General features: G+C 36.3%; 5 long non-coding RNA genes, 1 other non-coding gene and 1 pseudogene across 8 annotated transcripts, besides 3 other annotated features; 3 read left to right on the forward strand and 4 right to left on the reverse strand.

Moving 5' to 3' along the window:
* Window positions 27,801-28,095: a silencer, noted in NCBI's record as "tiled region #3903; K562 Repressive non-DNase unmatched - State 23:Low". NCBI's record gives its function as "represses a minimal TATA promoter and a strong SV40 promoter by Sharpr-MPRA in K562 cells {active_cell/tissue: K562}" and the evidence as "EXISTENCE:reporter gene assay evidence [ECO:0000049][PMID:27701403]".
* On the forward strand, window positions 48,368-165,770 carry LINC02941 (long intergenic non-protein coding RNA 2941). 2 transcript variants are annotated; one of them, NR_121622.1, is made up of 4 exons: window positions 48,368-48,481; window positions 139,486-139,929; window positions 158,731-158,805; window positions 165,040-165,770. It is a non-coding gene; the product is annotated as a long intergenic non-protein coding RNA 2941 (long non-coding RNA). The 2 variants fall into 2 exon arrangements; NR_121623.1 differs by lacking the exons at window positions 139,486-139,929; window positions 158,731-158,805.
* LOC103352541 (uncharacterized) lies at window positions 50,399-63,310 on the reverse strand. Its single transcript, NR_121624.1, has 3 exons — window positions 63,042-63,310; window positions 50,671-50,922; window positions 50,399-50,453 (listed from the first exon to the last, which is right to left on the reverse strand). It is a non-coding gene; the product is annotated as an uncharacterized LOC103352541 (long non-coding RNA).
* Window positions 54,761-55,055: a silencer, noted in NCBI's record as "tiled region #1100; HepG2 Repressive non-DNase unmatched - State 24:Quies, and K562 Repressive non-DNase unmatched - State 23:Low". NCBI's record gives its function as "represses a minimal TATA promoter and a strong SV40 promoter by Sharpr-MPRA in HepG2 and K562 cells {active_cell/tissue: HepG2 | K562}" and the evidence as "EXISTENCE:reporter gene assay evidence [ECO:0000049][PMID:27701403]".
* LOC107986652 (uncharacterized) lies at window positions 108,318-165,044 on the reverse strand. Of its 2 annotated transcripts, XR_001744383.2 has the most exons (4): window positions 164,802-165,044; window positions 163,086-163,210; window positions 160,472-160,591; window positions 108,318-108,673 (listed from the first exon to the last, which is right to left on the reverse strand). It is a non-coding gene; the product is annotated as an uncharacterized LOC107986652 (long non-coding RNA). The 2 variants fall into 2 exon arrangements; XR_001744384.2 differs by lacking the exon at window positions 160,472-160,591.
* A 32,421-nt stretch (window positions 165,771-198,191) lies between the features above and the next one.
* On the forward strand, window positions 198,192-210,055 carry LOC124901412 (uncharacterized). Its single transcript, XR_007059790.1, has 2 exons — window positions 198,192-198,271; window positions 209,903-210,055. It is a non-coding gene; the product is annotated as an uncharacterized LOC124901412 (long non-coding RNA).
* Window positions 208,806-220,483, reverse strand: LOC105378025 (uncharacterized). The gene is made up of 3 exons (XR_943069.2): window positions 220,144-220,483; window positions 215,944-216,019; window positions 208,806-212,698 (listed from the first exon to the last, which is right to left on the reverse strand). It is a non-coding gene; the product is annotated as an uncharacterized LOC105378025 (long non-coding RNA).
* Window positions 220,445-220,945: an enhancer, noted in NCBI's record as "H3K27ac hESC enhancer chr6:140469533-140470033 (GRCh37/hg19 assembly coordinates)". NCBI's record gives its function as "activates a minimal SCP1, AML or CMV promoter by ChIP-STARR-seq in primed H9 embryonic stem cells {active_cell/tissue: H9 hESC(primed)}" and the evidence as "EXISTENCE:reporter gene assay evidence [ECO:0000049][PMID:30033119]".
* RNA5SP220 (RNA, 5S ribosomal pseudogene 220) lies at window positions 230,640-230,743 on the reverse strand (annotated as a pseudogene).
* On the forward strand, window positions 277,301-277,375 carry MIR3668 (microRNA 3668). The gene has a single exon (NR_037441.1). It is a non-coding gene; the product is annotated as a microRNA 3668 (primary transcript).
* The last annotated feature ends 10,983 nt before the right edge of the window (window positions 277,376-288,358 follow it).

Here is a 288,358-nt window from a genome sequence, read left to right on the forward strand (position 1 = left end):
GCCTTTCTCTGGGACATACTGGACCACAGCACACACATTTTGCCTGGCAGCCTGTTCATGTCCCTCTGAGGATCCCTGATAGTTCTGTTTTTCTTCTGGCTTGCTAGAAGGGAAAAGGGTTTCTAAGGGTAAGTGGCTGTCAAGATAACACCCCAGTCCTCCTTTGCCATTGGTGTGTCTCATGCCTGAAGTGGTAGAGATGTACACCCCTTAACATCCCTGGCTAACTGAAATTCTTTCCCTTTCCTTATCTCCTCAGTGTTGGAGGAAAAAGTTGCCATTGAAACTCACTTGAGCTTTCATTCATACTCTGGTCAGTTCCTGTATAATGGTACTTTCGTGTACAGGGGAAGAAAAAGTTCTTTTACTTCCACTAAGAAAGAAAAATTGACTTTAAAGTAGGAGATAGTTGTTATCAACCCTATTTACATATGAAGAAACCAAGGTTTGAAGATGTTTCTATGTGTGCATGTGTGTCTCAAGATTCTCAACTAATTGATAGGAGAAAACAGAGTTAAAATACAAGTTGGTCTAATTCAGAAACCCAAATTATTTCTGTGACACCAACCTTTACATGAGAGAAGATAAACAGATATGAGAGTCAATACAGTCCCATTCTTGCAGATAATATACAAAATAAAAGAAAATCAATAGTTGATTTGCAGAATTATAGCTCTTCCCACTCATACAATTACCAGAGAGAAAGAGAGAGAGAAATGCAGTTTTTATCCATATTAAAACACACACATACACACACTCAAAACCGGCAAAATTTCATGATCAGTTCATTGCAAAGTGTGATTCTCCTAGGATGCCGTCAGCTTTCTTTGATTTTCTTTACATTTTGAGGCTCTACCACTGGTAAAAAGTGAGCTAATTGTGTCAAATGGTGGTTTATTAAAAGAAGTTATTGTTAATTCAGTGCCATAGAGAAATCAATGGATTTCACACATTGCCAAAGCTCCTGTATCAGTTGATGTGCCACCTTTTCATTTATGTAAAAATTTAACTTCACAAAAATTATCATGGAAATATTAAGTTTTCTTTCATAAATTGCTGTAGATAGTTTTCATGAAATCTCTTCATCTAAACTTACTAAAAAAAAATATTTTGGTCCTCTACAGGTATGGACAGAATAAAACCCACGATTTATATGGTTCACATATTAGCCAAAGCAAGAGGTATGTTTGCAACCTAAGCTACTTATAAAAACAAACAAAGCTGCTTAGTTTTTCCTCTTATTTGCATATGCATTTATTTTTATATAGTTTTTGGTATTAAGAGGCCACAAACCCTTTAGCAAACAGTTTGTGGAATGAACTGGAGTCTCTGCTTCCTTGTAAAGAAAGGAGGACCCGGCCGGGCGCGGTGGCTCACGCTGTATTCCCAGCACTTTGGGAGGCCGAGGCGGGTGGATCGCGAGGTCAGGAGATCAAGACTCATTCTGGCTAACACGGTGAAACCCCCGTCTCTACTAAAAATACAAAAAATTAGCCGGGTGCGGTGGCAGGCGCCCGTAGTCCCAGCTACTCGGGAGGCTGAGGCAGGAGAATGGCGTGAACCCGGGAGGCGGAGCTTGGAGTGAGCCAAGATCGCGCCACTGCACTCCAGCCTGGGCAAAACAGCAAGACTCCGTCTCAAAAAAAATAAATAAATAAAAGAAAGGAGGACCTAGTTCTGAAGATTGGATTATAATATTCGAAATGCTTAATAGCTATGGCTTATTGATTGATTGATTGACTATTTTGCACACAAGGTTTCAGGCACAGTACATTCACCATATGACCTCCCAACCTCCAGACAGCCTCCAGGGGAAATATTATTATCACTATTTTACAGATGAGGAAACTGAAGCTAACAAAGTTTGAAGCACTTGTCTAAGCTCCTTCTTTAATATTTGTCAGAGCTGAGATTCAAACCCAACAATAACCACAAAGCTCTTGCAATGTCCAGCTTCATTTAATATTGTAAAGGATAGTTTCAAATTTCAAGCTAATAGTTTGATAAGTGATAGGTAACCAACTCGCCTTTACAGGTTGCACAGCTAACTCTTGTCTTTCTTCTTGGCAAGTTATAGAGCTTTGGAATACAATTTTAATGCTTTAAAGATCTCCGTGAAGCCGGTTAAACACATCAGTCAAGGAAGTGTTTAAGTTACACACATATCAGCGTACACCGCTATATGGGGCGGAATTTGACACTTTGGCCTTGCTCTTATTCAAAATACAAAGCTATTTTTCTCAAGAAACGCAAAACGAAATAAAACAGACCACTTTTTTCTCATGTCTACAGACCACTTCATGTGTATATGATTTGACTGTTCAATATGGCAAACATATGATAATTTATTCAATTATAATAATATACCAACTTTGTTATCTATGTGTCTGGTGGCATGATTAACGACCTAGTGTATCTGAATTATCTACCAATTAACTTTCATTAGAAGCTCAGAGGAGACGCTGATATTCCCACAATATATTCTGAAAGTATTATTTATTCAGTTTAGATATTGTTTAAGCATAAGCTTGTATTAGGCCATGTTGCAGAAACATGCAGATCTGTGTCTTCTCTTTCTTCCAACCTCTCCTTTCTCTCTTCATTTTCCAACTTTACTTCCCACGTTGCCTTTATAGAACTACAATTTTTAATGTGCTTGGCTTCAGTGTCAGAGCAATATGAGGAATAGCCATGTGGAACGTATCTATATTGCTTGTAAAATTGCTATGGGGGACATTATGGAGCTCCCTGTCCCTTACATAAAGATCATTTTGACAAATTCTTCTTCGAACTCAGGGATAGGAAAGTTTATCTTTGTTGATGAACTGGTGTGCTTTCTGTTCATAGAAAATGATGGCTCTGTAATCCATCATGTTGTCTCTGCTTCGGCTGTTAGGAAATGATGAACTAGAACTTGGCCCAATCACAGCAATGTTCCTCAGGTAGGATTTCCTGTGTATGTTCATTCACTGGTTTTTCCTTTTAGAATTTATTTTTATTCATTATTTTGTTGTAACAGTTGCTATATTTATGCATTTTACAAATATGTCACTGCTTATCCTTTTTGGGATTAGGTTAGGGTACAAATGACTTAACAGAAGTATATGTGTTCGTAGTTGTGTTTGTACACGAGGCAGGGGAAAGAGAGAGACGTACATTTTTCTAAGATTCACGAAGTCTATTTTATTGCTTTTCACCATATCATCTTCATCAAATTATTCAGACTCCATGGTGAGCATAACATTGTGCTAGATATATGCAGAAGAAAATAGAACAAAAACTGAGTTTGTGAGGTGAAAGGCCATGAGAACACATTTCCTCTCAAAACTGCACAAATTCTGCTTAAAAATTCAAGGCTTTTTACTAGCTATATGAGAAAGTGACTGAAAGGGTCTACCAGCCTGTTACTCTGTATTAGATCTCATTTTTCTAAGTGTACCTTCAGTTAAAGCAAGATTTATTTATTTTCATTTCTCTTTCTTTCAAAAAGGATTTGGGACAGTTATCATAATATGAACTAAATAGGAACTAAATATATGTAATTAAATTACAATAAAGTTCATGTTAACATGGATAGGGCTAAAAGTTTAATGGATCTTTAACTTATCAGTGTTACTACTTTTAATGCTGTGTGCTTTTACTTACAAAAGGAAACCACCTCCACTAATTTAATGCAAACATTTGCTTATAGATGTTTGTTACTGTTTTAGTTGAAAATATTTTTTCTTTTTGTAAATGTGGCATATAATTTTTGCTTAGTGGCTTCACAATACAATCTCTTAAAGTGTTGCCTAAGAATCTGAAATAGTTTCTAAAAGGGGGCGACTCCAAAGAGCCAACAGGGGCGGGCAGGGTAATGCTCAAATTAACAGACATGATTGGGAGATTCAGGCTCCTTATTTATACCATTTTATGATTAACTGAGGGTCAACTCTGCTGTGAAATGAGGTCCTACAAGGGAGGAGGGGCTGGCTTTTGAGGAATGCACTTTCACTTGTGTGCAGTGTCATTAAACACAGTGAAGTTTCAACAGTGAAGTCTGCCTCTCTCCCATTTCTCTTCACAGCACACCTCTCTTCCTACCTTTTGTTTAATCTAGCCAATATCCTCTCTCACTACCTTGAACTTTACAGCTAATGATGAGTAAGTGGTATGAACAATAGCAGCTGATATAGATTTAAAGGACTACTTTTAGGAGAAGGTTGCATTTGAATAGGAAAACACATCTACGTAGATGTAGGTGAACACCTTGCAAGACTCAATGGAATAATCTCTCATGGTTGATATTTGGTCTTCATGGTAGGCTGAAGGCTGATGCTGGAATGGGAGAGATGTCTATGATGGACTCATCAAAATTACGCTACAGAAATATCCAGACCTACTGTCAGTCTGTCATTCTTGAAATATAAATTTTTACGAACATTTAATCTATTAGTAGGAAATAATTAACATTAGAGACAATATATTTTGGAAAAAAAGTGATAAAATACATAACATCAGTTTTGATAATTAGTGTACTCCCACAAAACACTGAGTATTTTTCTTTAAAAAATATTTCATAACCAGGGTCACCAATTAAAATTTTCCAAAATCGCATGTTTCCTCTCTCCTTATATTTGTAAGTTCTATACCACCTTCCTCATTTTTTTTTAACAAGTTGGCAAGCATATTGTTTCCTCCTGGTGTTGGAATAAATAACTAAAAGCATTTTAAAAACTCATCCATCAATTATCGCTTTTTTTCTTTAGAAAACTATTAACCTTTTTTTTCATTGATTTTACTGCCTCACAGTCAAATCAACTTACCTATACTTGTTTTTCACGGTTCAGTGTGCAGGAATGAGCAATGATTTCCTTCATCAACCATCCACCTAAAAATTGTTTTGCTTATTAGTCAGTATAAATTGTTTTCCTACCAAAACATAACATATCAGCATGGAAAGATTTATTGCCCAATTTCACTCTACTAGTTTTTCCCTTGTCCAATACAGAAGCCTAAAAATACTGGTGTCTGATGTGCTGTAGAAGGAGAATAGACTCTGTTACCACAGAGGTCTAGGTTCTCTTCTATTTGGCAGCGTCCTTCCTCTGTGGCCTTATCTCCTGTTTGTCCCCCTGACATGAATTCTATCTAGCTCATCTGGATCCCTTCCTCAGTATGCTCTTTAAGTTTGGACTACCTTTCATAAACATACTTCTTCAATTACCGTCTCCTAAATCCTATCCTCAATCTATTTCGCGGAAGTGAACTTTTTCTGATTGCTCTTCTATAAGTGGTTGAGACTAAAGGTCTCAACTACTTATATAACTTCTACCACTCAAGGCGTGTTGGTAGAGTTTTGCATATGTTGGGGCTCAGAAAACAATACCTCAGAATATGACATGTTGGCATGTTGAGTGCTTTGAACAAAGGAGATTGAAAGGCCTCAGTAATAAGCCTTAGCACCAATGTCTCTCTCTGACTTCCCTTCCCTAGTGCAGGGAGGTGTTCTTTCTGAAGTTCCTTTATCTGACTGAGGGAAGTTCTTTCAAAAGGAATGCAGTCGTCTTAAACTCCCTACCTAGGAATATCATCAAATAACCAGGGAAGATTAATTACTGGAGAGATTAAAAAGTTATCACCATATCCAGACAGGCTATGGCCTATTCTTCTGGAGGCTGCTCTGAAAAAAATTTTTTTTAACCTTAGAGACTTTATCTGCATCCTAAGACAACCTTTGTTTGCAGTGCAGCTCTGCTCCTCATCTTCCCATAACTTGTCACCACCTCCCCCAAGCCCTGAGGAACTTTGTCCCAGGATACTACTCTGTGTTGCTCAGACCCATTCACTTTTCTCTAAAAATTATTTATTCTTTCTTTAAAATTGCCTACATTCTCCACTTTTTGCTCCCCTATGAAGAAGGTATTCAAACTTCAACCATTAGGCTCTTTCTTGAGCTTCATATTTTGTGTGGCTGCCATGTACATGTGCACATTAATAAACTTGTTTGCCTTTTCTCCTGTTAATCTGTTTATTGTCTGTTTATTTCAGCGACTCAATTACCTAACCTCCAGCGGGAAAGTTTAAACCTTCCTACACATACTTGTATAAGTATACAAGTTAATTTTCTATTCTACCACTACTGTTGAGTAGCTACCATACAGCAGATACTATATGATAAACAGGGGATATTAAGAAGAGTAAGATACAATTCCTGACCTTAAAAGCTTACAGTTAAGAGGTAATGACACACATTTTAACAAATAATTAGCATACACTGTTATCAAAACAAAATAAGAGAGAGATCCCCAAAGTATTAATGAGATACAGAAGAGTATCATGGTTATCATAGGTTATCTTTATCAAGATGACGATGTCTAAGTGGGCCTTGAGGAATAAATTGTGAGGGGAAGGGGCATTAGTAACAAAGGAAATAGGTTTTACAGAAGAAGAAAGAGCATGGAATATTCTTTGACAGAGATCAACAATCTCTTATTCACACTCTCAACTCTAAAAAGTTTCAAAAACTAAAAATTTTTTTCTTAACTCATTTGGTGTTAATATTGATCTCATCTTATCTCAGAAAACCTCAACTGAACTGACATGAAATTAGTAATTTTAGGTTTTACTTTAGCCATATTGATGTATTCGATATGGTGCTGCCCCAGATTTCTGATAAATTATCTAAGTTGTACACCAAGTTACTGTCTAAAATCTGAAAAATTCTGAATTCTGTAACACGTCTGTCTCTAGCACCATTGGATTCGGGATTGTGGGAAAGGTGGTGGGTGCCTGTAATCTCAGCTACTCGGGAGGCTGAGGCAGGAGAATCTCTTGAACTCAGGAGGCAGTTTGCAGTGAGCCGAGATCGTGCCATTGCATCCAGCCTGGGAGACAAGAGTGAAACTGTCTCACAAAACAATCAACAAACAACAACAACAACAACAACAAAAATTCTAAAGGCTGTTAAGATGGAATAAAACAGATAAAACTGGAAAAATAATTTTGGGCCAGACTGTATAGAATATTTTATTCCAAGGCTAGTCAGTTTGGACTTGAACCTACAAACATGAGCAAAAGTGTGCATAAGAGACCTAGCTGAACATGATTTTCAAGGCCTGTGTCTTATACTCTTATTTTAGACTTCAGCAAGAGTGTCATATCCTTTCTAGCACTTTCTCTACCTTCATAGATAGAATAGGTCACTTGCCTCTATTTCTTCATGGCTTTATTCAGAGAATCATTGTAATGCAACATGTTGTGTTATTCAGCATATGTAGTTTGTTTCTGTATTTAATTAGGACATAAACTATATCAAGAGACCATTTATTACAATTCATTCAGCAGCTCTGGTTTATTTATTTATTTTTTTTTATATTATTTTATTTGTTGATTGGCTTGCTTCTATCTCTCCTTGTTCCAAAATGATTTAAGACAGCTGGAACCATCTCTCAATCACTTCATATTGAATTCACTAATTAAAATAAAATACTATATTTAGAGTGCTCTAAGTGCCAGGATCTGTTCTAAGTGCTTTACAAAAATGACAAAAGAATACCTCGTAATCCTCAAAACAATTCTATAAGATAGACACTGTTATCATAACCATTTGTCATTTGAGGAAACGGATGCTCAGAGAGGTCAATTAATTTACTTCAGGCTGTAGAGCTAGTAACTCTCATAGCCATAGCATTTCATCTTACCCTGTAAGCCACACTGCCTCCTGATGAACGAACTCTGCATCCCATGCATTGCCCAGCAAAGTGTCTTGCATAAAATACATTATCAAAGAATATTTGTTAATACGCGAGATAAATTTGATGTTTTAAGATGATAATTTGCCTGAATTTGTGAAAGTTACCTCCTTCCTTCAGTGCCTTCAGTGACTCAATTCTTTTTTTTTTGCTTTTGTTTTTGTTTTGAGATGGAGTCTCACTCTGTGGCCCAGGCTGGAGTGCAGTGGTGCCATCTAGGCTCACTACAAGCTCCGCTTCCCAGGTTCACGCCATTCTCCTGCCTCAGCCTCCTGAGCAGCTGGGACTACAGGCACCTGCCGCCATGTCCGGCTAATTTTTTCTATTTTTTAGTAGAGACGGGGTTTCACCATGTTAGCCAGGATGGTCTTGATCTCCTGACCTTGTGATCCGCCCGCCTCAGCCTCCCATTCAGTGACTCAATTCTAAGAGCCACATTTGGCGGACGTTCATTGACATGGTGGGAGCATAGCATGCAGGTGAATTCTGTGTTATCTATAAATGAACTTGAATTTTTTAAAATACACAAGTAAGGCATGTTTATTGTAAAAATGGAAACAAAAACACAGAAAAAAAAAAAAGAAAGTCCTTTTTAATTTCTTTCCTTGATTTTATTCCCCAGAGTCATTTGGCCACCGAGGAAATCTGCACTGACATTTGGCATTGAAATACACCTGGATTCACATATACATATATAACATAATTTTACACATATGTATAGAAAACTGTTGATTTAGTTGTCTATAGTCATTTGTCCAGTGGATTCAATAAAACTTATTTATATATCAAAATTATGACACCGTTACTGTTACAAATTTTAGTGATCCCCTAGCAAGAAACACTTGGGGTTTTTTTTCCATTGACAAAAATGGAATGTCTACATAATTCCTGCATTTTTTTAAACATCATTCATGATTTTGGTGTTTTGTGAGGTAAAATGCTTTGCATGACAAGACAGTGTAGGGTCAGAGGAGATTGTCACTTTTTTTTTTTTTTGAGACAGAGTCTTGCTCTGTCACCAGGCTGGAGTGCAGTGGCGTGATCTCGGCTCACTGCAACCTCTGCCTCCCCAGTTCAAGTGATTATCCTGCCTCAGCCTCCCCAGTAGCTGGAACTACAGGCACGTGCCACCATGTCCAGCTAATTTTTGTATTTTTAGTAGAGATGGGGTTTCACCATGTTGGGCAGGTTGGTCTTGATCTCTTGACCTCATGATCCGCCTGCCTTGGCCTCCCAAAAGTGCTGGGATTATAGGTGTGAGCCACTATGCCTGGCCCATACTTTTTAATTATCTACAAGAAAAGGTGAAGAAAGTACTTAATTAAATTTACAGGTGATGCTAAATTGAGAGACGTTGAGAACATCCGTGAGGGCTGATATTCAAAGAAGTTAGAAATATGTAAAAGAAACAGCAAAACAATATTTAGATTGCCAAAAATTTAATTGAATGTGTTAAAGGCTTATTAATCAGCCCACCAATTACTTATAAGAAGTAGAAGAAATAGTGACTTGTGCTTTTATAGTGAGATATGACTGCAAAACTAAGATCACACCCAAACTAAACAATCTTTACTCCTATATATGCCAGTATGCCTTGTGACTCTCTTAGAATAATTAATTTTATAAGTTAAATACTGTTCTTTTAAGGTCATTCTAAGTTCTTTCATTCTGGAGAAAAACCTAGAAGGAAATGAATACTTACTGTAAACCTACCATCAATAGGCATTTCATTTACATAGATTATCTCATATAATTTTCAATATAACTGTGTGAAAAAGGTACAGTGTTCATATCTTTGTCTGTTGTTCTTTTTTTTTTTTGAAACGGAGTCTCACTCTGTTTCCCAGGCTGGAGTGCAGTGGCGCTATCTTGGCTCACGGCAAGCTCCGCCTCCTGGGTTCACGCCATTCTCCTGCCTCAGCCTCCGGAGTAGCTGGGACTACAGGAGCCCGCCACCACGCCCTGCTAATTTTTTATATTTTTAGTAGAGACGGGGTTTCATCGTGTTAGCCAGGATGGTCTTGATCTCCTGACTTCGTGATCCGCCCACCTAGGCCTTCCAAAGTGCTGGGATTACAGGCGTGAGCCACCGTGCCCGGCCGTCTGTTGTTCTTTTTTGTTTCAGCTTATATCTGAATTTGACAATTTATTTTCTGATATTTGATATGAAATTTTCTCCTAAAATCAAACTTTCATGTAAATTCATATTAAAATATCTATATAAATTTAAGTAGGCAAAAAACTGGACACAATTTTATTTTAATTAAACTTTTAAAATTAAAATGCAATGCTACACTAGCTACCACTCATAAGCTAATGAGTGATTTTTAAATTAGTCTAATTATTCAGAGACAGCCATGGAGTGTTGTGCTGCTGAACTACAGTAATAATGACATGTGTCCATAGTTTGTTGTTGTGTCCATGGCAGGCATTTGTGAAATATCTATTCATCAGGCAATACTTAGTGAGAATGTGTTTAGCCATTATAAAAAGGTATATGCAAATGAGCGTCCCATGAGACTTTGCAACAAACATTTAATTAGCTATACAAAGAAACAGTTAAATATACAAACACATTACAGAAAATTGGCTAGCGTGTATTGTTAATTTGTGCACATAATTCCTAAATAGCACTGTTTAATAACATTTGTCTTTATCATATGCCTATTAATAGACATGTGTAATTTTACTTGAAAATTAATTTTGTTGTGTTTCTTCTATCTTCTCTTAATAAAAAATCATAAATATATTGAGTAACATAATTTGGATATTTTTAGCATTGCATTTTTAATTAAGGACAGTAAAATGTCAAAACTGAAGTATGGATTTATTAAGTTGATACAAAAAAGAGAAATTCATAGAGTAGTGTACATTACAGAGGTAGGTGTCAAACATTATTTACCATTGTATACAACACATAATACTAATCTATAGTTTTAAAATTGGTATATTTATTCTAAAATACTTGTGTTAAAGTTTGTAGTTTCTTCATTTGTCCCTAAACTAGACACACAATTCTTTATTTTAAATAAAAACTCATTAATGACATTTGTAGTTTGAGCTCCCGAATGTCAAGAAAATTCTTCTTTGTGAATCTAGATCTTTAATAAATACTTGCTTTATATTTTCTTGCTTTAAATCATAAAGATATTCTATAGGAATATATTCAGATTAACATTTAAATTTTTCTTTTGTGTCATCCTCACACATTTTTTATATGCTTTTTAAAAATCTACTTAAACTTTCATCATGACATTCTGTTTCTTATTCACATAATGAATGACATGAAGAGTTAACAAGGCATTACTGTGTATCTCATAACGTGATAATAGGATGCTTAAAAACACATTCAGAATAATCTTTTTTAAAGAATTTAAAGAGTAATCACAAGTTATAACAAGGACAGTAGTTCACAATTTCAAGCAAGTCTTCTCAATTTGAGTATTAACTCCCAGCTCAGTGGGAATCAGAAATACCTAGTTTTTAAAAAAATTAAACAAGAGTCATTTTATTTTTAGATAATCAAGAGGAGTTACTAGGTGTAGCAGCTGACCAGCCAGCTTTTCCAACACTATTTGCATCTCTGAAGCCCCCAAGGACAGAAAAGAGTCTTTTAATTGGTGAATCAACTTTAGTAGAAACATGCATCTAGGAAATGAGGCCTACACTGTTGTCTTCACACCAGGCAAACCAGCTCCTGTTGTCATGGTGATCTTCTATAGCATGCTAGAGCCAGTGATGTGGAAAACAAGATGGCTTCCCCATTTATTTAGCCTTAAAGAAAGTTGCAGATATTAGCACATGATTATTGAATTTAAAGTATTTTTAATACATCTATTAAGATATTAAAAAATTTACTTGGGATAAAATTTAGCTGTCTCCCAAACTTCTAAAATTATCTGTGAGCTTCAAGGTAAAGGAATTATTTTCTTTCTTTTAAATGTAAATGTCTTAAAACCCAGCTTTCCCATTGAGCTATGCTTCAAGGAGCAGGTCAGATTTCAGTTCATGTATGATTTCTATTTATTTTGGATTAGCATGAGGGTTATAGAATGACACATGTTATATGTAGGCTTTATTGTGTAAGAATAAGCTGCTTCAGCAATTTCATCGCTTGTAAAGGAGCTCTACATCTGAAAGAGACCCTGAGTTTTCAGATTGGAAGCCAATAAAGTAGGAAAAATGCAGAAAGGAAAGATCCTAGCGATCTAAAATTGGAAAGAAGCTTCTTGTCACTCATAGATGATTTTTCCATCTCCAGTTTAAAAATGGTATAGGCAATTTTTATTGAGTGACCTTTTAATAAACATTTGGACACAAAACAATCTTTCCATTTTGGGCTTCTCTACTCATTCATTCATCTTTTAACAAAACGGAACTGAGACAAATCTCTAAAATATTTTGTAAGTATTACAAGAGAGAGATGGAAGGATTAAGATGCGAATGCTTTACAATTAGTTAATTAATTATTTATATGAGATTTCTTCTATGAAAACAAGCACATGGAAAGCGATGAAGACAAAATTTTCTCCTAAATTACAATATATGTTTCTAAAGTTGATAGGAACTTTGAGTGATGCTCATATTATTTTGCAGAGTGCAGGTGCACAATAGTACATTTGTTGTTTGCTTTTCGATTACACTTTTAGGAAAGTGACAGCTAAATTTGATTTTATATATGTAGCTACCCTTCTATTAATTCATCATTTTGATGAATAGCTATAGCATTCAATAAAGCCATTAATATCAATGACTACTAAACTTCAGATGTAGCATTTTCCAAACTGTCTTTTGAGACACTTGTGTTTTGGACAATGTTAATATGTTTTCTGTCATCAAAGAGTTTTATAACCCAATTAGTTTGGAAAAAATTGCATTTTATCACCCTTTTGGTGATTCAAAATGAGTTTATGTATTAATGACACACAAAAGTTCTATAGTAAAGAGATCTGTTTAACCCACTGTTTCCAAAGGCTTTTGACCATGAATCCTCACCATCCCCCAACCCCACCACCCAGAAAACATTTAATTACATCTTGTGGCACGCTAGTGATTTTGGAAACATAACTGGGAACCGTGGTTTTAATAGAAGGGATTATTCTGATATTGTCAAGACTCTGATTTTGATTTTCTCAGATTCTGGTAATCTTTGTTTACATTTAGTTCCCACCCTGAACATGCATAAGCCTGATCACGAGGCTGATCACCAGGCTACTAGAGAATGTTTACGCTGCAAGTGTGAATGAAAGTTGTCTACCCTGAGGCTGTGCCCTGGTCTGAAGCACTGAATGCTCACTTTCCACCCCGTTTCATCATTTTTTCTTAACAAATTCCCTGGCAGAAGTGGTGACAATGTTTTGTTAAGAAAAAATAAAAAAGAGGCTTGGTGATATTTTGGCCAACATATTTTTCTTTCAGCATCTCGAGCTATAATTACTGTGTTGTTCCTGGGCAGAGTAAACTATATAGAGATAGAAGGTTCTATTAGGGGTACAAGGCTGTGGAAATTCCTCTTAAAGAGGAAGTGAGCAATAATTTACATACATTTATAGAGTAGTGCCCTCTTATCTGCAGTTTTGCTTTCCATGGTTTCAGTTACTCACGGTCAACTGCAGTCTGAAAATATTACATGGAAAGTTACAAAAATATTGCCTAAGTCTTAAATTGCGTGTCATTCTGAGACACGGGATGAAATCTCTTGCTGTTTTCCTTGGTTCCTCTTGGGAATTATATCTTCCCTTTGTCTAAACCAGTAATCAACAACAACAACAACAACAACAACACACACACACACACACACAACCAGCAGAGTCTTCATAGGACAGGATAAACCTAGGAAGCTATAGACACCATCACTTAGTAGTCATTTGGGTTATCAGACTGTTGCAACATCCCAGTGCTGTGTTTGTCACCTTTATTTTACTTAATAATGGCCCCAAAGTGAAAGAGTAATGATACTGGCCATTGAGACATGCCAAAGAGAAGCCAAAGAGAAGTGCTTCTTTTAAGTGAAAAGACAAAAGTTTTTTGACTTAGTTACAAAAAAAAATTGGCATGCCAAGGTTGCTAAGATCTATAGTGAGAACAAATCTTCTATCTGTGAAATTATGAAGAAGAATAAAAGAAAAATATTTGTACTAGTTTTGCTGTCCCACCTCAAACTGGAAGGGTCCGGAAAAGGAGTGTGCTAAATGCTTAGTTAAGGATTAAAAGAATTAAAATTAAATTTGTGCTTGGAAGACATGCATGGAAGACATGTCAATTAGAACAGAAAACATGTTCTAATTGACAGCCTATTCTCTGTAGTCTCCAGCATCCACTGGAGCTCTGGGAACATATTCTCCCAAGATAAGGGAGGACTACTTCGTGTGTGTTGTAACAATGTTACAATAAGCTAATACAATGACACAGTATTAAAGTTGAAATATTTTGTAGGAAGTTTATGGGCATGTAACAAGATGTGAACACTTGGAATTGCAAAGAATTATAATGTATTGAGAACAAATATAGCTTTGCTTCCACGACATAGGATTTTACCATCCTACAAAGATTCTGCTTCTTGTGTATGTTTATGTGCTGTTATTGTTGTTAATTACTAGGTTCAGATGAGGAATAGTTGTACCCTTAGACGAAATGACCTTGGATGTATATCTTTTTTGCTGCTTTAAAAAAGTAGAAGATGAAACAACAGTTAATTTTCTCTTGGTCTTTTTTGACGTACATTTAAAACAAAATCCCTTTCAGCCTTTATTTTTTCAGAATTCTTGCATAAGTGGAATCCTCAGACACAGCTGTTTGGGCTCACCCTTGCTGATTTGGGAGGCAAGTTAATTCTTTGAAGACATTCTGCTGATGTTAGGGGAACAGAGCTCAAGTCATTTGGGCAGAGGAGATGAGAGATACCGAATTAGATTACTTGATAGGTCCGAGGACTCTCCTTTTCCTCATATGACTTGTAAGCATTGAAACATTTATAGAGCACAAAGGACAGAGGGACGATGAAAAGCCTAAGATGATGAGATACATAAAACGGTGAGAAGAAATTCACTCAGGGAAGTAGAGAGAAAGGCCAAAGTAAAATTAGCAAGCATGTGAAGGGGACAAAGTGTGAGGAAAGATAGACAGAGAGGGATAATGGTTCACAGACAGGAAGATGAGTGTTTGCCGAGACAAATATGGGCTTCAATGGGTAAAGGAGTTTTCTGAGTTTTTGTAGTGATTTTTCCCCCCGCGAGATCAGCAGAGGCCTGGCACAAAGGTTTCAATTTACTGTGCAAAGGCCACTGTCACTTCCTAGCTTTTGCCCTGGCATTTGCCACCTTCCCTGTGGGAGTTGTCAGCTCAGGTAATGCCTACTGAATATCCTAATTACTGTCATTTTATCCGTGGCTCACTTTAGGGTCCAGGAGAAACAATATGGAAACCAGTAAAGCTTTTTTTCAACATGTAGGCAGAACCTGCCTGCCCTTATGTAAAAGTCACTCAAGCAGTACTTCATGCATTGTTACATGTTCTCACCAAATTACTGTTTCTTTGATTTTGGCTTTAAGTTCTCTACTTTCAGTAGCATCACTGCCTTTATCATATTCTGAATCTTTATAGCTTCTCCATCATTTATTTCTCCTAAATTTCCGTATAGATAAAGCAGTCTTCTAAAGCGATGTTTACTATGGCTATAGATGAATAGCCCCCTTTTCTGTTAAATGAGCTGAAGTAAAGGAGAAAAAAAATGAAAATTTCCCTTCTATTTCCATTAACAAATGAACTTGCAGCAAGTCTGAGTGTTGAGTTTAAAAAAAAAAAAAAAAAAAAACATTTCCCCCTTTCCCCAAGTAACTCAATGTTTTTCCAGCAGTGAGGAAAATGAGTTATGCACACAACTGTTCAAAGTTACCTCATCACATCAGAATCAGAAGGGGGTGGGGAAAGGAATTATTTTGCTGTGAATAACCAGGAAGTGCATTTTTGCAGGCAACAGTTCAGGATGAAAACTATAACTGCAAATTAGTTGGTTTTAGAAAAAATGTAAAAAAGAAAATGTTGAGTTACTTGTAGAGATAAGGTTGTAACTGTGTTAGGTCTATTTAAAACAAGTTGAAAATATTGCTTTTTTTATAAATTTGTTTTTCTCCAGATTATATCCATAAATTATTTCTTGAATCCAGTACATAGAAAATAACTGACTACTGATTTTTATGAAATCTACCAATTACATTCTTTAATTACTTTGTTTTACTCCTCCCCCTGATTTCTGAACACAAAGAATATTTATTTTGCCTTTTAGATTCACTTCTAGTTTAACTGCTTGCTTCATGATGCCCTAACAGACTTAAAGTGTGACTGTTGACTCAGCTTCACCTGAACCGAACATCCAACTATAGGTGTAATTAAAAATGTTGAATGGCATCAAGTCAAATTGGGAAAAATTATTCAGTTTATGGCAGAGGGAAGTAAAAACCCTCTTAGGAAAATAGGTAAACTTCAAAACCAGTCCCTTAGACTTCAATTCAGAGAAGGGTGTTTTTCAAACCTTTTAATTTCACTCGAATGCCTTGTATGTCAATGAAACGTGATATTCTTTTTAAGAGCATTAGGTTGAATATAAAGAAACTTTTAAACTCTCCAGGGAGTCCTTTCATTAGGGGTTCTTTTTACAACATCTGGCTAGTGATTTCTAACAGGCTGAAATTAGTGTCTTTTTCTTTTCAATTTTCTATGCTAAAACTATTAGGAAGATTGCCTGTGGTCTAGAAAACTAAACAAAACCCATACTACACGTCCTTCTTAATATGTCCTTTGTCATACATGTGGAATATAAGGGCAATTTTTATGCCCTGAAAAAATTTGAATGTCAAACTGCAAGCAGCCCTCTCCAGGCTGGCCAGGATACGGGGCTATGAACTAATCCCAGAGCTCTGCCCAGTAGGGGCATTTTTTTTTTTTTTTTTAAATAGATGCGGTCTCTCTCTGTTGCCCAGGCTGGAGTGCAGTGGTGCAATCTTGGCTCACTGCAGCCTCCACCTTCTGGGTTCAAGTGATCCTCCTGCCTCAGCCTCCCGAGTAGCTGGGACTACTGACATGCACCACCACACCTGGCTAATTATTGTATTTTTAGTAGAGATGGGATTTCACCTGTTGGCCAGGCTGGTCTTGAACTCCTGACCTCCAGTCATCCACCTGCCTTGGCCTCCCAAAGTGCTGGGATTACAGGTGTGAGCCACTGTGCCCGGCCAATTATGTAACGGTATTAAAGTCTACTTTCTTAGAGGATTTCTATCTAAGGTCTACAAAGATGTAGGTAGAAAGGTTGACAGAGAGCTACAGAAAGAGTAGGCAGCAGAGGGCACGGGGCAAAAGACAACAGAAGTATTCAGTAGTCAGAATAGTCTCTTTTACCAGAGAGAGGTTAGGAAGCTGTGGCAGAAAGAGGAAAAACAGAAGTAGGAGGAAAAGAATAGATAAGTCCGTATAATAATGAATCATTGGAATACAGAACAATGGGAAGTATTATAAGATACATGCTTGCTACATCTCCCAAGCTCCTTTGCAGTGAGGTATGGGTCAGATGAATACATTTTAGCCAGTTGAATCTAAACAGAAATGTCACAAGGCAACCTCTGGGGAGCTTCCTTGTAAGACAGCATGTTTAGAGTGTTAGCCTCTTCTTTCTTATGTCTTTCCCTAGCCCAGCTACCTAGATTGTAGATACTGTCATTTGGACCATGCTTGATTTGGATGGTAAGAAATAAGGAGTGTGAGTTCCTTACACTGAGGAATATTACACCAGCTTTGGATCACCTGTCAAGATATTTATTTGAGAGAGTCCTAAAATTCTATTTTGTTTACATCACTGCTCCTATCCCCCACCTCTACTCTGATTCTTTCATGTGCCCACTCCTAATTGTAAGTAATATATGTGGTTGAAGAACTGTCTAGGAAACACTACGTTTGAATAAGAGAGGACACATACAGATTTTGAGTTATTTAATGAAGATATTCCTAAACAAAAAAGATTGAAAAATAAAATAAAATGCATCTTCTTATCCCTGGAAGTACTCAAATAAAGACTTCATGTCAACTGATGAGTCGTGTTAGAGAAGAAATGCTAGTATTTTTTTTTTTTTTTTTTTTTTTTGAGATGGAGTCTCACTCTGTCACCCAGGCTGGAGTGCAGTGGCGCTGTCTCGGCTCACTGCAAGCTCCACCTCCAGGGTTAACTCCATTCTCCTGCCTCAGCCTCACAAGTAGCTGGGACTACAGGTGCCCGCCACCACGCCCGGCTATTTTTTTTAATTTTTAGTAGAGATGGGGTTTCACCGTGTTAGCCAGGATGGTCTCGATCTCCTGACCTCATGATCCACCTGCCTCGGCCTCCCAAAGTGCTGGGATTACAGGCGTGAGCCACCAAGCCTGGCCAAGAAATGCTAGCATTTTATGAGGATATTGGACTAGACAATTACTCTGTGAATTTTCTATTGTAATACAAATGATTGTAGTTGATGGATAAATTGAGGTGTCTGCATTACTTGCTGTCTATTATAAGAATATTATAACAGAACTTTTTTAATGATGAAGGATGTCTATGGTCACTTCTTATAAATAGTTGACCATGTCTTTACCACATGACTAACTCTCTTTGATTATGCAGTTTAGATGGGTGGGCTCCCAGTCCAATTTTTCCCCAAGAAATTAGAAACCAGACAAAGATGTCAACTATTTCCATGTTATCCAACATCCTAACGAGATCCTATGCAGTGTAATAAGGCAAGAAAAAATATAAATAAGGACTGTAAAGGGAGACATAAAATGTAATTTTTACATGATTGTGCACATAGGAAGTCCAGAATAATGCACAGCATAATAATCAACGTGATAACAACAAAAGAAATAGTGATAAAGAGAAGATCTTGAAAACAGTAAGAGAAGGGGACATACTACCTTTAGGGGGAATAAAGATAAGAATAGCCAACCATTCTTATCAGAAACAATGTAAGCAAGAGACAATAGAAGGACAGTTAAAACTCTACAAATCTATATGCAGAATTTTGAAAATATTTTTCAAAATTTAAGGATACTTAAAGATTGTTATAGAACACAAGAACTGAGAGAATTCATTTCCCATAAACCTGTGCTACAAAAAAATGTTAATATTAGCTTTTCAGGAAGAATAAAAATAATGCCAGGTGGAAACTTGGGGCCAGAAAATTTAATTTTAAAATGTCATAAATGGAAAATATGAAAGACAGTTCCCCCCTCATGTTAAAAATGTTAAGGGATAATCAATTATTTAAAGTAAGAAATAAAAGCAAGGTATTTTGGGATTTGTAAAATATGTACAAGTGAATGGTATTAAAAATAGTACAAAGAATGGGAGGAAAGAAATAAAGAGGATACTTATATTGTAAGTGAAGTGATACATATTATTTGAAGGTAAATGATGAGAAGTAAAAGATGCATACTTTAAATCTTAGAAGAATCATGAGAACAATAACAACAACAAACCCAAAGAAATAAACTCACAATCCAATAGTGGAGATGAACTGGAATATTAAAAAGTATACAATCCAAACGGCCGGGAACAAGAAAAGAAGGAAGAAAAATAGAATATATAGATAAAACCTTACAAAATAGTCACCATACTGTGACTTACATAAAATGCAAAAGATGGCCGGGCGCGGTGGCTCATGCCTGTAATCCCAGCACTTTGGGAGGCCGAGGTAGGCAGATCACAAGGTGAGGAGATCGAGACCGTCCTGGCTAACAGGGTGAAACCCCTTCTCTACTAAAAATATAAAAAAATTAGCCGGGTGTGGTAGCGGGCACCTGCAGTCCCAGCTACTCGGGAGGCTGAGGCAGGAGAATGGCGTGAACCCAGGAGGCGGAGCTTGAGGTGAGCCGAGATAGCGCCACTGCACTCCAGCCTGGGTGACAGAGGGAGACTCTGTCTCAAAAAAAAAAAAAAAAGAAAAAGAAAAAAAGAAAAAAAAAAAGCAAAGGATAAACACAAAAGATAAAGGCAGAGATATAAAAAGCAAGACTCAACTATATGCTGCCTATAGAAACAACTCTTTAAATATAAAGATTCAGATAGATTAAAATTTGGTAAAAAATATATGATTTTTGCATTAATGATAAGAAAAGTAGAATGACTATAGTAATATAAGAGAATATGGACTTTGGACAAGAAAATTACCAGAGATGAAGCGGACTATTTTATTATAAAATACGTCAATCCCATATGTGTATGCACCTCAAAAGAGCTTCAAAGCATATGAAATTTAGAAAGATATATCTTAACTGATAAAATTGAAGAAAAATAGACAAATTAATTATCACAGTAGGAGATTCTACTTTCATCTTTCAGTATAGATAGAACAAATAAACTGAAAATCAGTAAGGATAGAAATCACATGAGCAACACTATGAACCAACTTGACCTTTTTGACATTTGTGGGAACCACTACCAACAGAATATACATCCTTTTCAATTGCGTAGTGAACATTCACCAAAATAGCAGACTATAGAACAAGTCTTCCAAAACTTAGAAGAATTGAAATAATATAAAATATTTTTTGAAAGTGACAAAATATTTTCAAAAATCAACAACAAAACATTTAGAAAACTCTAAATATTTGGAATTAAATGACACACTTCTAAATAACTGACAGAACAAAGAAAAGGATCACAATAAAAGTTAGAAGATATTTTTGATCAATAGTGATAATCAAAATATAATATATAAAATTTTGTGAGCTATCGATAAAGTAAGGTTTAGAGGAAAATTTATGCTTTAAATCCTTATATTAGAAAGGAAAAAAGGATTTTAAAATTTTAAAAACTAAGGTTCCACTTGAAATAAATTAGAAAATGAACAAAGGAAATTCAAACTAAGTAGCAAGAAAGAATTAACAAAGATAAGAGCAGAGATGAATGAAATAGAATGCAAACAAACAATAGAGAAAATTAACAAAATAAAGTTGTAGTTCTCTGATAAACTCAATGATATTGATTAATCTCAATCTTAGTAAATATAGGAAGAAAAATTTCAGGGGGAGACAGATGTTACCAGTGAGAGGAATAAAACAGCAGAACCTCACTATAAATCCTGCTGTGAGGATTTATAAAAACAGCCTATGTACATGAATAGGCTAATGCTATCAACAAATTTATCTCCATACATTTGACAACTGAGAAATAAGAGTAAGAAGCAAAATGAAAAAATTATTTGAAGAATACAAATTATCCAAGATAATCCAAAACAAAAAGAGAAAATCCAATAAACTTAGCCCTATAAAGAAATTTTTTGCAACTAAAAAGTATTCAGTAACGAAATCTCTAGGTCCAAAGATCATCAGCAGTGAATTCTATCAATTATTTCACAGAACATTTTATACTAATCATACACTAACTTTTTCAGAAAATCAAAGAGGAGGCAACATGTCCCATATGATTTTATGAGATCAGCATTGCTCTGTTACTAAAACCAGGAATACATATTAAAAGAAAGGAAAAATAGAGATCAATGTCTCTCATGAATATAGATGCAAATATACTTAACAAAATTTTAGCAAGTTAAATCAGCAATATATAAGAAGGATAAAACTTTATTACCAGGGTGGAGTTTATTATGGAAACTCAATTTAATTCAAAGTTAAATTAGATTATATTAAAAGAATAAAGGAGATACTTCTAGATCATCTGCTAGATATAACAAAGTATTTGATGAAATCCAAAACCCACTTGTTTAAAACAAACAAAACAAAATCTCTCAGCAATCAGCAAACTAGGACTAGAAAGTAATTTGTTGAATATAACAAATTAGAATTATAAAAATCGTACAGCTAAAATCATACCTCATGCTAATAAAGTGAATTTTTTTTTCTAATAAGAGAAAGATGAACATTGACACTGCTTTTGCTCAGCCATGTGCTAGAAGTCTTAGCCAGTGCAACGGGGCAAGAAAAAAAAAAGTACAGACATGGATGCCCTTGCTCCACTCCTGTTCAGCATAGTGCTGGATGTCCTAGCTGGAGCAATCATTCTAAAAAAAGAAAGAAAAGGCATAGGAAGAGAGGAACTCAAGCTAATCCTTTTTGCACACTGTATGATTCTATACCTAGAAATCCCCCTTGTCTCTGCCCTCCTAGATTCATAAGCACCTTCAGCAATCTTTCAAGACACAAAATCAATGTACAAAAATCAAGAATGCATTCCTAAGCATCAAGAATGTCCAAGCTGAGAGCCAAATCAAGAATGCAATCCCATTCACAATAGCCACAAAAATAATAAAATACCTAGGAATACAGGTAACCAGGAAAGTGAAAGATCGCTGCAAGAATTACAAAAATCTGCTCGAAGAAATCAGAGACGACACAAACAAATGGAAAAACATTCCATGCTCATGGATAGGAAGAATCAATATCATTAAAATGGCCATACTGCCAAAGCAGTATGTATAGATTCACAGATTTATAGATTCAATGCTATTCCTATCAAACTACCAATGATATTCCCCATAGAATTAGAAAAAAAAAACCTACTTTATAATCATATGGGACCAAAAAAGAGCCCAAACCAAGGCAATCTTAAGGGAAAAGAACAAAGCTGGAGGCATCACGTAACCTGACTTCAAACTATATTACAAGACTACAGTAACGAAAAGAGCATGATATTGGTACCAAAACAGACACAAACTAATGGGACAGAATAGAGAACCCTGAAATAAAGTAGGCCTACATACCTACAACCATCTGATCTTTGACAAAGTTGACAAAAACAAGCAATGGGGAAAGGACTCTCTATTCAATAAATGCTGCTGGGATAACTGGCTAGCCATATGCAGAAAATTGAAAAGTTACGCCTTCCATACACCATATGCAAAAATCAACTCAAGATGGCTTAAAGACTTAAATGTAAAATCGATAACTACAAAAATCCTGGAAGATAACATAGGAAATACCACTTTGAACATAGGACCTGGCAGAGATTTTGTGATGAAGACAACAAAAGCAATCTTAACACGAGCAAAAATTGACAAATGGGACCTAATTAAACTAAAGAGCTTCTGAACAGCAAAAGAAACTATCAAGAGTAAACAGACAACTTATAGAATGGGAGGAAATATTTGCAAAATATACATCTGACAAAGGTCTAATATCCACAGTCTATAAGGAATTTAAACAAATTTACAAGCAAAAACAAATAACTCATTAAAAAGTGGGCAAAGGACATGAATGTACACTTTTCAAAAGAAAATATATGTGGCCAAGAAGCATATGAAAAAATTCTTAACACCACTAATCATTAGAAAAATGGAAATCAAAACCACAATGAGATACCATCCTATACCAGTCAAAATGGCTATTATTAAAAAGTCAAAAAATAACAGATACTGGTGAGGTTGCAGAGAAAAGGAACACTTATACAGTTCACTTCTGGTCGGAAAGTAAATTAGTTCAACCATTGTGAAAAGCAGTTTGTCAATTTCTCAAAGAACTTAAAAACAGAATTACCATTCAACCCAATGATCCCATTACTGGGTATATAGTCAAAGGAATATAAATCATTCTACCATGAAGACAAATGAGTGGATATGTTCATTGCAGCAATATTGACAATAGAAAGACCTAGAATCAATCTAAATGTCCATCACCGGTGGACTGGACAAAGAAAATGTGGTACATATACACCATGGAATACTACTGAGCCATAAAAAGGAATGAGATCATGTCCTTTGCAGCAACACAGGTGGAGCTGAAGGCCGTTCTCCTAAGTAAACTAACACAGGAACGGAAAACCAACTGCCATATGTTCTCACCTATTAGTGGGAGCTAAACATTGAGTACATATGGATACAAAGAAAGGACCAATAGATAGTAGATACTAGGGCCTACTTGTTAGTGGAGAGTGGGAGGAGGGTGAGGATCAAAAAACCACCTATTGGGTGTTGCTGATGAAATAATCTGTACACCAAACTGTCACAACATACAATTTACCTATATGACACCTGCATGGGTACCACTAAATGTAAAATAAAAGTGAAAAAAAAACCAGATTAAAAAAATGTAAGAGCAAATAGGACACTATTTAAAATAGTACCAAGGGCTATATAAAATATTTAGAGCTAAGCTATGTAAAGTAACATATAACTAACTGAGTGTGACAAATTAAATTCTGTCCAACCCAAGGTAAAAAAAAACAAAAAACAACAATGAGCAAGACTTAGACACTTTCTAACAGAAGATATAAAAATGATTGATACACACATGATGAGATACTTAATATCTATATTAATCTGGGAAATTTAAATGAAAATCAAACTAATACCATTATTTACTCACTATAACGACTAAAATTTAAAAGACTAACAATACCAAGTGCTGACAAAGACTAAAACTGTCTTTTGTTTCAGAGAGTGTAAAGTGATACAAACACTTTGGAAAACTTTTGGCAGTTTCTTATAAGTTAAACATAACAATTAGTAAAATCCAGCAGTTCTAGTCAAAGCTATATACACAAGAGAAATGAAAATACATGTCTTTATAAAAACTTGTACAAAAATGTTTATAGTAGATTTATTCATTTTAGACATTGGTAACTTGTGTGTTCTCTATTTTTTTCTTGGTTAGCCCAAGTAAAGTGTTATTAATTTTATTAATGTTTTTGAGGAAGCAGCTTTTGGTTGTGTTGATTTATTCTATTATTTTCCTGATTACAATTTCATTGATTTCTCCTCTAATTATCATTATATATTTTTTCATGCTTACTTTAGTGACTAACAAATTATCCTTTTTCTAGTTTCCCAAGGTGGAAGCTTAGGTTATTGATCTTAGAGCTTTCTTCCTTTCTAAGTTGTTTTCCACAAATTTGTGTAAGTTTTCATTAATTTAAAAATATTTTTAATGCCTCTTGAGACTTCTGGTTTGACCCCTGGTTTATTTGAAAGTGTATTGTTTAATGTCCAATATTTGGGAATTTTCCTGCTATCTTTCTGTTATTGATTTCTACTTTAATTCCACGGTTGTCTGATAATGTATACTTTGTATTATTTCTATCCTTTTAAATGTGTTTATATGTGTTTTCTGGACTAAATGTGGTTTATCTTTGTGAATATTCCATGTGAGCTTGAGAATAATGTGTATTCTTCTGCTGTTGGAAGGAATATTCAAATTGATTGATGGTGTGTTCAGGTCAACTACATTCTTACTGATTTTCTGCCTGCTTGATCTATCAATTACTGACAGAAGGTTGTTGAAGTCTCCAAATATGATAGTGGCCTTGTCTATTTTTCCTTTCAGTCCCATCAGTTTTTTCCTCACATACTTTGATGCTTTACTTTTAGCTGCATAGACATTTAGTATTCCTGTGTTTTCTTGGGGGAATTGACCCCTTTATCATTATGTAATGTCCCTCTTTATCCCTGATTATTTTTCTTGTTTTGAAATACGCTTTGTCTAAAAGGTTACTTTCAATTAGTGTTAGGATGGTATGCCTTCTATCTCTTTACCTTTAACCTATCTGACTATATTTCAAATGGGTTTCTTGTAGACAATATATAACTGGGTTGTATTAGTCTGTTCTTGTGTCACTATAAACACCTGAGGCTGAGTAATTTTTAAAGGGAAGGGGTTTAATTGGCTCCTAGTTCTGCAGGCTGTACAGGAAGAATGTAGCACTGGCATCTACTCCTCGTAAGGGCCTCAGGTGCATCACAAGGTGAGAACGGGAGTAGGAGAGAGGGGAGGAGGTGCCAAAGACATTTAAATAACCAGATCTCATGTGGACTCAGAGCCAGAACTCACTCATCACCAAAACGATGGCATTAAGCCATTCACGAGGGATCTGCCTCCATGATCCTGTCACTTCCCACTGGGCCCCACCTCTAACATCGTGAAGCACATTTCAACATGAGATTTGGAGGGTACAAACATTCAAGCTATATCATAGGTCTTGATTTTTTCAATGTCTCTGACAATCTCTTTGTTTTAACTGGCATATTTAGAATATTCACATTTAATGTGATTATATATATATATATATATATATTTATTTATTGAGACGATGTCTCACTCTGTTGCCCAAGCTGGGGTGCAGTGGTGCTATCTGGGCTCACTGCAACCTCCACCTCCCGGGTTCAAGCGATTCTCCTGCCTCTGCCTTCCGAGTAGCTGGGACTACAGGCATGCACCACCATGTCTGGCTAATTTTTGTATTTTTAGTAGAGATGGTGTTTCACTATCTTGGCCAGGCTGGTCTTGAACTCCTGCCCTCGTGATCCATCCGCCTCGGCCTCCCGAAGTGCTGGGATTACAGGTGTGAGCCACCGCGCCCGGCCGATATATTTTTATTATATAAGTGATGTTTGTAACTATTCTCTATCTGTGGCCAGAAGGTTTTTTTTTTTTTTAATCTTCTCTGATTTTAACTGACATATAGAATGATTCCATTATGTCTCCTCTTTCAGTGGAACAATTATAATTTTTTCCAAAAAACATTAGTGGTTCCTCTGGAGTTTACAATATACATCTTTAACTAATGTAAATTTATTTTCAAGTAACACTATACCTTTTCATCTGTGGAACAAGTACCTTATAAAAGAGTATTTCCAATTATTGCCTTCTGTCCCTTGCAGCATTGTCGTCTTTTGTTTTACTTATTCACATTATATAATCACTAATGCAGTGGTACCATTATTGATTTAAACAGTTATCTTTCAGATTAATTAAAATAAGAAAAGTAAATAATATATTTTAGTCTACTTTTATTTATTCCTTTTCCAGTGTTTTTTCTTTCTTTATGTACATCCAAATTTCTAACTACATAATTTCCTTTTGTTTCAAGAATTTCCTTTTAAGTTTCTTTCAGGGCAGGTCTGCTGGTAACAAATTCCCTCAGATTTTTGTTTATCTGAGAGTATTTTTATTTTTCCTTTACATATGAAGGATAATTTTGCTGAATATAGAATTCTAGGTTGGTGTTTTTTTCTTTCAACATTTACAATGTTTTACTTTACCCTCCTCTTGCTTTGATGGTTTTTGTAAAGAAGTTCACTATAATTCTTGTATCCATGTAGGTGAGGTTCCTCACTCACCATCTGGGTTCTTCATGATTTTTTTTTTTGGCTTTAAATATGATGTCTCTAGGTGTGAGGTTTTATTGTTGTTGTTATTGTTACTTATCCTGCTTGTTGTTCTCTCAGCTTCCTTAATTTGTGGTTTTATGTCTGTCATTAGTTTTGGAAAATTCTTGGCCAACATTACTTCAAATACTTATTCTGCTTTTTTCTTTTTTAAATATATTCCAGTTAAAAATGTTTCACTTTTTCATATATTCTCATAGTTCTTGCATTTTTTTCTGATTGTTTTCCTTCATTCTTTTTCTCTTTGCGTTACAATTTGGGAAGGTTATTTTGACCTATCATCAAGCTCATTGATTCTTTCTTAAACCATGTCAAATCAACTGATGAGCTTATCAGACATATTCTTTATTTTTATTACAGTGTTTTCATTCTTACATTTCTTTTTGAATTTTCATTACTCATCTAGTCTTGCAAGATCTTCTGGAGCCCTTAACATATTAATTCTAGTTATTTTAAATTCCCTGTCTAATAATTTCAACATCTGTGTGTCACATTTGAGTCTAGTTCTGATGCTTGTTTTGTCTCTTCAGAATTTTTTTTCTTGTCTTCTGGGGCACCTTGCAATTTATTTTGAAAACCAGACATTTTATATTGGGTAATAATAAAAGAAATGTATGGATTTATGTTATGTATGAGAAATTGGGCTGTGCTTAATGTTTGCTATAGCTGTTGTTGCCAGAGTTTCAAATTATCGTAGTATGCTTGTTTTAGTCTCCTGTTGACTTTGGACTGTCCTAAGTACTCCCCATCAGAGAAAGTTTGTGTCTTACAACTCTTCCAGCCTTAATCTGCTGTTATCATACTGAGGCCTTGTTAGTGTGATGGTAAGGTGGAACATTTGATTACCTTAAGGTTAAGTCTCAGTCTTTTAGAATGCTTGTGTCTTGGTGCTGTGATATTCACAAATGTTTCCCCAGTGGTATATCTGCCCTCTCCCCCTGACATCACCTGCTTACTTTTCTGGCTATAGCATTCCCAGTCTATTTGTTTGAAGCCCTCACCCCTGTTAACTATGTTTTTTACCCCCTTAGGTGAGCCAGAAAGACTGACGAGAACTGGAGTGGGAGGAATTCCCTTCCCTAAGCAAACATAAAGCTCTGGGCTCTGGAAATGTTCCAGGTAAACAGATCTCAGCTGTGCTTTTCTGTATGTACCTATTGCCCCAGATTTTGAGGTGATCCCTGTTTGCCCTGCAATCTCAGTTCTCCAATGATCAAAGGTCATTTATTTTCAGTATTTTCAGCTTATTTTTTGTAATAATGTAAGTGACAACATCCAGTCTGTTTGTGTGTCAGAGCTGGGGCTGGAAGTCCACAGATTCAGAGTAGCCTTATTCATAATTTTCAAACATGGAAACAGCCAAAATATCCCTTCACATTTGAGCAGATAAACAAGTCTTGGTAATTCCATTGAATGGAATATTACCCAGCAATAAAACATCCAACAACATTTTTATAAGTGAAAGGAATCAGACACAAAAAAGTATACTGTGTATGATTTTATTTGCATACAATTCAAGAACAGACAAAAATAATTTATTGTGATAGAAAGCAGATCAGTGGATATCTGGGGCAAAGAATAGCAGAACTGATTGCAAAGGTGCAGTAGGGAACTTCTTGAAGCAATGAAAAATCTTGATTGTGGTCACGTTTATATGTATATAGATATTTGTTAACATTTTCAAACTGTACACATATAGTTGATACACTTTATGTTATATAAATAATACCTTAATAAAGTTGATTTTAATTTTTGAAAATGTAACTAAAAATGGTGCTTTTGACCGGGCGTGGTAATCCTAGCCATTTGGGAGGCCGAGGCGGGAGGATTGCCTGAACTCAGGAGTTCGAAACCAGCCTGGGCAACACCGTGAAACTCCATCTCTACTAAAAATATTTAAAAAACAATTAGTTGGGCATGGCAGCATGTGCCTGTAGTCACAGCTACTCAGGAGGCTGAGGCAGGAGAATCGCTTGAACCCAGGAGGCAGAGGTTGCAGTGAGCCTAGATCGTGCCACCGCACTCCAGCCTAGGCAACAGAGTGAGACTCCGTCTCCAAAGGAAAAAAAAAAAAAAAGGTGCTTTTATACGGTAACAGTAAACAATTTGAAAATAATATTTTAAAATTTATTGCTCACAGTATCTTCTAAAACACACCAAATATCTAGGAATAAATTTTACTGAAGGAGTGAAATAGTTCTACATTAAAATCTATAAAACTAAAGTGCCTTAATAAATGGAGGGGTATTCTATATTCAGAAATTGGATGGCTTCCTATTGTAAAGATAACAATTCTCTCCAAATGCATCTATAGACTCACTACAGCTCCAATAAAAATCTTAGCAGGTAATTTTGGAGGAGTTGAGAAATGTATTATAAAATTCACAATAAAATGCAAAGAGGAAAAGAAGAGTAGCTTAGTCTTGAGGAAGAGTAAGATGAAAGTTAGAGAGCTTACATGACTTGATATCAAGCTTTATAGAGTTAAAATACTCAGTACAGTGTGGTGTGGAATTGATCAAAGAAAAAGACTTCCACATAGTTACCTAATGTATAACAAACTTTCCATGGCAATACAATGCAAAAAAGGATGTTCTTTTAAATAAGAGGTGTAGTTATCAACTAGATATCTACATAGGGAAATATTTCATACCCTAAAATTACTTCCATACCAGTTGTAGATCTATTTGTTTACATAAATCAATAGAACTCCTAGAAGAAAAATTTTTTTAAAAACCCTCTTAATTTAGGATGAGGCAATGAGTTTCAATTGAGGACAAAAAGGACCCCCCTGAAACATTATGAAGGAAATATTGAGCAGTAGAAGTGTATCCAAACAAATCATTAGGAATATGAAAAGGTAAACCACAAAGAATCTATTTGCAATAGATATTTCCAATAAAGCACTTGCATACAGAACATATTAAGAAATTTAAAATAACAAAGATTAAAAAATCAGACAACTTAATTAAGAATCACCAAAAAATTCAAGAAGTGTTTTACATAAAAGGACAACCTGTTGACCAAGAAGCATATAAATAGCTCTTCAACATCATCAGTCATCAGAGAAATGCAAATAATAACCATTCTGAGAATCCAATACCTACTCTTTGGAACAACTAAAATTTAACAAAGAAACAAAAGCCCTGGCAATACCAAATATAAGCAAACACATAGAGAAATTGAAACTCTAATACATGATTGGAGTTTAAATTGGTACAACTACTTTGGATAACTCCTTGAAATTATTTACTAAGGTAAATTATAATTATATCCTACAACTTAGCATTTTCACTTCTCAATATATTTCTAACATAAATGTGTCCATATGTACAGAAAAATATATGTACAATGATGTTGATGGCTATTTTATTGCTAATAGCTGAAAACTGGGCTTAGCAAAAATATCCACTTAGCAGTTGAGTGAGTGAAAATTTTTGGTATAGTCACACAATGGGAATATGCTACATGGATTTATCTCAATGGATAATATGGTACAAATGAAGTCAGTCACACAAAAATGCATATTGTGTGATTTCATTCACATAAAGATTAAAAGCAGACCTAAATCTTTGTGATAAACATCAGAATAGTGGTTACTTCTTAGGAAGGCAGAATGAGGGAGATTTCTTTGATTCTGGTAATATTCTATTGCTTCATTTAGGTGTTGGTTACAGTGAGATATTCACTTAATAAAAATTTCTCAGGTTGTGCATTTAAGATTTATATACTTATATTTCAATTAAAAAGTTTACAAAAATATAATTTCCAAGATAGATATATGCACAAAATGTTAAGGGGGATAAAGAATCTAAGAGTCGGGTAGGAGAAGAGAGAGGGGCTTGAGAATGAGATTATTGATGTGGGCAGAAATCCAAAGAAATCATCCTAAAGACTTCTACTAACATTGATTTCCTGTGTAGAAGAGTCATTTAAAAATCCTTACACAGAACAGGATGAATAAAATTGGAAATTATTATTTTGTTATCATAGAAAGTTGATATTTTCAGAGAGCTGCCAGCAATGATTTTTTTCTGCATGATCTTGGGCATCCATAGTAGTCCAGAACTTGTGAATAATATTTTTGAGAAATGCCTTTATGGGTCTACCAAAAGCTGTACATTTAACTCCCATCCATTGACTTAATCTAACCAAACTTCTTTATTGCTACATCCTTGCCTTTTTCCAACATGAAAAGATTCAGTGTAGTTCCCAGCTTTGAGATTTGAGTACGTGCCTTTCAAATTAAAGGCATAATATTTCGTCTAAGTCTTCTTTCCTTTCTAAGGAAAACAGTATAATTAGATCAATACCAATGTTACCACTTATTTACAACATGTTTACCTCCAAAGTCCAGCTTGATTTCTTTCTCTTCCATATGTTTTCCTCTTGACTACTGCAACTCATTTAAAAACAGAGTGTGAGAAACTAAGTCTCTATGGAGTATTCGAGTTCATAATGTTGAGATGTTAACAGATCTCCATCTTCTTTAAACTTCTACGGCACTTAAGATTTTTACTTTATGAATTAGCATTTACTTCTTATATATTTCAGGGTACTTAATTTTGATTGTGTTAAAAAATAACCAGAATATCTCAGTGCCTTCACACAAAATTGTCTTTCTCACTCATGTCACAGTTTAATGCAAATCTAGGACTTTCCTTCAAAGAACTCCTAACCACACCGGGCGCGGTGGCTCACGCCTGTAATCCCAGCACTTTGGGAGGCCGAGGCGGACAGATCACCTGAGGTCAGGAGTTCCAGACCAGCCTGGCCAACATGGTGAAACCCCGTCTCCACTTAAAATACAAAAATTAGCCGGGCGTGATGGCTGGCACCTGTAATCCCAGCTGCTTGGGAGGCTGAGGCAGGAGAATCACTTGGACCTGGGAGGCGGAGGTTGCAGTGAGCCGAGATAGCGCCATTGCACTCCAGCCTGGGCAACAAGAGTGAAACTCCATCTCAAAAAAAAAAAAACCAAAAAACAAACAAAAACACTTTGGGAGGCCCAGGCGGGCAGATCACGAGGTCAGGAGATCAAGACCATCCTGGCTAACACGGTGAAATCGCGTCTCTACTAAAAATACAAAAAATTAGCCGGGCGTGGTGGCGGGCACCTGTACTCCCAGCTACTCGGGAGGCTGAGGCAGGAGAACGGCATGAACCCGGGAGGCGAAGCTTGCAGTGAGCCGAGATCAAGCCACTGCACTCCAGCCTGGGCGACAGAGAGAGACTCCATCTCAAAAAAAAAAAAACCTCCTAACAGTCACAACTTATAACAAAAGAGTATGTTTTATTTTCCCATGTGAGCCTATTTTCATTTCACCTTTTACAAAATGGCTGCACATATGATATGAATAATATATGAATGTATCTTTATCTGTTCCTTTCCTCTCCTCCTGCGTCTTTTCTCTCACAGTCCTTTAAGCTACCATCCTTCCTTTAAATTATACTTACTTTCTACAAGTTTTTTTTTTCAAATTCAAGTTTTTCGTGATCAATTATTTTTAAAGACCTCTTAGTGGTACAGATGAATGTAAACAAAATACATTTATTTAAACAACAGACAGGAGATAATTAGCTACTGTGTACAGGTGGTAATGACAGACTTTTGGAAGAATATAGCAAATAGCAGTTTGTGGAAATTAGTTTTCTTTCAGCTAGAATGATTTGACAATCTTTGCCAGAACATGCAAAAATTTTATGAGAGCTAAGTGAAATACTAGCCAATTCTTGCATATTTGCATATCTGACAGCTCCTATTTTCAGATTTTATTGATGAAATTAAGTACACTAAACAATAAAGTACTTTGGATTTTTTTTCTTTCTAATTTTCACTTGACTTTTTTTTTCTCTCAAAGCTCCAGCAACGAGTAAGGAAAGCATTTGTTATAATTCTGAGAAAGTATGAAAGTAGGGCTCAACCAGGCTGGTGCTCTATTACCATATGTCTTGGAGGTCCACCTGTCTCTAGAATACTCATGGACAAGGAAGATTCTGAACAATGGAATAAAATGGGTAATGTGGAACATTTGTTTTTCCTTAGTCAGACTGCCTCAGGGTGCTTGCATTATTCAGGGTGTGAATTTCTGTTACTTCTCACAGTATTTATGTATCAGTGTTTAGGTATAGTTACCCAAAACATTTCAAAGGCAAATGAGAATTACTTCGAAGGAATTGTGCATTAGCCCCACCAATCTATGCTCCATTAATTCAATTGCTTTGTATGAGGGTCTGTGTATTGTAAACCAAACTCCAGTTTCAGATTTTCCTGAAGGAATGCAATCTGTCAAAAATCCTGTTTGTGTTTTACCCAAGGTCAAGAACATGATCTCAAGAGAAGGTATTACAAACAACTGGGGCAGTAATAATGACCTCATGTTATTTTTTTAAACCTAATAAAATCTTATAGATTAATAAAGATTCACAGCTTTCGTGGCATTTCCACGTCCATTTTTTAAAAAATTATATAGAAAAGGAAACAGATTTGTAAACACTAAGTGCATTGCCCAAGGTCACTCAACTATTAAACTGTAGAACACAAGTCTTTTGGCTCCTAGTCCTGTGTTTATTCTAGTACATTAAACAGTAGCTTGAAGAAATAGAGAGACAGAGGGAGAGTGAGAGGAAGGGAGAAGGCAATAAAAGGAAGAGATAAAAGGAAGAAGGAAATATACAAAAATTTCCATTTGCAGTATTAGATCTATTTGGAACAGACTATGCTTTCTTACTCATCAAATCATTTTAGCATCAAAACAATTCTAGAAGTTAAATCACTTACATAAGAAGAACTGGAGGCTTAGAGAGGTAAAATAACTAAGCCAGATTATATGGCGAGTAATTGACAGAGCTGAATTAACACTCAGGTCTTTTGATTAAGTCTAATGCTATTAAATGCTGTCTTGTTAGCATAGCCTAGCATAATATGTATGTGTGGGTATAGGCATATAAGCCCTCCTAGATATCTATAGGCAGGAGAATGATGACAATGAATGTTTATTTGAAGAATTTATAAATGTCTGTGCAAATATTAGAAATAATATCCTAAAAATGTATACATTCTTTTTTAGTACATTACCTAATATTTAGCCTTACAGGTGATTAGAATGTCATTTATTCATCTTTTCAGCCCTCATTTAACTCATGTTAGGCTACAATGCATAAGCCCATTAAAAATGATTCATTACAGATTCTTCCCACAAACTTATAGTCTAATAGAGGAGCTGAAATGTCCACAGAAATTAATATAAATACAAAGTGCTAATGGTCCTAAAAAAGATATGCCTTAGATAATCAAAGATAATAATGCTTGAGTGTTTGTTAAGTTTGGGGATGATTAGTAAATAACTGACTTTAAAGCCACTCCTGATGTCATGTTCTGTAAACTGAACAATAAGAATGGAGAAAAGAGGACAAACATGAGACATTTTTGAAGTGGAATCAAGGAGTTCAGATACTGAATATGAGTGACATGGAAGAGGAACTGGTCTAGGATGATGGTAAAGTCCTGAATCTGAGTGCCCAAGAGAATGCAGAGAAACACAAAGGAAACATACATTTAGATGGAAGAGTAAGAGATTTGTTTTGAGACAGATTGTATTGTATACTAATCAGAAAACCAGATGACATTGAATCAATAACACTTATATTTAATATTACATGTTTTAAAAACAATTTTCCCAATCTTCCATCAGAGACTCTGACTCAAGACGTCGCTGTAATCTTGGAGTTCTTATCACCGTTCTTCTATTGCTTTTTGAGTTTTTTTCAATTCTATCACTGCAATGTCTCATATCGGTTCCTTTCTCTTTTTTCCAAATACTCCCAGAGTATATTCTAGGTTGCGGGTACAACGAGGTATAGATATGCATACCTGGCTTTTACTATCTGGCTATTTCTCAACCATCAGTTTGCAAGGACTCTAGCTCCACCCATCACAATTTCCTCCTTTCTCTGATATCTTGCAGTCTAGTCTGCTTTGTAAGCAGCTCCCAGTGGTATTGCTGTCACTTTGTCACTGTTTTAGGCTGATGCTGTACTATTCCCCAGGGCCACTGTGATCACTTGGCAAGTTATTCAAGGACACATTCTAGTTACTTTTGCTTTGGCCACTACTTGAAGCAGTGCTGTTACACTCTAAATAGGATTGCTTCTGTAAACGGATCACAACAATCTGGTTCAACTTTTATGTAACAAAGTTGTGACTTGTTTTTCAGTTGTCATGGACCCCGCAGGTTGAAGGTCACATAACCTGAGCATGCCCAGATGAACCAAGTGTGCAACCACAGGGGCAACATAAGTGCTCAGACCAAGGAGGGGAGACTGAATTAAGAAGCCCCATTCTGCCACCCCATGGCAAGATACAGCATCCAATCAGACTGAGCTGTGAAATGACTCCATGGCAGGATCCAGTCAGATCATGCCTCCCAGCATCACCTCATTGTAAGATCCAATCAGATCGCACTTCATTACCTTATGCTTATAAAAGTCGATTCAAACCCCAGCTCAGGGAGACACATTTGAGCATTTTCTCCTGTCTCCTTGCCAGTTGACTCATAGTAAAGCTTTTCTTTTCTCGAAAGCTGGTGCCATGGCATTGGTCTCTATGCACATTGGGCAACAACCCATTGATTGCTTGGTAACACTTTACTGTCCCTCCGTAAACAGGTGGGGGCATTGGCTCTGTCTCTGCTATGGTAGACTCTTTCAAAAGGGTCTCCACTGCAATGTAGCTTGGGCCTCAAAGTGTTATTACTTTTGTTAAACTTCACTCATACTCAGTTTTACACCCCACAGGGCCTTATATAATTCAGGGTGGGCAGCTATTTGTACTCTCTGCCTTGCCATCTTCAAACCCCATTCCAGAATCTGACTCAATGTGCTAGACCTCTTTATTTTTCATGAGCTTGCTCCCTGGAGCCTCATAGAAACTCCCTTCCCTTTTTCCTCATCTTCCACATTAGGCATTTGGCTTCTGTTAGATTCCTTGTAGTCAAATAAACAAAACAAGGCTGAACCCCAATTGTTGATACAGTTGAAATTCTTTTCTAAGGATGGTGCTTAACCTTCACAAGAAGAAGTAAGATTGGATTGGAATTAAGTCATGTCTGCTCATCAATGTCCCATATTCAATCTTCTTAGGGTTAATGGGGATAACTTTTTATAACTTACTAACTAAATCTAGAAGAAAAATATCACTTAAAATGCTGCCACCCTGAATTGATTTTTAGCACTTGTTCTCTGTTATATCTTGTTTCATGTTTAGAAAAATTGAATTAATTTGTCTGTTTTAAAAATATATTTCTCTCTCTCTGTGTATATGTGTATATATATATATGTATTTGAAATAAATTGAGACATGACTGTTTTTCAGTTATCTTTGTTGAAAGTCAAAAGGCTATAACTAGTCTTCCCTAATGAAGTCCCATTAAAAAGCCAGTAACAGCTATGAGAGTGAAGTCTAAGTACCAGGGAAGAATTAAGAAGCCCTTCTTGAACTTGCTCTAAACCTCATTCCCTTTTCAGTGGCTGAAATAATTACACTTCTCTTCTATTCAAAGTGTCTCTAACTGGAGGGGTAGAAAATAGACTGGGGCAAAAGCAGAAAGTGAACCTGAGCTAGTCTAAAATTTATTTTAGTTTAAAAACATCTTGTAAGCTTACTCTCTGCCATATAAGTATTTTTAAAAATAAAATAAACAATTTAAATAATATTAAAATACTTCACTTTTATCTCCCAGCAAAGTCTGTGATCCAGGCAATTTGACCTATATTGATGCCAAAGCTTCAGACATCTTCTGAGGTCCAGGAACTTTAGTTTGAAAGTAATTTTAGATAACCCATAGGAAAAGGTCTGCCAATGAAGGAGGACTCAGCAATATTTCCACATTTACCTATTTTGATACTTTTCCTCCGGGATATTCTTCCTTTTTTTCTTCTTGTACTTGGCCTTTTTACTCGATTTTCTCTTGCCTTTAACCCTTTAGAAATGTATTTTTATCTCTTATTGTATAGCCGCTATTTCTATCCTCAACTTTTGCTACTCCTTAGTCAAAGCTTTTCTTTTCTAATAATTTGAGTTTCCCTTTGCTCCAGCCATTAACTTTTGCTGACTCCTTAGTTTTCAGATTAGACTCCTCTCCGCCACTCATGAAACCTATTGTGAGTTAAGTTTGCTTTAATGAAACTCCTGTGGCTTTTGTGTCCCGGGATAAATCTAAGGAAATAATGGAAAGCCTAAGAATTCCTTCACTATGACTACTTTAATGATAGTGAAAGCAATTTCTACCTGAGCATCAGGGTCGAGGGAAAATATTTTTAAACTGAGTGCTTTCCTACAAGTCACATTTGACATCAAATCATTTGTTACCTTTCCTGAAGTTGAAGGCCTTGGCTTTATAGACATTTTTTTTTTCTAACAAATATTTGGACATTCCAGCATTCACACTGATGAATTGTCTAGTGGCTGTACTAGTTAAAGAGAGACACCAAATTCAACATTTTAACCCATAAGGGGACTTTGATGTAAGTTCTCTAGTACATTTCAGCAGAAATAACCATATTGAACAGAATCTGTCAATTGACAAGACCTAGCAGAAAGACTGGCTGTAGAAGAGCAGCAAATTGGTATCTAAAGAACATTGCTCTTGTTCAGTGTGCAGTGTTTATAAAAATATTATCAGCAGAGCACATTTTTAATCTAGTGAAAATTTGGCAGCACCACTGAAATCCTTTCTAGCAGAGCATTCAGAATGACTTTAAATAAACAGAGCCAGCAGCCAGGAAATGCAAACTTCAGCAGATTTACTGCAGTAAGTGATAGCTACCAAAAGGCTCTTATCCCTGGTTGGAGTTAAATAATTTACTCTTCACTACCATTAAATGTTTTAAAATTATCTCTGTGCATTTATGTGTGTGTGTTTATTTCAGTATAATTATTGCTTCTTGCCACTCTTGATGTTAAATCCTGAAAATGGATCATGGTTCTCCCTAGGTTATTAGTATACAATTTACCCTGCAGTGAACTGCCCACTTCCAGAGTGTCTTTAACTAATTAGCAACCAGACATCACTAAATACAAATGTTAGAATGGAACCCTTAACTCGAAGGCTTCTGTAAGCATATATGTAAAGCTTTGTTTTATTACTTTAGGTCAAGTTTAATAGCAAATTCTAACAGCTGGACTGTTCCACATATTTCTGAGTAGCCCATTTTTGTATTTTCTTGTTCATATATTTTTGCTCTTAATTTATTTTTTAATGAAAATTAGAAACATAAAATATCCTTTCACATTTTTTCCACCTATACAGAAATTTAACTCTTTTTCTACCTTTCCTTATAAAGACACTTAGGTATTTATCTTACACAGAAATAATGCCAAAATCTTGTATTTCAAATCATATTTCAGTTTTATTTATCCAACTTTTGTTCAACAGACTGAAATCTACTAGGCAATGAAGTATAGCTTTCACATGCATGTTGGGTATTTGATGGGTTAATATATTTGAAGCACATGCAACACTCCCTGGCATGTAGTTCATGCTATACACATGTGTGATGCTATTACTACTGTTCTTGTTATTTCATAAGCAAGGCCCAATGAGATGAAATCATTTACCCAATGTGATATGTCCATTAGGAGCATCTAGTTAGTATTTGATTCAAAGTTTTTACTTGTGATACCTGCTATTGTATTCTGCTTCTCCTATCTTGTTGTGAGGTTATGGCAAGTAAGTACAATTATATCTATTTTACAGATGAAGGAATCAGCTCTGAGGAGTTAAATGACTAGTTAGAATTCTTGAGCTTCTAAATCAACAGGTTTGGACAATAGCTTTGCATTTGAATGTCCAGCCCCGTGCTCTCACTATGATACCAGAAATAGGCATATAAAAGGATAAATTTCAGCCTGTATAATTGCTGAAATAGAACTGAGTTTTAGGCTTGACATGTGTACATTGGTTATGTTTATTATTTTAAAATTCACTGCTTAAAAATGCAAAGCTCAAAGTATAATTAAGTATGGTGGGTATTGTTACCTCTTAGCAATATTGCCCACATTAACAGTGAAGGTTTATTTCCCATATTCTCAGATCCCAGAAATGCTTGTGTGTGAATCAGAGCATACTGGTTAATCTCTTTTATATTGATGGAATGCAATGATACTTGTACTTAAAGTATAGTAATAGATTTATACCGAATGATAGTTTTAGTTTCAAGAAAGGAGACCAGTTGTTTGTTTAATAATTGAACTCTATAACTGCAAAATTCACCATCTACACATATTGTGTGAAGTACTTAGCATACTGGATTTACTTAGTCTGACTGCATAAGAGATGTACCTGTACACATTAGAAAATGTATACTTCTAGGCCTTAGAATCTGTAATGGTGGAAAATTTAAGATATGGTTTTAATTTTTATGGCTTAAACAATCAATTTCCCTCTTCTGAGAACTGAAACTCAGGCTTTTTTATCTTCTAGTCAAATTTATTTTCAGGTTTCACATGCTGGCAGAATGTTGTAAAAATTTATTATGCCCTATCAATATGATAAACATCCTGATTTTTATTATTTGTTATACCCTCCCTAAAATTCCCATACTATTCCATTAAAATAAAACTCCATATTTTGGCATTAAATTAAGTTGTCATAATTCTTCTTTCAAGTGTGAAATCACACTGGGTTGCTTTATCTTTTTAATTAAGTGTTAATCAATAGACTTGTATTCTATTTGAACTGTTATAGAAGTTTCTCTGAAGATACTAACATAACTGCTTATTTGCATTCCCCAGAAACACTGTTTTTTAATGGTCAACAGTGGCCATGTTTGACTGAGCAATGGATTCATATTGATGTGAGCAACCAAATATGTTTTATTAGGTCATTTCTAAAGGAAGTGGTGATTCAATCTCTTGAAAAAGTAAGAAAAAAAGTTCTCTTCATAATGCCAAGCAATTGGTAAATGATGCTTTTTCCTCTGATGGCATATTTCTTTCACTGAGTGTGTTCAATTAATGTTTACCTGCTATCATTTAGACATAACCATGTGCTTTTTGAAAAACTGGATTGCTAATGCAAGAATATGCTTTTGCATTATAATTTAGCAACCATAATGCCAAAAAGTAAGACAAAACATGATGTCTGAGTTTTCAGCACTGATTATTACTTCCCTCAATGTTTTCTTCTAGGAACAACTGTCTGACGGTACCAATAAAAATTGCTAAAAAGCTCACAATTCCATACCTTACATAAAGTCATACTGTCTTTACCATATCCTCCTTCTCCTCTACATTGCTTTGTCACCTTTTTCTGGGGCAATTTAAAAAAACTTCTAAGATCCTTGACTCTCTTACACGCCCACATGAATCATACCGAGCATGTTAAATGTTCTTTTCCCCCACGTAATATAAAACTGATACATAACTGCCGTATACTTATAAAATACAGTTGACTAGAGGACATAATTTGTAAACCCTATGTATCTTAAAATTTGGTTTTCCAGTTTTCTTTTCATGTTTGTGTTCAATGCATTTTATGTGCGAACTTCAGATATTCCTAATGACCCTTAAAAAGTTTTAGGGCCCTTGCCCATGGGTCAGTGATGCTAATAATCATCTTTTTTCTTTGCTCTTCTGCCTCTGCTTTACATTTTAGACTCATTTTGCTATCATTTCCATAGGTCTTTTCTTCATTGTCATTTTCATGATCTCCTGCTCCTTCCCACTCCTCCAAAAATAATCTATTTTTTGACACCTGTATCTTCCCAAATCTCCACTGCTTGTCACTTCTTTGGGGACATACTTCTTTTATCTCTCTTTCCAGTTGTATTTTCTCATTTATCAGTATGTGTAAATTATGTACTCTCAGGTATCAGTGTACATGAAGTGCAATCTATATACTTCCTTGGAGAACCATTGTCCTAATGATAGGGGTTTCTTCTCAGGCAAATATATCACCAGTAAATATCTTCTAAACACTTTGTCTATTTCACGTTGTGGTTAATATTTGCTGATATCTATTCTAAATTTAACTATTTTTTCCATTCTCATTCAATAAATCAGCAAATAGGCCTTTCGGGCATTATGCATTTTACTAAGTTTGTAAGTATAAATTAAAACTGTTTAAAATAGAGTGTGTATTAGTTTGCTATGGTTGCCAAAACAAAATACCATAGACTGAGTGACTTAAACAGCAGAATTTTTTTTCTTATGGTTTTGGAGCCTGGAATTCTGAGATCAAGGTGTCGGCATGATTGATTTCTTCTGAGGTCTCTCTTTTTGGCTTGCAAATGGCCGTCTTCTTTGTGTATGTTCACATGGTCTTTCCTCTGTGTGTGTTTGTGTCCTAATCTCCTCTTCCTATGAAACCAGTCAAACTGGACTGGGGCCCTCTCCAGTAATTTCATTTAACCTTTATGTCCCTAAATAGGTCATTCTAAATACAGTAATATTCTGAGGTATTGGGAGTTAGGACTTCAACATATGAATTTTGGGGGAACACAGCAAGGTCCATTATGGAGGGCAATGAGAAATAAAATAAACATCACAATGCACACAACGTTCATAAGATCCTGGCAATTGTCATGAAGAGGTGAGATTATAACTCTTACAATGAACTCACTTTGGTGAGTGGAGTATCTCTGCATTTACCACCTATGTGGGACCAGGCAATGTTCTTTTTCCATTATCACCTGTATCTTGCGAGGGCTCTTGGCCTAGAGTTATATTTATATTAATTTAACAGAAAAATATATATTAGCATTAAATTATTAGCTTATGCTTGAAAAAGCCTTTTTTTTTTTGCCTTGTCCATTCATGCCATTCAGTGTCTAAAATCTTGAGATGTCATCTGCTTTGGTAACAGTGGCTAAAGACAACACATCCTCAAGTTTGTACACAACAGCACCTCCCTTTTCTTCTCCCTGCTGCTCCACTTCTTGTTACTCCAAGTCTGAACCACATAAAATAGACAGTATCCTTATCTTGTGGCTACTACAATCAGTTTGGTAAATTCTGGTGCACCTCAGTCCCGTGACGGTCTCCTTCAGTTACTCTAACACAGGAGAGGTAGAAATTTCCTTTTTCACTCCTTCAAACACAGTACAATGCTGGAAATACAGTAGTAAATGAAGGAGTCAGTATTTATTCTCATAGAAGTTTATTCTGTTGGGGAGAAAACAAATAGTAAATGGGAATATGTAAGAACTTATGAGAAAGAAAAGTGGCTTTTTGTATTAAAATAACAGGATGCCCATCAATGACAGACTGGCTAAAGAAAATGTGGTACATATACACCATGGAATACTATGTAGCCATAAAAACGAATGAGATCATGTCCTTTGCAGTGACATGGATGGAGCTGAAAGCTGTTTTCTCAGCAAACTAACACAGGAACAGAAAACCAAGTCCCACATGTTCTCACTTATAAGAGGGAGCTGAAAAATGAGAACTCATGGACACAGGGAGGGGAACAACACACACTGGGACCTGTTGGGAGAGGGTGGGTTGGGGAGAGCATCAGGAAAAGTAGCTAATGCATACTGAGCTTAATACCTAGGTGATGGGTTGATAGATGCAGCAAACCACCATGGCACATGTTTACCTATGTAACAAACTTGCACATCCTGCGCATGCACCCCAGAACTTAAAATTAAAAAAAAACCAGGATGAAAGACCTCTATTGATAATTTGACAAATGTTGCTGATGGCACTGTGGGAACAAGATATGGATTTCAAGAGAGGAATATTCTAGACAGAGAAAACAATAGTAAAAGAGACCTTAAAAGTCAGGAATGGGAGGTTGCTTTACTTGTTCAAGGATGTGAATAGTCATTTATTCATTCAACAAGTATTTAAAGAATTTGTAAGCAGCTGCCATGTGTTAGACAGTACCTTAGGTTCTGATTCAAAAAAGAAAAAAATAGATGTAGAAAGGGGAAGTAAGTGAACTTTAATCACATAAATATATGTAAAGTTATAATTGTGGTCAGTTTTGTGAAGAGGGATCCAAAAGCAATAAGAACCTCTCACAGGAAAATTTGAATAGTCCAAGCAAATTAGAATGAGCTTCATGGAGGAAATGACGCTTAAATTTCTTTCTGAAGAATGAGAAGTTGTCTAGGTGAAGAGAACAAATACTGGCTGATATGGGAGTGTGATCAGACATTAGCGGTGGAGAGCTTTTTTTTCCCTAAGAGTGGAAAATACCCTGCTGCAAGTATCCCATTGAACATTCTAGAGACCTTTTTTTTTTTTTTTTTTCTGTATCATTCTGCATTACTACCTACCCTTTGGGGCAAGCTGAGTTGATTTATCTCACTATGTCATTCATAAATCTGGATCGGGCTATTAAAATTGCACTGGGTCTCCTGTAATTATCGTAAGAGTTTGAATAAGACACCAGGTGAAGAATTGTGTAGTCAGCATGGGGAAGGGGTTTGTCAGGGAAAGTATGTCCTGAGCTGAGCCTAAAGAGGAAGAGATTTGATGTTAGGACAAATGATTGCTTTGCTCACTGTGGAAAGAGGCACAGGCTTAGAGGAGAGAAACTAATGATTTAACATAATTAGCACAAAGCAAACGTGTCAGTTAGTTAGTCCTGGTCCTCATCTTTAAAAAAGGTTGTGGTTATGCCTTTTTCTTGAGTTTCTAATACTCAGAATCATCCTGTTCTCTCCTTCCATTTCTTACGTCTACTCCCCAAATCTAAATTGTCGCTGTTTCTCAATCTTTTATACATCATGTGGTCCTTCTTCACTTCCAGAGAGATCCTTTTCAATGACGCCTCAGTTATCTGTCACTGTCATTACTATAACTTTAAATTGTCAATTATCTACTCTTTCCAAAAGTTTCACCTTCCTTGGGCTTTTTCTGGATTGATTGTTTCAGTATAATGACTCCGTACCTCGCTCCCTGTAATATGCAATTTAATTAAAGATCATTTTAGTACTATTTTTGTAGGCTCTCATCTTGAATGTTATCATAAGTTTTTTCAACAAAAAAGCTTATATTCTAAGAAGCAGAATACTTGGCTTTATTTTAACTAGCCATGTGTATTTAAAAAAAAAACTTGACAAATGAAAGAACTAATAGTCTAGTTTTCTTTTCTGTTATAAGTTTTTGTTTTCTTTTCCCTTCAAGGTAGAACAAAACCATATATAAATTGCTAATATTTTGAGGGCAAGTGATCTGTTTTATTCAGTGTCCATACTCAGCTTCCAGCCCTTATCGAGGTATATAAAAAATGTTTAATAAATGAATGCATACATAATAAATAGGGAAAGGACAAATGGAGAAAGGTCTATATTAAATCTCTCAGTAAAGGCTTGTTGTACCATCATGTCACAGATACCATAATATTTTCTGTGGGTTCTATTCAGATTCTTTCTTGAAAAAGTTCTTTTAAATCAAGCTTTTGTGTGCATCAATATCACATAGAAAACTTGTGAAAGCATAGCTTCTGGGCCCCATTGTTGATTCAGTAGGTCTGGGATGATTTTTGTCGAACAAGTTCCCATGTGATGCTGTTGGTCTGGGGACCCCTCTTTGAGAATCTCTGCTTTTAATGAAATGTAACGAAAGAACAGGAAGCAAAAAAAGAAGAATGGAAACCCTATTGGTCCTTTAAATGAGAGTACATTTTTCTCTTGCAATTTGGTTCCTCACCCTAGTGTGGTTGCTGCATAAACCCTTTTGATATGATTTACTGATTTCTACACTCTTCTTATTCATGGATTAAGATTTTTGAGGGAAGATTAATATTTAAAGTTTTTTTTTAATAATTGAGAATACATAGACATAGATGATGAAAAGCTGATCAATTTTAACTGCTTCCTGCACAGGTAAAATAATTGCGACTCCTGGGTTCTTTAGAGACACATGAAAGAAGTGGTTATAATAATTTTACAGATTCAACTAAATAAAGAATAGTGTGCATATAATAATTTCATGAGGTAGCACATCAAATCGGTGCTATAAAATCAAATCAGCAAATCAAGATGGCTTATTTAACAAATGTATTGAGAAAGTTCGGTAACAACTTATTTTGTTTTATACTATTTATCAACATAAATTATAAATAAATAACGATGCAAATATTATATATTTTAAAAAGATGTATAAAGCCACTTGAAGAAAATAAATGTTCATCTTTTAATTTTTTTGATTTATATAGCTTATTTATATATTACTTATTTAATCTTAGATAGTGACAATTTTCTTAATGTTAACTTATGAAGGCAACCATAAAAGAAGATTGATAGGTTCAAGTAAACAAAAACAAATACACAAAAGGTACTCTGTCAAAACCACAATAAACATTGTTGTGGGCAGAGAGGAAAATTATTACAAACATTATAAAGGGCATTTTCACTCTGTTACAAAGTCTTGGAGTTTTGTTCATTTTATGACACACTTCAAGTAAGTTATTCTAAGGAAATATTTATGGTCACATATAAAAGTACAATGTAAGAGTACATATCACAGAACTATTAATAATAGCAAAGGTTTGGTAACAACACTATGGGGCTGGAAAAATAAATAGAGGGCCTTGATGTAACAGAGTATCAAATAGCAATTTAAACGGTGTTATAGAAAAATATTGTTATGAAAAATGTGCAGAATATGATATGTATTGAAAAATATTACTACACAAAATTATACAAAATATTCTATTTTGTTTTTAAAATACCTGTTTCAGGACATATCAGATTGGGAAAATATAAACCAAAATTTTAATAGCACTTATCTCTGCATTATTGGATTATATGTGGTTTATTTTCTCCTTTTGACTTACCCGTATTTTCTCAACATTTTATAACAAATTTGTCTCATTCCTGAAATTAAATCATGTTAAACATTTTGAATAATTGCATTATTTTTCTCACAAGTATTTAAATAAAATCCCTCTCAGTCCCATCCTGATCCTCAGCTTTGAACTGTTTCACTCTGCACAGGGGAAAAGTTGAGAATTTATCTCTGGAGTCCTTAGGAATTTTCTCTATGCAATTCACAACAGATTTGATTAGGTGTCCAGTGTAAACTTGACTCCACGGCCCTCCTTCTTCTCTGTCCTAGTTCTCATGTGAATACATAAAAATGTGACCCTCCAGAATTATTTTACATTTTAGCAGAAAGAAATGGTTTCAGTGGAGCTATCCTAACAGTGCTTTTGTATGTCTTGCTTAATAACTCCCTTTCCCTTAATTGAAAAAGGAAAGAAAAAAAATAAAGAATGATGCTGGTTTGGAAATACTTTTAGAGATTGCTGTCTCCAACTGTGCTTGTTCTCGCTGTCTGTTATGGTCCATTAGATAAACATGGTGTTCAACAGTCAGGCTGTTGTTGATATATTTGGCAACACTGATAATGTGATCTATGTTTAGGAGGAAGTGGATGCATCATTCCATGCGGGCATAGGTTTTCTGAAAGTGATTGTTCTTTTTACAAGAAAAAGTTAGATAAGTCATTGAACCTTAAATTCTCACTAAGAGTCTGAACATTTTTAATTTTTGTCATCTGAGGTTTTTTTTTTTTGGTGCTTTTATTGGAATTTCAGATTAATAGTTGGGCTTATTCTCAGAAGCAACCAGTACTAACTGAAAATAAATGCAAACCTGGTTGCTTCTGACTCTTGAGGGTGAAATTAGTATAACAAGAAAAAGGGAGGTGCTTGTTATCTGAGTATATTTCTTTATTGTTCATCAATCACAGTTTTTAGTGTTTTCATTTGTAACCTGCAAGTTTAAAAACAAACAGAAAAGAACCTTGAATCTTAAGATTCTTTTTCTGTTTCTCTCCCTTATATCTATTTATCTATTTATCAATTAATCTACCTACCTGCCTATCTACCTATCTCTCTCTACATACACATATACACATATGTACTATATTTAGACTACATATGTATAGTACATATGTATATGTATATTTAGTACGTATGTATATGTATATGTGTATTTATGTGTATATTTGGACTGTACATATACAGTCTAAATATAGTACATATATGTATGTATTTATACTATATATGCATATTTATACACATATACAGTCTCTTTATATATGTAGTCCTGAAGAAAGGATTGGAATATATTTCATCAAATAAAATACTAACATATTTTGGACATAAAAGGGCATAAAGTCTGAGACATGGAATGTCTTGTAATGTCCAGCTGAATCCTAAATATCCTCAGTGATAGGATTTCAGGCATTTCTCTTGGAAAGTGATTCCATTATCTAATAGTTTTCATTGGGAGGAAATTTTTCCCAACAGGCTTAATGTTCCTCTTCTCAACTGGTTCCATTAAACCTAATTACCCCTTCCTAAAGCTGAGCAATTCCTCTCCTATTGGTATTTACCAAGTTTTAATAGTGGAAAGCAACAATTAGCTCTTCAGCTGTCATAAAATCAGTGTATTTTAAACTTTTTTGGTGTTTCTTTTTAAATGGTATACATACATGCATATGTATATGTGTATCACACATACAACTAGTCACCAAATTTGCTTTAGTGTTTACTTAATGCTGAAATCATATCAGTATTTCAGATGTGCTTACATGGTAAGACATTATTGACTTTTCTCTTATAAATTCTTTATGTCCACAGGTGGCCACTAACAATATAGTAGCCTTCATTCACATTTTATAAAAATGGGTTATAGGTGACAAGCCACAGCTTAACAATCTCTAGCCTCTGTGAAAGTTGGCTTATGTCTATAGTTTGGGCTGGTGAAGATTCCAAGAAAAAAATGCCACTGACCCCATTCAGTTCCATCAAGAAAGGGAATTTTGTTCTATGGGGGAGATGGATGTTATTACTTATTCTCTAGAGAGGGACGTTTAAAATCACTTCAGATTGTTGGAATCTATAGCCTGCGCTATCATGGCAGGAAGCTCAGTGATTTTTAAATTATTTACAGGTAAAATCCCCACCTCCTGTAGTTTTTATTTTTAGAGTGTCCATTTCAGGATTTTAATGCTGAGAAAGTGAAACTATGCTCGCTCTTGTCATCTTCTTCCCTCTCTCTTCCTTTGACCTTCCCCCTTCGCCTCCCCTTCCCTCCTAGTGCTCTGCTCCTTCCCATTTCCTTTCCTACCTCAAATCCCATTACCCACCGCCATACCTTTTTTCCTTCTTTCTCTGACTCTGATTTTTCCCAGTTCTCTCTTAATGAGGTTTATTTGTGAGCCTCAAGCCTCATATTATTGTTCAGTCTTTGGGTATCCTCCATGCTGGGGGCTCCTTCCTGGGCCCATGAAAGATGAGTTTAGGGTCTGAAAGAAGGATCTTTCTTCTTGCCCTCAAGTCACTTCTGTAGCCTGTTGTGGTTTGCATGCTAGATGCATCTGGACTACATGGAAAAGATTTCCTAGAAGTGTCTATGGACTGACTGTGTTACTCCCAAATTCATATGTTGAAGTCCTAATCCCCATCTTGATGGTATTTGGAGGTGGGGCCTTTGGGAGGTAGTTAGGCTTAGATGAGATCATGAGGTTGGGGACTACGTGATGGGATTAATGTCTTTCAAAGGAAATGAAGAAACACAGGAGCTTTCTCTCTCTCCATGCTCAGGTACTGAGGAAAGATCATATGAGCACACAGCAAAAAGGTAACTATCTATCAGGTAGGAAGAATGCCCTCACCAAGAACCATATCGGCCAGTACCTTGATCTTAGACTTCCCAGCCTCCAGAACTGTGAGAAAATAAATGTCTGTTGTTGAAGCCACCACATCCATGGTATTTTGTTGTAGCAGCCCAAACTGACTAAGACAAAGTATCTTCTTTTCAAAGATTGGACTTTATATTTTTTACTTGTGTTAGTATTTCATAATCCCAAAGTTCTACAACTTCCATATAACAAAAATTTTGAATTCAGTACAATGACCTTGTAAGTATTTCATTTATAACAAGCCTCTTTAAAATATATTTAGTAACATTGCTTTAATTAGAAAGAATTTAAAATATACGATGATGTCTTAGGTATGTTTATTTTTAGTGAGAATTGATTTGGTTGCTTTGTTTTGTTTTGAGATAGGGTCTCGCTCTGTCACCCAGGCTGCTGGAGTGCAGCGACGGAATGCAGTGGCACGATTTCAGCTCACTGCAACCTCAACCTCCTGGGCTCAGGTGATTCTCCCATCTCAGCCTCCAAAGTAGCTGGGACTACAAGCAGACACCACCACACCAACTAATTTTTGTATCTTTTATAGAGACAAGGTCTCAGTTTACTGCCAGGCTGGTCTCGAACTCCAGGCTTAAGCCAGCCACCCAAAGTGCTATGATTATAGGTGTGAACCACTGTGCCTGGCTGTTGTTGTTTTTAGTCATGAAATATTCAACTTTGTCCAGCCATCCTGGGCTACTCTAACAACTGTAATTGCTTTATAACTACTTAGCTATGGATTTCTGGAATCTGAAATTGAGGCCATAAGCAGAAATGACTAAAATATAGAATTCTTTCTCCTATCTTTATTTGTTCATCTAGATATTGGAACTGTATCATTAAATTTAAAGGGGGGAACTAGTATTGACAACAAATTAAATTATTTCAACCAAAACCACTTAATAGGTATGTTGACTGTTAGTCATTACCAAATCAGCTAAGAAAAAATAGTTTTATTTCCACTTTGTTGATTCAACAAATAATTTTCATATTTGTAATTCATATTGACAGTCACAGATTCCTAGGATCTCTATTAACAGATACCTCGTTTGTGCCTGTGATTATTTCTTCATCTGTGCCTGTCTTTGCCCTTTCCTAGCTGAATGTCCTTGAAAAAATCATTTGGCCTTTTTGTGTCTGTTTCCTCATCATGAGGTGGAAAAATACATAGAGTCAAATGTGTGAGGTTGTTTCCAGAAATTAATTTAAGTAAGCACTTTGAATACTACCAGACCATAGTAAGTTCTATGATGATGACGACAGATCCAGTTGAGAGCTCATTTGCTGGCAGCATCCTAAATAACTCTGCTTCATGGAAGAAAGGCTCTGTAAATACCAAAGATTAAGATCCTTGGTTTAAGACTCAAGGAATCTGTTTACAAGGTAAGTAAGCAAGAGAACAAAAACAAAACATAGTTTATACAAGGCCCATTCAATCACAATCTTATCTTTTCAATTTCAAGTCTATCCCCTTTAAGTTTCCATGACATAAATATCAGCTGACATACACACAAGGTGACTCACCTTCTTCCCATTAAACTAGGTTGAGATTAAAAACAAACAAGCAAACAGCTGGAATGTGGCACGTGGGTCAGACCCTTCTGAGTCCAGTTGGGTAACTCAGCAGAGATCAGAATGATCTTCAAAAACCAACAAGCCATTGGCACGTATCTTCAGGCATGCTTGAAGTCTATGGGGCCAAATGGTAGAGTATCCTGGCAGAGCCAAAAAGTCTTCTTTTATGACACAGAAAAGAAAACTTCTTTCAAAGTAGTTATGCAACCCAGGAGAACACAATGCATCCACTGTGTGTGTCCTGGGGCTGTCTATGAACACATGATTTCATATTTTTGTCCTCTGTAAACTTCAGCATTGATGATGAACATTATTTCAAGGAAATATCCCACTACTTTATCTCTGTAAAGACATCCATAGAGAATGTAAGTTATAATTTCCTTATTCATTTTTCTGGTTAGAGAAGGCATTTCTATTTTAATGGTCAATTATTATATTCTGAATTTGCCACAAGTCTCCTTTTCATATTTAAACACTAGGGTTTTTTTTTGTTTGTTTTTTAAATTCTTAAGATAAATAGAAAAGTTAAGGTTAGAAAATGTTCAAAACAATTGCTCACCTTATAAAATCTTGTTAGGGAAGTAATTTTGCTCATTTCATACTGTTGACATTTCTGAATTTCAGTAATCATTAATTTTTTTAAAGCTGCCAGCAGATATGTACAATACTCCTTTTAGATATTATTCCCATCAAAGACAGATTTCACCTCTTTCACTCTTTGTGTCATTTCTCTATTATTTTGAAAATATTACTAATGCCTTCAAGTTCATTTGTATTCTGTAAGATTCTCCTTGTATCCAAGCAACTCCATCTGAAAAAATAATTTGTTTTTTTTAATGAGAGATATATTCAAAACAAAACCCTGCATATATTTATGATTTTTTGGTAATAATTTTCATGATACTAATTTCCTGGAAAGGGATTTGCACTTCACGAACAAACAGTGATTTCCTTTGAAACCTTCTCTGGTCTATGTCACCACAGTTATCTAAACAATTTAGATGTCCCTTTCTTGACTAAACTTTTAAAAAATGTTGATTCTGTTCTGTTTTTAGAAATGATACACATCATCAGATAATTTGTAAAACAGAAAATATATTAAAAAATAAAAACTTCCTTAAATAACCATGGGATAATCAAGGTTGTAGTAGACTGCCAAGTGAGTTATAAAAACTCCAGAATTATGTCAGAATTAGACAGATAACCAAAGAATCTGTGGGGCACTTTGATGAACTCAAGTGAATCCTTATATTCATCTTTACTGAGAAAACTGTTGGGAATGATTTCACTTCCATTTTTTTAAAAATATAAAGCATATCCTTCAGAGTGGCACATGCAGAAATATTTTTTATGCGTGTATATTTACTGTTAAGTACACAATACGCCTATGAGAACAACCATAGCTAATAGCTTTAAGAACTGTGCTTGGGGCGAAGGGAAGGAATGTGTGGCTGGAGACTTAGTTTGGCATGACTGAGAAGCACCCAAGCGGAGTAAGGACGGGTGTGTCGGCTGCAGCCAGGCGGCAGTTCTGGTACTTCTCAGTCATGACATTTGGGGTCAGGTAACTGAATCCTCATCAGCAAAAAGGGGATAATAGTAGTAATATAGCTCTCATAATATTGTTACAAGAATTGCATATACTTATATTCACAAAATAAGTAAAATGTTTTGAACAGTGTCGTGAAGTTATGTCCTATGCAGGTATTTTACTGTAATTGACTTTATTTTTGTTTTAGAGCAGTTTTGGGTCCACAGGAAAGTTGAGTGGAAAGTAGAGAGTTTCCATATCTCCCCTGCTCTCACACATGCTCAGCCTCCCCCGTGATCAACATTCCCCTCAGACTGGTACATTTGTTTACAATGGGTGAACCTACGTTGACACATCATTGTCACCCAGAGTCGAAGTTTACGTTAGGCCTCTCTCTTAGGTTGTACATAATGAGTTTTGACAAATGTATGATGACATTCATTTTAATAATGAAAATGGTTTGGTTGTTAGGGACTAGATTGTGACACTTTTGTTACAAACCTGAAGAAAGTCGGGAGATTGTTAGTGAAATCCCTTTCTAGAAGAAAATTATAGAAAATGTGCCGGGTCTGCAGGCTGGTAGGTCCCCCTCCAGTCCCTGAACTGCCCACTGGAAGTTATGATGAAGACAGTCACTTGTTGGTTAAACTTGCATAACTTAATGAAGGAAAGAAAATATGGTTTCTGTAAGAGGACATCCTGTAACTGGACCATGATGGTTCTTTGTAAGGTCACGATAAAGGGAGAAAGAAGTGGAAAAAATTTAAACTTTAGAAAAAGTAAAAAATCCTCATGTAGTAAAGATAAAATTTTGCTGTCATGGTATCTTGTAGGAGGCGCCAGTGACATTTTGCTGAATTGCTTGTGGTGAATTCTAAGAAAAAATAAAAGATATTACTTTGAAGAAAAGGGGAATGCTAGCATGGAGCTCATTGCCTGGAAGGAGAAGAGGCTGAAAACATAAGTAGAGAAAAATCAATTTGGGTAAATTCATAAATCATTGATTTAGAATTAATGTATAGAAGACAGAGTGGGTAGGCTGGGAGCAGTAGCTCATGCCTATTATCCCAGCACTTTGGGAGGATGGGGTGGGTGGATCACTTGTGGTCAGGAATTTGAGACCAGCCTGGCCAACATGGTGAAAACCTGTCTCTACTAAAAATACAAAAGTTAGCCAGGCATGGTGGTGCGTGCCTGTAGTCCCAGCTACTCAGGGAGCTGAGGCACGAGGAGAATCTCATGAACCCAGGAGGCATAGGTTGCAGCTGAGATTGCATCACTGCATTCCAGCCTGGTTGACAGAAGTGAGACTCTGTCTCAAGAAAAACAAAAGACAGAGTGGGTTATTTGCAGCACAGTGTAATATCTGTACAAATATAACCAATGTCTTTATCTTTCATGTAGATACCTCTCCACAGGCTACCACGTGAATCTCCAGTCAGCTGGAGCAAAGCCATATAAGATAGGCCTAGTTCAGACAGTGTTCTAAAAAGAAAACTACCAACAAAAGGGGCTTGGAAAGGTTCCTCGGGATATCAAAAATCAAATTAGCTTATTCTACTGTAATTGCTTATTTAAAATGGCAGAATCCCCCCTAGAATTGGAAATGTTCATTAATTTATTCAGCAAATATTTACTGAGCACCTACTACATGCCAGGTGGTCACAAATTTAAAAGTAAGCAATATAGACAAAGCCTATGCCCTCTTCTAGCTAACAGAAAATAAATACTGGGTGAAAGAATAAAAGAGAATTATGTGCATGTTACACACTTGACAAGCATAAATGTATGTAACAGCTTTGGAATGTTCTCTGATGAAGTTCTGATATACCTTACCCATTTTTCTCCATTAAGCATGTGGTGAAGACACAGCCTGACTAGTAAGACTGTCTGTGTTCTGATATAATCTAGGTTTCTTTTCTTGTATTGACCAGAAGGTGTGAACATGTGTTGCATGAGTTGTGTATATTTGTGTGTGTGTGCATGTGTGTGTGTGAGAGAGCATGCACACTTTTGTGTCATGCTTCTCAAAATGTAGCACATGAACTGGAATTGAAGAAGAATTAGAGCTTTTGATTACTATTTGGATTATTTTCTTGGTCTTTACATATGCAACTGTTCAAGGCTTAATATAAGTTTGGTCTTTTTAGTATAATGTTGTGTAGGAGGCTTTGCTTCCTTATAATATGCTATGTGACATGAGGCTCATTTGCTTTCCCTATTATCCCAGGAAATGCTAGCATCTTTCTTGTGAGTATTCTGTGTCCTGGGTTTCCTACTGTGCTGCAGTGTAAAGAGAGTAGGGCAATGTAAACTTCTTTGAGAATCACTTCCTGACTGATTGGCGTCTAAGAAGAAACACGATCTGGAGCTTTGCACAGCACCAGGACTCTGCCTGTGAAACACTATTAAATCTGCTATTACCCTCCCTTCCGCCCTTCCCCCAGGACTCTAAGGTGACGTTCCCACTTAACTCTTTCATGCCCAATAGCACGTAGGGCACACTACCAATGTCTGCAATGAATCATATGTTTTCAGAATAATTATTTTGATCACTTATATCCTTTCTTATTAAAAATGTCTGTGCAGTTCTTAAAGAGGAAAGGGGTGAGGGAGGAAAGCTGCAATTTAGAGGAACTGTGTAGTTGTTTTTCTTTCTTTTATTTAATCGTCACATTTAATATTTCCTTATAAGTCACATTTTAAAGAAAACAAACCCAAGGCTCAGAGAGGTCAACTAATTTACACACATGGCATGGCTAAGAAGTGGCAGGGGCTGGATTAGAATCAAGGCATTTCTGACTCAGAGCCAGTGATTTTTCTACTACATACAGTAAGTTCCACCAAGTGGAAAATTAAGGTCTTAATAATACCAGCCAAGAAACACTGCATTAATTATAATGAATGTTTTATGCAGGGTAGTTTTTGGGTCTGAATCATGGCATTGTTGCCATACATTTTTTATTTTATTTATTTTTTTACTTTGTGTGGAGACATCAGGGTTTATTAACCACTGCATCCAAGACTGAAGATCAGATAGTTAAAAAAAAAAAGATGATATTTGAATGTGTAAATATTTGTTTTAGAATACACGGAGATAGTCTTTTTTTTTCTGTCTTTCACCTAACCTTTCTTCCACATTTTTTTTTTTATTGAGGCAACAAATTCCTTCCTCCTTAGATCCCTGCCCCACAACAACCCAGAGCCCAGAACATAAACAAAGACACATTTGGAAGCTCCTGCAGAGAGACCTATATCCAAGATCAGCAGATCCTGCAATTTGCTATTTCCTCCTCCCCCCTCTCCCCAGATGCAGGCTTATGTAAGTCTCCCTGAGGCATGTATGGTTTTAGGGAAAGGATTGAAAACTGTGCCTGGTGCTGTTAGTATTAGATGGCTGTAAATGAATAAATGGATAATAACAGTTAGGCAGCTCACTGACGGTATTCCAAGTATTAATAAATGAGTGCAATTGACACAGTTTGACACCAACACTTTGGAATTTATGACATGTAAAAAGGGAGAATATGAATCTGCCGCTTTCAACTTTTTAATATAATTGGGATGCCTGAAGCCATTTTACCATCTGTAAGCTTCCCGTATTAGCCCTGATTTACTCCTGAATGTCCACAAAGCCTGGGACTTCATATAAAAGTTTTGAAAAGAGTTTAGCATTGTAGCTTTTCTTTTAATATCTGAAACTTGTTATAGCATGTGCTGCTATTTCCAGGCAGTTTAGTGTCATTAAAGCAAACACCATATAAACCTGACTTCCTATTTTTAACATTGTAGAATTCTATATTAAGTGCCATGAACAAAGAAGCACATCAGATGAATACTTTTTCCTTTAAAATGAAAAACTCCCTTAACCAGGATGTTCAGAACCTTCCCAAAATGGACTTGTTTTCAGCTTGTTCATCTTTTCCACCTCCCTACTGCTTTTTAAAAGTTTCATGTCCATTTTTGGTGACAATTTATTATTTGAAGTCATCTTCCAAGGGCAGGAAATATCTTTGTAGAAAAGAGTCCGAAATTAACTTCATGTGCAAAACAAACGTATCACAGAACAGTAGAGACAGTTCCTAAGCAGATTGTGTTCTAAAAGTTTGCCTAAAAGAATGCTGTTTGGAGCCTGGAACATATTTTTCATGGAAACACTATAGATGGCTGTTAAGTTCTAAGGTCAGTGATTGAGGCCATGTGACCTGTGAAGTAATTGGATCGCAAAACTGCATTTTTAAAATACCACTTTGTGATAATTTAGGATATTATTTTGGTAACGTCACACATTATAACATGGAATCTAGAGCTACTGCATAGCATCATGAGCATGATAGTTTAACTAGGTTCCAGTCACACTGATCTCCTTGTTATTGCTCAACAAGGAGTGAGGACTGTGGTATGGGCATACAAATTGGGAGAGCATGTGTGTTTAATGATGACTGTAGTCTGTGCAAGGATCAAGTCAATATCAAGTCATGCAGCTTGGAGTACCTCCCCCTCCCACTTTTTTGATGTACATGTTTAAGTAAGAGTCTCAAAGTGTCAACATTTTTTGTTGGGTCTTTGTTGTGATTCATCACCATGTGATCCTGAGGCAGCGGATGTCTTGATAGGAAAATATTGATAGTGCACAGCTGGTACATTCCTTCCCCACTTTTACTTGAATTGCCCTGTGCTTCTCTAGGGTTCCCTGCACCCTCTTTTTCTCTCCCTCTCTTCCCACTTAGTGGTAGGGTCTAGGGCTGTAGAACACACCAGACAACTCATCTTGATTTAAGCAGACTACTTAGGGGGTTCTGATGGATACTGAAAGGCGACTCACTGGACTGGAACGTGTGCCTATAAAAGGTATCCTGGCCCCTATTGCTTCACCAACAATCAGCTAATTTGTTGTTGGCCTATTCCACCTTCTTCATTTTCCACTGTCATAAATTCTTTGGCTGCTGCGACTGAACATGCTGGAGAGCGACCTTTCTTCTCTTAGACATTCTTGTAAAGATGTAAGCCCGGTTCAGAGACTGCTTTGGTCCCACTTCATTACTTGTAGGTTCCTACAGTAAAAGACCATTCTTTCCTATATTTGCCATCTTCACCGTTTATACTCAAGATGGTGGTTAGAAGCCAGACAATAGATAATGAAAAGAATGATAAATCATTGAGTGGTTGAAAACTAACGCAAATATTTGATTACATTTCTAGCTGTAGCAAATCAGCAAATCTCAATTCCTGAGTAGGTGAAGTTTGAATTGCCCAGGTGAGGAAAAGCAGGCTACTGAGCACTGCTCTGGGAGTCGGATCAGTAGGAGCCTGATCATATCTCAGAACAGGGCAGTGTGAGCATCAGAGTTTGTGGAGAAAAGGGCAAAGTGGAAAGATATCTTACTAGGTTTTCAGCCCCTTTTGACTTTTAGAGGCAATTCAGGTGAGGGCTCAGAAAGAAAAGAGGAAAGCTGGGGAGAAAGCTCCATAGTTTTACAGAGCACATAAATAATCATGTAAAGGATGTTAGTAGAAATACGGATGTTCAGGATGATTTTGATGAAACTTCAGACAGAAATGAGTTTTCCCAGAGGTCTCTTTGAAAGACTCAAGGCTTCTCCCTTTTGGTCATGTCTCAGGTAGTCTTAAAGCACTCAGAATCCAGCATGTCAGCAAAGAAAATTTATGGCTATTTTACCAATCATAGAGACAATTTAAGTAAAGAGGAGTCAATTAAGCATTTGTAATATTTGCTTTTTAAACTGTGGCAGCAAAATCATTTTAGTGGATAACAATTCACATTAAAAATAGAATGAAAAAATAGAACATAATAAAATATATAAAAGTTTTGCAACTTAGATTTATTTTATGGGTCTTTTATTTCCCTCCTTTCCTCCCTCCCTCCCTCCCTCTCTCCCTTCCTTCCTTCCTTCATTCCTTTCTTCCTTCCTCTCTGTCTTGTCTTTTTCTTTCTTTCTTTCTTTCTTTCTCTTTCTTTCTTCCTTTCCTCTCTCTTTCTTCCTTTCCTCTCTTTCTTTCTTCTTCTTTATTTCTGTTTGTCTCTCTCTCTCTCTCTCTCCTTCCTTCCTTCCTCCCTTCCTACCTTCCCTCCCTCCCTCCTTCCTCTCTCACTCCTCTTTCCTTCCTTCCCTCCTTCCTTTTCTCTCTTTCTGATATAAATTTGTATTCTGGGTCATGATGTGTGATGGTAAATTTTATGTGTCAACTTGACTGGAACACAAGATGTCCAGATATCTGACTAAACATTATGTCTGCATGTGTCTGTGAGAGTGTTTCTGGAAGAGACGGCATTTGTATTGGTAGAATGAGTAGAGCATATGGCCCTCCCCAAGGTATGTGGGCATCATGTAATTTGTTGAGGGCCTGAATAAAACAAAAAGATGAAGAAGGTTTGAGTTAACTCTGTCGGACTGCTTGAGCAGGATATCTGTTTTCTCCTGGTTCTGGTGCTGCTGGTTCCCAGACCTTCAGAATCTATAGCATTGGCTATCTGACTTCCAGGCCTTCAAACTACGCCACTGCTTTTCCTGGGTATCCAGCTTGCAGATAGCAAATCATGGACTTCTCAGTCTCCGTAATCATGTGACCCAATGCCTTATGGTAATTATAATACAGTAGCCCCCCCTTATCCACAGGGAAATATGTTCCAAGACCCTTGGTGAATGCCTGAAATTGTGAATAGTACTGAACCCCACTTACACTATGTTTTTCCTGTACTTACATACCTATGCTAAGGTTTAATTTATAAATCAAGAACAGTAAGAAAGTAACAATAACTAATAATAAAATAGGCAAAGGATAACAATATGCTATAATAAAAGTTATGGTAATATGGTCTCTATGTCTCTCAAAATCTCTTATTGTACTTTATTCACTCTTCTTTTTGTGATGATGTGGGATGACAAGATGCCTGTTTCTGAGATGAAGTGAGATGAACGACATTGGTGTTGTGATGCAGCGTTTGGCTACTATTGAAAACTAATTAATAACTTAGGAATGGTTTATTTCTAGAATATTCTATTTAATATTTTTGAATTGCAGTAGGCTGCAGGTAATGAAAATCAAGGAAAGCAAAACCACAGAGGAGAGGGGACTACTGTAATAATATAATAATGATAATAATAATAATAGATTCTGGAAGAGTTTTGAGGTGCATGCTAGCAAAAGCCAATGTTTTTGTGAAGAGAGTTTTAAAGGCAACTCTAGGAAGACCTCAGAAACAGAAGAAGAAAGCTGAAGAGAGAGGTTCATCTTCTCATAGAACACTTAAATAATAGTGCAAAGAATGTTGGTGGAAATATGGTATTCATCTGCAAACCAGGAGGTTGGCCTCCACCAGAAGTTGACTTGGCTGGCACTCTTGAACTTTCCAGCTCCCTGAACTGTGAGAAGTGAATTTCTGTTGTTAAAGCCATCCTGTCTATGGTATTTTTGTTATAGCAGCCCAAACTGACTACGACACAATGTAAAATGCATCTCTTACTAAGGGTCTTGGTCAAAAAGTTAGAAAGCTATTGGTCTGCACTTATGGTTTATTTCAGATATATAAAGTTGGTCATATTTTAGACATGGGTTAGAGAAATAGGGTGTACAGATACAGATTATATTCTCTCAGGTTGTATTTCTGCAATAAGGGCTAGCCTCTTTATGGGGACAGTGGCTGATAGATTTAGGTCATGTAATTAAATGTCTAAACTACCCACAGGCATCCAGAAGATAGAACATTTATCCTGTTATGTCATGCTCTCTCTGTAAAAACAAAACTCTTTGTTAAATCAACAAGCAGCACTATTAAGTAATTAAATCATTATAAAAATAATACCCAATTAGAAAATACTTAAATAAATATACCAGTATAATTAGATACCTTCTCATTAAACTTCAATTATCTTTAGCCTAATCCCAATTTTTTTTTTTCCACAAATCAGAAGCTTTCAATCTGAATCATTTCATTTCCCCTTTGGGCTTGTCTACCATTTTTGTATTTAGCTTTCTTCTTTTATGCCTTTTTTTTTTCTCAGAAATCTTTATGGTTTTCTCTTCTGCATGACCTTTTGCTATAATCAGAACAAGAGAAATTTGAATCCCTTGTGATGGCCTTTTTCTAATAATGAGTAATTTTCTTCCATATAACTACTTTTTTTCTCTCAGTCCCCTTTGAAGCCTGAAGCAAGTATAAAAGCTAATTTGAAATTAGCATACAATTGGGTTTCTTATTAGTCTCTATAGTCATTTTTGCAGATGTATAGTTTGGCCTGGGTCGTGGACCCCCTGACAGAAAATTGCCCTTCTTTTTTCTTTTAAAGGCCCAAGCCTATATTTCTTTAGAACACATTAGAACATTGCTCAAAGCATAACATGCTGTTTAAGCAGAGATATGAATTGATATCTTCATAGTTAATGCACTTAACACTCTTCCTTTTTATTCTACTTGACTTTCAAGGAAATATTAAATTACTCTAAACACATGCCTTTCAAAATTAATGGTAAAATACTTCACGGTAAATATGTCTTGATCAAGTACAGCATTCTATGGGGAAGGCATTTCGAAATAGCATTGGTATATAGAAAATGTCAGTGAATTACACCAAGCTTTTTCTCTAGAAGATTCTTCTTGAATTATCTATATACATATTTTAACGGTGACATTTTTAGCCAACTCAATCACAAGTTCCTATATCAGGAAATTTTACCCTGGGGTCAATTTACCATCTAAAATTTTACGTGCAATGCATGAGTATTTATCTGGGGAAAGTCACTACCGTTTTTTATGACTTCTTTTTTTAATGAGGTATAATATATAACAAAATGCATAGACCTTTAAAGGTGATTTCTAAGAGTTGTGTCAATTGTATACATTTGTGTAGCTACAACTTAAAACAATACATAAAAGATCTCCATCACCCAAAGTTCTCTTCGGGCCTTTTCTAATCAATTTCCCATCCACCACCCAGTGCAACTGCTTACTGATACTTATCACTATAAATTATTTTTGTCTATTTTTGAACCTCATCTTAATGGAATCCTATAGTATATAATACTCATTAGTGTCTAGTTTCTGATTTTTTGAAATTCATCATATTATTGCTTCAATCAATAACTTCTCTTCAATGTTGAGCAGTATTCTCCCATATGACTATCACACAATTTGACTATCCTTTTATCTATTCATGGACCTTTGGCTTGCTTTTGCATATTGTAAATAAAGTTGCTATGAACACTCTTGTCCATGTCTTTTTGTGGACATTATCTTTTCATTTTGGGGGAGTAAGTAACTAGGAGTAGAATTGCTGGGTCATCAGATAGGTATTTTAACTTTATTAGAAACAGATCTGCAGCTTTTAATAAACTCTTAAAGGGACCTTGTATCCCAAAACTTAAAGTAGCCCTGCTTTTAGGGCATCTATACAAATGTTTTTGTTTGTTTAGAAATATGTTCTCAATTCTCTTTAAGCCTCAGTTACAGACTCAATAAGATGAGTGCTAGACTCTGCCTTATGCCTATAATGCGTTAGGCTATCAGTACAAGTTGAAATTATTTAAAATAGTTTTTGTAGATACTTGGATAGTAGATTAATCACAATAGCTAAATTCCACTAGAATGTAAATTTTATGAGGGTAGAGACATTTCTCTGTTCACTGCTGTAACCCAAGCATCTAAGATGCTATCTGCATGGATCAGTTCAATAAATATGTGCTAAATGGCGGAATGAAGTATCAGCCATATGTTGGGAAACATTCTAATAACTTTATATATAGTGTTTCACTTAATCCTTACAGCCAATCTTTGAGGTAATTCCTTTTATTACTCCCTTTTAAGTGGAGAAATTAGGCACAGAGAAGTTAGGCAATATGCCCCTTGTCACATAGCAAATAAGCCAGGATTTGAATACAAGTAGTTGTCCTTCCAAAGTCATAACTCTTAGCCAGGGAATGCAGAAAAACTGCATCGCTTGTGTGTCTCTTGTTTTGTTTCAAGAAGCCAAATAGCCTTTTTCTATTTGTTAATTGTATCACTTTTGAAGGAAAAGTCCTCAGGAGGAAATTCCGTGGATTGGTTTAGGATGGTGACACTCATTATCTTTCTCACAATTAACTGGACTTTTCTTCACATTCTGATTTGTTCCCATAATGAGAGTTAGGGCCCCACTTCACCTGTATTATAAATAAAAGCCATGGAGGTCCATACATACAATCCCTGGATGCTTTTGCTTTACTTTGTTTTGTTTCATTTTCACTCACATCAGGTTAAGCTGAAAGTTTTGATGTTTTTTAGAAGTAACTTTGAATCCAAATACATGATTACTGTTATAAAGCCTGCCTTGTATCGCCCTTCATGGTGTCATACAGCTTAGGACCTGGTGATGGGATGGCATTGTTTTGACAACTGTTACCTGTTCCTTATTTGTAAGTTTTTAGTAATGTGAGCTTCTGTCTTAGTCTTGTCATGACCATTGAGGTCCCTTCTAGCTAGCAGAGAGGTTGAGGACAGGCTAGTGTGTTCTAACGAACTGGCTTTGTCAACAGAGCTGGCGTTTGCTTACACTCTAAAACAAATCACCTCTCACTATCTCTGCAACACTTCCTCAGAGCTGAATTTATGCCTCTTTTTATCTTGATAGGAAAATATGAACAAAAGATTCTGATTAATATTTATCTCAATGTAGCCAAACTAGAGCCAAATACATCTCAAAATGGCACTTGTTGATGAAATCACTCCTCCCAGTTATATTTGAAGGAGATTCCCCTTCTAAGACACATGACTTCAAATCTCTCCACTGCATCATGCAATGCTCAGCAGCCTTCTGTGAGTACATTGGTGGCAGTTCTCTTTTTCTAGAATGAGCCAGAGGCAAACAAGCTTTTGAGGTTGGAAAACAGTGACGAGAAATTGGTTCATAAACCTACACTTGATAATCATCCATGCTTTTGCCACCAGTATTGCAAATTCTACGTTACAATTTTATGTTGTCTTACATCCTTTTGGCAGCATGTCTTAACCACATATAAAATAATCTGTAGCAGGAAAAAAGTTATCAGTCCTTATCTTTTTAGCTTTGCTAATAAAGATAGTAGAACTGAGATTCTGTGAAATTATGTCCAATTTTTTCCCCAAGGGTAGAAAAGCCAAACAGCCTGGAGATAATGAATATGACCCCAAATGGCAATTGTAGCAGGTCTTTCTAAGCAGCAGTCCCAAGTAAAAGATCTATGAATCAAACAAACAATTTGTATTTTAAAAGAAATTTGCTACTCCCTCTTTCCTATAGAAGAGTCCTGAAAATAAAATCAGGGCTGTTCATTTTACTTAATACTCTCAAGCACCAAGCAAGATTACAATTCCTTGCCTGCCTATGATCCCCTGTAATTCCAACTAGCTCTGTGAAAGCACAGACCTGTTTTGGCATTTCACGTTCTGCTGCTTCATCAAGGCCAGCTCCTTCACTGCAGGCTCTTACGACAGCACATACTTCTCTTAACAGCCATGTTTTCAGTCCTCGTTTCAACAGAAGACTCTAATCTTGTGATTTTTCCGATGCCATACCAAATATAGATTTTGCTGACACTTCCCTGATTTTCTAGGATTTAAAACATTTCAAACAAACTTTTGAAGCAAACGATGACAATGTGTTTTTATGCTTACATAACCCATCTCAGTTATTTCAGACTCAAGATGGAATCCTAGCCCTGTATCAAGTAGAAAACAAAACAAAACAAAAGCCAGTGAGTTGTTTTAGTCATCAGAGTAGTGCTGTTTTCAAGTATTCCGCCTCGTTCTCCTACCACATAGGTAATCAGACTAGCAAAAGTTAATATGGCTGTTTTAAATTAAAGGCATTCAGATGCTGTTTTTTTCTCGAATTTTTGAATGTGTTGTTTAACACACCGAATTTCTGTGCAGTGAAATGGAGAGACTTGATGAGAGGCTATTGTCAGCTTTAGCCTGGAGATAGAGATGTGACCAAGTATATTTTTCTCAGGTGACTCTCCCTTTATGGGGAGGACTGTGTTTAAGAACTGCTGAGAGCCAGAGGCAGAGATCTGAGCTGGGAGATTTAAGACTATGGTTGACTATACATGTAACACAAAAACAATAATTCACCAGGCATTTCTTCCTAACAACACAAACTTTAAAAGACTTAACAACAACAAAAATCAACATTTACTTACTGGATAATTTAACTTTTGATGCGTATATATAGGTTTTATGTCTAGAATTATTTAAATTTGTGGGATAAAAGGTGATACTTTTAGTAGAGTTGTCTTAAGTGCAAATAAAATTGAGCTAAAGTTCAATAAAAGTATTTATACAGCAATTTAAGGTAGTAAGTATTTTTATGTAATTGCCTTTTCTGTTCTTCCCATAAGACATTGAAGTACATCTAAATTATTATCCCCAATTTATACCTGAGACTCCTGAGATTCACTTGCCCAGAATACAGCCAATAGAGGTGTTGTCAATTTCTCTAGTTAAACCCATGATTCTCTTGGGGAGGTCATATACTAAACATCTCTGTTATATCTTCCATTTTCTTTTTTCTTGCTTACTATGTTTCTTTCAGTTCAGAAATATTTTCTTCCAACTCTCCTAAAATTAAAAATTTTAGATCTAGTTCCTAAGAAATTTATGTTATGTACAGGTGTATATGCTGGTGGTGGTTGCCAGTATGAGAAAAAAGTCTTTGTTTTCTGTTTGTAACATGGACATTTTGAAGAATGGATGCAGTATAAGATGCTACTTTAGCTTTCTATGTAGATATAATGAATTGGAGCATACATGGCTATCATGGCTATTTATAATCACTCCTTTATACCCTTGAAAAACAATTGCAAAACAATAACATACCACATATTCAGTGTTTCCTGATGTACAGAGTCAATGTAAGTTTCCTGAAGTGAACTAGTGTGCAATCTAATTAGAGTGCTACCCTATATCTCTAACAGTTAATACAGAAACACAGAGGATACGATCATACAGCATATACAGAATGTATGATTCCGTACGATATAGGGTGGCACTACAATTAGATTGCACACTAGTTGATTTCAGGAAATTTACATTCAAATTAAGGCCCTGTCTCTTTATGGCCTGAGCCAGAAGGGAGCCAGGCTCTGCCACCTGCCCAACTGGGCTTGCCAGGCACAGGGGACTAACACCATAGTAGGGCAACTTGAGTGGTAGAGCTTGTGGATGAGGTTCAAATTTGGCACCAGGGACTTCCAGTTGGGCTAAATGAAGCACAGAGGGGTAAGCTAGACTTTAATCATGTCTTGAATCTGTCAGGTTGGTCACATTTCAGGGATTCTTTTGATGGGTATGAAGTGACACACATTTCAATTGTGGAGTAGTACCTAGAGGGCAGGTTTTAGAGACAGTTTGACTTGCTTTGCATTGTATCCTGGATCATTCATTTACTAGTGATATGAGCTGGGAAAAGTTAGTTACCTTTGGAGCTTCAGTTTCCATTTTAGTAAGTGTCATAGGATTGCTATGAAGATTAAAGCATGTGGATAAGCCATGTAAAGTGCTTGAAACAGTGCCTACAAAAGGGTGAGCACTCAGCAGAGCCTATTTATAATGATGATTATTGTTGTTATATTTAATTTGGAGAGGCATAAATAACTGGCAAAAATTAGCAAAGTAATCAAGAAGGAGTATATGCTTGAGGCAAATTGGTTCTCACCAGGTTTTGAATGCTGAGATTATCTGAAGGACAAGACAGACATCCAGTTTACTTCACTGAGCCAACATTAAGGAACAAAGGGAACAGAAAAATTGGAAATATTAATACATTGACACTGTGGGTGAACCTTAGGGATGCCATTGAACAGACTCAGAGAGCAGTGTAGAAACTAGGAGGTTGTCTGGGTCTGGGGGCTTTGGTCTGATGGGGACTTATGCTGGGTCAAGTGGCCTGAGGAATACCACGGTTTCAGCCTGTGTGAGACGTGACAACCTCTGGACCTCAATTCTAGATTGGTCTGAAAATTGGGATAGAATAAACTTGTGAGGCCTAAGTGTGTGGGTCTGGGAGAAATAAGGCAGGGTTAGGGGAGAGGGGTTGAAAATGAAGTGCTCAATTCTTTTCTACAAACACTAATCACTGTAAGCCCTCACAGAAGGAAGAATAAATAAAGGCTTGGGTAGTTAACTGTAACTATGGAGGGATCAGAGCTGAATTCTTAAATGATGCATGAGATTTGTGGGATAACTAAGCCCAGGAAAAAGGGAAGGAAAAAGTGGTCAAAACCTCTGAGACTGGGATGAGAATGATATGTATTTATGAGTTAGTGAAACTCTGGTCTGATGAATACAGAATTGAGATGGCATGATCCATGGGTAAGAAAGACTAGATTATGAGCGTATTTTACCAACCAGGCATTGGAAAGTGGATATGAAGGGGAAGGCAGAGGGAGTCATTAATTATTCTAAACAGAAGAATGACACTGTATTAGTTTGTTTGTACTGCTATAACAGAATACCATAGACTGGATAATTTATAAAGAACAGAAATTTATTTCTTACAGCTCTGGAGGCTGGGAAGTCCAAGATCAAGACACTAGTAAGATTGGTGTCTGGTGAGGGCCCAGTCCCCAATCCTGACTTGGTGCTTTGAATACTGCATCATATAAAGTAGAGGAAGGCTGTTTCTCACTTGGCTGAACAAAAGACAGAGGGAACCCACTTCTTCAGGTCCTTTTTATAGTGGCATTAGTGAGGGTGGAGCCCTCATGACCTAAAGACCCTCCCATTAGGCCCCATCTTCCAACACTGTTGTAGTGGGGATTAAGTTTCAACATGAGTTTCAGAGGGAACAAAAACATTCAAATCACAGCAGACATATGACACAAAAAAACAGGAATAACACATACATAAAATAGTGTTCAACAAAAAATTACTTTGAGAGGCAGAAAGAGAATGGAAAAATCATTTTCAGAACACCTGCTATGGGTCGACATGACATGTTTGATGTAATTTCATTTATAATTACAATCTCATGTTTAGGTGTTAATGGGACTTTTTTTGCTGAAAAGGAAACTGAAGCTAAGAAAAGGTAAAGTAATTTGTCCAACTCTTACTAGTTACCACTGGTAAGAGGATGAGATTGGTTTCAGATCCAGGTGTGCCCGATTCCAAAACATGTCTTTTCTTGTGCCATGCAGTTGCCTACAGTAGTGTAGAGGAGGTTGGGAGAAGCTAGAATAATCCAGGCAATTAGGAACGCAAGTCCAAATAAAAAATAGCTTACCCCCGCCCCCCGCCACACTTTCTAGCATAGTTTATACCTCTGTTGTTGCTAATCCCATTCATCTTGTACTTTGGAGGTTCTTACACTTGTCTTATTCTTACTCTCCTTACTTCTGCTGTGTTTCTCATAGTTGTATTCCTGGTGCTCTTTGCACAAAGTGACTTAAGACAAATCATCAAAGGGTACTTTTTAAGTGGGATGAATGCACCATCTGTGGAAAGCAAGCAAGGAAAACTCTGGAAGCAGATCAATCTGGTTTTATGCTATAGATTCCTCACTTACCAACTTTGTGATTTTGGCCAAGACACACATTTTTTTGTTTTTGGAGTCTCAGTTCCCTTGTCAATAAAATGTATGAGAGTAAGACATCACACACTGAATTGTGGTGAGGAATGATGTCACATATGTCAATCAAAGTGCTTGACTCATATAGTGGAATCATACATTTAGTTTTCTTCTCCCTTCCTTTGCACTATTCCTTTGAATTGAACTATTAAACATTTCAGAGAGTATCTCATAGAAGAATATAAGCACATAAAGAAAAATAATAAAAAGTTAACTGCATTAAAAAATTCAAATAAATAAGGAGAATAGTTTGATTGATGATCATTCTACAAATCATGGTTAATGATGCTTTGTCCCAAAAGCTATGTTATTAGCTTTTAGGAGAAGCTTCAGTTCATAACCTGTACATTCATTAAACCCCAAAAAGGCAAATGGATTGCACTCAAAAGACAATAGACTGAATAAAATCACTTACTAAGGAACATTTTCTATTTGTGATTGGTCCATTTGGACCTCAAAGATAAAGGATACTAGTTATATACTCATTTATACAATGATGAGAATGATAGGTAATATAATGGATGAGAGAATCAAGATGAAAAATTATTTCAATTGGTTTAAATAATGGACCAAAACTAACAAGATAAAATTTAGCAGGAATCAAAGTTGAGTCCTACATTGAGGTTTATGCTATCAAATTCATATTACAGGAGAAAAGCGATATATGTAGAAAATAATTCATATGAAATCTATAAATCACATCTTAGTATTTTAGTTGACCAACACTAAATGAGCTTACCCTATGAAGTGATTGTGAAAAATAAATAGAGCATGAGATGGAGAGACTAAAAATGAAACTGAGTCTGGTGGAAGATATAAAAAGGGTTTAGACTATTTTTTCTAGTAGGAGTTGTCTTATTAATATCATCCAGTTGAGTACTTACTTATACCAATCCAGTATTTTAATTTTAATGTTTATCAATGTTCCTGAAGCTTTTGAGCTGATGAATGTGCTTCTCTCCATCCCTGGGCCCAGATCTACTCTCTGTCCACTTGCTGGATTTTAGTTGAATGCTCTGCTTCAGCTGCCCAGTGATGGCACAGTAGTTTGGGTTGTGAGATGCAAAGATAGTTTTTTGCGTGTGTGGGTATCTAGGGGTGTGAGATATGCCGTCCAGGTTGCAAGCATGGCAAAAAATTTCCTATATGAGATTGTCCAAATGTTCCAGTCATCTCTTGACTCAGACATCTCCCTCCCACTCAAGTCCCTGAAATTCTGTGGCTCTCTTTGGTGACTCTTGCCTACTCAGCACTCTGGGCCTGGAGAGTGCAGCTGTGAATGTTTGCTGCTTCCACAGTCACTGGCTCTCCCCCTGGTTAGATAAGCATTATGAAGCTCTACGTATACCCTTGTGATGGTGACAGCCATCACTACCTGTTTTGGTGCTTAACGTGAGGCACCCTTAATAACTAACTCTGGACCCTACGCCAGTAACATGCTGCCATCTAGAGTTTTGTGGTTTACCATGGAATGTCTACTGGTTGGCTGTAGCCACCTCTCCCCATTGCCCCACCTCATGACCTGTGGCTTTCAAAGTCAAACACACACAGAAATACATACACAAACAAAACCATTCAACATGACTTCTGACGTTTTTCAGCCTTCAGAAGAGAAATATTAGAATTTGATGAAACTCATTGATTCTCTCCTGTTTTTGGCTATCTTGTAGGGTGCCACATCTTGTGATCAGGGAGAGAAAGTCTTAGTATTATAGTTTTTTTCTCCTACTCTGGTAAAACAATATTAATATTTTTAGAATGCTGGTTGGGAAAAGATAATATTGATATAGAAGTAATTTACAATGAAGTTTTTCTGTTGGATTTGGTGTGATTATGTTCGTTGGGAGGGAGTGGGAGTACAGAGTAGTACCAAACTCCATGTACAGCACCAGAGTAATCCAATTCTGTAGATCTTCTTCCAAAATGAAAGTATCTGCCATATTCTTAAAGTCATGCACTTTCCTGGTGAAATGGGTAGTGGTGGTGGAGGTGGTGGTGTGTGTAATCTCTGTTCTTGGACAAGTCTCCTACTAAATTCCTTTGAGAACACTTGGTCAGGATCACTCTTTTCTGCTTTCTCAGCCAGTGGATTTCTGTTGTTCATTAGCAATCCTAAAATCAGGTTAAAGAAGCATAGATTACATCGGTGGACTTTTTTGAATTAATTTTTTATTGAACTCACTCATGATAATGCACAGGAGTATTTTCTTCCAGGGATTAAGGACAGATGAGCTGCCATCAAGATTATGGGATGGGGCGAAGGCCAAGCTCCCTGACAAATATTTGGATGAACTGAGGAGATTTCCCTGGTAGAAGTGAAGAAATGAAGACAAAGTAGACATAATGGCCTACTTTGTCCCCTTTTATCTGTAGTTTTGCTTTCCAAGTTTTTAGTTACCCATAGTCAACTACTGTCTGAAAATAGGTCAGTACAGTACAATAAGATAATTTCAGGACAGAAACAAAGACCACATTTACATAACTTTTATTACAGTATATTGTTATATTGTCCTATAGTATTACTAATTATTGTTGTTAATCTTTTACTTTGCCTAATTTATGAATTTAACTTTACTGTAGGTAGATATGCATAGGAAAAAAAAAGTGTATATAGGGTTGGGTACCATGCATGGTTTCAGGCATCCACTAAACGTCTTAAACATATATTAGGGGGGATTACTGTACATGAAGAGATGATGTGTGGAGTGGATTTCTGTTTAACTTTACAAGGCCCAACTCAAACCCGTAAGTAGAATTTTTAGTGAGGCAGCAAAGCAAGATTGTTATGGCTAAAGCTCTTAAAAATAAATTCAGTTGCTCTTGTGAAATGGTGGATTCCCAAACTCTGAAATGGCAGAAACAGAATTTTATGGCTACCTAACAGAAATTTGATAATAGCAAAGCTACCAGACATGCAATGGAAATTTCTTTCAACTTAAAGACTCTCTGATACCCTGTGGAACATTTGATCTAGACCCAGGGATGTTCTTTACAATATCTCTATTTTTCATTCGTTTTTAGAAGATTTGCTCTTCTTTCAACAATTCCTAGCCTTTCTTTCCAACTCTTAGTAGTCCACCTTTAGTGACATGAATAATTTAAATGACAAAGCTGATGATCTAATATTATACCCCAGCGATACATTTCTCAACTAGGCCTGTTTCTTTATTTTTGAAAAATGCAACATTACTGTCGGTAATTACTTTATGACTTGACCTTCTTCCTGGGTAGGAGGATGCTGAATAGGGAAAAGAAGGCATGAAAAATTTGTAAATAACACTAAAACTGTTTTTATGTGTTGATTCATGTATGTAGGGATATGTAAGTTTGCTATTACAACTTGTTAATTAGAAACACTTATCATTTGTTAACGTTTTATTATTTCAGTCACCTCGATTCACAGTTACATGGTAGATAAAGATTGCCAGGGTGATAAAACACAGGAGTTATTCCTAACATTAAGCACTTGTTAATGGAATAAGACATTCTGATGATGCAATTCTTTTTCGGAATTTGAGTGACATTGTGTCCGGAATTGGTGGGTTCTTGGTCTCACTGACTTAAAGAATGAAGCCGCAGACCCTCGCGGTGAGTGTTACAGCTCTTAAGGTGGTGCGTCTGGAGTTTGTTCCTTCTGATGTTCGGATGTGTTCGGAGTTTCTTCCTTCTGGTGGGTTCGTGGTCTCGCTGGCTCAGGAGTGAAGCTGCTGACCTTTGCGGTGAGTGTTACAGCTCTTAAGGCCGGCACACGTCTGGAGTTGTTCGTTCCTCCCGGTGGGTTCGTGGTCTCCCTGGCTTCAGGAGTGAAGCTGCAGACCTTTGCGGTGTGTGTTACAGCTCATAAAAGCAGTGTGGACCCAAAGAGTGAGCAGCAGCAAGATTTATTGCAAAGAGTGAAAGAACAAAGCTTCCACAGCGTGGAAGGGGACCAGAGCGGGTTGCCACTGCTGGCTCTGGCAGCCTGCTTTTATTCTCTTATCTGGCCCCACCCACATCCTGCTGATTGGTAGAGCCTAGTGGCCTCTTTTGACAGGGCGCTGATTGGTGCCTTTACAATCCCTGAGCTAGATACAAAGGTTCTCCACGTCCCCATCAGATTAGTTAGATACAGAGTATGGACACAAAGGTTCTCCAAGGCCCCACCAGAGCAGCTAGATACAGTGTCAATTGGTGCACTCACAAACCCTGAGCTAAACACAGGGTGCTGATCGGTGTGTTTATAAACCTTGAGCTAGATACAGAGTGCCGATTGGTGTATTTACAATCCCTGAGCTAGACATAAAGACTCTCCACGTCCCCACCAGACCCAGGGGCCCAGCTGGCTTCACCCAGTGGATCCCGCACTGGAGCTGCAGGTGGAGCTGCCTGCCAGTCCCGCGCCGTGCGCTCGCACTCCTCAGCCCTTGGGTGGTCGATGGGACTGGGCGCCCTGGAGCAGGGGGTGGCACTCGTCCGGGAGGCTCGGGCCACACAGGAGCCCATGGAGGGGGTGGGAGGCTCAGGCATGGCGGGCTGCAGGTCCCGAGCCCTGCCCCGTGGGAAGGCAGCTAAGGCCCGGTGAGAAATTGAGCACAGCGCCGGTGGGCTGGCACTGCTGGGGGACCCAGTATGCCCTCTGCAGCCGCTGGCCTGGGTGCTAAGTCCCTCATTGCCTGGGGCCGGCAGGGCCCGCCGGCTGCTCCGAGTGCGGGGCCCACCAAGCCCACGCCCACCCAGAACTCCAGCTGGCCCACAAGCGCCACACACAGCCCCTGTTCCCGCTGGCGCCTCTCCCTCCACACCTCCCTGCAAGCTGAGGGAGTGGGCTCCGGCATTGGCCAGCCCAGAAAGGGGCTCCCACAGTGCAGCGGTGGGCTGAAGGGCTCCTCAAGTGCCGCCAAATGGGGAGCCCACGCAGAGGAGGCGCCTAGAGCGAGCGAGGGCTGTGAGGAGTCCCACCGCTGCCACCTCTCAACATTTTACTCTTAACCAAGAATTGATCAATAGGAATCAAGCCTCCTAAATCCATTTCAGCCTTAAACATGCACTCAGAACTCAGCAAGTGACTGTAACAGAGGACTGTTTAGTTGTCTTCCTTTTTACTAAAACAAAATTTTACTTAGAAGGATGAAAAGAAAGGCAATCTTCCCTATAATATTATATTAAAGATAAATAAGAAAATCTAGAGAAGACAGAGTGGAAAATTGAGTCACTAACTTTTGGTAACATGAAAGAGAATATCATAGCCATTATGGCATATGGTGTTTTCCTATCCTGATATAGCATAAATTTTATGCAGCCATTGAAAACCCCCAGAAGTAGGAGGATATCTGACACTTTGTAGACACTCAATACATTTTGTTGAATGTTGAATAAATAAACCCAACTTTTATCACAGTTAAATTTTAAATTCTTTAGGAAATTTTCACCATTCTTGAAAATTTTAGGGTGACATTCTTTTACATGGGATGCAGAAAACAGACACAGTCGATTTTAAGACAAAAACATAGTATTCAAGTCATAATAGTAATTGGATTTATTAATTGTCATTAGAGAGTTGGGAGACAATCTTCATAGATTAATCTACCATAGTCCATGTAATTGTGGCTATGTCTTCAGAGTTAAGTTTTATATAGATAAATATTATATAATGTTGTAGCATTTGTACTATTGCATAAAATATGAGAATTTTAGGATTCTTAGTTTTTGCTATGTATAAATAACCTAGATGGATATTATACACCGTGGTATTTAATATTCCATATACTATGCTTGTATATTTATATATATTATTTAAAGAAAAATCTGAATTAAATAGGTGGCATGCCATATCTATACAAGGTAAGCATTATTTAGAACAAATGGAATGTTTATTTATATCCTTAAATCAGAAATCCATTAGGTAATAATTTCTGATTGATAGTCCAAACCTAGCTCGGACCTCAGCAGTGTTTGACCTGAATAGATAAGATATTACAACTCTCCAAATGTGCAGTTGGCAAAGTGCCCTGACCAAATTCAGAAAACATGCACAACTCAGGGCTATAAACATGCAGAATTCTAGAAAACGGAACAGAATTGCAATCAGGCAGCATGGATATATAATCTTGTTTTCATAGATAATTCATGCAGATAATTCAGTGACCTTAGATATAGGATTGACTACAGCATAAAATCATTTTTTTTCTATGTCAAAGTCTAATTCAAGGTGCTTGATGACAGAAAACATTCCAAATAAAGGTTTATAAATACAGAAAATAGTATTTTACACACAAACACATCCTCATACACACCTCAATATATTGAGATTGAAGACATTACAATATTCTTATTTTCTTGTAGTTTTATTTACCACTCGAGTACTCAGAGGTCATTCTGAGAAAATATCTTGGTTGTAGTTAATTTTGATTAATGGATTGTAGACTGAAGACAAGAAAATGCTTGTCTTTGGGATGTCCGGTTTGAATCACAAACAAATGTATTCCTTATCATCATTAATGCATATCTTTGCTGCTATTCGCTAGGGCTTTACATTTAGAATAGTTTGGAGCAAATTTAATTTAAAAACATCTATGTCATTGCAACAGAAATAATATATGATTTTCAGGACACATTCAAGGAAGCAGGGAGAAAAAGAGCAAGAGTGAGAAGGAGAATTTAGTAGCAGTTTAATTGCTTTCTCTTGTGTATTAATTCTAGGGTGTGGGGAGAGGGTTGGGGAAAGAGTGCGATTACATCAATGTTATGGGCTGGAAATTCTGCCACATATCCATTGAGAGAAAAATGCCTTACAAATATTTTTCGAATGATTTAGAGTTGGCTAAATCCAATGCATGTTTTTACCATGAATTTTTCATTTAAAAGGTTTTAAAAAATCATAGATTTTAAGAAAGAAAATGTAATCCATATGTTACTGATTCATTCACACTTATCATATTTTGCGTGAGTAAGCTGGTGTCCAAAAATGTTTAGTTTTTTAAATCAGGAAGTCACATTTTTAAAGCACCAAAAAGGACCTTGGACCTGGAAAGTTTCAAATTTCTATTTAAACTCAGAACCCAAGGAATTTGAGTGGGTTCTAAACTTGGCAATATGCCTTCATCCTAGTTAACGTATTGATGGAGTTATATATATTCGTGTACATGTGAGTTAAAAGTGAAGCTGTTAATTCTGCTTTGATATCAAAGCTAGATATATTCATTTAGACTTCCTCATTTGTTTGCCATGAGGAAACAATTCGTGACTTGTTTTATTATTTAAAAAATTTTGTATATTGACCTATATCTTTAAATACACAATAAGTGTTATCAAACATGTAACAAAGTTGGTGTATGGAAAAATGCATAATTTTCCCTAAGGGCTATTTGCTAATATGGAACACCGGCCTCTAAAATGTGATGAAAGAAGAACTGTGGAACAATGGGTCATGATGGCTAATTTTATAGGGAACACATGCATACAGTATAATTTAAAACACATGCCACAGCAGTTATAGTAAAAGAGAATTAGAAAGGAATTCTGCTTCATAAAAAAGAAAACAGTTCCCTCTTTATCCTGACAGAATTGCATTTCTCTTCTAGGAAAAAGATCCCATTCACTAATGCTTTAACAATTGCAGGGCCCACCCATAAGGTTCACATATATTCTCTCAAATCCCCTCCTCCAGTTTTGGCCTATCCGCTGTGATTTTGCAAAGATGTGATATGAAATTAAAGGCGAATAGTCTAATGTGCATCTGGCATCTTTCTAATGTAATATTTATTAATTGCTACTCAAAACTAAATATTGTGTGTCATCTATTACTCTCTCTATCTTAAACAATGGACTGTAGTGTATTAATATAGGAATTTTAAGGGAGAGGAACAGGTCATTTTGTCCATTCTTCTGTTTCTAAGCAGACTTTAGGCTTGCAGTAAAAACCTAAAGCAAGTTAGATGTTTGAGTGTACTATTTTGAAGAGCTTAGGAGTGGCAAGATAATAAACTTCTATGCAATTGGTTGCTAAAATTTTATCAGAAGTTCTTTATTCATACCTCCAGAAAGAAAAGAAAGCAAAGCAAACAAACAAACAAACAAAATCCCTTCTTTCTTTGTGAGGGTTAATTTGATGTATGTCAACTTGACTGGGACACAGGGTACCTAGATATTTGGTTAAACATTTATCTGAGGGTGTCTGTGAGGGTGTTTCTGGGTAAATTACCATTTGAATTGGTGGACTGAGTAAAGCAGATTGCCCTCTCCATGTGGGTGGGCCTCATGGAATCCTTTGGAGGCCCGAACAGAACAAAAGGCTGGGTAAGGGAGAATTTGCCCACCCTGTCTGTTTTTGAGCTGGGCCATTGGACACCCACACACAGATTGGAACTTGCACCATCCACTCTCCTGGTTCTCAGGCCTTTGCACTCAGACTGGAAGTACACTTTCCAGGGAAAGTGTACTGGAAGGAAGCTTTCCAGGGTCTCCAGCTTGCCAATGGGAGATCATGGGATTTGTCACCCTCCATAATTAGGGAACCAACTCCTTATAATAAAAAATCTCTCTCTTTTTGGATAGAAAGATAGATATCTAGATAGCAGATTGGTTCTGTTTCTCTGGGGAACTCTGACTAATACATTTTTACTGTGATTGAAACCTATTTCTCCTTCTGTTATTCAATCCTTTATAAAGAAGAACAATTTGCTAGTAACCTCATTATAAAACTCTTCATATTCTTGAAGATAAATTGTGTATATTGTTTTTAAACCACAAGCCTCTAAACCAGAAAAAATATTAAGATAAGATTTTGACTAATATTTAAATTGTGCCCTGTGGTTAGGATGATGCGATTTGCTTTTAGTTAGAATTAATCATATTGTGCCAATAAATGCCCCTCTTGCTGGGTTAGTTTCCCCAGCATTTGATTCTCATCCATCTGACCTATATTGTCGGTAGCTCTCCGACCAGCACGTGAGTATGAGCCTCCCCTGCCTCCCTTGCTTTCAATATCAATATTGTGTCTTCAAACAGGAAGTGGATTTCATGCTCACTTGCTGCTTTCCAATACTAGTCCTAAAGTCTCAGGTCTTTAATTATGACCAGACCTTTTTCTTGCAGATAGGAAAGACATTGAATTTTACTATTCTGTTAATCAACTGCATAACATTATGGAACTATTATTATTGTTTAAGGAAATTCTTGTTAGTATAGAAGATTTGTAATAAGAAAGTAAAAATTACGGAATTACTTATTTGAGATAATTACGGCTAAAATTTTTAATGTATTTCTTTTCAAGATTTTTCTATGTACATGGTTTATCTTAAAGTGATTAATATTGTTTTAGGCTCCTTCAATATATCAAAGTATTTGTTTTTCCATGCAAATTAAATATTTTAGAAAACATCATTTTTAATGGCAGTGTAATATTTCATTTACTTAAAAATTTCTTTATTGTTAAACTCTTCAATTCCTTTCATTTTTTAAATCATTTGTGGAGTTACAGGATTAAAGAATATAAAGCTCTTTTGTCCTCCTTAATATCAACAAATTTGTTTTGAGAAATGTTGCACAATTTATTCTTCCACACAATGTATACATATATAGAGGCTGTTTTGTCACACCCTTGCAAGCACTTAATAAAAATAAATAATCTTTTAAAGATAATTTCTATTTCTAGTTTTAGAAATGAAAATGTTATCTTTCTGTGTATTTCTTTAATTGCTGGAGAGATAGAATAACTTTTCAAATACTGGTCATTTTTACTATTCTATAAATTTTGGATTCATGTTTTTAGAAAATTTTTCTATTCATGCTTTTATGTTTTGACTTATCTATTTGTTGATTATTTGTGTGCCTACATCTATATATCTCATATATACACATATGTAATGTTTATATATATACGTATTAAGTCCCCCAACTGTTTTTTTTTGTATTTTTATTGCTTTTATTCTTATTATAAAAGTAATACATACTATCTTAAAAAGTGTGAACAGTATAAAAATATACAAATGAGAAAGAGAGTCTCATGTAATCTCACTTGCAAGAGGCAACCACTGATAACAGTTTGGGGCACATTGACCCAAACTTTTATTTCCTAACAGTGTTAAATGTTGGTGGCTTCCAGCTTCATCCATGTCTTTGCAAAGGATTTTTCTATTCATGCTTTTATGTTTGCTTTTCTGTTTTGACTTATCTATTTGTTGATTATTTGTGTGCATACATCTACATATCACATGTATATACACATATGTAATGTTTACATACATATATGTGTGTGTGTATATATATATGTATTAATTCCCTTACCTGTTTGTACTGGCATTTTTTTTGAGAAATTGACGGTCCTCATTTATATGAAGTACATTTTATCATCTTTTTCCTTTGTGAGTGTTTCCATTGGTTTCATGTTTAAAAAGGCCTTTCTTGGCAGTTTTTCATTTTACTGGCACACTTGTTATATACTTTTCACTGTTGATCACAGGCTGGACACTCCCCAAGATCAAGGACATTAATTTACTTATTTATGTATCCCCAGTACTCATTGGACTAGCAGAATGCCTGGATAAATACTAATATATAATTACATTTTTGTAAAAAGCCAAAAGCATTGCCATGGCATTTTCCTCTAGTTTTTGAAGAATGGATAGAATTTCATTATTTAATAATTAAATGGCCGGTGCGGTGGCTCACATCTGTAATCCCAGCACTTTGGGAGGCCGAGGCAGGCAGATCACCTGAGGTCAGGAGTTCGAGATCAGCCTGGCCAACATGGCAAAACCCCATCTCTACTAAAAATACAAAAATTAGCTGGGTGTGGTGGCAGGTGCCTGTAATCCCAGGTACTTGGGATGCTGAGGCAGGAGAAACGCTTGAACCTGGGAGGTGGAGGTTGCTGTGAGCCGAGATCGCCATTGCACTCCAGCCTAGGTGACAAAGCAAGACTTTGTCAAAAAAAAAAAAAAAGAATTAAATAGGGTCATTGAAAAGCTATAATAATCAGAAGGAAAGTAATAGATAGAGGTTTACTAATATTTTGTTGAATGGCTAAATAAAAGATAAACTAAATTGTAGAAAAATCAGAATAAATATACTTTGAGTAAATAGTTTTTATTGTTTTCCGAATTTTAATATAATTAACTGAAAGTGATTTATAAACTAATTATTTACAATATGTAGATTTGTATTACGGTAATGTGTTGGGGGCAGAATTCTGAGATGACCTTCAAGACCCATCCCTCCTTACCTCTTGCCCCCTACCTGCCCCCTGCCTCCTTGTCCTGTATCATCTCCCTCTCTTCAGTGTGGAAAAGACCTGTGAATATGATAGCTGTCACTCTCATGATTAGATTACATTATATGGCCATGATGAAAGAATTTTTCAGATGGAATCAGGTCCTTAAGCAGTTTAAAAGAAGACAGGCTTTCGTTGAGATGAGACATTCCATCTCCTTTACGCCTTGAAGAAAAAAGCCAATATGAGCTCTAGAGCTGCAAAGAAATGTATTCTACCAACACCATGTCAACTCGGAAGAGGATCCTCCACCTCAGATGGGGCCACAACGCTGAACAACACCTAAATTACAGCCATGGGAGATCCTAAGCAGAGGATCCAGATAAGACACGCTCAGACTTCCAGTCCTTGGAAACTGAGATAAGCCAGCCAGCAAGTTTCGTAATTCTTATGCAGAAATAGAAAACAAATACACTTGGAAATATCTATCATGTGCACTAGAAATTTTGTAAACCTTTTATCCAAGAGTTTGACTTCAAATATAACCTAAAGATTTACGATTTCTACTTGGCCATGAGAACGTTGAAGTGTTTGTACAAGTGAGACAAATCAACAAGCAAAAAAACAACCGCATTAAAATATGAGCAGGCCGGGCGGGGTGGCTCACGCCTGTAATCCCAGCACTTTGGGAGACTGAGGCAGGTGGATCACCTGAGGTCAGGAATTCTAGACCAGGCTGGCCAACATGGTGAAACCTGGTCTGTACTAAAAATACAAAAATTAGCTGGATGAGGTGGTGCACGCCTATAATCCCAGCTACTCGGGAGGCTGAGGCTGGAGAATTGCTTGAACCCAGGAGTTGGAGGTTGCAGTGAGCCCAGATTGCACCACTGCGCTCCAGCCTGGGTGACAGAGCAAGACTCCATCTCAAAAAGCAAACAAACACACACACACACACACACACACACACACACACACACACACAAGATAGCTAGCGTCTCACGCCAGTCACAATAGCTCTTATTAAAAAGTTAAAAAACAATAGATGCTGGTGAGGAGAAATGGGAATGCTTATACACTGTTGGTGGGAACATAAATTACTCCAGTCACTGTGGAAAGCAGTCCAGAGATTTATCAAAGAACTTAAAACAGAGCTGCCATTCAACCCAGCAATTCCATTACAGAATATATATCCAAGAGAAAATAAATCATTCTACCAAGAAGATACGTGCACTTGCATGCTCATCGCTGTGCTATTCACAATAGCAAAAACATGGAATCAACCCAGGTGCCCATCAATGCTAGATAGGATACAGAAAATGTTGTACATGTATGCCATGGAATACTATGCAGCCATAAAAAAGAAGAAAAAATCATGTCGTTTGCAGCAACATGGATAGAGCTAGAGGCCATTATCCTAAGCAAATTAATGTAGAAACAGAAAACCAAATACCCACATGTTCTCACTTACAAATGGGAGCTAAACATTGAACACACATGGATATAAACATGCTCAGAAAATTTGAGCACACGTGGATATAAATATGGGAACAATAGACACTGCGGACTACTAGAGGGTGGGGGAAGTAGATTAAAAAACTACCTTTTGGGTACTATGTTCATTACCAGGGTGACAGGCTGTGCACTTCAAACCTCAGCATCTGCACATATATCCCCTGTATCTAAAATAAAAGTTGACCTTAAAAAAATAATTCAATAGAAGCACAATAGTTAAATACTGGGCTTTAGGACTAGAGATAGTATATTGATATATGTATCTGTTGCCTCTTCTTTCCCAGACTCCACTGCAGAAAATAGATGAAGTTTAACACAGAAAAATAGATAGAATGTCATTGGAAAATAATTGCAAAAAAATTTGGAAAATAGAAAACAAAGAAAGCATCTTGAGAGACAACCAAGAGGGTCACAGGTGTCAATGTACTAGGTTCTGAAGAACCCTGGCTTTTCCAGTAGCTTCTCTGGATGCTAGAAGTCAAGCAATTAATACCTTCAACAGTTGAATAAAAGACGTTTTCTATATGGAATTGTATGTTTGACCAAAATACATAGAAAGGCAAAATAAGCAGTTTAGACATCAGATGACCCTTTCTTACATAGCAACTGGACAATGTGCTATAGCAAAATGAAAGAGTTAAAAAGAAAAAGCAAGTTATAGTCATTAGAGGACAGTGAACTCCAGGAGAGAGATGAGAAGTAGACTCAAGTAGCAGCTTTGCAAGAGACCTAGAGAGAAACCAGTCCAGACAGAAACCCCAGAATGGAAGGCTGTAGAAGCAAAGCCTGCAGGAGAAAACAAAGGAGTAAGACTTGTTAGAAAAGATAATATTATGGATTATTTGGAATAAAAGAACTATGTATGTGTACCAAATCATGTAAGTGAAAGAAATATAACATTTATTGGTTAGAGGATTGATTATATAAGTTATGGTAAATCCATGACATAGAATACTATGCATCCCTTAAGAAAAATGAAACACATCTATATGCATTGATATGGAACATATCCAAAATACATTATTGATTGAAAAGACAAGGTAAGAAACAGTACATATTTTAAGCATCCATTACTGGTTTTTAAAAGATGGATACACAAACTTCCATTATTAACTTCTATATGCAAAGACTAACTCTGGAAGGGTATGCAGTAATTTGGTAATAATCGCTGTGGTTAGGGGAAATGGAGAACTGAGGAAGGAGGGATGGGAGGAAGGCTTCCTTCACCTGCAGACTTTTAAAAATCATTTGTTTATCATGTACATGTATTGCCTATTCTAAACAACCTGAATTTTTCACCATGCATATATATAATCTATTCAAATTAATGCACCCTCACCCCATCTGGTCCTTTCAATTTCACTTACTCAGCTCCACTTTTTCTTTTTTTTCCATAGGACTAACATTCTAACTTATTTTATAACTTATTTATGAGTTATATTTTTATTCGTTCCTTATATCCTACTGCTAGAGTATAAATCCCAGAGAGTTTGGACTGCTTTGCTCTTCATCCCAACCACCTAGAGTGGAACTTGGCACACGCGGAGTAATCTGTAAATATTTGCTGAATAAGCATTTAACAAATATTTACAGAAAAAGGAGAGACAACATTGCAATATTGGTATTGTACACACATAGGTAGTGATAATGGTTTTGAGAGGAAGAGTTTGGTAACAGTGGGAATGGGAAATAAGTCTGTATTTCCCTATTAGGTATAAAATTTAAAGGGAAAGAGATACTATAACTCTCTAGAAACAGAAATAGAGATGTCTTGCAAGAGGGAAGTGGTAACTGAGCAGAAAGCCTTCAGCTGGCACTCAAAGCAGACATGAAAGACCCCTATAGCAATGAGCTCCATGAATGAACTGACAAGAGTAAATGAGAAAAAAATTAATAAACACACGGTGTATTTTAATATTAAAATGATACAACAGAAAACGATATTGTAGATTCTCTGTAAATTATAAGTAAAAAAGCATATAACAAAATAGAATTTCTTGTTGTATTTTTAAATTCAAGTTTTAGAAGTGTAGTCATGTATAGATAAAATATAGGGAGATATTATATACACAAAATAGCAACAGTGGTTATATCTAGGCAATAACATACTTTTAATTTTCTTCATATTACAGTGTTTTCACTATGAGACAAAGATTGTAAAAATTGATATTTCTTTCCCTATAACATGGGTGGAAATAAATGTTTATATTTATTTTAAAAGCAGATTAATTAAAATGCCTATTTTTGTAACCACGATTTTAGTCTTTGTCTTACAATATTTTAAAAATATATAAGTATACAACATACTTGAAGACCTATGCTTTTAATATTACTAGAATCTTTGAATATCAAACCATGCATTTACTGTGGTTGAGAACACCAGACAAATGGAAAACAATTGCTGAAAACAACGTATTAAGTGTATGTGACAGTAGAATAGTATAGATATGTCAGATTTTTCAGCAAGGAAAGATCACTGTTGCCTAGAGGAATATAGTAACCTTGAGGAATGGGTAATAATTATAGGAAGAGAAAATAATTTATCAAGTGGGAAAATGGCCATGAGTAAAAGTACAGAGTGAGTTAGGGGATCCTTTTACTCTTAGATCAGAGACGTGGATGATAATGGTAGAATAGTTTTAAATTTTCAGAGTGGTTTTGTGTCAGATGTAACATAAGCAGGGTGAAGTGATGGAGAGCAAGGGCTTTGGAGACAGATTAGTTTTCAAATCCTGGTTCCACCATGACATGATGTGGCCGAGAGAAAGCCAGCTTTGAAGTCAATTAACCCTACAGGGAGGGTTGCTATGAGAGAGTTCAAGGAGGGAACGTGGGGAATCACCCAACCCTGTTTCTGGCACACCACGGTTGTTGAATAGCAGTCAGTTCCTTGCCTCTCCCACCCTCCCACTCTCACAACATCCATGTGGAGGAGACAGGAAGAATTATCAGCCTCCTTTTATAAGAGGACAAACCGAGTCCCAAAGATGTTAACTTATTTACAATCACTGACGCTAATAAGCAGTGGACCAAGATCATCTGACTTTCAGCTCAGTGACAGTGGCTCTCCATAATGACTAAATCTCTACATGAACACCAAGAGAATCATTATGTGGGATTTTAGTTTTAGTTGAGGTCAGTTGTTTCATTCTCACAGGGCTTCATACAATGTGATATGTTATTTTCTTTGATGGATTTATCATGATCCAAAGTCTGTTCTTCAACTTTGTAGGTTCATGAACATGATTTTCAGGGCACACAGAGTATATTAGCCTTTCTGGAATAAACTCACATTAATTAATTTCACAAAGGAATTTCCTTGAGAAGACTCTTTCTTAAATATCTCTGCAAACCTAGATAGGATCTAGAATGAAACAGTCAGTACACTTCATAAAACCAGAATGCTAATTTATAAATTTATCCTACAAATATAAATGTCTAAAGTCCTAGATACTTGAGCTCCTTGAAAGAAAAAAAATCAAACATATAAAACCAAATAGGACTCTGAGCACACCATGCAGGGCAAAGAACATTGCCTGGAATTTCTGTCCTGCATAGCCCCACACACTTTCTCCTACTTAAGAATGGCTTTGCATATTCACCTTGTCTTCATTTTATGGTTTAACTTTCAAATGGCATCTTTTTTTGGAATATCTATGGTGTGTTGTGCTGTCTGACCTCAGTCCGATGCAGTGATTTCAACCTTTTTACCCTAGAAAGCAAACAGTGGGTGACATTCGCTCACCAGGATCTTATTTATAAAGCCTTCCGTTCTCTCTCACTCAGAAAAGGATATCAGAAAGCAGATAAGTGGGAGTGATAGTTCAGGATAACCTTGACTTCTAACTCACAAACAAAAGTAAATCATTTGCTAACTTTGAACTATTAATAGTAACAAATTACTTGCAACAGAGCTCAGGACAGATTGTGAGGCACCCTTGGATCTTGACCTCTGCGCCTAGTGGAGAAAATAAGTGGTTGTTTGCATCTCTTAAATTTCTCATATTGAAAAGAATAGTAACACACATAGCACATAAGCAATTTGTAATTTGACTTTATGACGGAGAAAGCAAATTTTATACCATGAGGAAGACTTCTGTCCTTAAACTTTTAAAGAAAGCAAGAATTGCATCGACTCTTTGCTAGTGGGCCATTTTGTCTATGCCTATAAAGGAAAAAGAGAGGCATATAGATTATTATTTAAAAAGATCATGAGTCTATTTATCTTAAAAAATAAAAAGAATAAAGAAAAGATAAAAAAAGAAAAGGAAAAAAGAAAATAAATAAGCTCTAAATTCCTAGGTTCCTTAGGCTTTAAGAAGACTAAATATAAACCCATAGCTTACTTTTTTTCCATTAAGTAAAGAACTTCTAATTCTAGCACAAGTTCGAGCTATGATGATTTAACTTTAAGCAGCACTTTGTGCTTTCTCATCCTCTTCTTGTATTTGTGGGTCAAAAGAGAAGTCAGTAGGGACTTGTATTTCCTGTCTCATCTTTTCCTTCCTCCTTTCTTAAAACATTGTGGGAAATCAACTTTATAAAACACTGAGGAGAGCCATGTCCATTAACTTCTGAAATGTCTGCCATAATTCTTTTCTATTTCCAAGTAGACTTTTCTCCCAGGGCATAGATCAGGATGAATTGTAGTATATATGGGATGTATCACTATATGAAATATTTCATTATCTTTCTCTTACTTGAGTGTTACTGTTTATAATATTCTGATCTATTTATAATCATTTCTTTGCTACTGTCTGTTTGCTCTCCATTCCCTAACACATTGATAATTCCTTTGAGAGGAAATTTAGGTGAGATTTGTTTTTTTTCTTTTCTTTTCTTTTTTTTTTTTGAGATGGATTTGTTTTCTTTCTTTCTTTTTTTTTTTTTTTTCTCTGTTGCCCAGGCTGGAGTGCGGGCGCGATCTCAGCTCACCACAACCTCCGCCTCCTGGGTTCAAGTGATTCTCCTGCCTCAGCCTTCCAAGTAGCTGGGACTAAAGACGCATGCCACCATGCACGGCTAATTTTTGTATTTTTAGTAGAGATGGGGTTTCACTGTGTTGGCCAGGCTGCTCCTGAACTCCTGACCTCGTGATCCGCCCGCCTCGGCCTCCCAAAGTGCTGGGCTTACAGCCGTGAGCCACCGCGCGCCTGGCCTGAGATTTGTTTCCTAAACCTCATCACTCTAGGTATCTGCATCTGTACCTTCTGCAGTTTCCTTTTTCTTTTTGAAATGTAAAATATTTTATTTTGAATAAGGAATCTTTTCAGTCAAGAATGCAAACATTAAAATTTCTTTTCATCTCAAGCACACAGTATAAGATTTTTGCCTGTGAAGTAGTGGGGATCCTTGGCCTTTTCATCCCCTTCAAGGTTGATTCTTCTACTCCAGAGTCTGGGCAGATGTGGATGGCTGAGGGGTGCCATTCCCTCATGGATATTTCTAATAGTTAATGGAATAAATTGTGTCTTGCTAGGATTTTCTGGAACAGACACTAAAGAATAGGAAGGAATGTTTCATTAGGTAAGACCAATTATATGTTTCTCTTTGATAGAGTAAAAAAGGTAATAATACATAACTGAAAAGGCTGAGGATTTTTTTTTTTTTTTTTTTTTGAGACAGAGTCTCGCTCTTTTGCCCAGGCTGGAGTACAGTGGCACGATCTCGGCTCACTGCAAGCTCCACATCCCAGGTTCACACCATTCTCCTGCCTCTGCCTCCCGTATAGCTGGGACTACAGGCGCCCGCCACCGCGCCCAGCTAATTTTTTGTATTTTTTTTTTTTTTTAGTAGAGACGGGGTTTCACCGTGTTAGCCGGGATGGTCTTGATCTCCTGACCTCGTGATCCGCCCGCCTAGGCCTCCCAAAGTGGTGGGATTACAGGCGTGAGCCACCGCGCCCGGCCAAGGCTGAGGATTTTAATGACATTTTCCTCTTCATTATATTCTGTATTTTTTCTTTTTTAAATAGGTAAGTGTTCCCTGACATGAATGAATAGAAAATCAAGGAAAAATTAAGAGGAAAAATTATGGAAGGCACATGATGGACCAGGTTCATTTCTGCAAGGCAGGGTGAGAAGGTCTACATCTTCAGATGCTTAGGAGAAATACGACTCCATATGTAAAGTCCACCAAGGTGCTCAGTGAACAAAAGCTGCACCTATTGCTTAAGAAGAAGAAAAGAATACTGAGGTTATGAGTTTCTTTTATGATAGTTATTGTTTTACATGACGTTTTTTTTCCTCCGTTTCTAAGATATGAGAAATATATGACCTTAGAGTTCAAAGTAACCAAAGAAATTATTTAACCATTCAACTCAGCACTTGCTACCAGAGTTTCCCTGATAGAGACATCACCATGACTTTAATTTAGCCTAAGGATGGTTCTAATGAACTTGCACAGATTTGTAGGCAGCATCTGTGAAGACGAAATTTAACACCACACTAACCCTAAGCCATAACTGTTTCTAACACTGTGGCAGTTTTACTAGAAAGGTGGGGACCTTGAGGCCAATCAGTTCCTTCCCTGGCTCTCATCCAAGTCAAGTTCATGCGTTAATCCAAATGTAACATATCTGACTACCAATCCTTGTTTTTCCAGTTATCTTGATCCTCCCTCTTGACTCTTCCCCTTGACTCTGCATGCAACTGCTCCTAAACATTTTTGCCCTCTGCCATCTTAAATCTCTGCTCTTTCACAAATAAATGGATCTCCTACCTCTACTCTTCAGATGGTACTCTCTCCTTACCCATTCTTACAAAACTCTGGCTTTCCCTCAAGGCCGCTGTTTCTATTACAGCTGTTTTCAGGGACAACTGCTTCTTCTCCCATACCCCATCCCTTTGTGGCCTCTTTGTGATGCTTATGACATGAAGAAAGCTGATCCAGTTGTAATACAGTAGGAAGTAGTGGAGGATGTGACACACTGGAAAGCATATGCCTCATGTAAATCTAGCAGCTGCCTTGGAGCTAGAGGAGATTTTGTCATTCAAGATTATAAGCAAATTTTTGCTGAGATCTTCCCCTTCCTTCCTTCCTTCCTTCTTTCCTTCCTTCCTTCCTTCCTTCCCTCCCTCTGTCCCTCCCTCCCTCCTTCCTTCCTTCTTTCTTTCTTTTTCTTTCTTTCTTCTTTCTTTTTTTTGGAGTCTCGCTCTCTTGCCCAGGCTGGAGTGCAGTGGTGTGATCTCGGCTCACTGCAACCTTCGCCTCCTGGGTTCAAACGATTCTCCTGCCTCAGCCTCCTGAGTAGCTGGGACTACAGGTGCATGCCACCATGCCTGGCCAATTTTTTGTATTTTAAGTAGAGAAGGGGTTTCACTGTGTTAGCCAGGATGGTCTCGATCTCCTGACCTCATGATCCACCAGCCTCGGCCTCCCAAAGTGCGGGGATTAGAGGCTTGAGCCACCATGCCTGGTCCATCTTCCAATATTTCTACAAAAGCCAGAAATTCAAGTTTTATTGGTGATATATCTCTTTTTTAAATATTGACAACTAACTTAAAATGAATGAACGCTATGGAATAAAGTTATCTTTAGATTAGATATGCTGTGTTGCATGCAAGCTTGTAAACTTTATTCTACTCTTTCTTTAGCAACTCTCAGTATATTTTTTGTCTATATACCAAACCCTTCCTCTTTTGAGAATTATGAAATCTGGCTTTATTAACCTCAATTATAATCTTGACACATGGAACGGTCATCTAACTACCTGCAGTTTTTGACTCCATTCATCTCATTCTTCACTTGGCATGCCATTTCCTTTCTTCTATAGCTAGCATTAGAAAACTTTTTTCTGTAAAAGTCCAAGAGTAAATATTTTTGATTTTGTGGTCTATAAGATATATCACAAAAATTCCACTGTGCCATAGTAGCATGAAAACAGTCACTGGCAATATAAAAATTAATGAGTGTAGCTATGTTCCAATAAAACTTTATTTATAAAAACAGTTGGTGGGCTGGATATGTCTGTGGGTTATATATAGTTTGCTGACCCTTAACTTGAAGGATGAAGGAGTTCCTTAGTATGGAATATAAAAGCCGACATGATTTGTCTCCTGTCTACTTGAAATTTTCAGTTTTATCTCCCATTTCTGTTCCTGTGAGTTAACCAGCCATGATAATAAATCACAATTATCATTTATTTAGCACTTTCTATAATGTAGGTACTGTACTAAACTTTTAATCCATGCCATATTAAGTTGTTTAATGAGAACAAAAGATAGGAGCTAGACACCTTAATTTTATAGATGAGCAAATTGAGCCACAGGGAGATTAATTTATTTGTCCAAGATCACACAGACAATAAGTAGGAAAGCTAGAATTTGAACCCAGACAGTATAGTTTCAGTTTCATGCTCTTAACCATTATATTGTCCAGTCTCTCTGAGGTCTTCCCCTAATCCTTGTGACGAAGAAGATCACACCATTCTCTTCTGCACATACTGCATACTGTCTCCTATCTTTGGTATTCCCCCTTCCACATCTGCCTAGAAAAATTAGATCAACTACTTCTTCTGTTGGCAACTCTTCTGTGGCTTCACATCTCCACACTGACAAAGTTTTGATGCTCCTCGTTCTGTGCATAATAAAGAGTTATTTCTGCATATACTTATTTCTGCACTAAAAAAGTCAGTAGTCGTCTGCTTTTGGAATTAGTGGTCTTTTTAGAGATCAGTTTATGTCTTATTTATCTTTACATAGTTCCTGGCACAGTAGGCACTCAATAATTGCTTGCTGAATTGAATTGAATGGGTAATTTATCCTAGGGTTTTTACTGTTTCTGATGTATCAATTGGTTCTTTTTTTGGTGGAGATAGGATTAGAGTCTTGATTTGAGTTTTCTCAGAAATCAATCTTGAAACATAGATTCATGTGCAAGTAACTTACTTGAGAAGAGAAGAAAACAATGGTAGGAGAATGGGGAAGTGAAATAATGAAGGAAAAGCAGCCAACAAAATATGCATTATCAAGGCACCTACCAGTGTGGTCCACTTGAGCTTGATCCCACTGGGCAAGCTCTGAAAGTTAGTTTAGAGCAATACTTTAGAGTTGTTCTACCCAAGGGGTAAGGTTGGTGGGGTTTTTATATACCAATTATTTGCATTAATTGGTCAAAGCCTATTCCCGGGGAAGTTAATATTCAAGCATATACAGAATGCTGCACAGGTGGGCAAAAGGTTGGCTAAAGAAAAAGTCCTTAGGCGAAGAAAGCAGGTGCTGGTAGCTGCAAGTCCGGCCAGTGTGCACTGATCGGGTGAGGGCTAGTGTATATGGGCAGGGTGCCCACAGCATCTGTTTCCAGCTTCTCTCCAAACTTCTGAAACTGACAGTAAGATGGAGAAATTATTTCTCCCTTTTTCCACTTTTGCTAAAATGAAACTTTTAAATGTATCTATAGAGGTAGAATCTTTCATAATTATTACATTTTGCTCTATTTGGGGATGCATACAAAGAAGTATCATTCATATCATTTTCAGACCAGGTGACCTCTAGTGTACTCTGGCAAGTATAGTCTCTGCTTATCCCTTGGGATTGTTTTCAATCAAAGATTGCCTTCAATCCCAGAACTTTGATTAGAGGAACATTGATCAATTTCCTTGATATTAGGGCTATTGGGTTGCCATTTTTCTAACATCTGTTTCTTTTGTATTAGGTGAAATCTTCTGTTGCCATTTATAGTAGACTTTTAATGGTTTATGCACCATCGTAGGTGTTTCAACAGATGCATAGAAGAATAAATCATAATGATTTCCTTTTAGAGTGTACAGAGTAGTACCCAGAGTAAATATTTAGAGTGGAATGTAATAAATGTTGCAATAAAGATAAGAACAAAGTCAAAGGGGATGTGGTAGAAAAATGGACTAATTACTTATGAGAAAATATATAATGGAGGACATCCTAAGATGACCCTCAAATAGAGAGTGTTCTATGTTATTAGAGTATCCTAAAGCTCTCATTTTTTTAAAATTCAAGTTTTTAATATTTAAATACAGGATTGTTTGAAACAATAATCATTAACTTGAAATGTCCTCCTTAAATACTGGCAGTAGAAAGACTGTTAGAAGTTTTTCTTTATTCAAGTCTTGAAATAAGGCAATGGCAACTGGCAGAGAGTCAAGAAAAGGAATTAAAAAGACTCTTAGAAGGTGCAATACATAAGAATAGAACATTGACTTTGAGAAGAGAGGAAAGAGAGAGAGATGGATGAGTAAACTGTGAATCTGAGGTTTTGAGCTTGGAAAATTAAGTGAATGGTGTTGCAGCTAAACAAGATAGAACAGCCAGGCAGGTAACTGCCATGTGGAAAAATGCCGTGAGCTTAATTTGGACAAGAGCTAAGTTTCAAATGCTTGTGACTCCTCCAGGTAGGGTTGTACAGACATGAAACTTGCACTGCTAAATCTTCTTAGGAATTAATTGGTCTAGCAGGGAATTCAGAAAATTGCAATAATGATAACAGTTGAGGAAATGACAACAATAAATATTCCCTTTCCATAGTAGTGGGAATGCAGGTTATTATTTTAGGAATTTCTCACATAGCTTGGCGGGTTCTGGTACATGCACCAGAAGATATCCATTATTTTGGACAGCCTCATGCTCCTTCATTCTCATCCTTTGCAAGCCCTTTTAGCACAAGAAGATTTAAACTTTAGTAGCAATAATACAAGTATAGAAAAGATTATGTCTACAGATGGCCTATGAAAGCTGAAACTGTCTGTTAAAAATCACCATTTTTTCCCTATATATGTCTTCTCATTCATTTTAGCTGGCATGGTAGAGAATGTTTTCTTTTTGCACATTGGGATAATTAGAGACATGATTCATTTATTACCTAATATGTGCTAGGCTCTCCACAGACATTATCTCCAATTCTGCCAGCCCTGCTGCTGTTTTGCTGATAAGGAAATGGAAGCTGAGTTCAGTTAATTGATGTGTCCGTGGCCTCAGTTGACTTCTTTCTTCCATTCTTCTCAAACATTAGAGCTAGAATCATATCTTAGCAACAGGTGGTCCCAGCAGTTGGCAGAGGACACAGGCAGAACCCAGACCATTCCTCCTTTCTGCTATGGAACCTGGCCTCCATGCAACACAATGCTTAGCACTTGTGTTCTTCATATCAGGTCTTATATTTTATACTCAGCTTCTACACTCTCTGACTTTTTCCACTTGTGTTTCAGGTTCTCACTTTCTCTGATAAGTAAGTTCAACCAGAAAATGTGAAAGCATTAATAAATGAGAGAAAAATAAACAAAGTACCTGATTGCCTTTCTCTTGACATCATACTTCTTTCTTTTCCTCCTCCTCTTTTGGAATAAAGTTGGGACAATAAAACTACACCCATTCTCTCTGTCTCTGTGTCTCTGCCTCTCTCCTCTCTCTCTCTTTGTCTCATAGTATCTTTCTCACTAGAAATAACCCCTTGCATACACACAGATATATGTACTACTTTTTCATCAAACTCTTCTCATTCCCCTTTCAGGTTTGAAATTTTCCCTTATTCCTTCTTGTATTAGTCCATTCTCATACTGCTATAAAGAACTACCTGAGACTGGGCAATTTATGAAGAAAAAGGTTTAATGGATTCATGGTTCCACAGGCTGTACAGGAAGCATGGCTAGAAGGCCTTAGGAAACTTAAACATGGCAGAAGGTGAAGGGAAAACAAGCACGTCTTACCATGGTGGAGCAGGAGAGAGAGTGAGAACACTTTCAAACAACCAGATCTCATGAGAACTCACTCACTATCATGAGACCAGCAAGGGGGAAATCCGCCCCCATAATCTAATCAATTCCCATCAGGACCCTCCCCCAACATTGAGGAATACAATTCAACATGAGATTTGGGTGGGGACAAAGAGCCAAACCATATCATTCCACCCTTGGCTTCTGCCAAATCTCATGTCTTCCTCACACTGCACAACACAATCATGTCTTCCCAACAGTCACCAAGTTTTAGCTCATTTCATCATTAACTCAAAAGTCCAAGTCCAAAGTCTCATCTGAGACAAGGCAAGTCCCTTCCACCTATGAACATGTAAAATAAAAAACAAAGTTGGTTACCTGCAAGATACTATGGGGGTGCAGGCACTGGGTAAATGCTCCTATTCCAAAAGGGAGGAATTGGCCAAGACAAAGGGGGTAAAGGCCCCCTGCAAGTCCAAAATCCAGCAGGGCAGTCATTAAATCTTAAAGCTCCAAAATAATATTTGACTCCATGTCTAACATCCAAGCCACACTGATACAAGTGGTGGGCTCCCAAGGCCTTGGTCAGCTCTGCCCCTGTGGCTCTGCAGGGTATAGCCCCGGGGCTGCTTTCATAGGCTGTTGAGTTCCTGTGGCTTTTCCAGGAGCATAGTGCAAGCTGTCAGTGGATCAACCATTCTGGCATCTGGAGGACAGTGGCTCTCTTCTCACAGTTCCACTAGGCAGGGCCCCAGTGGGGACTCTGTGTTGGGACTCCAACCCCACATTTTCTCTCCACATTGCCCTAGTAGAGGTTCTCCATGAGGGCTCCACCCGTGCAGCAGACTTCTGCTTGGACATACAGGCATTTCCATACATCTTCTGAAATCTAGGCAGAGGCTCCCAAATCTCAACTCTTGCCTTTTGCATACCTGCAGACCCAATATCACATGGAAGCCACCAAGGGTTGGGGCTTGCACCCTCTGACATTATGGTTTAAGGTGTATCTTGGCCTCCTTTAGCCACAGCTGTAGCTGCGTGGATGCAGTGCACCATGTCCCAAGATTGCACAAAACAGTGGGACCCTGGGCCTGGCCTATGAAACCATTTTCCCCTCCTAGACCTCCAGGGCTGTGATGGGAGGGGTTGCCATGAAGGTCTCTGAAATGCCCTGGAGGTATTTTCCCCATTGTCTTGGCTATTAATACTCACCTCTTTTTTTTTACTATGCAGATTTCTGCAGCTTTGAATTCCTCCCCAGAAAATGGGTTTTTCTTTTTTACCATATGGTTGGGCTGCAAATTTTCCAAACTTTCATACTTTGCTTCCCATTTAAATATAAGTTTTAGTTTCAAGTCATTTCTTTGTTTATTCAAATGACTATAGGCTTTCAGAAGCAGCCAGGCCACATCTTGAACACTTTGCTGCTTAGAATTTTCTTCCACCAGATACCCTAAATCATCCCTCCCAAGTTCAAAGTTCCACAGATCTCTAGAGCAGGGACACAATGCTGCCAGTCTCTTTGCTAAAGCACAGCAACAATGACCTTTATTTCAGTTCCCAATAAGTTGCTAATCTCTATCTGAGAACATCTCAGCCTGGGCTTCACTGTCCATATCACTAACAGTATTTTGGTCACAACTACTCAACAAATGTCTAGGAAGTTCCAAACTTTCCCTCATCTTCCTTTCTTCTTCTGTTCCCTCCAAACTGCTCCAACCTCTTCCCATTACTCAGTTCCAATGTTCCTTCTACATTTCCAGGTATCTTTATAGCAATGCTCCACTTCTCTCATACCAATTTTCTATATTAGTCTGTTCTTATACTGCTATAAATAACTACCCAAGACTGGGTAATTTATGAAGAAAAGAGGTTTAATTGACTCACAGTTCCACAGGCTGTACAGGAGGTGTGGCTGGGAAGCCTCAGGAAACTTACAATCATGGCAGAAGGCAAAGAGGAAGCAAGCATATCTTACCATGGTGAAGCAGGAGTGAGACAGCAAAGGGAGAAGTGCTACACAATTTCAAACAACCACATCTTATGAGAACTCACTCACTATTTCAAGAACAGCAGGGGGAAAATCCACCCCATGATCCAAACACCTCTCACCAGGTCCCTCCTCCAACATTGAGAATTACAATTCAACATGAGATTTGGGCAGGGGACACAAAATCAAACCATATCACTCCCATTGATGAACTCAGTGGTTGCTTACAAAGTATCCAATAAAGTTACTACAATATGTTTGATGTGCTTTATGTTTTATATTGAGCTGTGACATACATTTATCACATATAATTTTCAAAACAACAACTCCTCATTTACATGAATAACTCACACTTAAGGGAGCCACATTTTTTTTTCCTTTTTTGGTCATTCACAAAAAATTGAAGAACCAGAATTGAAACTCAAGTTTTTATCTGCCTTCAGAGCCTCTGCAGTTTTCATTACATTATCTTATCTTAAAAAATTATTCTATCTGATAGTCTCAAAAGTTTTTAGAAGTACTGGAAGAAAGATAATGATAATGACAATCTGTTAAACTTCTTTGTGTTAGGAAGTAGAAATATATTAGCATTCAAATATTGTCAACAGGGACAACACTGGACAATCAGTAATTGTATTCATCTAAAGAATCACTAGGCATTATGGGAATTCTGCCAATCTGTCACTAGATCTTAATTTTTAGAATTAAAAATGTTAAGATGAGACCAAAAATATTAGTTACTGTGCATATGTATGTCAATTATATAATATATATATATGTATGCCATCATATAGAGTAGGGTGATATTTTGATATTAATCAAGTTGTTTAGGAAATCCCACACTTTATTGCCACAGATTGTCTTCATTCTCATTAGTTCAAAAGCATTAGTGTTCCAATGGAGAAAGGGTCCAGCCAAGATGCTATACACTTGGCTTTTAAAGACAGAAAGATTGGGGAAGAAAATGTGGTTCCTCAGACCAGGTAAAGAGATTTTGGAGGTTAATCCAGGATTAGAGACAGGATCATCTGTATTTAGATTAGAATGCACTCCGCTCCCAGGCATTTCAACTCCTGGGATTTGGAGTATTGAGAATAGAGTGAGTCTTTGTTTCATTCCTTGACTGATGTTTGGGAAGACAGAAAGCATTATAGAAAGTTATTTCACACTATTACGACATGGTAAATAGTAGGGTAGAAATTGCAGAGGCATGTCCATCTGGAACTCTGTGTGGAGCAAGATTTTAAATGCACCGCACACAGCAGAAGAGTAGAGTTAGTAAACAGAATATTGCATAGGGTGTCAGGGCTAAGAGGTCAGGTTCCCTAGAAGCCAAGTCTGAAATAAGAATTTGGGTGCATATGCTTTATTGAAGAATGTTCATCAGGAAAAACCTACAAGAGCATTATGGATTAAAGGGTTGCTCTCCAAAGATGGCAGTATGAAGCACGGGACTGAAGGCCTGTGAGAGAACAGGAATTTCAGCAAATGGAAATATGGAAGGCAGCTGACAGTGATTTTAATGGAATACCGATACATTTCAATGAATTCCAGTACAGTATTGCTACAGACGGTCTGTCACCCAAATCCCCTCCAAATTGTTGGGATGCTACTAGAGGAAGAATAATCTAACCTGGAAGAAAGTAAGAGGTTCAAAAGAAGGAAAATACTAAATTGACTTGCTTTATTAGAGACAGCTTTATTGAAATAAAATTTACATGCCAAAAAATGCCTGTGTAAGTGTACAATTCAATGACATTTAGTAAATTATTGAGGTGTGAAACCATGCCCACAATCTAGTTTTAGAACATTTTCTTCATCCCCAAAAGTTATTTTGTACCTCACTGTAGTCAATTCCCATTCTAAACTTCTTCTCCAGGCAATCACTAAGCTGTTTACCTATAGATTCTCTTTTCTTAAAAAAAAAGAAAATTTATTTAAGTGGAATGATACAGTATGTAGTCTTTTGCATCTGGATTTTTTCCATTAGCATAATTTCTTAGTTCCATTCATATTGTAAATGTACTAGTAATTCATTTTTATTGCTGAATAGTATTCATTATATAGATAATAATGCATTTCATTTATCTATTAACCAGATGATGGACATTTGGATTGTTTCTAGTTTCTGTGTATTAAGAATAGCATTGCTAAGAACATGCATATACAATTACTAACATGGACATACGTTTTCATTTCTCTTGGATAGATACCTAGGAGTGGAATTGCTGATTGAAATAGTATGTTTATACTTGACTTTCTCAGAAATTGCTGGACTGTTTTTCCAATTGTCTGTGCTATTATATGTTCTACCTGCAATGTGTGAGGCTTCTAGTTTCTCCATATCTTTGTTAACACTTGATATTGACAGTAACTTTGATACATTAATTATAGCTATTCTAGTAGGTATATAGTGATATCTCATTATGGTTTTAATTTGCATTCTCATAATGGCTTACAGTGTTGACTATCTTTATGTGTGCTTACTAGCTATCCTTTGAATATGCTGTTGGGTCCGGTTTGCTAACATTTTCTCATGGTATTCCTCTGCATCTATGTTCTTGAAAGATATTTATCTGCTGCTTTCTTGTGATTTTTTTTTCTGGCTTCACTATCAGATATTTCTGGCTTAAAAAATGAGTTGTGACGTGTTCATCCCTCCATATTTTTGAAAAGTGTTTGTGTAGCATTGATAATATACTCTCTTTAAGTATTTGATGGAATTCATGGTCGAAATCACCTGGGTCTTGGCTTTTCTTTGTGGAAAAACTTTTAATTACCAATTCTATTTCTTATTTGTTATGGGTACATGTATATTATCTGTTTCTTCTTTAGTCAGTTTTGGGGTTAATGTCTTTCTATGGCATTGTTCATTTTATCAAAGTTGTTTAATCTGTTGGTATTGAGTTGTTCATAATAGTCCCTTATATTTCAATTTCTGTAAAGTCAGTATCAGTGTCCCTTCTTTTATTCCCAATTTTGATGATTTGTGGTTTATCTTTCTGTCTCTCTCTCGGCCAGTCTAGCTAAAGATTTTACAATATTATGATCTTTTAAGAGAACCAACTTTTGATTTCATCGGTTTTCTCTATTGTTTTTCTCTATTTTGTTGCTTTCTGCTCTGCTTTTTATTATTCTCTCCCTTCTGCTTATTTTTGTATTTAATTTGTTCTTCTTTTTCTAGTTTCTCAAAGAGGAAGTATAAATGATTGAGTTATAATTTCTTCTTTTCTAAAATAGGTAATTAAAGCTATACATTTCTCTCTGAGCATTGATTTACCTCCATCTTGTTACTTTTGATATGTTGTAATATGTTGTTTTTTCTTCATTCAGTTCAAATTATTTTCTAATTTCCCTTGTGATTTCTTCTTTTAACTCTCTGTTAATTTCCAAATATTTGGGGATTTTTCTATGTAATTTTTGTTGTCGCTTCCTAATTGTATTCCATTTTTATAGTAACTCATACATTAAATGATTTGTAATACTTTTAAATATATTAAGACTTGTTTTATGTCCTATAGTATTTGGTCTACCCTGGAGAATGTTCTATGTGTATTTAAAAGAAAGATTATTTTGCTGTTTTTGGGTGGAGTGTTTTGTAAATATCAGTTAAGTCAAGTTGACTGATATTATTCAAGTCTTCATCCATGATGATTTTCCAAGTTGTTGTTATACCGATTATTGAGAAGGAGATATTGATGTCTCTAACAGCAATTGTTGAAATATCTATTTGTCTTTAGGGTTTTGTTTTGCTACATGTATTATGGTGCTCCTTTTAAGGTGCATATACATTTATAAGTATTGCACAATAAATCTTCACTTAAAGTTGTCCATATGTTCTTGGAAATTGTAATTTTAAATGAAATTATGTACAGCAGGTCCTCCAAATTATGTTGTTTTATTCAACATTGTTTCTTTGTAACATTGATAAAAAAAACTGGTTTGTTACATGTCATTTTGCTCAAAGTCATAGTTTCCAAAAACCTGTCAATGATGTTGAGGACTTACTGTATGTACCTGATATATTGACCCTTTTGTTATTATGAAATGTTCCTTTTTATTTCTGCAGATTGATTATTCCTTATTTGAAATGCACGGCACCAGAAGTTGTTTCAGATTTCAGATTTTTCAGATTTGGAATAATTGCATGTATAATGAGATATCTTGAGGATGTGACCCAAATCTCAACACAAAATTCATTTAAATTTATTTGTGTTTCATATATACCTTATACACATAGCCTGAAGGTAACTTCATGTAATTTTAAGATAATTTTGTACAAAAAGGTTATGTTAAGTACTCACGTGTAAAATTTTCCACTTGTGGCATCATGTTGGCACTCAAAATGTTTTAAATTTTAGAGCATTTCAAATTTTATATTTTCAGATTGGGGTGATAAACCTGTAGTAATATTTCTTCTCTCAAACATATATTTTTGCCATTCCAGCTCGTTAATAAGTATACTTAAATTGTAAAGTTTACATAGTATATATTTTGCTATTCTTTTACATTCAATCTGTCTGTATCTTCGAATCTGAACTGTTTCTCTTGTAAATGGGACATATGTGGATAATGCTTTTTTGATCCAATCTGATAATCTCTACCTTTGGATTAGAGTGTTTAGACCATTAATATTTAATATATTTACTCACCTGTTTGGAGTTTTGTCTATCTCTTGTTTGTTTTCTTTGTCTCTTGTCATTTTTGTTTCTCTGTTCCACCTTTTGTGTTGACAAATATTCTTAGCATCCTATTTTAATTTTTCTTTTGATTTTTAAAATATATTTTTGAGTTATTTTTTGGTAATTGCCCTAGAGATTACAATATGAATTTTAACTTATCATGTTCTACCCAAGTGGCTTAATTTCAATTAAATATAACAACTTAATTCCATTACATATAGCACATTTCCTCTAATATTGCTCTATTCACCATCTATTTTCAGATATATGTAAGTATGTTATAAACCCCAAATAGAGTGTTAACTATTATAATTATTGCTTTATAAAATATTATGTCTTTAAAGAAAATTGAAGAAGAAAAGAGAAAATATTTTATGCACTCTTTTATATTTCCTCACATTTTTACCATTTCTGGCCTTCATTTCTCCCTATGGAATCTAGTTACCATCTGGTGTCATTTCTTTTCAGCCAGAGATACTTCTATTAGCATCTTGTAAGACAGGTCTCACAGCATTTATTTCTCTCAGCCTTTGTTTAAGTGAGAATGTTATTTTTTTGCCTTCCTTTTGAAGTTGCTGGATATTCTTTGTTGACAGTAATTTTCTTTCAGTATGTAGAATATTTCATTCTACCACTTTCTGGCTTCTGTTGTTTCTGTTGAGCAGTTATCCTTTTTTTGTTGTTTTTGCCAACTGGAAATTTAATATGAGAAAGTATTATTTAAAAAATATTCTACATGCAGTCTTAGTAGCGTTATCCAAAAATATTATCATTAAATAAGTAATATTATGACACTGGAAGTAACCCTCAATGCATGTTATGTAGACACCAAATTATTCAAGGACAATTTTTTATAACAGCAATTATTTTGTACAGTGTGTTTGCATATGATTTTTTTTAACTTTTATTTTATGTCTGGGGACACGTGAAGGTTTGCTATGTAGGTAAAGTCGTGGTATGGGGGTTTGTTGTACAAATTATTTAATCAGCTAGGTATTAATCAAGTACCCAATAGTTATTTTTTCTGCTCCTCTCTCTCCTCCCACCTTCCGACCTCAATTACAACCCAGTGTCTGTTGTTCCTCTTTTTGTGTTCATGAGTTCTTATCATTTAGCACTCACTTATAAGTGAGAACATGTACTATTTGGTTTCCTCTTCCTGTGTTAGTTTGCTAAAGATAGTAGCCACCAGCTCCATCCATGTTCCCATAAAAGACATGATATTGTTCTTTGTTAATGGCTGCATAGTATTCCATGGTATGTATGTAGCATATTTTCTTTATCCAATTTGTCATTGATGGGCATTTAGGTTGATTCCATGTCTTTCCTACTGTGAATAGCGCTGCAATGAACATTTGTGCACATATGTCCTTATGGTAGAATGAGTTATACTCCTTTGGCTATAATGGGATTGTTGGGTGGAATAGATAGTTCAGCTTTCAACTCTTTGAGGAATTGCCACACTGCTTTCCACAATGGTTGCACTAATTTACACTCCCACCAACAGTATATACATGTTCCCTTTTCTTTGCAACCTCTCCAGCATCTGTTATTTTTTGACTTTTTAATAATAGCCATTCTGACTGGTGTGAGATGGTATCTCATTTTGGTTTCGATTTGCATTTCTCTAATGATCAGTGATATTAAGCTTTTTTTTAATATGCTTGTTGGTCACATGCATGTCTTCTTTTGAAAAGTGTCTGTTCATGTTCTTTGCCCACTTTTTGATGAGGTTGTTTGTTTTTCTCTTGTAAATTTGTTTAAGTTTCTTATAGATGCTGGATATTAGACATTTGTCAGATGCATAGTTTGCAAATAATTTCTCTCATTCTGTAGGTTGTCTATTTACTCTGTTGAGAATTTCTTTTGTGGTACAGAAACTCTTAAGTTTAATTAGATCCCACTGGTCAATTTTTGTTGTGATTGCTTTTGGTGTCTTTGTCATGAAATCTTTGCCCATTCCTATGTCCAGGATGATATTGCCTAGGTTGTCTTGCAGGATGTTTATAATTTGGGGTTTTACATTTAAATCTTTAATTCATCTTGAGTTAATTTTTGTATACGGTGTAAGAAAGAGTTCCAAATTCAATCTTCTGCATATGGCTAGTCAGTTATCACAGCACCATTTATTGAATAGGGAGTTTGTATCCCATTGCTTGTTTTTGTCAGCTTTGTTGAAGATTAGATGGTTGTAGGTGTGCGGCCTTATGTATGGGCTCTCTATTCTGTTCCACTGGTCTATGTGCCTGTTTTTGTACCAGTACCATGCTGTTTTTGTTACTGTAGCCCCATAGTATAGTTTGAAGTCAGGTAATAGGATGCCTCCAGCTTTGTTCCTTTTGCTTAAGATTACCTTAGGTATTTGGGCTCTATTTTCCTTCCATATGAATTTTAAAATAGTTTTTCTAGTTCTGTGAATAATGTTGTTGGTTGTTTGATTGGAATAGCATTGAATGTGTAAATCACTTTGGGCAGTATAGCCATTTTAATGACATTGATTCCTCCTATTTGTGAGCATGGGATGTTTTCTATTCATTTGTGTCTTCTCTGATTTCTTTGAGCACTGCTTTGTAATTCTCATTGTGGAGCTCTTTCACCTTCCTGATTAGCTGTTTTCCTAGGTATTTTATTCTTTTTATAGCAATTGTGAATGGGATTGCCTTTCTGATTTCACTCTTGGCTTGGCTGTTGGTGGTGTATAGGAATGCTAGTGATTTTTGTGCATTGATTTTGTATCCTGAAACTTTGCTGAAGTTGGTTCCCAACTGAAGCAGCTTTTGGGCTGAGACTATGGGCTTTTCTAGATATGGAATCATGCCATGTGCAAACAAGGATAGTTTGACTTCCTTTCTTCCTATTTGGATGCCCTTTATTTCTTTTTCTTGCTTGATGAGCAGTTATCTATTAATCATGTATTGTTTCCTGTGTGTGATAAGTTGTTTTTTTCCTGCTGCTTTTAATATTTTATTTCCTTCTTTGGGTTTGAACAGTTTGAATATCATGATATGTCTAGGTGTGGATCTCTTTGTGCTTTTTAAAATTGGGCATCATTGAGCTTCTTGAATCTATGTATTAACATTTTTAAATAAAATTTAGGAAGTCCCTGTTCATTATTTCTTCAAGTATTTTCCCTACCCTTTTTCTCTCTCTGCTATCCTTCTGGGAATTCTACTACAAATATTTGGTATGCTGAGTGTTGTCCCTCAGGTCTCTGAGGCTCTGTTAAATTTTCTTCAATCTTTTCTTTCTGTGTTCTTCAGGGTGGATAATTCCTAGTCATCCATAATCAAGTTTACTGATTTTTTCTTATTTTATGTCAACTCTGTTTCTTTTAAAAATAATTTTGATTTTTTATTGAAATTTATTATTGCAGAATTATTGTCATTATATCTTCCTTTAAATCTTTAAACAGGGCTTCCTTTAATCCTCTGAATATATTTATAATAGGTGTTTTGACAACTCTGCCAAATCCAACATCTGGGTTCACTCAGAGTTCATTTCTTTCAACTACGTTTTTTCCCCTGCATATGGGTCACATTTTCTTGTTTCTTTGCATGTCTCATTTTTCTTTGTTTAAAATTAGACATTTTGGGTAATACATTTAAGAAATTTTGGATTCTGTTTTTCCGTTTGAGAATTGTTATTGCTTTTTGTTTGTTTCGATTTTCTGAACTTAAAAGGGCTTTTAGCATTTACTGATGGATCTTTGTGTAGCTTGCTGAGTGTATTCAAAACTTATACATTTTTCTAGTTTATTCTTGCTTTTCTTTTCACTAGGCCCTCCCAAATCTTTCACGCATAGATGCACAACCTTTCTTTCAATGAAGGATGTATGAAGAGCTTAAGCTTTCTCGGGTCTTTCCTGTGTGTCCACACAGACTCCAAATCAGCCAAGAATGTGTGGTGAGATTGGTTTTTTGGGGGGTTTCTTCACATTTATGTGTCACCCTAGCTAGAGTTGTATGCAGAAATTACCTTGTCCATGTATGGTTCTCTTATTTCCAAGATCTCCTTGTTAAATTCCAGGCTACTCTTTGGTTCTGCCATCTTCCATTAAGAGCAATCACAACTCAGAATAGCAGGGCTGTGTGCTTTTCTTGTTCATTTTCTACCAATTTTACCATTTTTACTAACAGTCCAGCTAGAAATGGATTTTTTTGGCCTCAGTTCAAAAATAACCCAGCCCCATCCAGCAGTGAAGTTGCTGGTTTTGATAACCAACTCTGCCTTGGTATCACCATCCTACCACATGAGCTGTCAAAATGGGATAGTACCAACAGATTCCCACTCTTCTTAGCTAATGGTCTACAGTTTTCCATAATTAAATACTTCTTAATTTGTTTTTAATCTTGCTTGATGTTCTGAGCTCTTAGATGATTGTTCTTAAAAATTTTGTTTAGTTTTATAGTATTGTTTTTGAGACAGGATTTGCTGACTTCTTTACCATCGTTAAAAGATCTGCCCATCTGACTTGTTTTTAAAGAGTAATAAACTGCAAAAGCCCCAGCTTAATTTAACTTGAAATTACTAAATTAAGTGTGATTGACTAGAGATGGACATAGATTTTTTTGTACTTCACCCATCAAGAGGTGGCGTCTGCATTCCTCTTCCCTTTCCCTCCTCCTTTGGATTCAGGAGGCTCAGTGAAAACTTTGACTTGCAGAATATAGCAAAATAACTTTTAGCCAATTTCTAGCCCAGGACTTACAAGATTGATTGCTTTTACTCTCTTTTACTTTTTAAATCGAAACATAGCTACTGTGTTGTGAGGTAGAAGCGACTGTGGAAAATCCTTGTGGAAAGGCATGAGACACCTTGTGGTATCTAAGGTACCAAGATACCTGGCCAATAGCCTCAGCTGAGTGCCACCTTGCCAGCCATGTAAGTAAGCCATGTTGGCAGTGCATCTTCCAGACCTAGTTGAGCTACCACAATTAATTCAGTCTGTAGCAGAGATGAGACTTTCCTGCCCAAATTGTAAATCTGTGAGCAAAATAAAAGATGATTGTTATTTTAAATCACTAAGTGTCTGGGTGGTTTGTTACATAGCCATAAATAACTGGAACATTAATTTTCTGCCTTCTTGAGGAATGGGAGTTGGGGATTAAAGCTAAGAACAGTTATTATAAAATCCATTTATCATGTACCTAGCAAGTAAGATTTTCATAGCCACAAAATTGAATTGCAAAAATATAACTTATGAAAAGAAAGTTGTGTACATAAAGCTTGTTATCTTTTGTAGAAGGTGACTATGATATTGAGAAATGCAGGAGTTCATCCAGGGGATTGTGGAGTAAAAGGGGAGGATACAATGAGAGAGGAAGGAAAGGAATACAATCAGGTATTTTTCCCAATTTCGCTTGCCTGGTTTAGCTTAGTGACAGGGGTAGTAGCTATAAGCACAGGGGTGAGAATTCTTGCTCTGACATTGGTTTGATACCCTATGAGGAGGGCCCTGGATGGAACATTTCACACTAGCACTGGGGCTTAACTAGGGGGGTTAAGAGGCAAACAATAATAAAAGGCATAATAAAGGAGAAAAGGAGGCTCTAATTTTCACTTAAATGTCACCTCCTTTTTTTTTTTTTTTTTTTTTGAGACGGAGGTTTGCTCTTGTTGCCCAGGCTGGAGTGCAATGGCGTGATCTTGACTCACTGCAACCTCCACCTCCCGGGTTCAAGTGATTCTCCTGCCTCAGCCTCTGGTGTAGCTGGGACTACAGACATGCACCACCATGCCTGGCTAATTTTGTATTTTTAGTAGAGATGGGGTTTCTCCATGTTGGTCTGGCTGGTCTCGAACTCCTGACTTCAGGTGATCTGCCCGCCTCGGCCTCCCAAACTGCTGGGATTACAGGGGTAAGCCACCAGGTCCGGCTGTCACCTCCTTTTTTTCTGCATGACCTGACCACTCAGATGAGAATGAGTAGTCTCCTCCTAGTCCACAGCAAGACAATACCAGAGGAAAAGTATGAGTGGCCCACCTAGGCCAAAGACGTGATGAAAAATATGGTAAAGTTTCAGCAGGGCTGAAAAAGCCCTGGAGACCATGGTATCCAGAAAGTTGCCTCTGGGCTATGACCAAGTTGAGAGAGAGAGAGACACCATGAGTCGCTCTTGCTCAAGAGGTCACAGGAAAATTCATACATGGGGCCAGTAACATTTCAAAGGTCATAGGTGCTGAATGACAAGCACAGGGAAAAGCCAGGGGATTCCAAGCCCTCCACAGTATGAAGTCCTGTAAGCCACTTGCCCATTATAATAATGATTTGAACCACAATGTAGCTGACAAAATTTAATTGATACCCTCCATTTTAGAAAGGACTCAAAGAGGGAGAGTTTAAAAATAAGATAATTTGGGTAATTAACCCAATAGATCGTGCACAACTTGGGTGTTTAAACTGTTAAATCAAATTAAGTTGACAACTACTTTGGATTTTGGTAACATTCCCATCACATTATCAAGCAGGAGGGAGCTTACATAGAAGACCAGAACACTTAAAGATGAAAATATAGAGAATACATTTTTTTGGCCAGGTGCGGTGGCTCACACCTGTAATCCCAGCACTTTGGGAGGCTGAGGCAGGCGGATCACAAGGTCAGGAGACTGAGACCATCCTGGCTAACATGGTGAAACCGCGTCTCTACTAAAAATACAAAAAAATTAGCCGGGTGTGGTGGCGGGCGACTGTAGTCCCAGCTACTCAGGAGGCTGAGGCAGGAGAATGGCATGAACCCAGGAGGCAGAGCTTGCCGTGAGCCGAGATCGAGCCACTGCACTCCAGCCTGGGCTACAGAGCGAGACTCCATCTCAAAAAAAAAAAGAAAAGAAAAGAAAAAAAGGAAAATACATTTTCATTGCATATCCCAGTTATAATGGGAGCATATTTGAGGCCTTACAACATGTATATGGAAAAATTATCTAGCTGACAATTTAACAGTATTTTATATTCTCCTGGAGGTGTTTCATGAAAAATTAAGTATGGGAAGTATTTTCCTTCACCTATTCTTTCCCCAACCACAGTTACCACTCCATAAAATCAAGCCTCAATAAATTGAAGATGTAGATAACTTATTTTACTTAGGAAAAGATTAATAGGGCTTCATCATACTGAGAGGCAGTAAAATGTAGTAGCTACGAGTATAAGCTCTGAGGCCAGAATGTATCAATTAGAATTCTGGTTCTGTCACTTATTGACTAAATGACAAGTCACTTAACCTCTCTGTGTCTCAGTATTCCTCATCTGCAAGATGGATACAATAAAAGTAGGTCTTAATGTTGTGATTATTAAGTTAAAACATTTGAAGTGCCACATACAGTAAGCACTAATTAAGCTTTGCTGTTACTATTATTTATTGATTGATTTATTTAAAAACCTGGGCTCATTGAAATTGCAGCCTGACTTTTCCAACTCTGAAAGATGATGGAAAGAGTTGAATAAGGAGAACATGACCAACTTGTTCGTCCCTGAGACTGAGCAGAGCAGAGGGTAGGGAACATGCAAGTGGTAGCCTGTTCATTTCTCCTTGGTGCTGCCAGTTTGATGGCAGGACGCTGCTGTGGATGCAGCAATGGCCTGCGGTCAAATGTTTTGGGACCTGGGCAAAGGTTCTAGGGTTGAGATGCCTATGGTGAGAACAGAGAATGTGAGCGGAGGAGCTGCCTGCGCAGCCCTAGATTATAATGGCTTAAATTGGAGAGACTGATGTAGGAGCCTTCCAAACATGAACTGTTTTCCGTTATCCAGGCTGTAGATCTTAGAGCTAGATATAATTTGATTTTATAAACAAGTATGTGTAGTTTTTTAAACCTTAATATCCATGAGAAAATTAATAACCACTGCTTATAATAATGAATTAAACCATAAAGTAGTTGACAAAATTTAATGATGCTTTTAAGAGACCATTGAACTGTGTTCTATATACTCCTATTTTTAGGCAGATCTCTTAAATATTGTTAATCAACGTTTTCTTCAAAATAGTTGAGAATATAGGTTAAAACATACTGTGACTTAATATTCTCTTAAAATCAGTTCAAAAGGAAAAACAAAGAATAAATATTTCCCTCCTTAAGACTGTAAGTGCAGCCCCTGTGCTAAGTCTCTAGAAGATGTCTAAGTCTGAAACCAAAATGACATCTGTGAAGTTGAATAAAAAATCTAACTCAAGAGCTACAGAGAAAATATCATGAGGTAGGAAAAAATTCATGTAAATTTGCAAATTCTTAGTGCTAATAGTCTATACTATTGGAAAAGTTCAATCACATGCACATTATACTGCCCTATGCTTTCATTTCCTGGCTGGGAGTGGAAATTATTCTCATCAAACTAAGTCATATGGGGAACAGAGTTCCAGGGAATACAAGTCCCTATCCTTATAGCAGAAATTTATTCTTAATGTAAGAAAAATATAAGAGAAACAGATTGAGTAAGACATGTTCCCAGAGGACATTGGGAGCACTATGATAACAAGTTAATACTTGCTCTATTAAACTCTAAGAAAATAGTGTACTTCTCTTGAAAGATAGAAGAAAAGCCACTAGTTTCTGGAATAAAAATGGCCATTTTTAAGTTAATGAAAGTATAAACTCAATCATTACATTAGTGATGTTGACAATATCCATTTGCAGTTACATGATAAGTTGGACATCCCAATTATGCACGCACACACATACATACACACCCACCATACACAAGTGAAAGTTCTCAGGAACTTGGTAATACTCATGATATCAGCAGTCATTCACCAGGAGCCTAATGTAAGGACGCTCAAAATGCCCTTATGAGCCCAGTTTGCACAAAGTAATTGAGATATTTTTAAAAGGAAAAATAGAATCCATGTAGGAATGAATGAGGGCTATTAGAGCATGTCTATCAAAGATTAATATTAACTGAAGATCAAGAGGATAAAGTTTAGTGGGGAAATGTAATGTCACAGAACTTCAGACTGGGTTCTACGCTCATGAACATCAAAAAGAGTTTTGTTTGCATTGCATAATTGGACATCTAAGAGCAACGCTCATATAAATGAAAACTTTGAAAGAGTATCTGCATTAAGAAAGATGTCTTTATATCCACTTGGGAGAAATGATCCTCATATAAAGTTATATAAAATTTGGGATGAACTCTCTCATTCTTTTTCATCAAAAAACTAGATGAGAGATAATTATTAATGAATCAAGTTTGGTGAGAGAGATGTCAAATGGTTTTATATAAAATGGTAAACAGGCAAGTTATTGATAATGTCATACTGTATATATCATTCTTTGTATGTACACTTATTCTTGTGGGCCATGAAATTAATATATAGCATCTACAAATTGATATTCTGTTATGCTAATAAATACTCTTATTATAGAGATGTGAAAATAAGTAGAATCCTGTCATTGATACATTTTTATTTGTTTGGTTCAAAAAACACTTTGGCCTATAATGCGGATGCCTCTAACTACCTGTTGAAAGGTATAGTTAGTGCCTAGAAGAAAACAAGTAGCCTGATGTAAACCTAAATATTGAAAATTTCAGGAAATATCATAGCAATAAACACTACTACAAAGAAACATTCAATACAACAATGCCTGTTTTTTTCGTCTTAAAAGTTGATATGAGAACAATGTTTAGTTACCTTGGTTACAGCAAATTCTGCACAATATGCTGTTTGTCTCTGAAGGAAATTTGTGTATGTGTTATTGTGGGAGGTAGTAGCAAAGAGAAATTGATATATTTTTACAGATTTTTCTTCTATTATTAAGTAATTTTTGTGTCAACCTTCTTTCGTCGATTAAATAAAAATATACTTATGCAAACATCACTCTTCTGCCTAAAACTATCCTTAGGCATACCTCTGCATACTTCTCATTTACCCACCAGACACAGAGACTTCTGCCTAAGGAAAGGAAATAAGGAGTTTGATGGTCAGCATAAACTTTAAAAGTGGCAGTATATGATTTTATCACCAGATGTGGAATATGAGAATTACAAAAATTGAGCTAGAGAGTTATTTTCTCCTGATATTTCTTCTTGACCTTGGAAACTGGGAGAAGTGAGTTATTCTTGTAAGACAATGAGGAAATGTAAGTGATGAAATGTAAAAACGAAACAAAACCCCCCCAAAAACCCTCAGAGTCTAGAATTATCTTTCTTCTACCACAGCTACTTCCGTCGGTGAAGGAAAACTTACATTCTGGCTGCATTTGTCAAGGGTGGCTCCATATTGAGGAAGTAGCTAATCAATGCAATGAAAGCATGAGCAGCCAACAGTCTTGTTTCCTTATGCAAGTGATACTCTGGGTTCAATTCTCTTCACTATAGAAGAAAGCAGGAAATCTGGTTCCTTTCTTCTGCTGCTTCTCCTGTCTCCTCATCTTGCAGGTAGCCTGGTGCAGAAAAATAAAGAGCAGGAATAATTAGCTGTCTTATATAGTAACCAGTCTCCCATTTTTTCTTTAATTACAGAATTTTGAATCTTACTGAATTATTATTGCATAATTGGCCACTCTGTAAAAGGACAATGTTCTCCAGCCTCCCTTGCAGCTATATGTGGCTACATAACCAAGTTTTGAACTATGGGATTTGAACAGCTGAGATGAGTGTAACTTCTGGGTCACATAGTTAAAGGAAATAATTGTGCCCTCTCTGGCTGTTTTCCCTCTTTATCCTGATGAGAACAAAGGCATGATGGCAAGATCTGAAACAATGAACTTGGCCCAGCTAATGGAAGCCATGCATTAAAGATGGCAGAGCAGCAAGTTAGAAGAGTCCTGGGTTCCTGGAGGTTGTCAGATCTCCTTCTTTGTCTCAGACTGTAATGTTCAAACTTTTCATGAGGGAGAAATAAACTTCTAACTTACCTAATGCACTGTTACAGTGGGTCTCTCTGTTATAACAGTGGAACTTTGATGTTGCCAAAACTTATAAACAGCAAAATGGGAGCTTCTCAAAATTTAATGGACACAAGAATCACCTAGGGATCATGTTAAAATGCTGATTCTGATTCAGTAGAGGTGATAGATACATTTTATTTATCAGCTTGGCTAAGCTATTGTGCCCAGTGTTTTTGTCAAACATTAGTCTGGATGTTGCTATGAAGGATTGTAGAAGTGACTAATATAATCAGTTGACTTTAAGTAAGGGAGTTTGCCACCAGAGATGTGGATGGACCGTTAATGGACCATGATGCACTGTCAATTGAATGCCTAAAAAGTAAAAAGCAAAGTTTCCCAGAGAAGATAGAGTCCTTTGTTAATACTGCTACATAGAAATCCTGCCTGAGTTTCCAGCCTGCTGGCCTTTTCTGTAAATTTCAGGTTTGCCAGCTCCCACAACTGCATGTGCCTGTTCTTTAAAATAAGTCTCTTCACACACACACACACACACACACACACACACACACACACACACACACACTCTCTCTCTCTCTCTCTCTCTCTCTCTATATATATATATATATATATATATATAAAAATAGATCTATATACATGTATATATACACACATAGGCATATATACATATATTTTATTGATTTTGTTTCTTTGTTTTTATACCTACTGTTTAATACAGTAGGTATAAAGCAAATCCTGAGAGTTTGCATTTCTAGTTAGTTCCCAATGCTGCTGCTCTGAGCACTATGCTTTGCATAGTAAGATTCTAGAAAACTGTTTTTCAGGAATCATATGCTTCAGTCCAGACTTTGACAGAAATTTTCTGTGAAACCTCAGGAATGCCATGCAGTACGTAGCTCTCACTTCCTCATCTATGAGATGAGAATGTTGGATTATATGATCCCTGTGACCCTCTCAGGATCTAATACATGGTAACTTTGTGACCCTCTTGCCAAGAGGTCCAGGTGGGAAGGCAACATGGGGATAGAGCTTGTGGCACGGCAGACCCCAGAGCTGTATCAAAGTGTGTGGTCATCATGCATGGCTTCTTGGTGCTGTGGCACTGATTTCCTGTGTTGTTACACCCGATGGACATTTGTAAGTTGTATGGGCAGCCATTGAGCTGGTGACATCTTACATCCAGCAACTTGATGCATGAGAAAAGAGACTCAATTCTAGCATGTTAGATCTGGAAGAGAAATCTAAGAGCTTGATTTTCTTTCTTCCCCAGGAAACTCATTTCCCAGCGCAAAGGACAGAGCAGGTCCAATGACATGAAACAACCTCTTTGTGTCATTACCTTATATTTTATGCATATGTGTGTTATAATGACTGTAGAATAATCTTACAAATTAGAGAACTATGTCAATGAACTTACTCGTTTACTTCCCAAATCTGGACTAGGATTTGGAAAATTTTAATAATAGCATCACTATTTCATTTATTCTTTAAGAGTAATAACAAAGAGTCTTAAAATTACAATCTGTCAAAGTTGTGCTTCTATTAGAAGCTTTCAGGTGCTGTAAACAGGGCTGTGCTGTAGAATACAGATATTCCTTCTGACAGTATGATCCATACCTATTTGTCAGCTTTACTTTCTAAAATCCTAAATTGAAAAAGGGCTTTGTTATTATCCTTTGGGGCCACAACCAAATGGAGCTGTAATCATTCTTGAATGGTGAGAATCTGTTTTCATCCATACTACAGAACTTTTAGTCTCAAAACAGATATATTCAAATGTACAATATGGTCCAGTAGCCACCAGACAGTCTTTACGTAGGGGTTGCAATTCCTTCACTCTCCTGTTGTCTTAAAGCCCAATCATAACATGGCATGAAAAATGGGCTTACTGCATTGTACAAATGCTAATAGATTGTTTACTGATGGGGTTTTGGGTGGCCTTATATCAATAGAATAGCAAAGGCTACTCTAGGAACATATCTGTTCTGAGAACATATATCTATTCATTCAAAGTAAGATTGTATATGTATATATCCCACATATCTGGGATAAATAGATTTCTTAACTTTTACCTGAAATGCTGCAGGAGGTTTGTGTTCATTTCAGTGTGACTACATGTATGTAAGTGTGCTTTTGCTATGTGTGTGTATGTATGCATGTGTGGTATGTGCACATGGGTTAAGACTGTGAGTGGAAAAAAGAGTCAATTTCTTTTTCTTAGCATGTGAATTTGAATGCAATCAAGAACTTTAATTTATTTTCTTATTTTCTCAGTGTCAAGTACTTTTTCTGTCTCCCTCCCTTAAAAAATTGCCTTAGGAGAGTCTTCTAATAGATGCTACTCTTTTTTTTAATGCCTAAAGGACATGATTGCTTAAACAAAATGAAACAAAAAAAGAGCTAGAAAGCGGCAAAGGGATGGAAGACATTTGACCAGAAATAGGAACCTATTGCTGCCTTGGGTGGAAGTATTCTTTCTCAACATTTGGGGTTAAGGACAGAAAAAGAAATGAGGATATGAGAAAAAAAAATATCTGAGTGGACAAAAACTGACACTTATCTTTATTTAAGCCCATTTATTTCTATTTTAAATTGTCCCTGGAAAGAAAAACAGGATGGAAAGCTTAAAAGGGATAGAACCTGGTATCCGTGTATTCTATCCTTCACCTACCATATTAAAATAGATCCACTTGCTCTAAAGGAGGTTGACATAACCTTTTATGAACTATCAATGCTATATCAAAAATCCTGACATTCTTCATTCTACAGAATACAAACAGCACCTTTCATATTGTGACAGCAAAGCACCGTGGTAGTCTGATTTGTGGTTGTTTGGATGTTTGGTTTTTAAAATTATTTTCATTAATTTTATAAAGTGTTAGGAGTTGAATGACTGTGAAAGAACAAATACATCTAGTTTATCTTTGTTGCATTTCTTCTGGTCTATTTTCATTTGTCGAGGAATGACAATATTCAGGAGCTAGTGGCAATTGAAATCAGACTTTGAGAATTTTGGCTCAGCTTGAGATAGCTTATTGTAAAAACATCAGAGTTAGTTGTGTTGTTTTAAACTGGTCGAATCATTGCTAACTGATTTGCACAAGGAATTAACTTCATTTTATGGAAGAATTTGTATTCATCTACTGTTGACTGCCTTATTCCTATCTCAACATTAGTCTATTCAGAATGTGGGATCAGCTGCATATCTCTGGCCCTCTATCGAACCCTGACAATATAATGGACCTATTTTGTAGTTAATTCATGGTGTCTGGTATGGATCCAGCAGTTTAACAGATGGATCTCTAGTCAGTCTCTTCTCAAACTCTTTATTAAATATTTATAGAGCCAGATTGAAAATAGGCCCAGCTTTGCTCCTGGAGGTATGTGTACAGACCTCTGGACCAGGGAAGATCAACCTGGTCAGTTCAGGGAGGAGAGACAAAATCTTTTCTTCAAAAAGTTTCAGAAGCACATTGAGTAATTGCCTTACTCATAGTGAGATCACAAGTACTTCAGCAGCATTCTATATAGTAAACAGAATGTTACCTTGAAAATAGGAAGCTGCTGTTAGTGTGGGAAGATAAAGATGCCCACCAGGTTCATGAGTAAATCTGAATATTTGAAGCCAGGATTTATCCCGCCATGAGAAAATGTGGAAATGAATAATGGCACCTTTTACTTAAGTAGTATATATATACATATATGAGGAGTTGCCAGGAGAAAGTGTTAATGAGAAGAGTTTGTAAAAAATGAGTAGACTTGGGGATTTAGAAACACTTAAAATATCATTCATTGGACACGTAGAAGAAGGTGTTAAAATGAAAATGCCAAAGTTGTTCCAGTCTTTTACTAAATTGGGGAATGGAGGAGGCATGGAAAGGGGTGCTGAACTGAGGATATTCCCTTAGGCAGAGAAGAGCCCTGATGCTCTTAGAGGGGGCAACCTCTCCAGGTCAAATGCTGCTTGAGATAAGAGCAAAGGTGGTTGTTGTTGGTTTGTAGATCTATGAAGGACTCTTGCATTCTAAGATGTGCTGTAGTGCTTCTAGAATAAATGCCAAGACCACAACACTCACACTGCCTTTATGTGTTACATAATCATCAGGTTAGAGAAGGCTGCAGGCTTTTGGTCCATCTCATTGCCTTTGGACAGTTTCCTTTGAAATTGTCCCAAAGACTTAGAGACTTATCCAGGGAAATGTCATTGTGCCAGATCATAACCACATACTTAATTTTAGTGCCACAAGATAAATTACTACCTCCAGATTTTAAAGGTATTTATTTCAGTGGTTCCAGGAGAATTTTCAAGACCTTTTTACCTAAAGTTTCAAAGGACAGTGCTAATTTGGCAGTATATGAAACCATGAATATCATTTTCATTTGGCTAACTTCTTGAGTTAATCAAGTTAGAACAATAAATGGACTTATGGCAAATACTCTTTACTATTATAAATACTGAACCTGATGCCTCTCCTTGAGCCAAGAAAGCTAGCAACTATTCTTCCATGCTAAAAGGAATCTTCTTTTGTTTCCAGTTCTGTTGACTTAGCTGTTTGTCATCAAGAATCTGATACGTCCAGGGCACTGTATTAGGAGCCATTGAAAGATTATGAAGAAAAATAGATTCTTGAACAGCCCTTGCATTTGGGAGAGTTCATAATCTAGTAGTGCAGGGGGTAGGGGTTAGAGAAGAAGAATCATACATGAAAAGCCTTAAGAATATTTTCATAGAAAACTGAGTTTGGTGTGGCCAAGGGCATATACATAATGAATGAATGATTAGGGGCAGATAGAGTTAATCAAGGTTTTTCTTACATGTGTTGACTTTCCTAAAGTACTATAAATATGGGCTGAATTTAGTGTCTGGCATAAGGCAGGAACAAATGAATATTTACTGTTGATGATGTGTAAGGTAAGATCCCTGAAAATATTCTCCTCTTGGGGTACAATGTTAGCAACCCAGCTCTGGGGAATTGTGGGTCAGAGTAGGTGTTAACTCTGGCTGTTGCTATGGAAATGATTTAAGCAGCTGCATTTGCAAGGTTAAGAGCCTCATTCAAACACACCTACAGGAAATGTTATACTTTGGGGGAAGATCTGGGTCAAACATAAGCAATGCAGCACTATACCTCAATTGACAGCATAGAGTTCAGAAGGCCCAGGAGCAAGGTTGCTCTAGGGACATTTGCAGGTTTTCAGGTTGCCTCACTCTAGGGGTGAGAGTGAGGAGATAGATGCTGCTCTCTCTCTGGCTCCCAGAGTGGAAATTACAGCAAGACCAGCTACATCATGTAGCATCAGGGACACCCTTTCCTTCTATTAAATAGAAGCCACCTCTGAGGATTCCTAGCCATATTTATTAATCAGAAGAAATGATTGTTTTTGATAACCCCACAATAAGGGTGCTATGAGGGACCGATGCTGAGCCTTGTTTGAAGTGTATTCTTCCAGTCTCTCAAAGGACATCAAATAGCAAATGAAGCTGTATTATATGGCATTTGTATAATTTCATGTAAATTCTCAGAGGTGGAAGAAATACAAATAATCACATCTGCCCACACTTGAGATGCGTAAAAAGATAATGTAAAGATACAGAGTATCTCTTAAAGTCTTTAGAAAGAAAAGCAATAGAAACTACGGTCATATTTTGATATTTGTTCTGGGATTACTTTGGATTTTTATTTGTCTTTTTACAAACATAGCCTCATTACAGAGGGAGTTTTTGGACCTGGTTTTGAAACAGAGGTAATATTTGTCTGTTATATAGTAAGAAGACTACTCAACTTTATTGTCCACAAAATCAAAATAATAAAATTTAAAAGGTGTTTTCTTTTCTTGAGCTGGTAAAACTCATAACTTTTTTTAAAAAGCTCATTTTTTATTATTTGTGTTTCAGAGTTCACCAAGTAAAACAGACTGAGCTGGGCCATTACCGTTCTCATCAGTTTAGATTTATATGATGCATGCATTGAAATGAACATCTGGACAGTTAGAGAATGCATTTCAATTGAAGGCCCTTGTAGCATATTTTTTTTCCATATTTAGAGCATTCCTGTGGAAAACAACACAAGTAGGAAAACAACATACAGTAAAAGAGAAATATTTTTAAAAGCAAGAATTATCAGAAATGGGATTATTGAGAATTTTTATTGCACACAATAAAGGTATAAGTGGGATCATAAAGCACCATGCAGAAATAAAACCCATTGACTATTTGGGCTTTATCTTGAATCCAGAGAGCCAATGAACTTGAACTCATATGTGACTTCCAAGGCAACTAGCTGTAACCACAGTTACTACTGTCTCCAAGGCCCAAGAGGAGATTTTCAGCCTGGATAAGTATTTCATAGAGACATTTGAGCCAGGTGCTTTATGTAGTAGGATCGGTGATTCAGTGTGTGGCATTTAACAATGTGAGTCAGAATTAAATGAATGTCTTAGTATTATAGTTGGGGAGTTAATGGAAGGGCCATCTCTTGGATGAGTCATTGAACATAGATCCTGCTCTGAACCACTTGCTAAAAATTGTGCAATCATTTTCACAAGCAGATAAGATGATAACCTTGATGTTCTGCCCTTTCTAAGTTCACATGATCAAGCTGCTCATCTCTCTGTTTCCCCAAAATAGATTTGAGCTATAAAACCACCTTTCATCTTTATTCATTATTTTTTTCCACATGTGTTCTGTGCCTTATTCATTACATGTAAATAATGCAATTATGATATTTTAACTCTTACAGTATTCTATTAGAGGTAAACTGCATTTGTTATTTATAGTCTTTCTTTTCTCCAAAAATACTTGAGGCAGCTTATAAAAGACACAGATATGCTAAAACTATTCAAGCAAGGGCAAATGAATGTGATTACGGGCTATGCTAGGTCAAGAGAGAATTTATAGGCTAAAGATAGCTTCTGAAACTGAGCATCAAATTTAGCTTTGAGCTTCCTGAAAATTATTTTCAACATGCATCATTTTGCCTTTTTAATAAATGTCAATGTCTGCATTAGTATCTTCTATTCTAGAATATAAGCTTAAGAGGGAGACGGTGCTACAATTTAGTGTGATTTGTCAATCAGATGGCAAGTTTATTGAGGATGAGTCAGAACTATAATGTGAGACTGAGTAAGTAGGGTGAGAATTCAAAGAAAAGGAGAACCAATCACTTGTTCCTGTCTTCAATGAGGTAGCTGGTCAGTTGAATAAAACCTGTCATACATTTGAGATGTCTCTCACCATGGAACATATAAGCTAATGAATGTTCACAGAATCCTAACTGGGGATACAATTGTGGGAAAATATTACCCTTAATTAATATATAGTCTGATATTTGAGCAGTTATAGATTCAAGGCAGAAGGCTAGCTTTCAAGGGGAGACTTTCACTCCCATACCTGGCTGCTGTATGACTGCCCTAGGGCAGCAATCACAGAGACACCACAGGGCAGCCTCTGTTAGGATTAGGATGACTGAGGCATGGTCTAGTTGGATGTTAGGACTGGGCTCTATTTAGCCTACACAATCCTGTATAATCTTAGAATTAAAGAAAAAAGAAAGAAACGAAGGAAGGGAGGGAGGGAAGGATGGAAGGAAGGAAGGAAGGAAGAAAGGAAGGAAGGAAGGGGGAGGGAGGGAGGGAAGGGAGGGAAGGAAGGAGGGAGGGAGGGAAGGAAGGAAGGTGAAAAGAAGGGAGGGGAGGAAAAGGGAAAAGGTCTGTTGGTCAATTTCATGGACCTCTTATTATGCCAATGTGAAAATCAGTTAGCTAAATCTTTTGTGTCATTTTTTATCTTTTCTTAAACCTTTTTAGGGAGTGATAATTACATACATCTTTCCTGTGTTTTAGGAAGAAATTTTTGAAAGTAGATTAAAAAGTCAGATTGAGATAAATTATTAGGTTTATTGCTATCAAAACTGGAATAAAGAGTGGCATAAATATATAGCCATACTAGGCTTTCTATCATTTCTCCCAAGCCAGATGGATTTGAAAGGCCTAGCTGAAGGCCTATTTGAGTCTGTGGAGAAGACATACTTACTCAGATTTGCTGCCTTATCTACCTGCCATGTTTGGGACAGAGAGAGACATGAGTCTTCAGATCCATCTCTAGAAGACAGGCCTGACCCTGATCCAAATGTTCCTACAGTGTGGAAGCAGGAGTTCCAGAAGATATGGATTCATAAGAGGACAAATCTAAAAATAGGGAAAGGGAGTGGCTATACCACATGTGTTCTTACAGACCAATCCCAGATTAGTCATGCTTCCAACTAGGGTGAGGGGTGAATAAGGTGAGCATGGGCCCCAGTGACAAGCCACAGGCAGTGGGATGTTCTCATCTTTCGCTGCCAAGTGGGATTTGGGGAGCTAAACACACACCACACACACACACATGCACACACTCACACATACACACCAACACACAGAGACACATACGCACATGCATGCATATGCACACCACAGCACACACACACACCCCACACACATACATGAACAGATGCACACACACACCACATACAAATGCACATACACAACACACAAGTGCACTCACACAAACACACTCTTGCCTTGGTTTCATATGTGTAGCTAGAGTGACAAACAGAACAGGGAAAGGAAGCTCCCCCCAAACAGAGGCCTTTATTAAATTTATAACAATTGGGTTGGTATAGAATAGAGGTTCAGTTAACATTTCTTGAATGAATTACTGCAGAATGTATTGAATATTATCTATAGGTGAGGTTTTCCATATTTAACTCTGCCACAATATAAGAAAAATGACATTCCCTTCACCTGTGACCTGAGAATTCTTCATTACCAGATCCCATTTTTGAAAGCATGTGCCTTGTTTGATCTCCTCGGGACTTGATGAGGCTGACAAGTGGTCTCCTATGTTTAAAGGGAATTGCTCTACCTAAAGACTGGGGATCTATGGGAAAGGGAGAAAGAAAGGCAGAAGGTTCAGCAAGAGGAGAAAATGCTTTGTGTTGTAAGATATGACTTTCCATCCTGGAATCATCCAGATCTTCACTGAAGTCTGCAATGCCCCGGATTACTTCTGTATGAGTAAATTTCTCATGGAAGTTAGTAAAAGGGGTAAGTTCTGCATTCTGGGGTCAAGGGACTAAAACAGTCTTACTTCATCTAGGCAGCTGTGGCTGAAATTAGGTTGTGTAAGGCTGAAATTAGGCTGAATGCAACAGTCAGCACCCCTATTGATATGCAACCGCAGAATCTATCAACTCATCTAAAAGCAAATTTTTCAACAGAGCCTGTTGATAATGTAACCAATAGATAATGTAACTATCTACCCTACTCAAAACTAGGCTAATTCCTCAAGGGAATTATGACATTACATAATATGCCTGGTTAGTATGGCATTACATCAGCAATGCAATAATAAGGTAATAAAGTTATCAGAACTTCCCTTCCAAAATATGGCATTTTAATCCCTGAAGCGTGAATAGAAATTAAATAATACTCAAACTTTTTATTAATTTTTAAAAGTTATAATGGATATTCCAATTATTTTGTGTAAATTACATTACCAATTCTAAAAGTTGCATAAATTTTTAAATTTCTGGAAGGAAGACTGTTGTGATTTGACTTGCAAATATTTTTAGCAAACAAAACAAGCTTCAGAAGTTGACAAAAATGGGTATAGAATGTATACAAATATAAAGTGTTAGTTAGCATACTGGGATAGCTAAATCTTCTGTGAAGCTGAGAGATTTGTGCATGCAAGAAAATACCAATTTAGCTGCTATTGTTTGCAAACTTTAAAAATGTATCTCTTCCCTTCTATCTGTGCTCCCACCAGCTTAGAATGCCTTCATTTTATCCATCTTTCATTATTAAAAACAAATTCTCTCTGGTACTCAAACTCAACTCAATCTCAGTCTTTTAAAATACTCTTCTATTTAAAAAATAACAAAATCTTTAAAGTGGATTCTAATGGCTAATTGTAGTTTTCTTAAGCATAAATCACTCAGATACTGTGTTCTCTGAGTTATTATATGATTCCGAACGTCCTTTTTATTACCTTTGTTCTTTCAGACTTGGTTGGATAAACAATTCATGTGACACATTTTCTTTCTCCAGAACTTTGTAGGATTTAACTTCAAATATTGCTGCAAAGAAGTTTCAGGGGATCCTGATTTTGTCTTCTGGTATGTGACATGGGTTTTCTGGAGGTAGCTTGAAAAAGGCTTTATCTTTGAAGTTCAATAGTGGACCAAGATATGTTTTGGCTTTAAGTGTTTTGTAAAAATTTTGCCTGGATTAGAGTGTGTTCTTTTTATTTTTAGTTATTTTTCCCAATTATCTCACCAAAATTTTCTTGTTTTATATTCTTTAATATGTTTTTGGTTTCATGGTTGGCTTTGTTTTCACAGGAATTCAGTTATTTTAAGTGGGTTTATCTCTCTTGAATGTGGTCACATTGTTCGTTCCTTCCTTCCTTCCTTCCTTCCTTCCTTCCTTCCTTCCTTCCTTCCTTCCTTCCCTCCTTCCTTCCTTCCTTCCTTCCCTCCCTGTACTCTGTTAGAGGTAAACTGCTGCACTTTTTATTTACAATCCCTCTTTCCTCCAAAATATTTGAGGCAGCTTATAAAAAACAGATATTCTAAAACTATTTAAGCAAGGGCAAATGATGTGATTATGAGCTTTGAGTGTTTTGTATTTATTTATTCTTTTCTCCTTCTTTTGTACGTTTTTCTTCATTCTCTATATTTATTATGATTATAAAAAACAATTTAGAGCAGCAATTTTATTTTAGCTTTGTCTATTGTATTCCTTCTTCCTTAAAATTGATTAATATGTTTCATAATATTCTTGCTTTGGACATCAATTTTACTTAATGCTTGATGCTTCTATTAAAACATATTTCCATTTTCTTTTTTTAAATTGAAATGATCTTCTTCTTACCTATTTCTATAGCATAATGCAATGCATTTATGGAGATGTTTTTTCCTTCCTGTGCTATGCTTTTTTCATACATGTTTTTTCTTGACTTGTGCATATTTTATGCTATTTTTTACTTACCAGTTATTTATTGATTTTTTCCCCCTATAATGTCTTTCAATTGTTGGCACTCAGATTGTTTTAGCATTGCTTATACTTAATGTGAATTATTTGGCAGAGGTAATCTGATTTCCTAATTTTGCTGATAAAATGAAAAAAAAAAGTTTTTTATTTCTTTTCCACCATGATTGCTATCTACTTTTGTTGCTTTGAGCTACAAGTTGAGAGTATGGGAGATGAAAAGGTGATAAGCTAAGGTTGTGTTGAACATCTTAAATCATGATTTTCTGTAGACATTAAGGTTTGCATATTGTTCCCACAGTGAACCCCTGCAAACTTAACTATCCTCATTTTTTCTTAATTTCCTCCTTTCCACTCTCCCTCCCAGGAACTACTTTCACTTTTTTTCAGTTAGAAAAAAAAAATACAAGAGTACAATTTCAATTTGCTTCTTCAAAGTTTGGCAGTCAGTGAAAATCATTCGTATATTATCAACTCAGCATTATTACTTTTAGAATGCTGGTGAAAGTTTAGAAGCCAGTTACGTTGCCCACACTGCTCTGCTCTATTCTAGAATCTTCTGTTGCTTCATTTTGGTTTCTTTGCTTGTTAATAATGTTTTATAGTTTCAGTTGTGCAGCACTCCTTTTTCATTGCTGCTGATCATGATTTATTTTATTCTGAAATTTATTTATTTGTTCATTTGTGAAGGCATAATGGAAAATGTAAATGATGTGATCTGATGTGGCTTCATTCTTCCATTTGCTATCTTTACCCAAACTTTCAACAATCAGGTTTTACTTTATTATTTACAAACTTATCTAAGGATGTATTTATTTTAAAAATTTCACTTAAGAGCCCTTAGACAAGTCCTATAATTTATTACCTGCTGAATAAAGTAATTTTTCTTTTTTATCTCATATGACACTGTTTAATGTAAACTACATTTTTATATTCAGGGAGTATTGTGTGTGCGTTCATTCTGTCTATGTTTTTTTGTTTTGCTGAATTTGATCATGGACCCTCCTATTTCATTTTAATAGCTACCCCTTTTCATTTGCTACTTTCATATGCTGATTTCATATCATGCTTCATATTCTTATGTTGTAAAGGTTTTTCCATTATCAGTGAAGTAATGGAAATTAAAATGCTGTATAGAGACAAGAGATGAGGTTTTATTTAATTAAGCAAAAGTAACAATCCAGACTGCACATTGAAAGGCAGAGGGTGGGGGAGAATATTATGGGAAGCCCTAATAGATAAGAGGAATGCTAAGGGTTGATTTAAGAAGGAAAAATAAACAAAGTTAAAGTCAGAATGTTTATTTTGAATGGCATTAGTAAATGGGGAAAATTGGTGGAACCGATTCTTTGTTATTACGTGACTCATAAAAAATATTAGGTTGCCTTGATTTCTGCTTCTTACCTTGTGGCCTTGGTTTGGTTTATACACCCTCATTGTCAGCACTGGCTCTCTATAATAAGCATAACCATTACAGGTGGCCATAGTTGGGATCTGAGCTTTTCTATAGCATCTTTAGTTCTGCACAGCAAGGGCCACTAGGGAAAGGGCAGAGAAGGGTGGAGAGGATGTCTATAGGTAGCAAAGATACTTTGAGTTTGGAGAATAATAATTATGGAATTGTGGCATGTACGTTACTTGTGCTTTTTCCTTTGTTTTTCTGATGCCTAAGGTGGTTGAACACAAGTTTTTCCTGTTGCGTAGCTGGTTACATTTTCCACTGAGCCTTGCAGCTCTTGTTTTTGAGAGAAAAAAAGCACTAGGAAATATGCAAAATCTCCTTGAGTGAATAATGTGAATTGCAGAAAGGATCCATTGACTTCCTTCTCAGCAGTGATTTTCTATCTGAGTGGCTGCTGGATAGTTAGTGCATAAAGCTATGTTGGTGCTGGCTGGGTGCAAATTGCCTTCATCTGAAGATGCCTGCTTTGTACCATTACCTGCCTACAGCAAAACAGAGCCCCTCCAGTAGAGAAGTCTCTTTAACCAAATATCAAACAAATTAACCTTTTAGTGTGCTCCTAGGAGCCTCTCAAGAGAAGGAACACTTCAGTGACATCACTGATGGCAAAGGTTAGCCTAAAAGTAAAATGAAATCATCTGGCCAGGCAGGCCCTGCGGGAGAATCAAGCTTTGTAATTAGATTGAAGGCTCCTAGGAAACGAAGCTCTGTTGCAGGAAGAGCATTTGCAGAAGCTAATTGGGGTAAGCTTTTGCATCAGTGTCGGTGCAACGCATCACTTACAGCCTTGAAAATAGCTGTAATGGTGTATGATGATTGAGTCATTCCCTAATTTTAGCAACCTAGGCTGAACATGAATTACATGACGAATGTGCGCTTGAGTTTGTCCTATCTGAGACTTCGGACTCCGGGAAGATTGCCGTACACGTACTGGCTAATGTGACGACTGTTTTCTGGGAGTTGCAGGATTGCGACAGCTTTGTGCAAGCAGAGCCTGAGAGTTTTGCTCTGTTGGCTCTGCCCATTTACCTTCATTCTAACCTCCATTCTTACCTTGTCATCTGGTGGATGTCTCCCTGCCTTTACCCTACTTTTTTTTTTCCCCCAAAGTGTGGAATCTGTAACTGAACCCAGTAATTGTTCTAAATTATTTCTGTGGTGAATTAGCAAAACAAGAAATCTAGTTACTAAGCGAATAAGGTGAGGTCACCATCCTCCTTGCTGTAGTGACTCAAACCAGATACAAACTGAGGTTGGAGAAGTAAAAACGTGAGCAGAGAAGTAATATTATTTGGTCTTGCATGTGTCTAAACTTCTCCCTAGATAATCACCTTAACTTTGATATACATAGTGGAGTTCTCTTCTGGCACTTTCAAGGATACACCAACCTGAACACTTTATCTTTCACGATTTCCTTTGGTTTTATGTGGTTTTCAGTCTTTGAGTGACAACAGAATATCAAGGCAAGTCAGCTCCCGGGACCCACCATCTGTGTGACAAAGGCATAGTACTTAAACTCTCTGAGCCTCCCATTCCTCATGCATAAATGAGAATAGTGGAAGAGCTAGTAAGAGTATGAAGCATGGTATGAAATCATGCATGAAGCTTTATGTTGTAAAGCTGTGTTGTATGTGGCAAAAATTTTTACATTATCAGTGAAGTAATAGATACTAAAATGTTGTATAGAGACAAGAGATGAGGTTTTATCTAATTAAGCACAAATGATCTAGACTATACATTAAAAGGCAGAGGGTGGGGGAGAGTATTATGGGAAGCCCTAATAGATAAGAGGAATGCTAACGGTTGATTTAAGAAGGAAAAATAAACAAAGTTAAGGTCAGACTCTTTATTTTGAATGCTATTAATAAGTAAAGAAATTGATGGAATCAGGTAGAAGCACATAATCAGCTTTCATAAGCATTAGCTAGGATTTTTGGCCAAAACATAAGGGTGAAGGTATGTGAGAGTTGTTCTTTATTTTGGTAGTCATAACTAACAAAAACAGCTAACATTTTTTAACGCTTACTGTACGTCAAGTACTACACGGAGCACATGATGTGGTGATGACATTAAAAACTCACCCCAACCTGCTCTATGCTCATTGCACAGATTAGGAAACGGAAGCATCTGAGTAACATAGTGAAGATACTAATGCAATAAATAATTGTTCATCAAAGAATCACAGAAAGAAGCACTTGGAGCTGGCTCATCTCAGGGAAATGCACGTAGTGATAATGAGTCATCCATTTTCAATGCATCACTATAGCTCTCCCAAACCAAAACCCTCCTCTTGAGCTCACACTAAATCTGTTTATTTCTCATATCTAGATTGCTTTTACATTCTGCACCAGCTAATCTCTGGTCCTATTTCAAATCAGAATCTGGATATTATTTACCATCTGCCTCTAAGGGATGCACTTGCCAAGTCCCTTAATTTGCTATAATTGGCAGGTTTTCAGTGTACATAATTTATATCAAAAAAAGCTACCCTGAAAAAGAAGATTAATTAAACCATTTCTTCTGGGTCCCTAAAAGTGCAGTGGTTTCCAGGAGGATGGCTTTAAGGCCTTAAGGTCTTCTGTGTGTATATGCTGTCACAGCTGAGCACATTAAAAATGTATGTTGGGTTGCTCCCTGGTGCCTCTGAGCTGGTCAGAAAGATGTCATTGGCACCTGGGTAACATCACAAATACTCACTGAATTAAGCAGCTCACATTTGCATTTGAGTCTTTTGTTCTAAGCTTCGCAGACACTGGAAACTACTAGACTGCAGTATAATTTATGGATACCTCAGTGTTGACAATTCTGTCACTGATATGATAGGAAACACTAGAAAAAAATACACCCAGATGTACAGAATTCTAAATAGAGTAAGTGAGAGACCGTAACCTGATTCAGACAAGCAGCACATGTGGCTAGGAAATAGACCATTTACAGTTTTTCCCCCTTTTTGCCCTTTTTCAGTCATTCGCTAGGCTCATGGTCCAATGTGGAACATCCCCTAGGCTTTGTGGAGGCATTCTGGTCCTTCACAGCTTCTGGATAATATAATGCTTCCTTGTGAGTTTATTTCTTAATCCATGCCTATCTAAACTTGGCAGATTGATTCTCCATTCTAAAAATGGGAACTTCTGTGTTTTCTATCTTTTTCTAGAGGTTTTTTTTTTTTTTTTTTTTGAATTACCAGCCTTCAGGGGAATTACACAGCGTAGCACAGGAATGAATGTGAAGTTGCCACATATTTTTCTTTATTTTCCTGGAATGCCCATCTTCACATCCATGGCCAGTTTTTCCTACTTAGCTTCCAAATCTTAACTCAAATGCTGCCATGCTTGCCTTGCCCCATCCTGACCTCAAGGTGGCCTCCTCTGTGCTTCAGAAACTATATCTGAAGCTTAAGAAATAAGTAAAAAATGTGGACAGCCTCCATTCATTGTCTTTTTGAAAGAAGGCCAGCTACAGATTAACTAATATACTTAGGTTACCTCACTGTTTACTATTAATTACAAATTCCAGACTTTGTAGCATTCGCTGTTGACTTGTAGCTTTTTGCATGGTGGAGCTGCAAATAATTTCTGCCAGGTGGAGCAGATAACTCCAAAGGTTTATGGTCCTGTTGGACATGAGCCACTTTTTAAATCTACCCATCAATCTCATTCTAAGATGGTCTCTGTCCAGCTTATAAAACAACTTTTGATCTGGTCATAACATCTTATTAATTAATGAGTTAAATAAAACATGCTCATATTACGTGAGGGTGGGAGTCACAGGTTTGAACTCCAGTAGAGTATAGCACTCTCCACATTCTCCCAGATTGAGTTGTCTCCCTTTGCCACTAAATAAAAGCCTCATGAAGACAGGGACCTTGCGTTGCATGACTTTGGACACTCAGTACTTAGTACCATGTCTGATGCCTGCGTCACTCAATAAGAATGTGTACTATGACTAAATGATTATGTAATTTAATTCTAACCCAATTGGACTCTGCAGCAGTGCTCCAGGTCAGTGCAAGGATGCTCTATTGCTCAAAGAACAGCTTCTATTTTAGGATAACTTAGATGTGGAGTCAGAAATGTTATGATAGTCTTTTCTACGACTTGATGACTCTATGTAGTGGCCTTAGTCTTAATCCTTCTTTATTAGTCTTTTGCTTTGCACTGCCTTTGGATTAAGAATAGACAAAGTTATTCAATATTCAATATCCACCTAAGCCAGGACACTTTGCAAGGGCAAACAGAAGTTTGAAAGACAGTTTTACTTGTCTTTTTTTTTTTTCAGTGTTGTGCCTAGTTGCTGTGGCTAGCTGAAAACATAAGGGAAATCTTTCTCTTTTATTAAGGATACTTTGACCCTTTGAGAGAAAAACAAATTCTAAGTAAAGCAGTTCCATGTCTAAACTGATGTTATCAGCCGCTACTGTATGACATTAGGCTGTAAAAGTATTTACCTAAAAAAGTCAATAAACATGCAATTCACTATTATTTGTGTTGAATTATAGATCTGGAGGATCAAACCAGAATCAAAAGGAGTATACAAATTATCTATAAGATTATATGTGTGTATGTATATGCATATATATCTTTATACATATAACCTCAAATATCTAAAGGCAATTTCTGTGCATCACCTTCTTGTCCTTTTCTTTTTCTTATATACACTACTACAATAATGCATTTCCCATCAAAGTACTATTTTAAAAGTCTGCTTTTCATTTTGTCTATATTTGAAAATGTACTCAAAGAGTTCTGAAGAAGAATAATGTGTAGGATGGTAGTTTTCAGAAACTTATTTGGAAATAATATCATCTAATAGAGAATTAAATATACTTCTAGTAGGTATTCAACAAAAATTAAGATAACTTCTCATATTTAAGAATATAAAAATAACCAGATTGTTTAAGCGTAAATTCCATCTGCTGTCCAGGGATTGTCAACAAGTGAAAATTTATGGAAGGCCACAGACATTGGTCTTCAAATTGTTAGGGCTGTGCTCCAGACCAGGATTTGGCAAATGTTTTCTGTAAAGGGCCATAGTAAGTATTGATGATTTTGTGGATAATAAGTATCTGTATATTTAAAACTCTGCCATCTTAGTGTGAAAGCAACCTTAGACAATACATAAACAAATGAACCTGGCTATGTTTCAATCAATAATACTTTATGTATGAAAACAGGCATTGAACCAGATTTGGCCCATGGGTTATAGTTTGCCTACTCCTGCTCCAGACTGTCCTCATCGTTGTTTTCCTCAGTTAGTCCACAAAATTAAAAAGTCACTATTCTTGTATTTACTGTATTTTGCAGAGTTGTGAGAAAACAAATCTATATAAGTTGCTTTGGCCAGTGGAAGATAAGACACAAATTGTATGTCTAGGTTCATTTACTGAAGAATCTAAATGCTCTTTTGGGAAAAGTAGGCATCGAAATGCTTTGAAAATATGTATTTCAAAATAAGTATTGCATGCCTGAAAGTGTCAAGATATTGAGGACCAACTATGATGCTAAGAAAGAGGGAATAAAATGTCTAATGCTTCAAAGGTCTCATTAATTCACAAAAGCTTATGGTAGGTTTGCGTAGGATTTTAGGCTGTAAACCTATTCTATGGCTACATAATTTTTTTTTTTTTGGAGATGGAGTCTTGCTCTGTTGCCCAGGCTGGAGTGCAGTGGCGAGATCTTGGCTCACTGCAAGCTCTGCCTCCAGCGTTCATGCCATTCTCCTGCCTCAGCCTCCCAAATAGCTGGGACTACAGGCACCCGCCACCACACCTGGCTAATTTTTTGTATTTTTTAGTAGAGACGGGGTTTCACCGTGTTAGCCAGGATGGTCTCGATCTCCTGACCTTGTGATCTGCCCGCCTCAGCCTCCCAAAGTGCTGGGATTACAGGCGTGAGCCACCGCCCCCAGCCTACAGTTATGTAATTGTATCCTTCACTTCATGGTAGTAATATCTAAGGCATAGAAACTACTCACCTGTTCAGTCCAGGCTAGGAGATAACTTGACTGATACTTTCTTCATACTACAAGGAGGGTAAAAACCTTCGATCATTTGCTGTAGGACATATCAAAACTTGCCACTCCTCTCTTGCGATTGAAACTCAGTACTAAGCTCATTAATGATGGAGTATATTGGGGATGTCCTTTATCTCAGGGGTATTTAATGCATGTCTTTTATGCCAGGGATATTTAATGCAGGAATTTGGTTGCACATTTCATGTCCAATTCATAATGGAAAATTAAACAAACAAATGAAAAGAATAAAACACAAACAAACCGGCTGTCCAAAGCTTCTGTCCCTGTCCCAGAAACTGAAATGATGGAAAACTGCCAATGAGTATGCTCTGAAATATGGTAGTTTGGACAGGAGAAATACATAATTTTTTTCTTACATTGATCCTTTGTTTGATATTAACCAAAAAGTGTTTGCTTGCCAATTTAAAGACCGTCTTAATGGAGAGATTCTTTTCTTTCCCCTCCCTAAGCTGTTCCCCAAAGGGAAAAAATTCAGGACCTTCAATTAATTTAAATGGCCTTGCCTTTATCCTTATCTCAGCCTTTACATTTACCCATGGGGTTGCAGCTAAGAATTTGGGACAAACTCCACAATTATGGCCTTTGTTAGTAGTGCAAGGATTGCATGGGCACCTGGCACCACTAAGGATCTCAGACCAGTCTTTTTTTTCGTAGAAATGATACACTTTTGGCATATGTTTTTAATGCCATTTATTAAATACCATGTACTCATGTTATGGACACTTTTCCTACACTATTAATCCAGAGAATTCTGGAAAGTATAAATTATTATTTCCTTTTGATAAATGCAAGGCGCAGAGAGGTCACGTTACTTGACCTAGGCCACATAGGTAGCACATAGTAGACTGGGAATTCAAGCTAAGATCTATCCAATAGGAAGTCCCCTCCAGAGATATTCACTGTTGTCCTATATCATTGTGCAAATGGAAGACATGCACAACATATTATTTAAGGAACATGGTGAAATCCTAATTATCACCTGAACGATATTCCCAGGTCCAGGTTACGACCTCTTCCAAGGGGGCTGGCCACAGCCATCAGAAGACTTTTATGAAGATGCTTCCATGTGAACTGGCAAAATCCTCCCAGCACTCTCTCAGTAGCCCAAGATAGTCCAGCAGATTACATGACATTTAAGAGGAGAAAAGAACAACGGAGGGTATATGTAGACACAATGTCTGTAAACTAGGAAGGAGGAGGATCCAGTGGTTGCAAGTGGAGTGTGCTGGGAAGGCATCACTGAGCTGAAAAGTCCAGGACAGTATTTCTCCCTCTGAGGTTTTAGATCTTCTGCAGCAAAGTTATCTGGAGTGTTTTTCAAAAATGCAAATTTTTTGGCCTTATCCCTCAAGAATCTGATTTCAGTAATGTTTGATGGAGGTCCGGGCATCTTTGTAGCTGCCATTAAAATTTAAAAACCACTGATTGGGGATAGTTGGACAAATCTGGGAGCTTCTAAAGAAGAAGAAAATTTGCAGAAAGGGGAACTAAAGGACAATTTCTAAAGATGAATGCTCCTAAGAATAAAAGTGTCAATGGGTGTCCTGTGTCACAGGAGTGGAAGTCTGGGGGGCATGTGAAAGACCTTGAGAATTGCTTGTACTAGAATTATTGTAAGGTCAGCATAGCATCTTTAAACATGTCCAGCTTTCTCTTTTATCTGGTTTCTGCTTTCTTTTTCCTTGCAAATTTAATTAACATTCATGGGCAACAATATTAATTTGATCAAACTAAGGTCCTTTTTTAATTATTTAATGATCACAACATGAAATCACACAAATTAAGAGGATAGAAGATATAAATCAATCTGAATTAGGAAAAATTTTGTAATTTAACCAGGTAACATTTTCATGGATGTAAACAAATATATTACAGATAATGAGATGAAGGAATTGGTATGAAACTGAATTTAAAACCTTAATTTAAACAAATATGTTCTCTAGTTTATACACAATCAATACACATGGCATATGAAATTTCATAAAATATGATACAGTACATTGCTTCTTCTATATACCATTCACTATTTTTATAAGCACAGAATATTATTGGATGATAAATATAATTAAACAGAGCAAAATCATATGAATTAAAGCCATGAAGATTTTTTTACGGAATTACAGGCTTGCTACAGAGCTTGTGGGCATTACTACTATGCTGTCAGAGAAATGTATTAGCCCCTGAGGGATAGATTCTTATTATCAGCTATGGATTTTGTGGTCTTTAAATTAGAAAGCAAAATGCTATAATATGTGTCTTTGAAAGCAAAAGAAGGAAAGTACTGAAAAATTTAAGCAAACAATTAATGTTAACTTCAAATGTAAGGGTGCTTGAGTTTGTACACAGCTTGCTCCCTAGTTAAAGCCAAGATCTACATTGCATGCACAATTGCATGCAAATTGGACCTAATTTACTGCATGCGCTGCCTCTTCAATTAAATAAAATGAGAAGATGATTTTTACTTTAGAAGAGTAAAATTTCAATGTGTTAAAATGTTTTACCTCCAAATTTTTCATAAATAGCTTACACACCAAAGTGTTTATTTGAAAGATCTCATTTAGTCAGTATATTTTGAGTTTGGCTTGGCATGGAAGGCGTGGGTTCTGCCCTCAAGGAGCATATGGATCTACTGGGAACAGGAAATATATTAACATGGCTAAATTTCTAGATTTATCTTCCTAAGACACCTTTTTATATAGGTCTGCTTGTTCAACTTCTACCTTCCAACTCATCAGTCTTTAAAGTCTGCATCATTGCATGTAACAGGCACTCCAAATCCTTTTTTTTTTTTTTTTTGAGACAAAGTCTCACTTTGTCACCCAGGCTGGAGTGCAATGGCATGGTCTTGGCTCACTGCAACCTCCCCCTCCCTCCCGGGTTCAAGCGAATCTCCTGCCTCAGACTCCCAAGTAGCTAGGTCTACAGGCATGTGCTACCACACCCAGCTAATTTTTGTATTTTTAGTAGAGATGGGTTTCACCATGTTGGCCAGGCTGGTCTCGAGCTTCTGACCTCATGATCCGCCCGCCTTGGCCTCCCAAAGTGCTGGGATTACAGGCATGAGCCACTGTGCCCAGCCTCCAAATCCTTTTATGAGATGTATTCGCTTCCTAGGTCTGCTGTAAAAAGTATTACAGAGTGACTTAAGACAAGAGAAATTTATTGTCTCACAGTACTTGAGGCTAGTAGTCCAAAATCAAGGTATGGATGGAGGCATGCTCCCTCTGAAACCCATAGGGGAGAATCCTTCTTTACCTCTTCATAGCTTCTTGTGGCTTGTCAACAATCTTTGGCATTCCTTGGCTTGCAGCTATAGCACTCCAATTGCTGTCTCTATTGCAACATAATGTTCTTCCTTCCTGTGTCTGTGTTCAAATCTACCTGTTCTCAACAGGACATCAGTCATATTGGATTGAATGTCCATTCTATTCCAATACGATCTTATCTTAACATAGCTGATTACGTCTGCAATAACCCTATTTCCAAATAAGGTCACATTCTGATGTACTAGGGGTTAGGATTTCAACATACATGTTTTGGGAATACAATTCATCACATGACAGGAAGCATTCAGGTTCATCCACTATTTTGCTTGCTCAGGCTGCCTTCATTCCTCATTTATTATGGGAGAAAAAACCTACCAGTTGTTGAATTCCTTCTCTTAGCAGGTACTTTACATATGCTAACTAATTAATTCTTGGGAGAACTCTAAAGAAAAGGCATTATTGTCCCATTTTATTGGTGAGGGATCTGAGGCTTAGGGAGTTAAAGTGCATTTCTCAAGATTTACTCATCCTTTAGGTCTTAGTTCCAATCTCGTTCCATCAAGAAAGGCTTCCTGAACACCCAGGCAAAATTTGGTTTCCATAATATGTATTCTCATGGCACCTTCTATTTTTCCTTTGTAAAATTCATATCATTTAATAATTATTTATCATTCAATATTTGTTTAGTGTTTGCCTCTTCATCTGGGTCATAAGCTCCATGAGGTGGGGCCCATGTATATTTCCATCACTTGGGCACACAGGCACTGGGTAATATTTGTGGAACAAATGTTTGAATGAGTAACTCCCATAATTAGTAGAATAAATATTTGAACATTTTACCCCAAATCTCAGAGTTACTCCACCCATAATGATTAACCAGTTTCTACTAGACATCTGTAATGTAGTAGACATTTAACTTCGCAAGATGAATAAGGCCTAGTCCCTGTCCTCAGGGAGTTTACAGTTTAATAGAGAAGACACAGAAGAGGAGGGGATGACTAGCTACCTGAAGATGGTGATGGGATCAGAGAAGCTTATCACAGATACCAAAATCATCTTATAGGGAGGAAGACTGGTTGGAATAATTGGAAAATGGGGTTAAGGGAGGCCTAGGCAGAGAAGCAGGTGTAAATGGGACAAGTCCTTGGCAGAGGATAATATTTTTCCCCAAAGGCAGGCAATTTGGTAGATGGAGGAGGGGTTTTGATGAGTTAGATGAGCCTCATCTAAAAGAACTTTTCCTGAGCCAAATGGATCTACTCATGAGCTCATCAATATATCCCACACATTTGTGACTCAGCTCAATGAAAAGCAGATATTTCCAAATCTGGAAAAAGCTCTTTTTGGAGGTAATGAGTTCCCAGTCTTTTGGAGTTGTTGAATAATCATGTGGGCAACTATTTTAATGCTGTGTTTTAGCAGTGCTTCTCTTCCTATCCTTCTTGCTGCTATGGCACGCATGGAAAATATTTCAATGGCACATTGAGATACAACCAGAAGCAAACTCTTCCAAGGGCTGAAGAGGTCAATACACCAACTCCTTTGTGATACATGCACAGTGTTCTAGAATAGGGAATTTAATCCTTCTGGAGTTTTCATTATAGAAAAAATTAAGATATCCTCTAATTTTGAGGTTCTTTAAACTGAAACACTCCTTTTCCATATTCTTCATACAGAATCCCAGAGTAATGTATTAATAGTGTAAATCAGATGATGTCACCTCACTGCATAAAACCCTTCACTTCTTAAAACATTTCAAAGAAAATCCAGAATTCTTACCTTGAACTAACAGGCTCTGCACACTTTGGTTTCTACTTGCCTCTCTCAATTAATTTTCTACATCCTTCTCCTCTGCTCACTATAAGCCAGCTCTAGGCATTTTTCTCAAGTTTTCAAATAAGCCAAACTTACTTCTGCCTCAGGGCCTTTGCACAGGCTGGTATCTCTAAAGGCAAAAATATGAGGATAGCTTTCTTATACTTTAATCCACAGTTTAAATATCATACCCCAGTAAGGCTTTTCCCTGACTGCTGTATCTAAAGAGTTTCTACGTATAGTTTATTGCACCATCTGTTTGTAGCCTCAAATGGTGTATTTCTTAAAAAAAAAAAAGAAACTACTCATTTATTATTGTCCCCCTGTACACACACACTCCCTCTACCATCCACCTCTTCCCTGACCTGTGAGTTTGACAGAAGGAAAGTGCTTGCTCTGCTCAGAACTCTAGTAGTTCTGAACGAATACAACAATGCCAGGGACATTATAGGGGCTCAATGCTTATAAGTTGAATGAATTAATTTGAACATTTCAAGGACAATTTGACAAATAGATCAATGTAAATATTGTAAGCCTGGAAAGGAAGGATGTTTAATGAATAAGATGGAGACAGAGGATGGGTTTAAAGGAGTGACCACATTGGTATGCAGAAATTGAGAAAGGTTTCATGGAGGAAGCTCTAGATGTCCCCTGAAATGTTAACATGTAAAACTAAGGAGTGTGTGGGGGAGGGGGATTATGGTAATATTTTAGAAGAAATTATTATCCATAAATATGTATTGTTAAGTAGAAGAACTACATGGTTTAGGAACAACAAATAATGCAATTTGATTTTATTATAGCAGTGTTTCTCAATCAGTTATGATTTTGCCACCTAGGGGACACTGCAAAATGTCCAAAGACAATTTTGGTTGCTGCAACTTAGAAGTGCTACTAACTTTTATTCGGTAAAGGCCAGGAATGATGCTAAACGTTGTTCAAAGCCCAGGACAGTACCTCTCAACAAATAATTATCTGCATCAAATGCCAATAGTGACAAGATTGAGAAATACTGCATTCTGGGAATATGTAAGAACATCGTAGAAAATAAAGCTAAAATAACAAGGCAAGGCAAAACTTTGGAAATACTTAAATATCAAGGTCAGGCATTTACTTAGTAGGGAGAGGGGAACTAATGTTGGTTTTATGCAGAGTCGTGATAGGAACTCTTGGAGGCTTAACCCAGTACTCACATAAAGGCAGCCTGGAGCAAAATGGGAAGAGGCCTGTGTAGAAGCTGCTTTAGTGGTCTAGATAAGAATAGGGGGCCTTGCACTAGAAGAATGCTGAGGGAGATGGAATGGAATAGACAGATTTATGTTATTTCAGAGTTACAATATTAATGGATTGTCAATGACAGAATGCATCCATTCTGTTTCAGAAGTTTTTAAGTATACATTCTTATGTCTGTTTGATTCAGTTCACATGGATTTTGAAGGAAAATACCACAAGTCATGACTTTTTGTCCATAAATGCTTGGAATGCCCCTGAGGTTTCTTCAGTATTTCATATCACATGTTTTCATCAGTGAGGGGAGAATTTAAAAACATGCATGGTAATAACTAAAAACTCTGCTGCTTTAGTGAAGGAATTTGTTATTGCACCATATTTGGGTGTGGGATGAGTAGAAAAGAAAAAGAAAGGGGGAGGGGAGAGAGAGAGAGAGAGGCAAACACAACAAACCACACAGTTTTAGTATTTCTCCTGTAGAATACTTGGAAAATGAAGATATTTGAAAAATAGAGTCATGGAATCTTCGAGTTAGAAGGTTATCTGGTCCAGTCTTTTTTTTATTCGAGCACAAAATCAAAACATTAAGTGGGATGGCTGACTACTCTTGTCTTAAAGATCTTCAGTGCTTGGCCAGCTGCCCAGGTTATTCAAAGTCTGTGCTCACATTTGCAGTGAGTTTTTAAGATTTCAAGATATTGGCAATCTGACAAAAGCCTAATTCAAAAGTAACTGGTATCTTTATTAAGGTATAGCAAATGAGATATGAATAAAAACTGTGTGAAAGAGCCAAGGCAGAAATACAAGGTAATTATTTTCTGGACTTCACCCTTTGTTGGGAGTTTCAGAGACCTCAGCAAAAAAAGAAGCCTCTCTGGCTGTATTTTAATCCTGGCTTCCTCTAGCCTAGGAACAGCCAATTACTGTGGTAAACAGAAATCATCTGAACATCAGCAGTATCCCTATCATCATCCTGATGCCAGCCTTGGGAATTTTGACCTCTATGTTTCATGGCATGGTCCACCCCTCAGTGGTCAATAAGCCAAGCCAGATGCTGTTCTTCCAACTCGATATAGGGGAAGGAACTGAGTTCTATAGCCTACTGGCTTGGTTAAGGGCTTCAAGGCACATTTGGCTCATTTATGCTATCACACATTCTTGATAATGTGTATTTTAAATTACCCATGCACTTTCATCATGGAAGTCAAGAGCATGTAAGATCCTTGCCTTTTCTGGAAGGAACATTAGACATGGAAGCTTTAACACTCCTAAGAGAACAGATGTCTGGTCAAACTGGTGCAATTCATGATAAATAAAGCCCAGGAGAAGGAATTGCTAATGAGGGCTGGGAATGAGTGAGGAGGGGAAAATATTCTGTTAGTTATTAGGGTAGGGAGTTGATTTAGAAGAAGCATGATTAGTAATGCATGTTAAACTCTGGGTTTCTAGATATGGCCACATATCACTAAGGATCATAGATATGGGTAGAAAGTGAAAAATATCTCTGTATACCGTGATTCTAATAGATGTAAAAATGCTAAGTTAAGTCATTCTCCTTATGTTCTCATTCTTGGGCCTGCCTTCTCTGACATTTATCCCAGTATTTCCATAATACTTTTGGAATAGGCAATAACAACACCATAATTTGCTCTAATTTTGCATATTTGTACTAACTCTTTATAAGAAGAATCCCATGGGAGATTCTAGTAGGTAAACATAGAAAATTTTTTCACATGTCTGATAAAACCAATAAAATGTAAAACAAAGAAAGTAACCAAAGATAATTTATTGAAAAAAACTATCTCACAAATCAAAGATTTTCTGATCTGCCAAAATTCTCTGAGAGGGACAAATAGACTTGCTGGACTCTGATGTTTTTTTGTTTTTGTTTTTAAATATTCACTGATGACATCACAGTCTCTTGTCAAAAGTTCGCTGATAATAATGTCAAAAACAGACTACCAGACAGAGAAAAACCTATGAGACTCTTATAAACTTTTTAAGTGTTCTGTTTTCTCCCTTTATGTGCTGCTAAATACATGCACAGAAAGAATTTCTTATTGAATTATTTTCCAAATATGCAATGCTCACTACTTTCAGCATTTTCATGTTGTATGTATACCTCTAAACTATTATTTATCTAGCTGGTTTTAGACTTTTTTGCCTAATCAAAGTTATCTAATCAGGGAAACAACACTACATAAAAAATCATGGAATATATATATATATATTCCATATATATTTTATATATATGTATACTCCATATATATGGAATATATGGTCATTATATATATATATACACACACATTTTATATATGTGTGTGTGTGTGTATATATATATATATATATATATATATATAAAATTCCATAGCTGGAATACTGAGGAAAGCATTTAGCTTTCCTCAGTAAAAGAGCATGTGTTGATAACTCTTTATCGTGTGTGTGTGTGTATATAAAGTTCAGTGCTTAATATCATTGTGAAATATAGACTTCTAGTTGTTAGTACATGTAACAACAGCAGAAATGGTAAAATCATTACAATAAAGCTGTGAAGGATGTGTTCTTGCAGCAAAGCACACGGGGGATCTTGGTTCCTAGCAGAAAAACACCACTGCTGCTATTTACTTCATCAGTGAATGACTCTGTGGGAGCAAAGGCCACAAGACAGCACTGAAAAGAGAACAGGCAGTGGTGCTGCCTGCCCGCTGATCAGACTGTGCTTGTCTTTTCAAAAAGAAAGAAATTTATCCTTTTAATAATTCCCGGTCGGGCGCGGTGGCTCATACCTGTAATCCCAGCACTTTGGGAGGCTGAGGAAGGTGGATCACGAGGTCAGGAAATCAAGACCATCCTGGCCAACGTGGTGAAACCCCGTCTCTACTAAAAATACAAAAATTAGCTGGGCGTGGTGGCACGTGCCTGTAATCCCAGCTACGTGGGAAGCTGAAGCAGAGGAATCGCTTGAACCCGGGAGGCAGAGGTTGCAGTGAGCTGAGATCGCGCCACTGCACTCCAGCCTGGATGACAGAGCGAGACTCCGTCTCTAATAGTAATAATAATAATAATAATAATAATAATAATAATAATAATAATTCCCTCAGATAGCACAGCTAAGCCAAGTTAGCTCTCCAGCCAGCTCTTGTTTGTGAAGTGTAATTCTGTGGTAATGAGCTGGTGACAACGTGAGGAAACAGTCTAAACCTTCTGAAAATCAATCCAAACATGACTAAAGACAGGAAGAAAGGGAAGGGAAGGGATGGGAAGGGAAAAGAGAGAGAGATGAACCAGAGGGAAGAAAGAAATTTTAATGACCATTTCAAGGGAATCAAGAGCACCATGGACATGAACTATTATTTACCAGTACAGTGGGGTTAAGGAATAAACTCTATTGGGATTCCCATTCATTTCTATTTCACACTCAGAAAGGTGCGGTTTTGCATTCTATTGCCTCTTCCTTACCCCAGAAATGTTCCATTCTGTTGTAAATGAATGAGCTTCAATCGTTCTCAAAAGACTTCAATGTATTCACATCTTTCACTAAATTTAGTATCTTCTGAATTGTTACAGATTTCTTCCTACATATAAAACATGACCATGGCCAAGAATATGCAATTTTCATTTTTAAGGTACACAAAACTCAGTAACTGCGGGAAAAACACAGGCCTACTAAGTGATGTCTCTCTTGCCCCTTTCCAATTGTCAACAGATGAACCTCTAACTGCTGGGGAGTAGCTGTGACACAGTGTTGGTTTCTGAATGTCTTTGCCACAAGGAAAGAACGGAATTTTTTTTTTGGGGGTTGTAGAAAACAGGCATGGAATATTGAGTTTTCTAGGAGAGAAAAAAAAATGTGATCAAGATGTGTAATGAGGCTGGAGATAGTGGCTCACACTTGTAATCACAGAACTTTGGGGAGCTGAGGCAGGAGGATTACTTGAGCCATAGAGTTTGAGACCAGCCTGGACAGGCTATCTCAGCTCAGCATAGTGAGACCTCATCTCTACAAAAAAATAAATAAGTAAAAATAAAAAAGGTGTGTAATCATAGGAGGACAAAGGCAAAATGTGTTGGTCAGGTAACTCAGAAAAAAGAAGGCAAGACTTTGTGTTGTTGGTGCTTAAGAATAGAAAGGGAGTAAAAAGTTGATCTTTCATTTTGTGGTATATTTTATCTTGCACCAAATGACATGTACTATTTTGGGATACTTGTCATTCTTTTCATGTAAAGCTGTGTGAATTCTTTTTATCTATTCTTTCTGAGGTAAAGCAGGCAAAATACTTCCAAAACATGCCAAGTTGAAAAAGAGATTTCAGGACATTTGATCTTTGCATTAAGAACAATAAACTACTTTCTGCTGCTGGCTGTTTCTATGAGTTCCAATTGGAACCCTTTAATTTGTTAGTGAAACTGTCAAAATTTAAACATGGATATTTGTAATTCTATCAGGGCATAGTTAGTTAATAGGTAGGTTCAGGAAAAAGGATTAAGTTTTTCCCTGCTTATCCTTCTCCCTATCAATCATTTTCAATTTCCTTGGTCTTCTCTACTTTAGTGTATTGGGTAAATGAAGAACCAAGATCTCAGTTTGTGATGTTTATTGGGGATCTCAGAAAATGATGGTTTTTTTGTTAAAGCTTTTAAGAGAGAAGTGCCATTTTCCTTTTATTGGTTGGACTACAAAACTGAGATGTGTGTTCATACTCAACGCCAAACTTTTTGTTTACAAAGGGCACCTAGTTCTTTAGTATCTTTTGCTGTTTGGAAGCTCTAAGCTACCAGCTCTCTAGTGCATATTACTGATGACATTTTTCTTGTGGGCATTGATTTAAATCCTGTATTTCAAAAAGAATCCAACTGATCCATATTTCAGATGCTTCCTTTGGACTAAAGCTTGATCTGCAACTCTTGGGGACTGTTCCTGAGGTGACAGTCAACCACTGTTTGTATTCAATCTTCTCTTTCCTCAGAGCAGGCTCAGAAGACTAGGAGCTTGTTTTGCAAATCCATGGCACCAACCATTTACTATCTATGTCACATTTCTGGGAAACTTTCAAAGTCTTTCACCCTAAGTTCAAAATTTAAATTGTATCTATTAGAATATTAGTTTTTTGTATATGACCTTTTAATTTTTTTCTGTTTTTGTGAATTGTGAGCAAACCACACAATTAAAATGTAACTCCAGAACCAGTTAGCAGAAACACTCTCAATTCTTAGTATGTAAGCTTTTTCTTACAACAAAGTTAGTTTAAATGTTTTCAACATAAAGCTGACTCTGTGTCTTCATTTATAGACTCTTATTTTAGCTTGGACACCACAGTTGGGTATTCTACATAGGATAAATTGGGAACTAAAGATCAGGCTACTTAGAAACTATAGAATTATATAATGATATCCAACAATCCTGAGAAAGTCTTTTATGTTTCAAAATTCATTGCTTGGGAATTGTTTTTTAAAGTATAATTGAGGAAGCTTTGAAAGTACAAATACCAACATATCTGTTTTTGCTCTAGGGGCCTTTTAGAAAATCTCACACCACTTCCTAGTTGGAGCAATTAAACAATAGAGAAGATGGGTATTCTGGAGCAGAATTTAATGAAACAGAACTCCACCATCTATGGCAAGTTTGACTGCTTGAGTCTCCAGAGGATAATAGTTGGAGGCCACTGAGGCCCAAATTCATCAGTCCGGCCATTGAAGGACACAAGTGAACAAAGGAGGACGGCAAAGACAGAACTGTGATATTCAAACACTCAATAGCTCACAGTGTCGGGGTTCATTATGACACTTACTAAGCACATGCCATATTTCTGACACTGTGCTAAGAGTTTCATGAACATTAACTAAATTAACCCCATAAAAACGCCATTAGAAAGATGCAGTTTTGTACCCCCTTACACAGATGAAGAAAATAAAGTATAGAGACTTTAAGAAATTTGCCAGAAGTCTTATAACTGGTGAGTAAACTTTAGCTACTTGATCAGACCTCAACCAGGCGATCAGAACCCAGAACCCATACGGCTCAACCAATACTTTAATCTACTTCTCAAAGTCTAAGGTAAGTACGCAGGACCAAGCCAGAAAGCCAGGATACGAGGCAGAGGGCTAGAAGACCAGGTTTTCCTAAAGCATCAGAGTTTTGTTGTTGTTTGTTTGTTTGTTTAAAGACAGAGACTTGCTCTGTTGCCCAGGCTGAACTTGAACTCCTGGGCTCAACCTCCTGCCTCAAGCATACCAAGTAGCTGGGACTACAGGCACATGTGACTGTGCCTGTCTTTTTTTTTTTTTTTCTTCAATTTTAAGAACAGTTACTATGATAACGCCTGAGACTTTCTGCTCGTGTTTTAGACTGAAGTAGTAGATTGGGTTTCCCCCTGCCTATTTGGAGGTCCTGGTTATATAGGAACCACCTGATGTCGGGAGAACACATACCAATCGTTGGTGTACGGGGCACAATTGTGTCTTTGAAGAAGTTTGCACTGTCTGGAGCCTCAGCAGTTTTGATTTAAAAGGCCCAGACATGGAGCTCAGAGCTCAGTCCTTATTCTTTCTTCCTCTTAGGTTTGGCTGGAGAGGGATCTTGCCGAGGCAACTCCAATGATAATACGTTAATTGTCTAACTTCTCGTTAACCCCAGATTCTGGAATATTTAAGTGGTCTATGTTACAAAGTAAGTTAGCAGCACCATGGTAGTGTGATTCCCTGAAAATCCAAAACCTTGGGAGTACTTTTGCATCACATCTCACTCAGGAATCCAGCAATCCATCCAATATCTTTAGTAGAGTGTTACTGCAGTGTGAATCTCAAGACACCTATCCTATTTTTGTATCTTTTCCATTATAAAATGGAACCATTGTTCACATGGAGACAAAGTGCAAGAAACGTAGCAATCAGCTATGTTTTAGGGGAAAGAGGCTGAACTGGTGGTGTAATGGCATGCAGGACATCAGCGTTTGCAAACTGTGCTTGCTAGACATTATAGTCTCCCATAGACGTTTAATTTACTTTTGAAGATATTTCAGCAGTATTTTTCTTACTTCCCAACCCTGATTTCATTCCTTGGAAATTTTCCATATTTAAATATTCTTTATTGCTACATATAGCTCATGGAATGTTGGGGTTTTTTTTTTCTCTTACTTCTTTAACTACTGACATATTCCAAAGAGTTCAGTTTTTTCCAATACAGAATTTGATTCTATTGCATTTATAAAGTGCTAATACAGCTGGATTGAAACAGTGACCCATTCTAGCAGATACTACATTGAATAGCAGTGAACACTGAGAAATTTTGTACTTGCAGGACAATAAATATGAGCAATTTCCATTCCAGGTTTCTAATATAAGGGTAGCATGAATTGACAATAAAATACATCCAGGAATAAGTATAAATCCAGAATCTGAGTCTCAAAATAAATTATAAACCAATATAATTTATTTCAGTATTTATTTCCATGGATAAAAAGTTGTATCTCCATGAAGCTGGACATTTGAACATAGAATTTGGCAACTTCAAGACAGCTAGAAAGAGTAAAATATGACCTATAGAGGAACCATCAGCAAGATTTTTACCCATCTTTTTTAATTTGGATGTTTTCTTGTTACTTAGAGCAATAATAATATTCTCACTTTTATCTTCAAATATGGTTTCTGTTTTCTATTTTACTTTTTTTATCCACATGCCCTAAAACTAAAAGTATTACAGAAAATGTCACCAAAGCATTAAAATAATGTGAAGACTCATAAAGAGGAAACTTTACAGTTTTTAAAATCAAAAAAAAAAAATTTCCTTGATTTGCTTCTTTCCTTGGCAGGAATTATTGCACACAGAAAAACAATCTGGTTCTCATTTTTTTGTTTGCCTTATCACCACATAAACCTCCACTTAATAGACTAAATTTATAAATAAATCTTTTAAAAGAGTGCTTTCTTCTGTGATTTTGGATAGGAAAAAAGCAGAGTCATGTGTAAGTGACAGAATACAGTATCCCCCCTTTCCTCAGTTTCCAGTTACTTGTGGCCAACTGGGATTCAAAATTGGGTGAGTATAGTACAATAAGATACTTTGAGAGTGAGCAAGAGAGAGAGAGATCACACTCACAAACTTTTATTACAGTATATTGTTATAATCATTCTATTTTGTTATTAGTTACTGTTGACAATCTTTTACTTTTCCTAATTTATAAATTAAACTTCATCATAGGTATGTATGTATAGAAAACAACATAGTGTGTATAGGGTTCAATACTAGCTGCAGGTTCAGGTATCCACTGGGAGTCTTGGAACATATCCTCTGAGGATAAGGGGGGACTACTGTAGTATAAGTTTAATGGATGTCAGAAGACAATGGCAGCTTGGCACAAACTCTCAATTCTGCATATACTTCATATTTGGGTGATCTCCTGTGAAACCCATGTAATTGGTCAGCGATAGAGGTCCTGAAGGCAGTCCCCCCTTGCTTTCTAATCCTTTCTCCAGCCTTTACTTTCTCTCTGTTGACTTATTCTTTTCTATGCGTAAGGCAGTTAGTTTTAAGATATAGGTATTATCTATAAAGGTAATAAATCCTGAAAATCAGTTATTTATGTCTTGCTTAACTTAGTTGAAAGCCATTTCTTACTTCTCAAGGAACAACAAAGTCACATCAACTCATAAATGGATTCTAAAAATACACACTATATACTTGCAGCCAAATTGTGTGTGTATGTCTGAGTGTGTGTGTGTGTAAACCTGGCACCTACCCACATCTATTCAGGAACACTTATAGAACCTTCCTTATTTGTGTCGACACTCTTCTCTCCTGAGAAGTTATTCCATAGAACCCCCTTTCCTGTGAAATGACTACTTAAATTTCAGTGGTTCCACTATATATCTCTATCTCATTCAAAACATTGCTTCAAATTCTTGATCTTCACTTGTCTATTCTAGCTTAGCCCACCTGGCTTGGCCACTGCAAGCCCTCCAATGACCCATCACAATGCACCAATGCACATTTCTTCTGTTTTTCCTTTTTTCTGGACATTGATGTCATTTTAGTTATTTTAAGTTTATTTTACTGAAAGACAAGCAGTATGTTTTCTGTGTGCTACATGCTAACCAGATGTCCTTGACCAAACAAAAATTCTTGCCAGGAGAAAGGAGAAGAAAATGTGTAGGAATCTTTTCCCAAAATGGACAGTGTGATTTTCCATACCGGCCACAGTAATACATGGAAATTCTTTCTGATGATCTTGGAGTTCCTGACTAGATATCCTGGTAAAGTCTCCGGCAGTTGTCTTTTCAGTTAAAGTGGCTTTTGAGATAGGACCAAATTTGGCATTAGAATTGCAGATACACATGAGAACTTGTATGTGTAGCACAAACAATTTCTTGCTGCCTATTGCTTGTGGGATGCTTGCCAAGAAAAAACAATTTGCTTTGCTGCAAGAACCCAGTTAGCCATTACTGGAGAATGTTTTTCTAAGATTGCTTATCGGTAATTTTAATAGGGCTCAGAGGTTTGTGTGGTTTGCACAAAATGTTAGTTACTTTTTAAAGGCCCAAATTTCTCCCCATTTTCTTCCACAAATCTGAACTCCATTCTAATTGTAAAATAATCAGTGAGAACAGCACCTCCCTAAATGAGTAGATAGGAATGGATAATTAAATGCTTATGGTGAAATGGATTTAACTATTATATTGCTGTTTCAGATAGAAGGACATTCCCAAAGAGGCTCCTTTGGTTTTATACAGGAGTTCAAGTTGTTAGCTACTATTTTGGTTTTGTAATTGTGCACTGTGGTCATGAGAGGCTTTCTGTGGGGGAGGATATGTCCTCAGTGCCTCTTCATTGATTGATTCATTCATTGAACAAGCATTTGTTGGCAGCAGTTATTCATTTAACAAGCATTATTGGGCCACATTGAGCCACAGAGAGAGAAATGAGTAAGGCACTATTCTTATCCTCAGTGAAGTCAAGTCCATCTTCAAGGTGACTGATGGCAAAAGGAAGAAATCTAGAATTCATTATTTTCAACCATTTGTTATCTAAGTGGATTTTAAGACCATGTTGTGAAACTATTATGATTCACCATCAGAGGAAAAGGGCAATTTATTTTGACCTGTGAAGATGCAGCGGATATGATCTATGTTGAAATGATTTTTTTAAAAAGATATTATTTCTAGATTAAACTTCCTTGAGTCACAGCCTAACCTTTTAAGACATATTTTCCAATTATGCCTTGCTGACCATATATTGAGTTTTCACAATTTGCACTTCTGTCATTTTAACTAATAATATTTAATGTTACTACCTGCCATCATATTTCTACTAATTATTCTCTAGCTGCTGCCTGTATTTGCCCCCTGACAGGCAAAGAAGCAAATGTTTGTAATTCCAAGTTTCTAGAATATTTGAATCTGATCAGTAGCAAAAATATGTTTCTTATTCATAAACATTATGCCTCTCAAACTAATCATAGTACAGGAATATGTACGACTTTGATTGCCACCTGTCTTTTTCAGAGCTGTTTGTTCTGTTTTTTATTCTTCAGATATTATTTGTTTGCTTATTTTGAGACTCTTTTGCAGAAGAGGAAATGAAACACTTACTTGTCAGCGCTATTTTTTAAAAAAATCATATAGTAGAACAGTATTAATTTAATGAAAACTTAAAGATTAAGCATAACAACCTTTTAAAAAGCACTCTCATGTCCTCATTTGAGTTTGTACGGTAGCAGACAGAAACCCTGATAGACATGAGAGGGTTTTTGCCAAAACCCTGATAGACATTAGAACTTGTCCTGTTTTCCTGTTTGGCATTTTTGTAGATGTGCTAAAGCCAAAGTTTATTTTAGAAGAAAAATTGGACAAATATAATCAAAGTATGAAAAGCAATGAGAAAAATCAGCACAAATTTGAAATTTTGTATGAATAACTAGAGTTAACTTTTATTAAAAAAATAAGTATTTAAAAATATTTTCTTCAAGTTTAGTTTTTGTTGCCAAGGCTAAAAAAGGGGGAAATGACCTAAACTTACTACTTTGTGTGTTGAAGAATTTCCCAATTCAAGAGCAGAAAATAATCATGCAAAATTTCTATGATCTATAAAACAAGAAGCATCCTGGTTTTTGAAGGGTGTGATGGCAATTCCCTTCTCTTTATAAGAAAGAGATGTAAAGAAACCACTTGTAAAGGGTTTTTCTTAATAGGATGCATGTGACTTTGTTGAGACAGATGATCTTCTCATCAGTATGTGTTTGGAAACTGTCTATATGGTAGGGCTTTGCATATTTTATTACCTCCCCTTACTGCTTTGAAGTTATTATAGCATCTCTAAAATGTACAAAGAACTCATTTGAAGCTCATATACTTAAAAATCTACATATGTAATCTGAGTATGTAGTTATGAAGTCTTTATTATAGGAAAAGACATATTAGCTTTGTTATCATTGATTTTTCCTCTTCTATTTAAAAAATTTATGCTAAGTTCACAAAGCTGCTAAATGGTTAAAAAAATTGGCAGAACTTATTTGCAAGGAATTACACATAAATGAGAAGTTAATCTTTTGGAAAATTTTCTCAGGATTTCAATATAAAGAGCCAGTTTATGAGAATAATATAATACATTTCTGTTCACAAACACTGTTAAATGCAGGCTCTTATTGACTCACAACAATCCTGTGATGCTGCTACTGTCATCATCTTTGTTTAAAAATGAGGCAACAGAGACTCAGATACACAGTACTTAGGCTTCTGTTCTTTATCCTGTGTTGCGTAATCTCCACACTATACCATACTTTTTCCCTTTGCCTTGTTTGGCCATTTCCAAGACAGCCACGGATCTGCACATTTTCAAGGTAGAATGCCAATATCAGCTTCTTGATTTTACATAGTGTGATTTATTTTATTCAGACGTTTATTTGAAAGAAGTTGATTGGGATAAGTTATAGCCACTTTAGACACCGTTTATAACAATGTCTGGCACACAGTAGGGACTCAGATATTTATGGAATGAATGAGTAAACTATATAAGATATATGGGGACCCTTTTAAAGGGAGGATTCCATTTTTGACTGCACACAGAGGAAAAAGTCATTTGGAGGGCAGAGGAAACAATAATGGAAGTTTGAGTCATATGGCGCCTTGTTACCTGAAGTGTGATCTGTGGATCAGTAGGATCAGCATCACCTGGGAAATTGTTAGTTACGTGAATGATGGGCCCCATCCCAGACCTACTATATTAGACTGCCATTTCACAAGATGGTGTGGTATGATGTTTACCATTTTACCAGGTCACATAGTATCGGGATCACTGTACAGGGCAGTGGTTCTTAAACCTGAACACACATTAGAATTACTTGGGGAAGTAAAAATAAAATAAAATGACCAGTCCTCACTCTGCATCAATTAAATATAGTCTCTGGATAAAGGCACTAAGTATAATTTTTTTTTCTAAAACTCCACTAATGATTTTAGCATGCAGCCAAAATTGGGAATTACTGCTGTAATGTAAAGTCCTCAGTGGGTATCAGAACACCTCAGGCTGTTGCCGATAAGGCACTGGATTTAGTATAAGACGTTCCATCACAGTGGAACCCAGTTATCTGGTTTAGAATAAGATGAGGAGTCATTTGAAGTTCTCTAATGCCTATTACATTCCTGACACTGGGCAATTCAAAGAACATGGCCCTCTACCTATAGTCTTTCTAACTATGTTTATGGCTCTTCATCTATGTGGCTTCATAGTTGGTGCTTGTACTAAATGATTGTCAACCATTCAAAAAACTCCCTCCATACTGTGAAAAACTGTCTGGGTCCATGTTTTTCACTATACATCCATGCCTCTTTCAATTCTGACAGTGAGTCAAACCCAATTTTTCTTTTTTTTTTTTTTTGAGATGGGGTTCTTGCTCTGTTGCCCAGGCTGGAGTGCAGTGGCGTGATCTCAGCTCACTGACACCTCTGCCTCCAGGGTTCAAGCAATTCTCGTGCCTCAGCCTCCCGAGTAGCTGGGATTACAGGCATGTGCCACCATGCCCAGCTAATTTTTGTATTTTTAGTAGAGATGAGGTTTCACCATGTTGGCCAGGCTGGTCACAAACTCCTGACCTCAGGTGATCCACCCATCTCGGCCTCCCAAAGTGCTGGGATTACAGGCATGAGCCACAGCGCCCAGCCAGCCAATCGTTTTTTAAGATAAATTTTGGCTCCAGGAGGAAGAGCCTGAGTGTCTTCCCTGCAAAGGCTTTGACTCAACACCAGCTCAGATTCTGCTGCTGGAGACAGAATCTCACCTAGAGGTATGTCCTTGTTTTAGTGGATTGCCTTGGGTTTTTCCTCCTGACCTTTTGTCTGGAGTATAGCCTTATACAGAACAACAGTGGCAGATAAGAAAAATGGGAGTTTGAGGTTCCCATTAAGGACAATGGAAAGGTTCATTAATGGCAATGGAAAGGTTCATTAAGGGCAATGTGAAGAGAATTGCCTTGTTTTGGAGGCAGTGGGAGCCACTGAAATTTTTGCAATGAACCTATTGTCTGAGACACTGAAATGTTTTTTGAATGAATGAATGCATAAGAGATGATTTAGAGAGAGAGAGATACCTGGATTGGTTGGTTAAAGAAGAAGACGGCTATTAGCTTATTTCCTAAAAGGGAATCATTAATTAGATATGAAGGTGGAAAAGGACATAGAAAAGAAGGAATGATGGCAGACAAAGTGGCACCTAATTGAACTCAGTAGATATATTTTACATTAAAGTAGTGCTTCCCAAGCTTTAACATATGTAAGAATTATCAACAGAACTTGCAAACAGACTGATTCCTTGGCCCCTACCCCCAGAGATTCTGATTTAGAGGTCTGAGGCAAGCCCCAAGCATTTGTATTTTACTAAGCCAGCTCCCAAGATGATGCCGATGCTGCTGGTCTGAGGACCACACCTGTAATAACGTTGTATTTGGGCTTGGAAAGCTAGAATATTTTGTTTTCGATTTTGGTTCTTCCACTTACTGCCTGTGATATCTTAAGCAAATCTATTACCTTTTCCAAGTAATAGATTAATACTTAAAACACCATAATGTATCATTTGCTCAGGGATCTTGTTAAATTGCAGATTCTGATTCAGTTGGTCTGGGATGGAGGCTGAGCTTCTGTATTTCTGAAAGTCTCGCAGGTGACAGCCATGCTACTGGTTCATGAACTGGACTACTATTAGCAAGTACCTAGGCATTATTTCCCCATACTTCACATATTTATTACAATTAAATAAAAATATATAGATAGAAACAGTTTGAAAATTGTGGAGCAAAATGTAAATGTAAGGTGATAGTAGTGAATTGATGAAGACAGGAAATGGAAAAAGATGACTGAATTTTAAGCTGACTAGGGGAATTTTGGCACATACATAGAAATAAAGAAGTCAGGAAGGACATCTGGTTTAACAGAATGTGGATTTTGGGGGGAAAGTAGCAGGCAGTTGAAAACGTAAGACAGGAATAAGCTTGAGAAATAATTTAATCTTGAAATAAGAATTTTGGAGTTGTACACATATGATTGAAAGATATTTCTGTATATATGGGTATATAGAAAAAAAGAGAATAAGTAGAGAATCTGGGAAGAGATACCAGTTGGAAGATGTGAGAAGGAAGAGGTACTATTGGAAGATAGAGCATAGTTTAGCACCTTGTCATAGAGACATTACTTGTCTAACCCCAGGCTGTATCAACAGATTGTATATCCTCCTGATTGAGGATAACAGTCTATTGCATTTCCTAGGCATTCCCCCACTTAGAAATTATTGAAGCATCCCATTTGTGTATGATTTTTGTGGGCAGCGATTCCAAGAATGGTGGAAGATACGTTTCTAAGACTTACGAGTTCCTTGGACCAGGTCATAAGCATTTAGAAAATAGAGTAATTGAGGGAGATCATGAATTGTATAGAAGTGAGGGATTCTGCAATTGAATATCCTTGCCTCATCAATCAATTCAGATACTTGGACATCTATGAAGCTCAAGACAAAATGTAGTTCAATACCTTACTAGGAGGAGCATTTTCACAGAGATAAATTATCCACTAGGGAGAATAATAAGTAGAATTACATGCCTATTAATAGTTGCATAATTTTAAAAGAAAAGAGCATGATTTGTTTAAGACACTAGTGTGTTTGACTCTGTCATGGTGATGTTTTGGTCATTTTCTTAAGGATGCTTCCAAATAATGGCCTCAGATACTGAAAAAGGTTAATAAGAATTCTGGCTGGATGTGGTGGCTCACACATGTAATCCCAACACTTTGGGAGGCTGAGGTAGGAGGCTCTCTTGAGGCCAGAAATTCAAGACACACCAGGGCAACAGAGTGAGACCCCATCTCTACGAAAAAATAAAAACAAAAACAAAACAACAACAATAACAAAAACAATAAAATCAACTGGGTGTGGTCCTGCATGCCTGTAGTCCCAGCTGCTGAGGTGGGAGGACAGATTGAGCCTAGGAGCACGAGGCTGCAGAGAGCTGTGATTGTACTACTGCACTCCAGCCTGGGTGACAAAGCAAGACACTGTCTGAAAAAAGAAAAAAAAAATGTTTTCTTTTTTTCTTTCCCATAATTCACTGGCTCGTTTGCTTTTTGGGTACTTTTAATTTTCCCTCTAAATTTCAAAGTACTAGGTGTTAAAATCTGGACATTTGAAAGTTTGATTTGCAATCATCTAAACTCCTAAAAAACAGAGGTCTCTTTCTAACATTGATTTACTCTCAGAGGGTCACTCATAAACATATTCATTACAGGCACACTCCACGAATATTCAATAATACATCAATCACTAAGCTGTTTATGTTAAGAGACACAATTGAAATTGAACAATATAACTCAATAAAATTACTGGTCTTTTTATTTATTCATCCAAATCCTAGTTGCTCAGTCATTGTAAACAGATCCATTGGAAACAATTCACTTTTCTATTGTTTCAGGATTGATCTTCTCAAACACATGATTATTCTTAATTCAGACAAAATATTTCATTTCTTTAAGTACACCAGAAGGAATTAGAGCCAGCTGAATGCAATAAGAGAAGAGGAAGGAAGACGCTCAGTAAAAGGAAATCAAACCTGTTTACAAGTCTGGATCTAAACACTTGTGAGATTTGTGGTTTTGGAAACTACGTTCATATGTTAGAGGAGAAAATGATGAATACTGGATAAACATGGGTTTAAATGGCCTAGGCCAGATTCTTATTCCTCTTTGCACCCTAAGTATCTCTTTTAAACAAAGAGTTTCACTTAATTTCAAAAAGACCACATGCAGACAAAAGATCAATGAACAGCAGAGTGACAGAGAAATTCAATTTTTCCGAGAATGTTGATATATCTACCATCCAGAAGACAATTTAAAATATGGAAGCACTCATAAAAACAATTAATGTATGTAGTCATCATGAGATACACCAAATTATCATCTCATACTAGTGGTAAATCTTGGTTTCCTAAATCTGTTTTTTGTTTCCCGTTCTTCCACTTTGAATATATGATACTGCAAATATGCTAAACAGGGCCCTTGGGCAAATTAGAAACAGAGGTTGGCAAAAATATTAGGAATTTTTTTGTTTCAATTTAAAATGTGTTTTTTTAGAACGTAAAAAACTTAATATAAGTGTATTCTGGAATCATAAGGATGAACATCAACTAAACGAGTCCTGTCCTGGAACTCTAGTGCCCTTTGGCATATGTATTTATTTATCTACATTTTAAACTTAATAATTTTTTAAAAGTATGAGGACAGCTGGGTTGAAGCTATTCAATATGCAGTCATTTTGGATCAATGTGACTTCAAGTGATGGGTTACCAGAAAAGATGCTGGACTGTAAGAGTTTTTGAATTTGTGGGCTTAGGAATTTTGATGACTAAAAAAATAAAAAAAAAAGGCTAAAGGGAATTGGCATTTAAATTCCATGTGGCTGAGCTTTTTAGTTGCATTCAGACACTTCTATTTTTATTTCTTCAAGCTGGGCCTGTTTCCAAGAAGGAAGCTGTGGAATTATTGCTCTTACTCCCACATTTAGTGCAATCCCTTACAATACTAAGGATAGGTCAGATTTTTGCCCGTCCCCTGCATTAAACCTACAAGTAGATCAGATTTCAGGATAAGCAACAAGCAAAAAAGGACAAAAAAATTTCAAGTGAAACATTTGAACCAGCTTGACTTGAATTAGGGTCGAATCAACTGCATAATCTAATGTTCATAGAGTGCTTTGTCTTTAGAACCTGGCTGGTTTTACCCTATAACATTTAAGTTATTCTTCCATTTATTCTTTTTCTTCTTCTCTTCTTCCTTTTATTTTTATTACCCCACTGTGTTCCTATACATTTAAAAGGTTAGCTGTTTTTGTTTTATGCAATGGAAAAACTGTTGTTGAAGTTTTAGCCTTGAAAAGCACTGACTGTACCTAAAAACGGAAAGAAAGCACTCCTTTGCCTTGCCTCCCATTGGTTGTTTGGAAACAGCTGTTTGACGCCAAGTTTGTACTTCACTCTTATCAGCTCATTTGGTGAGATCAGAATGTGCCTGAATAACTCTGAAGGTTAAAATATGTTGACTGAATTTTCTGCTGCCACCATTCAGCAGCAGCTAGGCTATGCCTCTCATGATCATGACACGTAGTGGAAATTTTCCTGGCTTCTATACATCATCATCTCTGCCTGGTGAGTGTCATACTGAGGATGAGCACAGCAGGACGGCCTGCCAATGGGCCTGACAGAGCTGGCCTACGAACATATGGAATTGTGCTTCCAATGGAAAGCACACTATTTGCATTGACTTGTCATCATTCAGGGACCAAATTTTTTATTTTTGCCTTTTTATCAACCATTGGTGTCTTGTTTAGGGCATCTATAACTTTTTTTTTTTCAGAGAAAATTGGGCATTACGATTTTCTTACTCAATCTCATAATCATTTTAAGCATTCCAAAAATTATACTCCACTGGTCCTGACTGCTACTTAAATTGTATGCGTTCTTTCCAGTCCTTATTTACAATTTAACTCCAAATGCTTCATAGTACAAACAGAAGAGCCTTTGATTTTGATTTTTTTAATCATTCAATCTTACAGAATTGAATCATGCCATATTGTTATTTTTGCTCAGCAATTAGAAAATACTCACTGTCCAACAGTCCAAGAACTTTTAAGTATTACAAAATCCTTTTCCGTAATCTCATGTTAACAATACAGCCTTAGTTTAGAAGCATTTTCTAAAAGATGTTAAGCATTAACCTTGTAATTTGTGGTGTGCTTATATTTATCGCCAAATAATTTGCAGCATTTTGTCAGTTATTTATCTAGTTATTTATATGTTTATCTGATGCCTATGCTGAAATATTCAAGGGCTTTTACAAGTGTGCTGTGTTAGCAGAAAATACTGTTCAAGGGAGAAAAAAATATTCTTTTTCACTTGACTACTTCAATACAGCAACTACAGTAGTTACTGTATGACTTATTGAACAACCATTAGAAGGAAAGAGATGAAATAGATCAGCCAATCCCCTAAGTCATAGATACTGAATATCTACTTCGTGTGGGTTTATGTCTAAGATATCATGGGAGCTCCACAAAATATATAACTGTTACCCAAATGGCAAAATAGTGAACTTGGGATCAACATAAATTTTAAAAGGCTTGTACCTAATTTTTATTCTTTTTTGTTCCTCAAGTTCTTTTAAACTTAGAGCTTCCCTGGGCCTCAACCAGTGCCAGCTGGGCAAAAATTCAATAACCTATGTGGAGATCATTATTGACCAAACATGTTATCAGATTTAGATGGTTTGATATGCAATTATTCTGAAGACCAATTAAATATCACACACTGTGGTCATTAATAGACAAAATTGTATTCTTATATGAATGATACATCTTAGTTTCCCATATCTGTTTTCTCCTTCCAGTATATATTTTTTGAATAAATATTAAAAACCTGCCACATGGACAAACCATGCCAGTGTTTCCTTTTCATCATATACAGTTATTTGAAGAGGTTGGCATTAATCTGTGAATTCTCCATCTAGCTCATCAGGAAATAGCTGCAAAGAAGGAATTATCAAATAGTTACCTTGGTCCCTGTGGGAAGAGCGGGGCTCCTTATGGGGAAGATGGGAGAGACAAATTTAGGAAGAAGAACTGAGAATTGTTTTTTCTTCCTAATTCTTGCCTAAATTCAGATAACTTATTATGGATGCTATTTTCATCTTCTGAAATATCTAACCACCTTTTCAAAGACTAGGTTTAATTGGGGAGGATTTTCCCTTCTACAAGGCTTGCTTCAATTCTAGACTCATTAAGATGTTGAAATATCTATTCTGGTGGTTCTTTCCTTAATGGTATCAGGTTGAATTCTGTCTAAAGTTTTACAGGTTCAGATGTTGAATCTTGTTAAGATGCAGATGTGTTCCAGGATCTCCACCTAGAACAGCCATTCAAAAACCCCAGAGTAGAGCTAAACTTTGTGTGCTTGTGAAGTATGATGCACACACAAAACTACAGTGTAGTTGAGAAATGATTGTGAAGATAAAACCATGCCTCGTGTACAAAACCCCACACATATAAAAATAATCATCTTCAACTTTATGTAATTGTTCATAAAATAGATTATTTAATATTAGTTTTTTTAAACACAGTATGAAAGTAAAATTTTAAAAGTGTAATTATTTGAAGTGCACAAGAGTGCTTTACATTAAAAAATTGCAACTATATGCCCCTAAGCAAATCAATTAACTTCTCTGGTTGTGGTTTCCTCTTCTGCAAAACCAGAGGATTGGACCAGCTATTTCTCAGGTTTCTCTCAGGTCCAGTATTTAATAATTCTGTGACTCATTTTATGAAATTCATCACACCTTAATTTATGAACTTCTAATTACATATTTGTAAGTAGGCTTTTCTTAAAATGGTTTCATACCATTTGTTATATTAATACTTGCTTAACAGTTAAAGAGAAATTAAAGATAGAAGAGAATGAACAAGAGACAGGAATAAGAAATAGTTCCTAAAGCCCAAAGTACTAAAAGGCATTACAGGCAATACAATTTTGTGGGTATTTTGAAGAAAAGGAAAGTCACTGTAAACTTTAGTTTCTATTTTGTGCCATATGTGTTATGGCTGCTAGTTACTTAATCTCACAACTACTCTAAAATAGATATTAATGTCCAGTGTATATTGCTAAGTAAACTATGGCTCAGAAAAATCCAAATCCATTGAATTAGGAAGTAACACAGTTGAGGTCTTTGGGTTTGAGTGATTCTTTACATGCTCTTACCAGATCATGATGCAGTCTTTGTTTATCAGGATAAAATAGCAAAAGAGAACTGCACATAGAAGGATTAAGTAGCACATGAAATGTCTATGCTCCTAAAGAGTTCCAAAATAATGTCTTTTATCAACATTTGAATTTTTATTAAAAAATTCTTACCCAGAATAAATTGAAATAAAGTATAAAAGACCACATATGGTGCTAACAAAGACTTATGTCTGCTGATGCTATGCTATTCAGTGATATAACAATGCTAATCATAGCAATAAAATATTTACTAAATAAATATGGATTGAAGCTTTGAGCAAAGGCCATCGTTGTTTTTCTCATAACACAGAACTACTTTCACGAGAATGATATGTGCATAAAATTTGCCCTCTACAAGAGATTACCTAAAGAATTATTGTTATTTTGTAGAAGGTTTGTATTGCACTTCAAATCCAATAATGAATATTGAGGGCTTTCTGTTCAGATCTATGAAATAAAGGATAATTTATGCTTATTCATGTAATAACTAAGAAGCTATCAAATATTTATTATTGGATTGAAGCAATGGAAATGGTGAGAAGAAGGGAGAATGAATCTATTTTTAAAAGAAGAAAAATGCAATTAAGTCTTTTTGGGGTATAAGAATTTGCAGAACTATTATAAATAGAAGGGCCCATCTCAGCTTGATTACTTCAAAACAGCTTCCTGCAACCTCCCACCAAGTAGATGAGCAATTAGTATAATCACAGCAATAAGTCAAAGACACTTGCTGTTCAAACTTGTGTTGCAACTTTTCCTTTTGGCATTGCTCCTAGCCTATTCCAGTTCCACACACAGACACAAATGCACATATTTAATAAAATTTTATTTGGTAAAAGGCAAATGCCTAGGCTTGACTTCTTTTTTTGTATCAAGGTTAAGTAAAGGGCACTGAACAAGTGAAGCTGTGCTGAAAACAACAGTGGCCAAGGCAGAGATATTCTTATACCTCAACCCGTTGTGCAGATGGAAGTCTGGCCAAAAAACCATAAAGCATCAAGTCTGACTGTGAGTCAATCTGTCAGCACAAGTACAAGGTGACTCAGGAAAAGACTGCATTTTGTTTTCTGGGAAATATTCAGGGGTTCTAGTAATTTATGAGTGTTGGATATTGTTTTCAGGAAAGGATAAAAACGACTTCATAAATAGAAAGAATGAAATTTTAATAATTGATTCTCTGCTAAAAAAACAAAGAGTAAGAGTAACCCAAGCGAATTCATTTTTTAAAGAAATTTTCAATAGGCAGATATTAAACCTACACTTCAGTTTGAGATACTTCCATATTTGTAAATCTTATGTTACTAAGTTGACTCAGTACACAATAAATTGTTTCTAAGAAGCAGCAGCATAGTAAAACAGGCTTTGCAACTCCAGTCATGTGACCTTTCGAACTATGTTTTTAGCGTGTCTAATTTTAAGGTTTGCTTTAGGTTTAATCTACACAATTAATTAATTGTTACAAGTTGTCAAATTATTGGTTTGTCTGGATCTTCTATGTTAATATGAATTTAAAGGAATGTTTAATGTTGTTGAATAATAGGGAGAAGAGAGAGCTTTAGATCTTTGATTTTTCAGTCTTCCTGGTATTGCTAGGTATTTTAAATACCCAGCATTTGTCTATTCCATTGTGTCAATTATGACAGCCTTGATTTTTCACTAGTTTGGGAGTTCTTTTATGAGTGTTTCCAAATGCTTTCCTTCTTTTTTACCTAATTAAAGAAATTCACCAACTTATAGGGGAAAACATCAATTTCAACTTTTTATGAAATTCTGCTGAGAGGTTACAGAAGGTATACAGCAAAATACATTTAAAACATTCCAGCTATTAAAGGACAACTATTTTTTTTTTATTGAGGATAAGCACTTTTTATGGTCAAAAGGAATCTGACTTTTCTATTGAAATGTTATATAGAAACACCTGAACACACATAGATACTAAGGCTGAGTTCTCAGGAAATAGTATTCTACCTCCCCAAAAAACTTTGCTTACTGAACACATTATTTTAAGAAGAGAGATTATTAGTAACAGTGATAAGTATCAAGGCATAAGATCAAAATGGAAAAAGAGAAAGCACAGAAGATTGGTTTCTAATAGTGTAAATTATCCTGAAACTGGATACATGAAAGTTTAGAATAACAGGAAGAAAGGAGAAACTTTAGAGGCAGAAATTCAAGGTCAAAGGTCATCACCATATAGGAATTTGAATCAGCTAGGAAAGATAATTGCAAACCTTGACTTTGTCTTTAAATGTCACAAAAGGAAAAGAACAGTACAAGTATTTCAATACACAATTTACCATAGATGCCATACCATGATGATACAGATGACTGAAAGAATGCAGTTGAAACATATCAATGTAAATATATTATTATTTGAAATATAAAGGTAAATACCTCATAATGTTGTGGAACTTGGCTTATTTTTAAAGAATAACTCAGTTTTAAGTAATGTGCATATTATGGGCTGAGTTTTGTTCTCCCAAATTCATGTGTTGAAGTCCTAACCTTCAGTACCTCAGAATGTGACTGTATTTGAAGATAAGGTCTTTAAAGGGGTAATTAAGTTAAAATAAGGTCTTTAGGGTGGACATTAATCCAGTATGGCTGGTGTTCGTATAAGAAACAGAAAGTTGGACACAGACATGGACAAAGACCATGTGAAGACACAGAAAGAAGATGGCTGTGTACAAGGCCAGAAGAGAGCCCTCTGAAGACACCAATCCTGCCAACATCTTAATCTTTGACTTTCATCCTCCAGAACTTCAGGGAAATAGATTTCAGTTGGTTAAGGCATCCACTCTATCCTGCTTTGTTATGGCAACCCCTAGATAACTAATTCAGTTGGAAAGCATTTTATTCAAAGGAAATTAGAAGAGAGAAGTTTCTACAGAACAGGAAACACTGATGATTCTTTTGGAAGACATGAAGAACCTCTTAGATTTCATCTGGCCCAAGTGCCCTTGCGATCAATAAGCTTCATGGGGATCCACATTTGATTTTCCTTATTTTGGAAATGAGTAGTAATTACCCAGAGTGACATGTTGAGAAAAAACTGAAAAACCACAAGGCCTTTAGGTGAGGGTGGGTGTGGGGGGAAGGGGAGAGCTCTAAATGAAGCATGTTCTATATTGATCAGTGATGTTTTCCCTGGGTGAGGGGTAGTGAGTGACCACACACATGCATGTGTTGACCCAGAGTTGTATGGTAATTTTTTAATTCAAATGTCTCTGTGTATGAATCTGTTTGTTCCTGGGTCACCTTGGAATTAGGGTTATTTCATGTATTCCCTCATTCTTTATTTGACCAAATAGAAAAGTTTAGATATAAATAAAAACTATGAGACAAATTAAAAATATATAATGTGTTGAATAGTATTTTTTTCTGAGTGAGGCAAGGAAAGCCATCCTATAGTTACTGTTTTCTAGCAGGTGAGCTCTTTCACAAGATGGTAAAGCTAGAGAAGGTTACTATGATACTTAGATAGCACAGCTACTTAAAGGGTTGATATCCGCATTTTCCAGATCTTACAGTTTTTAAATATTTAATGCATAGCAAAATATGATGGTTATTACAGTAATCATCTTTTCTGGATGCTGAGGGAGGGAAGATAGTAATATTTTTGCCTTACTTGCCTATTACCTCATATTATCTGCATTCTCAGAGGTTATAGGGTTCTTCCCCCTTGCTTTTGAAAATGTGATGCAAAGACATGGCATTCTTGTCATTTTTTTTTTCTGTTTTGATGTACTTTAGTGGCTGGAGTTAACTCTGCAATATTGAGCCCCAAATGGCTTCAACTTTGTCACTGAGGAAAGACTCTAAATCTGAAAAGATCTTTCCCATTCTGGTCTGCCTGACAGTTGCTCCTCCTCCCCTTGGGCAGGGAACCCAGAGAATCAGAAGCAGATCTTCTTGCTCTGGGGTCACTCTGTCAGCTTTGAGGCTGACCAGCAAGGGATACTCAGCTACTGTTAGAGCAATTTTTTGAGGGGAGGAAGGAAGCTGCATAACCTGATTAAGTATCAGTACATCATTTTTAAAGGGATGCTATGTTCGATTCAGAACTATGCTCCTTTCTAGGAACATGCCAATTATTGGCTAATCAATATTCTCAGTACCACCTTCCAAATCTCTACAATGTTAATGCTATTTTTAACATTGGATCTACAACAGGAGACCTATTATTCTGCTGAATATTCTGAAATTAGAGGCATAAAGATGACAGAAAAAGCAACTCAGAGATGGATCAAAAATATTATAAAATATCAGGGAGACTATTTCCATATAGTCTCTACTGATGTTATTTTTAATTTTTCAAATTTAGTTCCTTTGCTTTTGAAAACTAAGCTACCTATGTTTTGCACTTTTTAAGCATGTATTCTTTTCTATCCTGAGGTTATTAGTCACAAATTCATCTTTTACATTAATTTATCAATATGACTTTTCTTCTGTGAATTTCAGATTGGTTTGCCATGGCTCTTTGAAACAGTTACTCTTGTCCTCATTGTAGAGATGGCGATACTAAGGCAGAATATGGTAAGGTAATTTATTCATAATTTCCGAGAACTCTATACCCTGTCAACTTCAAATTACAAATCATAGTGCACGCTGGGGCATATGTTGGGCTTCCCTTTGATTAACAGGGAGGAGGTTGGGCTTGATGACCTCTGCAGGAGGCTTCCAGCTCTGTAATACTAGGATCTTAATTCTGACGAATGGTCCTGATGGTAACTAGAACCAAGCTACTCCCCCACCCTTTAGTTCAAAACTTAAGACAAATCACACACTCATGCAAAATATTTTTTCTCCCTACTAATTCATAGGGTAAAATATCAATTTCTGCTAAGCATTGTTATGTTCTGATTTAGTCATGAGTGTGAGTTGATGAAAGGACCTATCTTATTTACACTGTTGTTTGGAAATTCTACGGGGATTTTGAACTGGGGGAAGGACACAGCGGGAAGTTTGGTTCCAGCTCAGTGAATGACATGTTTGTACTGGACAATGTAGCATAGTTTCTCCTAAGCTTCCAATCTGGGCATCAGCTGACTACACTCACAAAATAAGCTGATGATATTTAGATTTTACCAAGACTAATTAAGCAAGATGCATATTTCCCAGTAGTTATCTGTGACTGAGGTGTGAATTTAATTTTTTTTAAATTAACAAAGTGATTTTGTGTAGTTTCTTTTGTTAAATTAGTTTTTATTGTCATTCCAATGCCTTGATTCTTGGTTCATAGGAAGAACAATAACCTCATTTGATTGTAATTAAATAAGGGGGAAAACATTTTACTTTTTTGTTATTATTGCTTCTGAACTCCGAAGGAAGGAAATGACATACTTTAAATAAGGACAGAAGATTCTCTGAGTGGAACTATGATAGCAGTTACTGTGTATCAGATTTTCTTGAGCATTAAAATCTTCTTTTAGAAGTATGTTTATCACCCTACAAACCTTTCTGGAGGTTTAATGTAAACTTGGAGTAGCTGGTAGAGGTGCTGGGATTTGAAAAAGGTTTCTGTTCCTTTACTATTGTCTTAGTTTCTCTTGCTCATCGGACCAAAGTTTGGAATCACGTCTCATCTTCGTGTATTTTGAAAATCTAACAAATCTAGAAGATGGTGTGAATGTGCATATATTTAGACAATTTAAAATTTTGTCAAGGACATGAAAGAAAGACATGTTTTCTAACAAAACAGAAAAAAACAAAAATAAGAACAGAATGCTTTTAACATTGCTTAAAGAACTACAGAACTATGGTGGCAAAGTGAGTATGTCATACAAGGTAGGCTATGTAAATCTATGTGTGATAATTGTGTACTATTCATTGATAGGGGATGTACTTTCTACTTAACACATGTTCTCCTCCTAGATACCTTACCTATAGGTACAGAAGTATCTATTATATTGGTTTAGGCTGATTCTAAGGGATATTTCTCTTAATGTAAGCTGAAGCAGAGAGAAACTCTATTGGCAGATGCAAGTGACTTTTTTAACACAATGAGTTACTGAAGGATGGATTCTTAAGCTATGGAATATTGCTGAAATCAAAGCTGCTATAATGCAGTTATACTTTCATAAGTCTGAATAGAAAAAAAAGTCACATCATGGAAAAGAGAACTCAATCAAATATCGGACTTCCACACTATTTATGTGTACTATGTGTACTATGTGTTCTTAATAAATATTCTCATAAATACCTGCAAAATTCGTGGGGTTTTTTTTTGCTTCCAGTATTCAGCAGTCTTGAAGATATGTGATACCTTGGTTTAGGAGCTGTAGAGCTCTGACAGAAGACCCATATTATAATTCCTGCATAACTAAGAAAAAGAAAGTGGACGATACCAATTAAAAAAAAGACTTAGAACCAGAAAGCTGACCTGAAAAGCCATACATAATGTGTTGATATTTTCAGAAATTGAAATTTATTTGAAAGTTTCTGGTATTTCACAGCAAAATATGATGGAAACTGACAAAAATGTAAAGTGAAAATTTTCCTAATGATAGCTCATTCTCCAAAAGTTTATTCTACAAAGATGAATGAAGACAAAATTTTAAATATCACAACGACCCTCTTATTTGATGTTCACTGAGAAAGGAGATATTGTTTTTTTCTCCTAAATTATCCCCAGATTGTAATAATAATGTGTATTAACATGATTAATATTATTTATTGATAATTTTAATAACTTTTAAATCCATCTTGTAGGTTTCAGTTTTTCAAAATCTTTGTTTTAAAATTAAAAGCCCAAGCCCATATGAAAAGATACAAATTTTAATAGATTTTATCTGGCATTTAAAAGGCATTGCCACAGTTTGGCTAACTTAGACAAATATGTCTATCTGGACATTGTAAGTGATTTGGTAGAAATAAAGGCATTACACATGTGGATGCAAACCCACTTGCATGGTATCACTGGTAAAACCTTTAAAGATTAGCTTGAACAGCAAAATCTTATGAGAATATGAAGCTGCCACCTTAATAGCATTCATTATTTTTATTTTTAATAAAGAAATAGCTTTATTTTGGCATAACCAGTATAGGAAATCAAGTTGAATTTGTGTCACATTGTACTGAATAGGTTAGGCATAGGACATTTAGAACCTAAGGTTTTTTAATGTAAGTCAATGTTTTACTTGAATATAAGTAATTAATCAGTATCTAATGTGGTTTTGGGGCCATAGGGTAACTTAGTTTTCATATCCTAAACAAACCTACCTTTTTAGTTGCTTTCAGTCAATAGGGAAATGCTTCAAAGAAATGACCAACAACCAAGTTCCGATGGGCAAGATCTTACCAGTTATTATAAAAAGAAGCCTCAAATGCTGTTAACTTGCATATGGACAACCAGATTTACGCCATAAAATAGGAAATACTTCTATTATTGCATATAAAACTTAAAAAAGGTTTAATTTTAAACATATAAATCATACTTAATCTAACAATATGCACATTATGTGAAAATGTCATCTAACTCTTTGCCTTTCAAGTTCGTATAATATTATAGAAAACGCAGATATTTTCTTTATCTTTCTTTTTTAAAAACAGATTCGTTACCCTGTAGGTTTCAGTTAGTTAATATTGAACAGGGATTCAGGGAAGGATTCTTTTTTAAATTATTGAAGAGATCTGAATATGTTTATAAACTGAGACCGATATCCCAGTGGAGGAATAATGAAACCAAAAACTGATGAAATCTGTTCACAGTCCTGGAGGAGATGAACAATGGAGACAGGGGAATTGGAGGTTAAAATTATATCATCTGCAAGTGGGTGAAGAAATTTGCTCTTTCAATGCTGTGAGCACATTGCTTCTCCAATATAATCCTGGACATGCCCAATTATCCTATTATTTGTGATGTTTATAGATATACATATAATTGGTGAGATGCATTTCTGAGTTTGAAATAGCTTTGAATACTGATTATTTTATTTTATTGATACCTAATATTTTATATATTTGTGGGGTACATATGAGTATTTGTTGATATATTATTATTTGTGCTTACTTTTATGCACAACTTTTCTCTTTTCACATTGGCTCCAGGAGAATTAGAAATTAGGAAGAAAACAGAGAGCAAGTTTTGGTCATTGGTTGGCTGGTGGCTGGTTTTCTTTTCTTTTGTTTTCAAACTTCCAAAGAGGATCTTGAAGCATTCATCAGAAATAATTGGAGGTGGCCGGGCGTGGTGGCTCACGCCTGTAATCCCAGCACTGTGGGAGGCTGAGGTGGGTGGATCACTTGAGGCCAGGAGTTCAAGACCAGCCTGGCCAACAAGGCAAAACCCCGTTTCCACTAAAAATACAAAAATTAGCTGGCGTAGTAGTGAGCTCGTGTAGTCCCATCTACAAGGAGGCTGAGGCAGGAGAATCACTTGAACCCGGGAGGCAGAGGTTGCAGTAAGCTGAGGTCCCACCACTGCACTCCAGCCTGGGTGACAGAGCCAGATTTTGTCTCAAAAAAAAGGAAAAAAGAAAAAAACAAAGGAAAAAAAAAAAGAAATAATAATTGGAGGTGTAGGGGAGCAATGTCTTAATTGACAGGCTGTGGAGCAGCTATTATTGCTAGAAGCAAAAACAATGAGGGAATGGAACCAATGCCTAAGACCACCTACTGGCCACCAGGTGAGCACCACAGCCCTGCTGGGGATTTGCACTGGCTCTTCTCTTCAGAGCTGAGAAGAGTTGCCCAATGGGAGCTCCTTGACTATTGCTTGTTGGTCATCTTAAAATATTGATGGCTGCTTGTGTCCCGAGATATCCTCAGCCCTGTTTGTATATTTCCCTTTCCAATGCGTACACTAGAACACTTACCACTTCCCCTGGGTTCTGAAGTGGGTTCCAAGGTGAGCCAAGATGAGCACTTGTCCTTCAAGAGATTGGAAAGCAGTGACGTCTCAGCTGTTTTACACAGTTAGACACTGGGGATCCATTCAGTGCTTTTTGGAAAGGAAACACAAACATGGCAAGACTTCATACTTAGGTAGCAAATTACAATTTCCAAAGTCTTTTTATACCTTCAATATTAAATTCAGTGTTCTAATTATGGTAAATGTTCTAATTATGGTAAACCACCAGGTTATAGCCTGAGTTTTTGAGGCTTGAAATTTATACTGTTTAGACAGCTTTTGTTAGGAAAAATAATTAAAAGATATAAATTCAAAATTAGGTTGCAACGTAACTATTTCTTTTTTTCTTTTTCTTTTTTTCCTTTTTTTTTTTTTGAGACAGAGTCTCACTCATCACCAGGCTGGAGTGCAGTGGCAAGACCTCAGCTCACTGCAACCTCCGCCTCCCAGGTTCAAGCAAGTCTCCTGCCTCAGCCTCCCAAGTAGCTGGGATTCCAGGCACCCACCACTATGCACGTCCAATTTTTGTGTGTGTGTTTTTGTATTTTTAGTGGAGACAGGGTTTCACCATGTTGGCCAGCCTGGTCTCGAACTCCCGACCTCAGGTGATCCACCCACCTCAGCCTCCCAAAGTGAGGGGATTACAGGTGTCAGCCACCACGCCCGGCCTAACTATTTCTTTAAAATGAGACATGACAACAATAAATTACAAAATTTTAAAAGCTGAGAAATTGCAAAATCAGAAAATCCAGAAAAAATCCAGAAAATAACATAATATTTGAAAGAATCAACTGCCTCAAACATGTCTGTACATTTTTTTTCTATTTTTGGCCACACATTTCTGCTCACTTCTCCATATTACACCATTTATAATATTTTCTATAGAAACAATAAAATGATATTCATTCTTGCCTCTAGCATAATCCTTTCTTTACAAAATTAACAATAAAAATAAACTAAAATAAATTTAAATACTTGACAGTTTAGAAAGTTTACTTCAGCTTCAGGCTAGTCATTGATGATGTCATTAAAAATTTCAAAATTGTTGTCATATTTAGAAGCTGTGGTCTCATAGAAAAAATATCTACAAAGTGTTTGTTGAGCACGATCCTTCTCAAATATACTTACTTTATATTCTCTGATACAGTTTTGTGCCCAAGAAGCACACATTTCTGGTAAATTTCATTGTGTGTAAGTCTCATACAAATTACATGGCAAATTGATAATTTGTATATTTTTAATAACTTCCATTTTGATCAATCATTGATAATAACCTATCTTTCACTTAGAATTTTACACAGCTAATTCTGGGAAGAATTTTCCTCATGTTTTTTTCTGGCCCTGTACATTTCAGTATTGTTTTTCATCCAATGTTCACACACTTTGGGTGCCAGTCATCATGGGACAGATTCATTTTGCTGTAGCATTTCTGGCCTTGTACATTGGTGTCATGATGCCAGGACAGTCAGCACAATGGGAGGCATGACTATTGCTGTAGCCCAGTCCCACATATGGAGAGAAGGCGACAACATAATAACCATATATTAAAGTGACTACAAACCACATCAATACATTCTAATGAAATCAAGCTAAATTATCCTATACCAGTTATCTACAGCTATGCAAGAAAAAAAAGTCCCATATTATGGTGGTTTAAAACAGTAAACATTTTATTGCTTACAGTTTTGTTGGTTGGATATTTGGGGCTCAGTGGGGATGGCTTGTCTCTACTCCATGTGATGTCAGCTGGGGTGACTTGATTAGGGCTAAGAGATCAAAGATTGCTTCATTCTCAATAAATGGAGCTTTGCTGTTACTGTCAAACTGGGGCAATGTGGTTCTCTTCCATGTGGCTTCACTCTCCATATGGTAGTTCATTCACTATGATCTTTCTCTCCACATGTTCTCTGTCTCCGCAGGCTAGCCTGGACTTCTTTTTGTGGAGACTGGATTCCAAGATTGAAAGTAGAAGCTACATGTTTTCTCCAAGCAGGGCTTTCAGACTTCACTTCTGCAACATTTTATTGATGAAAGCAAGTCACAAGACCAGACTGATTCAAGGGGTGGAGAAATAGACCCTACTTCTTGATGGAGGGAGGAGTAGAGTTACATTGCAAAGGGATCTGGACAAAAAAAGGAGTGATTTATTAGGAATCATGTTTAACAATTTACCACAATCCCCAGCGCAACTGCCTGTTAGCTGGATCCAGAAATGTCTACGACTACTGCAATGCCACTTGGCCTTAGGGGTGATGTGACCCAGTGTAAAGAGATGGTGGTCTTAACCAATCACAGTTAAGATAGTTTAGTTTTGGAAGGTATAAAAAATATGTAACAACATGAATGCACTTTTAGGGTCAGACAAGAGACTTGGAAAGAGCCTGCAAAATGGAGGAGCCCTGAGGCCTAAGTCTCATGAGTGTCAATGCTTACCTGTATCTAGACACTGGCATCCCCCTTTTGATAAGGCCAAGATTGATTGTTTTCCTTTTCTACCTACCCTATATCTAATCCATGTACAAACACTGTTGACACACAAAAGAACCCTAAATTCAACAATCTGTGAAGAATTTTTGCACTAACATGTTAGTTCAAAAACTCAACATTGCTTGCTAAGACTATTGCAATAAACTCCTCTATGATCCCCTAATTTGATTCTTGCTCCTCTTATTTTTTACACAGTCATCAGAGTAAATCTTTTCAAAGGTAAATTGGATTTTATGACTTTTCTGCTTCTAATTAGTTTCATCTATACATTAAAATATATTTCCAAACTATTCTACACTGGTCTGTCACTGGCCACCTCCAGAATGTGATTTTCAACCATTTTCTCTATTTTGCTCTCTATATCCCTTTCTCTCTGCTCTATTTTTATTATTTTTAACCACTGCTAGAATATAAGATCCAACTTAAGAAGAGAGATTTTTGTCTATCAGCTTATTCCCTGGGCTTAGCCTAGCACAAGGTAGTGGCACAATAAGCATTTATTAAATAACTAGATATTATATAATTAAAATTTAGCAACAAATTCTATAAGATATATATTATCATTCAATTTGAGTGAAGAAGTTCTGATGAAATAATCAAAATCACTTTAAGCATACGAAAGAGTTAAGGCCCAGACATTATTCTACTGCTGTCTCTACTAAACACATGCTTATTTCTAAACACAGGCTTATTTCAGTGAGAGATTAACTTAACCCAGATTCTTACTATTATAAAGGAGTATCATGAACCCATGAAAGCTGGCTTTATTTCTGAATCTGTTTTCTCTTTTAATTAATAGCAAAACATTTACAAAGGAATAATTAATAGGCACTTACCCTTGGCATACCATGCTGGAACATGTGGTCATTCATGGTAGGGAGCATTTAGGCAAGATTTCTACATCAACCCCACTGTTATCTCTCCAGAGTTGAAGCTATGAGACAATTCAAAAATAATATGGTAGTCAATTCTGTTTACTCAGACAGCTCTCACTCACAAACGGATGATGAGTGACTTTTTATTAAGTTCCAGAAAAGAAATCACAGACTATCTTTTAAGAAGTCAGAGTCTCTTTTTTACCTGCTGATGAGGCACAGGACATGGAAATACATCCTCGGCATCCAATAACGACAGACCTTCCAGATCTTATTGTGCTGGGCACCACATGGTTAAGCTTTTTACTGTGTTAATTTGGTTTTGCGAAGGCCATTTATAAATAGAGTTATGAGGAGATGTATGGAAGAAAGGAGAGAAGAGTGGGAACAAAGCAAAGCTAACGTAAAGACTACCATATCATAAGCATCCTGGTTAGAGACAGTGTTGATTATGCTCAGTGTCACTTTTTCTCCCTGTAGGATTGGACAGTGAAGTTTCTCAGCTATCCTGGGGAGCCAGAGCATAAATTGAAACGAGCTGCCTCAGGCTCCAGGCAGGGGAAGAAAAACAAGAACCAATTCCTTTGCCTTGAAAAAGATACAATAAGCAAATAAGTAGAGGTTTAGTAAGGAACTAGTGAAAGATTTAAAATAATTTTATGAAGATTTCTAACCATACATCAGTCCTATCCTCAAGATATACTTACATCAAGAGTCAAATTTTCTCTAGAGATCTATTAGGTATGCCAACTAATTCCTTAATAAGCTTTTGAAATTTGCATATTCCTTAATAAGTTCTTTAAAAATGAGCAACCAACATATTTATCAGGTAAGCAGTGCATGCTGCGTAAATAATGTATGTTTATTATTTACTTAGGGCATTGCTCTGATCTTTTATGAATATTGTCTGATGGTTAAGAAAAATACATATCTCTCTTCTTTTTTATATTTCTTAAGCCAAAGGCAGGATTTCTACTTCCATTAAAGATTTATTAAATTCAAAAATAAGGAAATTGCATGTTAAAAAAAGCTGGCCTTCTCTTTAGGCCTTTCATATTAAAATAACATTAAAGAAGATGAAAACAAAGCAAATTTAATTTGTTTCCCTGATTTCTCGCTTCTTTATTCATACTCTTCTGTCTTCTATTAATTTTCACCAGAGCTAGATTTTCTCTTAACTCTGAAATTCCCTCACTTTTGTTGGTTTAAGCGATACCCACAGGGGACATTTTTCAAAGTGGTATGCTAGGTTTTAGCTGTGGGAGGCCCATTAATACAGCACATAGAATTTTACTCCCCATAATGACATTTAAAGAGAGCTATTTGTTTTGACTGTGTTCTTTGTGTAGGCCTGAAGGTTACCATAGTAAAACCCCTTTGGCAAATGTGCAGTCAGAAATTTCTGGGTTAAAGTGGTAGGGGGTAAGGAAGAGGACAATTCCAAAATATTTCATGAGCAAAGTCCTGATAAAAGGGAGGGTCTCTGGGGTCTGGTTTGTTCCTTTTCCTTCTCTGAAAAACAAAGGCAAATGCCTCTCATTCCCTCTTCCATCTACCCTCAGAAACCTACACCTCGAAAACCTACAAATTCTAATCTTTCTGATTCTTGCTACAAATTGGATTTTATGGTACTGTTAGGTTAATTTTTGTTTATGAATATTCAGTTTCTTGACTATGGTAATAAATGATCATGAAACTCAAAGCTTCAGAGGTAGTCAACAAGGAAGGACTTTGAAGTTAGCTATGCATTCAAATTCGTAATTTCCTTTGAGAGATCAGCTGTTTACTGTTTAAACTTGCACAAGGCACTTAGCTTCTCTGAGCTTTATTTTCCATCAGCTGTAAAAATGGAATAATACTATATCTTCTAGCAGAGTTGTTATAAAAACTGCTTGAGGTGGAGAGCATTTTTCCAACACAAATCTTGGTCTGTGTTAAGCACAGATAAATGTTAGCTCTCCATCTCTTAACATTTGCTACCATTTTGGATAGAATAACCAAAGAGAGATGTGCATTCTTTTATTATCACGAATCTTTTGTAAAGTCTTATAAAGACAAGAAAACGGTAACCATCCTGGTTGCTGTAAGTATGCAGCTAAGAGGATTTCATTTGACCCTGCTCAATCTATTCTGTCTGAATTCTATCAGGTACATCCAAATAATGTAACATCCTCTTCTATTGTGGCTGAATGTTTATGTCTTGATGATTCATGCATTTGAAGGGAAATTGAATTAACCAAGGAGGGAAATAAAAAATTTAAGAATAAGTTTAACAAGATCAATTCTTTTATAATTGGAACGCTTGCTCTCAGCCTTGAAAAATAGCATTTAAAAAGGTGTTCATGGTCTGTGACTATCATTTGTAAAGTGAAAACTAAGTGTCTTGCCCAAAGGCTCAACAGAAAATCGTGTCTTTGAAGGGAATTTTTCATTTTAAAGAATCTCACAGCACCTTTATAGCATACTTTCTCCTAGATTATTATTCTTGTCACTATCTTGCTTTAAACTAAGAGTTTAGCCTGGAAACATATCATACACTCACTCCTAGCCTTTACCTTATCTCTATCGAAATTGGTATTATTTTATTCTTACAAATTAGCATAATGTACAATAGCATTTCAGAGGTTGATAAAAACATCTGCTACTACTGGTTAGTAGTAGCCAAATGTAACATTTATCAGCCTCAGTTTCTTCATTTGTCAAAAGATATAATAATTCATTCCTCATATGTTTCTGTGATGCATTGATGAGTAATATTTACTGAAAATATCCTATGTGCTGATGTGGCAGTGAGACTCCAAAGCTGGCCACTTGAAAAGATGCCTCCTGAAACTGACACCCTCGAATAGCTTCCGCCCATATTGAATATGAATGGCCCCTGTGATGCACTTTGACACAACTAATATTTGAAAAGATGGGTGGGAGTAAAAAAGAAAAAACATTTTAGAAAAGGCAAAGATCATCAGTAAAAGCCACAGGATAATTTTGGACATGCTTCCGGGATACTAAGAAGACCAACTGAAGAGAAAGCATGCTGGAAAACGAAAGAAATAAAATTTGATAGGTGAATACTGCTGAGTTAACACTGTGCCAGGTCTAGCCCTAAACCTTAAGAAGGCCTAGAAGCATTGGCTTTTGTGCATTTAGGCACCCTGAGCTGCCATGTAGGAAGTCTGTCTACCCTGCTGGAGAGAACATCTGTAGAGATGATGGAGAAATTATCTCTACAGTACTCACAAGGAGCAAGAGAAGAGGCCAGGCCATCCTGATAGCTGTCCCAGTGTTCCAGCTAGCGTGGCCTTTTAGCCATTTCCACCAAGGTCTCAGGTACATGAACCCCATCTGCCAGCTACCTGCAGCTTCATTAGAGACCCCAAGCAAGATCAGCAGAGAAACCACAGAGCTGAGCACCAGCTAACCCACAGAATGATGAGAAATAGATGGCTGCTGTTTTCCAGGATGAAGTGTTGTGAGAGTTCGTTATACAGCAGTGTAAACAAAACAGCTGAGTACTCTACATATATTTATTCCTTTTATTTTTATTCTTCTTCATTTACTCTGTGTGTTTTCCACAGTTTAGTCCTTGCTCCCTCCTTCCCCAACATACTCTCTATGGAGAGCCAGCTGATTCTCACAGCTTCAACAACGAACCCTTCGTTCACTACCCTGGGTTCTATTTCTCCATTCATTCCCTTTCATCAGTATTACTGAACTGCAGCTTCACCAGCTTAGTGAATATTTCTTTTCCTCAAACTCATCTTCATAATTATAATACTATTCTATTTAAGGATTTCATTCACTATCCGTATAATTTTTCAAGACCCTCTGCATTTTGTTGGCATTTACCTATCAGATCTTATTTCTCTCTTTCCAGCATGTGTTCTGTTCTCTCATCAGTTGTTTTTTCACTATCCCATAAACAGTAACTACTTTTGTGCCTTTGCTGTCAGTGCTGTTTCTGAAATGTCCCCCAACTCCCCTCTATCTTTTAAAATGTCATTCTTCCATTTTTAACTTGGGTCCTATGTCTTCTGTGAATTTCTTCCTAACATCTCTTTCATTGATTTTCTTTATCTCTGCGTTTCCACAGGATTGATGATATTATTTATACCTCTTCATATATTATTTTATATTTTGACAAGTGGGTATATGTCATTGGCTACAAATCATAATAGATGCACTTTGATTTAATATTGAAAGTATTCTTTCTTGAAATCTTATTTTAAGATCCTATTCGAGTGCCAAATATAAAGGTTTAGGAAAACATTTGGAAGCTGGAAATAGCTAGTAGTTTCACTTGGCTCATGTACAAAGTGCAGGGGGAAGGGAGCAGGAGAATGTGACGGGAAGGTAAAAATCATGAGAAGTCTTATGCTGTACAAAAACTTGGTATTTTAACCTGTAGATACTGGGGACCATGAAAATATTTTAGCAGGAGAGGAAAAGCCTCTGATTTATATGTTTGCAAAATAAAATGGCTGCTGTCAAGAGAATAGGTTAAAGCGTTGTGCTTTGGTGATAGGGGGTATGGATGAATGTGAAAGTGGCTGCACTAAGATGAGTTAGGAAGCAAAAGCAATTGTTAGGTCAGGTGAGAGATGCAAAAGCCTGAATGGGAGGAGTAGGACGGCAGAAGGGAGACAGAAAGAGCTCTAAGAGGTCTTTGGGGAAAAAATTTTCAGAACGTGGTGGCCAGTTGGCTAAAGGAGAGAGAGTGAATATGACTCCTAGATTCCTGACTTGGAGACTTGTGGTCTCTTACACCAAGATAGGGGGACAGGATGTGAAGCACGCAAATAGGGGTGGGGCATGATTAATTCTTCTTTGGAAGTCTTGAAGTTGAAATATCTGTTGAAAATACAAGTGAGACGTCTGGATCATTGTGAAAATATAGGTTTGAAGTCAAAGAGAGAAACAGGTCTGACTTAAGGATATAGATGTATGAATCATTACTGTTACCATATGTATAGTAACAATATGGGAATTAATGAAATCTCTCAAAGAGAGTTTTGATTGAAAAGGGATCACTAGAGACCAGTAAAATTTGAAGACACGTGAAGAGAATCATTTGAAGAATATTGATTAGATGTGACCAGGAGAGAGAGAGTGATTGTGTGGAAGAAAGGAGAAGAGACTTCTAAGAAAGTGGTCATGGTCACATGTTAAACGTCCATAGAGAGAAAAAGTTAAGACCTAAATTACACAATTGATTTTGTTTGACTTCACTGGGGATTTTATTGAAACGGCAATATTTTCTTGTGGAGTGAAAGTGGGAGCTGCAGTGGTATAAGAGTGAATGGAAAGCAATGAGTAAAGTATGGCTGTGAAGAAAACAAGAGGGGTAGATTAGCAATACAGGCAAACGTAATGAGGCAAGACTTTTATTTATTTACTTATTTTAAGACTGTAGACATTTGAGTAACTAAAGAAAAGTACAGGGAGAGAGAAGAGATGCTGGATGCTTTTAATTTCTAAAATTGTGTCCAAATTTCTTCTTTGCTAATGTGCATGATTACATTTGATTTATAATTAACCTTGGTAATTATCTTTTAAATCTGCTATATTAAGAAAATTTTTCTGTTACATAAACTTAGTCTTTTAGCCAAAAAGAAATTTGCTTTGAATGTGTTTCTTTCTTTTCATTAGATCAAGGGATATAAGATCCCACTCAATCACAAAATGTGTAAGAAAACAGAGAAGAACTTTATTTCACTAAGCTTGATTTGTTTTTACAACTACCTGAAGGTGAAATTAGATTGATATGGTTTATTGGTCATGAATGCTGGTATACAATTATCTTAGTATGTAGTTATCAAATAAACTTATTTTTTCTTTTCTTTTCTTTTTTTTTTTTTTTTTGAGATGGAGTCTCACTTTGTTGCCCAGGCTGCAATGCAGTGGCATGATCTCCGCTCACTGCTACCTCCACCCCCCAGGTTCATGCCATTCTCCTGCCTCAGCCTCCCAAGTAGCTGGGACTACAGGTGCCCGCCACCACGCCTGGCTAATTTTTTTGTATTTTTAGTAGAGACAGGGTTTCATTGTGTTAGCCAGGATGGTCTCGACCTCCTGACCTTGTGATCCACCTGTCTTGGCCTCCCAAAGTGCTGGGATTACAGGCGTGAGTCACCACCCCCGACCTAAACTTATTTTTTCATAATGTTTATTGTCCCACTAAAGACACTAAAATGATATATTTTGGCTTTCTATATTGAAATCCAAATAAATTGCTGAAAAATATAGAAGTGAATAAAAATTAAATCTGATAATAAAACATCTCTACTATTTAATGTTTTTAATTGCTCAGGCAAAATAAGTTTTTTACTACCACAAATTGACTTCATGAAGGGACAATACAAGAGCCTAGTATGATGAATATTTTCCGCTTACAGTATACTTTTGGAAAAATATAGCAAAATAGGTTTTGATTGTAAACTAACTAAAGCAATGACCATGTCATCCTCATCATCTTCCTTCTCATCAGACTTTATCAGTAAGGTTCACTGAATGTCTTCTACATGTCAGGCTTACTACTAGGCACTTTACAGTTCTTTCTTTTTATTCTCATAGTTAACCTATGAAGTTGGACTAACTAGACCACCTCCCTATCAAATAGATACTGGGGAGAAAAATTGCTTTCCTTTACCACACAAAGAAAAATAAAAACCTTTAAAGCCAAAGCCTGTTTTTTGTTCAGCTGAGGGGGCTCCAGTGTTGGCTAAGTATCAGTGGCACCCCATTCCTCTTAGCAGATCTGAAGGGGGAAATTTTTAGTTGTAGGGCACGGGGGTGATGTACCCACTCTTCTGTGAGAGTGTAGCCTTGCAAATTATAAGCAAATGGCAAATTATCTTATTAAGTTGGGTTAAACTGCATTCATGTAAAGAGTTTAGTTTGTCCTTGGAAGGCAGGGACACATGTTAGTGTTTGTGTGTGTGCATGTGTGTTCTAAAAACTATGATATGACAATTAGAAGAATAAAAGTATGAGCCTGAATCACACTGATTGGGTGACACAGAAAGTGGGGCTACTTAAAGTGCTTCCACTCTTCTCAAACTGTTTTGTGGGGCATGAAGCTTCACAAACCGCAATGCTTTATGAGTGTGACTTTAGACTGAGGTTTGAGTCTCATCCAAACATCTCAGACATGAAGCAGACATGTCTGCTTGAGAGCTGAGTGCTAAATATAGGTAAGGACAGCTCCTCTAGGCAAGCAGCAGTGTTTCCTAATTGGTGAGTGAAGAGTCACATGGGGGAAGTTAAAAGGTGAAAATTCTCTCTGAGAGAATGATAGACATGGAAGTTGAGGGCGCAGCTAGGAACGGAGATGATCACAAAGTAAAATGCCACTCTTTGTAGAATTTTTTTTCTTGGAGTCATGTCTGTACACTTTTATTTTACTTACTTCACATATTGTATTTCCACTTAGATTATTCAAACCCTTCTGATACAAGTTTGTTAGGAGAAATTTGGAATGAAGTTATATAATGGAGAGTTCTAAACAGAATTGTAGAAAATAGCAAAGGAGGAAATAGTCAAAATACAGGAAGAGGTTCTAGAACTGAGCTGACTTTTGTGGCAGCCACTAGCCACAGGTGGTTACTGACAACTTAACTACAACCAGTCCCAGCTAAGAGGTGTTGTACATGAAATACACACACCAGATTTCAAGACTTAGTATGAAAAAAAAGTCTTAGTATTTTTGTTGTTGTTGATTACTTGTCAAAATACTAATATTTTGGATGTATTAGTCTAAATAATATATTTTATTAGAAGTAATTTGCTTGTTTTAAAATTATTTTTAATGTAGCTACTAAATTACATATATGATTCACATTATATTTCCACCAGACCATGCTGTTCTAGACTAAAATTGATAGAAAGTGAACAGTGACCTACAGAGGAACAGAGGGGCACAAAAACTTTAAATAAGTGACAACTCTGGAGCAGACACATAACAAACTGCCTAACAAACTTTCTCTTTTCCCATGTTTACTGGAGAGTGATAGCCAAAAAGAGAGATGGGGAAGTTGATGCTTGAGTTCCATACATATGATTATTTAATTTTGTAAATTAGTAAATAGAAATACACAGAAATATAGAATATAGCAGCACACAGAAGATCAGATAAATAACTTTTCTCAGCAATTCTTAATATTTTCCATGTATCTTGGGAATGACTCAATTAATATTCATCTAATTACGTGATCATTCTCTTCTAATCATACAGAAAATAATATTTTTCTAGCTTACAGCGAGGAATAATAAATTTTTTTCTTGCTACTTTGGTCAGAGAGGAAAATTTATTTTCTAAGTTTCACAAAAACTTATGGGGAGGTGTTACAGAAAAGGCTGCCACTGCCAGATTCAAATAAAGGTCATCATGCTCCCATCCCTACATCCCAAATTCCCACATCTATGCCTATGGTTTATGCAATCAGGCTCTTTGTGAGGGGTTATATATTTTTTCCGCCTACTAAATCATAATACAGCCTCCTCCCACATAGTGAAAAAATACAGAAAAACACGCAAAGAAAATCTTAAAAACATCCATTCCATGTGTATTAAAGGAATGTTTTAAACCATTTTATGCATATATGTATACATTTAAAGTGTGTATATTGTTTTATAACCTGTTTAGATTTTCCTTAACATTTAATCTAAAACATTTATTTTCGTACTTTTTTTTTTTTTTTTGAGACGGAGTCTCACTCTGTCGCGCCACGTTGGAGTGCAGTGTGGCGAGATCTCAGCTCACTGTAACCTCTGCCTCCCGGGTTCAAGTGATTCTCCTGTCTCAGCCTCCTGAGTAGCTGGGAATATAGGGGTGCGCCACCACGCCCAGCTAATTTTTGTATTTTTAGTAGAGACGGGGTTTCACCATACTGGCCAGGATGGCGTTGATCTCTTGACCTCGTAATCTGCACGTCGTGGCCTCCCAAAGTGCTGGGATTACAGGCATGAGCCACCGCACCCAGCCTATTTTCCACTAAGTACTGTTCTAAAGCAGCTATTTTTAAATATGGGTGCCCTATAGGCTCCTGTAAGGGCAGGTAGAGACAAAGCCAAGGGGAACTGGGATACTGTGGATTTGCTTACATCAGTACTCAGTTTTGCTATTCCTATATCATTGAGGTGTCATTTGAAGAGATGGCTCTTCTAATAAAATTAATGTGGGTATATTTTATTCTAAAATATAATGATTGAAGACTACTTGATATTCCATTGCTTTTATAGCCCATCCTTTATTTAACCAATCTACTGTTAAAGAGGATTAAAATGTATTTCTTCTTTTTTCACATTATAAATAACAATATAATAAATATTGAGTACATGAATATTTTATATATTTCAGATAGTTTTGATAAAATACATTTCTGGAAGTATAATCGTTCAGCTAGATGATATAACCAACCATTACTTGTCAAATGTCTTTCCTAACTTTTGCATCAGTGCACATTCACCAGCAGTGTGTATATTTTTATTTCATTGAAACCTTGCTTACTATGCGTATTTTTAAGAAAATTCTGTAATTTGCAACGTTTTTTCATTAGTTGAATGTATATTGCTTTCTTTATTCATATTTCATATGCTTAGTAGTTTTTTTCTTCATATGTGAAATTTCTGCTTCTCTTCTTACCTCAATCTTTTCTCAATCATACCAATTTCCTAGACATTTTTATATAGCAATATTAAGCCTTGTTAATAGTCTACATATATTTTCCCATGTTTTTATTTGATTTTAAATTTAAATTTTTTGCTTATAATGTTTTGACATATGGAAACGTTTAATTTTGTGTAAGTACCTCTAAGATTTCCTTAAAAGATTCTTTTCTACATTTATGCCTAGAAAAGTCTTCCTTACTCCAAGATCAGATACCTTTTCTTCTAGTTCCTTTATTGTGTAAGTTTTTGCATAGATATGATAAATCCATCCATATATTTGAAGCGGGGAGGTGTGTGCAGGTACAATGCAAACTAAAGATTTTTTTTTTAAATTCCATCAAGAGGGAATTAAATGACTTATGATCTAGTTATTATCCCTAAATTCTACACTGATTATATTTTATATTCTAAATTTTTCATTAAACTTGGATCCCTTTGATGAAATTTTTAAATTTTTCATTGATCTTTCTATTTTTACTCTTAGTCATTTAAAAATTAGTGAAGCCTTATGGTGCATATTGAAATGCAAAAGAACAATAACTTTTTTATTAATTTTTTCTTTAAGTTAAATTTTTTTCAATAATCTGTCTACCGGTTTTTTCCTTCTAGATTGATAGACTTTATATTTATGTCCTTATAAATTAAATGTATCTATTGATTTGGTAGAAACAGGGCAGATATGCTCCAATAAATTTTCTCATGCTTCCTTTGTCTGTTGACTCATGTTTTCTTTTATGCAATTTTGTTTAAAAGGTTTTCCAATAGATTATTGCCTGTTTCTTACTAAGTTTATTTGTGTATGTGGATGTGGATGTAAAACAGTTTCTTACATGTCAGCAATCATCAGTTAGAACATATGAAATTGGAAAATTATATTTGTTAAAATGCTTTTCACTTGATTCTTTGGATTTATAATTAGAAAGTATCTGAACATAATAATTTTTTTCTTTATAGTGGTTTATATCTTATATTTATTTTTATTTTCTTTTTCCTTTGGTGAGAACTTCCAAAGAAATACTAAGTGTTAGTACTTTTGGTAATAGTTGCTGTTTCTCACTTTAATGAATGCTTCCAGTGTTTCCCAATTATGCATAATATTAGCTTAGGGCTTCAGATAAACATCATTCTTGTTTACTCACACTCTTTTTATTGCTTTTTAAAGTTTTTCTATCAGGGTAGAATGAAAAAATGTTTCCTTCCCTCTCTCCCTCCCTCCCTGTCTTCCTTTCTCCCTTCCTTCCTCTCTCCCTTCCTTCCTTCCTTCCTTTTGCTCTTGTCTTTTTTTTTCCACTATAGCCATAGCCTGAGTAATGTTAGCTTCACAAAATTAATTCAAAACTGTTCCATGTTTCCTGTGCTCAGGAATATTTGTCTTAGCATTGGCAGCATTTCTTACTTTAAAATGCATGTCGTCTGACTTTTTTAAGTGTTTATTTTTTAGAACAGTTTTAGGTTCACAGAAAAATTGAGAAGAAGGGGCAGAGATTTCCAGCGTATCCCCTGTCCCCACACGTGCACAGCCTCCCCCTTTAATTTAACAACAGCCCCCACCAGAGTGGTACATTTGTTACAACTGATGAAACTTTTCCTGAATGTCAGTTACTTGGAACGTAGTCTTTACCAATGTGGCGAAGCGTGGGGGTAAGACAAATATTCTACAGTTCTATGATTAGGTCTCAGTCTTTTAGTGAACTTAGGCCTCTAGACTGTAAATTTCACGAGTTGTTTCTCAGTTTTTTCCTACTCTCAGGTGGGTTGGAGTTAGGTATTTTCCTTTTCCCATGTGGAAGGTTAGAGCTGACAGAACTTGGGTATTTCGCTTCCCCCAAGTGAGTCAGGCTCTGTTAACGCCCCAGCAGGTTAGACTCTGGTTCGCTGGAGTCTCCTGAGGACAGGATTTGTGAAGCGAAGGCTTTGTTAAGAACAGAATGTTCTGCTACATTTCAAAATGGTTCCTTTTCCCCTCCCCCTGCTGGAAACACGAGGGAATTTTTCTGTGATATTTACTCTGAGAACCTGCCCATGCCCCTGGAGGTAAAACACAAAAGTGTGTGGGGGCCCCCTTTGACTAGTTCCTGGTGGAGTGTTTTAAGTCTCAGAACCGTGCACCCTGAGCCTCCAGCAGTTTCTTAATTACAGTTCAGATTTTCTCACCAAGACCTTGGTTCCCACCGTTTCTGTTTGTGAGCCTTTGCTATGTAGATTTTTGTCTATTAGTCTTAATGCATTCAACTTTGTAACTTTGTCTCTTTTACTGCTATTTCAAAGTATTTATTCATTTCCTTATTATTTAAACATGATAATTTCTTGTATATTTTTTAAATTCCTGATTGTATGTCTTTTGTGAATTTATTAAGTTGAATTTAAGTAATTAAATAATTTTTACTTTTTCTCATTTAATAATGAAAACATTTTGAGTTGTGGGAAATATGACATATAATACTTTTTAATTATACATAGTTTTGATTTCCTATTGACCCTAGGATTTCATATGAATATTAAAAAAAAAAACCTGTCATTTTGGGTTTTGTTTTGTTGTTGCTATTGTTTCTGTTATTGTTATTTTGCTATTTTATTGTACTTGGGACAAAGATTATTGTTGGCATTGTGTTTGCTTTCTGTGTGTTTTGTAGGTTTCTTTGTGCCTTATTCTGAGATTAGTCTTTATAAATATTCCAAAAGCTGCTTTACAAGAAGGTGATCTCTTAGAACATAAGGCTTAATAAAAAGAAATTGTCAAATCAAACTTATTAACTCTTCAGGTAATTATACATTTTTTCTTTTTTAAGAAATGTCTATTTCCCTTATGACTTTTTCACTGCCCAGACATCTCATTTTTAATCTCAACTCATATTTTTATCATTTCATCATTCATATCTTGTTTCATGGGGTCTATATCTTATTGAATTTTAGCAGTCTATAATTAATATTTTTGGAAAATTATTTGGTGTATTATATCCTCATTCAGTGCTTGTTGAGCACTCTGTCTTCCTCTGCCCCGTGTATGTGTTTCCCCCTCTTCTGTTTGCATGCCAATACTTCTACAGGAAGTGTTCTGCAGTACATTGTTCAGACTCTCCTTGAATTCTTACACGTTTCACCTGGGTTACATTAGAATCACCTTATCAGATTCCAAGTTAGAAGGCTGATGTGTATTATCAATTCAATATTCTACATTCTGAAAGAAAAGAGACAGGACAATAGCCATTTCTGGCAAGCCTGAGTCCTTACTGTGATTTATTTTATTTTCTAGTTATAGAATTCTTTCCATTTTACTACAGAGATCTTGTTAGCCTAGTCTGTATTAGTGCCTCAGGCAAGAATTATGTAGCTTTAAATATAGCATCACACTGAGCCTTTTAATAGCAAATTCTTCCTGTGGTGAATGAATATCCAATCCTATGAGAGCCTAATCTTACTTATGGTGACCTGGCTTGAGGGTCCCATGGATGTTAGACTCTCCCTAAATCTATTGTATATATTTTTACACATTTGAACTTCAGTTGTGGGCAGAGATTTAGTTTTTCTCATGGAAAACCTACCCCCTTACCAGGCTATTGCCTACACATCTGTATATCTATTATAAATATTTATAAATACTCCAAAATAATTAGCAAATTAGTCACTTTTTCAGGTGACTTCAGTAATTGACTTACTGATGGATATCAAACCCAAGATTGGATGATTAAATCTTTTTCTAAGATTCTTGGAATTTGAGTTGGCTGCAACTATAAGAATATAAGACAAAATTCTCAGAACTGGAATTCTGTTCATGTAGAGAAACCCCTCTAGTATGATCACAGGTGGGCATGGGTGCTCTGGCAAGTAGGCTACTCTCTAATGCTTATTCATCCCTCTTTCCACGTGTATATTTCAATCAGGTAAATTCTATGATTACCTAGAGTCAGCTGGATTCTCCCACAACAAATATGCTAACATTCAAGCATTTGTAATTATACAATTTAATGGAATATTATGCATATTACAGAAATTAATGTATGATTAGGTGACATAAGAGAGAGTAATCAGTCATTGTTTTATATTTTCTGTAAATTAGTAACAATTCTCCCTAATTATTCCAATTTAGCCATGTTTTAAGTTATAGCCTGCCTATCTGGGCTGGATTTATGTTTGCCTATTCTTGTGTGCACTGTACCATGTGGTGAACTTTAGCCCTACTCATTAGGTTATTTGCATTAATGAATCCATCTTAACACATAAGCTAATCTGAATTAGGTTCTTGTAACATGAAAATAGAACTACATGACAAATATACATAGTGAGGTAACCTCATGACACAGAGAGTGATATGAGTGTGTGAACATTATGCAGTTACATCATTCTAAATGTACAATAGACTAACCCAGTATTTTTTGAAGGATTTTGCAAATACTGAAGAAACTCCTGATCTGCACTTGATAGGGTTTTCTGGGTCTCCAGAGAGCTCCATTCCCTCTGTACCACGTGAGCTGACTGATGCTTATAGAGTACTGGGTACTCGTGGCTAGTAAGCAACTCTAATGCCTACCCCCCATATGTATGCATCTACTAGATATTAATCTACTTTATATTTTTCACAAACATGCCAATATTCTTATATTAATAATTATGAAATCCAATTGAATATGAATAAAATTACAGAAATATCAATGTGAAAATATTTGTTATTTTGATGAAAACTAAACTGACTGCTTTGTAAAAGTTTGCTAAAGGTAAGTGGAATTCTATGGGATTAGATCTACTGCGAACAATGAAAAATAATTTTGCCAAATTTTAGAAGATTTTGCATTCACATATAACTAAGATTTTTTTTGACAAGATTTGATTATGCGAAAAAGATGACTGGAACCATAATCAGCAGACTCATACTCAAAGAGGACTTGCCCTAATGTCAAAATATTACTGAAAGAATGTAGATTAACATTTTCTAAGTTAACTGTCATTTTCATGATAATTCATTCCAAATAATTTTTTAACTTGATTGAATAATTCTTGCCAAATCCTATTTTTGCTAAATTTTCTAAAAAAAAAATCATTAACCTTAGGAGAATTCCATTCAATTACTTGAGTTTTTTCCTCGCTTTTTTTTATTGTTTATTCCCTATTGTAACTCTCTTGGCTCTTTAATTTTCAAAGCCCAGAAATGGGCAAGTTATTCCAATGTTAAACATCACTAAATACCAAGAAACCCTACTTTTTTCTGTTTAAATTAATGCTATTAATTAGAAGATTTCTTAGGATAGACAGTGGAGAGCCGACTTTTTTGAAGAGGCAGGGTGAAGCAGATCAGAGAATGTGCTGGGAATAACGTAATCTGCATTCAAATCCTGATCCTGCCATTTTCTTGAGTGACTTTGTCAATTTATGATAGTTCTCTGTGCCTCATTTTCCCTTTTGGGTAAAATAAGAAAAGCCATATTGCCTACTTCATATGGCTGTTCTGAATATTAAATGAGTAAACACAGTTAAAGCCATTTAGAATACTGTCTCATTTTTATTAGCCAACTGTAATCTTTAAATGTCTTCAGATTCTTCGAGTTCTCAGATTTTGAGAACTAAACCTAAAACTTACAGTACCCCAAATATTTCTTCTTTCATATATATAATTAAAATACCCATGTTTTTCATAATATTTTGTTATTAATTTCTTTGAAGGACATAAATGGGTATATGTGTGTCTCTGTGTGTGTTAAATATAGGAGAAAATTAATTAGAAATGAGTACTTTTATATAAAGAAAGCTGCCTGGTAGGCTGAAACAGTATCTTCAGGGGAAAAAAAATAAGCTCAAGGCCTGGATTATCAAATGTAGCAGTTCAGTGGTTCAATTCATACCTGACAGGCTTCAAAGACTATGCAAATTGATCTCCCAGCTGCAAGGGTAATTAACATGGGTTTGTTGCAAGGATCTGTTCTTCTATCCATTCTTCTTCATGATTATTTTAGTAGCTTAACAATAGTCTGTAACTACTTAATCTAGTGTTAGAGCAGATATAAAATTACCTTACTCTTGCGTGTAAAATAAGACTTCTACTCTTCAAAATGCCCTCTGCTTACTTGATATGCTAAGGTTGGCATACCAGGTGGAGACGCAGGATAACTAGATGCAGGTAAAATAGCCCTTTTTCATTCAGATACTTACTTGAACTGCTCCCTCTTGATCTTCTAAGTGTTGCATACTTATTAGTGGATTTACTATTAATATTTTTTTGGTTCATTAGCAATGAAGCATGTGTGCGTATCTATGTGTGCCTGTGTGTGGTGATGGGTTTTGAGGGGAGAGCACTCCATCTATCATCTAAGCCATCAAGCATAACTGTACTTTCTTCTAGCCAGAGAAAGCCACATAAGCTGTTAATAATGTTATAAATGATTAAATAATTAAGAATCACATTCAGTGTTACTCATAGACTCATCACAGTTCTTGATGAGCTTACAGGAGCTGATACAAAGTGCGCATTCACACAATGCTGCCCATTCAGCACTTGAATATGGGCATCTCTACAAAACGAATTTGTAGTAGCTCAGTAATTCAACAACAAAAAAATAGCACTTCTGAGTATGGCTTATGGACATAATTATGTAGTTAAAATGTAATAAAATTAGAAATTATAGAGAGCTGACTTTAATACTGTGTCTAGTTAGAAATGGAACAAATCATTTAAAAGTTGGTGGCTTACCACAACAATCCTATATTTACCCGTAGGTATCACTGATAAAGAGTATTCCATTGTTTGAATATCCCAGGGTTTATTTTTCCTTTTAACTCTTACTGGCAATTTATGTTAACTTCTGTTATTTTTCCTTGTTTCAAATAATGCTTTTTTGTCTCCTTGTGCATATGTGTGAGATTTTCTCTAGGATTAAACTGCTAGGTTGATGGATGCGTTTTTTCAACTTTACTAGATATTGTCAAATTGCTCGCTAACTGGCTAAACATATGTACACACTATGGATTTAATTGTGATCCTGCAAAATTGACACGTTGAAGCTCATGATGGGATTAGTGCCCTTGTAAAAAGATAAACTAGAGCTCTCTCCACACTATGTGAGGACACAGCAAAAAGGTAGCCTTCTGAAAGTCATGAAGAATGTCTTCATAGGACCTAAATCAGCTGGCACCTTGATCTTAGACTTCTTAGCCTCCAGAACTATGCAAAATAAACATCCATTATTTAAGCTACCCAGGCTATGGTATTTTTGTCATGGCAGCTCAAACTAATACAGTACACCACTACCAACTGTGTAAATTTTTGTATGTACTCACCATCCACCATCTCTTGGTATTGTCTGATGTTTAAAATGTTGTCATTATGATTGCATATGTAATATCTTGCTATGTCAATTTGTCTTTTCATGATTATCAAGATGGTTGAGCATCTGTTCAACATTAATTGGTTTTGTAGGTTTCATCTTTGGTGAATTGCTCTATGTATCAACTGCCCTATCTTCAATCATTTTCTTTTATATTTGCTTGTATTAATTTCTATATTGCATACCAATCTATTTTGGTCTGTAGATTGTGTTTTCATGTTTTAGTGCCTTTTGATGTATAGCAATTTTTATTTTTATTGTAGACAAATTTGTCCATCTTTTTCTTTATGATTTTTGTTTTGGGGGAGTTGATTAAAAATTCTAACATATCACAATGTTATAAATATATTTTCTTTAATATCCTCCAAAAGTTTTAAAGTTGTACTTTAAAAAATTTGTTTTACCTCAATTGATTTTTGTACATGATATGAAATGTGACTTTTATTTTTTCATTATGAATAACCGTTTGTCCCAGAATCATTTATTGAATAATTAATCTAAATTTTCAAATCCTGTCATATGTGATTCACTTTCAGAGTACTCCGTTTTGTAATATTGTTCTCTTTATTTATTTCTTTACTAACTTTGCAATCTTGGTTCAAATAAGTGTTGAAATCATCTCATGGGTTATCAGAAAAATTTAAATTATATACATAATTTTAAACATTAACTTGTCAATTACTAATCAAAATCTTACTTAGAATTTAGTAAAAATTACAATGAATGGATAGATTTAGGAAAAGCTGACTTTTTACTTTTTTCTTTTTTTTTTTAAACTTGATCTTCTTACCCATGAGTATAGTTTACTTTTCAGCTTATAGATTTTTGTCTTTCAATAAAACTTTTTACTTTTTCTCTATATTTCAACTAAATGTCTTCAATATGCCCTATTTTTGTGCTATTGCAAATGATATCCTTTATGACACTTATTGCTTTGGAATAGAAATTATAAATTGATCTTCTATTCACCAGTGTTATTCAACTAGTATTAATTCTTGTTGTTTTTCTGTTGCCATCCTCAAGTAATGGCAGTTTATTACTTTTTCCCTAATTTCTTATTAATACAATCTTGTACCAGCAAGAGTCTCATAGCCAATGCTGGATTATGTAGTGATGATGTCTGTTTTGATCCTGATTTTAAAAGCAATGTTTCTGAGAACTCTTCTTTACATGTATTTTAGCCATTGATTTTGGATAGTCTTTATCAGATTCACTTTTGTTTCTGTATCTCATTTTCTAAGACTAATTATGAATAGGTTTTGATTTTTAAAACAAATAAATTGAAAATATCTATTGAGATATTTTTCTGCTTTAATCTGCTAATGTGGTCAATTGTGTCGATATTCTTATCTCTAAAACATTTTGTATTCATTGGACAAATCTTAGTCATGATGTATTTTTAAAATAAATCAATAGATACTTTTGCCAAAACTGGTTTAAAATTTTTGATTCCATGTTCATGCATAAAATCATTTGGTGATTATTCCCCATTTTTCTTTTCTCTGAGAGAGTTTGTATAAAGATAGAATTATATGTTTTCCAAAATTTTAGTAGAACATCTCCAGTATCTCCCCTTCTCGCAGAACTCTTAACCCTATTTTTTAAATCCTATGTCTTACTAAGAGAGTATAGATGTGTGCTTCTGGAACTAACATTTCCCTTGAAGGATATTTCCACTGTTTTATTAATCCTTTGTTTCTTCTATTATATACATCTTTTTTTCAAAACCACATATATTATCATTTCTGATAGTCTGTTATTATCTCCACTACCTTATTTTGCTTACCTTGCTGTAACAGAATACATGAGACTGTGTATTTATAAAAGAAACAAGTTTATTTGGCTCATGGTTGTGGAAACTGGGCAGTCTTAAGAGTATGGCTGTAGCCTCTGGTGAGGGTTTGAATTACATCATAACATGGCAGAGGAGAAGAGAAAGCAGGCAGATGCGAAAGGGGCACCAATGAGGTAGTTAATCCAGTCCTGAGAGAATGAGAACTCACTCCCACCAGAACTAACCCAATCTCCTAAGAGTAGCATTCATTCCTTGTAACCACCTAATCACCTTTTAAAGGCCTTGTCTCCCAGCACCACCACACCAATGACCAAATTTTCAACACAAGGATTCTGGGTAATAACTCAAACCACAGCATTCATTCTGCCTTCCCTTTATTCTATCTTAAGATCTAATTTGTTTGGTTATTTATTTATTGGGGGGAGCAATAAAGACATTTCTTAAATATTTCCCTTCCATCAAACTCATCCTAATTTCAAGTAGTGCCAGAATGTCTCTGGGATTGGGAGAATCAGGCCAAGAGGAAGTTGAGTTGGGTACATGTAGTTTGGGATTAATAGGATACAATTAATTAGCTTAAACAGTCAATTTCATTTAAGTTATGTTATTGCTACACACCCTGGTGTATGACTAGCCCCCCAGTATACTGCTACCAGTGATTGTGCCCATCTACTCATCATTGTAAGTCAAAGGTGCGAGTTCACAAGTTATTCTATGAAGTGAATGTTCCCTTCAGCAACTGGCACTGGGGGCATGTTAGCAGTGAGAGAAAAGCAATATTTAAAAGCACAGAGCAAGAAATTGATCTGTTAGAAATTATTCCCATCATTAGGTAGGTAAAATTATAATTAAATGTCTTTGTTTCTCCTGAATACCTAGGAAAAAATGAAGAGTTGTTTTCCCAGAATTATAGAAGTATATCCAGTAAAGCAATTATAGATACACCATACTTTTTTACTGTTGGGAATTACACAAAATAGAGTTGACTAATCTCTGTGCTTTAGTGCACAGATCTGTAGTGAGACTAGAAAGAGTCATACATTTGCATGAGAATATGTGTGTTGAATGTACCCCAACGTATGAGATTGTATTTTAGCAAGTGACATATTTTGTCTTGTTGAAGTCTAATTGTCCCGAACAGAGTGGATTTCTAGAATGCCACCCACATAGTAAACTGGCCTAAAGATAAATGATTTCTAGTGACCAAAATCTAATGTATACCAATTAGTGAGTCAATGTGAAAAAGGAGTAACTTGATTATACAATCTGCAGTTATTAGAATGTAGAAGCAATTTCAAAATGCACTTAAATTGCCTGTGTATGTGTTAATTTCAGGTTAAATTTGTATGTGACTTTTTCAAAATTATTCATCATACCAAAATGCAAATGTAATAGAAAGCCAAGAATTTACTCCAGAAAAGAAAACTTGTAACTTTAAAATATAAAATAATTCTAGTTTTTCACAATGAGTGCTAGTTATCCACAACTTTTGATGCTGTAAGAAACTCAAACTAGGTTTCCATTCCAAGATGGCTGAATAGGAACAGCTCCAGTCTGCAGCTCCCAGCGTGATCGATGCAGAAGACAGGTGATTTCTGCATTTACAACTGAGGTACCTGGTTCATTTCACTGGGACTGGTTGGACAGTGGGTGCAGCCCACGGAGGGCAAGCCAAAGCAGGGCGGGGCATTGCCTCACCTGAGAAATGCAAGGGGTCAAGGGATTTCCCTTTCCTAGCCAAGGGAAGCTGTGACAGACTACCTGGAAGAATGGGACACTCACGCCCAAATACTGCACTTTTCCCACAGTCTTAGCAACTGGCAGACCAGGAGATTTTCTCCCATGCCTGGTTCGGCAGGTCCAATGCCCACAGAGCCTTGCTCACTGCTACTGCAGAAGTCTGAGATTTACCAGCAAGGCTGCAGCCTGTCTAGGGGAGGGGCATCCACCATTGCTGAGGCTTGAGTAGGTAAACAAAGTGGCCGGGAAGCTTGAACTGGGGCAGAGCCCACTGCAGCTCAACAAGGCCTACTGCCTCTATAGACACCACCTCTGTGGGCAGGGCATACCTGAACAAAAGGCAGCAGAAACTTCTGCAGACTTAAACGTCCCTGTCTGACAGCTCTGAAGAGAGCAGTGGTTCTCCCAGCATGGCGTCTGAGCTCTGAGAACAGACAGACTGGCTCCTCAATTGGGTCCCTGACCCCTGTGTAGCCTAACTGGGAGACACCTCCCAGTAGGGGCCGACAGACACCTCATACAGGTGGGTGCCCCTCTGGGATGAAGCTTCCAGAGGAAGGATCAGGCAGCAATATTTGCTGTTCTGCAATATTTGCTGTTCTGCAGCCACCACTGGTGATACCCATGCAAACAGGGTATGGAGTGGACCTCCAGCAAACTCCAACAGATCTGCAGCTGAGGGACCTGACTATTAGAAGGAAAACTAACAAACAGAAAGGAATAGCATCAACATCAATGAAAAGGACATCTACACCAAAACCCCATCTGTAGGTCACCAGCATCAAAGATCAAAGGTAGATAAAACCACAAAGATGGGGAGAAACCAGAGCAGAAAAGCTGAAAATTCTAAAAACCAGAGTGCCTCTTCTCCTCCAAAGGATCACAGCTCCTTGCCAGCAAAGGAACAAAGCTAGAGGGAGAATGACTTTGATGAGTTGACAGAAGTAGGCTTCAGAAGGTTGGTAATACCAAACTTCTCCTAGCTAAAGAAGCATGTTCTAACCCATTACAAGGAAGCTAAAAACCTTGAAAAAAGGTTAGATGAATGGCTAACTAGAATAAACAGTGTAGAGAAGACCTTAAATGACCTGATGGAGCTGAAAACCATGGCAAGAGAACTTCATGATGCATGCACAAGCTTCAATAGCTGATTTGATCAAGTGGAAGAAAGAGTATCAGTGATTGAATATCAAATTAATGAAATAAAGTGAGAAGACAAGTTTAGAAAAAAAAAGGGTAAAAAGAAACAAACAAAGCCTCCAAGAAATATGGGACTATGTGAAAAGACAAAATCTACGTTTGATTGGTGTACCTGAAAGCAATGGGGAGAATGGAACCAAGTTGAAAAACAGTCTTCAGGATATCATCCAGGGGAACTTCCCCAACCTAGCAAGGCAGGCCAACATTCAAATTCAGGAAACACAGAGAACACCACGAAGGTACTCCTCGAGAAGAGCAACCCAAGACACATAATTATCAGATTCACTAAGGTAGAAATGAAGGAAAAAATGTAAAGAGCAGCCAGAGAGAAAGGTCGAGTTACCCACAAAAGGAAGCCCATCAGACTAATGGCGGATCTCTCAGCAGAAACTCTACAAGCCAGAAGAGAGTGGGGGCCAATTTCAACATTCTTAAAGAAGAGAAGTTTCAACCCAGAATTTCATATCCAGCCAAACTAAGCTTCATAAGTGAAAGAGAAATAAAATCCTTTACAGACAAGCAAATGCTGAGAGATTTTTTTACCACCAGGCCTGCCTTACAAGAGCTCCTGAAGTAAGCACTAAACATGGAAAGGAACAACTGGTATCAGCCACTGCAAAAACATTGCAAATTGTAAAGGCCACCAATGCTATGAAGAAACTGCATCAATTAATGGGCAAAATAAACAGCGAACATCATAATGACAGGATCAAATTCACACATAACAATATTAACCTTAAATGTAAATGGGCTAAATGCCCCAATTAAAAGATACAGACTGGCAAATTGGATAAAGAGTCAAGACCCATCAGTGTGCTGTATTCAGGAGACCCATCTCATGTGCAGAGACACACATAGGCTCAAAATAAAGGGATAGAGGAAGATCTACCAAGCAAATAGAAAGCAAAAAAAAAGCAGGAGTTGCAATCCTAGTCTCTGTTATAAAACAGACTTTAAACCAACAAAGATCAAAAGAGACAAAGAAGGCCATTTCATAATGGTAAAGGGATCAATTCAACAAGAAGAGCTAGCTATCCTAAATATATATGCACCCAATACAGGAGCACCCAGATTCAAAAAGCAAGTCCTTAGAAACTACAAAGAGACTTAGACTCCCACACAATAATAATGGGAGACTTTAACACCCCACTGTCAATATTAGACAGATTGAGACAGAAGGTTAACAAGGATATCCAGGACTTGAACTCAGCTCTGCACCAAGCAGACCTAATAGACATTGACAGAACTCTCCACCCTAAATCAACAGAATATACATTCTTCTCAGCACCACATCACACTTATTCTAAAATAGAACACAAAATTGGCAGTAAAGCACACCTCAGCAAATGTAAAAGAAAAGAAATCACAACAAACTGTCTTTCAGACAACAGTGCAATCAAATTAGAATTCTGGATTAAGAAACTCACTCAAAACTGCAAAACTACATGGAAATTGAACAACCTTCTCCTGAATGGCTACTGGGTAAATAATGAAATGAAGGCAGAAATAAAGATGTTGTTTGAAACCAGTGTGAACAAAGACACAATGTACGAGAATCTCTGGGACACATTAAAAGCAGTGTGTAGAGGAAAATTTATAGCACTAAATGCCCACAAGAGAAAGCAGGAAAGATCTAAAATTGACACCCTAACATCACAATTAAAAGAACTAGACAAGCAAGAGCAAACACATTCAAAAGCTAGCAGAAGGCAAGAAATAACAAAGATCAGAGAAGAACTGAAGGAGACAGACAAAAAAACCTTTCAAAAAATCAATGAATCCAGGAGCTGGTTTTCTGAAAAGATCAACAAAATTGATAGACTGCTAGCAAGACTAATAAAGAAGAAAACAGAGGAGAATCAAATAGACACAATAAAAAATGATAAAGGGGATATCACCACCGATCCCACAGAAATACAAACTACCATCAGAGAATACTATAAACACCTCTATGCAAATAAACTGGAAAATCTAGAAGAAAATCTAGGATAAATTCCTGGACTTTTTTTGGTTGGTAGGCTATTAATTATTGCCTCAATTTCAGAGCCTGTTATTGGTCTATTCAGAGATTCAGCTTCTTCTTGGTTTAGTCTTGGGAGGGTGTAAGTGTCCAGGAATTTATCCAGATGGATTCACAGCTGAATTCTACTAGAGGTAAGAAGGAGGAGCTGGTACCGTTCCTTCTGAAACTATTCCAGTCAATAGAAAAAGAAGGAATCCTCCCTAACTCATTTTATGAGGCCAGCATCATCCTGATACCAAAGCCTGGCAGAGACCCAACAAAAAAGAGAATTTTAGACCAAAAGCCCTGATGAACATTGATGCGAAAATCCTCAATAAAATCCTGGCAAACTGAATCCAGCAGCACATCAAAAAGCTTATCCACCAAAATCAGGTTGGCTTCATCCCTGGGATGCAAGACTGGTTCAACATATGCAAATCAATACACGTAATCCGTCACATAAACAGAACCAATGACAAAAACCACATGATTATCTCCATTGATGCAGAAAAGGCCTTCGACAAAATTCAACAACCCTTCATGCTAAAAACTCTCAATAAACAAGGTATCGATGGAATGTATCTCAAAGTAATAACAGCTATTTATGACAAACCCACAGCCAATATCATACTGAATGGGCAAAAACTGGAAGTATTCCTTTTGAAAACTGGCACAAGACAGGGATGCCCTCTCTCACCACTCCTATTCAACATAGTATTGGAAGTTCTGGCCAGGGCAATCAGGCAGGAGAAGGAAAAAAAGGGTATTCAATTAGGAAAAGAGGAAGTCAAATTGTCCCTGTTTGCAGATGACATGATTGTATATTTAGAAAACCCCCATTGTCTCAGCCCCAAATCTCCTTAAGCTGATAAGCAACTTCAGCAAAGTCTCAGGACACAAAATCAATGTGCAAAAATCACAAGCATTCCTATACACCAATAACAGACAAACAGAGAGCCAAATCATGAGTGAACTCCCATTCACAATTGCTAGAAAGAGAATAAAATACTAGGAATCCAACTTACCAGGGAGGTGAAGGACCTCTTCAAGGAGAACTACAAACCACTGCTCAACGAAATAAAAGAGGACACAAACAAATGGAAGAACATTCCATGCTCATGGATAGGAAGAATCAATATCGTGAAAATGAAAATGACCATACTGCCCAAGGTAATTTATAGATTCCATGCCATCCCCATCAATCTACCAATCACTCTCTTCACAGAATTGGAAAAAACTACTTTAAAGTTCATATGGAACCAAAAAAGAGCCCACATTTCCAAGACAATCCTAAGCAAAAAGAACAGAGCTGGAAGCATCACGCTACCTGACTTCAAACTATACTACAAAGCTACAGTAACCAAAACAGCATGGTACTGGTACCAAAACAGATATATAGACTAATGGAACAGAACAGAGGCCTCAGAAATAACACTACACAACTACAACCATCTGATCTTTGACAAACCTGACAAAAACAAGAAATGGCAAAAGGATTCCCTATTTAATAAATGGTGCTAGGAAAACTGGCTAGCTATATGTAGAAAGCTGAAACTGGATCCCTTCCTTACACCTTACAAAAAAATTAATTCAAGATAGATTAAAGACTTAAATGTTAGACCTAAAACCATAAAAACCCTGGAAGAAAAGCTAGGCAATACCATTCAGGACATAGGAATGGGCAAGGAATTTATGACTAAAACACCAAAAGCAGTGACAACAAAAGCCAAAATAGACAAATGGGATCTAATGAAACTAAAGAGCTTCTGCACTGCAAAAGAAACTACTGTCAGAGTGAATAGGCAACCTACAGAATGGGAGAAAATTTTTGCAATCTACCCATCTGACAAAGGGCTAATACCAAAATCTACAAAGAACTTAAACAAATTTACAAGAAAAAAACAACCCCATCGAAAAGTGAGCAAAGGATATAAACAGACACTTCTCGAAAGAAGACATTTGTGCAGCCAACAGACACATGAAAAAATGCTCATCATCACTGGCCATCAGAGAAATGCAAATCAAAACCACAATGAGATACCATCTCATGCCAGTTAGAATGGCAATCATTAACAAGTCAGGAAACAACAGGTGCTGGAGAGGATGTGGAGAAATAGGAATGCTTTTACACTGTAGGTGGGAGTGTAAATTAGTTCAACCACTGTGGAAGATAGTGTGGTGATTCCTCAAGGATCTAGAGCTAGAAATACCATTTGACCCAGCCATCCCGTTACTGGGTATATACCCAAAGGATTATAAATCATGTTAATATAAAGACATATGCACATGTATGTGTATTGCAGCACTATTCACAATAGCAAAGACTTGGAACCAACCCAAATGTCCATCAATAATAGTCTGGATTAAGAAAATGTGGCACATATACACCATGGAATACTATGCAGCCATAAAAAAGGATGAGTTCATGTCCTTTGCAGGGACATGGATGAAGCTGGAAACCATCATTCTCAGCAAACTATCACAAGGACAGAAAACCAAACACCGCATGTTCTCACTCATAGGTGGGAACTGAACAATGAGGACACTTGGACACAGGGCAGGGAACATCACACACCATGGCCTCTCAGGGAGTGGGGGTCTGGGGGAGGGATAGCATTAGGAGAAATACTTAATGTAAATGATGAGTTGGTGGGTGCAGCAAACCAACATGGCATATGTATACCTATGTAACAAATGTGCACGTTGTGCACATGTATCCTATAACTTAAAGTATAATTTAAAAAGCTCAAACTAAAATCGATTTCTTCTTCTCAACTATTTTTTTTAAAAAAGATCTACTTTATTGGAAGAAAGATTGATATGTCTATCCTCTCATAGAAAATTACATAAAGATTGTTAGGTAATGGGACAGTAAAAGTATATAAAGGTAAAACATGTAGAAAAAAAGTGTTACAGAGATATATTAGACAGTTAATTTGAGATATATTAGACAGTTAATTATGAAACCATTCTAGTTTTTATTACAGTATCTTTGATTACTTTTAGTTTCTAAATTTTCTCTTTCATAACTACTTTTGTGTTTTTAAATTTTTCTAAAATTTCCTGTTTTAAAAAACTCAGATATATGCAAAGTTGCAAGTAGTGCACAAATAACTTATTTTTCCTGAATCCTTTGAGTTATTGACATTATGCTACATTATCCTCAAATACTTTCATATGTATTTCTTACATAAGAAAACATTTTCCTACATAGTCATGATGCAATGGTCAAAATCAGAAATTAACATCAATGCATTACTACCATCTAATCTTCAAACTTCCCTTATTTTACCCATTATCCCAATAACGACTTTGACAGCAAAAGGATCTAGTTTAGGATTTTGTTTCATTTATTTATCATATGTCTTTCAATCTCCTTCCATCTGTAATAATTGCTCATCTTTTGGTTTTTATAATTTTAATTTAAGAATCTTGGCACTTTTGAAAATCACAGAGCATCCATTTTGTAGAATGTTACTCAAGTTACATTTGTCTGAGGTTTCTTTGTAATTCCATTGTGACTAAGAGGCCTTGACAGCAATGTCACAGTAGTGACCTTATTCTCATTGGGTACTATCATGCAGGCACAATTGTATTTTGTCTCATTACTGATGATATTAATGTTGATTACTTAAGATAGTGTCTACCAGGGTCCTTCATGTAAAGTTAATCTTTTCTCTTAGTAATGAATAAATATTTTTGAAGAGATAATTTAAGACCCATTCCTCATCAATATTTCAATTAATTTGTTTAAGCTATATGGACTCATGCTTTTTCATATAATGGGTTATATTCCTATATTATTATTATTTGTTTTGGTGCTTGAATTGCCCAATATCTGGCCAGTGAGAGCCACGTTTCACTGGCTTCTTTTCATCTTTCTTGTCCTCATTATTCTTTGAGCACTTGTTTAGTTTCTTGTACAATGAGATATTCCAGGCTCATTTTCTATTTTTTCCCTGCCTTATTAGCTTAGAATTATCCATTTCTTTCTTTCTTTTTCTTTTCTTTTTTTTTTTTTTTGAGACAGAGTCAGCTCAGGCTGGAGTGGAGTTGCATGGTCTCAGCTCACTGCAACCTCTGCCTCCCAGGTTCAAGCTATTCTCCTGCCTCACTCTCCCAAGTAGCTGGGACTACAGGTGCGTGCCACCATGCCTGGCTAATTTTAATGTATTTTTAGTAGAGACAGCGTTTTGCTATGTTGGCCAGGCTGGTCTTGAACTCCTGGCCTCAGGTGATCCACACTTCTTGGCCTCCCAAAGTGCTGGGATTACAGGCATGAGCCACCGCTCCCAGCCTCCATTTCTTTATGGAGCCCTGACTCCTTATTGTGGAAAAAAATATTTAGAAACTAATGTCTCTGCACTAGATGTGCTCATTGCTTTTGAGTATTACTATTACCTTTCTTCCTACTCTACTCTTCTTGTGCATAATCTTTTACCTTGCTCAGCTCCACCTAATGATTTAGACAAAATTGTTTAGGAAAGGCAGGTAAGAGGATAAGAAACAGAAGAGGAAGAGCCACCAGTTTGAATTATTTTTCTTAAAGAGGTTTTCCAAAATTGTATAATCTTCAGGCACCCCAAAATTTATTTTACTATTCTACCGTATAAATTATTCTTAGTCTTTCTTGTTTGTTTCTTTTCTCACTAGCATATCACTTCTAAGAGTGCAAGGATTATTACCTTTTTTGTTCCCTAATCTGTTCCAAGGAGATTTATAGTGAAAGGACAGCATTTGCTTCTTCTTGGTGACCAAAAGGGACCTTAGCAACTTACAGTTATGGAGAAAAAAAGCAAATAAAAGTAACATACAAATTACCTTGGGGTAGAGAGTGATTTTTTTTTCAAGATTAGAAAAAAAAGAATTCTTCAATCTTGATTGGCTTAGTGTATTTACCCCTTTTCTGCTTAAGGAATTTTTGCCCTTTTTTTCCTTCGATGATTTATAAAGATTGTCAGAAAAATTTGTATTACTCATTTAGGGACGAATTTTTATTTTATTATGAAATTATTTTCACCATATATCCTAAAAACCAGCACTGGACTTATCTGATCCAATGATCTAGTCTTGGTTTCATCCGCCTAATTATCTTATAGCAGGAGAATGGCAACACATGAAGAGTAGGCTGTTCAAGAAGAAAGGCCCTGACAAAAAGCGAAGATGAAAGGTAATTGATCAAACAGAAATGATACATTGTGAGTTACAGTTAATCAAAAGCTGAAGTAATTATGGTACATTATTGTTACAAAATTAGTATAGTAGTTAGGAGTCATTATTGGGATTACAATAGATACTCATTCAAGAAGCATTTATTGAAAACTTCCTTTGTTTTGAGCATTGTTCTAGAAGCTGGAAACGTGTAGGCAGATTAGATATAAACTCTACATGCAAAGACATCTAATCCAGAAGGGAACTCAGTCTATATATGAATAATTACTGGCAGTATTATAAATACTTGTAGAAAGGTGTCAGAATGCTGAGGGAAATCAAGACCAATTCATCCTCTCAACATATTGGGGTTATATTTAGCTTGGAGAAAAATATACAGGTGCTCTAGGGTTTTATCTTGTCATCACTGCTATTGAGTAGAAAGAAATGTTTCTTTTATGATACTACCAGCATTTTAATGTCTATGGTTTATATGCAAATATCAGGCTGTACTGGAGGTTGATTTTAGGGATATGGTTGAAGATTTTGGCCAATATATGAAGGTAATGAAGTAGTCAAAACCAGAATAAGTCAGAACTCATAGCAAGCTTTGGAAGAATCTGCAGTCATACAAAGCATATTCAGCATGAATACTTCAGAATGGCATTTCTCCCATCCTTGCATATATGAAAAACCTGTCACAATCACAGTATTTCTAGTGCAAAATACTATATAATAACATAGTGTCACTCACTGGATAAATTTTGGAAGATTTTCCTGTTTTAAAGGATTTTATTTTATTTATAAATTTATTCAAAGAAGCAGTTTCTTCACTTTCTTATAATTCTTAGGGATAAAATATATTCGGCAAGTAAATTATGTCTAAATTTGGGTTCACTGGTTGGAAATAAAAAAGGAAGTAGCTTATCTTTGTTACAGCAATTTTTCAAATGATAGTATCTTTTTACCTTACCAGTTCGTAGAATTACCTCAGTGAAAGAAAAGGTCTATGCCAAACATTTTTCTGCAATCTGGACCAAATGTCTGAGATGAATTAAAATAAGAGAGGTTGGAAATAAGGGTGGAATAGCAAATTTTGGATGTTTTTGTGCATACTTGTTTTTGAGATCATGTAATATATGATAAAAAATACAAATACCCATTTTTATAAAATCAAGTTGAACTTAACTTAAAAATAATACATATTTGGGGACAGGTATTCAGCTTTGCCAATATTTAAAAATTTTTCATTCACTCCAGTGTTGAATTTAGCAATTGTCCTTGTGTTTAGAACTAGAAATACAATGAAAAACCAGATAGACATGGTTATCTGACCACGGAGTTCAAAGTCTAGCAGGTAAGACAAACAAACTTGAAATTGAAATAAGTGTAATAAATGCCTTGATGGGGAGTGACAGCGGCATCATGGGTGGGAGGACATAGAAGGAGATCAAGTCTTGTGTGTGTGTGTGCCTGTTTGGTGTGTGTGTGTGTGTGTATCTGTGTACCCATGGAGATGTGCAGGTGTGTGTGAAAACTTTCCAGGAGAAATGATGGTTATGCTGGTATCTTAAAAATAAACACAAAATAAAATAAATATAATATAGTCTCCATCATCCATAATGATAGGGGGAATTCAGAACAATAAAAGAAATAATGCCTTTGAAAGCAGTAATTGCTTGTGTGCCTTAGGTAAGTAATTTAACAGATTATATGTAATTTAAATTTCTTTTTAACTTGATATTCAATGACTTTATTAAATTAATTCTGAATGGTTAATTTTTTTTCTGCTTTGCAAATTTTATAACTGCAGATTATCTAGATACTTCATAGCTACAACTTATCCATTTTAATTTTGAAGACTGTCCAACACGTTAAAAAAAAAAACAACTCTATGTAGGGGAAAATTGTGAATTCCGATTGAGCATAAAGCTAGAAATTCAATAGAAGGAGAGTTTTGACTTTTGAAAGATGTGTTGGCTGAAAAAATATACTCTGTCGTTTAGATTTCCTTTGTGCAGTGGAATAAATAGAGGGCATGAATTCTAGGATGATAGATGAAATGCAGTTTCTTTCAAGGTCTGAGGTGGAGAAAAGTTCAGTAAGAGAGCAAGCAACGGTGATATTATAGTGAATTCTGATCACTGAGGTAAACCAACTGGCAGGGCATTTATTTCTGTCATGTTATGAGAAGCATATCTAGGAAAAGAGGAAAAATATTAAAATGTATACTTTCATTCAATATTTGTTCCACAAATATTTACTGAGTATTTTCTGTTGGACAGATACCATACCAGCCAAATAAGCAGCTCAAAGTCTACTGGAACTGACAGATATGAAAAATCAATTATTTCTTTAATAGTAATAGTAATAGTTAATGATAAACAAGGGCCTACTAGGTGCAAGACACTGTGCTAAGTCTCTCACATGGCTGCTCTGATTTAATAGTCACAAAAGTATTATAGATACCTTTTTATGGGTACATTTGCTATTTTTAATCTGGTTTTATAGAAAAGTAAACAGGCTAGAGAAATAAGTTCAGTAGCATACCCCAGGTGATTCAAGTAGTATGGTAATTGCTATGAGAGATGTAAATGCAGTTTTTTTTTCTGTGAATATTTTAAATAAATATTTTGTTTTGAAATACATTTAGATAATACAAAGATAGTACAGACAGTTCCCATATATTGCTCACCAGTTTTAGGTATGAAATCTCCTTATGTTACTATCTTATGTTTCCATGGTACATTTGTCAAAACCAGGAAACACACATTGGTACATTGCTATTAACTAAACTCCAAACTTTTTTTGAATTTTAGCATTTCTTTTCTTTTTTCTGTTTCAGGATCCAATCCAGGATACCATATTATTTCATGCTACGTCTGAAAGTTCTAAAACAGAGCACAAAGAAGGCTCACTAAGGTAGGATGGGTGTGGCAGGAAGAACAATGTGGGGAAAGGATAGACGAATATATACAAAGAGGAGGTGATGCTTGCACTTGGTCTTAAACATTCAGGTGAAGTCATTAAAGAAAAAGTAAGAGAACAGCATTAAAGACAAGGAGAAAAATATGTTAAAATATGGTGTAAATGGGTAAATTGCAAGTGGTTCAAAAGGACTAAATCATATATTTAGAAAAATGGCATGAGGTAGGACTAGGGAGTTAGGCCAGCAAGAAAACTTAAGGGCCCTGATACCATGTTTAAGAATGTTCCCTTTATGTTAAAGTCGTCAAAGCCATTGAAAGATTTAGGCAGAAGAATAACAGTCAGATTATGTTTGAAACTGAATTTGATAGCATTATGGAAGTACAGATGTTGAATGGACAAAGAGATTATTTAGAATCTATTATCATAGTCTGGGTAAGAAATAACAGAAATAATGAAGTACTGAACAAAATCTATGCCAGTAGATATGGCAGAGTTATACAAAATGTGAATGAGTTTAAATTAATATCACTGGAGAGAGATTGAGGATTCAAGTTTAACCATTTGGTTGTTTGATGAATGGTTGTGGTATCCACTAAAATGGGAGATGAAGAAAGATAAATAGAAATTGGAATACAATTGTAAGTTCAATTTTTGACATCTTTTTTCTGAAAAGTCTTTGGTACCACCGTTAGCAGGAGTCCAAAACACAATTAAAAACAAAAATATTGCGATCATATCTGAGATGACCATATAGATTTTAATCTCTTTGCATCACATCCATAATGCTAAAGCTAAGCACTGTAAGATTATAGGGTGATAGTAACAGAATCTAAGAACAACAAGGGATTCTATCATGGAAAAATCAGACTAAAGTGAAAAAGCAATACTGATAACGGACTGATGTGAAGGAGGGAGAAAGCTGCAATAAATGATGACAGAGAAGACAGAAGAGAAAAGAATTTCAAAAGGGAAATGTGATCGACTTTGTCAAATGTTTTATAGTTCTTGAACAAAATAAGTGAAAATTAGGCACTTTTTGCTTTAGGTCCAACATGCGAGTCATCATCCCCATTCTTAAAACAAGAAAAAGGTTGAACAAAATGAAAGCACCAACTTTCTTTGACTAATTTTTCGTGAAGTTTACAGGGCAAAAATTGTCACCCCAAAAGCTGGAGAGTTAGGTGAATACAGAAAGTGAAAGATGCTCTATTACCTGAAGCAGAACCCACTGGAGCCATAATCTGGTAGGGAGACTTAAATGGGAAATTTGACAAATTGAGGAAGCTGAGCGGACCAGCCTGAGAGTAAGAAACTCCTGGGGTATCACATTTCCCTGGTTTCCTCTAGAAATCTCACCAGGTTCTCAAGGTAAAGAGTCAAAATAAATTCCTTCATGACTCTGGCAGGAGAGGGGAAAAGTAACCATTGTGAAATAAGCTCAGAGCATTTTTTATAGTAAAGGCCTACTCCAGAAAAAAGCAAAAAAACAAAAAAACGGAACTCTATCCTACCTGAGGGAGAGACATTTCCCAGATTCTATACCCTCTAGCCTTTTTTTGGTCTCAAATAGTGGTGAAAAACTAGAAAAATTTGTGAAAGTAACAGCTAATATTTAATTTTAAGATAATATTTAGGGCCGGGCGCGGTGGCTCACGCCTGTAATCCCAGCACTTTGGGAGGCCGAGGTGGGTGGATCATGACGTCAGGAGATCGAGACCATCCTGGCTAACAAGGTGAAACCCCGTCTCTACTAAAAATACAAAAAATTAGCCGGGCGCGGTGGCGGGCACCTGTAGTCCCAGCTACTCGGGAGGCTGAGGCAGGAGAATGGCGTGAACCCGGGAAGCGGAGCTTGCAGTGAGCCGAGATTGCGCCACTGCAGTCCGCAGTCCGGCCTGGGTGACAGAGCGAGACTCTGTCTCAAAAAAAAAAAAAAAAAAAAAAGATAATATTTAATAATAAGATGATAGAAAGCTCACACGCATCCCCCCCAAAGAAAATTAAGGCACGCACTTTCCAGAGCCTGAGGGCTTCCTATATGAGGCTCTGACAAGTGACTGTGTCCCCAGAGTGGCAAAAACCCTTATGCTTTGGCTTAGGAGTGGTGAGGGAAATTCCCCTTCCCACTCTGCATACTGCCATAGCAGTTGCTGCCACTGGGAACCAGACAGGTAAGCCTGAGATCTGACTATATGGGGTTGGTGGCAATGACCTCACCCCAACTGATGGAACAGCCTCTGTGCTCTGGCTTTTGAGTAGAGAGCATGATCTCTTTCCCTCTCATCTCATTGCAGCTACAGCTACTGCTGCTGTCACCAGGGGCTGGGTTGGATGAGGCAGAGGGCTACCTGTCTGAGGCTGTGAGTGGCAACCATGCCCCAATTGGTGGCACGGACTCTGTGCTCTAGCTCATGTGCAAGGTGTGAGTCCCTTCTCCCCTCTGAAGGGTGGGACACCTCCTCTGCATGGCACTGTAGCACTGCTGCCACCAAGAGCAGAAGAGACTAAAAGCTGAATGTCTTGGGTTGTGGATGGCAACCCTGCTTCACAGCCACTGCCAATATCAGGAAGCACTGCTTGGGACCCACAGAGTTGTCCCACAACTGTTGCTGTGGATTGCTCATACCACGCTAGCTGCCTAGGGAGCTGAGAACTCACTCTTCCAGCCAGTTCACTGCTGCTACTACTGGCATCTGAGCAAGCTACTCAGATATGGAGTATGGAGTATGGAGTGTGGAGTGTGGAGTATGGAGTATGGAGGACCATACCTAAAAATAATGAAGATCTTCTATGACAATCCCACAACCAATACTGTATCGAGATGAAGAAAAGTTGAAAGCCTGTCTTCTAAGCATTGGAATAACACAATAATACATAGCCCACCTGGTTGTGCTATCACCAGTGTTAGTGTATGCCAGTCTGGGGCCCATGAAAAGGCATGCTCAATCCACTACTTTTATCACTGGGGCCCTAAGACTGGCCTACTTTGAGCCTGTGTCTCCGAGAAAACTTCATCATAGCCTCCACTAATAGACACACCTCAAGCCATCTAGAAAATCACAAATACCACTCACATTGTTTACGTTCAAAGAAATCATACAGAAACTACACAGCAGCATGCACTCAGAATCAAAGCCAAAGGGCTCTACCCAGCCAACACCACTGATACCTCTTCAGGAAAAACTCATCCCATATGAAAGCAAATTTTAAAAATTGGAAGAAGTGACTGTCACACCAGATGTACAGATTTCAGTGTGAAGACACTAGAAACATAAAAAACCAAGAAAATATGATACCTCCAAAAGAATGCAATAATTCCTCAACCACAGATTCCAATAAAAATGAAATTCGTAAAATTCTGGAAAAAGAATATAAAATTATGATACTAAAGAAGCACAGTGAGATACAAGATAATTTTAAAAAATCAGAAAAAAGAATTCAGAACATTAGTAAAAAATTTAGCAAAGAGGTAGATATCATAAAAAAAGAACAAAATAGAACTTCTGGAATTGAAGAATTCCTTGAATAAAATATAAAATACAATTAAAAACTTCAACAATATATTAGATCAAGCAAAAGAAAGAATCTCAGAATATAAAGACAGATTTTTTGAAATAACCCAGTCAGACACAAAGAAATAAAAAATAATAGAAAAGAATAAATAAAACTTTCATGATATATGGTATACCACACAGCAACCAAATATATAAATTATTGATAACCCTGAAGGCAAATAGAAAATGTTTGAAATCCTATTTAATAAAATAAAAAAAATTTCCCAAGTCCAGCAAGAGAGGTAGACATCCAGATATAGGAGTCCCACTAATCCCCAAACAAATACAGTGTAAAAGTTCTTCTCCACATTATAGCCAAACTGTCTAATGTCAATGACAAAATAAAATTCTGGAAAGCAAGAGAAAAGTGTCTAGTCACCTACAAAGGAGACCTCATCAGACTAACAGCAGACTTATGAGCAAAAACCTTAAGGCCAGAAGAGAATAGGATGATGTATTCAAAATGCTGGAAAACAAAAAAACACTGCCACCCAAAGATACTATATCCAGCAAAATTCTCCTATATACATGAAGCAGAAAAAAAGTTTTTCCCAGACAAGCAAATACAGAGGGAATTCATCACCACCAGACCAGCTTTACAAGAAATACTCAGGGGAGTCCAAAACCTGGAAGCAAAAGGATGGTGCCATCATGAAAATGCATATGTATAAAACTCACTTGTAATGCAAACACACAAATAAGGAAAAGACTCAAATGTTGCCAACACAGAAAACCAGCAAAACACAAGGACAAGCCATAAGAGGAAAAGGAATAAAGAATATACAAAACAGCCAGAAAACAACTAAGAATATAACCGGAAGTAAACCTTAGATATCAATAATAACCTTGAATATAAATCGATTAAATTTTCCACTTAAAAGATACAGACTGGCTAAATTGATTAAAAAAATGATTCAACTCTATGCTTCATATAAGAAACATACTTACCTGTAAAGACACATATAGACTGGAAGTAAGGGAATGCAGAAGGATATTTCATGCAAATGAAAACCAAAAGTGAATATGAGAAACTATACTTATATCAAATAAAACACACTTTATGTCAAAAACAGTATGAAAAGACAAAGAAGGTTATTACATAATTATAAAGGTATCACTCCAACAAGAGGATACAATTCTAAAATATATATGCACCCAACACTAGAGCACCCAGATAAATAAAACAAATTACTAGATCAAAAGAAAAAGATAGACTCCAATACAATAAAAATAGGGAACTTCAAAACCCTGCTTTCAGCATTAGACATATCTTCTAGACGGAAAATCAACAAAGAAATATTGGATTTGAACTGGACTTTAGAACAAATGGACCTAAGAGACATTTACAGATTATTTTATCCACCAATTGCACAATACACATTCTTCTAATTAGCATATGGTACATTCTCCAAGATTAACCGTATGTTAGGCCACAACACAAGTCTCAACAAATTTTAAAAAATCAAAATCATATCAAGTATCTTCTCAGATCATAATGGAATAAATCTAAAAATCACTACCAAGAGGAGCTTTGGAATCAGTACAAATACATGGAAATTAAACAACATGCTCAGGAATAACCAGGTAAATAAATAAATAAAGATGGAAATTAAAAAATTCTTTAAATAAATAAAAATGGAAACAACATATCAAAACCAATGGGGTATAGCAAAAGCAGTGCCAAGAGGGAATTTTATAGTAATAAATGCCTGCATCTAGAAAAACAGAAAGAATTCAAATAAACAATCTAATAATGCACCTCAATGTACTAGAAAATTAAAAAAACAAACCAAAACCCAAATTAGCAGAAGAAAAGAAATAATAAAGATCAGAGCAGAAGTAAACAAAATAGAAACAAAGAAGCAACACAAAGGATCAATGAAACAAAAAGTTGGGGTTCAAAAAGTTAAGCAAAAGTGATAAACCAGCTTGATTGATCTAGGAAAGAAGAGGGACGACCCAAATAAAATCACAAATGAAAAAGGACAACACAGAAATGCAAAAGATCATCAGAGACTATTATGACAAACTATACAGTAGTAAATTGGAAAACCTGGGGAAAATGAACAAATTCCTCTAAACAAGTAAAGAAAACCCTAGGCATAGATGGATTCACAATATAATTCTGTGGAATGTATAAAGAAGGACTTACACCCATCCTTCTGAAACTATTCCAAAAAATTGAAGAGAAGGGAACTCTACACAACCCATTCTACAAGGCCAGCATTACCCTGATATCAAAACCAGACAAGGACACAACAACAATATCCCTGATGAGCACAGACATAAAAATCCCCCACCAAATACTATCCAACTGAATCCCACAGCACATCAAAAAGATAATACACCACAATCAAGTGGAATTTATACCAGGGATGCAATGATGGTTCCATATATGCAAATTAATAAACATAATATGTCATATCAACAGAATGAAGAACAGAAACCATATATGATCATCTCAATAGATGCAGATAAAGCATTTGACAATATTCTAAACCCTTTCATGATAAAAACTGTCAACAAAGTAGGCATAGAAGGACCATACCTAAAAATAGTAAAGGCCATCTATGAAAATCCTACAACCAATACTGTATTGAGTTGAAGAAAAGTTGAAAGCCTAAGAAGTGGAAGAACACAAAAATGCCCATTTTCACTACTACTATTTAGCAGAGTACTGGGTCTTAGTCACAGCAATGAGATAAGAGAAAAAAATATAAAGCATCCAAATTGGAAAAGAGAATGTCAATTGTCCCTCCTTTCAGATGACATAATTTATATATATATATATATATATATATATATATATATATATATATATAACCAATGACTCCATCAAAAATTTTTTATAACTGACAAAAAAATTCAGTAAGTTTGCAGGATACACAATTAATATTCAAAAATAAGTAGCATTTCTATATACCAATAATGAAGTGCCCTAGAAAGAAAGAAAGAAGGTGATCACATTTACAATAGTTATAACATTAAGTAAAATTCCTAGGAATAAATTTAGCCAATAGCTGCAAGATGTCTATAAGAAAATCTATAAAACGTGGATGAAATAAATTAAAGAGGACATAAATGAAACTCATGAACTCATGTTAATGAGTTGGAAGCATTAATATTATTAAAGTGGCCATATTGCCCAAAGCAATATATAGATTTCATGAAAGCCCTATCAAAATTCTAACAACATTTTTCACAGAAATAGGAAAAAAAATTCTAAAATTCTTGTAATACCAATAAATGAGCCTGAATAGCCAAAGCAACCTTGAGCAAATAGAACAGATCTGGAGGCATTATACTCTGTGACTTCCAAAACATATTACAAAACACCATCGTATTGGTATAAAAATAGACACATACACTAATGAGACAGTATAGAGAGTCCAGAAGTAAAACCACATATTTTCAGCCAATTGATCTTCAACAAAGCTTTCAAGGACATACATTGGGGAAATAACACTCTCTTCAGTAAATGGTGCTGGAGAAACTGGATAACCACATGCAGAAGAATAAAACTGCATACCTATATTTCACCATATTCAAAAGTCAACCCAAGATAGATTAAGGACTTAAAGGTAAGACCTGAAACTGTAAAACTACTGGAAGAAAACAAACGTAAAATTCTTCAGGACATTGATATAGGCAAAAATTTTACGGTTAAGATCTCAATAGCACAGGCAAGAAAATAAAAAACAGACAAACGGGACTATATTAAGTTTAAAAGCTTCTGCACAGCAAAATAAACAATCAACAGCCTAAAGAGGCAACATTTTGAATGGGAGAAAAATATTTGCAAATTACTCATCTGATAGGGGACTAATATCCAATATATACAGGCCACTCAAACAACTCAGCAGTGAAAAACAAATACTTTTATTTTAAAATGGGCAAAGGACATGAATAGACATTTCTCCAAAGAAGACATAAATGGTCAAAAGGTATATATGAAAAAATGGTGAATTTTAATCATCAAGGAAATGAAAATACAATTTGTCAATTTTTGTAGAATGCAGAGAAAGCAGTGTTTAGAAAGAAATTTATAATAGTATATGTGTACATTAGAACAGAAAATATAGGAGATTGTAGATAACTTCAGGTAGGAAGCTTCTGTTAAATAATGATGGCAGTGCATTAAGGAGAAAGTAGATGGAAAATAATATATTCATGAGGATAAGCTAATCTTTTAAGAAACATGTTTTTTGAAATATAACTTGGAAGTGTTTGGAATGCTACGATATGAGCCGGATTCAAATAAACTAATCATCTAAAATACCTATGCATCACCTGCTTATAATGCCTTTGTCTTTTCATCAGTTTAAATCTTGGAATACTATTCCTAAAATTGAAGGAAACACTCAGTAAATGACTAAGTGTTTCTGGTACAAATAGAGTTAACTATATTGCATACATAAGTAGATTCCTGAGGAAAGGAGGCAGGGGACATAATTGTAAAGTAGGTATGGCAGTTGGAGAAAGGGATGAGAAAGTGATCAGGGAAATCTGGAGACTGAGACACTGGCCTGGGAAGAAAATGCCAAGGCTGATACCACACAGGGATGGGGCCTGGCAGTCAGCCTTGATTCCTGCATCTTCTTTCCCAACACATGCCATGCTTTAGCAATTCCTGCCAACTTTTTCTGTGAAATATGTCTATGTGTGGGCCTGCACCTCTCTGATTTGCTGCCACTGTCCTAGCCAAAATCACCATCTGGATTATTGCAGTGCCCTCCACACAGGTTCTGCCAACTTTCTCCCTTTCTCCTCTCTAATCCACTCTCTACTCAGCAGCCAGAATGATAATTTGAAAAGTTCCCACTCAAAATTCTTTCCCAGTTGAAATATTCTCACTGCTTGCCATCTCAGAAAGCATAAACCACATACAACAAACCCACACCTAGTATCATACTGAACAGGGGAAAACTGAAAACCTATCTTCTAAGATCTAGAACAAGACAAGGATGCTGACTTTTATCACTTTTATTCAACATAGTACTGAACGTTCTAGCCAGAGCAATGAGACAAGAGAAATAAATAAAAAGCATTCAAATTAGAAAGGAAGAAGTCAATTAGAAAGGAAGAAGTCAAATTATCCTGGATAGCAGATGATATCATCTTATATTTAGAAAAATGCAGACATTACCAAAAAACTATTAGAACTGGCAAATAAATTCAGTAAACGTTCAGTTTACAAAATCAACACACAAAAAATTAGTAGCATTTCTATATGCCAATAGCAAACAATTTGAAAAAAAAACCAAGAAAGTAATTCCATTTACAATGGCTACAAATAAAATATCTAAAAATTAACAAAAGAAGGGAAAGATCTTTTCAATTAAAACTATAAAACATTGATAAAATAAATTGAAGAAGACACAAAAAATGAAAAGATAGCCCATGTTCATGGATTGGAAGCATCAATATTGTTTAAATGTTCATACTACCCAAAGCAATCTACAGATTCAATGCAATCCCTATCAAAATATCAATGACATTCTTCACAAAAAAACTTAACATTTATATGAAACCACAAAAGATCCAGAATTACCAAAGCCACCCTGAGCAAAAATAACAAAACTGGAAAAATCACATTATCTGACTTCGAATTATACTACAAAGCTATAGTAACAAAAACAGCATGGTACTGGCATAAAAACAGACACAAAGACCAATGGAACAGAATTAAAAAACCCCAAAATCAATTCATGCCTTTCTACCAACTTGTTTTTGATAAAGGTGCCAAGAACATACATTGGAGAAAGGACAGTCTTCAACAAATGGTGTTGGGAAAACTGGATATCCATATGCAAAAGAATGAAACTAGATTATTTCTCACCATATATAAAAATCAACTCAAAATGGATTAAAGGCTCAAATCTCAGATGTGAAACTGTGAAACTACTAGAAAAAACACATTTGGGAGTCATTCCAGGGTATTCAGCTAGGCAAAGATTTCTTAAGTAACACCTTGAAGGCACAGGTGATGAAAGTGAAAATGGACAACAGAGATCACATCAAGATAAAAAGCTTCTGCATAGCAAAGGAAACAATTAATAAAATAAAGAGACAACTCACAGATTAGAAGAAAATATTTGCAAACTAACCATCTGACAAGGGATTAAGAACCAGAATGTATAAAGAGCTCAAACAACTCAATAGTAGAAAAACAATCTGGTTAAAAATGGGCAAAAGATCTGAATAGACATTTTTTTTAAAAAAGAAGACATATATATGGTCAACAGGTATAATAAAAAAATGCTCTTCATCACAAATCAGAGAAATGATAATCAAAACTACAATGAGATATCATTTCTCCCCTGTTAAAATGGCTTTTATTCCAAAGACAGTCTGTAACAAGCTGGTGAGGATGTGGAGAAAGGGGAACCCACATACACTGTTGGTGGGAGTGTAAATTAGTACGGCTACTATGGAGAACAGTATGGAGTTTCCAAAAAAAAAAAAACAAAAAACTAAAAATAGAACTACCATGTGATACAGCAGTCCTACTGCTGAGTATATACCCAAAAGAAAGGAAATCAGTCTATTGAAGAGACATCTGCACTCTGACGTTTATTGCACTAGTATTCACAATAGCTAAGATATGGATCAACCTAAGTGCCCATCAAAGGATAAATGGATAAAGTATGGTACATATACACAGTAGAATATTATTCAGCTGTAAAAAGAATAAAATCCTGTCATTTGCAGCCACATGGATGGAACTGGGGTTCATTGTGTTAAGTAAAATTATCCAGCCACAGAAAGACAATGTTTTCTGTTCTCCCATGTTATCACTAATACGTGGGAGCTAAAAAAAAAAATATATATGAATTAATGAAGATAGCAGAATGATGGATACCAGAGGCTGAAAGGGTAGCAATGAGTGGAGGATAAAGTGGGGAAGGTTAATTGGTACAAATGAGAGTTAGAATGAATAAAGTCTATTATTCAGTAGCACAATACAGTGATTATAGTAAACAATAATTTATTGTTTATTTTTAAATAATTAAAGTGTAGAATTGGAATATTCTGAACACAAAGAAATGATAAATGCTGGAGGGGTTGCATAGTTCAGTTACCCTGATTTGATCATTACACATTATATGACAGTATCAAAACATCACATGTATCCAATAAATATATACAAATATTATATACCATAATAATTAAAAATAAAACATATTAAAAATAATTGCTTTGGCCTATAAAGTGCTGACTTAATTGAATATTTTTACAATTTTGATTTCATTTTCAGCCACTCTGCTTATTATTCACTCTGGGATTGGCTTTTTCTTCACTAAGCCCACTTCTCACACTTTCTTTCAAAACACTTCCCAATATTTGTAACTACATAGTTAACTGTTACTTTTTTATCTTTCTCTCCACCAATCAATAAACTTCATGAAGCCCAGTTTTATATTTGTAGCAAGAACAGTGCTCAATAATTATTTACTGAATAGATGCATGAACACCTGAGGTCAGTGAGCTTGGGGAGCAGGGAAAGGGAATACCGAAATTTCTAACTGGACTATTAGCTGATGTCATTCTGAAAACACTCAGAGTCTTTTAAAGCTTTTGATAACTGAACAAACAAAAGGCAATCTAAATAAAAACTAATTTAATTACTATTTTAACTGTCTTTCCAAATTATTGGTACAAAATTATATGGTATAACAGTATTAATTGTTTACCCAAGTGCATCCTATTTTTCATTGACTGTTCATGTATTAAGTGTGAAATTTTAATTCTCTTTTGTAATAGATCTATTTCTATATTTTAGTTCATTTGATTTAAAAATACAACTTAATGACTTGATAATGATAATATCAATAGATATTATTTATTTGAGTGTATTTTTCTGTACAAGATACTCTTCTTGAAGTGTGCTATCTCAATCCTCCTAACAACATCTAGCTGTCCACATTACTACCCTAAATAAATATATGAGGTATCTACAGGTCAGAGAGCCTTGGTAACTTGCTGAGGATCACACAGCCAGTAGATGACAAAATCAAATCTTAAGCTCAGGGTTATTCAGCTTCAACATTTTTTTCTTTTTTCTCAGTACGGCCTTACCACCAGCCATTGTTTTTGGTCAGAGATGATGATGCATTCTTGGATGGACTAGATTTTCAGCAAAGGAGCTGCTTTTCACATATGATATGTAAGAAATAAATACGAAGATGTCATAAAAAATAAACTTTCTACTTGTGTGAAAGTTTTCATTTGGATATTTTATTTTATTTTTATTTTTATTTTTTTGAGATGGAGTCTCGCTCTTGTCGCCCAGGCTGGAGTACAGTGGCACGATCTCGGCTCACTGCAACCTCCGCCTCCAGAGTTCAAGCTATTTTCATGCCTCAGCCTCCTGAGTAGATGGGGATTACAGGCGCCGGCCACCACGCCCAGCTAATTTTTGTACTTTTAGTAGAGACGGGGTTTCACCATGCTGGCCAGGCTAGTCTCTAACTCCTGACCTCAGGTGATCCGCCCACCTTGGCCTCCCGAAGTGCTGGGATTACAGGTGTGAGCCACCGCACCTGGCTTTGGATATTTGATTAAGAAATTTGAACATATCTTCATGTTTGCTCAAAGCTGAAACACCTAATTGATTCAGCCAGATCACTCCCAGTCAAAAAGAAAATGAACCACTGGAGTGAAAACAATTACTTCATTGGAATTTCCTCTCTTTGTTTTGGCTAATGCCATGGCTATGTATTTTGGTTATTAAAAAATAATCTCTTTCCTTTCACCTTCCCAGGTTTCAGCTCCCCTCTAAGTAGACAGTCCAGTTTGAGCTCCTCCTCAGCATGCCTGCCTTCGCCATTGTTCACTGTCTGTCTACCTCACTGCCAGCCCCTCGGAAGCTGGGGACTATGTGTCTTTCTTTTAATCTCACATCACATTGTGGAAGGCTATAGTTGGCACTCTGGCTCTGAGGCTGCTTTCTGTCCTAACAACAAACCCTACATTGAGATACCCATCCCAGGAGTGGCCTTTGTATCTTCACACACTGGGGCACTCACTCCAGGACATTTAGCTGCTCTGTTATCCATTTATGTGAAGTGACCTGAAGTCCCCTGGGAATGGTAAGGGCAAGGTCAGAGCACAATGGCGTTTCCTTGAGAACGTGGCTGTCTCTCTTATTGTCTCTTCCTCCTTCACTTCAGTGATTATCAGCAGGCACTCTAATTCCTACTCCAAAGAGAATTGTTTTATCTCAGTCCTTAATAAAAGTTTAATAACAGAGCACTTTGGTGAGCTCACGTTAGTGAGATTTTATTTCACCTAATATACCAGCGTATTATGCACTTGAGTAATCTATGTGCCGTTGTAAATAAAGTAAACAACATATATTTACAGAACTAAGCAAACTACATTTTATGATGGTATCCTTGAAACTTTCACACTCTGATCAGTAATAGCTCTCCCACTCATTAACGTGCATCAGTGAGAAGCTCCTCTAATTAGCTATAAACTTACTGCTGAATAGCAGTCATTTCAAGTACCGTTTGTTATTAAAACAAATACCTGGAAATTACACTATTAGTACAAAAATCAATCCAATTTTAAGCACAACATTAAAGCAAACTTAACACCCTCACTCCCATATGCAACATGCTATCAGCAAGTTTTCTTTATAATTGAGGGCCTCTACTAAACCAGGACCCAGTAGAAACATTCATGGAGCCAAGAAGGGAATAAAGGCATTTCCTCAATTTTTACAAATACTTTGAAAGAAAGGCAGATTGACAACAATTTTTGAAAAGATGGAAATTCTAGTCTCAGTAATCCTGCTTGGATTCAGTTTTGTCTAACTGATGAATATTTTGAAGCACTTACTCTGTTCCAGGCATTGAAGCTGCAGAGATGATGAAGATACTGTCTTGGCTGTCAAGAAACTTACCACATTATAGGAAGTGGGATGGGGAGAGACGGTTGAGGTGTATACATAAATGCATACATCATGATGGTGAAAACCAAAAGATGTCCAGAGATTTCTGAGCATTGGTGGATTCAGATTAAGAGGGAAAAGCTTGAGAAAGAAGGTTTGTAGGTTTATTTAGGCTTCATGTAATTAAGAAAATATATGGCATTTGAAGGTAGCATAGCACAATTTAAGGCAATAGGATGGGCACAAACATTCAGTTTTAGTCTCGTCACCACCGTTTGTTAGCTATGTCACCATTTCTACCATTAAGTAACTGGGTGGGCCATGTGTCTTGGACTTAGAATATTTAACATGGAAACATTGTAGCACTAAAATGATGTAAGTAAAGCTTAAATCACAGTACCTGATGAGAGTAGGGTCTCATTAATGTCTACTCCTTTTCTTTCCCAATTCTTTCTCTGCCTCTCTACTCCATCTTTCTTCATCCCACATATCTTAATCTAGAATTCCAGACCTTTTCACTGCCCTCCAATCTTAGGTAGTGTCCTTCTACCATATCCAAGGCATTTCTTTTGCTAGAAATGCCCTCCTTTTCCTTACCTTGCTTGGCATGTCAGAATTCTATTATTTCCTGTGTGCCGTAAATGCTGCTTCCTCAACCAGGACTATCCTGATCTCTCCAACTGTACTTTTTCCTCCTTCTGAATTTTCATTGCATTTTGCATATCTTTCTTCATTCCTGTCACATTACATTATACATTGTACTTACCTATAGGCACGTCTTATTTATTTTAAGCACAGTAGGAATTGGGGTTAAATTGCTTGATACATCTGTAGCACGTAAAACAGTGCAGTAGGCCGGGCGCGGTGGCTCATGCCTGTAATCCCAGCACTTTGGGAGGCCGAGGCGGGCGGGTCACGAGGTCAGGAAATCGAGACCATCCTGGCTAAAACGGTGAAACCCCGTCTCTATTAAAAAAAAAATACAAAAAATTAGCCTGGCGTGGTGGCGGGCGCCTGTAGTCCCAACTACTCGGGAGTCTGAGGCAGGAGAACAGCATGAACCCGGGAGGCGGAGCTTGCAGTGAGCCGAGATCGTGCCACTGCACTCCAGCCTGGGCGACAGAGCGAGACTCCGTCTCAAAAAAATAAAATAAAATGAAATGAAATAAAATAAAATAAAATAAAACAGTGCAGTAAATATTTAAAAGTTATTTCATAATTATTTTTAAGCTGGTATAAATTCTTCTGTTAAATAAATTAGTTAAATGTCCTTGGATTTAAAATATTTGTACATGAAATTTACCTCACAGAATAGTATGAAAATCAGAAGACTGAAAGATTAAGTGTATACTGAATCACTGCAGGACCAGCAGGTTGGCTCCATATATTCTTAGATGATAAAAAGGTCTTTGTTCATAATCACTTTAGTATTAGACAAAGAGCTCATTATATTTATCTCCTAAAATTTGACTTGGGCTCAGGAGAGTTGCCCTAAATTGAGAGAAAAAAAGGAACTTGCAATGCGACTGGACACTACAAGCCATTGAAAACCATATATTTAAAGAATATTCAATGACATGGGGGAAATTCTATGAAATATTAAAAAAGTTATAGGATGCTAAATTTTAATTTTAGTATATTATTTAAATTTTATATCAGACAAAACAAAGTGTACTGAAATGTAACCAAATCTTTTAAGTAACTACATCTGGATAAAATAAAATAGTGATGATTTTTATTTTGTTTTATTTTTGTGTATTTTATATATATTTTTCAATAAACAATTATTACTTTTATAATCAGGATAACAATAAAAATGTATTTGTAATAAAGTAGTGGTTTTTCAACCAGGAGTGATTTTGTCCTTAAGGGGTTTATTGCAATTTCTGGAGATATATTTGTCATACCTGGTTGTGCTATTGGCATCTAGTGGGTAAAGGCTAGTGATGCTGCTATTAATATCTTCCTACAATGTACAGGGCAGCCCCCACAACAAAGAATTAGCCCCAAATGTCAATAATGCTGAAGTAGAGAAACCCTGAAATATAGAGAATGCAACCAAAATATATGGAATGAGGAAATGATTTACCAAATCATGGTACAACACTTAATATAATGGACTATTATGCAGGTCTTAAAACTTACACTGCCAAAATGCTTATTGAGATGTCAGTCTCACTAAGTCTTTTTCAACCTGAGAAGTTTACATTTCCTCATACAACAGCTCTTTGGTATATTCTAAGTTATATTATCTTTTGTTTTATACATGTTCTTTTATGTTCCTAACAAAGAGGAGGATTCTTTAGAAGTAGGATCCCCATTTATTTACAGTTTCCCTCAACATCCCTTACTTACACAGTGCTAATATAAGAAAGACAATCTAGTTGTTATGGTTATTCATTCATAACCCTTGAAGTAAATACTCTTTTAGTTGTGTATGCCTGAACTCCAACTCAAACAATATTCCTCAATATTATGTCAAATAGGCATATATGTTATGTCTGTATGTCTATCTATCTATATACCTACCTATCTATCTACCTATCATCTATGTTTTGTCAGTCTATCCATCTATCTAAAAATATTGTGGTAGCTCACAGGGCAAGAGGAAAAGTTGCAGAATTGAGCATAGCTCCTGGGATCTTAGGAACTCAGGATGCAACAAAAGCAATGTCTTTACCTCTCATCTCTTTATCTCCCAGTGTGTCAATTTAATTCTTTCAGGCTTTCCTATATAGTAAGGCTCCAACATTTATCAGCTCTGGTGTCATATTTTATATGGTCGTGACAATGAAGGAATGAAAAATTCTTTCATGATGACTTAAAATTCCAGCAGAAAGATCTTGGAGACAGCCAGTGGCGTACCTTTGTTATATATCTATCTTTAGACCAAACCATGGAGAGGGATATGGGTTATCATTAATGCCAAACCATGCTAGTGTTTGTGGTAAGGTAAGTTAGGGTCTATCTTTTGAAGAGAGAAGAGGCACTGGGTGGTCAAAAACAATAATATGAAATTGTACCGAAGATATTTCACTTAGCATAAGAATGGCACTATGCACTCCAGAGTTCAATGCCCACATGATAGATACCCCCTCCGTTCCTTGAAGATGGTATTTGATTTCTTGGGAGGACCTTTTTGCTTTCATTTTATCTGTTAGTATTTGGGAACAACTTAAACTTTAATGTCATCTTGTTGTAGTTATTCATTGATAGCACACCAATAAGGCATTCAGCTTAATGTTTCAAGATTATTTGTTTATTAACATTATGTAGGATTATAAATATAAGACAAATGTGAACACTCAGTTACACTGAAGTATTATGCACTGAAATATTATGAAAGCCATTCCAGAAAGTGTACCTGTCCCTTGATATTTCAGGAGATAATGTGAATGTGCTGCACAACCCCAAGCCAATCCAAGGATTTTGTATTAAGGAAGAGGCCATATTTATCATTAGCAAATCCAGACATTACCAAGATTGAAATACAATTTCCTGAGATCTTTTCTTGACATCGTTACAAGTTATGTTTAGAGGAAAATGCCAGCCCAGATAATCAAGAAACGTGCTTTCAAATAATACTTTAGCACTGAAGCAATGCTACTTGCTAGCAATGTAACTCTGATTGGTGGAGGTGAAGGACAGTAATGATGACAAGAAACCTGAGTAATATTGAAACCATTCCATTTAAAGCAATGATTGATATAGTTGGATTAATAGCTACTTTGTTTGTAATCATTTTCTGTTTATTACACTTATTCTTTGATATTTTTTCCTTCTGTTCTTTTGCTGCCACTTCTGTATAAATTGAACATTTCATATAATTCTATCTGTTCTCATCTCTTAGCATATCAATTATTCTTTAAAAAATTTTAGTAGTTTTTCTAGAATTTGAAATACATATTTACAAGTAATTAGAGCCTACTTTTAAACGCTATAATGCTTTACACTTGGTGCAGGTACCTTATAACAAAGTATATACCATTTCCTACCTCCTGTGTCTTAGAACATTTCCATCATTTACTTTACTTATCCACATGCTGTAATCACCCAACAAATTGTTACTATTATTACTTTGAATAGTCACCCATTAGATCAATTATGAATAAGAAAAATAAGATTTCATGTTGCAATGGCTATGGAGGCTAAAGTTTCCAAATTCCTCTAGTGTTCTCATTTTTGTCTCCCTTCTTGACTTTGGGGCTTACCTTCGTACTGCTTCTCAAAGGGTATTGGGCTCCTTGCAGCTCTTTGAGCTATGATCCTCTGTTATCTCTTGGACTCCTATTGATATGATATGGAGGAGAGAAATAATTTTATAATTAAATATTATTCTTTTAGTGGGCCTGTGTCCCTAGTTTATGACTTTCACAAGTATTTCTTAGTTTCCCTCCCATTCTCCAGTAGGGAGATAGAAAAGTTAGAAGGTGATGAAGGAAGTACCATCTGTCAAGTGGGATAAGGCTCTGGTAACATCTGTTACCCTGGAAAGTAGGCTTATCTGTGTTATTTGGAATACTCTGGGCCTATTTCAAAATGGTTACTTCTTCTCCCCATCAGAAAAACAAGGGATTTTTTTTTTCTATGTTCTTCACTGCGAAAATCTGTTGGGGTTTTTGGAATTTAAATTTATGAAAGTTTCTTAGGGTTTCTCCCTAAGTCTACAGCCCCAAGGAGTTTCTCATTCTCATATTATCTCACACTCACCCTCCAATAATTTGTCAACATTGTTATTTAAGAGTTCTCACCAGTTTACGGCTCCATCTGCTTTTGCTTGCTTTTGCTCTATATAAGCTGATCTGTACTGTGATTCTCTTTACTCATCTGACTCTCCAAATTTTGGGGTGACAATTTGCCTTGCCACCATCTCACTTTTCTGATGGGTCTAAGTGAAGTGATAAATTTCACTTTGTTCAGTTGGACTCTTGTAAAGACAGGAGTGACAACTTCTAAGTTCTTTCCATGTCAGAATTAAAACCAGAAGTCCTAAATAATCTTTAAAGACATTTTAATGATTATTAGGTTTTTGTTTCAATATCCATTGGAATATGTATCAAATTTGGTACCCATGGTAATTCTTACTCTTTTCTCAAATATTGTTAAACATCTAACAAAATGTTGCTTAATAACAATGTTTATTTCCCTGTATGTGATCTCCAGAGAGCTATCAGACTCTTTTCGTGATTATTGTACCCATGGTAACTCTCATTCTGTTCTCAAAAATCCTTAACTATTCAAGAAAATGTTACTTAATGGTTAACTCTAATTCCCCAATACGCAATCTCCAGGGAGCTATCAGTCTCTTTTTTTGAATAAAATTTTGATCACTGTTTATAAGGAGGAGAAAATCAATAAACAAAAATCTTCTCATTAGTTGAGGCTTTGAGATTTGAATCTTTCCTTGCTGAAAGTAATTCCAAATAATAAAGCTTCCTAAAATAATTTGTTGCAGCCATCAACAGGATCCCTACTGTTTTACTTTCTTAATTTTGCAAATTATTATTATATTACTATTTTTTTACTTCCCTTTCATTTAAAAATGTACCATTTAAACAAGTCAAATACTATAAAAATGGGGAGGAAGGAAAGAAAACTAATTTCTTAAATGATTTGTTAATATTTATCATCAATTCACAAGATTTTTGCAATTTACTTTGCCAATTGTACTGTTATTGGTATTTTAAAAAATAAATCTAAACATACAATTTTCTTTCTAAAATTTGTTTGCAATAAGAATTATTTGGCAATATACTCATGTTAAATTTATTTTCTAAACATGCAATGCATGGTTCTCTGTAGTTAATTGTCTGAAAAGTAATTATATAAGACCACTGTATAATTATAATTTTACATACTTATTCACATATCCTTAACATAATGAAATGGCTACTCTGTCTGGGGAATATACCCTGGGGTTCATTGTTGCTCGCCAAAAAAGAATTCAGGACATGGACACGTGGGTGGGTTAAGGAGTGGAAAGTTTAATAGAAGAAAGGAAAGAAGAGAGCAACTCCTTTTGGGGGAGAGAGAGACGTCCGAAAAGTGGGGAGGCAGCAGACCACAGCAGATTTTAAAGGCAGGCTGGATTGGTCTGATCAGGTATGATATCTACATAGTGGGAGGGGAAGGCTGGTGCCCCACCCTAATCTTACTATGCAAATGGCCTTTCCAATTGATAGGTGCCATCTTGTCTGCTTCTTACTGTACATGCTGCTGACAAACAGAAGGGAAGAGGGAGCCACCATCTTGAGCACGATTGGCACAACTGCTGGTATCTATGTCTGGAGCTCGATTTTACAGGCTGCTCTTTGTTAGAAAGGAAAATAATTTGGGGCTGCTTTTCATTAAAAAGAAAAGCCTTACCAAGGACTCCCATACACTTACTATCTGCCTAGGTTATTTATTCTTAACTCCTGTATCAATAAGGTTTAGCAGAGATATAAATTTTATAATTTATAGTATTTATAAGGTTATATTAATTACTATATTATTTTTCTGTCATTTCTATTCTGTAAATAAAGAAGTAATAGTTAAGTGGAATATACTGTGTTAAATGTTTTCATAGGTTGTACTATTTAATTTCATTAATCTCTTCAAAACTATTTTTTCTTGCAAAAAAAGCATTGCCAATTATAAACAAGTTGAAACAATTTACAAGTGGTTCTTTGTACATTTTTATATAATTTAATTGATACATTTTATGTATCAATTTATTCTTTGCCTCTATATCCAATCAGATTTATATTGAGAGCTTGGGAGTCAAGAGTTTTATATTGTTTTGTCTGAGTGGTTCATCTGTGGAAAATGTATACCTCAACATTCTTTTCAAACAAATGCAAAGCTTTTATGAAGATAGATATATTCTGGGCCATAAAATGAGTGTCATAAACTTAAAGAGCCCATTTATACAAAATATATTCCCTAACCATAGAACATTAAATTATAAATCAACAACAGAAAAATATCTGTGAAATCCAGAAATATTTGGAAGCTAAATAACAAACTTCAATCTAACAGGTATTTCAAAGAAGAAAAATGTTTTTAAGTATATGAAAATGCAAGCATGACACATGAAAATTAAGGCATGCTACGAATGCAGTAACTAGGTGGAAATTATAACCACAAAAATCCTATAGTAGAAATAAAAAAAGTCTCAAATTAGTGTCCATAGCATTATCCTTGAGAAACTAGAAAAGCAAATTGAACCCAAATTAATCAGAGAAAGAAAACAATAATAAAGGCAGAAATCAATGAAATAGAAAACAGTAAAAACAATAATGAAATCAATGTAACAGCAATTCTGTGAAATAATCAATAAAATGGATAAACCTCTATCTAGCCAGGCTAAACAGGATATGAAGAAGGAAGACACAAATTATCCATACCAGGATTGAGAGAGGTGGCATCAATACAAATTCTACAAGCTATTAAAAGGATAATAAAAGAATATTCTTAATAACTTTATGGCCATAAATTCAACAACTTAGATGAAATGGACAAATTTCTTGAAAGACACAAACTCTCAATACTCGTACAATAAATAAAGTCTTCTCTATGTTAAAAAATATTCTGAAGAGTACTATATCCATTCATTGTATTTATAATTGCAAACTTTTCCACAAACTCCAGGCTCCCATCACTTCATTGGTGAATTCTTCTAGACGTTTAAAGAAGAAATAATACCTAAACAAATGTTTCCAGAAAATTTAAAAGAAGTTAATACTTAGTCAACACATTTTCTGAAGCCAGCATTACCTCAATTCCCAAACCCAAAGACACCACAAGAAAAAAATAACTACAGACTAATAGCTTTCATGAATATAAGTGTAAGCAATTCTTAATGAAAACTTAACAATTAAACATAGTATTATGTAAAAATATGACAGCATAACAATATGGAGTTTATCTCAGGAATTCGAGGGTAGTTTTATATTCAAAAATCAGTCAATATAATCAATATGTCAACAAACTAAAGAAAAACATATGATCACTACAGTAGATACAGCAAAAGCACTTAACACAATCTCAAATTCACAGCTGATATAACATGTTCAGAGAATGAAAAGACAAAGCAAAGATTAGGAGTGCTGATTGGTGCATTTACAAACCTTGAGCTAAATACAGAATGCCGACTGGTGCATTCACAATCCCTTGGCTAGACATAAAGATTCTCCAAGTCCCCACCAGATTAGCTAGACACAGAGCGCTGATTAGTGCATTTACAAACCTTGAGCTAGACACAGAGTGCTGGTTGGTGCATTTACACACCTTGAGCTAGATACAGAGTGCCGATTGGTGCATTCACAATCCCTTAGCTAGACATAAAGATTCTCCAAGTCCCCACTAGACTCAGGAGCCCAGCTGGCTTCACCCAGTGGATCTCGCACCGGACCACAGGTGGAACTGACCTGCCAGTCGCGCGCCGTGCGCCGGCACTCCTCAGCCATTGGGCGGTGGATGGGACCGGGTGCCGCGGAGCAGGGCGCGGCGCTCCTCGGGAAGACTCAGGCGGCGCAGGAGCCCACGGCCGGGGTGGGGAGACTCAGGCATGGCAGGCTGCATATCCGGAGCTCTGCCCCCGGGGGAGGCAGCTAAGGCCCGGCGAGAAATCGAGCGCAGCGCCAGTGGGCCAGCACTGCTGGGGGACCCGGCGCACCCTCCGCAGCTGCTGGCCCAGGTGCTGAGCCCCTCACTGCCCGGGGCTTGCGGGCGGGCCAGCTGCTCCGAGTGAGGGGCCGTCGAGACCACGCCCACCCGGAACTCGCGCTGGCGCGCAAGCGCAGTGTGCAGCCCCGGTTCCCGCCCGCGCCTCTCCCTCCACACCTCCCCGCAGGCTGAGGGAGCCGGCTCCGGCCTCGGCCATCCCAGGAAGGGGCTCCCACAGTGCAGCGGCGGGCTGAGGGGCTTCTCAAGTGCGGCCAGAGTGGGCGCCGAGGCCGAGGAGGCGCCAAGAGTGAGCGAGGGCTGCGAGGGCTGCCACCACGATGTCACCTCTCAGTTCTAGGCAAGTACAGAGCTGCAGCCGGTGATCCTGGGTTGGGGGTGAGGTAAGGGGGTGGCTGGGGTGCCAGGTGGCGAGGCCCTGCCCGGCAAGGAGTAGGAGGGGCGGGAACCTGCATGGAAAACAGTCTGCCACTTTTCCATGAGGCAGCTACACCGTGCTAAGGGTCTGCGTTAGTCCCTAATCACAGCCCTCCCTCATGAGGCTGAGAGCAACAGAAGTGCAGCCATGATTCCTATTTTATTAATAATTGTGCTGATGGTTTAATGCATATATTCATAGGTCAGAACATTAAAGTGTCCCTTCAAAATGTGTTTTTATTTTATGTCAATTATACCTAAATAAATATTTATAAAATCTCACCATGCAAGTAACATTTAGCATAAGAAACATTGTGTGGAAATACGAGAGTCTACTCAAATATATGGCTGTCTGTGATGTGTGCCTTTCCCCCCTCTGAATTTACTTGCATATTTAATTTTATGTATGTCAGTTAATTTATTATCTTTAGTAACCTATATTCTGCTCCTTGCAATTTTCGTATTTCCTATCTCTGGCATAGTTTTGATTTGTCTTCAGTTTGTTTCTTTATCTCAAAGTGTAGGGCTTTTTTTTTTTTTTAAAAACTCTTTCACTGTTTAAAAAAATCAAATATATGGTCAGAGTAAGTTTTTTCCTAGTCTTAGTTGTAATTTTCAGAGATTCTTTTCTATTCTTTGGTTTTGTTTGTTGTTGATGTTTCAGTTTTTTTTTTCTTTGCTTTACGTGATGCATTTTCCTCTAATTGTTTTTTCTCTCTTTTTCTGCGAGAATGTTTAGTACTGGCAGCTGCATTTTTCTAATATTGTGGGGAGTAAATTATCTTGAGTCCATCCCCTCTTTCTTGAGATCTATCTTCTCCTTAGGGTGTGAGGATTTAAGTATATCTTCTGTTTCAGGAAGTTTTTTTTTTTTTTTTTTTTTTGTTTTTGAGACGGAGTCTCGCTCTGTCGCCCAGGCTGGAGTGCAGTGGCGCGATCTCGGCTCACTGCAAGCTCCGCCTCCCGGATTCACGCCATTCTCCTGCCTCAGCCTCCCAAGTAGCTGGGACTACAGGCGCCCGCCACTACGCCCGGCTAGTTTTTTGTATTTTTAGTAGAGACAGGGTTTCACCGTTTTAGCCGGGATGGTCTCGATCTCCTGACCTCGTGATCCGCCCGCCTCGGCCTCCCAAAGTGCTGGGATTACAGGCGTTCAGGAAGTTAATGGCAAGGAAGAGATGACCTTAGTTGGAGTTATATAAAACCTTAGAAGAATTGTGTTTCTACTTTTCCTGTAGATGTTAAATTTCCTGTCATGGTTCACTTCCCGTACTGGAGCTAGGGCTTGGAGTAGGCAGTGATGTAGTGTTTCACGATGTGGGGTATGCCTTAGAAGCATTTCTTTAATTCAGTTTGATACTTTGTAGCTTGTACTTAAGTCAGAGAAACTTGTCCCCAGGAGTTGGTTGCTTAAAAGCCATGTTTACTTCCTGCTAGTCAGGTAGGGTAATTTGTATGTATTACAAGAATTCTGACGATCATTTAGATTCAGCATTATGATTTTGGGGCAAAGAAAATTCAGAGCCATGTCATGCAAAACTTTTAGTATCGTTTTATGTTTCCTTGTTTTGAGTTTTTGGCAAATTAGGTATATTATTTTTAGTGGTACTTTTTTTGTAGCTATTTTGTATTTGTATAGGGAGAATATTTTACCAGGCTTGACTTCACTATCTTTATGCATAAATTCCAAAGATAAACTCCATATATAAATATCTGAATTATCATTTAAAAGAATTTGCCAATGTATCAATTACTTAAAAATGTGATTTTAAATATATAAAATGGTTTGAATTTTAACCTAAAAAAATTAATTTTGCCCTGAGTGGATAGATCTATTAAATGAAATTCCAATGAGAATTCCTAAGAATTTGTCTAAGAAAGAGCTCTAAATCCTGGAGAGCTGATATAAAGTTAATTTTTAAAAATGTCTTCTCTGAGCTTTCTTTATTTAAATTTTTCAGTTTGGGGTGGTGGACCTAACAAATATGTACTTTGTTATTGCTAGAGTTCATGTTTCTTAGAATGCCCTTGGCAGGGCAACATATTTAATGAATAATGAAACTGGTGAAAAGGGGCAGTGTCCAAAGATTAAGAAGCTCTAAGTAAGGTGACACTAAATTCCTCATTTGCTTAATCCAGCCTAAAATCATATACATTTTTTATATTAAAATTACAACATATTCACCACCTTTTATACCATCCTGAGAATTGTGAAAAGGGTGAAGAAACAGAGTTAGATCTTACGTATTGAAAGATCCTATTTCTAGTGAGAAATTGACACTATTAAGACTATTTTTAAATTTTTAAAAATTATGATAATCAGTATGCTTTTGCAAAGATCAAGTCTGGTTGAATATCATTAATCACTAGATAAATTTAATCTACAATGACTTTAATAAAGCTTTTGATATATTCTTGAAAGATGCTTATCAATTAACCAGCATAATATCATATGTAGGATAATAAAATATAGAGCGATAATTTTTCAAAATTTCATTTTATTTTGTTTTATGTGAGGATCCTACTTGTTTCAGCATTGAGAATTTCATCTCTTTTTTTGCTTTGGGTAATTTGGGGTTATAACCACTTGATTTTTCAGTGGCTCTGCATGAAACAGGTACAGCATGATTCCATATCAGGATTTAGGGCAGCCTCAAGAGCAAAGATTTTGAAATCATGCTCTGAAGATCGTTTGAATTTTTCTTGCCATCTTATTATTATCAAAAGTGTCAAGTGTGCAGGAACAGCTGTTAATGAGAACAGCTCTTTTATTAATGCCTTATATACTGGGTTTCTTTGTTAAATGCAGTAGCACAAAGAGTTGTGCTCCTACAAAATTAAACCTAAACACAGTGACTACAAAATGTCAGTGAGGGAGATGTTTATTAGATTAGATGATCACATCCAGAGTGGACATGGATCTCTTTTGCCTAAATTCTATTCTGGAACTACAATATTTTAACATTAACAACCTATATGAAAATAATTAATATGTTTTGAAACAAAGTAGAAGGGGTGATAGTTATTAAGAGAAAAGCTAACATAATTCAGAAATATTCTACAAATATCAAAAAGAATAAGGCTGCATATGGAAACTTAAATGGGAACATTACAAGGGCAGGAGACATTCTCAAATTAAAGATGGGTAATGATAAAGTATGGTCAAGTGTCATCACAACCTAACCATCAAAAAGAATCTTCTGTAAAGAATGCCTTACATTTAAGCATGATATTATGTAATCAAAATATAAACACTAAAAATAAACCAAAATTCACTAGGCATCTATTATGAATTATATTAATGATAGGTAACTTGGTTTTTTAACTTTGGAAATTAAATATAAGCATTAAGAGATTATCTAATTGGGTGATAACACACTATATTCATTGGTGGAATCTCAAAACTAACAGAATCTATACTTAGAAATTACTTATTAGATGCTCACCGAAGTGACAGATGGGAAAACAAACTATGAGAAAAATAGTGAAGAATTTTTAAACAGATGACCAAGTTTAAGAGTAATTCCAAGTAACTTGCTAGACAAAGGATGATGAATGAACGTTAATTTTCTCTGCTGAAAACCAAACTGACATACAGAAACACACACCAAGTCTTGCACAGATATGCAGAAGTGTTGTGGGACTTAAGTTAGACATCTAAGGGATAAAGTGAAAGTGAACTTTACCATGAAGTGGCCAAAAACACCAAGAATATATAAAGTTTTGTTTCTCTAAATTTTATTGAAATTGACTTTTTTTGCTGAAAACGGATGATAATGCATAGTAGTTTTATTGAATATTAATATATTTTAAAAAATTTCTCATAAATAACATTTCAGACAAAAAACAGAAGAATAGAGAGCAAGAAAGACAGCAATATGTGAATAAATGGATATAATTATGAGTTTAGAAATTAGATCTCATTTCTAGTTAGGGAACATTTTGAGCAGCATTTGTTTGCATTCTTGGGCCCTGTCATGGGCAGTTTGGATTGCTATTAAAAATGGAGAAACCTCATCTCTACTAAAAATACAAAATTAGCCAGGTGTGGTGGAGCATGCCTGTGATCCCAGCTACTTGGGAGGCTAAGGCAGGAGAATCACTTGACCCCAGGAGGCAGAGGTTGTGGTGAGTGGAGATCACGCCGTTGCACTCCAGCCTGGGCAACAAGAACGAAACTCCATCTCAAAAAAAAAAAAAAGTACTATAGACTGGGTGGCTTAAATAACAATTTTTTTCCTCATGGTTCTAGAGGCTGGAAAGTCCAAAGTCAAAGTGCCATAGACCTGTGTGAGAATTAGGATGTTGGTCTCTTCCTACCCAGAAGTCCTAGACACCTATTTACCTACTCACTAGTGACCAACTATACATGCTAAGGGGAGGGTCATATTTTGCCAAAGTACTAAAAGAAAACAAAAGTGTTTTCCCTTTGAATAATAGATTTCTTCTTATCATAATTTGGCTAATAGAGTCTTTCATAGGAGGTTCATTTCAAGTTGACTTGTGGTCCTTTACTCTTAGACATCAGGTAATATAATTTTGTGGACACCTTTCAAAGAATTGCTTAATCTCATTGACTCTCTGCTTTAATAGACACCCCATTATACCAATAATATTCCCGGTGGGACAAGCACCCACATATACACACAGAATTGGCTGTAAGATATTGTATTCGTTTGCTAGGGATGTCATAACAAAATACCACAGACTGCATGGATAAAACAACAGAAATTTATTTTGTCACAGCTCTGGAGTCTGGAAGTCTGAGATCAAGGAGATTTTTTTCTGAAGCCTCTGTTTGTGTTTGGCTTATAGATGGCGATCTTCTTGCTGTGTGTTGACATGGTTGTCTCTTTGAGCATGCAAGTTTTTGGCCTTTCTGTGTGTGTGTGTGTATGTGTGTGTGTGTCTCAGTCTCCTCTTATAAAGACACAGTCATATTGGATTAGGGCCTACCCTAAGACTTCATTTTAATTTAGTTACCTCTTTAAAGTGCTAACCACCAACTGTGATTACATTTTGAGGTACTAGGATTTAGAACTTCAACATGATTTTTTTTTTTTTGGTGGGAGGAGCACGGTTAAGCCCATAACAGAGATAAGAGTAAGTATGACCATGAAAGGAGAAGTGAGCTGGTGTCCTTAAATTACAATGTTACAATGAGAGTTCTCAGAGGTCACATGTGGAAAACCATTCCATGAGTCAAGCTGCTGAAACAATGAATGTACTTACTGGCAGATTTTATTATTGGATGCTGACTCTTGGAATTATACTGATTATATTATCTCATTGTAGATTTGATGAGATGATTTTTGAGGGCTCTTGTTAGTCTATAAGTACAGATGAAAGGAAAAACAGTGAGGAGACAAAGGGAAGAACTGAATGACTTAAATATGTACTCAGCTTGATCCACTTGCTGAAATGATTATTATTGTCTATCACTACTATATTATTTGCCCTTCCTCATTTCCTCCTAAGAATTTATTTACATGTACACATCAAATGATAGCATGAAATATCCAGGACTCTCCAACAATAAAATTAATTTGCTCTTTTCCTGAATGTCAAAGGTAGACATTTGTGGGGGTGAATTATGATATACCACCATTTTACTCATTTTATAATGTAATATATGCCTTAGACTTTTAAATGTTAATTCTGTACCAATACTGTGGAGGAATTTTTATGACATGAAATTTTAATGATCTTTCATTGTGATAAGCCAATAAAAAGAAAAAAGACAGAAAACCAGGTCTAAAAATATAGTAAACTTCAGAGCCTCAGCAGCTGCGACCATAATCATGCACCACATAATGATGTTTCAGTCAATGACAGGCCGCACAGAGGACAGTAGTCCCATAAGATTATAATATCATATTTTACTCGACCTTATCTATGTTTAGATACACAAATACTTACCATGTATTATAATTGCCTACAGTATTTATCACAGTAACATGCTGTGCAGATTTGTAGCCTAGGAGCAATAGGCTATACCTTATAGCTTAGGTGTGTAGTAGGCCACACCATCTACATTGGTATAATCTGTGATGTTCACACAATAACAGAATCACCTAAGGACACATTTCTCAGAATGTATTCCAGTCATTAAGCAACACATAATACTGCATTTATGATCAATCTTGATAATGAGCTGATATAGGGTATTTGGTATAAGGAAAGCTTCATGCATACCACATTCCAACATTATAACACAGCCACCTTCCTCTCCACTCAGGTTATTTGTCTGGATAAGCTAGGTTTTAAAGCTTTTGTTTACTTTTTCTGTAAAAAAACCACTACCTTCCATTTGCAGTAATTTAGAAGCAGAATGTATTGAGTTATATACTGTGCAATTTCATGTAGCAAATGAAAACAAAAACATATTTTGATGGTATTTATAGCCTAAGTAATCTCATTTAAATTATGCCCTAGTTTGGTTTGGGAGGTTTTTTTCTTTCTTTCTTTTTTTTCTTTTTACTTTGAAGGGTAGTATATGCAATGGCATTTATAATAAGATATTCCCAAGCGTGAGGAAAAAAAAGAGATAAAAAAAGAGAATTTTTCTTTATCAGTAATTCAACAGAACTCAAAGAATGTACAATTGCAGAAAAAAATGGGTCTTTTTGATGGTTAACTTAGCAAGAAAATGGAATTTTAACATGGATACAGTTTTTTCCAAATAAGAATCTCTTGCTTAAATCTGTCATTGAGAAAAGTATCAACCAATATAATAACAGAATTTATAGCAATAACAATAAAACTTGTATTTGTTTTGCCTTTTATTTGCTTCCAAAAAGCTTATTGTCCTTTATGAATCAGATTTTTAAATCTCCATGGTCAGTGGATTACTCTGAAGTGGGTATTAGTCTTCATTTTATAAGCTGCAAAGACTCATGTGCTGAGAGGAGGCTTGCCTGAGATCATGTAGAAAGTCCATAGAACTAAAAGGATTCAGAATTTGGGGCTCACAAATCAGTGCATTACTCTTTAGATAATACTGTTTCCCAGCAAATCTAACTTGTGTGTTAACTAAAAATTTGCTGTTTTGAAGTTTTTATTCACTGAAATAACTAACAAAATGGAAAATGCATAATAGCTCATTTACAGAACATTTTATATCCTGTAATTAAGGCTCTATGAATCAAATTATGCAGTGTCAGCTCTATTTCTTTTAGCAGATATCATTGAAAATGAGGCAGTTAGCATCTGCCACTGACTTTGACTTGGAGGCAGCTAAATTAACCTTTTGCTTTTATAACAATCCTATTGGCTAAAAATATAGATACTTTCATATAGAGTGAGTATAGATGTCTGGCAAGAGTAACACATAACCATATTATTTTCTCATGCACTAGTTCTTTTATGATTCAGTAATTAGTGAATATAACTGTCAACTTCTTAGGGATATGCTTGAAAACATACAGTAGTTACCTTTTATCCATGGTTTCACTTTCCGTGGTTTCAATTACCCACGGTTAACCATGGTTCAAAAATGTTAAATGAAAAATTCCAGAATTAAGCAATTCATACATTTGAAATTGCATGCCATTGTGAATAGCATGATAGAATCTCATGGCATCCAGCTCTGTCCCACCTGGGACATTAATCATCCTTTTGTCCAGCATATCCACGCTGTATACACTTCCCGTCCCGTAGTCACCTAGTAGCTGTCTGTTACGGGATCAACTGTGGCAGTATCACATTGGTTGTGTTCAAGTAACACTTATTTTACTTAATAATGGCCCCAAAAAGCAAGAGTAGTGATGCCAAAGAGAAGCCCTGAAGTTCTTTTTTAAGTGAAAGGTGAAATTCTTGACTTAATAAGGAAAAAACATAGTGTATGTAACGCTATGGTGGGAGTGTAAACTAGCTCAGCCATTGTGGAAGACAGTGTGGAGATTCTGCAAAGACCTAAAGACAGAAATACCATTTAACCCAGCAATCCCATTACTGGGCACATACCCAAAGGAATATAAATCATTCTATTGTAAAGATACATGCACACTTATGTTCATTGCAGCACTATTCACTATAGCAAAGACATTCAGTCAACCTAAATGCCCATTAGTGATAGACTGGATAAAGAATATGTGGTATGTATCCATCATGGAATACTATGCAGTCATAAAAGAGAATGAGATTATGTCCTTTGCTGGGACATGGATGGGATTGGAGGCCATTATCCTTAGCAAATTAACACAGGAACAGAAAACCAAATACCACATGTTCTCAATTATAAGGGGGAGCTAAATGTTGAGAACACATGGGCACATAGAGGGGAACAACACACACTGGGGCTTTTCCGAGGGTGGAGGGTGGGAGGAAGAAGAGGATCAGGAAGAATAACTAGTGGGTACTAGGCTTAATACATGTGTGATGAAATAATCTGCAAAATAAACCCCGATAACACAAGTTTACCTATGTAACAAACCTGCGTTTGTACCCTTGAGCTTAAAATAAAAGTTAAAAAAAAAAAAAGAAAAAAACATGTTGTATATAGGCTGGGCTCACGCCCATAATCCCAACACTTTGGGAGGCCGAGGTGGGTGTATCATGAGGTCAGGAGTTTGAGACCAGCCTGTCCAACATGGCAAAACCCCGTCTCTACTAAAAATACAAAAATTAGCTGGGCGTGGTGGTGGTTGGCTGTAATCCCAGCTACTCGGGAGGCTGAGGCAGGAGAATCACTTGAGCCCAGGAAGTGGAGGCTGCAGTGAGCTGAGATAGGGCCACTTCACTCCAGCCTGGGGGACAGAGCGAGACTCTGTCTCAAAACAAACAAACAAACAAACAAACAAACAAAAAACCAAAAAATAGTATACATAGGGTTCAGTACAATCTGTGGTTTTAGGCATCCCCAGAGGGTCTTGGAACATATTCCCCACAGATGAGGGTGAGCTACTATAGTTTCAAATTACTCAAGTCATTTTAGCAGCATTCCTAATTTCTTATATTTTACTAAGTTTTGTCACTCTGGCAGTTGTTTTAAATCATGAGCAAACTGTGATATCTATCAGATATCTAACTGTGATATCTATCAGAGCAAACTGTGACCACTATCAGAGTCAGGTCAGTATATAAATGTATGAATTAGATCTGGGAAAATAACAGGTAGGGGTGAGGGTTTGACTGAGCTGAAGAGTTTATGCCTCCTCTGTCAGAAGTCTAGTTCAATATATATTTTTTTGAGACAATGTCTAATTCTGCCTTCCAGGATGGAGTGCAGTGGCACAACCATGGCTAACCACAGCCTCAAACTCCCAGGCTCAAGGGATCCTCCTGCCTCAGCCTCCCAAGTAGCTGAGACTACAGGTGTGCACCAATGTGCCTGGCTAAATTTTTTAGTTTTTGTAGAGATGAGGTTTCACCACATTGCCCAGGCTGTTCTTGAACTCAGGGGCTCAAGTGAATTTCCCGCCTAGACCTCCCAAAGTGCTAGGATTACAGGCCTGAGCCACCATACCTAGCCTTAATTTTTATTGAAGACTTTGTCAGCTTGAAAAAGCATTGTATATATGGGCTGTGTCTTGCCCGCTAATTACCACAGGGCAACTCCTACAGTGAGTACTTGGCATGGTGTAATTGCCATTCCAGGACATTTCTATTCTAATGACCTGAACATTTTAAACCCTTATTTATAGTTGCCTAACTTCAAACTTAAATTGGAAGAAGCTATAACATTAATATAGAAAAGCCATTAATGCAGCAAAAAATCAATTGTTACACAATTGCTTTAGATAAAAATCCCATGCAATTTGTGTAATCCATATGAATTGTATTTGACATTAGAAAGGTGATTTAAGAAAAAATCAGAGAGTGGTGTGAATCATAACTTGTTACCATTTCTCCCATCCAACTACTAACCAGGCTTCACCCTGCTTAGCTTCCAAGATTAGCTGTGTTCAGGGTGGTATAACCATAGACAACTTATCAACATTTCTGTTCATCAAATTTTATTTTTCTGCTTATTTAACAAAGTTATGGAAGCTATGAATATTCACCAGTGACATTGGGAATTGGCTGGTCTCTGGATTTTAGTTTAACTGCCTCATCATTCCAGAGTTGATAGTCTCCACAGTGGCAAAAATCCTTCCCCAAGTTATGTATTATTGTGCATAGGAAGTATATACATCCAGTGCCAAGATCTCTCTGTATTAGTTTGTTCTCACATTGCTATAAAGAACTACCTGAGACTGGGTAAATTATAAAGAAAAGAGGTTTAATTGACTCACAGTTCCACAGGCTGTACAGTAAGCATGGTTGGGAGACCTCAGGAAACTTACAATCATGGCAGAAGGGTGAAGGGGAAGCAAGCACATCTTCAGATGGTGGTAGGAGAGAGAGAGAGTGAAGGAGTGATGTGCTAGTCACTTTTAAACAACCAGATCTCACGAGAACTCACTCACTATCACAAGAACAACAGTGGGTAAATCCACCCCCATGATCCAATAATCTCCCAACAGGTCCCTCCCCCAACATTGGGAATTACAATTCAATATGAGATTTGGGTGGGAACATAGAGCCAAACCATATTCTCCAAGGAAATCGTGACTCCTTAGCACTTCCACACATACTAGGAAAGAAGAAAAATACCATGTAAATCAATTGTACACATGAGAAAACTTAAAGGGAGGCTAAGGTTGTTCTCTAGAATCACACAATGAACACAAATTAGAATGGTAGACTTTGGTCTCTTGTTTCCTCCTTGAATCATCCATTCTGTAGGTTTTTTGTTTTTTTTTTTTGAAGAAAACATTTGTGGAAGTTTGTAGCATAAACAATATAAAAGAAAAGAGAGACGCATTTCCTAAAATGATGGAAACAGATCTATTATGTAAACATTAATTGATGGAACCAGGAGTGACCTGGTTGTTCATTCCTATGGAATAACTGAGCATGCCTTATGGCAGAGCACATTGTAGTGTATCAGAGTGTCTGCATATTTTTTAATGAAACAGGTTTACTTGATCTGTGATTTACATCTAACCATCTCTCCAAATCTATAATCTATATCTGTATCAGTCATTTATACATATCAATCATCTATATTTATTCATCTGTCCTCTGTATCTCTCAGTCATCTATTTGTCTGCATCCATCAGTTCATCCATCTATCCAACCCTTTATCCATCATCTATCTTTTTTTTAATAGAAAAAGAAGTTTACTTATGAAGTCTTGCAAAGGGACATGCTTTAAGTGGTGTTCAAATAAACATTCCAATTTGTATTAGAACCTTGAAATTGTGAAGTTGTGGAGCTCGCGGGAGGCCCTTTTTACCTTCATGAGCTTTAGCTTTCTTGGCTACCCTCAGGTGCCATGTGGGTGCTATTCTTGCCTGTCTTGGGCTCTGACTCCCCATAAAATATCCTCTTCTGCTGCTGATACTGATGCCATCTTCACCCTGTCTGGGCTCTGATACCCTTCACAAGTGCACTCCTTTGACAGATATCCTCCTCACCCTCTTAGACTGTAACTCGTCATGCTAAGTCTTCCCCTGCATGGATGTCTTTATCTGAGGCCCATGCAGGCTGTTCTTTTAGTAGGACATTCTCTTTGGTCTCTTGGACTCTGACTCCCTGCTAGATCATTCTCCAGAAGGATGTCCTACTCATCTTGACTGGACTCTGACCACCTGAGTATAGATGCTGCAGCTATTTCTCCCCAATCACCACTACAGACACCTGCTTTTTGTATACCACGTGATAGCTGTAGAATGGAATTGCTTAGGAAAGGAGGGAAAGAGAGGATTAAAAAGAAGGGGGGGGGGAGAAAGAGAAAAAGGAAGCTAAAATATACTTAATAAAATACTAGTTCAGATATTTACGAATACCAGTATTTTATCTGCCGGCTACATTTACACAGAAGTTTGGCTTTGGATTTAGGGCTTATCAAATAGATGCTCTGGTGCTTTGGTCTCAGATTCAGCATTTGGAAAGCTGAAGACCAAATGCATGTTCTGCTTTAATTTTTGGTACCTCTGAACCTGTTTGTGAACAATAGTCATATAATTATGTTAGATCATGTTTAAACAGCATTAAAAAGTAGTCATTGAAATACGCCATCTGCATTTTGCTCAAATCTTATAGGTTAATATCTTGTAATTCTTTCAATTATAAATAAGATTTCCAGCTGTAACTTAAAATGAAAATCTCCTCAAGTGCTTTACATGCCGAAATTCTGTTAGTTGGGTATATATAAATGTGTATTTATTATTTCCACATTTATTGATGATTATGAAAGTGGATAATTTATGTATAAATATTATTGGGCATATTTATCTTAAATAATATACATAAATCATCTGCTTTCATAATCAATAATTAAAATAGGATATTTTAATTTAAATAAATAATAATTATTTAAAAATGTTAAATAAATAGGACATTGTAAAACAATGTTTTGCAAAACATTGTTGGACAATTAATATGAATATTATGTAGCACAGTGCTAAAATACTGTGAGGACTTTAAATCCTTTTTGAGCCTTATACCCATATAACCTTACATATCCATGAGTAATAATTTAAGCTGCAATGATGGAGATTATCTTATTATCCATATTCTAATCTTTGTGCTAATATTTATAACATTAACCAGAATAACTTTACAATTTAAGAATTAAAGTTTAGCTATTATTCCACTCAGGCCTGAAACATCAAAGAAAAAGTCCTATCTAGATATACTTCACATTATAAAAGAAGAAAACTTTCACTTCTCAAAAATTTATAAGAAAGGAAAATTTCAGGGATGAAGCCCATTTGATAATGGTGGATAAGCTTTTTGATGTGCTGCTGGATTCAGTTTGCTAGTATTTTATTGAGGATTTTTGCATCAATGTTCATCAAGGATATTGGTCGAAAATTCTCTTTTTTGTTTGTGTCTCTGCCCGGCTTTGGTATCAGGATGATGCTGGCCTCATAAAATGAGTTAGGGAGGATTCCCTCTTTTTCTATTGATTGGAATAGTTTCAGAAGGAATGGTACCAATTCCTCCTTGTACCTCTGATAGAATTCGGCTGTGAATCCATCTGGTCCTGGACTCTTTTTGGTTTGTAAGCTATTGATTATTGCCACAATTTCAGATCCTGTTATTGGTCTATTCAGAGATTCAACTTCTTCCTGGTTTAGTCTTGGGAGAGTGTATGTGTCGAGGAATTTATCCATTTCTTCTAGATTTTCTAGTTTATTTGCGTAGAGGTGTTTGTAGTATTCTCTGATGGTAGTTTGTATTTCTGTGGGATCGGTGGTGATATCCCCTTTATCATTTTTTATTGCGTCTATTTGATTCTTCTCTCTTTTTTTCTTGATTAGTCTTGCTAGCGGTCTATCAATTTTGTTGATCCTTGCCAAAAATCAGCTCCTGGATTCATTAATTTTTTGAAGGGTTTTTTTTTTGTCTCTATTTCCTTCAGTTCTGCTCTGATTTTAGTTATTTCTTGCCTTCTGCTAGCTTTTGAATGTGTTTGCTCTTGCTTTTCTAGTTCTTTTAATTGTGATGTTAGGGTGTCAATTTTGGATATTTCCTGCTTTCTCTTGTGGGCATTTAGTGCTATAAATTTCCCTCTACACACTGCTTTGAATGCGTCCCAGAGATTCTGGTATGTTGTGTCTTTGTTCTCATTGGGAAAATCTCCTTAAGCTGATAAGCAACTTCAGCAAAGTCTCAGGATACAAAATCAGTGTACAAAAATCACAAGCATTCTTACACACCAATAACAGACAAACAGAGAGCCAAATCATGAGTGAACACCCATTCACAATTGCTTAAAAGAGAATAAAATACTTAGGAATCCAACTTACAAGGGATGTGAAGGACCTCTTCAAGGAGAACTACAAACCACTGCTCAGTGAAATAAAAGAGGATACAAACAAATGGAAGAACATTCCATGCTCATGGGTAGGAAGAATCAATATCGTGAAAATGGCCATACTGCCCAAGGTAATTTATAGATTCAATGCCATCCCCATCAAGCTACCAATGACTTTCTTCACAGAATTGGAAAAAACTACTTTAAAGTTCATATGGAACCAAAAAAGAGCCCGCATCGCCAAGTCAGTCCTAAGCCAAAACAACAAAGCTGGAGGCATCACACTACCTGACTTCAAACTATACTACAAGGCTACAGTAACCAAAACAGCATGGTACTGGTACCAAAACAGAGATATAGATCAATGGAACAGAACAGAGCCCTCAGAAATAACGCCTCATATCTACAACTATCTGATCTTTGACAAACCTGAGAAAAACAAGCAATGGGGAAAGGATTCCCTATTTAATAAATGGTGCTGGCAAAAGTGGCTAACCCTATGTAGAAAGCTGAAACTGGATCCCTTCCTTACACCTTATACAAAAATTAATTCCAGATGGATTAAAGACTTAAACGTTAGACCTAAAACCATAAAAACCCTAGAAGAAAACCTAGGCATTACCATTCAGGACATAGGCATGGGCAAGGACTTTATGTCTAAAACACCAGAAGCAATAGAAACAAAAGCCAAAATTGACAAATGGGATCTAATTAAACTAAAGATCTTCTGCACAGCAAAAGAAACTACCATCAGAGTGAACAGGCAACCCACAAAACGGTAGAAAATTTTCACAACCTACTCATCTGACAAAGGGCTAATATCCAGAATCTACAATGAACTCAAACAAATTTACAAGGAAAAAAAAAACAACTCCATCAAAAAGTGGGCAAAGGATATGAACAGACACTTCTCAAAAGAAGACATTTATGCAGCCAAAAAACACATGAAAAAATGCTCATCATCACTGGCCATCAGAGAAATGCAAATCAAAACCACAATGAGATACCATCTCACACCAGTTAGAATGGCAATCATTAAAAAGTCAGGAAACAACAGGTTCTGGAGAGGATTTGGAGAAATAGGAATACTTTTACACTGTTGGTGGGACTGTAAACTAGTTCAACCACTGTGGAAGTCAGTGTGGTGATTCTTCAGGGATCTAGAACTAGAAATACCATTTGACCCAGCCATCCCATTACTGGATATATACCAAAAGGACTATAAATCATGCTCCTATAAAGACCCATGCACACGTATGTTTATTGTGGCACTATTCACAATAGCAAAGACTTGGAACCAACCCAAATGTCCAACAATGATAGACTGGATTAAGAAAATGTGGCACATATACACCATGGAATACTATGCAGCCATAAAAAAGGATGAGTTCATGTCCTTTGTGGGGACATGGATGAAATTGAAAATCATCATTCTCAGTAAACTATTGCAAGGACAAAAAACCAAACACTGCATGTTCTCACTCATAGGTGGGATAATGAGAACACATGGACACAGGAAGGGGAACATCACACTCTGGGGACTGTTGTGGGGTGGAGGGAGGGGGGAGGGATAGCATTAGGAGATATACATAATGCTAAATGACGAGTTAATGGGTTCAGCACACCAGCATGGCACATGTATACATATGTAACTAACCAGCACATTGTGCACATGTACCCTAAAACTTAAAGTATAATAATAATAAAAAAAAAAGAAAGGAAAATTTCAAAATCGAGTACAATTAATAGGATAAGTCAATGTTGATCAAGAAATAATCAAGCATATAGGGAGTTTAGAGATTTAAGAAAATGAAAATATTACAAAAAAACAAAGTATTCTTCAAATAGCTGACTCTTCCATGGCCCTTAGGTGAAAATAAGCACCCGTAAGTACCATTTTGTACCACCAATCTTCATTAGATACTGCAGAAATCTAACTGTTGAAGGTGCTGAGAAAGTATTGTTCCTGTATTACCTGCATTATTAAATTAAAAATCAACTTGTTAAAAATTGTTTTTTAAAAATATTTAGATTATATTTAAAATTCAATCTGTATTATATTACTACTTTCTCATTCTATTCATAATGATTTTGGCTTTGTCTTCATTTAGCCATTCAACATTAATCTAAAATGTGTGTTAGCAGGAGCACCTCTAAGCCATACCTTTGCTTGAAAAGAAATCTTCTTCGAAACATAGATAGATGCCTATCATTTTCTCACATCACAGATTTGCTCCTGACTAATTTGTGTTTATTAGGACAGTGGAAATTGCATTGAATCAGTTTGGCTAAGCTACTGAAATTTCTCAGATAAACTGTTTGTTTTGCAAATTGTGTAAATGCAGATACCCTCAGAGGATTTCTGATACTTCCTGATTCTAGTCTCTTCCCAGAGCATTTGTAACTTCTGTAGGGTGTATTGTTTTATGTTTTCATCAAAGCTTCACTGGAATCATAGGGCACAGTCAGGGTGATACTGATTCAATAATCCTTCTTTCCTTAGTACTTTATAAGAATCACTCTCTATTATTGCATTTGGTTTCTTTGAACTTTCAACAATTTCTCTTGGGCTTTCTGGAATATATTAAGATGTATGAAACACTAAAATATGATGTCTGAAACCTAACAAATGAGAAAATCATACTGGCTTCCTACGATAAATGTACTCAAGATGAATATAAGAGTTTAGATATCCTAAAAGAAATTTAAACAGTAAATCACTTTAATGTGAATTATTTTCTGAAATCTTTGTCATCGTGTAATCTTTGCTAATCATTCAGCAATTGCATGCCTGAACTATTAATTTTTTAACGTGTTAGACATTTAATGAGTCACATAAAATTTATTGAGTTTCTTTCTGTATCTTATCTAATTTATTCATCACAACTCTGTGGAGTCAGTACTATTAATATCACTATTTTACAAAAGAGGAAATTGATGCTTAGTGAGGCTATTATGCCCCAAATTATGCTGGAACATGTAGAGCTAGATTTGAACTTAAAGAGTCTCATTTCAAAGCTCGGCCGTTTATTCATATGCTACTCAGAATATAGTTAGTGAAATCAATAAAATATAGTGGTTTACGTAATGGTGATTCTTAACTCTGAGCAGTTAGATTCCTAATACCAGTAAAGACAGATAATATGTGGCTTAGGATGAACATACAGTCATGGAGGAAGTGATTGGGACAAGGTGGGTGGTAGTAATATTGGATGAATCTCAGAAGCTTTTGTATACCTTACATAGCTCATTAATATCTCTATTTTTTATCATTTCCTTGTTTTTTAATTAAACTTTCAAATTAAATCATAGTAAACTATGATTAACATTAAAGTTACTATTTTAAAGTTGTACAATAAAGTTTTTAGTATATTTACACCACCACCACCACTATCTAATTCCAAAACATTTTCATTACTACTAAAGAAACCCTGGGCCCATTGAACAGTTCTCTCCATTCCCTGCTCCCCGTGACACCTGGTAACCTCCGTTTTACTTTATGTCTCTATGAATATACCTATTCTAGATACCCAATATATGTGGAATCATATAATATTTGTCCACTGATGTCTGGATCATTTTAATTAGCATGTTTTCAAGGTTCATTTATGTTGCAGCATGTATCCCTCATGGCTTTTAATGGCCAATCTTTCATTGTGTGTGTCTGCGTGTCTGTGTGTGTACACACAGTACATTTTGTTTATCCATTCACCTTTTATTGAACACTTGGGTTGTTTCCACCTTTTGGGCATTGTCAATAATGCTACTGTGAACACTGGTGTACAATTACTTGAATCCCTGTTTTCCATTCTGTGGGTATATATCTTGGAGTGGAATAGATAGCTCATATGGAAATCCTATGTTCAGCTTTTTGAGGAACCACCAAACTTTTCCACAATGGCTGCATCATTTACTTTACCACCAGCTATTTAGGAGGGCTCCGATTTCTCTATATCTTTGTTTACACTTATTGTTTTATATATTTGTTGTAGTTGTTATTGTATTATAGCCTTCCTAATAAGTAGGAAGCTTTATCTCATTGTAGTTTTGATTTACATTTTCATTATGACTCATGATATTGAACATCTTATCATGTGCGTATTTGTGTATCTCTTTTGGAAAAATATTTGCTCAGATCCTTTGTCCATTTTTGAATTGGGTTGTTTTGCTGCTGTTGAGTTGTAAGAGTTTCTATATGTTCTGGATATTAATCGTTTGTCAAGGATGACTGTAGTCAATGAAGTTTACAATAACACATTATATGGTTTCAAAAAGCTAGAAGGAGAATATTGAATGTTCCCAACACAAAGAAATGATACATGTTTGAGATAATGGATATGCTAATTACCCTGATCTGATCACTATACATTATATGTGTGGAATCATCACTATATACCCTATGAATATACAATATGTACAATTAATTGTCAGTTAAAAAAATAAAATTTAAAAAGATTAAAAAATTTTGTACTTCAAAGAACACTACCAAAAGAGTAAAAAGAAAATACACAGAATGGGAGAAAATATTTGCAAAGTATATATCCATTAATATATTTCACTGTTGACAATTAGGATGCCCTCAGAAACTTAAATGGAAATTGGAATAACAAGTTTCAAAATACAGGTTCTGAAGCCTGTTTGAACTCAAATCTTGACCTTTCACTTTTTACTTACATTTGACATGTTACTTAACCATTTTGTGCCTCAATTTCCTCACCTGTAAGATACAGATAATGATAGAACTTATATCATAGAATTACTTTCAGGAGTAAATAAAATTAATACACGCAAAATACTGAAAATGATGCCTCCTCCATTGCAGCTGGTCTGTAAATATAAGCTATCATTAAATGTAGAATACATATTTCTGGGGCTCATAGAAGGTGACTCTTCTTTTGTTTATGTGTAACATATCCTCTTAAAGGAACAATAGTTGACATACATGGCTGCACATCACAACAAAATGTCCTCACCAATAATGTGTCTAGATTTCCATAAAAGACTGAATGTAACATTTAACTTGAGCAAGGGATGTGGTTATATTTCCTCAGACAAACTCATCTTGGAGAGAGTTACTGTGGGCTTTATGGAGCTACTTAGTGTACCAGCTTTATTTCCTCAGAGAATTGTAAAATACAAAACAAAACAAAACAAACTCTCTAGCTTGTCGTCCACAGCTACAGCATAGTGAAAAAGGTTTATTAACTTGCTAGCACAAAGGTGACATGGTTGACAAAAATGTGAAAAGGTGACAGTTCAGGTTCTAACTTATATAAGGTATATGTGTGTGTGGTAATCTCAGGCAGCATTCTCATTTTTCTTGTTGACAAGAAAGATGTCCTTTTTTTTATCGCCACAAATAAAATGTCTGAACTAAAAGCCTCAAGATTAAGATATCTTCAGTAAAATGAACACATGCAAATTTAGGTGGTACATTTCTTTATCTGTGTATGGACTTATGTTCCCTGGAAGATGATTTGTTTCTATAGTGCTGACAGGGATGCTACTAGATTATTAAGGTCCAAGACAGGGTGATATAGATGCAAGTTTTGGGAAGAAAATGATAGATTTATTTTACAAACAATTAATATATCTGATTGTGTAAAGTAAAAGGCTGAGACTGTACAGCTGGGTGAAGGTTGGGCTATGAAGTCTTGTGAAGGGGTGTGACAGAATTCATTGATGAAAATCTCAGATCAGCAGGAAATAGTTTGAGTATAGGCTAAGTCTAACCAGGATGAGGAACTTGAGATCATAAAATGGAAACTGGCATTAATACACTAGGATTAGTTTGGGGTGTCATGTAAAATAATTCGTAAGACAGATATTTAATGAATACTTTTTCAGCCTTACCCTTTCTAATAGAAACATTTAAGCTTTGTATTTATTTTTGAAGTCACCCTGCCCCACAAATTTTCATATATAATATTTGTAGTTTCATTGATTTTTGTATTTTTTCAAGTTTTCATTATGATTAATTTGCTGACTACTGTTTTTTGGGAAAATGTTCTAAAATATCCAAAAGTATGCCCTCTGTTAAGAACTTGTTGTCAAATTCTATTTGATATTTGCCATTGCTATATACGATATCAATGGTGAGGATTTTTCACTTTAATTCTTCTGTTGTCAAAAATCACGGTCTGTATGATACAGAACTTACCATATGTTCTAGTAGATTATAAGTTTTCATAAGCGTTCTGTATATGTTGAAGAGGAATGCCAATTTTATAGGGTTCTGTATATATGTATGTCCATTATACCAAGCTACCTAATTATGTTGTCAAATCTTCTGAATTGTCACTAATTCTTTGTTTGCTTCAAATTTTGATTACTAGAAGAAGAATGTTAAATTCTCTCACTAAAATGGTAAATCAATTAAATCTTTATATTGTGTCAGTTTTTGCTTTATATATTTTGAGCCTATGTCATTTCTTCAGATAAGTTTAGAATGTTTTTACTTCTGGTGAACACATCTTTTACATTATTTATTGAGACTCTAGTATTCCTCCTGATGCCACACTATAACTATTTCTGCATTATTTTCTTTAGTGTTCATTGCTATATAATTTTTACTCTTTTACTTAAAAACTTGTGATTTTTAAGAGGAATTTATAAATAGCACAGGAAAGAATTTTCTGTTTTTAATTACAATCTGATCATCTTTGCTTATTGATGCCTGAGTCGATTTACTTTTATTATGATATCTGATACATTATTGAATTATTTTACAATATTCAGTTGGCATACTTCTTTGATCATTTTATTTCACTTTCTTCCTTTTTGGGGTTTTTATCGTTGCTAGTGCTGCTACTGTTGTCACTTATTATAATTCCCTTAAACTAACTTTAGTTTGGAAGGTTTACTATTATAATTTAGACAAAATTAACTAAAAGCTTAAGTTCACACTCTTCCTAAGTAATGAAAATATTAGAAAATTCTTGAATTCTAACTATACTCTCCACATATTGTATGTGTTAATCTTGAAGGGGCTTTTAATCTCTTTGAGTATCTCATAAATTTAACATTGATATTATTTTATATACTAAATAACCATTTGTATTGACAAAATATATGAGAATATATATTTCTCACCATTTCTTCTTGCTACTCAGATCCTCCTTCTGGGATAATTGTCTTTGTTTTTAAATTATTTCCTTTAGAATTCCCATTAGCAAGATTCTGTTGTTGGCAAGATCCTTGTTTCCTTATCTGAAAATATTTTTATTTTACTTTCACTCTTGAAAGATAATATGCTTGGCTTTAAAATTCTGATTTGCTTTTCTCTATCAATTTTGAAGATATTGTATTATTATCTCATATCTTTGATTGTTGTTGTTGAGAACTCCTCTGCCATTTTAATTTGTGTTTCCTTGTAGGTAATCTGTTTTATATCTCACCTAAGATGTTTTATTTCACCTTTTTCTTTCTGAATTTTACTGAAATATTTTCTTTGAGCTGGGTTTATTTTTGACATAATTTGTTTTTCCTCATATATTATGATAATGACATTTTCTTCTTGAGGTTTGCTGTGCATTTTAATCTAAATATTCATTTTTTAATTTCTGGGAAACACTTTAAAATAGTCTGTATAGTCCCCATTATCTCTGTTCTATCTCTGTAGATATCTGATTAAATATATGTGTATTAGTTTATTTTCATGCTGCTGATAAAGACATACCTGAGACTGGGCAATTTACAAAAGAAAGAGGTTTAATGGACTTACAGTTCCATGTGGCTGGGGAGGCCTCACAATCATGGTGGAAGGTGAAAGGCATGTTTCACGTGGCGGTAGACAAGAGAAGAGAGTTTGTGCAGGGAAACTTGTCTTTTTAAAACCATCAGATTTCCTGAGACTTATTAACTATCATGAGAATATCACAGGAGACTCACCCCCATGATTCATTCACCTCCCACTGGGTTCCTCCTCCCAAAACACATGGGAATTCAAGATTTGGGTGATGATACTGCCAGGCCACATCATTACACCCCTGGCCCCTCCCAAATCTCCTGTCCTCCCATTTCCAAACCAATCATCCCTTCCCACCAGTCCCCCAAAGTCTTAACTCATTTCAGCATTAACTCAAAAGTCCACAGTACAGAGTCTCATCTGAGACAAGGCAAGTCCCTTCCACCTACGAGCCTGTAAAATCAAAAGCAAGTAAGTTACTTCCTGGATACAATGGGGATATAGGCATTGGGTAAATACAGCCATTCTACATGGGAGAAATTAGCCAAAACAAAGGGGCTACAGGCCTCATGCAAGTCTGAAATCCATCAGGGCAGTCAAATCTTAAAGCTCCAAAATGATCTCCTTTGACTCCATGTTTTGCATCCGGGTCATGCTAATGCAAGAGGTGGGTTCCCATGGTCTTGTGTAGCTCCACCCCTGTGATTCTGCAGGGTAAAGCCTCCCTCCCGGCTGCTTTCACAGGCTGGTGTTCAGTGTCTGTGGCTTTTCCAGGCACATGGTGCAAGCTGTCAGTGGATCTATCATTCTGGGGTCTGGAGGATGGTGGCCTTCTTCTCACAGCTCCACTAGGCAGTGCCACAGTAGGGACTCCGTGTGGGGGTTCTGACCCCACATTTCCCTTCTGTACCACCCTAGCAGATGTTCTCCATGACAGCCATGCCCCTGCAGCAAGCTTCTACCTGGACATTCAGGTGTATACATACATCCTGTGAAAACTAGGCGGAGGTTCCCAAACCTCAATTCTTGACTTTTGTGCACCCACAGCCTCAACACCATGTGGAAGCTGCCAAGGCTTGGGGCTTCCACCCTCTGAAGCAACAGCCTGAGCTGTACTTTGACTCTTTTAGTCATGGCTGGAGCGACTGGGATGCAGGACACCAAGTCCTTAGACTGTACACAGCAGAGGGACCCTGGGCCCAGTCCATGAAACCATTTTTTCTTTCTAAACTTCTGGGCCTGTAATGAAAGGGGCTACTGAAAAGGTCTCTGACATTTCCTGGAGACATTTTCCTCATTGTCTTGGTGATTAACATTCAGCTCCTTGTTACTTATGCAAATTTATGCAGCCAGCTTGAAGCTTGAATTTCTTCTCAGAAAATAGGATTTTCTTTGCTACGGCATTGTCAGGCTGCAAGTTTTCCAAACTTTTATGCCGTGTTTCCTTTTTAAAACAGAATGCCTTTAACAGCACCCAAGTCACCTCTTGAATGCTTTTTTGCTTAGAAATTTATTCTGCCATATACCCTAAATCATCTCCCTGAAGTTCAAAGTTCCACAAATCTTTAGGGCAGGGGCAATATGCCACCAGTCTCTTTGCTAAAACATAACAAGGATCACCTTTGCTCCAGTTCCCAACAAGTTCCTCATCTCTATCTGAGGCCACCTCAGCCTGGATTTTATTGTCCATATCATTATCAGCATTTTGGTCAAAGCCATTCAGCAAGTCTCTAGGGAGTTCTAAGCTTTACCACATTTTCCTGTCTTCTGAGCCCTCCAAACTGTTCCAGTCTCTGCCTGTTACCCAGTTCCAAAATCACTTCCACATTTTCAGGTATCTTTTCAGTAGCACCCTGCTCTACTGGTACCAATTTACTGTATTAGTCCATCTTCATGTTGCTGATGAAGACATACCTGAGACTGGGCAATTTACAGAAGAAAGAGGTTTATTGGACTTACAGTTCCATGTGGCTGAGGAGGCCTCACAATCATGGTGGAAGGTGAAAGCATGTTTCCCATGGTGGCAAACAAGAGAAGAGAATTTGTGCAGGGAAACTCCCCCACCCTTTTTTTTTTTTTTTTTTTGAGATGGGGTCTTGCTCTGTTGCCCAGGCTGGAGTGTGCACTGCTGCAGTCTTGGCTCACTGCAACCTCTGCCTCCTGGGTTCAAGTGATTCTTCTGCCTCAGCCTCCCAAGTAGCTGGGGCTATAGGCACACGCCATCATGCCCGGCTAATTTTTGTATTTTTAGTAGAGACGAGGTTTCACCATATTGGCCAGGTTGGTCTTGAACTCCATGTGATCTGCCTGCCTCAGCCTCCCAAAGAGCTGGGATTTCAGGCTTGAGCCACTGTGCCTGGTCCCCCCTTTTAAAATCATCAGATTGGCCAGGCATGGGGGCTCAAGCCTGTAATCCTAGCACTTTGGGAGGCTGAGGTGGGTGGATCACGAGGTCAAGAGATTGAGACCATCCTGGCTAACACAGTGAAAACCCGTCTCTACTAAAAATACAAAAAATTAGCCGGGTGTGGTGGCAGGCGCCTGTAGTCACAGCTACTCAGGATGCTGAGGCAGGAGAATGGCGTGAACTTGCAGTTCACGGGAGGCGGAGCTTGCAGTGAGCTGAGATCGTGCCACTGCACTCTAGCCTGGGTGACAGAGAGAGACTCCGTCTCAAAAAAAAAAACAAAAAAAAAACCATCAGATCTCCTGAGACTTATTAACCACGAGAACAGCACGGGAAAGACCCATCCTTATGATTCAATCACCTGGCACCAGGTCCCTCCCATGACATGGGAATTCAGAATGAGATTTGTGTGGGGACACTGCCAAACCACATCAATATGTTATACCCTTTCATTCTATCCTGTAGAGCTTTTAACCTTTATCATGTTTCTCTCTGCTGCATTTTACATAATTTCTGTTGATCTATCCTTGAATGCAACAATTCTCTGTTTTTATATATTAAATCTTCTGTTTAACATTACTTCTAATTATTTAGTAGTAATTTTAATTAAATACTTCCAATGTTTATATTTCTACTCCTGGAATTCTGTTTCAGTCATTAACACGAGAATTAAATGTTGATCATAGCGTATGTGCGTGTGTGTGTATATACACAAATGAATTACCACATAATAATAAAAGTGAGTGTATTACAGCTGTAATTGTGAATATCAGAAAGACTAATTTTGAGCAAAATAAGAATAACCAAATGAATAAAGTATAGTTCTGTGTATGTAGAATTTAGATATAAACAAAGCTAAATATTATATTAAGAAAACTGTGAGTAAATTAAGGGAATAATTATTCTATAAGTCAAGGTAGTGGTTACAATGGTGAGGGGGAAAGATCTTGATTGTTAAGAATCATAAAAGGATCCTCTAAGGTTCTACAAAGGTTTTTTTTCTTAAAAACTAAGTGGGGTTTACGTGGATATGGGCCTGTAAATTTTATATGCTCTTATACAAAGATTCTGTTTTATTCTTTTAAAAGCATTTCCAATTTTGCTTGAAAATACCTTTTGTCTTATTCATGCTCTAAATTCATTTATTTTAAAAAAGAAAAATCAAATGCACTTACTCCAAAATGCACATTTGGTAGTTGGAATAGCTAAACTCCTTGCTTGTCTAATTCAATCATATGTTCTTTCTGCTCACTACACCTCTCATTGGCATAGTTCTTTCTGTATTGTGAGTTCATGTCTGGTTGGGGTTTGTCTTTTTGTGCTGCATGTAGTCTCAGTGGTTATGAATCCTTATAGAGAGGACTTTGGAGCCTACCAACACAGGACCAACTTAATTGTTTAACTTGAGATTTAATTAATTGCAAGAGCTATAAATTCAAATCCCTATCAGTGTAAAGGCAGGCCTGAGTTACACATTTTTAGAGCAGATTTTTTCTATTTTATTATATTTTTCCACCAAGAGTCCTTTCTAAGACAGATAAGTTTCCTGTGACATCTCCTTCCTGGAGGATGGATTTTCCTTAGTCCATCTTCACACTGAGCTTGAAGGCCTTTCAATGCTCCAACTTTATTCAGGTGGTATTGAATAAACTGTCTGTTTGGACCACGATGTCTTATCTTTCTTCTCTGGCTTTGCTCCTAACATTCAAGATTCTAGATTATTGGAACAGTAAGTATCCCGAGACTGTGGTGGCTTCAGTGCAGCTTCCCAGCTTGGCATCCTAAAACCCTTTAATTTTTGATCAAAAATGTTGAGATTATTTACCTTTTTCTATTTACTTAAAACGCATGTTTATTTTTATTTTATCTAGCATTTTTTTTTCAGGAAGACTGTTAATATGTAGTCACAAATAAACAAGAAATAGAAGATACAACCAACCATTGTTGGTTTGGAATCTGCCTGTTAAAAGCCATGAGCCAAGTATTAGTAAGCAACTACGTGATGACCACAGAATATGCCTTGAAGGCAGAATGTGGGTTAAATCTGTAGCAAATGGCGCAATCCTCAAGTCACTTAGATCAAACTAAATTTTAGAGTCCCTGACTCACCAGACCAGATTGCTGAATAGAGCTTTACACTTAATATGTAAATATGTCACTATAAGAATAACATTTTTGGCCAGGTGCAGTGGCTTACACCTGTAATCTCAGCACTTTGGGAGGCTGAGGCAGGCAGGTCACTGGAGCTCTTGAGTTTAAGACCAGGCTGGCCAACATGATGAAACCCCATCTCTACTAAAAATAAAAAAATTAGCTGGGGGTGGTGGTGTGTGCCCATAGTCCCAGCTACTCGGGAGGCTGAGGTGGAAGGATGGCTAGAGCCTGGGAGATGGAGGTTGCAATGAGCTGAGATCATGCCTGGGCCGTAGAGCCAGACCTTGTCTCAAAAAAAAAAAAAAAAAAAAAAAAGATTCACTTTTTAAGGTATGGCATTAAAGACTATGTCATTATCTACAAAAGACTATCATTAGATTTCCATGGGTTACCCTATAGGGGTTCAATTTTGTTTTCTAGGGAAAACAGTATACATAGCCTCATTATTTTTAAGTCTACTGTATGTAAATGTAATAAGATATGTATCACATATATGTCATATAGAGAAAGATGATTTTTGGTATTGATAACTTTGAACCAGCTCCTTTTTATGCTTTAGGATGCTGAGTTATCTGGAGGAGATGAGATGCTTATTGGGGCAGAGCTAAAGAAGTAATGCAGCACTTGTACTTCAATGATGTAGTTGCTAGCTCGGGCACAAACGTGCTTACTGAAGGGTGGGAGACTAGTGAATGAATTTTATTGAGCTGGGGATTGTCAGGAACAGAGAATATGCCATCATGGTGACTGTGAGGTGGTAGGATCTCCAACATCTGGCAAGTCTCAGCAGCACAGTTGTGCCTTCAATGACCAGCTAAACATCTGATTCACCCAGCATGTTTCTTAAAGTATATACTGTACTCTGGGATGTAAGCAGCTCTTGGACAGGGCAGGTCAATCTGTTTACTTATGACTCTCATGGAGATTTGGACACAGACTAGATAGCAAACCACCTTTGTGCCTACAGTGTCTTGTCAAGTGCCAAGGATCCCAGAACCTACTGCTCTCCATGATTCCAACATAATAGGTCCACAGCCCTGCATTTTGGAACCCTTGAAAAGATGAACAGGCCTCAGGAATCATGAGCACACCACTCACCAATAGCCCTGGGGTCTGCAATTAATTGCCACTACTTGGGCCTGCCGCAGTCTTGTATTTATGGGTCTGTTTCACCCTGTGTTACAGTTTGCCTTGTTTATGGTCAGATGGGAACCTCTTTTTCTCCCTCTACATTTGCCAAACTTGTGGAGGGCAGAATCCAGACCTTGTTAAAAATTTAATCCTCTGTAAGAATTCAAAAACTACTTTCTGAACTGAATTAAATTTTAATTGTTGTCATTTTCCCAGTTATGCTCACCCAGTATCCTGATTGGTTGTTTATAATAACAATAAATCCTGTCAAGCACATAATATGTAGCTGTAGGCTCTTTTTGGAACTAACACCACTCACTATTTTCTGCTGCTTCTGCAAGCTTTGTGGAGTGGCACTGTATTTTTTTTAGTCTACATTGACAGCATACAATATAATGGTTCATTTAGGATGAGTTTTTATGGGGCCTGTCAAGATTTAGCTGTGTTTTGCATAGTAAACCTAATATTAAATGACAAAATGCATCATAGCAGATACTTCACAACCATTAAGGTGAAGGCAGCAAATGTGTAGAAGATTACTGTGCATTGCAAATGGTGGAGCAGCTAAGATAATAAATAAAGTATAATTGAAATCCAGGGGGCTTTGAATATTAGTGGTGTAACAACTCTGATCTACAGTGTGTGTGAGAAATGCTGTAGGAAGATTGGCTGCAACTCATGTGTGTTGGTCTCTTTGCACAGCAGGTGATGTGCTGAACTTAATAACCCGCTGTTCAATTTTTTATTTAAAAAATAAGATGAGAGCTAAGTCACAATTGCTTTGGGCAAGTGTCTTATAAAAATGTTTGTGTTTAGAAGTGAGCTAATTTGATTAGAGAGCCATGAAATCTGTTCAACAGGGTAATGGAACGTCAACTAAATCTAAACTGGCAAAAACCCAGGACTTTGAAAATTAATGAATATTCAATATTGACATGCTCTGAAAATAGATATCTTAAATACAAGGAAGGAAAAAGGGCAGGAGAGAGACGAAGAGACTCTACAGCATTTGTGACATTTCCATTTCTGTCATAAAGTGTTGTGGGAAAACAATCACACAGGTAAGTCACCGTTAACAATTTATAACTCTGTGAGGTCAGGGAATATGTTTTATTTATTTTTGTAATTCCTGACCCTCAAAATCCATATCTCATGCTTTTCACCTAGCAACATTTCAAACACTTGCTACATTTTTGCCAGATAAGGAATAACATCATCTATCAGGATGTACTTCACGTTTATTGGCTACAGAAGCCAGTTAGATACAGAACAGGGAATTAGGTTTTAATGGCAAATAAAGGAATGGCCCCTGCTTTTAAAAAAGTAAAATGAATGGGAAAGACATTACTTATATCTATAAAACCAATTGCTAAAAACATGAGAGTAAGTAGCCCGCTGGTGTTCACTTTGTTAGAGGTCAGACACTGACCTGGGTTATCAAAGTGTTATTAATACTTAAAAAGTTCCTCCATTTATTTTTATTTTATGTATGTATGTATGTATGTATGTATGTATGTATGTATGTATTTATTTATTTTTGAGACAGAGTCTTGCTCTTTCACCCAGGCTGGAGTGGAATGGTGTGATCTTGGTTCACTGTAACCTCTGCCTCCCAGGTTCAAGCGATTCTCCTGCATCAGCCTCTTGAGTAGCTGAGACTACAGGCATCACCATCATGCTTGACTAATTTTTGCATTTTTGTAGAGACAGGGTTTCACCATGTTGGCTAGGCTGGTCTTGAACTCCTGACCTTGGGTGATCCGCACGCCTGGGCCTTCCAAAGTGCTGGGATTACAGGCGTGAGCCACTGTGCTCAGTGCATTTATCTTATTAAAATAAAAAAGAATATTTTCCAACACCTCAAAAATATCTCCTCAAAAATAAAAAATTTTTAAAAATATCACATATAAATATGTAACACTACTTAATCAGTGTCACAACAAAACCTTTGTCTACTCCATTGCTCAGTAAAGACATGAGACCTTTATGTGCGACACAGTTAAATTAATTTATATTTTGGCTCACTTTCCTTTTTTCTTTTTTTTTGAGACAGGGTCTTTCTCTGTCACCCAAGCTGGAATGCAGTGGCACAATCAGAACTCACTACAGCCTTGGCCTCTTGGGCCCAAACAATCCTCCGACCTCAGCCTCCTCCTTTTTACCTGGGACTACAGGTGCACACCACCACACCTGACTAATTAAAAAAAAAATTTTGTAAAGATGGGGGCCTTGCCGTGTTGCCTAGGCTGGTCTCCAACTCCTGGGCTGTCCCAAAGTGCTGGAATTACAGGTGTGATCTATTGCACCCGGCCTCCAGCTCACTTTCAAGCAACACGGGAATCTTATTATAGCTCAGTCCCTAGCTGACATTAATTCTTAGACTCTTCTTTATTTCTATGGCAAAGCATATTGAATAGTAGCAGGCTTTGTTTAGGTGAAGGATGAGGCATGGCAAAGCCATGGCAGGACAGAGACACAGTAACAGATGCACTATTTAGGTGGCCTAAGTAAAACACATCTATAACTCAACAAGTATTTATTAGCATCTTTTCCATATGCAGCATTATGCTAAACCTAATGGTTTACAAAAGCGAATTAGAAGCTGGCACTGCCCCAAAGAATCTTAGATTGCAGTGGAGAAAATAATTCACAGACATAAATAGTTAAGAAGGAGAGAGTTTCTACCAGAGAAAATACCTCTGTGGTAGAGCAGATTCATTGTTTATGTTGACAAGATTTCAATTTCTATTTCTTGTCTCATATTCTCAACTGACCATTAGTTTGGCCTTGTACTATCAAATGCTCTTTGAGCTGGGAATTTCCAATCTTATGTCCAAAAAAAATGGCCCTTTTATCTCTTTTCCCAACTCCCACATACTTTACTTTATTGCTCAATTTCTCAATTGCACAAAAATCAAATCTATTTCTGAAGAATTCAGGTTTATAATCTAAAAATGGTTTATTCCTAAACTGACTATATATCTCTGTTTGATGGAAACCATCCTGGAATATACCTATTTTCTTACCTGAAATATTAATGGAATTTTTAAAAATCACTTCCAAAAGTGTTCTGCTTTGGATAAATTATATGATTACCCTATAAATCCCATCCCCTCATGTTTCTTATTCTCTATAATTAAGAGATCCCATGTGTCCCTTGTGATTCATCTTTACTTTTTGTCAGCCTCATGACTCAGGCTTGTATCAGTTTTTGCCCAGATGTCTTTAGGATTCTCTGAATTATCTTTGAATCCTTCATTCTTTTCAGCACCATTTTACTGTAAAAAACAAAAGGAATAGGCTGGGCACAGTGGCTTATGCCTGTAATCCCAGCACTTTGGAAGGATGAGGTGGGCAGATCACTTGAGGTCAGGAGTTCAAGACCAGCCTGACCAACATGATGAAACCTTGCCTCTACTAAAAATACAAAATTAGCTGGGCGTGGTAGCACGTGCCTATAACCCCAGCTACTTGGGAGGCCGAGGCAGGAGAATAGCTTGAACCCAGGAAGTGGAGTTTGCCGTGGGCCGAGAGCATACCATTGCACTCCAGCTGGGGCAACAAGAGCAAAACGCTGTCTCAAAACAAACAAGCCAAGAAACAAACAAAAAACAAAAGGAATATAATGAAATTGTACTTTCAACGTGCTCTGATTATACTTATAAAACTTTTCTAATTTTTTTTTTCTTATTAATCAAACTCTAAAGTCCTCTGGATTTGGGGCCTTTATTAACTGCCCTTCTCCTGGTGATTCCACTTTACTTTTCACTTTCCTTAATATTTCTGTCTAGTTTAGTTAGGCCAGTCCCACTTTTTGCTAAGTACAACTCACTGTTTCCCATGTTGTTCCTATATCCTAACTGACCTTTGGTGTCATTCATGGTCTTGACAGGAAGTGGATGGCACATTCTACCAGGTGGGTCGAAGGAGTTTAGTTAGTGGACTATGAAATGTGTGCATGACTTAAGGAATCCAGCATTCCAGCCCTTGGGCTAGCCAGAATAGGAAGCCCCTAATCCTAGCTTTGAAATAACTGAGACAGGAAGAGTTACTGGAACCAGAATAGCTCTATGAGAAAGGCCTGTTAATTAGAGCAGTGAAATTGTATAGAGGGACACAGCCGACCCATGGCGAATTACTAGAGGAGAGAGAGCTGGGTAAAGAATTTCTATGACATTATTCTCTACGTCCTTACTTATTTCCTGCTGGTGCCTTTTAATGGCCAAACCCAACCGGGAATCAGAAGAGCAAAAGAATAGATTCAGTCTATACAGATGAGGTACTGGAACACAGGCCAGGGTGCAGAAATGAAGGCAGTGAATCTGGAGGAACAAATGGAAAATATCCAGCACAGCTCTAATTTGTGCAATGACCTCTTCTCTACTTAGTGAAGCCTTATTATATATGCTTTTGCATGGAGAATCTGAAGTCACAAACACCCTTATGCCAGGTTAATAATTTGTACCTGTTCATCTATTCACATATTTTACGTACCCACTGACTTATATTTGGACTCATACTAATTAGCTCAGGGGCCCAATTAGAAAAACAGAGAACCGAAAACTGAGGAACTGAAGCATGTGGTTTGCTTTGGAAAGGTAAGAGAATTGTAGAATATAATTTAATTAGTTGTGGGGCTGTATGCATTATTATCTCATTCTACTATTGGATAGAAAGCCATTTACATTTGAGATTATTTTTTAAGTATTAACCAGTAGAGTACATTATCAAAGGGATTGTGTTCAGTGACTTCTTGGGTCATTTTCCATGAATGTTGGAACTCTAAATTGGCAGGAGAAAGAGAGAAGGCAGCTTCTTGTAATAAACACATTTGATGATGAGGCTCTTCATGGAAGGAATGAGAATTGGCTTAGTAGTTTTGTAGACTGATTTTTACACACATGATTTTTCTATTAATTACTTAAAAGACGAGACGATTAGTAAGAAGGTAGAAATGTTTGACACAGTTATGTACATTTCTGTTAGACACCAGCATCCATTCCCCTTTCCTCTTGATAAAAGTATATTCTTCTTTTTATTGGGGTTTTGTCATTTCCCCATGCAACCCATATATTTCAGAGGAAACTAGATGCCTCTTCAGCCACAGAAGTAAGGCCTCATTGGCTAAAAATAATCTACCACATCTCTTCCTCTGTTCAGAGTGATTGATTCAGGGCCTATATTCTAAATGTGAGCAAGGAACTGAGGGGTAACATTATCTGAAATTCCTGGAAAATATACTTTTTCACTATTCTGACAGAACCATGGTAGAGACATTTGCTCTTATCTATGTGACATAAATGAAAAAGAATAGAAGCCTGGGAGACATTGTAAGACAATGTGAGACCACAAGGACAGAAAGTTGCTAAGAATGGAGTGAATACCAAGGAGGAAGAACTGGGGAAAGGAGAGGGTTTTGGTCAGAAATGTGAACTGCCAAAGCAAGCTTTCTCTGAATATAGATAGAAAAGTTCATAACATTTTACTTAGGTGGGCCAATATAATTCTTTTATAGTTTGTGCTATTTTGACCTAACTTTTCTTTGGTAACAACCAAAAGATTATACATTGATATTGAAGAGTAGAACCATAATAGTAACTTAATTTTTGGCATCTTCCTTCCTCATTTTGGTCTACTGCTTATTTGATATGATTATTTTTTATTTCTGTGAATTAATCATTCTTCACCTTTTAAAAGAGTTACATGTATTAAAATTTAAATATAAGAACCATTTTGAGTTTTGCTTAAATCTTTTATTAGTCTTTCCCTTATCTGCAGATAACTGTAAATGCCACATATTCCTGTTAACCAGTATCAGGGACAGACTGGGTCTGGGCAGATTACATTAAATGGAGCCTCACCCAACCCTAATTACCACCCAAAGGTCCCGTCTTCAAATGCCATCACATTAGAGGTTAGAGTTTCAACATATGAATTTTGGAAGGACGTAAACATTCAGCTCATAAGAGCAGGCCTGAAAAGTTTTTATTTAGCCGATGCAACTTATATTGGCCCCAACTAATTTTCCTGGCACTCATCCCCAATCTTTCACTGTTTCTATATATATCACAGCAAAACTGGTGATAACTTACTGTAAGGGACTAGTGCCCATATAAGAAGAAACACCAGAGAGCTTACTGTCTCTCTTTCTCTTTACCATGTAAGGACACAGCCAAAAGGTGGTTGTCTGCAAGCCTGGAAGTGAGCCCTCACTAGGAACTGAGTTGACAAGAACCTTGACCTTGAACTTACCAGCCATCAGAACTTTAAGAAAATAAATTTTTTGTTATTTAATACATTTGGTATTTTTTTTGTTATGGCAGCTTGAGCAGACTAGGACATCACCCTTTCTTCGTGAATATTTGGCCATGTTTTCATTTGTATTTTAATATTTTGAAATTTTAACCATCACTTTTGAATTTTTTGCAGAGGGATGATGCATTCTTCAAGGAGGTTATATATGACAGCAGTAATTTATAGATGTTAGTCATTATGTGAAATCCATCAGTCTTTACTGGGCTTTTCTATTCCTTTAGAAGCTGGACAAGTGGAAAAATATAACATTTCAATAGAAAGAAAACCTATGGATTTGCAGAAAAAAATGTAATTCACTTACATACACTAATAAAAGTTTCAGTATGTTAGTATAGCTGACAATCAAGGTGTATTAAATTCTTAATTTGAGGAGTGAATATTGTTAGGATGCATAATAATCAGTAATTCTCATTTTCGAGCATACAACATTAAAAACATTCATTTTCTCCAAATGGCTGAGCAGTTTTATGTCAACCATAACAAATTTAACCATGAAAATCTTTTAGCAAATTTCATGTGTATTAACTTAAAAATGTGTAATGAAAACTTTAGTTTACAACAAAGAGCGCCTTAATTTATTAAATTAAATAAGGAGTGCTAAATATAATAATATATACTGCTCGAACAACCAACAATTAAGAAAAATTATTTCTGAATGTTTTGTCAATTACTTGCTAATCTGTGAAGTTCTGTAATATGGCCTCCTGCCATAGTAAATTGAGGTTTCAGTGTAAACTAGATGATGCATTCTTCTGGAAATTCCTTTTACAACACAATTAACCTCTTCACCTTGCCAAAAACACATTGTTACCATATTGGGATGCTATTTAATTTAATATGCTGTATATGGTACTAATCAGTGCCAAATAACATTTTTAATTTCCCTAAAATTTATTTTACATTTGTTAGGCTTTCAGCTACTAATTACACCATATTTCAGTTTTTATACAATACTTTGATCCAGTATATAATAATAATGTGATAAACATTAACTGCAGGGCATTCTGGTGGTGGAATCTGTTTTATCAGATGTTAGTGAGTTGTTCAATGAAAAACCAAAAGAAAGTCACTAGGAATAACTACATGATGTATCTTGCATGAAACTACCATTTCAAAAGACATGCCGAGCTTTTTCTCTTTCAGAAAATGTTTCATTCAAGAAGTAATAAAAGTGTTTCAGAAGCACATATGAATAATGAATAAAGAAAATCATAAACAGGAACAAAAATACTAACACAACAGCAAACGAATGCTTTAAGAAGGGGTTTATTTTATAGCTTTAACTGTAAACTATATTATTTTAGGGCTTATGTTAAAATTGGAAGTGCACTTAGAAATGATTCACTGCCACTCTCTAGCCTCATATCAATCCCTGTTATAACAATGCCATTGAGTGGAAGGCCAGCCTGTGCTTGAACACCTCCAGGGAGAGGAAATTCATTACCTTATAGGGCAGCTCATTACCTTGCCATGAAATATTCCTTCATAATCTATAAGGCTGCATATATGTATGTCACCCTTCTTTGATTGTAAACTAGAGATCGAGACTAAGTCTTATTCATATTGTTATCTTGTCATAATATCTAGCACAGGGCCACTTACATGAAAGGTGTTCAACTAGTGTGTTAACTGGATGCTGAGCTAAGGATGGATGTCTATTCTAAGTAGCTTTAAAAGAGTCCTAGCTGTGATCTCTTTAAAGAATCTCAGAAAGCTTCCCTAGGGTGTCACCACAGATATGTGTAAAAATAATAGGTAACCAACATGTGTTTTTATTTAACTCTACTGCCAGTGTGATTTTATTTCATGAATTCTCCTTTTGTTGCTCATCCTTTTGCTGATGCTTCTATTAAATGTGTCTGAACTAGATAAATTGTATCACAAAAACTTTATTTTACCATATTTAGGAGGAAAACACAAACTGAGACACTGGTCATAAAAATTTACTGTTTCAGCAGCTGTTTGGTTATAAAATTATTGTACTAAAAGCTTATAAATATGTGCTGCACATTCATTTAGGGGGAAAGTAGCACTTTATGGCTTTTTATCACTTTTTAGACATGATATTCAGTAATGAATTAAAGCAATTTTTAGGAAAACCACTTTTATGAATTTGCTCCAGAATCACACTGTCTTGTCAGAGTTAAGGCAGGGAAGAAAAGGAATATTGACCCAGAGTCCAAGGTCTGAGTTTTGAGTACTGATCTGCTACTTTTTACCAAGTGACATTGAAATATCATTTAACTTTGAAAAGATTCAGCTTTCTTATGTGTAAAATGATGAAAAGGCACATGCCCTGCCTATTCAAAGGGTAGCAGCAGGATCAAACAAATCATTGTGCTGAAAATTACTTTGTGAAATAGAAAGCTCTCTATGTGCCCCGATGGACTATGTCCTCCCTGCAGTGTCCCTGCTTTCCCCACTGGAGCACTTTTTCTGACAGCCTCCCACCAGGGTGTGTTTGTCTACAACCCCACTGCCATTCCCCAACCACCAGAGTGCTTTCTGCCTCTGCCATCCCCACTTCCCCCAACAGAAAGCTTCCCCCCAGCACCCCTGCCACTCCTGATGGAGTACTGCTGACAGTGGTCTGGGAGCATGTTGGCCTCTCCAGCCCAAATGGGACTTGACCTCAAGAGACCAGAAGACAAAGTCACAGGTCCAGTTCCAGGCACCCAGGGTTACAGCATACATCCCAGGAGTGAGGAGTTGAGCTTTGGCCCTCTGAAATGAAGTCATTTAACTATACCCAACTTGTATGATAGTCAAACCCTCAAGTACAATAAGGAACATAAAAAAAAAAGCCCCATCTGAAAAACAGCAACTTTAAAGGATAAAGTAACATCAGCCCTCACAGATGAGAAAGGATCAACTCAAGAACTCTGGCAACTTACAAAGCCACAGTGTCTTCTTATCTCCAAATGATTACACTAGCTTCCCAGCCTTGGGTCTTAACCATATTGAAATGGCTGAAATGTCAGAATTAGAATTCAGAATCTGGGTGGCAGGAAAGCTCATCAAAATACAATAGAAGATGTAGAAACCCAATCCAAGGAAAACAGTAAAGTGATCCAAGATTTGAAACATGCCACAACCATTTTAAAAAGAAACCAAACTGAATTTCTGGAAATAAAGTCACTATAGGAATGTCAAAATACAATTGGAAGCATTAACAAAAGAATAGATCAAGGTGAGAAAGAATCTCAGAACTTGAAGACCACTCCTTCAAAGCAACACAGCAGACAAATTTTTTTTTTAAAAAAAGTATTTTTAAAAAATGAACAAAACCTTTGAGAAATACGGGATTCCAAAAAGAGACCAAATCTAGGTATCATTGGCATTCCTGAAAGAGAGAAAGAACAAGCAATTTGGAAAACTTATTTATGGATATAGTCCCCATGAAAAATTTCCCAATATTACTATAGAGGTCACCATGCAAAGTCAAGAAATTCAGAGAAACCTTGTGAGATTGTTACAAGATGACTACCCCAAGACACATGGTCATCAGAGTCTGCAAGGTCAACATGAAAGAGAAAATCTTAAAGGCAGGTAGAAAGAAGGGCCAGGTCACTTAGAAGGGGAAACCCATTGAGCTAACAGTAAACCTTTCAGAGGAACCCTTACAAGCCAGAAGAGATTGGGGGCCTATTTTTGACACCCTTAAGGAAAAGAAATTCCAACCAAGCATTTCATATTCCACCAAACTAAGATTCGTAAGTGAAGGAGAAACAAAATTCTTGTCAGACAAGCAAATGCTAAGGGAATTCACTACCATTAGAGAGGCTTTTCAAGAGGTCCTAAAGGAAGTGCTAAACATGGAAATGAAAGAATAATAGTTGCCACCACAAAAACACACTTAATTACATAGTCCATTGACATTATAAAACAACTATACAATCAAATCTACATAACAACTAGCTAACAGCATAACAGGATTAAATCCTCACATATGAATACTGACCTTGAATATAAATGGGCTACATGCCATACTTAAAAGGCATTGAGTAGCAAGTTGGATAAAGAAGCAAGATCTAATTTCTGCTGTCTTCAAGAAACCTTTCTCACAAGTAATAACACTTATAGGCTCAAAGTAAAGGGATAGAGGAAAGATCTATCAGGCAAACAAAACAAAAAAGAGCAGAGGTGGCTATTACATAAAATAAAACAGTTTAAATCAGTGTGATCGAATAGGGCAAAGAAGGGCATTATTACATAATGATAAAAGATCCAATCTAACAAGAGACTTACATCTTAAATATATATTCACCCAACATTGGAGCACCTATATTCATAAAACAAGTTCTTAGAGATCTATGAAGCAATTTAGATAACCACACAATAATAGTGGGGGACTTCAGCATCCCACTGATGGCAGTAGAAAGATCATCAAGAAAGATAACTAATAAAGATATTCAGGACTTCACTTCAATACTTGACTAATTGGCCCTAATAGACATACAGAACTCTCCACCCAACAACAAAATATACATTATTCTCATCTGCATGTGGCACATAATCTAAAATCAGCTACATGCTCAGCCGTAACACAAGTCTGCACAAATTCAAAAAAAGCAAAATTATATCAACCACACTCTCAGCCCACAGTTCAATAAAAAAAGAAATCAATACCAAGAAGATCTGTCAAAACCATAAAATTACATGAAAGTTAAACAGCCTGCTCCTGAATGACTTTGGGTAAAGATCAAAATTAACACAGAAATAAAAAAATTCTTTGAAACTAATGAAAACAGACACAACATACCAAAATCTCTGGAACACAGCTGAAGCAGTGTTAAGAGGAAAGTTTGCAGAACTAAATGCCTACATCAAAACATTGGAAAGATCTCAAATTCACAACCTAATGTTGCACCTAGAGGAATTAGAAAAATAAGAACAACCCCCGAACTAACAGAAGAAAAGAAATAACCAAAATACAAGCTGAACCAGAAGAAATTGAGATGCAGAAATTGACACAAAAGCTCAAGAATGCAATAGCTGGTTTGTCTAAAGATTGCAGAAGATTGATAAACCACTAGCTAGATTAATAAGGAAAAAAGAGAAAATATCCAATTAAACACTGATATGGTCTGGCTATGTCTCCACCCAAATCTCAGGTTGAATTCCCACATCTGTGGGAGGCACTTGGTGGGAGGTAATTGAATCGTGGAGGCAGGTCTTTCCCACTCTGTTCTCATGATAGTGAGTAAGTCTCATGAAATCTGATGGCTTTATAAGGCAGAGTTTCCCTGCACAAGCTCTCTTTTTGCCTGCTGCCATTCAAGTAAGATGTCACTTGCTCTTCCTTGCCTTCCATCATGATTGTAATGCCTCCCCAGCCATGTGGAACTGTAAGTCCATTAAACCCTTTTTCCTGTATAAATTATCCAGTCTTGGTATGTCTTTATCAGCAGCAATGGACTAATACAGTAAATTGGCACCAGTAGAGTGGGTGCTGCCGAAAAGATACCTGAAAATGTGGAGGCAGCTTTGGAACTGGTTAACAGGCAGAAGCTGGAGCAGTTTGGAGGGCTCAGAAGAAGACTGGAAAATGTGGGAAAGTTTGGAACTCCCTAGAGAGTTGTTGAATGGCTTTGACCAAAATGCTGATAATGATACAGACAAGGAAATCCAGTCTGAGGTAGTTTCAGATGGAGATGAGGAACTTGTTGGAAACTGGAGCAAATGTGACTCTTGTTACATTTTAGCAAAGAGTCTAGCAGCATTTTTCTCCTGCCCTAGAGATTTGTGGAACTTTGAACTTGACAGAGATGACTTAGGGTATCTGGCAGAAGAAATTTCTAAGCAGAAAAGCATTCAAGAGGTGACTTGGGTGCTGCTAAAGGCATTCAGTTTTATAAGGGAAGCAGAGCATAAAAGTTCAGAAAATTTCCAGCCTGACAATGTGATAGAAAAGAAAATCCCATTTTTTGAGGAAAAGTTCAAGTTGGCTGCAGAAATTTGCATTAGTAACAGGGAGCCAAATGTTGATCGCCAAGAGAATGGGGAAGATGTCTCCAGGGCATGTCAGAGGTCTTCATGGCAGCCCCTCCCATCACAGGCCCAGAGGCCTCAGAGGAAAAAGTGGTTTCATGGGTTGGGCCCAGTGTCCCTGTGCTGTGTAGAGCCTAGGGACTTGGTGCCCTGCATCCCAGCCACTCCAGCCGTGGCTGAAAGGGGCCAACATAGAGCTTGGGCCATGGCTTTTGAGGGTGCAAGCCTCAAGCCTGGGGAGCTTCCATATAATATTGAGCCTGCAGTTGCATGGAAATCAAGAATTGGGGTTTGGGAACCTCTGCATAGATTTCAGAGAATGCATGGAAATACCTGGATGCCCAGGCAGAAGTTTGCTGCAGGAGCAGGGTCCTCAGGGAAAACCTCTAGTAAGGCAGTGCAGAAGGGAAATGTGTGGTTGGAGTCCCCATACAGAGTCCCTACTGGGGCACTGCTTAGTGGAGCTGTGAGAAGAGGGCCACTGTCCTCCATTCACCTGAAAAAGCCACAGATACACAATGCCAGCCTTTGATAGCAGCCAGGAGGGAGGCTGTACCCATCAGAGCCACAGGGGTGGAGCTGCATAAGACCATGGGAATCCACCTCTTGCATCAGTGTGACCTGGATGTGAGACATGTATATAGTCAAAGGAGATCATTTTGGAGATTTAAGCTTTGACTTCCCTTATGGATTTCATACTTGCATGGGGCCTGCAGTCCCTTTGTTTTGGCCAATTTCTTCCATTTGGAATAACTGTATTTACCAATGCCTGTGCCCTAACTGTATCTAGGAATTAATTAACCTGCTTTTGATTTTACAGGCTTGTAGGTGGAAGAGACTTGCCTTGTCTTGGATGAGACTTTGGACTGTGGACTTTTGAGTTAATGCTGAAATTAGTTAAGTCTTTGGGGGACTGTTGGGAAGGCATGATTGGTTTTGAAATGTGAGGATGTGAGATTTGGGGCGGGGGGTGGGCAGGGGCTGAATGATATGGCCTGGCTGTGTTCCCACCCAAATCTCATCTTGAATTTCCACATGTTGTGGGAGGTACCTGGTGGGAGGTAATTGAATCATGAGGGCAGGTCTTTCCCATGCTGTTCTCATGATAGTGAATAAGTCTCATGAGATCTGATGGCTTTATAAGGTGGAGTTTCCCTGCAAAACCTCTCTTTTTTCCTGCTACCATCTATGTAAGATGTTCCTTGCTCCTTCTTGCCTCCTGCCATGATTGTGAGGTCTCCCCAATCATGTGGAACTGTAAGTCCATGTATAAATTTCCTTATAAATTGGTTATGTCTTTATCAGCAGCATGAAAATGAACTAATACAAGCACAATCAGCAAAACCAACGTAACATTACAATTGACTCCACAGAAATACAAAAATTCCCAGGCACTATTGTAGACATCTCTATGCTACAAACTAGAAAACCTAGAAGAAATGGATAAATTCCTGGCAAAACACAGCCTCTCGAGATTGAACCAGGAAGAAATTGAAATCCTGAACAAACCAATAATGCATTCCAAAATTGAGTCACTAATAAAATAAACTACCAATCAAAAGATGCCCTAGATCAGTTGGATTCACAGTCAAATTCTACCGTATGTACAAAGAAGAGCTAGTATCAATCATACTAAAATTATTCCAAAAATTAAGAACAAGGGACTCCTCCCTAATTCATTCTATGAAGCCAGAATCATTCTGATGTCAAAACCTGGCAGAGACACAACAACAAAACAGAAGCTTTAGGTCCATATCCTTGATGAGCGTAGATGCAAAACTCTGCAACAAAATACTAGGAAAATGAATCCAGCAGCACATCAAAAAGTTAATTCACCACAATCAAGTAGACTGTATTCCTGGGATGCAAGGTTGCTTCAGCATACACAAATTAATAAATGTGATTCACCACATTAATAGAATTAAAAAGAAAAACCACATGATTATCTCAATAGATGCAGAAAAGGCTTTCAATACAATTCAGCATACTTTTGTGTTAAAAACCCTGCACAAATTAGGCATTGAAGAAAAATATTTCAAAATAATAAGAGCTATATTTGACAAATGACAGCCAATATCATACTGAATGGGCAAAATCTGGAAGCAGTCCCCTTGAGAACTGGAACAAGACGAGGATAACCAGTCTTACTGCTTCCCTTCAACATACTGTAAGTCCTAGCCAGAGAAATTATGCAAGAGAAAGAAGAGGTCTCTATATAGGAAAAGAGAGAGTCAAATAATCTCCCTTCACAGATAATAAGATTCTCTATCAAGAACACCTAGTAGGTTTTGCCAGATGGCTCCTAGAACGAATAATTGACTTCAGTAACCTTTCAGGATACAAAATCAATGTACAAAAATCAGTAGCATTTCTATGCCACATAAACGTCCATGCTGAGAACAAAATCAAGAATGTGATCCCATTTATCATAGCCAGAAAAAGAATAAAATACCTAGGAATACAGCTTACTAAGGAGTTGAAAGATTTCTACAATGAGAATTATAAAACATTACTCAAATCAGAGATGAATCCGGGCTGTCATTGTAAAATTGTGAAGCCTTTGCTGCTGAGCTACAGCATTGGGTAATTTCCATGGCCCTTCTCAGAAGGAGCCTAGAGATCCAGTTTGGAGCTTGCAGAGGCTTTTAACTGCTCAAGATAATTTTTAGAGCTAACTATGACATGAATTCCAAAATTCCTGTTCTCCAGAAGGCAGAGACTAAAAGAAAGTACCACCATGTGGTTATAAGGTCAAGCTCCCAAGGACATAGAACAGGAGGAGAGGAGAGCCTCATCCAGATTTTTTTTTCAGGAACCTGCAGCAAAGTTTATAACTGACTAATTTTCTGGGCTGTCTTGAACAGCAGGTTACAAGGAATCCTAGGACTACATTCTATCCTATGGTACCCCTCTTTTATGACAGAACAATACAGAAAGACACAAAAAGCACACGAGGTTTGCTACAACCTAAGACTGGCCTCACAAATCCTTTTTCCAATAACTCAAAACTTTGCAAGAGATAATGATTTTTTTTTAACCATTCATTCAATTGTTTTGCACAGAGAGAGAAAGGAAAGGGAGGGAGAAAAGTATTGCCTGTGGCAGGGTGGAGAAATTGAGGAGCTCAGGAAGGCCAGAGAAAGGCCTACCCATTGTAAGCTGACACTGAATCAAAAGTTCAGGTGGCCGCTTATCAGTTGGGAAGGGATATTTTCCAGCAGTCCCATCAGCTCTCAAGTTTCCCCCTTTAGGGAGAGAAAAACTCCCCATGTCCCATGATCATATTCCAGCTTAAGGAATGAGTTTTTTTCTGGTTTGATATCTGTGTGACCTTTACCATTTGTTCATTCTCTTCCCCTCATGAACTGTCTTGAATTTTCCTTTCTCTGAGCATAGAAATGCTGCCTATTTAGACTGGATAGAGTCTGTTAATAAGAGATTAAAAAAAAAACCTTTTAAAGAGTTAAAAGCCAGCTTAATTAAAAATGAATATTCAAGTTCTAACAGCTTGGGACTCCTTGGTAAAAACAGAGGAGGTGCCACAGACTCTGTTTTGGGAAAAATCTGTTTGACTCATAAAACCCCAGAAATTGGAAGCAAATAGATTCCTCACAATACAAGGCTCTCTTCTGTTTTGTATTGTGTTAGCTGATGTTTTTTACTTCTGTGGGTATCAGAAATTATTTCACATTATGAGAGAGCTTTAGTGTATAATAAATTAGGTAGAAAAATTACTTTTGGAGATGGCTAATAGCAGTTGTGGAGGGATACTAGGCTTCTTGCATGTTTGGATCAGAGATGCATGCTCTTGACCACCAAGGAAATATGGAAATGTCCCCACTCCCCACTGAGAGATAAGACTCCCACAGAGTTGGGCTGATTCCCCTTTTTTGGATCCAGGATTTGTTACAAAAATGGGACCCTTAATTTCTGAGTCCTGCTTTGCCTTCCAGCTGTGCCTGCTTATTAGGCCCTAGAAACCGTATGCTTTAAAGAGAAACTTAGAAACTGGCAAATGAAAAATATTACAACTACTGGATCTTCTGTCTGTCTGTGTGTTTATATGTGTTGTGTGTGTGATATAAAAGAGCTTCAATTAATTTGTTTAAAAATAATAAGTGTTCAAATCAAATATTTTGTCTGAAAAAGTATAAAGTATAATGTCTTAGTTCACGTGACTTAAGTAATCTTTGGGAAATAGAAACAGTGTTACATGCAAAGTATGTAAGGAAAGTGAAATGTGTTTTTGTAAAAAATTACAAGAAGGCATGGGAATGTGGATTTTTTACCTATACTAAAGAGTAAAAGGATTGTTTTAAGTGAAATAGGGAATATTCTAAAGGTTTAAACAAGTTGTAGAAGGTTTATAAAAATATTAATTGTAAAAGAGATTCTGTGTGTGAACATATTGGCTAAAGTTAAAAGGGTATTCAGTTTTTCTGTAAATTAAACATTGGAATAAAAGTGCAACAGGTTTTTTGTGAGCACTGATCTGCTCTTCAACAAAAACTTGTAAAGGGTTATAGAAGGTTTGTGAGAATCTTACCTTTTGGTCAGACATTAAAATTTGATACATTTGTCTATAAGATTTTATTAAGAATTGAGTTTAACATTAATAGTACACTAATGTAAAGGTGAAATTTGGCTTTTTTAGTATAAGAATCATACAGGAACCATTGTCAAATATCAAATGGTCTTTGGCTTTTTGTATGAATATGTTATTGTTATGTGTTTCAAACTTATGAGAAACACTTATAATTCTTATATGACTTAGTATATGTTATTAATAATTACAATTGTTATGTAATATAGTTATATGCCACAGAAATAACCCAAATTCTTTGTCAATCATGGCTTTAATGGAGGCTGCCCTAAGATATTTTGTTATCCACAGACCATTGTTGTTTTGATCCTCTTTAAAAGATGGTTTATAATCTGCTATAGGACTCTAACAGGTGCTCTTAAATGCACATTTCTGATAACTTTGGAGATTGTGACATTAGAATAGAGGAAAAATTTCAGGACTCATGGAAAGCTGAAATGTTCATGAATCTCAGGCAGCACAGGAGTTAACTGCATGGGCTAAACTAATAGAAAACTGAAGTAATCTTTTCAGCTTCTGGCTAAAAGTGTTGCTGATCCTTTGTTTTGTTTTGCGAAGTCAAGAAAACCCTGTTCTTTTGAGCTATTTACAGCTTTTTAACAATTGAATAGAAAATGTACTCCTATGAACAAAATGTGGGGCATATTTATTTCTCTCTACCTGGTTTCTCCAAAATTTGGAAACTATTTGTGAGTATTCTTAACTCATGGCAGTATTTGTTATTTGCGTAAGTGCAATAAGAATCTGTTTTCTTTTTCTGTTTCTTTTTCTTTCTTTCTTTTTTTTTGAAATGGAGCCTTCATCTGTTCCCAAGGCTGGAGTGCAGTGGCACAATCTTGGCTCACTGTAACCTTCACCTCCCGTGTTCAAGCAATTCTCCTGCCTCAGTCTCCTGCATGGCTGGGATTACAGGCACGTGCCACCACGCCTGACTAATTTTTATATTTTTAGTAGAGATGGGGTTTCACCATGTTGGCCAGGCTTATCTCGAACTCCTGACCTCATGGTCAGCCTGCAAGAATCTGTTTTCTTTTGCAACAGAACACAATTGGAGAAATTGGTTATTTTACCAAGGTATGAGTAGAATGAGGTGCTTTCTTTAACGAATCAAATTTGACTTATAGAGCCAATGAAAGCCCCCTGGGAAAACTAGCCTGATACCTTGTCTACATAGAACCTGTGCAGAGTTCCTAGCCTGTGGTACATAAAGAATGTTGCTTTCAGACAGGCCCAGGGGTCCCAAGTTATCTTGGGACCTCAAGAGGAGAGGAATTTACCCAACTCATAAGTATTTGATGGCACAAAGCCATTGTTGGGCTTGGCTTTTTAAAAAAGTCTTATCTGAGATTACTTATAGAGTTCCATCAAAGCCAATTTTAAACACCTATGTAAAAAATAATTATTCTTGCACTTTATACAAATAATCAGGCCAAGCATAATAAAGCAAATCAATCTTACCACGATTTGTCTGCGTAAATCTGACACTTGGGAGACTGGAGAGGGAAAAATTATGTTTCAAGAATTATGTTACACCTGTTTTTAAATTCTAGTCTCCTCAGTTATTTTTAAGGTGTTTTTCCTGTTATTTAGGCTGACCCTGCTTATTCCTCTGAACCAACCACTGTTAGGTAATGTAAAAATCTGGATCAGTATTCTAATTTTGGGCACACATTGGAATCAGCTAGCAACCACATTATCAGCTTGGTTCCAACAGTTGTTCAGTTCATGAAAAACCTTCTTATTTAGTTTACTTAAAATAATTTTGCTTATTTTGTTTTACTGTTGTGGAATATATTGCTGTTGTACTCTTTGTATATGAATGCAAGATAAGCTTACTGAATGTTTTCTTAAATTGAACACTTCTTAATCTTCCAGATACCACCTTTTTTTGGAACCCAAGGGTTATGAATGACCCTTATCATACTGACACTTTCAGACTGTACTCCTCCCTACCCTGAATACAAGAGACTCTTAATAGTGAAGCAGGAATATCATCACCTTCATTCAGCATGAAGAATTTACAAAAGATGGATCTTTGTCCTCTGTGACTCTTACAATTAAGGGTTCTCTTATAAAAGGGAGGAGGGAAATATCAGAAGTGTTTGAACCAGAGCAACTCCATCTTGAATATGGGCTGGGTTAAATAAGGCTAAGACCTCCTGGGCTGCATTCCCAGTAAGTTAAGGAATTCTTAGTCTCAGGATGAGATAGGAGGTTGGCACAAGATACAGGTCATAAAGACCTTGCTGATAAAACAGATTGCAGTAAAGAAGCTGGCTAAAACCCACCAAAACAAAGATGGCGATGAGAGTGACCTATGGTCATTCTCACTGCTACACTCCCACCAGCGCAATGACAGTGTACAAATGCCATGACAATGTCAGGAAGTTACTCTATATGGTTTAAAAAGGGGAGGCATGAATAATTCACACCTTGTTTAGCATATATTTAAGAAATAACCATAAAAATGGGCAACTAACTGTCCTCAGGACTGTTCTGCTGGAGTAGCCATTCTTTTGTTTCTTGCTTCTCTTATAAACTTGTCTTCACTTAAAAAAAGGAAATCAGAGACAACATAAACAAATAAAAAAACATTTCATGCTTATGGATAGGAAGAATCAGAATTGTTAAAATGGCCACATTGCCCAAAGCAATTTACAGATTCAGTGATAATTCTATCAAACTGCCAATGCCTTTATTCACCAAATTAGAAGAAATTATTCTAAAATTCATATGGAACTAAAAAAAGAACCTGAATCACCAGAGCAATCCTAAGCAAAAAGAACAAAGCTGGAGGCATCACACTACCCAACTTCAAACTATGCTGCAGGGCTACAGTAACCAAAACAGCATAGTACCATTACAAAAACAGACGCATAAACCAATGGAACAGACTAGAGAATCCAGAAATATAGCCAGACACCCACAACCACCAGAGCTTTGACAAAGTCAATAATAACAAACTATGGGGAGAGGACTCCCTAGGCAATAAATGGTGATGGCATAACTGGCTAGCCAGATGCAGAAGGTTGAAACTGGACCCCTTCCTTTTATCATATACAAAAATTAACTCAAGATGGATTAGAGACTTAAATGTAAGAACTGAAACAATAAAACCCCTAAAAGAAAACCTAGGAAATACCATTTTGGACATTGGCCTTGGGAAGTAATTTATGATTGAGTCCCCAAAAGCAATTGCAACAAAAATGAAAATTGACAAGCAGGACCTAATTAAACAAAAGAGCTTCTGCACAGCAAAAGAAACTATCAACAGAGTAAACAGACAACATACAAAATGTGACAAAATATTCACAAACTATGAATCTAACAAAGGTATAATATCCCGAATCTATAAAAAACTTAATTCAACAAACAGAAATAGAAAAAAACGCCCTTTAAAAATGTCCAAAGGACATGAACAGAGACACTTCTATAAAAGAAGACATGCACATGGGCAACAAATATAAGAATGAAAATCATCACTAATTAGAGAAATGCAAATTAAAACCACAGTAAGATTCCATCTCATGCCAGTCAGAATGACTATCATTAAAAAGTCAAAAAACAGATGATGGCATGCTTACAGAAGAAAAGGAATACATATACACTGCTGGTAAGAATGTAAATTAATTCAGCTACTGTGTAAAGCAGTGTGGATGTATCTCAAAGAACTTAAAAAAGAACTGCCATTTGACCCAGCTATTCCACTACTGTGTACACACTCAAAGAAAAATAAATTGTTCTGAAAAGATGCATGCACTCATATGTTTATTGCAGCACTAGTAACAATAGCAAAGATACGGAATCAACCAAGATGCCCATCAGCAGTGGACTGGATAAAGAAAATGTGGCCATAGAACTCTACACAGCCACAAAAGAATGAAACCATGTCCTTTGCAGCAACATGGGATCAGCTGGAGGGCATTATCCTAAGTGAACTAACACAGGAACAGAAAACCAAATACTGCATGTTCTCACTTACAAGTGGGAGTTAAACATTGAATATACATGGACACAAAGATAGGAACAATAGACACTGGGTACTATTTGTGGGGAAAGAATGGGAAGAGGTTGTGGGTTGGAAGGCTACCTATTGAGTACTATGCTCACTACCTGGGTGATGAGATCATTCATTCACCAAGCCTCAGTGATTTACCCATGTGTCAAACGTGTATATTATACCCTCACAATCTAAAATAAAAGTAGAAGGAGAAAAAAATAAACTCTATATCACTATAAGGAACTACAATCTATATGACTATAAGGAACTGCAATAATGAACCACTCCTGCTCCATATTTGAGTACCATACAACAGATCAATGGTTATGTTCATAGAAATCATAGACTAAGATATTATCCAGTCACTGTTCCAACCTGGTGGGTCAGTGCTAATGTGATCTGCACAAACAGATTAGGAAGGCACAGTAGTTTCATGCCTCTACTTAATTGAATATTATATATTTCCAGAGTAGGATCAGATAATTTTAGGTTTCATGAGCCATACATGCATCAAAATCCCACTTTAATAAAATTTTTAATTTTAAGGGCTACAATTCTCAGTAAATAATTACCCTATTTATCAAAATTATTTATACAGTGGCTTGAATGTGAATGAAGTGTGCCTTAAAAGGCTAGCAAATTCCCACCTCATACCATGTATAAAATTAACTGAAAATGGATCATGACCTAAATGAAAGATCTAAGACTATAAAACTCTTAGACTAAAACATAGTGGTAAATCTTCATGACCTTGGGTTTAATAAAGGATGCTTAAATGTGACAGAAAAAATACAAGCAACAAAAGAAAAAATAGATAAATTGGACTTCATCAAAATTTAAAACTTTTGGGCATCAATGGACAATATTGAGAAAGTGAAGAGAAAATCCAAAAGTAGGAGAAAATTCTTTAAACCATATATCTAATAAAGGTTAATATTTCAGAATATCTAAAGAACTCTTACAAATCAACAACAAAAAGACAAGCAGTTGGCCTGGTGTGGTGGCTCATGCCTGTAATCCCAGCACTTTGGGAGGCTGAGGTAGGTGGATCACCTGAAATCAGAAGTTCGAGACCACCTGACCAAAATGGTGAAACCCCGTTTCTACTAAAAAAAAAAAAAAATACAAAAATTAGCTGGGTGTGGTGGCATGCACCTGTAGTCCCAGCTACTTGGGAGGCTGAGACAGGAGAACTGCTTGAATCCAGGAGGCAGAAATTGCAGTGAGCTGAGATCGCACCACTGTACTTCAGCCTGGGCAACAGAGCAAGACTTCATTAAAAAAAAAAAAAAAAGACAAGCAATTAATTTAGAAAATGGCAAAGGGCTTGAAGAGACATTTCTCCAAAGATGATACGCAAATGGCCAACAAACACATGCAAATATCTTTAACAGAATTTGGTCATTACAGAAATGCACATCAAAACTACAATATGATAAGACTTCACACCCACCAGGAGAGCTGTAATTATCTACATTGCCCACATCATCTTATCATCATTATTATTGAAAAATAACAAGTGTTGGAGAGAATGTACAAAAATTTTGACCCTCATACCTTGTTAGTGAAGCCATTGTGGAAAATAGTTTGGCAGCTCCTCAAAACATAAAAGATAGAATTATTATATGACCTAGGAATTTTTCTCCTAGGTATATACCCTAAAGAGTTGAAAACACAGATACTCAAGCAAATACTTATACATGAATGTTCATGGAAACACTTTCATAATAGCTAAATGGTAGAAACAACCCACATGTGTTACCAGATAAATGGATAAACAAAGTATGATATATACATACAATGGCATATTATTCAGCTACACAAAACAGTGAAGTACTGATACATGCTACAACATGGACGAACCTTGAAAGCATTATGCTAAGTGAAGGAAGACAAACTCAACAGGTTACATGTTTCATATTTCCATTTATTTGAAATATCCAAACTAGTTAAATTCATACAGAGAGAAAGCAGGTTCCCATTTACCGGAAACTGAAACAGGAAGAAATGGGAGATGGGGGAGTGATTGCTCAATGGATGCAAGGTTTCCTTTTGGGATGATGAAAATATTTTGGAACTTGATAGATGTGGCGATTGCCTAACTTTATGAATGTATTAAATTCCATTCAATTATATATTTTGAAATGATTAATTTTATGTTACATAGATTTCACCTCAATAAAATGAAATCATTCTACCTGTTATTTCTTTTTTGCACTGGTAAAATGAAAAGTTTAAAATACATAATGTCCAATGAAATTTCCTTTCTGTGTATATCAATTCTAGTTTTGGATTTCAGTTTGGATAATAAATGTTGTTAAACACACACACAAATTGCAGCTGATAAAAATGAAAAGACTTTCATACATGTTATGATAGGGAAATAAAAGTTCTTACTGTTTTTCTGTGGCAATTAAGTTGTCATGGGGATATGAGTCTGAACCATAGAAAAGATCTGCTATTCAAGAGCACATTTTCCTTTTTTTAAAAAATTCTCCTTCCCTGTCTTTCCCGGGGGGAAATGGCTTTCAAGAAATTTAATGAAATTGCAAGAGATGCAATTGGATTTTGAGATACTCCATATTTGGAGACAGAAAGAGGCCAGGGGGTCAAGACATTGAAAGAAAGAAAGGAATTATTAAAAACAAATAGGTAAAGTTTCATTTTTGAAGTAAATATCTACATTTAGGAATATTTTGTCAATGCAAATGAAGTCCAGTAAATATAGAATCAATATTTTATAATTTTATCTTCACTTGAAGCTAATATTTTCATACGCAAAATGCAAAATAGTCTCTTAAACTGTTACCTAGTTTTTCTTTTCAAAAGTTGACAGATGATAGAAAAATTCTTGAATTAAAATACTGTGCTATTGGAATGGGAGTAAACAAACTCAAAACATGTCTGTATGATAATAGAGGACTTAAAGATTTGCCTCTGCAATTCATTTAAATAACTTTTATCACTGTGATATCATGTGACAAATACTGTTCTGAATCAAGTCCTTAATTTTATTTTTATTTATATGGGCAAGAATGTATAGCAATATTTCTGAAATACACTGTTTTAAACCTGGTAACCAAGAGAAGATACTTCAAATGTTTTTCTGTAGAAATATAATTATCATTGGAATATTCAAGAAAATGGTGATGCCAAGTTTTAACAGAAAAAGGCAGGTATAAATAAATATATCTATAAGCAATTGAGTAGTTGACTAAATATATAGTGACTACTAATCAAGTTGAACTATTTGTTAGAAGCATATGAGATTATAATTTTTGTTGCTCAAAAATAGCTGAATGTTAGCAATTTCATATATTTATGTTATCTCCTTTCTCAATTCATTTATATATAAGGATCATAGACATCTATTATTTAGTTTTTCAAGTGAAAATACTATAAAAAGTGAAACTAGAATATATTCCATATCTATTTTTATATATTGTTACATTTATCAGGGCCCTGAGATACAGGTGACAGAGACCCAACCCAGACTAATTAAATAAAACATAAGAAACAAAGAGATGGATCCCTTGATTCAGAAATGATGATAGTTTAAGTCTCAGGCAAACCCTCTCCAAGTGACCAGAAGCTCCAAATCTACAAATAAATGATCAATGATAAAAAATAAAAATAAGAGCACTCTTTCTTTCATGGTCCATGAATTAATCTCAGAACTGAGATTGATCAGTGTAAATCACAGTTTCCATGCTTAAATCATTCATTCTAGTCAAGGGAATAAAGTTGTTTTATTGGCCAGCCTAGTTCTAGGTATTAATCCTGGCAGATGGGAAGCAAGGCCCTATCTAGCTCATGTTTAGTGTGGGGAGGAAACAGAGCATAACTTCTCTCCCCAAATGTAGCTTCCTATTGTTAGAAGAAATGGAAATGGATACAGGCAGACATAAGTGAGAGAGGTCCACTGTTACACTTAGTTTTTCAAAATACATTTAAAATTTCATCTTTAGAATAAAGCTTGCCAAGTATAACATAAAAAGTCCAAGAAGTAACTTTGATGGGGTTACTTTCAACCTAAAAAAATAATTAGTATATTTAAGAGGCTGGTGCAGCAAAGTGACATTATGATAAAACTTGAAAAATATTTTTTCAGTTTGAAATAATTATGAATTCATTTTGAAATTGAAAAGATAGTACAGATAGGTTCCATGCATTCTCAATCCAGTTTCCCTTAATGGTTACATCTTATATACTTACAGTTCAATATAAAATCCAGGAATTTGGCATCAGTGCAATGTGCATGTATATATTTTTATGTCTTTCCATCACATATGTAGCTAGCTTTGTATAATCACTACCTCAATCAAGATAAAGAACTATTTCATCACCACAAAGATCTCTCATACTACTCTTTTGTAGTCACCTCCATCCTTCTCCCCTCCAACATCTTCGATCCCTAGCTACCGCTAATTTGTGTTTCTTCTCTATCATGTTTTCATTTTGAGAAAGTTATATTAGTAGAAACATGCAGTATGTGACTTAGAAAATAGATACAGGGTGTACATTTGCTTATTTGTTACATGGGTATATTGCATGTTGCTGGGGACTAGGCTTCTAGCGTACCCATTACCCAAACAGTGAACATTGTACCCTGTAGGTAATCCTTAAGCCCCTGTCCCCATTCCACCTTCCACACATTTGGAGTCCCAGTGTCTATTATTTCCATCTTTATGTGCATGTGACCTTTTTAAATTAGCCTTATTTTTCACTCAGTGTAGGGCCCTGAGATCCATACAAGTTGCTGAATGTATCAATAGCTTGCTTCATTTTATTATTGACTGGTATTCCATGGTATGGATGTACCACAGTTTGTTTAACCACTGACTTACTGAAGGACATTCTCATTTTTTCCAGCTTTTTGCTGTTATTACAAATGAAGCTGACATGAGCAATCATGTTCAGATTTTTTTTGGGGGGGCATGCAAGTTTTCATTCCTCTGAGAAAAATCCATAGAGATACCATTGCTGGGTTGTATGGTATGTGTATGCTTTGTTTTTGAAGAAACTACTAAATTATTTTCCAAAGTGACTGTATTATTTTACATTTCCATCAACAATGATTGAGACATGCAGTTTTCTCTACATCCTCACCAGCATTTTCTGTTGTAACTTTTTAGATTTTACCCATTCTGAAAAATATCCCATGATATCTCATTGTGGTTTTCATGTGCATTTTCCTAAAGCTAGTGATGATCATCTTTTCATGGTCTTCCACCTTTCATGTACTACCCATATATACTTTTTGGTGAAATGTCTATTCATTTGTTTGCCCATTCTCTGACTGAATTGGTATTTCAATGTTGAATTTTGAGAGTTCTTTGTATAATATAGATAGGAGTCATTTGTCAGGTATGTGTTTTGCAAATATTTTCTCCCAGTCTGTAGCTTGTATTTTCATCCTCTTTATAGGTTGTTTTGGAGAGCAAACATTTTAAATTTTGATGATGTCCAATTTATTACTTTTTGGAGGGCAAATGTTTTTAATTTTGATGAAGTCCATTTTGTAAATTTTTTCTTTTGTGAATCATACTTTTGGTGTCGTGTCACAGATTTGCTCACCAGGCCTTAAAACTCAACCTAAATCTCACATCTTATACAAAAATTAACTCAAAATGTATCCTAGGTTAAAATGTAAAATTATAGAACTTTTAGAATATAACATGAAAATTTTTTTCATGTGAAATTGATTTATATTCTCTTTTCTTGTAAAATTTTTTTTAATGTAAAATTTATTTTCTCTTTAATTTAGGATTGATTTGAGAGTGTAGGAATGTAAGGAAATATTCATAATTTCTTTATGTAAACTGAAAAGGCAGTTAGTTGAGAATTATTTTGGATTATTTTCAAAGGGTAAGTAATCATCTTTATTTAGCCTGCTCCCTTCCTGACGCGTTAGACAATTTTAGCAATAGTTGATGAGTTCTTCCCTGATTGCAAAAAGGCATTAAAACTGATAGACACCAAAGTGGTCAAGGCATTTATTTCCATTGTAATAACATGAAAATCTTATTAATCAAAATGTTTGTGTAATAAGTAGTAATTGTGGTGTTTAAAGATTTCGACTTCAGTTGAAAATTACTGTGATAGAAAACCACTTTTGAGGTACAGGGCATTTGTCAAAAATATTGGTGGAAAACAGTTTCTCAGTACTCTGTCTTGAGGAGGTGCTGAGTGTTTTATAATAGGAGTATTTTCTACAGATTGAAGCAAATGATATCTGTCATAACACAGTGAGGGCCAAACTGAGAGTTGCTGAAAGGAAATGGCCTTTCCTTCCTCCTCAAGCTGTATTTAAAACTTCATATTCATTTTTAGTTTGGCTACAGTGGTGTGGAAATTTGCTTCTGACTGACCCATGAAATAAATAAATAAAAATTTACTTCTAGCTGGTTGGTAGGTGAATTCAAGATCACCAGTTAAAACAATAACAGCACTGGGAATCGAATAAGGCAGACTTCCTTGGCAAGCATCCTTAATGATTAAGTGTTGGATGAGTATTGATCTGGAAATTAAGTCCTAGACTCCTTTTAACGGAGAATGTTTAATCCATAAGAGCTATAACTTATTATAAGCAAAACATCACCTTACCTTTTGGCAGGTTTTGTAAAAAAGAAAGGTATAGTAGGCTTATGGTACTCTATAGTTTAGTTTTAAATAAAATGGATGTGATTAAATGTAAAAAAATTTGATTACTGACAGGAGACCAGAGTTAATTGAACTTAGCAGAGAGCAGAGTTTAGTTCTCCAGGCTACAATATTGACAGAAATTCTCAATGAATCATTAAAAAAACTCAAGTGGGGCTGGAGTATGTTTGAGCTGTTGCCAGGCTAACCTTGGAGACCCTTTGTTGTAAAGAATAGAATAGTCGTATCACATGGTAGTGCTGATAAGGTAAAGGAGAGGAGATATTCTTTATTACTGCTGTCAACCTCGTAGAGACAATTGGGAAACATGTTTTTGGTTACTGTGGGTATCTCTTGGGATAGTAGTGACAACTCTCACCATCCAGTTTATTAAATCCCAATAGGAATGTTTCCATCATCTCTTTGCAAAAAAATTGTTAGATGTAACATTTTCCAGAAGTACTGGAAAATTTATTTATGAGCCAAAAATAAGAGTGAAATTGACTAGAAGCAGAAAGTCCCTGTCCAAGCTAAGGAAATGCAAAAAGTAAACAAATGGTATAAATAGCAAAAGAATGTAAGTCTGTGGTTAGCAGTGACATCTGAATGTCCAGTTTAAAGTTTTGTGCTTTATTCCCAACCCTAGTTACAAAGTGAATGAAACTGACACAATATAAATATCTGAATCTTCTGATTCTTCTTTAATTAAATGAACATTCCCTTAATATGTGATTCTGAAATGTTTTGAGATTTCAATGTCAGAAATGATTGTCTGTGTCAAAAGCAACTCATTCTAATTGCTCCTTTTAAGTTCATGTTGCACATAATTGTATGTTCTCTTAACCTAGGCACCCCAAAGAGGCTTTTATTGTGAGTCATAGATTCTCCAATCCTGAATTATGTTGGTTGGTGCTATTAATTACCATTTGAAAAATCATTGATGGGGATGCTTAAGGAAACTTGTTTGATTTAGTTTTGTTTTTGGTCTTAAATCTTTAGGATATTCATTTTCAAATGCAAATGTTCATAACCTAACAGACATGAAATATTTTCAGGTTTCTTTCTACAACTTCTTTGAGTAGAGATTCTCCCAGGTACTGGTTACCTTGAATATTACTGAATAAAGATTTTTTTTAAAAAAGAAATGTTACTATCAATACCATGTAATTTACCTGTTAATCATGTAATATTTTGAAAGTACAGCAACTAACTATGATACTATAATACAGGCATTTTTGTTCTAACACTTTGGAAAAGAGATTAGCATTACGGATGATTTAGATTCATGTTTTGATAGTAAAGGTATCTGTTGAAATATATAGCAGTTCATTTATTTTACATCCTGTATTTAAAATTCTATGATTATATTGGCTCTAATTTTAAAATGTGTTACAAAACTTATAGTACATATCTTTAATTGCAAGCCCTTATTATTTTACAATACCTAATGAAAATGATCAGTTATGCTCATTTCTACACAAGGTGATATAATAAGACACAAAAATGAGTGAAACAGGTGTTAAATCTCTTTCCCTCACACTGGGGTCATCATCTGCTTTTTTGAAGTATATTTTGTACAAAGAAAAAGATATTGGAAGAGAGTCATTGGTAGTCTAAAATTTCTTGCCTGGCTGTATTTTGGAAAAATATTACACTAGTCCTTTCTCCTTTCCTTTCTGTATCTCTTCTATTTATAACTATTTTACAACTATTTAAAAATGTCTTAGAGTTTAACTGGCCTAAAATATATGAAATGTAGAGATTGATCAAAATAGTTTCTATCAAAATAGTTTTGATCAATCTCTGCAATTTTATATATGAGGAAACTGAAGTCTGAAAGTATTATGCCCTTTGTGTCTCTATTTTGAAAGGCAGTGACAAAATTAAGACATATGACCAGCATCTGCTGAACCATGGATCTTTTTTATAACTAACTATATTATTTCTTTTTTTTCCCCAGAAAAGATGATGGCAGGAAAAGCTTAGAATAATATATATGTTTTTTTCTATTCTATCTAATCAATCAATCAGTTTTGTTTCACTGTAACCCTAACCTTTGTCAATGTCATCAATAGCATCGCTTGTTCAGAAAACAAATGAACATTTTTGGAGTCAAAAAGTTAAACTCAAACTCCATCTTACTGATATGGAAGTGCTGGGAAGGGAGGAGCGTGGCTCCTTTAAATGATATGGAAGGGGTGAAGGAAAGTGCTAGGTAGAGGAAGGGCGTGGTCCCTGGCTGGGGCTCCACCCCCACGGACCTAGGTAAGGACAGGCACTCCTGCCTTCATGCCCAAATGTTGTATTTCCAAAGACCACCCTGGCCCACCATGCCCTCATCCTGTGTGTATAAAAACCAAGACCCTAGCAAGGCAGAGAAGAAGCAGCTGGACATTGAGAGGAGCACATCAGCAGAGGAACACACAGGCACAGGATGTTCAGAGGGATGCACCAGCACCCGCATGCTGGCAGGCTACTGACCAGCAGAACAACGTGGAGTTTGGCTGGGGTGGTTGGAGGAGAGCCCGGGAGAGCCCGCGCCTCTGAGTGGCACAACTCCAGGGGAAAACCATCTCCTTTCTGGCTCCCCCATGTGCAGAGAGCTACTTCCACTCAGTAAAACCTTGCACTCATTCTTCAAGCCCACATGTGAACCAATTCTTCCAGTACACCAAGGCAAGAAACCCTGGGATACAGAAAGCCCTCTGTCCTTGTGACAAGGTAGAGGGTCTAATTGAGCTGACATAAGTCGCCTATAGACCACAAACTAAAAGAGCACTCTGTAACACACCCCACTGGGGCTTCAGGAGCTGTAAACTTTCACCCCTAGACTCAGCCCTGGGGGCGGAGCCCCACAGCCTGCCCATCTGTATGCTCCCCTAGAGGTTTGAGGAGCGGGGCACTGAAGTAGCAAGCCACACCCGCATCGCATGCCTGGCGAGGGGACAAGGGAACTTTTCCTGTTTCGTTACTAGATGTATGACCTTTGAAATTTACTTACATGTTCACATTTTAAAATGGGAACTATAATGAATACCCACAGGTGAAATGAGTGATTTTAACCAGTCTCATTTTGCTTAGTCACATGATCCAGATATATCTGTTAGTCATTTAGTGATTTGTTGATTGATTATTCCTGTTTCTAAAAAAAAATCCCATTTGTATTTGATGAAAACTGAAAAGGCATCTTCATCTTCAGTTTTAGAAACTGCAATGGACTGAATGTTTTTCTCCAAAATTTATATGTTGAAATTCGAATCCCCAAGGTGATAATGATATTAGGATGGAGAGTCTTTGGGAGCCCTCATAAATGAGATTAGTGCCCTTATAAAAGAGACCACAGAGAGATCCCCGACCCCTTACCCCATATGAGGATACATGAAAAGATGGCCATGTTTGAATCAGGAAGCAGCCCCTCACCAGATACAAAATGTGCTGGTGTCTTGATCTTGGACTTCTCAGCCTCCAGAACTGTGAGAAATAAATGTTTGTTGTTTATAAGCCATCCAGTTTATGGTATTTTGTTACAGCAGCCTGAATAGTTTAAGACAGCAATTGAATAATATTTAAAAATGCATGAAGTACTGCTGCTTAAATATTAAAGTCAATGAGAACTCCCTGAAATTTATAGATGGAAGAGGATGCTGAATTTGTTTGTTACCAATCTCACATTTTACAGTACCAAAGGCAAAAAACTTAACCTAAGATGGCAGTGGTTACACAGAAAGTTAATGTTATGTCTGGGGCTAAAACACAGATCTCCTCATTTTCAGTTCTCAGCATTTTCCTCAATAGCATGCCACCTTTCTTAATAAAAGGGTAATTGTGTTGGGACCAGGAACACTGGTATATTTTAACAGATATGTCTAGACCATGAGAATTGCCAGATGCATTTTGCAAAGATTTTATTAATTGTACACACACATTAGGATATTAATTTCTTCAGATGAATATTTAATTATTAATGTTACACAAGTTGGAATCAGTTGTTAAGTATGTGCTTTAAGCTATACCAAAACTAAGTGTTACACTGGAAATTGTCACAGGCCATTTTCTTGTGTTAAAGTAAAGCTACAATTTTTTTTCCTATAACTCATGAAACAATAACTTATGTTTCCCTTATTCTTTATTTATTGTTTTTATTTTTAATGTTTATAATTATTATATACGTTGGTTCATAGGAAATGCAAAGGCATATTTTCAGCCCACTTAGGTATTATTTTATGGCATTCATTGATGTATTAACTTTCCTCTGACTTTATGTCATTCATTCTCTCTCTATTTTTATCACTTTTTAGCCTATCAGAATGCATGCAATTGTATAAAGAGCCTTAAATCATTCTGAGAGTAGATGTTTGAATAAATAGTATTTGTTATTCAAAATGACCGTCACTGGAGAAGTGATTTGATATACAATTTTTTGCTTTACATACAGCTACCTAGTAGCTAAAATGCAGCTTCTTTAAAGGACAACTGAAAAATCTTTAGAAAACATAGGTAAGGGAATGTGTCCCTGAATGTGTGAAAATGACAATGACACTAATAGTATTAAACTAAAAGAAGAGAAATATTAAGGAAGTTAAAGGAATGAAAAAGGAAGGAAGGAGAAGAACTTAGTGTGTGCTAGGCACTGTGCAAACAACAAACAACAAGAAAACATCTAACTCAATTTCACTCAGGAGGAAAATGAATCCTAGGAGTTAAGTAACTTGCCTGATGTTAGACAATGTGTAAGTAACAAAAATGAAACCTTTTTAACTCTACTACAATTTTTTAAAATTAAAAACGTGAATTAAAATTATGTTTTCTACTTTTACTTTCGTTTGATTCATTAATCTCGCAAGTAACTTTGGATCCCACTGGAGTTTCTCATATAATCCATGCTACTACATCCTAAGAGAATTTAACTCTGTCCTGAAATGACATCTGAAGCCAATATTTATAACCCAGTCCTGTGTCCTTGCCAAGTTTCCTGTGCTAATGATCTTAAGCTTCAATAACAGCTGTCATGTAGATGAATTGCAAGGTACTTTGGGAGCTATATGAACGTATCGCATGGCTTTTATCACACATACATTTCCTGCATCACCTCTGGATTAAAATGTCACCTATTTTAAGAATTCTAGAAAAGTACAAAGAAAAGCATGACTACCAATACCATGGCCAACTGAAAATTCCGAGTAAAAATTAAGCTTGACAGAATGTCATTATCACACAAATTAGATTGGACATGGAAATTAATCTTTGGAATTTATAAAATAATAAAATTATCATATCTTTGTATTTTTATTCATTTGCTTTTAAAAAGAAAATGTAGAAAGAAAACTAGTTATCAGCATTTTATGGTTAATTAATTCAGGGGTTATTCAATGGCATAAAATGACTTGTTATAATTGAGAAATAGCTAATTTAAATCTTGCCTCTACTACAGCATACTAAATAAATTATTTTTATTATAAAATATCTCCTATATAATGTAACCTCAATATATTTTAAGCTGTTATATACATTTTGGGGGAAAACTTTGCATTTTGATTTTTTTTTTATAGACGTTACTACTAAGCAAAATCCATTAGGTGGGTGTTTTACAAACATGTCTGGTCATAAGACTCTTGTTAAAAATCCAGATTCCTGGGCCCCTCACAGACAATATTGAATCAGCTCTCAAACGGAGGGCCTGAGAACCTAAACCTATTTTACAAATCTAGCGGATTCTTATTATCAAGAAAGTGTGGGAAATAATGCTTAAGATAATGTTCATAGCAGGATAGAAAAACGCTAAGTATATGAGTGGTGCTTTTATGTAATGAACCCGTTTAGCTCACCAATGTAACCCCAGTGTGCAGTGCACCACTCTAGTACCCCCTCAAATTCTGATTGCTTTAAATATGTTATTGTGTTAAAATTTTTATTGTGTCTTAATATGTTAATAATGCCTTTTACTAACATATTTACTTGATACTTTGTTACTTATTCCTTAATTGGTAATGTGGATATTTGGCATTTGCAACAGATTGTGACAAACCAAAATACATGATGCTTGTAAGTCAAATACTTTTGACAAAAAAATTGCATTTTCTAAGGTCGTAAATGCTCCAGTGAAAGCAGATCCACCTACCATTTAAAAAACAACTATCGAATATATATTGCAAATCTCAGTCCATATTCCTAAAGTTAAAGCCATAACTAAACCTCAGAAAAGACCCTTGTAAGAAGCAGGCTTATCAGGCTCAGACTCTAAGCACATTCCTTTGAAAACTTCTGCTAATATGCACCAGCTATCTTTCAGTCTGCTCATTCAACTTTGTGAATATAACACCACTCTCTGGAGACAGCCAGACTGTGAGAGTGCTTGGTGAGAGAACCCAGGTTTATTTGACCATAGAAGCTTACTTTTGTGGAATGCTTACTGTCATCTAGTAGAACACTAGAGCCCAGGGGATACAAGCTTGGAATAAAAGGCTCACAGATATCTGAACCCTCTACGTATCCTTCTTCATTTCCCATGATCTCTGGCTCACACTTTTTGATTGAGCAACACATGGAAGCTTGTAGCCCCCTGTATGCAGTATGTTGCTTTTCATCCCCATGTCTTTATTCTGCAACTTCCTGGATGGTAATACTTTTCTCCTTCATCTTTTATTCCTTCATCCTCACCATCTGTTTCCCTTGATTATTCCTATTAAAATGTTTCACGCATCCCTTGGTCTATAGAATCTTTTTTCACATACTCCTCATAAGTTACCTTTCCACACCTGAGCCTTTGTAAAACCCTGGGCACTCCTCAACCATTATGTTGACATAGATATGATAAGATCTGCAGAGTGTTATTTTCACCCAAGTTTGAGTAGATATTTTAGACAGCTAATATGGTGAAAGACTGAAAGCCATTCAGAGAGTGGCAAACATTCTGTATGATGTGCAATAAAACATCCATAATTTTTTTGAAAGTTTTATTTATAATATGAATTTTTGTGGCTGGGCGCAGTGGCTCATGCCTGTAATCCCAGAACTTTGGGAGGCCGAGGTGGGTGGATCACCTGAGGTCAGAAGTTTGAGACCAGCCTGGCCAACATGGTGAAACCCTGTCTCTACTAAAAATACAAAAATGAGCCAGGTGTGGTAGCGGGCGCCTGTAGTCCCAGCTACTCGGGAGGCTGAGGGAGGAGAATCACTTGAACCCAGGAGGCAGAGGTTGCAGTGAGCCGGGATTTCACCACTGCACTCCAGCCTGGGCAACAGAGCGAGACTCCATCTCCAAAATATATATATATGCATTTTTGTAGGAGAGAGGTAATTGGTACAGAGTGCATATTTTAGTCTTGGGTGAAAGTTAAGTTTGTGTTCATTTGTGGGGCTTTTTTCTTTTTTCCCAATTTACAACAAGAATTTATTTTGGAAACGATATTTTAACCTTCGGAATCAAATTGTTTTTTATTTGGGAGCATAATGTATATAGATTGGTATTATGCTATACAATAAAATTCTTCTAACTTAGTGCCATTTGCTGGATGACAATGGTATTTTTGTATTTCAAGCCATTCTTTTATGTTGTGTGTCAATATATCATTGCACAGAAGAGCTTTTCAATCCAAATATTATATGTTCTCTGTGTAATTGAATTTTATTTATCTTTTATAAATCAGAAACATTCATAGAGAAAAAATGCAGTTGAGGCTTTAATGACCCCTTTTTTCCTCTCTTAGTTGTAAATATTATGAAGGCATTTACCAGCACTTTATTCAGATTCACATGTCTAGCAACCTAGTCTGCCATATAATAGGTGGTTAATACTTGATGGCTGGCTGGATGGATGAATGGATGGACAGATGTGTAGATAGATGAATGAGTGAGGATGAATGGGTAGATTTTGCTCTACAAGTAGACGTCAAGCCAAAGCATATGGTGTAGATTCTAGGCTTGAGTGAGTTCTCAAGCAGTGCACACAGCTTCTATAGTAAGTCAAGGCAGGGCTACAATCAGGGAGGCACCAGGAGGACACTCAGCCTAAAAGCGAGAAATCAAGTGCTGTAAGGTGAGGTGGTTGCTAGCCTTCAAATGCTCACTGAAGCTCAAGGCAGGAGCCCTTGGTTCTGAAATCACCTTTCCTTACTCAGTTCTCTCTCAATTTGTGTGTGTGTGTGTGTGTGTGTGTGTGATAATCATTGCTAGTGCTGAACCAAACTTGAACAAGGTGAAGCTTCAGTGTAGCCACTTGCCACACCTGAAAGAGCCTGAAAAGTTCACACTGATTCATTGTAGTGCAATTGATTCTTGCTCTTTCTTCTAGTCAGAGGACAAGAGTCTTGAAGGGTAGAGTGTAATTTGCTTCCCATTTGAGAAACTTGGATAAAAGCTAGACATACAATCTCAAAACAAATTAAGTTATAAATGTATTAGGCAGAGCCTTGATTCGGTGTTCTAAAGAACGGGGAAGAGGGAGGTAGGTCAGAGGGTTGAGATCCTCTCACATAGACTGTGAGTGATATCACAGCTTGGGTCCTCTTGATTTGTAATGGAAATTAGACCCAGTAAGGAGCATCTTACCTTTTAAGCCATGACATTTTTGAAATTATACATTCTAAGTAGGCTGGATAACATTTTAAACAAAACACAATTGAAAATTCAGTTCATCGGAGTCACTGCACATACTCAATTGCTGATTTTTATATTGCAGTATTTTTGGCTCTAAAATCATGATGAAATAACACCAAAAGCAAATGGGCCATATTATGCACAAATTGTTTGCTAAATCTAAATTGCTAAATTGAGGCTTTTTTCCAGCTGTGTCAGAACAAAAATATATTCAGCTACAAATATATAAAATCGAGATATTTTGAAGGCAAGAAAATATGCTACGGTTCTATTATAAAACTGATGGAAAAAACGAAGTCTTTCCTTTAAATTATGTTTTTTAAACAGAGGAAATTCGTATTTCTGAATAAATCTTTTCACATTAACATTTCCTGGTACATGTGTCCCGTTTGGTCTATAAACTCCTAAAATGGGATTATGAAAGAATAATTCTGCTCATCACATAAGAAGGAATGGATGACTGCTTTGTAAAATTAAAACTGGATGTCTATAGCTCAGGGTACCTTAGGTTCTATGGGATGCACGATGACTCAAAAATTTGGAATTAATATGTAGATCCTTAAGGTTCCTGGAAAGGTCCTTCTTGATAAATTTATTTTAGAATTACAATGCTGTAAAAACTAAAGAGAAGTTAATAAATATTATCATGTGTTTCAAATTCAAATGCCTAGAAGGCAGATAATGCAACTGGGTGGTGATTTTCCAGCTTCTTGTGAGTTTGTAATGTGTAAGAATAGGGACCCACTGTCATAACATCTTTTTTATTTTGAAAGAGAAGTTCAAAATTCAAATTTTAAGTGGATTCTTCTCATGTTTAACTGTGTGCACTAAACCATTTTCATCTATGACATGCATTTAGGCTTTGAGTCACTTACTTGCCATTTATGTTTCAGACAATGACTCTACCTTAAGGTGGTAACAGAGCTAAACCCGCCCCATGCCAAGCCACATCCTCTGCTTCTGAATGTCTGCCCCCTTCTTTGAGGCCCACAAACTCCCTTTGACTTCCCACCCTGCTTTGAAAGTTTAGAGGAAGGTTGATTCTTTAGCAATCTTTCCTTCTTCTCAAGCTTACAGTATTCTCTTTGCCTCCATATTCCTTCAGAATGGCATTGTATCCCACCTGTTTGGTAGGAATTACATAGCATTGCCAGACCTCTGCTATGAAATCATCTTGTGCTGCCCATTACTTTTCACATTTTGAAATTGAGATGAAATTCATGTAATATAAAATTAGCCATTTTACCATTTTAAGGTATATAATTCAGTGGCTTTTTGTACACTTACAATATTGTACGACATCACCAAAATCAAGTTCCAGGGTATTTTTATCACCCCAAAGAAAACAACTTCCCCATTAAGCAGTCACTCCCATTTCTCCCTCCCTCCAATCCCTGGCAACCGTTAAATAGTCATTCTCTGTTCCCTATTACCTTAGACCCTAGGATCTGTCTATTATGACATTTCATATGAATGAAATAATAAAATATATTGCCCTTTGTGTCTTCCTTTTCTTACTTAGCATCATGTTTTTGATTCATTCATGTTGGTAGCATGTATCATTGTTTCATTTCTTTTATGGGTGACTAATATTCCATTGTATGCATATAGCACATTTTGTTTATCCATTCATGAGCTGATGGATATTTGGGTTATTGTCACCTTTTGGCTAATTTGAATACAGCTGCTTTGAACACTTATACAAAAGTTTTTGTTTGAACACTTGCTTTCAACTCTTTGGAGTATACAACTAGGAGTGGAACTGCTGGGTTTTATGGTAATTCTATGTTGAACTTTTGAAGAGCTGCCAACAATTTTCCACAGTGGCTGCACCATTTTCCATTCTTACCAGCAATGTATGAAAGTTCCCATTTTTCCATATGCTCACCAACACCTGTTCTTTTCTTTTTTAAAATATGTTTTTATTATAGCCATCTTAATTGGTGTGAGGTGATATCTCATTGTGGGTTTAATTTGCATTTCTCTAATGACAAATGATGTCGAGCATCTTTTCATGTCCTTGCTGAACATGTAGATATCATTTTAGAGGAAATGTCTATTCAAGTCTTTTGCTCATTTTTAAATTGGGTTGTCTTTCTGTTGTTGAGTTGTAAGTGTTCCTGTTATAATCTAAACAGACATCAGCAATATGCTTAGAAAATAGTTTAACCCATTTTGTGGATTGTCTTTTTACTTTCTTAATGTTGTTCTTTGGAGCACAGTAGTTTCTAATTTTGATAAGGCCCAATTAATCTTTTTTTTTTGCCTGCACTTTTGGGATTATAGTAAACCATTGCTAAATCTAAGGTCACAAGGATTACCCTTTATTTTATTCTAAGAGTTTTGTAGTTTTAACTCTTAAATTTAGGTCTTTGATTTATTTTGAATTAATTTTTGTAGATGGTATATGGTGAGTCCAGTTTCATTCCTTTGTGTGTGAATGCCCAGTTTTTCAAGCACCATTTGTTGAAGAGACTATTTTTTCTCTGAAGAATGGCACTGACCTCATTGTCAAAAATGAAAGTATTATAGATATATGGGTTTATTTCTGGACTCTTAATTCTATTCTACTGATTTATATGTCTGTGTAGGGGAGAAAAAGTAATATGTTTTCCTTACCTGTTACAAAGTTCATAGCTGATACTTCTATAACAAACGAAAACAAAACTGTTTCTGTGGTCTTTCTCAATTTCCTTTGGCTTAAAATATTCAGCATGCCAATATGCCATATTTTCAGGGAGCACTTCCTGCACCCCTTCTATCCTTATGCTGGTATCATGGTGTTTTAATTACTGTATCTTTGTGATAAGTTTTGAAATTTAGAAGTACATCTTCCAACTTCATTTTTCTTTTAGAAGATTGTTTTAGTTACTTGAAATCCCTTACAATTCCATATGGATTTTAGGATTACCTTTTCCATTTCTGCAAAAAAGACAGTTGGGATTTTAATAGGGATTGCATTATGTCTTTAGATTGCTTTGATAAATATTGCCATTTTGAAAATGCAAGCTTTTTAAAACTCTTAGTCACTAAGTTTCTCATTTCCGAGACTCTTCATTCTTAAGCATCTTAGTCTATATTTTGTTGTAGCTATTATACTTTGCTTCAGGTGTTCATAGCTAATACCACACTTAATATGTAATACTACACTTAAGCCTTTAAATGCTTTCAACAAATACTACCTAGGTAGTTGCTTCAATCCTATGGTAGCTCTGAGGCAGATAAAACACATCAAGCTTTTGAAATGATCCTTCAGAGGACCACCAGATAGGTAAAAATAAACTCTCTGTATATAAAAATATACAGATTTTTAAAATCTGTATAAATGTCTGAGGTATAAGTGCAGTTTTTACATGCATATATTACTTAGTGATCAAGTCAGGACTTTTAGTGTATCCCTCACCAGAATAAAACACATTGTACCCATTAAGTAATTTCTTCTTATCCATGCTCTTTTCACTCCCTCTTACTTCTGAGTCTCCATCGTCCATCCTACCACTCTCTACTTCCATGTATATCCATTTTTTAGCTCCCACTTATAAGTGAGAACATATGATAATTGTCTTTCTGGGTCTGATTTGTTTTATGTAAGATAATGGCATTCGGTTCCATCCAGATTGATGAAAAAGACACAATTTCATTCTTTTGTGTGACTGAACAGTATTCTATAGTGTATGCATACAATATTTTCTTTATCCATTCATCTCTTGATGGACACTTTGGTTGATTCCATATTTTTTTCTATTGTGAATAGTGCTAGAAAAAATATACAAGTGCATGTATTTTATATATTAATGTCTTTTCCTTTGGGTAGATATCCAGTAGTAGGATTGCTGTATCAAAGATAGTTCTATTTTTAGTTATTCAAGAAATCTTCATACCATTTACCATAAAGATTGTACAAATTTCATTCCCATCAACAGTGTATAGGAATTCTCTTTTCTTCATATTCCCACCAACATTGTTTTTTACAATTTTTAATAACAGCTATTCTGACTGGGATAAAGATATCTCAAAGTGGTTTTAATTTGCATTTCTCCAATGATTAGTGATATTGGCCTTTTTTTCATATACCTGTTGGCCACTTGTATGTTTTCTTTTGAGAAAATAGCTATTCACATCCTTTGCCCACATTTTAATGGCACACTTTGTTTTGTTGTTGTTTTTGTTGAGTTTGAACTTCTTGTATATTCTGGATATTTGTCCT

This window comes from Homo sapiens, chromosome 6 (genome assembly GCF_000001405.40).
Source record: "Homo sapiens chromosome 6, GRCh38.p14 Primary Assembly".
NCBI classification, from domain to species: Eukaryota; Metazoa; Chordata; class Mammalia; order Primates; family Hominidae; genus Homo; species Homo sapiens.